The following is a 223,985-nucleotide window of genomic DNA, read 5'->3' on the forward strand; positions in this document are numbered from 1 at the left end:
GTTCATTTGCAGAGGCTGGAGGCCTTGACGCACCCATTCTCTGTCTTTCCCTGCCTTCTTCTCTCTATCTCTTTCTGTCAAATAAATAAAATATTTGAAAAAAATATTTAAAAATGACATTAGTTTTTTTGGTTACAAGATGATTGGAATAATAATATTTTGGTATGTTGGATTAAATGCAATACTTATTTTTAAGATTAATTTTGATTTTGTCAATTTTATACATGTACATAATGTGTTTTGACCATATTCACCTTCTGTAGCAGACAGCTTCAGGTTCGCTGAGATGAACTTTCAGACTAGGCACAGTTATGAAGGAAGGGAGTTATTGAAGCTTACAGATCCAGGGAAGTCCCATAATGGCAAAAAAAAAAAAAAGAAAAAAAAAGTTTGCCCCTTCTTAGAGGAGAAAGCAGAGAGAGAGAAGTCCCAAGCCAAAGGCTACAGCACACAGCACACTTCAGAACCCCGCTAAGGCACACATTGCATATCTAGATTATTATCTCAACCCACCACCACACCTTAGGGCTGGACCCTAAGGTTCACCCAGTGATACCACCTCCAGCCAAGTGGCTGCAGATCCAAACTACAAGCTAATAAAACACTGAATCCATTGGAAGCCATATATTCAAACTACCACACAAGGTGATTGAAATGATAATATTTTGGATATGTTGGAATAAATACATTATTTTTAAGATTAACTTTGATTTTTGTCAATTTTATCCATGTATATAATGTGTATTGACCATATTCACCCCCATCACCTTCTCATGTCTCCCTCCTACTCCCACTGAACCCCTTCTTCCCAACAAATGGCACTTCCACTTTGATGTCCTTTGTGTGGTCCACTGAATTCAGTTAGGGCTGTCTTGTATGAGCATGTGTGGAGGGTTGTTTTCCTAACTAAGGGCAACTGACTGGTGGCTACGCCACTAAAACGAACATCACCCTTCTCCCAGTGTCCTCAAGGAGGCACAGCGCCCCTACCTTCCATGACAGAATGAGCCCATGAGCCCTTCCACCGTCCATGACAAAATGTTGACAAGCTCAGTCCTGCACCAGTGACCACAGCCTCAGAGAGGTCACAAGGGCAACAGACAGCTGTCCACAGCACTCCTCCCCATCCTCCAGCTCTTCCCTTCTTTCTGCCCTCTCTTCTGCAAGGTTTCCTGAACCTTGGAGGAGTGGTTTAGACATCCTGTTTGAGGCTGAGCACACCGAAGACATTGATTCTATGCAATTTTACCAGCTATGCATCTCTGCATTAACTACTGTTCATTATAGTAAAAGACTTCATGTATTATTTATTTGCAAGAAGAGAGGGAAATGAATTAGGTCCATTGTAGTAAAAAAAAAAAACTCTTTTTATAAAACTTATTATTTATTTGCAAGAGAGGGGGAGAGAGAGAGAAGGAAAGACAGAGAGAGAGCCAATGCTCCTGCAAACAACTTCCAGATGCATATACCATTTTGTGCATCTGGCTTTATGTGGGTATTGGGGAATTGAACCCAGGCCATCAGGCTTTGCAAGCAAGTGCCTTAACCTCTGAACCATCTCTCCAGCCCTCAGTGTTATAAGAAGCTGGGATCAAGTTTTCCTAGCGGTAATAATCTGGGCTCACCTGGGGACTCTTCAAATTCAGATTTGTGTTTCCAAAATCTCAGGGCACTGAGGTCCCCAGGCAGTTTCTTCTCTGCTTGAGATCTCTCCTGAGTACCTGTGGGCCTCAGATGCAGATCTCTGTGTCTCTGGATTTTGTTTTGTTTTGTTTTTCAGTGGAGGGTCTTGTTCTAGCCCAGGTTGACCTGGAATTCACTATACAGCCTCAGGGTGGCCCTGAACTCACAGAACTCCTCCTAACTGTGCCTCACAAGTGCTAGGATTGACAGCGTGCACCACCACACCCTGCCTTGATTTTTTTTTTTCAGGATTCTCTTTTTTTTTTTTTTAACTTTGTTGTTGTTGTTTATTTGAGAGAGAGAGAGAGAAAAAAAAAAGGTAGAGAGGGAGAGAGAAAGAATGGGCATGCCAGGGCCTTCAGCCACTGCAAATGAACTACAGAGACATGTGCCACCTTGTACATCTGGCTGATGTGGATCCTGGGGAATCAAACTTTGGTCCTTAGGTTTCATAGGCAAGCACCTTAACCACTAACTCATCGCTCCAGTCCTGGGTTATTTATTTATTTTGGTTTTTCAAAGTAGGGTCTCACTCTAGCTTAGGCTGACTTAAAATTCACTATGTAGTTTCAGGCTGGCCTCAAACTCACAGTGATTCTCCTCTGGATTTAAAAAAAACTTATTTATTTGAGAGAGAGAGAGACAAAGAGAAAGAATGGGCATGCTGGGACCTCTAGCCACTACAAACGAACTCCAGACACATGTGCCACCTTGTGCATCTGGCTTTATGTGGATACTGTGGAATTGAACTTGGGTCCTTTGGCTTTGCAAGCAAGCACCTTAACCATCTCTCCAGCCCTAGAATTTTTATTTATTTATTTACTTGACAGATAAAGAGGGAGAGAGAATGGGCATGCCAGGGCCTCCAGCCACTGCAAACGAACTCCAAAAACAAGTACCTCCTTGTGCATCTGGCTAACGTAGGTCCTGGGGAACTGAACCTGGGTCCTTTGGCTTTGCAGGCAAACGCCTTAATCGCTAAGCCATCCCTCCAGCCCAATTCTTCAGTTTTCCTCTTTGATACAGTCTTTTAGTTCTTATTTTGATTTTCTCCTTTGCTGCCTCACACTGAGGCTGTTTCTTGTCCACCACTTTTCCCAGAAGTCCAGTGGACACATCTTGCTTGACTGGTCCATTGCGTAGTGTGCAGAGTCCACCATTGGGCAGAACTGTTGATGGCTTTTTTCCCCCTTCAGCCTGCACAGTACCTTCCAGCATGATGACAACTGGCCAGAAGGAAGGAAGCTTCTAACTCAGTTCTAAATAAAACACTCTTATTGGGCTGGAGAGATGGTTCAAGCAGTTAAAGACACATGCTTACAAAACCTGATAGCCCAGGTTCAAGTCCCAGTACCCATGTAGAGTGATGTGCACCAAGTGGCAGGAGGCCCTAGCATGCCTATACTTTCTCTCTCTCAGATAAATCAATAAAAATACTTTAAAAGTACACTCGGGCTAGAGTGATGGCTTAGTGGTTAAGGTGTTTACCTGCAAAGCCAGAGGACCCAGGTTCTATTCCCTAGGACAAGATAGTGCATGCATCTGGAGTTCATTTACAGAGGCTGGAGGGCATGGCGTGCCTATGCTCTCTCTCTTTCTACATCCATTCATACATACATATGCCACTTTCTCAAATAAACTTTTAAAAAGTACACTCTTACAATTGATGTCACCTGGTTTTTCATTGTTGTTGTTTGAGACAGGGTCTCAATCTGCAGCCTTAGGCTGGCCTAGAACTCTCAGCAATCCTCCTGCCTCAACTTCCTCAGTGCTAAAATGACAGGCATGTGGCACCATGTTCAGCTTCTTTTCGGTAGCTTATTTTTATTTTATTTTAAATATTTTATTTTTATTTATTTATTTATTTGACAGAGAAAGAGGGAGGGGGAGAAAGAAAATGGGCACGCCAGGGTCTCCAGCCACTGCAAACAAATTCCAGATGCATGTGCCCTTGTGCATCTGGCTAACGTGGGTCTTGGGGAATTGAACCTGGGTCCTTTGGCTTTGCAGGTAAACGCCTTATTCACTAAGCCATCCCTCCAGCCCCAGTAGCTTATTTTTTATTATTATTATTATTATTTTAGGAGCTGGAGAGATGACTTAGTGGTTAAAGCACATGCCTGCGAAGTCTAAGGACCCAGGTTTCACTCCCCAGAACCCACATAAGTCAGATGTACATGATGGCACATGTGTCTGAAGTTCATTTACACTGGCTAGAGGCCCTAGTATGCCCTTTTTTCTCTCTCTCTCTCCAAAAAATACTTTTTAAAAGTTATTTTATTTATTTGTAAAGAGAGAGAGAGGATGGAAAGATGGTTTAGCAGTTAATGTCCTTGCCCAAGGACCCAGGTTTAATTCCCTACTATCTACATAAGCCAGATCACAAGGTGGTGCTTGCATTTGTAATTTGTTTGCAGTGGCTGGAGGCCCACCCATTCTCTCTATATATCTGCCCTCTCTCTCTCTGAAATAAATAAATAAATATATATATATATATATATATATTGAAAGAAAGGAGAAAACAAAAAAAAGAACAACAGTTGGGCATGGTGGCACATGCCTTTAATCCCAGCGCTGGGTAGGCAGAGGTAGGAGGATTGTCATGAGTTCAAGGCCACCCTGACACTACATAGTGAATTACAGGTCAACCTGGGCTAGAGCAAGAACATACCTCAAAAAAAAAAAAAAAAAAAAAAGGAAAGCCGGGCATGGTGGCGCATGCCTTTAATCCCAGCACTCGGGAGGCAGAGGTAGGAGGATCGCCATGAGTTCAAGGCCACCCTGAGACTACAGAGTTAATTCCAGGTCAGCCTGGACCAGAGTGAGACCCTACCTCGAAAAACCAAAAAAAGGAAAGAAGTGGGGGCAGGGGAGAATGGGTGTGCCAGGGCCTCTAGCCACTGCAAACGCACTCCAGTTGTATGTGCCACTTTGTGCATCTGCCTTTACCTGGGTACTGGGGAACTGAACCCGGAGTTTTAGGCACTGCAGGTAAGTGCCTTAACCACTGAGCCATCTCTCCAGCCCCTCTCCCCCAGCAGCTCCTTTTCTATGTAGCGAGTGAAAAGTTTAAAGGCGCATGAATATTTCCTATCATATTCTGATTGTAAATCACTGAGCTAGAATGTGGAGGGCTCCAAGTACATATATGAATTGAATTAGACTTGACATTAGCTGCGAATTAATGGGAAACGTTCCCCAGGGCGGAATGGCTCCATGTCACCACTAGGGGACGCCCACACCAGGGTGAAATTCTCTCCCCAACTGGGGCTCCCAGAGGCGGACACCTGTGGGTCTCATAAGTAGCAGGCCTCACTACCTAATAAGGTGGGGACCAAAATTTGAGAACCAATCCTGAGATGTCTTGTCATCCTTTTCCTCGTCTCCCCTCCCCTTCCTTCTTTGGGGCGGCGTGCCAGAAGTTGCAATTTGCCCTAAAAGAAGCCAGGAGGATCGGATGGGGATCAAAGGCCACACACTCTTCAAGCTTCTAAAGCCCTGAGCTCTGACGTCCTGGTGTGAGGCTGGATGAATTAGGACCGAGAACCGGTTTGGTTTCTCTGCTGAGGCCCTACTAAAGAGTAATTTGGTGAAACATAATTAAATATCATCTGATTTCACACCCCGGAGTTCCACGGTTTAGTAAAAATGGCTGAAGAAGTTCCCACGCTAAGCATCCAGCACCAGGAGGAGGAAGGAGGAGACTCTTGAGTTCCAGGCCCGCAGCTACATGGTCAGATCACATTTCAAAAAACGAAGGGGGCTGGAGAGATGGCTTAGCAGTTAAGCGCCTAAGGACCCCAGTTCAAGGCTCCATTCCCCAGGACCCACATAAGCCAGACGCGCAAGGTGGCACATGCATCTGGAGTTCGTTTGTAGTGGCTGGAGGCCCTGGTGCGCCATTCTCTCTCTCTCTCTCACCCTCTCCCTCTTTCTCTGTCTGTCTGTCGCACTCAAACAAATAAGTAAACTTTAAAAAAAAAAAAAAAGTATCTGGGCGTGGTGGCGCATGCTTTTAATCCCAGCATTTAGGAGGTAGAGGTAGGAGGATCTCAGTGAGTTCGAAGCTATCCTGAGACTACAGAGTGAATTCCAGGTCAGCCTGAGCTAGAGTAAGACCCTACCTTGAAAAACCAAAAACAAAAACAAAAATACAGAACAAAAACAAAAAAACACGAGGAAGGAGCTGGAGAGATGGCTTAACAGTTAAGGCAGTTGCCTGCAAAGCCTAAGGATCCACATTAACCATATGCACAAGGTGACACATGCGTCTGGAGTCGTTTTCAGTGGCTGGAGGCCGTATTGCACCCATACTCTCTCTTTCCATCTGCCTCTCTCTCTCTGTCAATCAATATATAAAATTTTTAAAAGAACTTTAAAAAAAAATGAAGAAGAGTGGCTGGAGAGATGGCTTAACAGTTAAGGCACTTGGCACTTGCCCGCAAAGCCTGATAACCCAGGTTTAATTTCTTAATACCCAGGTAAAAACAGATGCACAAAGTGGCACATGCATCTGTAGTTCATTTGCAGCAGCTAAGGCCCTGGAGCGTCCATTCTCCCTCCCGCCCTCCTCTCTGCTTGCAAATTAATAGATAAATAAATAAAATATTTTTTTTAAGTCTCTCATAGCCAGCCAGGCATGGTGGTGAACGCCTTTAATCCCAGTACTCAGGAGGCAGAGGTAGGAGGAGCTCCATGAGTTCGAGGCACCCTGAGACTACATAGTGAATTCCAGGTCAGCCTGAGCTACAGTGAGACCCTAACTCGGAAAAAAATTTTAAAAAATGTCCCTCCTAGCCATATTGTTTGAATACTTAATCCTCATTTGGCAGTGTTATTCAGGGAAGTTGGAGAGAGAGAAAGACAGAGAGGTTGTGATGAATGATTCAGGCTTCTCAACTCAGCTATTTGGGCAGCCGAGGCAGGAGAATGGAAAGTTCAAGAACATTCTGGGCTACAGAGTAGGCTAAAGGTAAGTGAGGGCAATTTAGCAAGACTCTGTCTCAAAATAAAAAGTAAAAAATGTGTTAAGGGCTTAATGGTAGAGCTCCTGCCTAGAATCCACCGTGATGGGCTGGGGCCTTGGCTCAGAGGTAGAGCTCCTGCTGTGGGTGGACGTAAACGCTGTGTCCTGCTGGGGGACATTGCAGCCAGACAGCTGTGCACCTGACATCTGAGGTATCTTATGTTTCAAACACTCTTTGAGAATCGGAGAAGGGATATGTGCATCACTAGCTTTAAAAATATATTTATGTGTTTATTTATTCATGTATTTATTTGAGAGAAGGGGAGAGAGAATGGGCACATCATGGTGCCCTAGTCACGGCACATGAACTCCAGATGCATGTGCCACCTTGCGTATCTGGCTTTAGGTGGGTACTGGGGAATCCAAACTGGGTCCTTTGGCTTTACTGGCAAACATGTTAACCAGTTTCCAGCCCTTAGCTTATTATTTCTTATTTTTTTCAGTTACTATAGAAAATAATGGGTTTTCTTATGGCATCTTTCTTTCTTTTTCTTCCCTACCCCCCCCCCCCCCACTTTATCTCTGTCTGTCTCTCTCTCTTGTTTGTTTTTTGAGCTAGGGTCTCACTCTAGCTCAGGCTAACCTGGAATTCACTACGTAGTCTCAGAGGGGCCTCCATCTCACAGTGATCCTCCTACCTCTGCCTCCCAAGTGCCAGGATTAAAGATGTGCGCCACCACGCCCAGCTGAAATCACCCATCTGATGTATCACTTATCTATTTATTTGGTTTTTAGCTTATTTTTTTAATGCCATTTGTGGCTAAGCAAAGCCAAGTTGCCCTCCCTGGGATGCATCTAGAGACAGAGAGGCAGGTGTGGGGTCAGGGCAACGTGATACTAACAGGCTCTTGGCCTTGGTGTGAGGCAGGCTGGAAGGAATGCAGGACGGTTAGGGGAACTTGGCCTGGGGCCCAGCAGGCAACGCCGCGCCAAAGAAAGCTTTCCATCAACTGCCTCCAGTCCACCAAGCGTGGATGCCAAACTACCACCTGTCCTCATGCCTGGCCTGGGGAGGATAGACCATGACACATCCAAAGGAAGTTGGCTTGTCAGGGTCTCAGACAGCTGGCCTTGTATATACAGGACATGAATGTAGAAAGGAGGCTGGGATATATTGCTCACTTGGTAGAGTTTCTGCCTAGGTGTGTAAAGCTTTGGGTTCAATCCCCAGTACCCCCTAAACTGGGTGTGGTAGTTTTGCATGTCATCACAGCAATTGGATGTTGGAGGCAGGAGTTCAAGGTCATCCTTGGCTACTTAGGGGGTTTAGGGCCAGTTTGAGCTACATGAGGTTTCCTGTCTGACTCTGTCTCAGACACACACACATGGATTTATCGACGGAAAAGACTAGTGTGATGGGGAAGTATTCATGAGATTGAAATAGGCAGATTGCTAAAGTCTCAGGCTACAGAATGACACATTTGGGCTGGAGAGAAAACTTAGTGGTTAAGATGCTTGACTGCAGAATGACACCTTGTCAAAAAACAAAAACAAGCAAGGTGTGGTGGTGCAGGCTTTATATTGTTTTACTGATTTTTATTTATGAGAGAGAGAAAGGAACACAGAGAGAGATTAAGATTGAGATGGGTGCACTAGGGCCTTTAGCCACTGCAGTCAAGCTCCAGACTAGAGCAAGACCCTAACTCAGGGCGGGGCGGGGGGGGGGGGGGGAGAGGCGGGAGTTGGACAACTCCTTCATTCTGGCAATACATCATTCTCTGAGAACGACTTTGCAAGTTCGAGAGACCAAATAGAAATATTAGACTTTCTAAACTCACTAACTCAAACTTACAAAAAATGAGACCTTTTATTTGGTATTGGGGGTGGAACCCAGGGGCCCACACATGTAAAGCAGGTGCTGTGGCTCTCCTACCTCTGAGCCACGCCCCCAGCCCTCACTGCGGATTCTAGACAGGAGCTCTACCTCTGAGCCACACCCCCAGCCCTCACTGTGATTCTAGACAGGAGCTCTACCTCTGAGCCACGTCCCCAGTCCTCACTGTGGATTCTAGACAGGAGCTCTACCTCTGAGCTATGCCCCCAGCCCTCACTGTGGATTCTAGACAGGAGCTCTACCTCTGAGCCATGCCCCCAGCCCTCACTGTGGATTCTAGACAGGAGCTCTGCCTCTGAGCCACGCCCCCAGCCCTCACTGTGGATTCCAGACAGGAGCTCTACCTCTGAGCCACGCCCCCAGTCCTCACTGTGGATTCTAGACAGAAACTCTACCTCTGAGCCATGTCCCCATTTCTCACTGTGGATTCTAGGCAGGAGCTCTACCTCTGAGCCATGCCCCCAGCCCTCACTGTGGATTCCAGACAGGAGCTCTACCTCTGAGCCACGCTCCCCAGCCCTCACTGTGGATTCTAGACAGGAGCTCTACCTCTGAGCCATGTCCCCATTTCTCACTGTGGATTCTAGGCAGGAGCTCTACCTCTGAGCCATGCCCCAGCCCTCACTGCGGATTCTAGACAGGAGCTCTGCCTCTGAGCCACGCCCCCCAGCCCTCACTGTGGATTCTAGACAGGAGCTCTACCTCTGAGCCACGCCCCCCAGCCCTCACTGTGGATTCTAGGCAGGAGCTCTACCTCTGAGCCATGCCCCAGCCCTCACTGTGGATTCTAGACAGGAGCTCTACCTCTGAGCCATGCTCCCCAGCCCTCACTGTGGATTCTAGACAGGAGCTCTGCCTCTGAGCCACGCCCCCAGCCCTCACTGTGGATTCTAGACAGGAGCTCTACCTCAGAGCTATGACCCCAGCCCTCGCTGTGGATTCTAGACAGAGCTCTGCGTGGATTCTAGACAGGAGCTCTGCCTCTGAGCCACGCCCCAGCCCTCACTGTGGATTCTAGGCAGGAGCTCCACCTCTGATCCATGACCCCAGCCCTCACTGTGGATTCTAGACAGGAGCTCTGCCTCTGAGCCACGCCCCCAGCCCTCAGTGTGGATTCTAGGCAGGAGCTCTACGGCTGGGCCACACTGCAAGCCCTCTTTTCACTTTTTATTTTGAAATAGTCTTGCCCTAAGTTGCCCAGGCTGGCCTTCAACTCTTCATCCTCTTGTCTCAGCCTCCATAGTAGCTGAGATGCCAGGCCTCTCCACTTCTGATCAAAGTTCAAGGGCAGTTTGGTGGCTCTAAGCCTATTCACAGAGATGGGCAGCCATTACCCCATCATCTCCAGAATTATCTTATCTTCCAGAACTGAAATTCTGGGCTCATTAAACATGAATTCCCTGAGTCCTCCCCAGCCTAAACCTCCACCAGGGATCCTGTTCGCTGCACAAATATGCCAACTCCAGCAGCTCCATATGAGCCCATGTCTACAGCGGGGCCCCCTTGCCACGGATTACTCCACTTGGTGCATGTCTGCATGGTTCCCCATGTTGTAGACCTTCCTATTTTTTTCTCTTTTCGTTTCTTCATTCTTTCATTTCTTCCTTCTTCCATCCCTCCCTCCTTTCCTTCGTTCCATTTTTTTTTTATTTTTATGATGAGGTCTCACATTCTAGCTGGAGGAACTCATAATACAGCACAGTGTAGCCTAAGGAGGCCTTGGTGTGTAGACGATCCTCTTGCTTCAGCCTCCCGGGTGCTGGAATGACAGGCAGGAGCCACCAAGCCTGGCCAGTCTTCCCTTTTAAGGCCAAACCCTTCTCCACTGTGAGGCCGAATGGATGTGCTTTCTTCACTGTCCGTGGAGGGCTTTAGCATTTGTGTGCTGTGGTTTTATAGGCTTTTCTGAACGTGTGTATTTCAGTTTTTTTTAACAGCTTTGAAAAAAATAATTTGTTGACTATGCACCACACACCACACACACACACCACAGTGTGGGCCTGGGTGTTACCCAAGGCAGAGGTGGAGCCCATGACTTGTCTCCTAGGGCACTTCACCCTGAAGTTCAGTGACTCTCATATCCACAGGTGGAGACGGGCAGGCCACACCCAGCCCCTGTCACTTTGTCTCTGCCTGGTGCGTGCACACCCCAGGCTGTGCTCCCAGGCTCTGGGGCTGGGAGATGCCCCTGGGGTCACAGTGCCTCACACCGTCCCCTGGCCAGGGCAGCTCTGCAAACTGCCAACCCCACTGCCTGCTAGCAAAGGTTGGGTGAAGACTAAGCAACAAAGCATGCCCAAATCGTCATAGCTGGCGTGTGGTCAGTGCCCAGAAGGTGTTCACTTTTAAGCTGGGCGTGCTGGTGCAGATCTGCTGAGGCAAGAGGCTTGTGAGTATGGGCTGCTAGAGGCTGGTATCCATCCACCCTCCACCGCTCCAGTTCCTTCCTGTTCCTTAAACAAGGCAATTCAGTCCGGGTTTCTCTTGTTGCTTCTCCACCCCACCCCATTTCTGTCTCTCTCTTTCTGTGTCACTGTTTCTCTCACTCTCTGGGGCTCTGTCAGTCCTCCCTCTTTTTTTTCTTTTTTGGGTTTTAGAGGTCAGGTCTTGCTCTAGCCCAGGCTGACCTAGAATTCACATGTAGTCTCTCAGGGTGACCTTGAACTCATGGTGATCCTCCTTCCCCTGCCTCCTGAGTGCTGGCACATGCTTTCAATGAGAGATGGCTTAGCAGTTTTGGTGCTTGCCTGCAAAGCGAAAGGACCCATGTTCAGTTCCCCAGTACCCATGTAAAACCAGATGCATCCGGAGTTCGTTCACAGTGACATGCCCATTCTCTGCCTCTTTCACTCAAATACATAGATAAAATATTTAAAAGGGGGGGGTGCTGGGATCATGACTCAGAACTCCCACGTAGAATCCACAGGGAAAGCTGGGGGCATAGCTAAACAGTAGAGTACTTCCCTCGTATGAGGTCCTGGGTTCAGCCAGGATCACTGTGATCCTACCACTGCCTCCTGAGTGCTGGGATTAAAGGCGTGAGCCACACGTCTGGTTTAAGAGAAACTATCATTTAGCCAGGCATGGTGGCACCCACTTTAATCCCAGCACTTGAGAGGCAGAGGTAGGAGGATCGCCATGAGTTTGAGGCCGCCCTACATGTGAATTCTAGGTCATCCTGGGCTAGAGCAAGATCTGACCTCTAAAAACCAAAAAAAAAAAAAAAAAAAAGAGGGAGGATTGACAGAGCCCCAGTGAGAAACAGTGACACAGAGAGACAGAAATGAAAAGCCAAAAAGAGAGAGAAAGAAACTATCTTTTTATGTCTAAAAATATCATAATAATAGAAGCATTTTCAAAAACTTGTGTTGACTTGTAGAAACTAGTTCCTGGTGTCTGGATAGGGTGGATACATTTTCTATCACATCTCTTTATACTCACTCTGGACAGTTTTTATATTACATGCAAACACTACTTTGGCCCAAATTTGGGACTTATTTTTATGGGCCAACACAGCAAAGAAAGCAAAGAACTAAAGATGCTAAGACACCATGTAATTAGCAAAAAATAATTGTTATCTATCCCTTTGAGACATGAGGTCATCATCTTTACCAAAAAAGGGAAAATAATACAGGTAGGTCATAAGCACATGTTAAGTATATGATGTCATTAGCCCTGAGGTGTGGTTTTGCACAACTTGGCTATGAAAAGTGGGAAGCAGGGCACGGTGGTTCAGTGCTTGGGAGACTGAGGCAGGAGGATTACCTCGAGTTTGCCAATGTAGACTATAGAGTAAAACCCTGCCTCAAGAAAAATGTAACATTTAGGGGCTAGAGAGATGGCTCAGCAGCTAAGGTATTTGCCTGCAAATCCTAATGACTTGAGTTCAGTTCTCCAGTACCCATGTAAAGCCAGATGCACAGTGGTGCATACATCTGGAGTTTTTTTTTCTTTTGTTTTGGCAGTGGCTGAAGGCCCTGGTGGGCTCATTCTCTTTAGCTCTCTGTCTCTCTTATCTCTATCTCTCTGGTTGCAAATAAGCAAATAAAAAAATTTATTTTAAAAGTAACAGTTAGGGCTGGAAAGATGACTTAGTGGTTAAGGTGCATGCCTGCGAAGCCTAAGTACCCAGGTTCAATTCTCCAGGTGCTATGTAAGCCAGATGCACGTGGTAGCATATGCATCTAGGGTTCGTTTGCAGTGGCTAGAGGCTCTGGCATGCCCATTCTCACACATACTCTCTCTCCCTCTTATCTCTGTCTCTAATAAATAAGTAAAAATAAATCTTTTGCGGGGGTTCCAAAGTAGGGTCTCACTCTAGCCCAGGCTGACCTGGAATTCACTATGTAGTCTCAGGGTGGCCTCGAACTCTTGGCAATCCTCCTACCTCTGCCTCTCCAGTGCTGGGATTAAAGTGTGCACCACCATGCCCAGTTTAAAAATAAATATTAAAAATAAAAGTAACAGGGGTGACTTCAAATACCTTACATTTATTTTTTTATTTTTCTTTTATTTATTTATTTTTGAGGTAGGGTCTCACGCTAGCCCAGACTGACCTAGAATTCACTCTATAATCTCAGGGTAGCCTTGAATTCATGACAATCCCCTATCTCTGCCTCCTGAGTGCTGGGATTAAAGGCATGTGCTGTCACGCCCGGCTCATTTCTTTTTTTAAAAAAAAAAATAATTTATTAGAGAGAGAGAGAGAGAGAGAGACAGATACAGAGTGAGTATGGGCATGCCAGGGCCTCCTGCCATTGCAAACAAACTTCAGATGCATGTGCCACTTAGTGAATCTGGCTTTACATGGGTACTGGGGAATTTAACTTGGATCTTTAGGCTTTGTGGGCAAGCGCCTTAACAACTGAGCATTCTCTCCAGCCCCTCTCACATTGCTTTTATGGAATCAGTAAACTATTGCTTCTTACACATGCATCAAAATGGCTAAAAAAAGCCTACTGTGAATTCCAAATGTTGGCAAAGATAAAAGCAACGAGACCTCTCACACCCTGCTGCAAGGTTGTCAAAGAGGGAAGCCACTTGGTAGCATCATTTGACATGCTTTGTGTGTGGTGTTACTGAGGATTAAACTCAGAGGCTAACAATCCTAGGAAACGGCTCCACTATGAGCTACATCCCCAACACTTTTTTTTGAAGCAGGGTCTCACTCTAGCCCAAACTGGCCTGGAACTCACTCTGTAATCCAGGATGGCCTTTAACTCATGGCAATCCTACCCCAGCATCCTGAGTGCTGAGATTAGAGGCATGAGCTACTGTGCCTGGCTCCCAGCACTTTAAAAAAATATTTTAGAGCTGGAGGGATGGCTTAGCGGTTAAGGTGTTTGCCTCTCTCCTTCTCCCTCTTTCTCTGTCAAATAAATAAATAAAAGATATTTTAAAAAATATTTGGGGGCTGGAGGGATGGCTTAGCAGTTAAGGCGTTTTGCCTGAAAAGCCAAAGGACCCAAGTTTGATTCCCCAGGACCCACTTTAACCAGATGCACAAGGGGGCGCATGCATCTGGAGTTCGTTTGCATTGGCTGGAGGCCCTGGCGTGCCCATTCTCTCTCTCTCTGTGGGCATAAAAATTTACTATAAAAAGGGGACACTTGGTATGGCAAGATGGCTCAGCAGGTCAATGGCCGGTGGTTCAATTCTCTACTACCCAAGTAGTGACATGCTCAAGGCAGTAGATATACCTGGAGTTTGCAGTGACAAGGGGCCTTGGTGCGCCCATTCTTTTCCTATACCAGCAATTTAAAAATATTAATATATATTTATATATTATATTATTATTATATTATATTAATATATTATATAGTATATATATTATGTTTATATATATATGGGAAGGGAGTGGTAGTGCACACCTTTAATCCCAGCACTGAGGAGGCAGAATTAGGAGAATTGCAGTGAGTTCAAGGCCAACCTGGGACTACATAGTGAGTTCCAGGTCAGCCTAGGCTAGAGTAAGATGCCATCTTGAAAATAGTTAATTAATTAATTAAAATTCAAAGGGGACACTTGAGTAAGGTGAGGTCCTTCATGCCTGTCATCTTGGTATTTGGGAAGCCAAGACAGGAGGATTGTTTGAAGTTGAAGGCCATCTTGGGCTACATAGTGAAACCCTTCCCTCTCTCAAAAATTTTGAATTGGGCTGGAAAGATGGCTCAGTGCTACCCATGTAAACTCAGATGAACAAAGTGACACATGTGTCTGGAGTTTGTTTACAGTGGTAAGAGGCCCTGGTATTCCTATACTTTCTCTCTCTCTCTCTCTGTCTCTCTCTCCTCTCTCTGTCTCTCTCTCTCTTCACAAATAAATACAGACAAAAGTTAAAAATTAAAGGGGGGCATGAGAAATAGCTCAACAGTTACTTGCTTACAAGGCCTGCTGGCCAGAGGTTCAATTCCCTAGTACCATGCAAAGATAGGTGCACAAAGTGGGTATAAGCATCTGGAGTTTGTTTGCAATAGCAAGAGTCCCTGGCATGCCCATTCTCTCTATGTCAAATAAATAAAATAAAATAAATTTTTTTAATTAAAGGGGACAATGACATATATAGCAATGGTATGTGTGTGTGCTCACACCAAGGCAGAGTCCAGTCTGAGGGCCAAATCTATTTGGCAACCTGTTCTTATACGGCCCAGAGATAAGAACGCTTTTATGCTTCCAATGGGTTATAAAAAAGAAAAAAAAAGAGAGAAAGAAAAGAATAAGTGACAGAGAGTTTATGTGGCTCCAAAGTCTAAAATATTTACTACCTGGCTTTATGCAGAAAAGGCCTGGCATCCCTATACTAGAATGTTCTTAGCAGTAATAATTCCAAAGTGGGAACTAAAATGACTGTGTTACCATTGCACACTGCCATCCAGCAGGCGTGGCAAAACTTTTCCTGCATAGGGTCAGCAAGTCACTATTTCTTTGGCATTCTGGGCCACATTGTCTCTACTGCTGCCATCACGGACCTTAAACGTCTATACGCAGTAGTGAGTGTGGCAGTGTTCCAATGCAACTTAGCTCATACAAAGAGACAGTGGGCTAGATCTGGTCCTCAGGCTGCAGTTTACCAACCTTCCACATGACAATGAGAATAAATAATCAGTGTGGAGCTATGACAGATCAGAGGGACCCAACTGTCCCTAGAGCAGTAGGGCAGGGGTTAGGGACTGCTAAGCAGTGCCACATACTGTTGAAGAGCTTACAACGTTAATAATAGACCTTTGTTGTAAGTGCTTCTTTTAATGTCTCTTTCCTTTCTTTTTGTAAAAAAAAAAAAAATATATATATATATATACATATATATATATATATATTATTTATTTGAGAGAGAAAGAGGGACAGAGAGAGAGAGAGAATTGGAATGCCAGGGCCTCACGCAAACGGATTCCAGACAAATGTGCCAGCTTGTCCCATCTGGCTATACACGGTTACTGGGGAATTGAACCTGGGTCCTTAGGGGCTTTGCAAGGCAAGCACCTTAACTGCGGAGCCAGCTCTCCAGTCTTTCCTTCATTTTAAAAAATATCCATTTTTTATTTATTTGAGGGAGGTAGCTACAGAATGGGTGCACCAGAGCCTTCAGCCACTGCAAATGAACTCCAGACACATGCACTCACTACCTTGTACATCTGGCTTACATGGGTCCTGGGGAATCAAAACTGGGTCCTGGGCTGGAGAGATGGCTTAGCGGTTAAGCACTTGCCTGTGAAGCCTAAGAACCCCGGTTCGAGGCTCGGTTCCCCAGGTCCCACGTTAGCCAGATGCACAAGGGGGCGCACGCGTCTGGAGTTCGTTTGCGGAGGCTGGAAGCCCTGGCACGCCCATTCTCTCTCTCCCTCTATCTGTCTTTCTCTCTGTGTCTGTCGCTCTCAAATAAATAAATTAATTAATTTAAAAAAAAACTGGGTCCTTTGGCTTTGCAGGCAAGCACCTTAACTGCTAAGCAATCCCCCAGCCCCTCTCTTCATTTTTTTAAAAATATTTTTCTCTGTTCATTGCAAGGAGAGAAAGAGAGAGAGAGAGAGAGAGAGCATAGTCACATCCGGGCCTCTTGCTGCTGCGATGAACTCCAGGTGCATCCACCACTTTGCGCATTGGCTTTATGTGAGCACTGGGCTGTCAGGCTTTGGAAGTAAGCTAAGACATCTCCCCAGCTCCTGGTTTTCCCCTTTACATAAGCCAAGATGTGACTTCCTAAGTGACAGTTGATAGACCCTCCCTGGTGCTCTGCCACCTGGAGCAGAGGACTGACACAGATTGTCTCAGCAAAAGGTGGACGGGGCTGGAGAGAAGGCTCAGAGGTGAAGGCTCTTTTCTGCAAAGCCTAATGGCCTGGATTCAACTCCCCAGTACCCACATAAAGCCAGATGCACATAGTGGTGCATGCGTCTGGAGATTGTTGGTAGAGACTAGAGACCCTGATGTGCCCGTTCTCTCTCCCTCTCTCTGCTCACAAATAAATAAAAATAAAATTTACAGAAAAGATGATGGTGTGTGAGGAATGGCATCCAAGATTGTCCTCTAGCTTCCACATGCATATACACAAACACACACACACACAAACATGCACCCCATTGTGAACATACATGCACATGTGGACAGACACACACACACACACACACACGCACACACACACACACACACACACACACACACACACACACACACACTAGGCAGAGTAGGCCAAGCTGGCAACACAAAGAAAAGACAGCAAATGCAGCAGTGGTGGTAGGGAGCCCTGGTTGAGAGAGCAGCCAGGGACAGAGGATGGTGGCCATGCGAGGTGACAGAGGAACTGACGATGACCTAAAGAGGTGAAACTGGAAAGGGCTCTGTGAGAGGCCGGGCGTGGCGGTGCACACCTTTAATCCCAGCTCTCGCAAAGCAGAGGTAGGAGGATCTCTGTGAGTCCAAGGACAGCCTGAGACTACAGAGAGAATGTCAGGTAAGTCTGGGCTAGAGTGAGACCCTACATTGAAAACCCAAACAAACAAACAAAAAAAGAAGTCTGAGAGAGCCAGGCATGGTGGCCCATGTCTATGTTCCCAGCACTTAGGAGGCTGTGGTAGGAGGATCACCATGAATTTGAGGCCAGCCTCCACTAGAGAAAGACCTTGCCTTAAAAAAATAACAAAAAGCAGGGCAAGGTCATGGATGCCTTTAATCCAAGCACTTGGGAGGCTGAGATAGAAGGATTGCTGTGAGTTCAAGGGCAGCCTGAGACTATGTAGTAAATTCCAGGTCAGCCTGGCTAGTGCGAGACCCTACCTGGAACAATTTTTTAAACATTTTTTAAAAAGGATGTGAAGAGCTGAAGAAATCCAGGTGTGGTGGCACCCACCTTTAATCTCGGCACACAGGAGGCAGAGGTAGGAGGATCACCATGAGTTCGAGGCCAGCCTGAGACTGCATAGTGAATTTCAGGTCAGCCTGGGCTAGAGCGAGACACTACCTCAAAATAAATAAATAAATAAAAAGAGCTGAAGAAGATTAGGGTTATGATCCCATCACTATAATAGCTCCAGGGAGAGCCGGGGAGATGGCTCAATGGTTAAAGGTGCCTGTTTGCAAAGCTTGCAGCCAGGGTTCAATTCCCCTGTAACCTACATAAGACCACATACACAAAGTGGTGCATATGTCTGGAGTTTGTTTGCAGTGGCAAGAGGCCCTAGTGCATTCATATTAACTCACTCTCTCCCCCAACAAATATAAATATTTTAAAATATTTTTATGAGAGATAGAAAGAGAGAAGGGGAAAGAGAATTGGCATGCCAGGGCCTCTACCGCTGCAATTGACTCTAGATGTGTGCACCACCTTGTATGTCTGGCTCATGTGGGTTCTGGGGAGTCAAACCTGGGTCCTTAAGGTTCCAAGGCAAATGCCTTAATTGCTAAGCCATCTCTCTAGCCCAGTATTTATTTATTTATTTATTATTTGCAAGCAAGTAGAGAGAGAGAGTGCATGAGAGAGAAATGGCTGTACCAGGGCCTCCAGCCACTGCAAACAAACTCCAGATACATGTGCCACTTTATGTATCTGGCTTTACATGGGTATTGGGGAATCCAACCATGGCTGTCAGTCTTTGCAAGCAACCTCTTTAACTGTTGAGCCATCCCTCCAACCCCAAAAATATATTTAAAAAAAAACAAAACGGAGTTCCAGGGAGCTTTCAAGCCTTAAAATGTTGAGGGACTCCCAAGGCTGGAAAGCTGTGACATTAACTATTGTAGGGGATATGGCTCTTAACTTCCATATCAACTATAACATTCAAACTATAATAGCTGGTGATGGGCTAGAGAAATGGCTTAGCAGTTAAGGTGTTGCCTGCAGAGCGTAAGGACCCAGGTTTGATTCCCTAGGACCCACGTAAACCTGATGTACAAGGTGGCACATGCATCTGGAGTTTGCACTGGCTGGAGGTCCTAGAGTATGCATTCTCTCTCTACCTGCCTTATATTCTCTCTTAAATAAATAAATAAAATAAAGCTGGTGTTGACTGCTGAGGATAACATGAGCTATGAGTGCCAATCACGCTAGTTGCCAGGTACTCAGAGACAGTAAGAGAGTAAGGTGCAGGTCAGAGGGTTCTGCTCTGGAGCTGACAGTCCAGGCCTGGAGCAGTGAGCGCCTGAACTGAACTCCTACAGCTGTGTCTCTGGCCTCTAGAGCTTGGAACCATAAAAGCCTCTGGGTCTGTTAGTCCACCCATAGGCCCTTGTCACCCAAGAGCTCAGAATTGTCATGCTGAGGACACTGTCTGTATGATTTTCATGTGGATACAGCAAACCAACCCCAGCCAGTTGCTTGGTACTGGAACCTGTGTTAAATGAAAGTCACCAGACCAAGGACTATGTAACTCCTTTGTCTGCAGACCTTGCCAAATGTCCCCCAAGGGACACAACAGTTGAAAATCACTGACCTATCTGGGCATGGTAGCACACAGTTGAAATTCCAGGACTTGGGAAGCTGAGGCAGGAGGATTGTTAGTCATTAAAAAATTTATTTATTTATTTGAGAGAGAAAGAGGCAGCGACAGAGAGAGAGTGAGAGAGAGAGAATGGGCACGCCAGGGCTTCCAGCCATTGCAAATGAACTCCAGATGTATGTGCCACCTTATGCATCTGGCTTACATGGGCCCTGGGGAATTGAACCTGGGTCCTTTGGCTTTGCAGGCAAGTGCCTTAACCACTAAGCCATGTCTCCAGCCCAAGATTGTTACTTTTTAATGCAGGGGCACAGTTGAGGCAGGGTCTCACTCTAGCCCAGGCTGGCCTCAAAAGTCATGGCAATCCTCCCTCAGTGTCCCATGTACTGAGATTATGGGCGCAAGTAACCATGCTTGACTCGGGATTGTGACTTTGAGGCCAGCCTTGGGTACATAGTGATACCCTGTCAAAAGAAAGACAGAGAAAAGAAAGGAAAAGAAAAGAAAAGAAAGACAGATAAAGAAGGAATAAAGGAAGAGAGCAAGGAAGAAGGGGGACAAATAACCTTTGAACCAAGATCAGGAAGAGCTGACCTATCAGGACATGACAGCGCATACCTGTAACCACAGTACTTAGAAGGCTGAGGCAGCAGGATAGCAGGATTGCCTCAAGTTCTAGGTCAGTCTGGGTCGGAGTGAGATCCTACTTCAAAAAAAAAAAGAGCTGGAGAGATTACTTAGTGGTTAAGGCACTTGTCTGCAATGCCTAACAACCTGGATTCAATTCCCCAGTATCTACACGAAGCCAGATGCACAAAGTAGCCCATGCAGCTGGAGTTCAATTGCAGCAGCTGGAGGCCCTGGCAAGCTCATCCTCTCCCCTCTCTCCCTGTGTGTATGTGTGTTTCTCTCTGCTTGCAAACCAACAAACAAATAAATGAACACAGGGCTGGAGAGACGGCACTTGCTTGCAGAGCCTGTCACTCCAGGCTCAAATGTGTTTCATCCCTCAGTTGCCACATAACGACGGACACACAAAGTGCTGTATGCATCTGGAGTTTGTTTGCAGCGGCAAGAAGCTCTAGAGCACCCATATTTATTCTCTCTCTCATAAATAAATATAAATAAGTTTTTTAAAACCCCAAACAGGGGCAGGGGTGGTCTTGAGAGATGGCTTAACGGTGAAGGCATTTGCCTGTAAAGCCAAAGAATGCTGGTTCAACTCTCCAGGACCCACATAAGCCAGATGCACAAGAGGGCACATGTGTCTGGAGTTCATTTGCAGTGGCTGAAGGCCCTGGCATGCCCATTCCGTGTCTCTCTCTCTCTCTGTCTGAGTCTTTCTCTCTCTCTCAAATAAATAAATATCATTTAAAAAAATTAAGAAAAACAAAAACAGGGGCTGGGGAAATGCCTTAGCAATTCCTTGCAAAGCCCAAGGACCCAGGTTCAATTCCCCAGGATCCATGTAAGCCAGATGCACAAGGTGGCACATATGTCTGGAGTTTGTTTGCAGCCACTGAAGGCCTTGGCATACCTATGCTCTCTCTCTCTCTCTCTCTCTCTCTCTCTCTCCCATCTCTCAAACAAATTAAATTAAATTAAAAACAAAATGAACAAAACAAAAAAGGTTTAATATAGATTTAAGCATGGACATTCAAAAGGAGAAAGGCACCCAGAAAAAGCCTACAGCCAGGGTGTAGGTTTCTCAAAACAGAATTGACTTGAGATCTTTAAAATAGTCGTACATATGACTTTGGTGGTGTCTGAAGTTACATTGTTTAAAGGGTTTCTAAGGACTTTTTCCATGTGTGTGTCCATGTGTGTGGGTACGGGCACATACATGTCACAGTGTGTGTGTGTGTGTGTGTGTGTGGAGGTCAGAAGGCCCAAAGACAACTATAGGATTTCTGTCTACCTTGTTTGAGGTAAGGTCTCTGGTTGTTCACGCTGCATTCCCCACACTGGTCTGCTGGCTTCAAGAAGTTCTGTCTCTATTTCTCTTCTCGCTATAGGCATGCTGCTGTTCCAGACACCTCCAAGGCTACTGGCTGTGACTCTGAACTCAGGTATTCATGCTATGCGGCAAGAGCTTTATCCTCTGAGCCAGCTCCCCTGACCCTCTTTTCCTTTTTAGGGGAAAATGAGACTCTAGAGTGATTTTCTGAGGCCACTCATTAGGATAAGATAACCCCCAGGTCACAGGTGAAAGGCATCTAGTTATACTAGGTCATACGGGAGTTCATTGTTTCTAGGTAAACAATGTTCACAGTCGTGTCTGTGAGGTTCTCAGAAATGTGCAGGTCTGCAGCGGGAAAGGAGTATGCTCCAACTCAGAGGCCATCGAGGCTGAGGCCTTGAGCATGGCACTTTCCACCTTCCCTATTTGAAGTATCTCTATAAAAAAATGAACATTAGGATCTGGGCATGGTGGTGCATGCCTTTAATCCCAGCACTCAAGAGGCAGAGATAAGTGGATCACCATGAGTTCAAGGCCAACCTGAAACTACATAGTGAATTCCAGATCAGCCTGGGCTAGAGAACAAGACTCTACCTTGTAAAAAAAAAAAAAAAAAAAAAAAAAAAGAGAGAGAGAGAGAGAGAAAGAGAGAGCTGTAGAGATGGCTTAGAGGTTAAGGCTCTTGCTTGTGAAGCCTAAAAACTCATGTTCAAATCTCCAGGTCCCATGTAGACAGATGCACAGTGATGCGAGTGTGCACCTGGCATGCCCATTCTCTCACTCCCTGCCCCCCACTCTCAAAAATAAATAATTTTAAAAAGGTTGATGGCCTGGGTTCAATTCCCCAGTTCCCACATAAATCCAGATGCACAAAGTAGCTGTGTGTCTGAATTTGTTTCCATCTGCTTCTTTATCTGTCTGTCAAATAAATAAACATATTTATTAAAAAAAGAATTTTGTCTCTATGTAGGCAACCTTCACAGCAATATTTTTGTGTTATGTATGTGTATGGTGTGCATACATGTATATATATGCTTTATGTGTGTACACATGTGTGTGTAGGTGTGAATGTGCACACACATGTAGAGGCCAGAAGTCAACAGGTGGAGCGGTCCTCTGTGACTCCCCACTTTATTCTTTCTGATAGGGTCCCATGAAACCTGGGGCTCACTGATTCCTTCAGGCTAGCTAGCCAAAGGTCCCAGGGATCTTCTTGACCCCAGCCCTGGGATTATAGGCACATGCCACTGTGACTGGTTTTTTTATTGTTGTTTTTCAGGGTAGGATCTCATTCTAGCCTAGGCTGTACCTGGCTTTTATGTGGGTCCTGGGGATATGAATTAGCTCCCCATGTTTGCACAGCCCACTGAGCAATCTCCTCAGCCCTCCACAGTACATTTTTGTTAATTGAACTGGAATTCTTAACTCTCAGCTGATTAGAGGCTTCAACCAGACTCCGGAGTGAAGGGCTCCTTTCCCCTTCCCAGGTCCTCACAATTTCCCCTGTCCTATCCTGCCTCAAAGACGGTGCTGGCTGTTGTGGGGGTGGGGGGAGAGGAAGGACAAGACAGAGTGACAAGGAAGATTTGAGGGACTTGGCATGTCTGTCTGGGGGGGGGTGCTGGCTTCTTGGGATCACCATGCAGGCACACATCAAGCTGTGTGTTTATGTAGGCGCCTGTCACTCCGGAGGGCAGCAGGGGTGTGGCCTGTGGTGCCCTGAGAGCCGCCAGAAGCCTCCATGCACTTCCTGGGATTGGATCTGACGGAATCTGGTCTCTATAGCTGCCAGGGCTTCTCAGAGCCAGGTATTTAGTGAATCAGACAGGCGGAAACATTCTCTGGCTCTGACAAGGACCAGGCCTCAGGAACTCTCCTCAGCTTAATCTCCACTTTCAAACCAGGACATGAACAGGAACAAACAAGTTAAATACCTCTGAGATGCCAGGTGTGGCCTGCATCCCTGTCATCCCCACACTTGGGAGGTAGAGGCAAGAGGATCAGGAGTTCAAGGTCATTCTTGGCTACATGGAGAGTTCAAGGCCAGCCTGAGCTACATAAGGGCTACATAAAGGCGCACGCCTTTAATCCCAGCACCCTCGAGGCAGAGGTAGCAGAATCAGCATGAGTTTGAGGCCACCCTGAGACTATATAGTGAGTTCCAGGTCAGGGGCTAGAGTAAAACCCTACCTTGAAAATCCAAAAGAAATAATAATCATAATCATAATCATAATCATAATGGGGCTGGAGAGATGGTTTAGTTATTAAGGCGCTTGCCTGCAAAGCCAAAGGACCCAGGTTCAATTCCCCAGGACCCGCATAAGCCAATGCAGAAGGTTGCACATGCATATGATGTTCACTTGCAGCAGCTGGAAGCCCTGGAGCACCCATACTGTCTCTTTCACTTTCTCCCCCTCCCTCTTTCTCTCTCCCTCTCAAATAAATAAACTAAATTAAATTATTTAATAATAATAATAATAAAAGGTAAAAAATGAATACATGAATGGGTGAATAAATAAAAATTATGAACTTGTCACCTGGTGCATCTTTCATTTTGTAGTAACAAAATACATGACATAAGCAACTTAAGGAAGAAATGGTTTATTTTGGCTCACAGTTTGGGCCAACACAGTCCATCATGGTGGCGGTAGCTTGAGGCAGCTTGTCACATTCAATCCTTAGTCAGAAAGCAGTGAGTGATGAGTGCTGGCTCTCAATTCACCCTCTCCTTTTTATTTGGTTCAGGATCTCTGCCATAGGCTTGTACTGCTCACAGTTAAGACTGGTCCCCAGCTGGGTGGATGGCTCAGTGAGTAAAGGTGCTTGCTTTCAAAGCTTACCAGCCTGGGTTCAATTTCCAAGTCACCCATGAAAGTTGGATGCAAAGAGTGGCACAAGTTTTGGTGTTCATCTGAAGCAGCAAGAGGCTCTGGCACACACACACACACACACACAAATAAATAACTATTTTTAAAGATTTATTTTTATTTATTTATTTGAGACAGAAAATGAGGCAGAGGAAAAGAGAGAGAAAGAATGGGTGCGTCAGAGCTTCCAGCCCCTGAAAACAGACGCCAGACACATGTGCCATATTTATTTATTTATTAGGGACAGAGAGAGAGTGAGAATGGACACAACAGGGCCTCCAGCCACTGCAAATAAACTCCAGATGCATGTGCCATCGTGTGCACCTGGCTTACATGGGACCTGGAGAATCAAACCTGGTTCCTTAGTCTTCACAAGCAAATGCCTTAACCGCTAAGCCATTCCTCCAGCCCATAAATAAATATTTTTTAAAAGATGGGTCTTCCCGCTTCAGTTAACCTAATCTAGAAACTCCCTCATATACAGGTTCATTGTTTCCCTGGTGATTCTAAATCCTGTCAAGTTGATAACCAGAGATTAATCAGCACAAATATAGAGAGAAGCCTTCTCAGTCCACCTGATATAGGGGTGTGACCCCATCATTTCCTGGTCTTCTTTTTTAAAAAATATTTTATTTATTTATTTGAAAGAGAAAGAGGGAGAGAGAGAGAGAGAATGGGCATACCAGGGCCTCCAGCCACTGCAAACAAACTCCAGAAACTTCCCCTTGTGTATCTGGCTAACATGGGTCCTGGGGAATCAAACGTGGGTCCTTTGGTTTTACAGGCAAATGCTTTAACCACTAAGCCATCCCTCCAGCCCCTTTTCTTCTTTTTGAAAATAGTTTATTGGGCTGGAGAGATGGCTTAGCAGTTAAGCGCTTGCCTGTGAAGCCTAAGGACCCCGGTTCGAGGCTTGGTTCCCCAGGTCCCACGTTAACCAGATGCACAAGGGGGCGCACGCGTCTGGAGTTCGTTTGCAGAGGCTGGAAGCCCTGGCGCGCCCATTCTCTCTCTCTCCCTCTACCTGTCTTTCTCTCTATGTCTGTCGCTCTCAAATAAATAAATAATAATAAAAAAATTAAAAATAGTTTATTTACTTATGTGCAAAGAGACAGAAAGAAAAGAGAGAAAGGGAGAAAGGGTGAACCAGAGCTACTGCAAACAAACTCCAGATGTATAAGCTACTTTGTGCATCTGACTTTATGTGGACACTGGCGAATTGAACCCAGGTTGTTAGCCTTTGCTGGCAAGTGCCTTAACTGCTGATCCATACCTCCAGCCCTCTTTTCTTCATGTTTTATGTTTCATGGGTGTAAACCATTTGGGTATGAGCGTCATAACTTTCCAGACATCTCAGAATGTGACCTTGGTTAACTGAAAACAAGAGATAAGGAAAGGCCTTTATTTGGGAAACAAAGAATTGCAGTTTGTGGATACTGAATCAGAGCTCTCTGAATAGAGGCTGGAAGGTGAGCTTGGTTTAGGGTTTCTACAGGGGATTTCCACACCCCCAAAAGTTGCTTTTAGCTAGGTGTGGTGGTGCATACCTGTCTGCCATCCCACTATTCAGAAGGCTGAGGCACAAGAATGGTAGTGAGCTCAAGGCCAGTTTGGGCTACACAGTGAGTTCCAGGCCAGTCTGGGATGCTGATTGTTACCCTGTCACACACACACATACACACACACACACACACACACACACACACACACACAAATGTTGCACTAAATATAGCAATGTAGCAGTTAATTTTAAGTTGCTGGGAGAAACACCCAACCAGAAGCAGCTAATAAAAGGAAAAGGTTTATTTCAGGCCTACAGATTCCAAGGAAAGGTTCATCATTGTGGAGAAGGCTGGCTCACTTCATCATTCATCCACAGCATAGAGACAACTGCCAGCACCAGGAAAAAAAGAGAGAAAATCCAGTCATGGTGGCGCACGCCTTTAATCCCAGCATTCAGGAGGCCGAGGTAAGAGGACCGCCATAAGTTCAAGGCCACCCTGAGACTACATAGTGAATTCCAGATCAGCCTGGGCTAGAGTGTGGCCCTACCTCAAAAAACTAAAACAAAAGACTTCTGGTTAAGATGGCAGCATGCCAAAGCAGCCTAGGGGAGAAAAAAAACAAAAAACAAAGAAAACCCAGCAAAATATACATTTTTACTAAAAAGTAAGCTGTATGAGAAATTAAAACGGCAGCAGAGAAGAAGTAGGAGAGTCGCAGAGCATCCAGAGCCCACACAGGCAGGCTGGAGCAGCTCCGGCAGCAGCTCCCCGGCTCCAGCGGTGGAAGCAGTGGTGGAAGCTGCGGCTCCAGCTCCGGCAGCAACAGCAACAGCTCTGGCACCGGCAACACCAGCTCCAGCACCAGCAGCAGCAGCTCCAGCAGTGGCGGCTATAGCAGCGGCAGCGGCAGCTTCAGCAGCAGTAGCAGCAGTTCCAGCCACGGGGATGTCCATCTGCAGGGCCATAGGTGCCAGGCTCGGTTTGCCCACAGGAAAAGCCAGTGCCCAGCTCCAGAAAACAAAACAGCAGTCCAGCGACTCAGCCAGCCTACTTGACTGAGACCAAAATCGTCCAAAAAGGTAACTGGGATTGTACCAGGGAAGGGTCTCACTTGGTCACAAGCTGACTTGGAACCCTCAACAGACCAGAAATCTTAACCTCTTTGTTGATAGAGGATCTGGTTGTTATAACACCTACTCTTGCATAAATACTAGGTACTGTTGTTGATTGAATGTGTACATTGTTTAGTTAAATTTCAGAATCTACCTGTATTTTGTTCCACTCAGCCTACTTGAATACTCCCATAGTAGGCAAACTCAACCCCTATGGACACCTTTGTAGATACTCTGAGAGTGTAAGAGCCACACCTAACACCTTAATCTCCTACACTGAAGATGTATGACATCAGATCAATTGATACAGTTAAGAATACCCAGCTAACTAGAAAATCCAAGCATTAACTTAATCCAAGATGCAAAAATATATACATTATAACACAAGAAACACCAAAAATCAAGACAATATAATTCCACCAAAAATTATTAATGCATCAGAGATGGCCTCCAGTGAAAACGAGTTGGAGGAAATGCCTGAGAAAGATTTCAAAAGAATGATTGTAAATATGTTCAAAGAAGTCAGAGAACAAATCAAAGGAGTCAAAGAGGAAATCAAAGGAATCAAAGAAGATGCAGGACACCAATTTAATGAAATAAAGAAGGCAATACAAGACATAAATAAGGAAATAGAATAATAAAGAAAAACCAGTCAGAATTACTAGAAATGAAGAACACAGTTAATGAAATAAAAAACTCTGTAGAAAATCTCACCAGTAGAATGGATGAAGGAGAGGACAGAATATCTAAGCTAGAAGACCAGGTGGCAGATCTAATACAGTCCAACAAAGAGAAAGACAAACTAATAGAAAAGTATGAATGGGAATTTCAAGATGTTTGGGACACTAGGAAAAGATCAAACATAAGAATTCAGGGCATAGTAGAAGGAGAAGAATCTCACTCCAAAGGCATAGTAGGTGTCCTCAACAAAATCATAGAAGAAAACTTCCCCAAATTGGGAAAAAGGGGCCAAGGCAGATACAGGAATCCTTTAGAACACTAGCCAGACAAAACCTAGAAAGAAGCTCTCCTTTGCCATATTATAATCAAACTACCAAACACACAACCCAAAGAAAAAATATTGAAAGCAGTTAGAGAGAAAAATCAAGTTACCTACAAAGGCAAGCCCATCAGGATTACAGCAGATTACTCAACACAGACTTTAAAAGCCAGAAGGGCTTGGAGTGATGTATTCCAAATTCTGAAAGATAACAACTGTCAACCAAGTTTATTTTATCCTGCAAAGCTATCCATTCAAATAGATGGAGAAATAAGGACATTCCATGATAAAAGCAGGCTAAAGGTGTATTTGAAAACAAAACCAGATCTACAGAAGATACTTGAAAGAATCCTCCATGCTGAAGAGAAGGAAAAGCACACATATAAGGCAACTGGAAAAAACAAGCAATACTCAAATACTAATTAACACAAGAGAGCGAAGGTAGAATCGGAACCACAAAAAAAAAACAAAAAGGGCATACATAAACACACACCTTTCAACAATATCACTTAATATCAATGGCCTCAATGCCCCAACCAAAAGACATAGGTTAGCAGACTGGGTTAAAAAGCAGGATCCTACAATTTGTTGTCTCCAAGAAACTCACCTTTCTACAAAGTATGGACATTATCTTAGGGTGAAAGTTTGGAAAACGGTGTTTTGAGCAAATGGGCCTAGAAAACAAGCATGGGTTGCTATCCTAATATCTGACAAGGTAGACTTCAATCCAATGTTAGTCAAGAAAGATAAGGTCACTTTATATTTATTAAGGGCACATTCCAACAGGAGGACATTACAATCCTAAACATATATACACCTAACATGGGGGCACCCAAATTAATCAAACAAACACTATTAGAACTAAGGTCACAGATAACACCAAACATAGTGGTAGTGGGTGAATTCAACAACCCACTCTCATCAATTGACAGGTCATCCTGGGAAAAAATAAACAGAGAGGCATCTGGACTAAATGAGGTCATAGAAAGAATGGACCTAACAGATATATATAGGACATTTCATCCAAATGCTGCAGAATATACATTCTTTTCAGCAGCACATGGAACATTCTCTAAAATAGGCCATATGTTAGGACACAAAGAAAATCTTAACAAATACAGGAAAATTGAAATCATTCCTTGCATTCTATCTGACCACAATGGAATCAAACTACAAATCAATAGCAAGAAAGGCTATAGAGCATACACAAAATCATGGAAACTAAATAATACACTACTAAATGATGAATGGGACAATGAAGAAATCAAGAAGGAAATCAAAAATTTATAGAGTCAAACAATAATGAGAACACAACATACCAAAATCTCTGGGACACAATGAAGGCAGTTCTAAGAGGTAAATTTATAGCTTTAAGTGCCTATATTAAGAAATTAGAAAGGTTGCAAGTAAACGACCTAATGCTCCACCTTAAAGCCTTGGAAAAAGAAGAACAAGGCAAACCAAAAATCAGTAGACCAGAAGAAATAATAAAGATTAGGGCAGAAATTAATGAAATAGAAACAAAAAAAAATCCAAAGAATTAATGAAACAAAGAGTTGGTTCTTTGAAAGGATAAACAAGATTAATAAACCCTTAGCAAATCTGACCAAAAGAAATAGAGAAGAGACACAAATTAATAAAATTAGAGATGAAAAAGGTACCATCACAACAGATGACAGAGAAATTCAAAAATCATAGGGACATACTATAAAAGCATATACTCCACAAAGTATGAAAATCTGAAAGAAATGGATGAGTTCCCTGATTTATATGACCTACCTAAATTAAATCAAGGTGACATTAATCACCTAAATAGACCTATAACAAGCATAGAGATCCGAACAGTTATCAAAAATCTCCCAACTAAAAACAGCTCAGGCCCAGATGGATTCACTGCTGAATTTAATCAGACCTTCAAGGAAGAGTTAACACCATTGCTTCTTAAGCTTTTCCATGAAATATAAAAAGAAGGAATTCTACCAAACTCTTTCTATGAAGCCAGCATCACCCTGATACCAAAACCAGACAAAAATAGAATAAAAAAAGAAAATTACAGACCAATCTCCCTCATGAACATAGATACAAAAATACTCAACAAAATATTGGCAAACAGAATACAAGAATATATCAGAAAGATCACTCACCCTGACCAAGTAGGCTTTATCCCAGAGATGCAGGGATGGTTCAATATATGCAAAGCTATAAATGTAATACATCATATAAATGGATTGAAGAACAAAAATCACATAGTCATCTCATTAGACGCAGAGAAAGCATTTGACAAAATCCAACATCCCTTCATGATAAAAGTCCTACAAAGACTGGGAATAGAAGGAACATATCTCAATATAATAAAGGCTATTTATGACAAGTCTACAGCCAACATACTACTAAATGGGGAAACCTGGAAGCTTTTCAACTAAAATCAGGAACAAGACAAGAGTGTCCACTGTCCCCACTTTTATTTAATATAGTTCTGGAAGTCTTAGCCATAGCAAAAAAGCAAGAGACACACATAAAAGGGATACAAATTGGAAAGGAAGATATCAAGTTACCATTATTCGCAGGTGACATGATTCTATACATAAAGGACCCTAAAGACTCTACTAGCAAACTGTTAGAGCTGATAAAAACCTACAGCTATGTAGCAGGATACAAAATAAATACACAGAAATCAGTAGCCTTCATATATGCTAACAACAAGCACACAGAGGATGAACTCAGAGAATCACTCCATTCACAATTGCATCAAACAAAAAAAAAGTACCTTGGAATAAACCTAACCAAGGAAATAGGAATTTTAAAACACTCAAGCAATAAATTGCAGAACACACTAGGAAGTGGAAAAACATCCCTTGTTCCTGGATTGGAAGAATCAATGTTGTGAAAATGGCAATCTTACCAAAAGCAATCTACACATTTAATGAAATCATCAAAATTCCAAAGGCATTCTTCATGGAAATAGAAAAAAAAATTCATTTGCAATCACAAAAAACCTCGAATATCTAAAATAATCCTGAGCAATAAAAATAAGGCTGGTGGTATCACCATACCTGATTTTAACCTATACTACAGAGCCATAGTAAAAAAAACAGTGTGGTACTGGCACAAAAGCAGACATGCTGATCAATGGAACAGAATAGAGGACCCAGATGTAAGTCCAGGTAGCTATAGTCACCTGATATTCGATAAAAATGCCAAAATTACTCATTGGAGAAAAGACAGCCTCTTCAGCAAATGGTGTTGGGGAAACGGATGTGTATATGTAGAAGGATGAAAATAGATTCTTCTATCTCTCCGTGCACAAGAATTAAGTCCAAATAGATTAAAGCTGTTAACATCAAACGAAAACTCTAAAACTGCTAGAGGAAAAAGTAGGGGAAACCCTTCAACATATTGGTCTTGGCAAAGACTTTCTGAATACAACCCCAATTGCTTAGGCAATAAAACCACAGCTTAACCACTGGGACCTCATGAAATTACAAAGATTTTGCACTGCAAAGGACACTGTGAATACAGCCAAGAGGCAACCTACATAATGGGAAAAAATCTTTGCCAGGCATATATCTGATAGAGGATTAATATCTAGAATATACAAAGGACTTAAAAAGTTAACTAATAAGGAATCAAACAAGCCAATCAAAAAATGGGCTATGGAGCTAAATAGAGAGTTCTCAAAGGAAGAAATACGAATGGCATATAAGCATCTAAAAAAATGTTCTACATCACTAGTCATCAGGGAAATGCAGATTAAAACTACATTGAGATTCCATCTCATTCCTGTCAGATTGGCCACCATCATGAAAACAAATGATCATAAATGTTGGTGGGGATGTGGAAAAAGAGGAACCTTTCTACACTGTTGGTGGGAATGCAATCTGGTCCAGCCATTGTGGAAATCAGTGTGGAGGTTCCTAAAACAGCTAAAGATTGATCTACCATATGACCCAGCTGTAGCACTCCTAGGCATATATCCTAAGGCCTCATCTCATTTCCTTAGAAGTACGTGCTCAACCATGTTTATTGCTGCTCATTTTATAATAGCTGGGAAATGGAACTAGCCTAGATGTCCCTCAACTGATGAGTGGATAATGAAGATATGGCACATTTATACAATGGAGTTCTACTCAGCGGTAAAGAAAAATGAAGTTATGAAATTTGCAGAAAAGTGGATGGATCTGGAAAGGATTATACTAAGTGAGGTAACCCAGGCCCAGAAAGCCACATTTTCTCTCTCATATGTGGATCCTAGCTACAGATGATTGGGCTTCTGTGTGAGAAGGAAAAAACTCAGTAGCAGAGGCCAGTAAGTTAAAAAGGAGATATAAAGGGAAGAGAAAGGAAGGGAGGAGGATACTTAATAGGTTGGTATTGTATATATGTAAGCACAATGATTGAGATGGGGAGGGGATATGATGGAGAATGGAATTTCAAAGGGGAAAGTGGGGGGGGAGAGGGAGGGTATTACCATGGGATATTTTTTATATTCATGGAAAATGTTAATAAAAATTGAGGAAAAAAAAAAAAGGCCAGAGCTCAAGCCGCTCTCAACAAACCCAGTAGGGCTGGAATCAAGATCTGTCTGTAGTGACACGCCTCTTCCCAGCTAGGATCTGCCAGTAGGACACTTAAGTAGCAGGCTCAATCTTAATCAAAAATACCTCAGGGTCTGGGCATGGTGGCGCACACCTTTACTCCCAGCACTGGGGAGGCAGAGGTAGTAGGATTTGCTGTGAGTTTGAGGCCAGCCTGAGACTACAAAGTGAATTCCAGGTCAGCCTGGGCTAGAGCAAGACCTTACCTCAGAAAAATAAATGAATAAATAAATAAAAAACACTTGAGTGGAGGCAGCTGACAAAAGGGAAGGGTCTATTTTGACTTACAGTTTTAAGGGGTAACTTCATCATGGTGGGGAACGCATGGCAGAGCAGGCAGCAGAGGCATCGCATCTTGTCACCTCAGCTGTGAGGCAGCAGTCTGAGTGAGCTACCTGTGAATACCCAATGGACTGGGTCAATAAACCTCAACATCCGCCCTCAGTGACACAGCTCGTCCTGCAAAAAATCCACCTCCCAAAGACTCCACGCTTTCCCAAATTGCCACCAGATGGGGACCAAATATTCAAAACACATGCAGCTATGGCAGACATTTCATATTCAAACCACATCTTGTTTTGTTTTTATTTATGAGAGAGAGTGAGAGAGTGGATGCACCAGGGCCTCTAGCTACTGCAAACAAAGTCCAGATGTATGCACCATCTTGTGCATCTGGCTTTATGTGGGTACTGGGGAATCGAACCTGGGCTCTTTGGCTTTCCTAGCAAGCACCTTAACCTCTAAACCACTTCTCCATCCTGAAACCATATCTTGTTTAAGTTACCCAGTTTGTGGTATTTATTTATAGCATTCCTAGCAGATGAAGTTAAATCAAGACAGCTGGGAAAGGAGGGCACAGCCTGAGCAGAGGTTAGTAGACAGAAAAACTTGGGGCTTCTGGAAGGAAAGCGCAAGTCATGATGTGCAGTGTTGTAGGATGCCGCATCCTGGAGGTGGTCCACACCTGCTCATGCTCCACCCCTCTGTTCCCCACGTGCCTGGGTTTGGATTCTGCTGGGTGAACCAAAGCCACCCTTGATCTTTCAGCAGGAGGTACTTGAATATCGGGGTTGATCTCATAAAGGGTGGGAGAACTGAGCTAAACTGTACTCAGGGCAACTTTCTTGTTTTTTATTTAGTGTGTGTGTGTGTGTGTGTGTGTGTGTGTGTGTGTGTGTGTGTATGCACACGTGCATGCATGTGTGTATGTGCATGATTATAGAGGTCAGAGATCAATGTATGTTTCGTTTATCAGTTGTATTCCACTTTATACATGTTGTGTATTTTGGGGTGTTCTCAAGGTAGGGTCTTGCTCTAGCCTATGCCAACCTGGAATTCACTATTTAGTCTCAGATTGACCTCAAACTCACAGTGATCCTCCTACCTGTGCCTCCCAAGTGCTGGGATCAAAGGCATGTGCTGCGACGCTCAGCCTCCACTTTATGTTTTAACATGTTTATTGATTGATTTCTTGTTTGGGGGGAACATATATATACTCCCCTATGTATGTATATATGTATGTATGTATGTATGTATGTGTGTGTGTGTGTATATATATATATATGTATATATGTATATGTATATGAATATGAATATATATATGAACATACACGTGTGTGTGCACATACTTCAGAGGCCACAGGACAACATTGGTGTCCTCCTCTATTACTTGTCCATATTGTTTCCTTGAGTAACCCAGGGCTGCTGTTTTTCAGTCAGACTAACTGATTAGTAATCCTTCATAATTCTCCAGTCTCTGCTCCCCAGGGACTGGGGTACAGGCATGCACCCAGCTGTTTGCGTGGGTTCTGGGGAGTTGGACTCAGGTGTTCTCAGGCCTCATACTTATGCAGAAAGCACTCTTACCCACCAAGCCACCTCCTAGCCCTTCCACCTTTTTTATTTTTTGTGGCAAGATTTCTTTTTATTTTAGTTTATGTATTTATTTATTTATTTGGGGCTTTTTTTGTTTTGGTTTTTCGAGGTAGGGTCTCACTCTAGCTCAGGCTGACCTAGAATTCACTATGGAGTCTCAGGCTGGCCTTGAACTCACAGCGATCCTCCTACCTCTGCCTCCCAAGTGCTGGGGTTAAAGGCATGTGCCACCAAGCCCGGCTATTTTATTTTTCATGTATTTATGTACTTGCAAACAGATGGACAGAAAGTAGAGAGAAGAGAGAGAATGAGAATGGCTACACCAGGGCCTCTAGCCACTGCAAATAAACTGCAGATGCATCTGGCCTTATGGGAGTCCTGGGGAATTGAACCGGAGTCGTTAGGCTTTGCAGGTTAGTGCCTTAACCACCAAGCCAGGTCTCCAGCAATGCAGCAAGATTTCTTCACCATACCTGGAACCCACTGGGCTGGGCCAGTTAGGCAGCAAGCTCCAGAGTCCTCCTGTATCTGACTCCCCATTGCTGGGGTCATAGACATGTACCACTACGCTTAGCATTTGCTTGGGTGCTGGAGGTTGAACTCATCATCCTTGTGCTTGAGCACATCTCCCCAGCTCCATCTGGAGGACTTGATACAGAGAGGCTAAAGCGGATCATAGGACCTTATTCTCTGCCAGTTCGTCCAGGAGAGTTTCAGGAATGCTCCTGACAAGAAGCCCAGGCTTGTTGCTCCCAGTGTGGCCTGTGGAGGAGTAGTAACAGCTACTGATTTGTGCCTGAACAAGATCTTTCCAACATCCATGCTGAGTGCAGAAATGATGCTCTCTCCTCAGAGTGTGACTTTGGGAGGCCTTTGACATCAGCAAGTCCCATGACTGGTGATGTCAATTTTGATCACTTGCTTAAGGTGCTGGCTACCCAGTTTCTCCTCTGTATCCACTACTTTTCACACAGGACTCATTTGATGTTCTTAATTATTAACTACTTTCCTCCAACACATTTAATAATCATGTTAGAATGTGAGAGTCTCTGGTCTGCAAGATATTGCTTGATCACCACAGGCTTAATGACCAATGTATGTAATAACAGCCCTGAGTTAAGAAAAGCTGGGTTAATGCTGGCACTTGTAGGAGGTAATAGCTTAATGAACAAAAAAGTATGGGCTTCAGGTCATCAAATTAATAAAAGAAGTGGCCAAATGGAGCACGTCTAAACTTCCATTTTGACTGTACACTTGTTTCTTCCAGGTTCTCCGAGTTCATCTCCTTATACCACATGCTCTCTGTCTGTCATAGCACATGGTGAGGGACTCAGGTCTCGCTAAATTTCCAAGGCTGGCCTTGAACTTGTGATCTTCCTGCCTCAGCCTTTGAGTGCTGGGATTACTGTAGTGAGTCTACACACCTGACATTCTTAGTCCATTTTCTGTGTTCTATAACACAATTCCTAAGGTTGGGTAATTAATTACTAAAGACTATAAAGTTGGGCTGGGAAGATAGCTCAGTCAGTAAAGTGCTTTCCACACGAGCATGAGGACCTGAGTATGATCCCTAAAACCCAGACTTAAGAAAAAGCCAAGCCAGGGCTGGAGAGATGCCTGTAAAGCCTAAGGATCGAGGTTCAATTCCCTAGCACCTTGGTAAAGCCAGATACACAAAGTGGCAGGTGCATCTGGAATTCATTTGCAATGGCTAGAGGCACTGATACACCCATATTCATTCTCTCCCCACCTCTGTTTCTCCTTGCTTGCAAATAAATAAATATTTTTTTAATAAAAGAAAAAGTCAACCAACCTTCAATTTCCCCTGGTATTGTGACTCCCACCTTTAATCCTAGAACTCAGGATGCTGAGATAGGAAGCTAGGGTGAAACTGTGCCTCAAAAAGTGAGGTGGGGGGTTGGAGAGATGGCTTAGCGGTTAAGTGCTTGCCTGTGAAGCCTACTAAAGACCCCGGTTCGAGGCTTGATTCCCCAGGACCCACGTTAGCCAGATGCACAAGGGGGCGCACATATCTGGAGTTCGTTTGCAGTGGCTGGAAGCCCTGGCACACCCATTCTCCCCTTCTCTCTCTCTCTCTCTCTCTCTCTCTCTCTGCCTCTTTATCTCTCTGCCTGTTGCTCTCAAATAAATAAATAAAAATAAACCAAAAAAAAATTTTTTAAAGTGAGGTAGGGGCTGGAGAGATTGCTCAGTGGTTAAAGGTGATTGCTTATAAAGCCTGATGACCTGGGTTTGATTCCCCAGTACCCATGTAGAGCCAGATGCACAAAGTAGCACGTGTATCTGGAATTCGTTTGTAGTGGCAAGAGGCCTAACTCTCTATCTTTCTCTGCTCCCAAATAATAAAAATAAAAATAGGGCCAGGCGTGGTAGTGTTCTCCTTTAATCCCAGCACTTGGGAGGCAGAGATAAGAAGATCTCTGTGAGTTTGAGGCCACCCTGAGACTACATAGTGAATCCCAGGTCTGCTTGGGCTAGAGCAAGATCCTACCTTGAAAAACCCAAAGTAAAAATAAAAACAAACAAATGCTGAGGTGGTGTTATACGACACTGGGGAGCCACAGCCAGCTGTTTCAGGGACGCAGGAGCAGGCCCGGGGCTAGAAAGACTTCCGAGTAGAGAGGACAGGAGTGGAGAATCTGGAGGTCGGAAGGGCACTGGAGCAAAGGAGCAGGTAGGAGACACTAAGTGAGGCTGTATGGTTGGAAGGGGGCTCAGAGCAGAGACAGGCAGCAGCGCTCAGCTACCCCATTCACCATGAGGGAAATGCAGGAAGTAGAGCAGGCTTGACTGTATTTATCACAGGAGCCCAACATATTTCACAGAGATCTTCCTCGAGATGACAGGCCCCATGTGCATGGAGCTGAGTTAATCCCCCTGTGGTTTGGAGAAGAAAAGGGACATGTGGTTAACCTTCTCCTTTGCTCCTATTTCTCTGGGAATAAACTTGTGAAATAATGTGGATGGATAAATATCTGGCACTCAATAAACAGTCATTACATAGTAATGTATTTTTTTAATGTAATGAGTACTTACAATGTGCCAGACTGTTATTACTATTATAGTTGGATGCACATTTTTCCCCCTCATCTCTCCAGGTGTCTTCCTTGGGAAGAAAGGGTTGGGGGGGGTTGCATAATAATAGCTTAGTGTTATCTCTGGAAAAGTGATTATTGCAAGAGACAGGTCCATTTCCCCAGAAGACTCCTTGAACATTCCATGGGAATAAGACTGTAGGACATCCATAAAGCCACCATGGCAGCCACCAGCTTCATTAGGTTGTGGGTCACTCTAAAATGTGACTTAGGGCTGGAAAAATTGCTTAGCAGTCAAGGCACTTGCCTGCAAAGCCTAAGGACCCAGGTTTGATTTCCCAGTACCTCCTTAAGCCAGGTGCACAAGATGGCCTGTATGTCTGGAGTTCATTTGCAGTGGCTGAAGGCCCTGGCATGCCCATTCTCTCCCTCTCTCCCTTTCTCTCAAATAAATAAATGAATAAAAATATAAAGTGTGGCTGATAAGACTGAAGAAATGAATCTTTCAATTTATTGAATTTTTTCCTTAAACTTTATTTTATCTATTAGAGAGAGAGAAAGAAAGAGGGATAGGGAGAGAGAGAGAGAATAGGCATGCCAAGGCCTCCAGCCATTGCAAACAAACTCCAGACACATGTGCCACCTTGTGCATTTGGCTTATATGGGTACTGGAGAATCAAACCTGGGTTCTTAGGCTTCACAGGCAAGTGTCTCAACCATTAAGCCATCTCTCCAGCCCTAATTTTTTTCTTTTTAAAAATATTTCAGGGCTAGAGAGATGGCCTTAGTGGATGAGGCACTTTCCTACAGAGCCTAACAACCTGAGTTTGATTCCCCAGCACCCACATAGAGCCAGATTCACAGAGTGGTGCATGTGTCTAGAGTTTCTTTGCAGTGGCTAAAGGCCCTGGAGCACCCATTCTGTCTGTCTGTCTCACTTCTCTCTGTCTCTCTCTACTTGCAAATAAATAAATAAACAAAATGTTTTATTTTTTATTAATTTATTAGGGAGAAAAAGAGGGAAAGAGAATGGGCTCACCAGGGTTTCTAGCCATTACAAACAAACTCCAGACACATGCACCACCATGTACATCTGGCTTATATGGGTGCTGAGGAATTGAACCTGGGTCCTCAGGCTTCACAGGCAAGTGCCTTAACCACTAAGCCACCATTCCAGGTCAATTTACTTAATTTTAATTAATTTAAATATAATGGTCTTGTGTGAATAGTGGTTGCTCTACTGGATTCTAAAACTAATCCAGGAAGTGTAAAATTTTATCCTGATAACAGGATTCAAAGATAAAACCCTCAATGACTACTAAACTATCAGGGAAGGGAGCTGGGATTAATGGAGGGATGGAAGGATAAAAAGAAGGGCAGATTGGGAACATTTTGCACATATTAAGCAAGTGTAAAAATATCTAACAAAGGAAGTGAAAGACCTCTACAATGAAAAGGACAAAACACCAAAAGAAAAAAATTAAAGAAGACATGAGAAAATGGAAAGATATTTCATGTTCATAGGTAAGAAGAATTAAGTATAAAATGGCTACATTATTAAAAGTAATCTACAGATTCAATATAATTCTCATCAAAATTTCAATGATGTTCTTCACAAACCTAGAGAAAATAATCCTACAATCTGTTGGAAATAAGGTTCTGAATAGCCAAAGAAATAAGCAGCAAAAAAGTACAATGCTGGAGGTATCACCATACCTGATTTCCAGTTATATTACAGAGTCATAGTAACAAAAGCACATGAGCCAGGTGTGGTGGTGCATGCCTTTAATCCCAGCACTGGGGAGGCTAAGGTAGGAAAATCACCATGAGTTCAAGGCTAGTGGGTGGGTTACAGAGTAAATTCCAGGTCAACCTGGTCCAGAGTGAGACCCTGCCTCAAAAAAATAAATAAAATAAATAAATAAATAAAACTAAAAACAGAGCTGGAGAGGTGACTTAGCAGTAAGGTGCATGCCTGTGGAGCCCAAGGACCCAGGTTTAATTCTCCAGGTCCCATGTAAGCCAGATGCACATGGTGGCACACATTTCTAGAGTTCATTTGCAGTGCCTAGAGGCCCTGGCATGTCCATTCCTCCTCCCTCTCGCTCCCTCTCTCCTTGCAATTAAATTTAAAAAAAATACATTGAGGTAACATCTCACACCATTCATAAAGGTGATCATCAAGAAACCAATAAGGCCAAGTCCACGCATGGTGGCACACACCTTTGATCCCAAAACTTGAGAGGCAGAGGTAGGAGGATCATGGCGAGTTTGAGGCCACCCTGAAGCTACATAGTGAATTCCAAATCAGCCTGAGCTACAGTGAGGTCCTACCTTGAAAAGAAAAAACAACAAAACAAAAAAAGAAACCAATAAGTGGGACTGGATAGATTTCTTAGTGGTTAAGGCACTTGCCTGTGAAGCCTAAGGACCCAGGTTCAATTCCCCAGGAACCACATAAGCCAGATGCACAAGGTGGCACATGTGATTGGAATCCATTTGCAGCCACGAGAGGCTCTGGTGTGCCCATTTTCTTTCTTTTCTCTCTTTCTCTCTCTCATAAATAAATAAAATATTAAAAAGAAACCAATAAATAAATAAATACTGGTAAGGGTGTGGAGTAAAAGGAACCCTTGTTTACTGCTGATGAGATTATAAATTAGTTCAGGCACTATGGATATTAGTATGGAAGTTCCTCAAAAAAAAAATTGAAAAGGCTGGAGGGATGGCTTAGCAGTTAAGGCACTTGCCTGCAAAGCCAGAGGACCCAGGTTCGATTTCCCCAGTATCCATGTAAGCCAGATGCACAAGGTGGCACACATCTGGAGTTCGTTTGCAGCGGCTGGAGGCCCTGGCACACCCTTTCTCTCTCTCTCCCTCTTCCTCTCCCTCTCCCTCTCCCTCTCCCTCCCTCTCTCTCTCCCTATCTCTCTCTCCCTCTTAAATAAATAAATACATAAAATAAAATACTAAAAAATTGAAAATATACCTACCCTATAACCCAGGCACACCACTCCTGGGTAGCTACCCAGAGGACTCCAAGCCAGAGTTCCACAGAGATATTTGCACATCCATGTTCATTGCTATACTCACTATTCATAGTAGCCAGAAAGTGGAACCAGCCCAAGTGAATGAATAAAGAAAGTGTATTATGTAATACACTGTGGAGTTTTATGCAGACATAAGAGAATTATGACATTTGCAGGAGAATGAGACAACTGAAAATCATCATATTAAGTGAGATAATCCAGACTCAGAAAGACAAATACATGTATTCTCTCATTCATGGAATCTAAATTTTGAAAAAAAGGCATAAAAGAGGGACTACTTGTGGGGGGGAGGGTAAGGAAAGCAACCACTGCAAAGACTAAGGGGGACAAGAGGAAGAGGTGGGGTGAATATGATCAAAGTAATTTTATACCTGTGGGGAAATGTCATAAGGAAACCTACTGAAGCTCTGTGGCCGTAGCTCAGTCAGCGGCATGCGCACCTAACATGCATAAAGTTCCAGGTTCCATCCTGGCACTGCAGAGAGCAAGCATGGTGGTGCATGTCTGTAATCCCAGCATTCAGGAGGTAGAGGCAGGAGAATCAGGAGTTCGCGGTCATCTTCAGCTATCCAGCAAGCTCATACGCTCGCTTGCTCTCTTTCTCTCTCTCTCAAATTAAAAAAAAAAATTAATTACATTAAGAGAGAGATCTGAAGGCTCAGGTTCAGGTTCCTAGGAGCCCCTGGAATGTGAAGATATTCCCAGGAGTGCCAGGGGAGGAGAGGGAAGCTGTTATGATGGGCAGCAGCCATCCGGTCCTTGATTATACACCTGATTTATCTTTATCTGACCCCACCTACTCCCAGACCCCAGCTATACAGTGTTTTCCTGTCATGTTTTGAGTCCCTGATTGTTTAAGTATATAAGTCTTAATGTTTTATTTTATATATTTATTTATTTGTAAGCAGAGAGAGAGAGAGAGAGAGCAAGCCAGTGCCTCTAGCCACTGCAAACAAACTTCAGATGTATGATCCGCTTTGTATATCTGGCCTTTAGGTGAGTACTGGGGAATCAAATCTGGGTCCTTAGGCTAAATGATCGCTCCAGCCCCAGAGTCCCTGATTTTAATTACTAGCACAGGGCTGGAGGGATGGCTTAGTGGTTGAGACGCTTGCCTGCAAAGCCAAAGGACCCAGATTCAATTTCCCAGGATCCACGTAAGCCAGATGCACAAGGTGGTGCTTGTGTCTGGAGTTCATTTGCAGCAGCTGGAACCCCTTGCACACCCATTCTCTCTCTCTCTCTCTCTCTCTCTCTGTCTTTCATACAAATAAATAAAAATTTTAAAATATGTAATTTAATTCTGACACATAAAATGAATAAATGGATGGCTAAACAAATGAATTAGAGTTCACACGTTACTTGGAAAGTTCTTGAAAACACAATGCCATATGGGGAAAGCAGAAAACAGAACAGGGTCTGTGGCACAAGTTTAAGTCCACTTAGATGCTAAATCAATGAAAAGCCATCACTATCTAGTCTACAGTGCTGGTATAAACCCGTGCAGGTGTGAAAGCTGAAGGTGTTGAAGGCTTATCTGTAGGGTGAGGAGGAAGACACCAAGTGGGGGTGGAGAATTCAAGGGACAAATAAAAAGTAAGCAAACCAGTGACAAGAGATGTGCACACAGTGCAATTCTATGTGCCCAGCTCTACCCCCTGGAGCCCTTATCTCAAAGGATGTCCTCCAAACCCTGACCCACCCCCTCTGTAGAGCTGTTACTAACTCCCCAACTTCACCATGGGAGTGCAGGCTCACTAGATAGAGACCTTATGCTTGAGTGTCCTTCCAGACAGAATATGGGCATCCTGGGCACAGGGGACCCAGTCTGTGGAAGGGTACAGTGATAAAAGCCTCCGTGATACAGAGCCGTCCAAACATGAAGTGATTCATCCCTGTCCTGTGCTAGGCACAGTGTCTGCCATTATCAATTTTTTTGTTGTTGTTGTTTCTTTTGAAATAGAGTCTCCCTCCAGCCCAGGCTAACCTAGAATTCACTCTTGAACTGGCCCTGAACTCATGGTGATCCTCCTACTTCTGCCTTCCCAGTGCTGGGATGAAAGGTGTGTGCTACCATGCCCAGCTTGTGGTTCTCAGGAAAAAAAAAAAAAAATCACAATAAAAATTATTATTTAAAAAATTATTGATTTATTTATTTGAAAAAGAGAGAAAGAGGCAGATAGAGAGAAAGAGAATGGGCATGCCAAGGCCTATAGTCAACTGCAAACAAACTCTAAACACATATGCCACCTTGTGCATCTGGCTTTACATGGGTCATGGGGAATCAAAACTGGGTCCTTCGGCATTGCCAGCAAGCTGCCTTAATTGCTAAGCCATCTCTCTAGTCCTAGTCTTTTTTTGTTGTTGTTGTATTTTTTTTTTGAGAGAGAGAGTCTCATGTATCCCAGGCTGACCTCAAACTGGCTATATAACCAAGGATGACCTTGAAGTCCTGATCCTCCTGCCTCCACCTCTGGAGTGCTGGATCACAGGTATGCACTGCCATGCGCAACCTCTATCTCTTCTCATTTGCTTGTTGTGAGGTAGGGTCTACTCTAACCCAGGCTGGCCTCGAACTCACAGTGATCCCCCTACCTCAACCGTTTGAGCACTTGGATTAGAAGCCTGAGCCACCATGCCTAGTTTAGCTTCTCAGTTTCCCAAGGATCAGAGCCCAGGCTGTCTTCTTATCGCTGTCCCACCTGCAGTGACACTAGGCCATGCTGGGCATGTCCTTCTGTCACCCGCAGTCCTCCCTGTGGGGACCTACTTGGAAGAGGTCCTAGAATTGCTGGGTCCTAGAATACCTGCACAGTTCACATCACCACTGTCTGTTGTTTACAGAGGATTTTGAAACCTTAGCAACATGTCAGTGGCAAAGGGAGGAGGACAGAACAGCCAGCACAAAGGGCCGAGAGTCCACGGTGCGTCCCGAGGACAGGGAATGACAGGTGAAGCTCTCAAGGGTGGAGCCTATCCCAGAATAGCCATGTAATAAACACTCAATTGACCCAGCCACTGGTTTGTTTTTCTCTTTTCTTCCTAGGAAGGAAAATAATATTGTGGGTAGCAACAACTATTAAAATTCTTAACTGCCTATACTCTTTGACCTGGCAGCGTCCTTACTTCATACATAAGGAAGAAGGAAGAGGAGTGTTCTTGTACTGCCATTGGTAAAGGGAAAAATGTGGGAAAGGCAACCCCAGCTCCACCAGACAGAGATGGGTGGGACTAGGATAGCAATCATGAAAGACTATAGCTGTGATAGGATGAAGGTGAATTTAAATGTAAGAATGTGAAAACGTGGGGCAAGAGAGATGGCTCAGCAGTTAATGCCCTTGCCTGCAAAGCCTAACAATCCAGGTTCCATTCCCCAGGACCTATGTAAAGCCAGATGTCCAAAGTGGGACTTGCATCTTGAGTTCATTTGCTGTGGCTGGAGGCCCTGGTACTCTCTCTCTCTCTCTCCATTTGTGTCTTTGCAAATAAATAAATAAAAATATATTTTTCCAAAAAAGAAAAAGGCCAGGTATGGTGGCACACGCCATTCCTAGAACTCAGGAGGCAGGGGTAGAAGGATCGCCACGAGTTCAAGGCCACCCTGAGAATACATAGTGAATTCCAGGTCAGCCTGGGCTAGAGCAAGACCCTACCTCAAAAAAAAAAAAAAAAAAAAAAAAACCAGAATAAATAATTTTTTATTTATTTATTTGAGAGTGACAGACACAGAGAGAAAGACAGATAGAGGGAGAGAGAGAGAATGGGCGCGTCAGGGCTTCCAGCCTCTGCAAACGAACTCCAGACGCGTGCGCCCCTTGTGCATCTGGCTAACGTGGGACCTGGGGAACCGAGCCTCGAACCAGGGTCCTTAGGCTTCACAGGCAAGCACTTAACCACTAAGCCATCTCTCCAGCCCAATAAATAAATATTTTTAAAAGAATATGAAGCCAGGAATAGTGGCACACATCTTTAATCCCAGCACTCAGGAGGCAGTGGTAGGAGGACTGCCGTGAGTTCAAGGCCACCCTGAGTCTATATAGTGAATTTTAGGTCAGCCTGGGCTATAGTGAGACCCTACCTCGAAAAGCCAAAAGCAAAAGAACATGAAAGCTCGGTGGGTTCTGTAGGTAGTGCTGCCTGAGTTCAAGTCCCTAGCACCCACACAAAAGCTGCAACTGGTAGAATGTTCCTGTAATCCTAATACTGGGGAGGCAGAGATAGGAAGATCCCTAGAGCTCGTTGGCTTAGCTAGTCTAACTGAATGGGTGAATTCTGGGTTCAGCAGGAGACCTTGTCTTAAAATATAAGATGAAGTTAGGTATGGTGGCTCACACCTTCAATCCCATCAAGAGGCTAAGATAGGAGGATCGTCAATTTCAAGGCCATTCTGGGCTGGAGTAAGATCCTGCCTTAAAAATAAACGAGACGGGGGCGGGGGAGGGAGGGAATTACCATGGGATTTTTTTTATAATCATGGAAAATACTAATTAAAAAAAATAAAAATAAATAAACAAGACAGAAGCCAGGCATGGTGGCGCATACCTTTAATCTCAGCACTTGGGAGGCAGAGGTAGGAGGATCGCCAGGAGTTCAAGGCCACTCTGAGACTACAGAGTGAATTCCAGGTCAGCCTGAGCTAGTGAGACCCTACCTTGAAAACCAAATAAATAAATAAACAAACAAACAGGACTGGAGAGATGGCTTAGCAGTTAAGGTGCTTGCCTTCAAAACCTAACAGCCAGAGTTCAGTTCCCAAGTATCCACATAAAGCCAGATGCACAAGGTGGCACATGCATCTGAAGTTTGTTTGCAATGGCTAGAAACCCTGGTGTTCTCTCTCTCTCTCTTTCTTTCTTTCTCTCTTCTCTCTCCTTGAAAATAAATAATTTAAAATCCAAACAACGCTGGAGAGATGGTTCAGCAGTTAAGGTGCTTGCTTGCAAAGCTTAACGAGCAGAGTTTAATTCCCCATTACCCACATAAAGCCAGATGCACAAAGTGAAATATGGATCTGTAGTCTGCTTACAGCGGCTGGAGGCCCTGCCATGCACATTCTTTCTGTCTGTCTCTATCTCTCTCTGTTTATAAATAAAAATATTTTTTAAAAAACCAAACAAACAAAAATAATAAGGTGCAAAGTGACTGAGGTAGATCCCTGACCTTAACCTCTAGCCATTACATGCAAGTGTACACATGTGCACATCCAAAACAAAATCAAGGAGGTCTATATAGAGAGGAAATTAAGAGGTGGACTGCTGGTCAAGGGTGATGTGACTGCTTTCCTTTGAATTATTCTACCTTGTATAATCCAAACTTCTTTAACTCAAGGGGCTGGAAAGCTGGCTCAGTGGCTAAAGGCATTTGCTTGTAAAGCCTGACGGCCTGTGTTCTATTCTCCAGTTCCTACATAAAAGCCAGGTGCACAGAAGTGCATCTGGAGTTTGTTTGCAGTACCAGGAGGCCCTGGCACACCCATACTCACAGTCTCTCTCTCTGTCTCTGTCTCTGGCTCCTGCTGTCTCTCAAATAAATAAATAAATGTATTTAACTCAAAAAAAAAGAGAATGTGATCCAGGCATGGTGGTGCATGCTTTTAATCCCAGCACTTGGGAAGCAGAGATAAGAGGATCACCAAGAGTTCGAGGCCATCCTGAGACTACATAGTTAATTTCAGGTCAGCCTGGACCAGAATGAGATCCTATCTCAAAAAACCACCACCAACAACAACAAAAGAATGTTTTACAAATAGCTTGTAGAGGGCTGAAGATCTGGCTTAGTGGTTAAAGCATTTGCCTACAAAGCCAAAGTATCCAGGTTCTATTCCCAAGGACTCACATAAGTCAGATGCATAAAGTGGCGCATGCTTCTGGAGTCCCTTTGTAGTGGCTAGAGGCCCTGGCATGCCCATTCTCTCCCTCTTCCTCTCTCTCTCTCTCTCTGCCTCTTTCTATCTATTTCTTTCAAATAAATGAATTTAAAATATCTTTCAGGGCTGGAGGGATGGCTTAGCAGTTAAGGTGCTTGCCCACAAAGCCAAAGGACCCAGGCTTGATTCCCCAGGACCCATGTAAGCCAGATGCACAAGGTGGCACATACATCTGGAGTTCGTTTGCAGTGGCTGTATGCCTTGGCCCACCTATTATCTCTCTCTCTCTCTCTCTCTCTCTCTCTCTCTCTCTCTCTGCTTGCAAATAATATATATAATATATTATATATGTAATATATATATTTAATAACAAAAAGAAAAAAAAAGTGCTTTGGGTGGGAGCGTGGAAACCAGGGAGCAGGTGAAGGGGATAGAAGGTGCCCAAGGACTGTTTGAGAAGCCTTCATTGCAAAGGTGACATTAAAGCAAAGTTTGAGTCAGGGGTGAGTGATAGGGACATTCCAGATGAACAGTATTCTAGGGAGAGGAGACCACTGTGAGAAGGGACCACCTGTGCAGAGGCGCTGAGGTGGGAATGTGTCTGATGCACCTGGAGACACTAGGGAGGCCCACGTGCCCATAGTGGAATAGGGAGGAGAAGAAGGGAGAGAGGAGGGGGAGTCAAACGGATAGGGCTGCATTAAGGATTCCGATTCCCGCTTTTCTTCCCTGGGGTACAGGAGCCTCAGGAGGGCTCAGAGCAAAGGAAGGATGTGAGTGGGCTCGGATTCCAAGAGAAGCCTTGTGATTGCCCTTTGGAGGACAGAGGAGCAAGGTCGTTTGAGATGGCTGAGGAGAAGGAGCTCCAGCATGACCCAGAATCCTCAGTTGCAAAGCCAGGCAAGGGTCAGGTTCTTTTCTGTTGCTACAACACAAAGCCACAGACTGGGTGCCTTTAAAAAGGAAGGTTTGCTACACAAGACCATTATAATAGGAGGACAAGATGATGACATCAAAAATAAGAGAGACTGGTTGAGAGGGGAAGGGGATATGATGGAGAGTGGAGTTGTGAAGGGGAATGTGGGGGTAGGGGAGGGAATTACCATGGCTTATTATTTATAATTATGGAAGTTATCAATAAAAAATAAATAAATTTAAAAGAAAGGAAGGTTTATATTCTTGGGGCTCTGTAGGCCGGGAAGTTCAATGTTAAGGTACTGGAGTCTGTTCAGCAAGGTCCCACAGCAGAGAGCTTTCCACCAGCAGAACCAAAAACTGATCTGTGTGTTCACATGTCACATGCGATATACTCAATTATTTGAGAGATGAGGGGGGGGGAGAGAATGGGCATGCCAGGGTCTCCTGTCACTGCAAATGCATGTGCCATTTTGTGCATCTGGTTTTACATGGGTACTGGGGAATTGAATACCGGTCGTTAGACTTTGCAGGCAAGCCCCTTAACCGCTGAGCCATCTCCCCAGCCCTCACGTACTCTTAACAACTACCTTACTCCCATGATGCTTTCATGTATGGTAATTAGGCAAAAAATGCATCTTCTGCTTCCATGATAATTAGCCTACTCTGTTGATAACTGATGCACTCCTACCATAGCTAGCCCACTACCGTGATAGCTAATCTTTTCCTGTAATAAATAGCCTGCTGTCGAGTGAATTAACATACTCTGTGGTAATTAGCCCCTCCTACAATAAGTAGTCTACTCTCATACTGATTAACATGCTTCGGGGGAGACTGAGCTGACTCCCCCAGCTGTAAGTAGTGCGCTTGTGATGCCTGCTAAGCTATTCAGAGCTCTCCTAGTCTCCTGTTACTCACACAGTGTCCATTAAATTTCAGCTGGGGGTGACAGAAAGCTGGGGAAAGCCATGCTGTATGCAGTTCAATGGGAGAGAGAGAAATCACCAGTGAAAATACCCAACAGTGGATACTGCAAGCCTTATATTTGGCCAGCCAACCCAAATGAACCAACAGGTGCAATAGTGGCACATCTGTTGTGGGGGAAACCAACAGCCCTCTAATTTGACTGGAGGCCCGCTCCATGGAAGGGAATACATCCCTGGCACTGAAAACCTACAACAGGGGTAGTCATGAGCCCTAGGGGCGTAACATCTGCTGCTGTCTGGCTAAAGGTATATACTATGCTCACCAAACTGTCCAGAAAGCCCTTCTCTTAATATTCAGACCCATATATTAATGCTAGTCTCACTTTTGATTAGAGGACCTTCTTTTTTCAGATGGCAGTGACCTTGGGATGACTCAGAAGGCACCATGGTGCTGAGAAGAAGTGACAGAGGAGTGCTCAGCACTGAAATATCTCAACCACACCTTCCATGGCTCAGGGTCCACTGTGGAAGAGGTGGCAAAAAGAATGTAAGAGCCAAAGGAAGGGTACGACTCCTTACAACATGCTCCAGACACAAATTGCCTGGATATCCATGACCTCACAGTGCCTGACACTACCTACACAAGACCATCATAATAGGAAGAAAAGATCATGACATCAAAGTAAAAGAGAGATTGATTGAGAGGGGGAGGGGATATGAGGGAGAGTGGAGTTTCAAAGGGGGAAGTGGGGGAAGAGAGGGAATTACCATGGGATATTGTTTATAATTATGGAAGTTCTCAATAAAAAGTATTTTTTAAAAATTCAGCTGGGGGATTGAAGGGATGGCTTAGCAGTTAAGGCGTTTGCCTACAAAGCCAAAGGACCCAGGTTCTATTCCCCAGGACCCATGTCAGCCCGATGCACAAGGGGGTGCATGTGTGTGAAGTTTGTTTGCAGCAGCTGGAAGCCCTGGCACACACATTCTCTCAATCTCTCAACCTCTCTCTCTCTCAAATAAATAAAAATAAAATTTTTTTGAGGTAGGGTCTCACTCTAGCCCAGGCTGACCTGGAACTCACTATGTAGTCTCAGGGTGGCCTCAAACTCATGGCGATCCTCCTACCTCTAAAATAAAATATTTAAAAAACATTTTCAGCTGAGGTCTGGGGAAATGTCTCAGCTTTTAAAGGGGTTTGCTTGCAAAGCCTGCCTGCCTGGGTGCAGTTCCCAGTTCCTATGTAAAGCATGATGGACAAAGTGCTACATGCTTTTGGAGTTCATTTGCATCAGCAAGAGACCCTGTCGTATCTATAGTGTCCATCTGTATTTCAGGTAAATAAGTAAAAACATACTTTTTTTAAGCCTGGTGTGGTGGCACATGCCTTTATTTTTATTTTATTTTATTTTATTTTATTTTATTTTATTTTATTTTATTTTATTTTATTTTATTTTATTTTATTTTATGTTATTTTTGAGGTAGGGTCTCGCTCTAGTCAAAGCTGACCTGGAATTCACTCGGTAGTCTCAGGGTGGCCTTGAACTCACAGAGATCCTCCTACCTCTGCCTCCTGAGTGCTGAGATTAAAGGCATATGCATACCAGGCGTGGTGGCTCACGCCTTTAATCCTAGCACTCGAGAGGCAGAGGTAGGAGGATCGCTGTGAGTTCAAGGCCACCCTGAGACTACCGAGTGAATTCCAGGTCAGCTTTGACTAGAGCGAGACCCTACCTCAAAAAAAAAAAAAAAACTTTTTTAAAGATAAGTAAATTATAGGAGCTGAAGGAATGGCTCAACAGCTAAGGCACTTGCTTTCAAAGTCTTACAGCCTGGGTTTGATTCCCCAGTACACATGTAAAGAAAGATGCACAGAGTGCATGCCTCTGAAATTTGCTTATGGCTTCAAGAGGCCCTGGCACCCCATCTCCATCTTTCTGTTCCTCTCTCTTTCTGCTTATAAATAAATAAATTTCAGCTGGGTTTTGGAAAGTACCTTGTGAAAAATGTAGATTCTGGGCCCTGCCCAAAGCTGCTGGCCTGGCCTCTGTGGAGTGAGATTCAGGGAGCCCAGGCCCAGGTGACAGCATAACTTCCTCGGTGACAGGAAGGCTTTATGGATGACCTCACAGGAAGTGTGCATAAAATATTTAAAAAATGGGCTGGAGAGATGGCTTAGCGGTTAAGCGCTTGCCTGTGAAGCCTAAGGACCCCGGTTCGAGGCTCGGTTCCCCAGGTCCCACGTTAGCCAGATGCACAAGGGGGCGCATGCATCTGGAGTTCGTCTGCAGTGGCTGGAAGCCCTGGCGCGCCCATTCTTTCTCTCTCTCTCTCTCTACCTCTTTCTCTGTCTGTCACTTTCAAATAAATAAATAAAAATAAACCAAAAACAAATTAAAAAAAAATATTTAAAAAATGTCCCACACAGTCTCCCAGTAAAGGGATGCTATAGTTAGCTTCATCTTCCAGGAATGATGAATACTTCACAAGCCCACACCACACAGGGGGAGCAGTGGAGCACAGGACAGACCCGCACCGTGCGGGGGCAGCAGTGTAGCATAAGGCTGGTGAAGTGAGATGGCTGACACTGGTCGGCCTTAAGGTAAGTTTCCTCCACATTGAAAGGTGTAAGCCACTATTGCCAGCTTTATGAAAAGCAGCGGGGTCAACTCATGAGAGAAAGCATGAGGAGGGTCATCAGACCCCGACCTGAGAGCTCAGGCACCCCTGTGTTGGCTGCATACAATAATGCACGAGGCCATGCAGTGAGCTCCATGGAGGTGGTGTCTCTGTGCTCTGTAAACAAGCTTTTATCTCAAGACTGAGGGAGGAGCATCCCTGGGGGTATCCCGGTACAGTGAGCCCTACTGAAGGGCTGCTTTGGGGTCTCATGCTCCTTAAGTAAGCCCTGACCCCAAATCTGAGGGAGAAACATCGGTGAGGGTGACCCCGATATAGTGAGCCCCACTGAAGGGCTGCTCTGTGGTCTCACACTCCTGGACAGGGACAAGGAGCTTCTAGAAGTGGCCACAGGGAAGTCATCATTCAGGATGGGATGAGACAGGTGCATCTGGTCTGGGGTCCCGATTGTCTGAAAGTGAGCCCTCACCTACGGCTAAGGGAGGAGCAGCCAAGGAGTAATTTTGACCCAAGAATCTCCATCAGAGTGCCTGTTCTGGGGGCTCCATGTTTCTGGAAGTGAACCCCCCAATAAACTCATTGGTTCACTGAACTGGTGTTGGTGTAATTGTATTTTGATCTGCTGTCTGAGCCCTATTTGGGGTGTCCACGTCTCCCAAGGAGAAAGTTTCCACAGACAGGCTCCAAAGAGATGTTACTATGCTGAGAAATTCTGGGGATATGGCTCAGGTGGTCTAGAGCTGGCTTAGCATGCTCGAAATCTTGGACTTGAAGCCCAGCACCACATAAATTGACCATGGTGACACAGGCCTGTAGTCTCAGTACTCAGCAAGAGATGGAGGTAGGAGGTTCAGGAGTTCAAGGACATCCTCAGCTACATAGGGAGTTTGGGCTACACTTTCCTGCCGGGTGTGGTGGCTCACACCTTTAATCCCAGCATTCAGGAGGCAGAGGTAGGAGGCTTTCTATGAGGTCAAGGACACCCTGAGAATACAGAGGTGATGACCATTGTGTTAAGAAGAATAACGGGGGGGGGGGAGGGAGGTTATTACCATGGGATTTTTTTATAATCATGGAAAATGTTAATAAAAAATGAGAAAAAAAAAGAAGAAGAAGAATAGAGCAGTGTGGTGATGTATACTTCTAATTCCAGCACTCAAGAGGTGGAGGTAGAAGACTCGCTGTGGGTGTGAGTTCAGCTTGTGCTACTTGGAGAGGTTCAACGAAGCCAGTGGGCTAAGAGTGGAAACTGTCCAAACAAACAAAAACAACAACAGGTGGGCCTGTAACCCCCAGCATTGAGGAGATAGAAGCAGGAGGATCAGGAGTTCAAGGTCATACTTGGCTACATAATGAGTTTCAGGCAGGCCTGGGATACTTGAGATCCTCTTCCAGTAAACCAAACCAACCAACCAACCAACCAACCAAGAACATCAACCAAATCAGGGCCAGCTACTCTGAATTGGGATAATAAGAGCAGTGCCGACTCTTGAAATGAAGAGGCTTGAAGGAAGAACGCTGAAGGAATTTTCTGCTCCTCAAAGTCAGCTTTATTCCTCTGTGGATTAACAAATTTGGTAATTCATCTAGTACTGGTTTTGGAAGGAAGATAAACGTAGGAAAGGTAGGGTCATTGGATTTGCAATGCATTTGGGAGGAGAAGGCCCCTAGGCAATGTGAATCAGAGCTATCATGCTTGCATAGAGGCCATGAAGGACCAAGGTATGGTGCTGAAAAGATAAACTGTGGGTTGCATTGTATACCCCAGGATTTTGAAGATTCCAGGACTATGGGATCGGCAACCAAGGAAAGCTGTCCACTCTGGCTCAGGTGAATCTGCCCAGAAAGCAAGCAGCTAAGGCTGGAGGGGCAGAATTTGGAGTCCAGAGATTTTTTGAGGGCGCGGGGTTTGAGGCAGTCTCACTCTACACCAGGCTGACCTGGAACTTCACTATGTAACTGAGGCTGGCCTCAAACACACAGTGATATTCTTACCTCAGCTTCCCAAGTGCTGGGATTAAAGGTATGGAGCCCAGAGATTTTGTAATTGATCCCAGATGCTGGATATAGAGTTACACGATTGGATGTTTCCCCTTCCTAGTCTTTTTTTTTTTTTTTTTAAGAAAGTCTAACCAGAACAATGACAAGACTTTTTTTTTTTTTTCATTTTTATGTGTTTATTTGAGAGTAACAGACAGAGGGAGAGAGAGAGAAAATGGGCTTATCAGGGCCTCCAGCCACTGCAAACGCATGCACCACCATGTGCATCTGGCTTACATAGGTACTGGGGAATCAAGCCTCAAACTGGGGTCCTTAAGCTTCACAGGCAAGCGCTTAACCACTAAGCCATCTCTCCACCTCCTAGTCTTCGTTTTTGAAGTGAGCCTGTTTACTCTGTGCTATTATGTGTTGGAAGTATTTAACTTGTGATCTTATAGGGCTCACACTTAAGAGACTATCTTCGGTCTCAGATGAGACTTTATACTTTGGACTTTTGAACAGTGTTGGGATTGGAAAAGAACTATGGGGACTTTTAGAGTTGGTCTAAGAGCTGGGGAGATGGCTCAGGGGTTAAGGTGCTGGCCTGCAAAGCCTAACAACCTGGGGGTCAGTTACCCAGTACTCATGTAAAGCCAGATGCACAAGGTGGTCTGGCGTTTGATTGTAATGCTTAGAGGCTCTGGCATGCCCATTCATATTCTCTCTTCCTCCCTCTCTCCTTGCAAATAAATGAGGTTGGACTGAATGCATTTTACATGATGAGATGGTGGTGAGTCTATGCGGTTTAGGGGCTGAATGTTGTGGTTTGAATGTGAAGTCCTCCTGCCCCATGTCCTCATGGGTTTGTGATTAAGCCTAGGACTCAGTCCCCAGCTGGTGGCAACTTGGGAGGTGGAGCCCTTACGGAGGTGGGGTGTCACTTGAGGTTTGTTAGTGCAGCTTGTCAGTGCTAGCCAGTTCACTGTCTTGCTGCTTCCTGCCAGCTGCTGGGGCAAGATGTGATGCCCAGCTTCTGCTGTTCCCACCATGATGAAGCTTCCCTTGTGACTATAAGCCAAAATAAACCCTTTCTTCCCATACATTGTTTTTGGTCAGGTATTTTGTCCCAGCAATGAGAGGGTAACTGTAACACTTCCCCAGATACTCTATCCCAGGCTGACCTGGAATTCACTATGTAGTCTTAGGGTGGCCTCAAACTCACAGTGATCCTCCTCCCTCTGCCTACTGAGTACTGGGATTAAAGGCATGTGTCACCATGCCCAACTTCTCACTTTTTTTATAAAAATAATATTTATGGCTAGGCGTGGTGGCGCACACTTGAAAAACCAAAAAAAAATATTTATTAGAGAGAGAGAGAATGGACACACCAGAGGCTCTGGCCACTACCAACGAATTCCAGATTCATGTGCCACCATGTGCATCGGGCCTCCCGAGTGCTGTAACTAAAGGCATGTGCCACCATGCCTGGCATTGGCAAATATTTGTCATTGGTGACACACAAAGTTGCCAGCTGGCTCTTGTCTCAGAGCCACTTCCAGCTTGAGTCACATGGACCCCAACAATGGCCCAGTGGCCAAAAATAAAATACTGAAGCCATTCAAGTCTGTCAAAGGGAAAATGTCTGGACAGAAAGACAGGCAGGACTTCTGCAAAGCCCAGCACTCAGGCTTGCCCCTTGCTCAGGGGGCATCTGGGTCCCCTCGGCACTAGGGCTTGCTCAGGTCCCCTCTGACATCACGCATGGAGCTGTTCTCTCAATTTTCTTTTCTCACACAAAAAAGTCCCCCAAACTCTGGTTTTCCTCGTCTCCTTGGCTCTCCTTTCAGTTTATGTTTCTATTTTTAGATTTTTATTTGTTTACTTATTTATTCATTCATTCATTATTTGCAAGGAGAGAGAATGGGTACATCAGACCTTTGTGCATCTGGCTTTGGATTTATGTGGGTTCTGGAGCTTTAAACTTGGGTTGTCAGGATTTCCAAACAAGTACCTTAACCACTAAGCTATCTATCCAGCCCTGATTGTAGGTCTTTTTTTTTTTTTTTTAAGGTAGGATCTCATTTTAGCCCAGACTGACCTGGAACTCACTGTAGCTCCAGGCTGGCCACAAACTCACAGTGAGCCTCCTACCTCTGCCTTCCAAGTGCTTGGATTAGAGTGTGCCACCCTGAGACTACATAGTGAATTCCATGTCAGCCTGGACTAGTGAGACCCTACCTGGAAAAAAAAAATGATTTGCAAGGAGACTGAGTGATAAAGAGATAATGGGCATTCCAGGACCTTCTGCCTTTGTAAACAAACTCCAGACATGTGTGCCATCCTATGCATCAGGCTCTATATTGGTACTGGGGAACCAAACTCAAGCCAGTGCCTTTAACCACTGAGCAATCTCTCCAGCCCTTCTCAGCACTGATGAGTTTTGAGTCTCCCCAGTAGAGGCTTTAGTTTTAAATTTTTATTATTTATTTATTTGCAAGGGAAGAGAGAAGGAGAATAAATGAATATGGACACACCAGGTCCTCCAGCCAGCCACTGCAAATGAACTCCAGATGCATACACCACTTTGTCATTTGGCTTGATGTGGGTACTGAGGAATTGAACCCAGGTTGTTAGACTCTGCAGGCAAGTGCCTTAACCACTGAGCCATTTCTCCAGCCCTAGTTTTAAATAATATTTTATATATTTATTTATTTAAGAGAGAGAAAGGGAGGGAGGGAGAGAATGGGCGTGCCAGGGCATCCAGCCTCTGCAGATGAACTCCAGATGCATGCACTACCTTGTGCATCTGGCATAAGTGGGTCCTGGAGAATTGAACCGCGATCCTTTGGCTTTACAGGCAAACACCTTAACCATTAAGCCATCTCTCCAGCCCCTCCAGCCATAGTTTTAAAATTAGCATATAAAATGGGTTTCAAGCTGGGTACTTGGGAGGCAGAGGTAGGAGGATTGCTGTGAGTTCGAGGCTACTCTGAGACTATATAGTGAGTTCCAGGTCAGCCTGGACTAGAGTGAGACCCTACCTTGAAAACCAAACAAACAAAAAAATGGGGGGGGGGGTTCAGCTGGGTGTAGTGGTGCACACCTTTGGTCCCAGCACTTGGGAGGCAGAAGTAGGAGGATAGCTGTGAGTTCAAGGCCACTCTGAGACTACATAGTGAGTTCCAGGTCAGCCTGGACTACAGTGAGACCTTATCTCAAAAATAAATAAATAAATAAATGGTTGCATGGTGACTTTAAAAATAGATGTATATACTTCACCCTCCTTCTTGTCCCCATAGTGTCTGTCTGTCTGTCTCTCTTTTCCCGTTCTCCTCTTTCACCTGGGTCTCACTGTAGCCCAGGCTGACCTAGAACTTATTCTGTAGCTCAGGCTGGCCTTATAATTCACTGCAATCTTACCTCAGCTTTCTGAGTGCTAGGATTACAGGAGTGTGCCACCATGCCTAGTTCTCTTTTTACTTTCTCACTTTTACCCAGGCTGGTCTTCAACGAACAGCAATTCTCCATCTTGGCCTCCTAAGTCCTAGTATGACAGACCTGAGCCACAAAGTGAGTATCTTGGGCTGAAGAGATAGCTTAGCCAGCAAAGCCAAAGGACCCAGGTTCAACTCCCCAGTACCCATGTAAAGCTGGATGCACAAGGTGGCATGCGCACCTGGAGTTCATTTGTGGTGGCTAAAGGCCTCTCTCTGTTTCTCTCTCAAATAAATAGATAAAATACTTTTGTTTAGCTTTTTCAAGATAGGGGTCTCACTCTAGCCCAGGCTCACTCTGTAGTCCCAAGCTGGCCTCGAACTCACAGTGATCTTCCTACCTCTGCCTCCGGAGTGCTGGGATTAAAAGCATGTGCCACCAATCAGTGCTTAAAATTCTTTTAAAAAGGAATTTGTTGGGCTGGAGAGATGGCTTAGCGGCTAAGCACTTGCCTGTGAAGCCCAAAGACCCCGGTTCGAGGCTCGGTTCCCCAGGTCCCACATTAGCCAGATGCACAAGGGGGCGCACGCGTCTGGAGTTCGTTTGCAGTGGCTGGAAGCCGTGGCGCGCCCATTCTGTCTCTTTCTCTCCCTCTCTCTCTGTCACTCTCAAATAAATAAATAAAAATGAACAAAAAAATTTTTTAAGGGATTTGTTTAAGGGCTGGAAAGATGGCTCAGCGGCTAAGGCGCTTTTCTGCAAAGCCTAAGGACCCGGGATCAGTTCTTCAAATCGCACGTAAAGCCAGCTGCACAAAGTGGCGCATGCATATGGACTTTGTTTGCAGCCGCTGAAGGCCCTTATGCACCCATTCATTCTTTCTCTACCCCCACCTGTGTCTCTTCTTGCAAATAAATAAAAATATCTTAATGAGTATGCTAACAGAACTACTTTCAAGGAAATCCTTTGTAAGTCCCAAATGAAATAATGCAAGGGACAAATTTTGCACAGCTCTGGGCATACACCAGGCTCTCAATAAATGCTCATTAGGACTGAGGTTATCGGTACCCACCCGGGATAGAGTTCGACCCACGGCCTGCGTCCCACAAAAGCAAATTCTCCCCCAGGGACCCAGACATTCCGGCCTCCCTCCGCCTTTCCCCCTCGGCCCCCTACGGTCAGATGCACACAAAGGCACCCATTCTTGCCAGGCGCACAAAGCAGCCCATTCACCAAGTTCCCTGAGCCCTGCTGATCCCTGGACCCTCCCCGCGCCTTCCCATAGGTTCTTCCAGCTGTCCAGCAGCCTTGGGCCCCACCCACGCCCGCGCGCTCGGGCCAGGTTCTTTTCCCACGGTTGGCACACTTTGCCAACTTCTGATTGGCCGGGCGCACCAGCAGCGCTTCTTAATTGGTGAGCGCTGCGCCCCAAGCGTGAGGCTGTAGCTTGCCGCAGCGGACGTTGATTGGCCTGTGCTGGGCTCGTGGGGGCGGGGCGTGTGGCGGGAAGGCCACGCCCCTCGTTCTCTCCAGGCCCAGGCCTCCGCACGGTCCTGGACGGCGGTGAGTGTCCCGGGCACGCAGGCTTGCCCCGGGGGCAGGCCGAAGTGGATCTGGCTGGGGAGGCCGGAGCCCTGGGGCTGACATCCGGGTTCCCAAGAGGGCGGGTCGGGGGCGCCCCTCTGGGGTGCACAGCGGGTATGGTCGTAGAGTGGGGGGTCGGGATGTTCCCCAGTCCGCTGCTGTCCTCCTGGGGGCCTCATCGGGCCTCTTCTGCAGGAGAAACTGAGGCTATGTTTGGGACGTTGCATGATTGAATACCTGAGTCATCGCCTCTGATCCCCGCCCCCCAGGTGGCAGAGCTGGTCGCTGAGGACAGGGACAAGAAAGGCATACTTGGTTGGGCATTTTGGTTTAGCTTTTTTTTTTTTTTTTTCCTCTCGCTTTCTAGTGTTGACTTAGAACTCACTCTGTAGCTCAGGCTGGGCTGGAGCTTACTATTGTAGCCCATGTTGGCTTAGAACTCTCTATATAGCCCAGACTGGCTTAGAACTCACTATGTATCCTAGGCTGCCCTGGAAACTCACCGTGTAGCCCAGGATGGCCTCAAACTTTATATCCTTCTTCGTCAACCTTCTGAGAGCTGGGACGACAGAGGTGCGCCCCCATGCCTGGCTGGCAAGGCAGACACACATTTTCTCATTGCCATTGGTACCCTCTGAGGATTGAGGTGCCCCACTTCCAGGGTTCCAGGTCGATTCACAGAGAGGAAAAAGTGGAGACTGGGCTGAGGTGTGGCACTGCCGGGCACAAGTGAAGAATCACATGGTAGAGACTTAAGTGTGTGCTGGGTCATGTGACCTCTTTGATCCTATAGTACTGGTCAGTACTGGTGACACAAGCCTATCATCCCAGCTACTTGGGAGGCTGAGGCAAGTTCAAGGCCAGTTTGAGCTACTTGTCACGTCCTTGTCATTATTATTATTATTATTATTAATTTGTTTATTCTAGGTAGGGTCTCGCTCTAGCCCAAGCTGACTTGGAATTCACTATGTAGTCTCAGGTCAGGGTGGCCTCGAACGCACAGCGATCATCCTACCTCTGCTACCTGAATGGTGGAATTAAAGGAATGCGCCATCATGCCTGGTGACTCTGTCTTTAAAAAAAAAAAAAAAGTGAAAAACAGGGCTGGCGATGAAGTTTAATGGTGGTGCACTGGCATGTTCACTCCTCTATATTGCAAGATAAATAAATAAATAAGCCCGGTGTGGTGGTGCACGCCTTTAATCCCAGCACTCAGGAGGCAGAGGTAGGAGGATCACCATGAGTTTGAGGCCAGCCTGAGACTACATAGTGAATTCCAGGTTAGCCTGGACTAGAGTGAGATCCCGCCTCAAAAAACAAAACTAAACCCCATCAGTAGTCACCTAAGGGAGCTAGATGGTGCCCCGTGGTTAATAGGGGACCAGCTGGGGCACTTCTTTGAGGACCTAGCACCCATTGTCCCCAAGTCCCCTCCTCCATTCAGCACTTAAACCCCTGCTCTCTCTTACTGAATGTTGGATCTAGAACTTTTTACTCCCCTGTCTGGGCCTCAGTTTCCTCGTTAGGGTAATGGAGGTGCTGGTCATCCCTATCTCATTAGTTAAAATCATTCCATAATCCGGCGTGGTGATGCCTGTCTGTCATACCAGCTGGAGGAAGTAAGATTAGATAGCAAAATCATCCTTGGAGATCTAGTGAGTTCGAGGGCAGCCTGGGCTACCTGAGACCGTGTCCCAAATGTGTGTATGCCACTGTGCAAATGAGAAGCCGAACAGCTCTTGTAAGCAAGCAAGAAAACCACCTAGCACGAGATAGACATTCCTACCCTGTATCTCCTACGCCCTTCATTCCAGAAGATACAACAGCACAGGAGACCCCCCAAATCATTTTCTTGTTACCTTTGGTATCCCCTGGGGGTTGAGGTTCCCCACTTGCAGGATTGTGGAAACTGAGGCTTAGAGACACTAAAGGATGAAGCACTGGTCCGGGTCCTTTCTCCATATGATTTCATTAATTTCATCAGCCGCAATTCCCAGTGAGGGAGGCGGGGGTCCAGAAAGAGAGGGCGAGATTCGAACCCTGGGCGTGCGATGCCCGCTCTGCCCCGGGCCTTCACCTTTGCCCGCCGCCGCCGCCCACCTGGCAGCAGGCTGCGTCCGGGCCCCAGGCTGCGCGCGCCCCGCCCTCTGGCCCGGAGCAGCAGGTGCCGGTGACGCCGTCGCAGTCCACGCCCCTGACGCGCCAGGTCCCGCCCCGCGCTGGACCGCGGAGCCGGCCTCACCTGGGAGCCGGGAGAGCCGCACTCCTCCGGCAGGTCGGCCGGCATCTGCGCTCCGCTTGCGCCGCAGGTAGACTGGGTCCGCGGGGACCACTGGCGCCGCAGGGGACGGGGATTGGAGCCGCAGGTGAGGGAGGAGGTCCGGGTCTGAACTTCTGAGTCTGAGGGAGGAAGGCCGGGTCTGAACCCCCAGGTCTGGGGGGGAGGGGAGAGCTGGGATCTGAACCCCCAGATCTGAGGGGGGAGGATTGGGATCTGGACTCTCAGGTCTGAGGGAGGAAGGCTAGGGTATGAAGGAGGAGGATCAGGTCTGCACCCTGCGCTTAAGGGTGAATGGCTGGAGTCGAAACCCCTTGGGTCTGAAGGGGGAGGCCTGGGGTCTGGACTCCTGGGTCTAAGGGAAGAAAACCCGGGTCTGAACTGAGTCTGAGGGTGGAGGGCAGGGGTCTGGACTCCTGGGTCTGAGGGAGGAGGGCAGGGGTCTGGACCTCGGGGTCTGAGGGAGGAGCAGGGATCTGAACCCACAGGTCTGAGAGAGAAGAGCTGGGTTTGAGGTTCTGAGATGGGCAGGGGTCTGAACCCACAGATCTGAGAGAGGAGAGCTGGGTTTGAGGTTCTGAGAAGGGCAGGGCTCTGAACCCACAGGTCTGAGGGAGGAGGGCTGGGATCTGAACCCCTGGGTCTGAGGGAAGAGGTCTGAGGCAGGGCTCACCAATAAGCTGAGATCAGAAATGGATGAGGCCGCCCCAACCCCTACCCCAGGGCGGGTCCCTGGCTCCTTTCCTTTTCCACACAGCTCTGTCTGCCCCTCCCAGGGCAGGTGCTCTCACCTGCCTAAGTGACAGTAATGAGTCCTGGCACTGGGTTCTCACTGCCTGAGGGAGGGGGTGTGGCTGAGCCTCAGCCTTTTTGGGCCAGGTCTTTGTCAGTTCCCTGGACCCCAACATCTTTACCTTAGCTGGCTTGCAGTGAGGTGAGGGGCCACACTTTCCGAGCCAAGGGAACAGAGGATCCATGCTCCTGGTCCTAGGATATGAGGGGGCTGAGCCTGGGTTCCCCAACTGAAGAGGAGGGTCACAGCTCCTCTCCTGACTCTAGGGGAGGCCTGATTGCAAAAGCTCGGAAACCCTTCCTGGTCAAAGGCCACAGGCTTGGAGAGGAAGTGGGTGGGTGGGGTGGGGTAAAGTCCCTGGGATGGAGCTTGGCTCAGGGTGTATCTTTACCACACTGGAGGCTGGCCTGATCCTTGGTCCTTTGGGACTGTGGGGTAGAGAATGCCCCACAGTTTTCAGAGCCCAGTGATACAGAGATTTAGGTCCTAGAGTCTGACACCCTTGGGCAGCTGGGAGCAGGGGACTACCACTGCTGGCAGTGGAGGCTGTGTCCACGTGTGAGAGGCCCCACTAGAATGCCTGTGGGCTGCAGATCAGCAAGCTGCCTGTGGGATGGATGTCTCCTGGTGGGTTGTGGGTGAGTGTGGCTTGGTGTGTGTAGAGGTAGTTGGGCAGGGGGAAGGGGAGGCATAGAAATATTCAGGTGTTCTGTGGCTGTGGGGTCGCAGTGATGTCAGGTGTTGATCCACTTTGAGAGCAGGGCTCCCCCTCTGCAGAGGGAGGACCCCATGTGGGACATTTTCCTGAGGATGTTGGACAGCTTTAAAATTGCTGTCTGTAGCCCTGGCCACTCCTTTGCTCCCAGTTCTCCTCCTTAGTCTATGGACTTGATTAGATTAGGGTCAGCCCCCGTCCCCCGCCCCATCCCCACCCCATACTTGCTCAAGGCACGGCCTCAGCTGAGTCTTCTCCAGGAGCCCAGGGCCATCCTAATAGAGCCTGGCACTTAAAAAGGTCACTGACAATGTGGAATGAATGATGGAAAAGAATGAAAGTCGGCAGAGAGAGGAATAAGGGTTAATAGAGAGATCTGAGAATGTTCTGCAGACCAGGGGAAGATGGAACTAGAAGCTGATGGTCATCAGAGCCCTCCTAGGGCTCCCATCTCAGCAAAAAGCAAGAACCTGACCTTTGTCCCCTCTCTCACCTCACCTCACCTCCTACTCTCTTCTGGAGCAAGGAGCTCCAGCCACTTCACATTCCTGCCCCAGGGCCTTTTCACACACAGTCTGGAATGCTTTTCCTTCTAACATCTTGGTGGTTCACTCCATTCATTTCACTGAGGCCTTTACTTAAAAGTACCACACTAGCTGGGCGTGGTTGCGCACGCCTCTAATCCCAGCACTCGAGGCAGAGGTAGGAGGATTGCCATGAGTTCAAGGCCACCCTGAGACTCCATAGTGAATTCCAGGTCAGCCTGGGCTACAGTGAGACCCTACCTCAAAAAACAAACAAACAAACAAAAAACCCACACTAGAGAAAGCCTTCCCTGGTCACAGCACTCAAAATGTTCCCCCAGTCCTAAGATGCCCCATTCCCTTCTATATCTTTGTCATTTATTCCCACTTAGCATTTATGTATTTATAACAATCATTTATCTTTTTATCTGTCTCCTGGCATTTAAAGCCATGCTGTTCAGCATAAACAGAAGACAAGCCAGTGTTTTTAAATTTTTCTAGTAACCACATTAAAAATAAAGTAGGAGGCTGGAGAGATGGCTTAGTGGTTAAGGTGCTTGCCTGCCAAGCCTAAGGACCCATGTTGTACTCTCCAGATCCCATGTAAGTCAGATACAGAAAGGTGAGGCAAGTGCAAGGTCACACGTGCCCACTAGGTAGTGCAAACATCTGGAGTTCCATTGCAATGGCCTAGACCCTCTCTTCTCTTCTCTTCTCTTCTCTTCTCTTCTCTTCTCTTCTCTTCTCTTCTCTTCTCTTCTCTTCTCTTCTCTTCTCTTCTCTCCTCTCCTCTCCCTCTCCTCTCCTCTCCTCTCCTCTCCTCTCCTCCCCTCCCCTCCCCTCCCCTCCCCTCCCCTCCCCTCCCCTCCCCTCCCCTCCCCTCCCCCTCTCCTCCCCTCCCCTCCTCTCTCTCTCTCGTAAAAAAATAGGGCTGGAGAGATGGCTTAGCAGTTAAGGTGCTTGCCTGCAAAGCCTAAAGACTCATTTTCAACTCTCCAGGTCCCACATAAGCCAGACGCACAGTGACACAAGCGCGCAGTGTCACAAATGTGCACAAGTGGGCACATGTGTCTGGAGCTTGGCTGCAGTGGCTGGAGGCCCTGGTGCACCAATTCTCTCCCTCCCATCCCCTTTCCCCCTTCTGCCCCCCCCATCTCTCACACATTAAAAAAAGGTGGGGCTGGAGAGATGGCTTAGTGGTTAAGTGCTTCCTCGTGAAGCCTAAGGACCTCGGTTTGAGGCTCAATTTCCCAGTACCCACATCTGGAGTTTGTTTGCAGTGGCTGGAGGAGTACCCTTTCTCTCTCTCTCTATCTGCCTCTTTCTCTCCGTCTGTCGTTCTCAAATAAATAAAAATAAACAAACAAACAAAAAAAAAGGTAAAGCTGGGGTTGATGGTATAGGCCTATCATCCTAGCTACTTAGAGACTCAAGCAGGACTGCCAGCCTGGGCAACTCAGTGAGGACCTATATCAAGAAGCAGAAAGAGGGCTGGAGAGATGGCTTAGCAGTTAAGACATTTGCCTGCAAAGTGAAAGGAACCAAGCTAGATGAGATGCACAAGGTGGCACATGTGTCTGGAATTCCTTTACAATGGCTGAAGGCCCTGGTACCCCCATTCTCTCCACTTCCTTTTCTCTCTCAAATAAACAATTAAGAAGAAGACAGTTTCCTGTGAAGCCTAAGGACTGAGGTTTGACTACACAGAACCCACATAAGCCAGATGCACAAGGTGGTGCACGTGTCTGGAGTTGGATTGCAGAGGCTAGAGGCCCTGGTGCACCAATTCCACCCCACCTCCTTTGCATGCTCTCTCTCACTTAAAAAGAAAATTGGAGATGGTCATGGTGGTGCACGCCTTTAATCCCAGCACTCAGGAGGCAGAGGACCACAGTGAGTTCAAGACCATCCTGAGACTACCTAGTAAATTCCAGGTCACACACAGGTCAGCCTGAGTTAGAGTAAGAACCTACCTCAAAAACAAAAAAAAAAGGTGGGGGGGGGGGGCTGGAGAAGATGGCTTTGTGGTTAAGGCATTACCTGCAAAGCCAAAAGGCCGCTGTTCTGTCTCTTTCTCTCTCTCTCAAATAAATAAAATATATTTTAAAAAGTTTTAAAGCAAAAAGAGGTGGGATGTAGTTCAATGGTCAGGCACTGCTTAGCTTGCGTGAAGCCCTGTGTTCTTCCCCCAGAACTGCTAAAAAAAGAAAAAAGAACATAAAAAGAAATGGTCAGAGAAGAGAACTGACTTGTCCACTTTTTCACTGCAGACCATGGCCGCAGTGACCTTGTCTGTGCCCGGGAGGAAGGCGTCCCTCAAGCCAGGCCCAGTGCCGGAGGCCGCCCAGCCATTCCTCTTTGCACCTCGGACGCCAAGCGTGGGTGGCCCGGGTGGGCCGCAGGTGGAGTGGACAGCGCGGCGCCTGGTGTGGGTGCCTTCGGAGCTGCATGGCTTTGAGGCTGCGGCCCTGCGCGATGAGGGAGAAGAGGAGGCCGAGGTGGAGCTGGCCGAGAGCGGGCGGCGGCTGCGGCTGCCCAGGGACCAGGTGCAGCGCATGAACCCGCCCAAGTTCAGCAAGGCTGAGGACATGGCCGAGCTCACCTGCCTCAACGAGGCGTCCGTGCTGCACAACCTGCGAGAGCGCTACTACTCGGGCCTCATCTACGTGAGTGACGTGCGCGGGGTGGGGCCTTGGGATCACCACCTCCAGCAGGAATGGAATTTTCATCCAGATCCCATGACTATTCCTCCTCCCTAGTGCCAGATTATTAATTGTTTTCTTTTGTGGTTATGAAGATTGTATTGAGGGCCTCTGGCATGTTAGACAGGAGCTCTACCTCTGAGCCACTTCCCCAACCGTTCACTGTGGACTCAAGGCAGGAGATCTACCCTTGAGCCACAGCCCCAGCCCTCACTGTGGATTCTAGGCAGGAGCTCTACCACTGAGCCATGCCCCAGCCCTCACTGTGGATTCTAGGCAGGAGCTCTACCTCTGAGCCATGCCCCAGCCCTCACTGTGGATTCTAGACAGGAGCTCTACCTCTGAGCCATGCCCCAGCCCTCACTGTGGATTCTAGACAGGAGCTCTACCTCTGAGCCACGCCCCCGGCCCTCACTGTGGATTCTAGGCAGGAGCTCTACCTCTGAGCCACGCCCCCAGCCCTCACTGTGGATTCTAGACAGGAGCTCTACCTCTGAGCCACGCCCCCAGCCCTCACTGTGGATTCTAGGCAGGAGCTCTACCTCTGAGCCACGCCCCCAGCCCTCACTGTGGATTCTAGACAGGAGCTCTACCTCTGAACCATGCCCCCAGCCCTCACTGTGGATTCTAGACAGGAGCTCCACCTCTGAGCCACGCCCCCAGCCCTCACTGTGGATTCTAGGCAGGAGCTCTACCTCTGAGCCATGCCCCCAGCCCTCACTGTGATTCTAGACAGGAGCTCTACCTCTGAGCCATGCCCCCAGCCCTCACTGTGGATTCTAGACAGGAGCTCTACCTCTGAGCCACGCCCCAGCCCTCACTGTGGATTCTAGACAGGAGCTCTACCTCTGAGCCACGCCCCCAGCCCTCACTGTGGATTCTAGACCGGGACTCTACCACTAAGCTACACCCCAGCTCCTCACTATGGGTTCTAGGCAGGAGCTCTACCATTGAGCCATGCCCCTAGCACCTTAGTGTGGGTTCTAGACACAAGCTGTTATCACTAAGCCACATCCCAACCCTTCATTGAGGAGATTTTAGGCAGGAACTCTACCTCTGAGTCACACCCCCAACCCCTCACTGTGGACTCCAGGCAGGAACTCTACTTCTGAGCTTCCTGCCAGCCCCTCACTGGTGGTTTCTAGGTAGGGGCTTTGTTGCTGAGCTGTGCCCCGAGCCTTCTTAAACTTCATTTTAAGACAGTGTGTCTTTTACTTACCAGGCTGACCTTGAACTTGGATTCTGCTGCTTTAGCCTTTAGCATAACTAAAGTGACAGATGTATTCCACCTGGCCCAGCCCAAATTATACTTGATCAGATGGCAGTAAAAATCACACCTCTCTGGAGTGTCCTATATGATAGACATCTGGGTCATTTTTGCAATAATAAGTACAGAGGTGCAAAGTCCCTGTTCATACATTTAATATCCCTTGGACAAAGTATAGTCCATCATTAGCCCTATTTTACTAAGAAATCACCAAGGCCTAGACAGCATTAATAATGAAAACTAACATTTGGGTCTGGGAATATAACTCAGTGAGTAGTGTGTTTGCCTAATATGCACAAAGCCCTGGGTTCTATCCCCAGCACCACATAAAACTGGGCATGGTGGTACATTATTATAATTTTAGTGCTTGGGGGTAGAGGAAGGAGGATCAAAAGTTCAAGGTGAGCCGGGTGTGGTGACGCATGCCTTTAATTCCAGCATTTGGGAGGCAGAGGTAGGAGGAACACTGTGAGTTCGAGGCCACCCTGAGACTACATAGTGAATTCCAGGTCAGCCTGAGCTAGAGTGACACCCTACCTCGGAGAAAAAAAAAATTTCAAGGTGATCCTCAGCTATATAACAAGTTTGAGGCCAGCTTGAGCAGCATGAAACACTGTCTTAAATAAACAAACAAACAAAAATCCTCATTTATCCCAGAATGGAGGAGACAGGAATGTGTTGACTTGATGAGTTCAGTTCAGCTAGAGAGAATGAGACTTGGTCTAATGAGACAACAAAAACAAGATAATCCCAAAACCAAACCAAGCCCAAACATAAAAATATCCCAATAAAAGGAGTTGGGGAAATGACTGAGTGGTTAAAGGCACTTGCTTGCAAAGTCTCCTGTACCATGTTTTCAGTTCACCAGCATGCATGTAAATTCAGATGCAAAAAGCACCTGGCATTCATTTTCAGTGGCAAGACACATACACACACACACACACACACACACACACAAGTAAATAAACATTTTTAATTAATTAATTTATTTATATTTGCAAACAGAGAGAGAGAAAGGAGGCTCTAGAGCCTCTTGCCACTGCAAATGAACTCCAGATGCATGCACCACTCTGTGCATTGAGCTTTACATGGGTGCTGGAGAACCGAACCCAGGCTGTCAGGTTTTACAAGCAAGCACCTTTAACTACGGAGCAATCTCTTCAGCCAAATACATACATATTGGTTTTTTTTTGAGGTAGGGTTTTGTTCTAGCACAGGCTAACCTGGAATTAACTATGTAGTGTCAAGGTGGCCTTGAACTAACAGCTATCCTCCTACCTCTACCTCCCTAGTGCTGAAATTAAAGTCATGTGCCACCACACCCAGCCCATTAAATAATTTGTAATTCCAATAAAAGTCACATTTAGCAAGCATTTGCTAAACACTCTTTTTTGTTTTATTAAAACTATATTTATTTATTTATTTGAGGGGAAGAAAGACTATAGGTGCATTAGTATCTCTTGCTGCTGTTAAGAAACTCCAGACACATGCACCTGGTTTTATGTGGGTTCTGGGGAATCAAACCTGGGCTGGCAGTCTTTGTAAGTAAGTGCCTTTAACTGCTGAGCCATTGTCCCAACCCTCTATTTCTTAAGTTAAATATTTATTTATTTATGTATGTATTTGTGTGTGTGTATGCATGCGCAAGCACACACAGGTGACAGGGTCTCTTGCTGCTACCATAGAATGCCTGTCCTGCTTTATGTGGGTAGCTGAGGAATTGAACCTGGGTTGGCAGGCTTTGTAAGCAAGTGCCTTTCACCTGCTGAACCTTTCCCCAGACCTCTACTAAACACTCTTACAAGCTCTCTTAAATGCATTTTCTCAAGCTGGGCCTGGTGGTAAAGGTATCACAATCCCAGCTACTTGGAGGTCTGAGAATTGCCATGAGTTCAGGGACCTCCCTGGGATTACATAGTGAGTTGCAGGCCAGCCTAGGGCTACGGGGTGAAACCTGGAAAGAAAGAAAGAGAGAAAGAGAGAGAGAGGGAAAGGGAAGGGGGAAGGGAAGAGAAAAGTGCAGTGGGATTACTGATTGTGAGGTTGATTAGTGTGGTCTGCTCCGCGCAGTCCAGTGCTCCTCATTTGGTGTCTGCACAGCACACAGGTAGGGGAGGATAGTGGCTTTGCTTCCTGGCTTTAGGTTAGAAGCCTGTGAGGAATTCCTTTAGAGTCCTGTGCCCTGTCTCACACCACTGACATCAAGCTCTCTAGGACTGTGATACGGACTTTTTGTTTGTTTGTATGTTTTGCTTTTCAAGGTAAGGTCTCATTCTAGTCCAGGTTGACCTAGAATTCACTATCTAGTCTCAGGCAGGTCTTGAACTCGTAGTGATCCTCCTACCTCTGCCTCCCAAGTGCTGGGATTGAAGGCGTGCAACACCATGCCTTGCTGACATTTTTTAAATGTATTTTTTATTTATTTGCAAGGGAGAGTGTGTGTATGTGTATAGGCACACCATAGCCTCTTGCCACTGCAGACCAATTCCAGATATGTGCACCACTTAGTGCATCTGGCTTTACATGGGATCTGGGGAATCAAACCCAGGCCAGCAGTCTTTGCAAGCAAGTACCTTTGACCACTGAGCCATCTCCCCAGCCCACATTCTTTTTTTAACATGCTTCCTGGGTGTGTCTCATGGACATCGAAGGCATGATTAACTCCATTTAAGAAAGAAAGCAAACAGGATTAGAGAGACTGACAAAGAATGTCCACAGTGATGATGAAAAATAAGAATAGTGGCTGGCAAATATTTATGGAGCACTTACAATGCACTGGGCAGTGTTCTAAGTGCTGCTGTTGAGTTATCAGCTGACTTCTGGGCCAGGAACCATTGATGTTGCCTGACATTCTGGAATTTCAAGTGGCCCAGACCCAGATCCCAGGGCCACCAGGGAACCCGTGGAAGCCCATTGGCCTGATAAGGGCTCAGTTTGAGCTTCTTTCCCAAGGGCCCTTCCTGTCTCCCGTTCCCCTAGCCATCCACATAAGGCCATGTGGTAGGGCTTATCCCTTCCTGTGCCTCAGCCTGGCCCAACACAAGCTGATAATGGCAATGGAGCACCACATTGTTTTGTGGTCCATGCTAAGCCCCTTATATGCCACATGAACCTATGTCTGGCTCCCAGCCACCATGGGAAGAAAGTCCTGTCCCCATTTAACACATCAATGAGACCTGGAAAGGTTGCTTGCTCAGGCCCCCCAGCTGGAAGAGTGCGTTGTGATTCAAGTTTACCTCTTTTTGTGTGTTTGTTTTTGTCCTCCCACCCCCAGGTAAAGTCTCACTCCAGCCTAGGCTGACCTGGAACTCACTCTGTACTCCCAGATTGGCCTTGAACTCACAGTGAACCTGCTACTTATGCCTCTTGGTGCTGGGATTAAAGGTGTACACCACCAGGCCTAGCCAGCGCTTTTCACTCTTAATATGTATTGGCTCGCTAACAGGTGCTAGGAAGAGCTGTGAAAGAGAGGTACCCAGGGCTCTGGAAACTCAACTTCTGCCATTGAGCCTGTTTGTTTTTGAGGTGTCAAGAGACACTGTCCCTTCACTGGGTACTTTGGAGGAAGTGTTGACACACTTGGGAGGTGGAAGGTCCTGTTCCTTAAGACATGGAAAGATGTGTCCTTATTAGAACCCTTCCAGGCTGCAGTGGTGACAAGCCCAGGGCTGGAAACTAAGGCTTTGTCTTCTTTTTTCGTTAATACTAGGGATGGAATTTTAAAATTACAAAAATCCAGAGCTTTGTTAGACCAGTGCTGTACACTCAGCCAGCCACAGATCTCTCTGTGTCATTTAAAAAAAATATTTTTAAACTTTTTTTGGGGGGGGTTGCTTTTAGAAAAAAAAAAAACACTTTTGTTTATTTATTTGAGAGAGAGAAAGAGGCAGAGAAAGGAAGAGAGAGAGAATGGGCGCGCCAGGGCCTCCAGCCACTGCAAACAAACTCCAGATGTGTGCGCCCCCTTGTGCATCTGGCATACATGGGTTCCGGGGAATCGAACCGAGGTCCTTTGGCTTTGCAAGCAAACGCCTTAACCACTAAGCCATCTCTCCAGCCCTCTTTTTTTTTTTTTAAATCTTGAGTCAGGGTCTTGATAAGTTTCCCAGGCTGGCCTTGTCACTCTGTAGTCCATCTTGGCCTTGAACATGTGATCCTTTGGCTTCATCCTTCCCAGTAGCCGACATGACATGCCTGTGGCAGCAGTCCTGGCTTAAACTTAGCCTTTAGGTTAGCCCGTCCTTTCTACAAAGTGGCACATAGCTGGCAATCCATATCCCCCTCCCTTGCCCACTCTGGCTTCCAACCGGGGACAGCGCGCTTTAAATCCCCAGCCAACAAGTCTTGGCTGCCAGGTGGACCTGTAACATGAGTCCCACCTCAGCCTTGGAGAGTGAGTGAGGTGGGGCCTTCTTGGCCAGGCTGGTTCACATTCATTCTCTTTTAATCCTCTAGGCCTTTGTAGTGAGGCAAATTGACTCCTGGTTTCTCTAGGAGGAAATCAGCCTCAGGGAAAGTCCGCAAGGCTGTGTATAGGGGTGGGAGGGGCAGTCTGTCTCCCTGGGCTGGCTGTCCCCTCCAGACCCTTCCTCCTAAATCCAAGGACCTCTCTCTGGGTGCTTGGGCCTCTGCCCTCCTCTTGGCCTCATTGGTCCGCTTGCTTGAGCTGGGTGTTGCCCTAGGAACAAGGTGGGGTTGGGCAGAGGGGGTTGGCACCAGGGTGGTGTGGGGAGTGGGCTCCTGGGGGTGGGGGCTGGCGCCAGCAGCCATGAGATACCCACCCAGGGAATGTGGTCAGGCTGCTCCACCCTGAGAGCTACCCAGAGGAGCCAAGCTTGGAGCAGCCTCCATGGCAAAAGCAGATGGAGACAGACACCCAGCAAACCGGTTGCCCAGCTTGTGGCAGGTGGCCCATCCCCCTCAATTTGGAGGTGACACCTGGGAGCATGGGCAACTGGGTGGCCACACCCAGCCAGAGCCCTGTGGGAGGGCGGAGCAGCTGCCAGCCAGCCAGCCAACAAGCTAACTGGATACCCCAATAAGCAACTATCACCGTGTGGCTAGTTACCTGTCCAGCAAGTTCTCTTTTTTTTTTTTTAATTTTCAAAAATTTTATTTACTTAGTTATTGGAGAGAAAGAAAGAGAAAGGAAGGGAGGGAGGAAGGAAGAAAGAGGCCTCCAGCCACTGCAAATAAACTCCAGTCTTGTGCATCTGGCTTATGTAGGTCCTGGGGAATTGAACCTGGGTCCTTAGGCTCTGCAGGCAAGCACCTAAACCACTAAGCCATCTTCCCAGTGCCTCCAGCGAGTTCTCTAGCTATCTAACTGCCTCTGGGAATGGTGACTGCTTCTTGCTGATCTGTCACCCCTGTGAGTTCAGCAGGACCTCACAGTGCAGCCCAGGCTGGCCTAGAGCTCATACAACCCAGATTACAAGCCTGAGCTACACCTGGCTTCCCACATGTCATCTTTGTTTTCATTTTATTTTATTTATTTGAAAGAGAGAGGCAAATAGAGACAGAGACAGAGAATGGGCGTGCCAGGGCCTCCAGCCACTGCAGACAAACTCCAGATGCATGTGCTACCTTGTACCTCTGGCTACGTGTGGGTACTGTGTGTACTGAGGAATTGAACCTGGGTTCTTTGGCTTTGCAGGCAAGCTTCTTAATCGTTAAGTAGGCCTGAATTCACTATGTAGCCCAGGCTAACCTTGAACTTGTGAACTTGCAGCAGGCCTCCTGCCTCAGCCTCTACCACTAAGCCACACCCCAGCCCCACACTGGGTTTTAGGCAGGAGCTCACCTCTGAGCCACACCCCCAGCCCTCACTGTGGATTCTAGACAGGAGCTCTACCTCTGAGCCAGGCCCCCAGCCCCCACTGTGATTCTAGGAAGGAGCTCTACCTCTGAGACACGCCCTCAGCCCTCACTGTGGATCTAGACAGGAACTCTACCTCTGAGACACGCCCTCAGCCCCTCACTGTGGATTCTAGGCAGGAGCTCTGCCTCTGAGACAGGCCCCCAGGCCCTTCTGTGGATTCCAGACTGGAGCTCTACCTCTGAGCCAGGCCCCCAGTCCTCACTGTGGATTCTAGGCAGGAGCTCTACCATTGAGCTATTTTCCAGCCCCTCACTGTGGACTCTAGCATGCTGCCAGCCCTCTTTTTGCTTATTTTAAGATATAACTTTGCCAAGTTGTCAAGGCTGGAACCTCTGGAACATCCCTCCTCAGCCTTTTATTACTTTTATTATTCATTTATTTATTTATTTATTTATTTATTGGTTTTTTGAGGTATGGTCTCACTCTAGCCCAGGCTGACCTGGAATTCACTATGTAGTCTTAGGGTGGCCTCAAACTCATGGTGATTCTCCTGCCTCTGCCTCCCAAGTGCTGGGATTAAGGGCATGCACCACCACACCCTGCCTAAACTTAATTTTAAGATACTTTTATTTTTTAATTTTTATTTATCTACTAGAGAATGGACACACCTGGGCCTCCTGCCACTGCAAACGAACTCTAGACACGTACTTCATCATGTGCATCTGGTTTATGTGGGTACTGGGGAATTAAACCTGAGTCCTTGGGTTTCGAAGGCAAGTGCCTCAATCACTAAGCTATCTCTTCAGCCCTTTTTCCCTTTTTAAATATTTTATTTATTTATTTGAGAGAGAGGGAGGGAGAGAGAGAGAGAGAGAGAGAGAGAGAATAGGCATGCCAGGGCCTCTAGTCTCTGCAATCAAACTCCAGATGTATGTGCCACCTTATGCATCTGGTTTTACATGGGTACTGGGGAATCAAACCCAGTTCATTAGGCTTTGCAGGCAAGTGCCTTAACTGCTAAGCCATCTCTCCAGCCCTGAATTATCACTAATTAGAAAAAAGTCCGTTTCTTAAAAAAAGAGAAAGAAACAACAGAAGCGCTGAGTAGTCATGTAAACAGGCACAGGGGTGTGACCTCTGTGAAAAAGTGCCCACATCTTCTTGCTGGGTCTCACTGCTGCCAACACTCTAGGCACCTTCCAGAACCATTCTGGGGAGACGCAGAAGGAGGTATGGAAACACTATCTTTCAGCCCTTGGCTGCAGGTGGCAGGGCAGGTCAATGGGCTTCCTCTCTCCGACAGCTTTGGAGAGAGTCAGTCCTGCATCTACACCCTAAGGCCCCAGAAGAACCGCCCTTGACTTTGCCTACATGTTCTTTCCAGTCTTTTTATTTGTTTGGTTTGGGGTATTTGAGGGAAGTGGGGGAGGGGCGGAACACAAGGTCTGGCTCAGAACTTGGGGCAGTCATGCCTCAGCCTCTCCAGTGCTGGGATTACAGACATGCACCACCATGCCCGGCTTCGTGGGCCGTCTTGAGGCTTCCACATGGTGAACACCTGAAAAGCTGCCTGCAGAGGCCTTGTCTTCTTCCATGGCATGCCTCTAACCCATGCGGCACCTTTGTGCAGTCTGAGAAGATTTTCCACTGTTAGCCTGAAAATGTTCCTTAGGGCCATTCAAGCCAGGTGTTGCAGTTCATGCCTGTAATCCCAGCACTGTAGTGGCTAAGGCAGGAGGATTGATGCAAATTCCCTGACCAGCCAGTACTACTTAGCAAACAAAAGAAACAAACAGGGCTGGAGAAATGGCTCAGTAGTTAAGGTATTTGCCTGCAAAGCCTAATGACCCGAGTTCAGTGCCCCAGTTCCTACATAAAAGCCAGATGTACAAAGTGGCACATGCATCTAGGGTCCATTTGCAGAGGCTAGAGCTCCTTGCATGCCCAATCACGCTGTCTGTCTTCTATCTCTGCTTGTAAATGAATTAATAAAAACATTTCTTTAAAAAAAACAAACAGGGCTGGAGAGATGGCTTAGCGGTTAAGCGCTTGCCTGTGAAGCCTAAGGACCCCGGTTCGAGGCTCGGTTCCCCAGGTCCCATGTTAGCCAGATGCACAAGGGGGGCGCACGCGTCTGGAGTTCATTTGCAGAGGCTGGAAGCCCTGGCGCGCCCATTCTCTCTCTCTCCCTCTATCTGTCTTTCTCTCTGTGTCTGTCGCTCTCAAATAAATAAATAAATAAAAATTAAAAATTAAAAAAAAAAAAAGAAACAAGCTGGGTGTGGTGACACACACTTTCAATCCCAGCACTTGGGAGGCAGAGGCAGGAGATCATTGTAAACTGGAGGCCAGCCTGAGACAACATAGTGAGTTCCAGGTCAGCCCGAGCTAGAGTGAGACCCTACCTCAAAGTAAAATATAAAACAAAACACTAAAACAGGGACTGGGGACATGGCTCAGTTTGTAAAGCATTCCTGCAGACCACACCCAGGGCTGTCCTCTGGCTTTCATATGCATGCACACACACACACAAAGAAAAAACCTGAAACAACAGGGCCCTGGTGAGATGGCTCAGCTGGTAAGATTGCTTGCTGCATGAGTATGGGTACCTGATTCAGTCCCCAGCACCCACATAAAAACAGAATCTGGGGGCTGGAGAGATGGTTCAGTGGTTAAGGCATTTGCCTGCAAAGCCTGGCGATTTAGATTCCATTCCCCTATACCCACTTAAGCCAGATGCACAAGGTGGCACATGCGTCTGGAGTTTGTTTGCAGTGAGTAGAGGCCCTGACATGCCCATTCTCTATCTCTCTCTCTCTCTGTCCCCCTGCAAATAAATAAAATATTTTAAAAGTGAAAACAAGCTTGGCATGGTGGCGCACGCCTTTAATCCCAGTACTGGGGAGACAGAGGTAGGAGGATTGCCATGAGGTGGAGGCCAACCTGAGACTACATAGTGAATTCCAGGTTAGTTTGGGCTAGAGTGAGACCCTACCTCGAAAAACAAACAAACAAACAAAACAAAACAAAACAAAAAGTAAATAATAAATAAAATACTCTAGGTGCTACAACACTGAGGTGGGCAGAGGCAGGGGCATTGCTGGGGCTCATGATGAGCTTTGGATTCAGTGTGAGAGACTCTGTCAGGAAAATAAGATGGATGAGCTATACAAGAGGACCCTGAATATTCTCTTCGGGCGCAGAGGTGGTGCACATGTGCCGTACACACATGAATATGCTGCATGCATGCATATACACATGCACACCATAAACCCCTAAAACAACAGAATCAAATCTATTTTTGCCATAGTGTGGACAGACCTTGAACATTCCCTCTCGCAGTGCCCACCCTGCCCAGGTGCACCCAGCAGCCACGCGCCGCACTGTGCCGCGAGCAGACCCCTGAGGCGCTCTTCTTCCCTCTCGCTTGCTGTAGACCTACTCTGGCCTTTTCTGCGTGGTCATCAACCCGTACAAGCAGCTGCCCATCTACACAGAGGCCATTGTGGAGATGTACCGAGGCAAGAAGCGCCACGAGGTACCACCCCACGTATACGCAGTGACCGAGGGGGCCTACCGAAGCATGCTCCAGGGTGAGTGTGGGTCTGGGCTTCAGGCCAGAGAGCCAGCTCTTCAGGGGAACCTGGTTGGGTGTTTGCTGGATGCCCCTGGGAACTAGGGTGAGGTCGGATGACAGGTTGGGGATTTGAGACACTGCAAGGTGTGGGGAGGCAGGTCTGACGTGAATACACTGGAGGGTAGGGAGGCTCTGGATCTTCCTAAATGAGGCTTTTCTGTCTGACTCTGTCATGTATTGTTGGCAAAGCAATTGGTACCAAGCTGTTACAGAATTTTGCTGAGGGGCACTGTCCAGTTACGTGGCAGCAAGTGGTATACAGTGTCTGTGGCAGAGCACACTAATAAGGCACCTGTTTCACAGCACACATTCGTTTCTGGAGGTGGGGGAGATGACACAGTAAAGTAAGCACAAGGACCAGAGTTCAATCCTCACAACCCATGCAAAAACGAAGAGCCCGGCCTGCCGGTACATGTCTATAAACCCAGCACTGGCGGGAGGGGGGGAGGGGGAGACAGGTCCCTGACCTGCAGCTCCCTGGCCAACCTGTCGAGCCTCCATGGCTAGCACCAGGCCAGTGAGAGACCCTATCTCAAAAAGAAGTGGGCCCTTAGCCGAGTGTGGTGGCGCACACCTTTAATCCCAGCACTTGGGAGGCAGAGGTAGGAGGATCGCTGCGAGTTTGAGTTTAGCCTGAGACTACTTAGTATACTCCAGATCAGCCTGGGCTAGAGTGAGACACTACCTAGAGAAACCAAAAAAAAAGAAGAAGAACAAGAACTGAGCGCTCAGCTGTGGTGGCTGAGCATGTACATGGAAAGTGCCGCTGTGTACTTCCTGCCTGACGGAAGGGTCCGTGTCTACACGGGGTGGACGTCTCTGCTAGTATAGCTGTCGCAGGGCTGTGCCACGTAATCTCAGTGCAGCCTTGTGCATAGGTTCTCTTATATCTCTCACTTCCACATGGGAAATCTGAGGCACAGAGCAGTGCAGTCACTGCCTGTGGACACCCTGGGGAGTAGGTTCTAAGGCTGGACTTCAACCCAGAGTCCTGGCCGTGTATGATGCTGCATATTAGATTTTCACTCTATGCTAGGTGGCGCATAGAATGTATTTTATGACACAGTGCCTGCTGTACTAAGGAGGTATCTGAGGAATGTGTTTTAATGATTTTGTTTATTTATTTGTTTGCAAGGAGGGAGAGGGAGAATGGGTACACCAGGGCCTCTAGTCACTGCAAGCAAACTCCAGCTACATGTGTCACTTTGTGCAGCTGGCTTTACATGGGTACTGAGGAATCAAACCCAGGTCATTAGGCATTGCAGACAAGTGCCTTAACTGCTGAGCCATATATATATATATATATATATATATATATATATATATATACACACACACACACACACACACACACACACACACACACATATGTATGTATGTATATATCCAGCTCATATTTTAAATATTTTAATTTATTCTATTTCTGTATAAGCATAGAGAAAGACCAACAGAGAGAGAATGAGTGTACCAGGGCCCCTAGCCACTGCAAATGAACTCCAGATGCATGTGCCACTTTTGTCATTTCAACATAATCCTTGGGCTGTGGGTACAGCTCTGTCAGACAGAGACTGTGCATGAATACAGCCCCGCTGTGACCCGGGGGCTGTGTTTAGTTCCATCTGTCAGATGGGTAAATGGAGGCCCAGACCAGCTTACAAGAGACTGACTCAGAGTCACAGAGAGAGGAGCCTGGGTCTTGAATGTGGTTTATGGGACCAACCAGGCTCATTGTCACAGGACGCATAAAACGTCCTTTGGTGGATGTTGTACTTTGTACAGCCTGACCATCTGTCCACAGCAACCTTATGTTGTCCCTGCTATACAGGGCCTTCACTATATGACAATATAAGCTGTGTATGAAACTCATCAGTAGGGTCTGTGTGACCCCAAAGCAGAACGCTACCTCCGAGATCCTACTGAAGTCAGTTTACCTAGCTTAATGTTACCAGAGGCATCCCACACTGCTTAAAGCAATCTAGAATGAGCCAGGCATTAATCACAGCATTCTGGAGGCAGAGTAGGAGGATCACCTTGAGTTTGAGACCAGCCTGAGACTACAGAGTGAGTTCCAGGTCAGCCTGGGCTAGAGTGAAACGCAACCTCAAAAATAATAAATAAGGGTCAGAGAAATGACTTAGCAGTAAAAGCACTTGCTTAAAGCCCAGAGGGTGACTTCCCAGTACCCACATAAAGCCAGATACACAAGGTGACACATTTGTCTGGAGTTCATTTATAGTAGCTAGAGGCCTGGCATGCCATTTCTCTCTCTCTCTCATAAATGAATGAATGAATGAATAAATAAATAAATAAACAAATGTTTTTTAAATAATAAACAGGTGCTCACCAGATCCATTAAATCAGAGCTTCAAAACCCTTTTGTGCTACTTGCCGACACTGTCACCACCCCAGCCTCACCAGCCTTTTTTCAGTCCCTCAAATACCCACGTTAGGGCCTCTTTCCTGGCTGTGTGTGAGCTGTCACCTCTTCTGAGAAGGCTTTCTGGCCTCATCCCCAAGTCACTTCTTATGGCCCCAGGTTTTCTCAGTGATGGCACTATGATTCAAGGTCCTTTCTGTGTTGGTGACAGGGCCTGGCGCTTGATAGGTGGGCACTGTGCACTGGTAGAATGTGGCATCGGCCCAGGGTGGGTGCTAAGGAGGATGCCTTCTATCAAGGCTGAAGCCTGGTGTGCAGGACCTTACTCTTGGATCTGACATCCAGCACGACGCTGTGCACACTGCAGAGACTCAAACTGTGGTCATCTGATGAATTACAATGTATTTTCTTGGGGTTTGTCGTCTCCACGTTACAAGTGAGGAAACGGAGGCTGAGGGAAGGACAGCTGCCTTCCCCAGCGTCAGAAAGTAAGCAAGTGGGTTGGTCACAGGGGACTTTTAGGACTCAGGAAGGTGGAGCATCAAACTCAGTGACTTAGGTTCTGGTCCTGAATGACTTTGAGAAGTGGAAGGGGCCATGAAACCAGAGACCTCCCAGGTGACACATACCTCCCCCTGTCTCCTGCAGATCGCGAGGATCAATCCATTCTCTGCACGTGAGTCCTCCCGAAGCTTTTCCATGGCAGAGGGTCCCTGTGGCCCAGCATCAGTGGGCATTCCTGTCTCATGAGTGGACCTCCTTGTAAATGGGTGAGGTTGGGCTGCCTGCCCCCCCCCCCACCCCGCGCTCACCCTGCCTAATTTTGCTCCTCACAGTGGGGAGTCTGGAGCCGGGAAGACAGAGAATACCAAGAAGGTCATCCAGTATCTGGCCCACGTGGCATCATCACCCAAGGGCAGGAAGGAGCCCGGCGTCCCCGTAAGCCACCCAGCCTTGGGACACTCTGAGCCTGTCACCAGCAGTAGCCCTTATCTTGGCCTCTGTCCCCCATCTGTGGCTAGTGCAGGGTGGTTCTCCTGGCTGCTTGTGCCGCCTGAGCTCCGACTCTGTGCCCATGGTGGCACCAGGAGCAGAGGCAGTTTGGGACAAGGATGCAAGAGCCAGATTTTAGCCTTGTTGGCTCTGGAATGTGCCTGGCCTGATTTTCAGTAACGCCAGTGGCCAAGTTCAGAGGGCTATTCAGTTGCCCCTACTTTCTAAGCACTTGGCTCCCATGAGGTTACCTAGCTCTGTGGAGAGAAGCCACAGCACAGTTGAGAAGCCCCAGAAACCACAGGTGGATGAGTCCCTGAGGCCACACCCCCCAGGGAGGGCTACAGTGTGGTCCCCCCCAGGCCACCCCAACCACACTCCATGGCCCCAACCCCTGTGCCCCAACCCTGCCCTGCCCAAGGCCATCATCAGTTCACCCACGTGTCTGTCCACGTTCCATGTGCTGTGTCCTGGTCCGTGTCTCGTGTCCTGTGACTACCTCAGACCTCCGTCAGCACCATGTCTTATGTGAGTAGCAGAGAATCCCCTCATCTGGTCAAACCCTCCCACCCCCCACCCCCCCGTCGCGTGTGGGTACCCAGGCCCTGAACAGCCATCTGGGAGACAGGGCCTGAGTAATAGGCACACCAGCCAGGGACCCACACTGCCACTGTTGCCAGTCTGACTGTGTGCATGCCAGACTCATGCTGCCATCTTTCTCAGTCCTACTGTGTGTATGAAGTGAAGGCTGGCACTGCTGTCATTCACAGCCCTACTCTGTGTGCACACACCCAGGCATTATGCTGTTGTCACAGCAGTCCTACTATGAGTACATAACAGCCTCCCCATGTTCATGGCAGCCATACTATGTGCATGACGCCAAGCCTGTGCCACCACATGTGATTGATTCCCTTACCATGTACACAGACCCAGGCTCCATACTGCTATTTAGTGAGGTCCTACTGTGTGCATATAGCCAGGCCCTCCAGTTGGTGGAAGCCCTACTGTGTACATTGCACAGGCTCCATGCTGCTATTTAGCATAGTCCTACTATGTGCATGCAGCCCCCCCAACCTTCGTGGATGCCCTACTGTGTGCACAAATCCAGGGTCTCCACTAACACTCATGGCAATCCCCTACTGTGTGCACATGCCCTGGCTCCATGCTACCGTTTGGTGTAGTCCTACTGTATGCACATAGTCAGGGACCCCCACTGCCATCTATGGCAGCCCTTCATTGTGCACAAAACCAAGATCCCCCTCATCACTCATGGAAACCCTACTATGTGCACGTGCCCAGGCTCCATGTTGGTATTTAGTATAGTCCTACTTTGCACATGCAGGGAGGATCCCACTACCATCCATGGAAGCCCTGTTGTGTGCACTAAGCCAAAACCTCCCCATCACTCATGGCAGCCCTACTGTGTGTATACACCTAGACCATGAGCTCCTATTTAATGCAGTCATACTGTGTGCACACTGTCATCCACAACAATCCTATTGTACATGCACCCAGGTCCCATGCTGCTGTTTGGTATAGTCCTACTAAGCCATGAGCTTTCACTGTGCACATAATGTGTTTGGGGTTGGTTTGGTTTCTTCGAGGTCGGGTCTCTCTAGCCCAGGCTGATCTGTAACTCACTCTTTAGTCCCAGGCTAGCCTCAAATTTATGGTGATCTCCTCCTACCTCTGCTTCCCTGAGTGCTGGGATTAAAGGCATATGCCACCATGCCCCATACCCGGCTGTACTTTTGTTTTTGTTTGTTTGTTTGTTTTTCGAGGTAGGATCTCACTCTAGCCGAGGCTGACCTAGAATTCACTCTGTAGTCCCAGGCTGGCCTCAAACTCACAACGACCCTCTGCCTCCCAAGTACTGGCATTAAAGGCATGTGTCACCACACTCAGCTGCACATAACTATCCTGGAACCTGTGATGGTACTCCAGCCTCACCCTCCTTAATGCTGGGATGATGGGTGCGTGCCACCATGCGTGGTTGCACGTCTCTCCCACCCTCATTCAAGAAAGCCACCCACCCAGAGGATGTAGACTTGAGAGAAGACACATGCATGCTTCCATTTATTGAGCACCTTCTGTGTGCCTGGCTCTGAGAGAGAAGGAGCTGGAAATCTAGAGTAAGGTCCCTAGCATTGAGCAGCCTGGTAGAGCAGGAACCTGGCATTTATCAAGTGCCCACTGCGCAGCAGATAGTTTAAAACACATTCCATGGATGGTGCAGGTTCTTCCCATAACTGACGATTCTACGGGCTGACGCATGAGCACGTAGGCCTGTAACTCAGACACAAAGTCCACACTGGGCAACTAGCCTTTCCTCCTCTTGGAGTGGCTTATGCTGTTGACAGTCTTATTGCACAGCCTTGCAGAACTTTACCCATTTGTTTCCCAACACTTACATATCTATTGAAATAGCAGTGTTGTTTTGTGGCATTGTTTTCTTTTCTTTTCTTTCTTTCTTTTTTTTTTTTTTTTTTTGAGGCAGGGTCCCACTCTAGCCCAGCCTGATCTGGAACTCACTCATTTAGCCCAGGAGTCTTCCTCGTGCTGGGGATAAAACATGCGCCCCCATGCCCAGCCTTATTTTTTTAAATATTTTATTTATTTATGAAAAGGGGGGAAGAGAGGGAATGGGCTTGCCAGGGTCTCTATCCACTTCAAATGAAGTCCAAACGCACGCACCACCATGTGCATCTGGCTTAAGTGAGTACTGGGGAATTGAATCTGGGTCCTTAGGCTTCACAGGCAAATGCCTTAACTGCTAAGCCAGCTCTGTAGCCCCTTAATTTTTTTTAATTAGTAGGATCACAACTTGTTTTGCAGGGGTTTTCTTCCTAGTTTGTTTGGTTTTATTTTGTTCATACTCAGCTATCATCTTGGAGGCATTTCTTTGTTTCCCTCAGATTAGATGGACAGGCGGGATCCACCCCCACACAAAGGCCCAACAGAGGAGGCCAGCTGCTCAGGGCCACCTCCTCCCCTTTCTCATCCATGCGCCATCTCTCTCGGCCTGCAGGGGGAGCTGGAGCGGCAACTTCTTCAGGCCAATCCCATCCTTGAGGCCTTCGGTAATGCCAAGACGGTGAAGAATGACAACTCCTCCAGATTCGTGAGTGCTGGGACTGCAGCGGGGTGAGGAAGGGCGTGTGGAGGCAGGAGGGATAAGTGTGAACCCCTGGTCTGAGGGAGGAGGGCCAGGGCCTAAACCCTGGGTCTGAGGGTTGAGGACCTGCACTCCAGGCTTCTGAGATATGAGATCAACTCCTTGGATTCCCCAGGGAGGTCCTGACCAGGGTCTCCCTGCTCCTGGAGGACGCAGGTAGAGGGAGACAGGAAGCAGAGGCTCAGGTGCTGGATGGCTGTGGAGTGGGTTTGGGAAAACCCTGGGCTGTGAACTGGAAGAGAGCCTTCACTTAAAGCCCCTCCATCATCCCTACAGGGCAAATTCATCCGTATCAACTTCGATGTCGCAGGCTACATTGTTGGCGCCAACATTGAGACCTGTATCCTGTCATCCCGTGGGGTTCCTGGGAAGTGAGGGGCAGCGGCAAGGGATGGTGCCCACTCAGGAAGTGACTCCTGTGGGAGTGTGAAGGGACTCCACCATGATTCCCTGATGGGGTCCCTTGTATTTAGGCCCTCTGTGGGGTACTGGATTGCGACCCCTATGCTCATCCATATTGACTGGCACTTAAGAGAATTCACAGAGGAAATTTGCCTGGGGCCAAACTCTCAGCCATGATTTCATATAGTGCAGGGCCTAGGCTTCCAAAAGGTGCTCTCAGTGAAGTCATGTGGAATGTGCTTAACTCACAGTGATGAGGTGTGACCCCATGAGTAAGATGTCCATCAGGGAAGCTTGTCAGAGCCTTGGGGCCTGGGTTGTTGTGGGAGCTGGTCATGCGGCCTCTCTTCTTTCTGTGTACCCAGTGTAATACTCCCGGAAGCACAGTGTGAACCACATCCACACAGGGTGGAGTGGGGCAAGACTGTCATCCTAGTACTCAGGAGACTGAGGCAGGAGGATTGCAGGATAGGGGCCAGCCTGGGAACAGAGAGAGACTGTCTCAGTAAACCAAAATGGGGCTGGAGAGGTTGCTCAGCAGTTAAGGCACTTGCCCATAAAGCCTAATGACCAGAGTTCGCTTCCCTAGTACCAACCTAAAGCCAGATGCACAAAGTGGCGCATGTATCTGCAGTTCATTGGCAGTGGCTAGAGGCCCTGGCGTGCCCATTCATTCATACTCTATCCCCCTTGTCTCTTCCTCTCCAAGTGTAGTGGCACACGCCTTTAATCCCAGCATTTGGAAGGCAGAGGTAGGAGGATCAATGTGAGTTCAAGGCCAACCTGAGACTACATAGTGAATTCCAGGTCTAGTGAATGAATTCCTGGGGTAGAGTGAGACCCTACCTCAAAAAAAAAAAAAAAAAAAAAAAAGATTGAAGATGAACAATGTTTTCATCAATGCTATTATTACTGAGAAATAGCTATTAATAATGCCAAACAGGGCTGGAGGAATGGCTTAGTGATTAAGGTACTTGCTTGCAAAGCCAAAGGACCAAGAATCAAGGACCCAGGTTCAATTCCCCAGAACCTATGAAAGCCATATGCACATGATGGTACTTGTGTCTGGAGTTTGTTTGCAGTGGCTGGAGGCCTCGGCATGCCCATTCTCTCTGTCTGTCTGTCTCTCTCAAATAAATAAATATAAATAAATAATGCCAAATAATACACACCCTGTCCCCACTTGAGAGGTCAAACACTCTTCTAAGGCTGTCCAGGGATACATGAGCTTCTGCTAAAAAGAGATAGAGAGAGAAAGAAGAGCGAGAGGGAGGGAGGAAAGAAAGAAAAAGGGAAGTAGGATAAAGTACAATAGGAGTTCAGGATGATCACCCCAATATCCAGTTGGGTAAACGGAAGCTAGGAGAGTGATAATGACAGGTGATTTGCTCACTCAGGAAGTGAGAATTTCCATGTGTTCCCTGCAGGATAGGTCTTCCCATGCAGTAGGTTGTGAGAACTGTTGCTTATTATAATTTTTTTTTTGTTTTTTTCAAGGTAGAGTCTTACTCTAGCCAAGAGTTACAGTCTCAGGGTGGCCTTGGCCTCGTGGTGATTTTCTTTCCTCTGCACCACCATGCCAAGCTGTTTTTTTTTTGTTTGTTTGTTTGTTTGTTTGTTTGTTTTTTTGAGGAAGGGTCTTGCTCTAGCCCTGGCTGACCTGGAACTCACTATGTAGTCACAGAATTGCCTCAAACTCAAAGCAATCCCCCTATCTCTCCCTCCTGAGTGCTGGGGTTAAGGTCATGCACCACCACAGCTGACTTTTTTTCAAGACAAAGAATTGTGTAGCCCAGGCTAGCCTTAAACTCTATGTAGCTATGGCTTGTCTTGAACTCCTGATCCTCCTGCCTCCCCCTCAGGGATGCTGGGATTACAGATACCACCACACCCTGACCTTTTTTATTTTCCTTGAAGCAGTCTCACACTGTAGACCAGGCTGACCTCAAACTCACAGCCATCTTCCTGCCCCACCCTCTGCCTGCCCACACCCACCCTGAGCTAGGACTGCAGCTGTAGGATTGCAGTGCCAGGATTGCAGGCAGCTGCTTGGCTCCTTGACTGTCATCCCTGCAGACTTGCTAGAGAAGTCAAGGGCCATCCGGCAGGCAAAAGATGAATGCAGTTTCCACATCTTCTACCAGCTGCTAGGGGGTGCTGGGGAACAGCTCAAAGGTATGCCTCTCCTTCACATGCTGCCCTGCGCCGAGGAGCCACAGGGCGGGGAGAGGTCCTCCCTGCACCTCGGGCCCTGGGAAGGAGGGAGGCTGGAGCAGCCCAGTGGAGCTTCGTGGCCTTCTGTGTAGTGTGTCCTCTGCCAGCTTCCCAGTGTCTCGTGTCCCCTCTGCTTCCAGCTCCTTCCTGAATGTCTCCTCCTTGCTGTCCTGGCCATGTGGCTCCTGCTTCTCCTGGCTCCTGGCCACAGCTGCTCTGCTCCTGTGCCCTTGGCTCAAGGCTTCTGCTGGCTCAGCCCTGGGTGACTCTGTCCTGCGATGGCCTCGGCTGCTCTGCGCTTCTCTGACCCCACTGTGACCTGCCTCTCTGCTGCTGCCAGCTGCCAGCTGCCATGACTCTTGCAAGGAAGACACCTGCAGCCTGGACCCCGTCCTGTGCTGGGGTCCCCTGTCCCCCTGCTCCAGGCTCCTGTCCCCTGCTGCCGACCTTCAGCTTCTCTTATCTACTGTGGGTCTTTGCTCTTTTCTTCTTGTTTTGTTTTGAGATAAGATCTCACTATAAAGCCAGGTTGCCCTGGAACTCTCTGCATCCCCCTGCCTCAGCCTTCCCCAAGTGCTGAGTTGCTGCCTCCTCCTCCTCCCTGCTTCATTCAGCCCCTTGACAAGTGCCCACCCTGTGGCTATTGCAAGCATGTGTCCCCAGGTGCTGGCCTCTGCCATCCCAGAGCCTCTGCTAACCTGAGACCCCTCAGTTTGGTAGCATCTGTCACAGATGCCTGCTCTTCACAGTTGTTCAACTGTGGGCTACAAACCCTCTCCAGCTGACCGCCCCTCCAACTCCAGGATAACAGGCCCATGACCCCTGTGGACAGGCCCAGGGCTCATTCTGGGGTCACCATGGGTGGATCTGAATGCATGATGCCCCTGACCTCAGGCCTTCTGCTTTCACCACAGCCGATCTGCTCCTGGAACCCTGCTCCCACTACCGCTTCCTCACCAATGGGCCCTCGTCCTCCCCGGGTCAAGAACGAGAACTGTTTCAGGAGACGCTGGAGTCCCTACGGGTGCTGGGATTCGTCCCCGAGGAGATCACATGTGAGTGAGCCTGATCAGGGCCGGACTGACTTAACGTGCTCAAGCATGTATTGAGCACCTGCTGTGTGCAGGCACTGGAGCCACCGCAGGGAAGGAGATGGGCTGATACCCCTGTCGTGGGGAGGCTGAGGAAGTCAGAACCATGAACCTGGTAGAATGTGCTGAGCGTATGTAGAGAAACTGAGCAGGAGTGGGGAGTGGGGGGCAGCCTCACGCAGGGATCAGGGAGGGACGGTTAGAGACTGGGGTGTTTGGACAAAGGTCTGGGGCATGTCAAGAGGTCAGCACTGATGATATCTGGAAGAACAATCCTGGCAGAGAGAACAGCCTGTGCAAAGGCCCCGAGGTAGGAAACGTGTGGCAATTAAGGAATTTGGGAATAGATTTCACCTACCTTGGAGCTCATTTGTCATTCTGCCCAGGTGTGTGTCTCTGTCAAGATCCCATATATTCATTTATCCATTAATTGATTATTTATATATTTTTTAAATTTATTTATTTATTTGCAAGCAGAGAGAAAGAGAGGAGAGAATGAGAATATGGGTGTGCCGCTGCAAACAAACTCCAGACATGTGCTCCACTTTGTGCATCTGGCTTTACATGGAAACTGAGGAACCAAACTTGGGTCATTAGGTTTTGCAGGCAAGTGCCCTAACTGCTGAGCAATCTCTCTACTGCCCTGATTGATTGGAACAGGGTTTTACAAAGCTCAAGCAATTCCTGATCCTCCTGTCTCTACCCCCTGAGTGCTAAGATTGCAGATTACAAACATGCACCACCATGCCCAGTTGATGTGGTGCCGGGGACCAAACCCAAGGCTTTGTGCATGCTAGGCAAGCACTCGACCCACTGAGGCACATCTCTAGCCCCTTTGCTCTGACCCCGAGGCTGTCCTCAAGCTCACAGCAATCCTCCCACCACAGCTTCTCCAGCGCATGGATGATGGGCATGAGATGCTACCCCCAGCCAGCTTCAAAGTGGGGTAACACCTCTCTGTTTGGATAGACAGATTCTCTTAATCAGGTTCTCAGAGAGGACCCGGCTGTGTTTGCAAAGTGGGGTCATGTCTCTGTTTGGATAGATGGAGATTTTCCTAATCAGGTTCTCAGAGAGAGGACTCCAGCTGTGTCTAGGCTAGGCTGGACACCCCCCACCCCACCCCATAGTTTTATTCTCCTCTGGTTCCTGGTGCTGTTAGAGGCCCCAATACAGAGCCGAATCAGCCTCACTGGGCACAGGGCACCAACTTGGCCATATATCTGTACACCAGGTGGATTTCCCAACCATGGTTGTATAACTTCCCAGCCTACCTGTCTACCACTGAGCAACTGGCAAAGAAATATCCTGCCCACGGTCAGCTCAGACCTTGACACCCAATGGCTCATGTGACCATCCTGTCACTGGCGTGCTGTGTGGTGGGTGCCACCTCTGAGCATGGCATTTTGCAAAAAGAAAAAGAAGTTTAGACTTTGAACATCCTGTGTGCTTCAATCCTAACCACAGATCCTCCTCAAAATATTGATTATAAACAGAGCATGATTGTGCACACTTTTAATCCCAGCATTTGGAAGGCAGAGGTAGGAGGAGCACTGTGAGTTCAAGGCCAGCCTAGGACTACAGTGTGAGTTCTAGGTCAGCCTGGGCTAGAGTAAGACCCTACCTTGAAAAAAAAAAAAAAACATTAGATTCTGCCTTCCAGAGGTGTATTTAAGACCTTTTCCCATCCTGCCCCCCCTATAGATAATTAATTAATTTATTCATTTTAGTAATGATTATTATTCAACATAGGGGCCTCATGCATGTTAGGCAAGCAGTCTACCCCTGAGCCATGCCCCCAGCCCCTCACTGTGGATTCTAGACTGATGCTCTATTGCTGAGCCACACCCCCTACTGGATCCACACCGCCATCCACAAGGTGGCGCCAGTATCCAGCTCTGGCAAGCAAATTCCTAGGCTTGTTCCAACCATCTAGCAGTCTGTCAGCATTGGTGTGAGCTTTTGTGGTTTTGCTCAAGTGGAAGGTGAATGGGGTCGTGTGACAGTCTTGTGTGTTTGACTTGCCCAGAGTGGGGATGGTCACCTTTGCATAGACTGCTTCTGATGAAAAAAGAGACAGATGGTCAGAGAGGACGAGGCCAAGAGGTGATGGAACCCATAGCCCACCATGACCCATTACCACAGAAGCAGATAGACACCTGGGTGTCATCCATTGGCAGCTGGAGCAGCAGCATTGTGGGGCCTTCAAGGCAGGACCTCTGTCCACTGTCCATCTCCTTCCTGGTTTCATGTCTTCACCTGCTGGCCCTTATACCATACGTGCCATGCTGGGGATTTGAGCAGTTAGCAGGGCACAGGGCACCAGGCAGCCAGCCCTGTGGACAAGACTCTGGGACATGCAGCAATTCTCCTGCCTCGGCCTCTTGAGTGCTAAGTTTACGGGTATGTGCTACCATGCCCAGCCATGTTTTATATTTCTTTACCTCAGTTCCTGATCTAAAACAAAAAACAGCAGCAACAAAAAAATGGGACTGTGGTAACCTTTTTCTTTCAAAGCACTTGGATTTGAGGGGACCTGTTAGTCATAGATATATATTATTCTGGGCTGGAGAGATGGCTTAGTGGTTAAGTGCTTGCCTGTGAAGCCTGAGATCACCAGTTCGAGGCTCGATTCTCCAGGACCCACGTTAGCCAGATGCACAAGGGGGCGCACATGTCTGGAGTTCGTTTGCAGTGGCTGGAAGCCCTGGTGCGCCCATTCTCTCTCTCTCTCATTATCTGCCTCTCTCTCTTCACTCTCAAATAAATAAATAAAAGTGAACAACAACAAAAATAAAATAAAAATAAAATGAACTTAGTTTTTTAAAAAAAGATATATTTTTTATTTTTTTAAAAAAGATATATATTATTCCTGTTGCTTTTGCTGGCCACTATTCCAGGCAAGGGACACAGCTGAGACCCAAACACAGCATCACTGACCCTTTAGAGAAAATAGTGGAGTGGGAAAACCTGAGACTCTGGAGCCAGAGGACATGGGTTTGAATCCCACTGTGCCTCCCACCAGTTGGGTGCTCCTGACTAGTGATGTCCTGTGAGTGGGCTTCAGTTTCCCAGATGGATAATGGAAAAGGTCCCAAACCCTGATTATGGGGCTGCCCACTTGGTGAGTGGCTGTCAAAGTAGATGGGGAAGCTCCAGAGAGCCACAAGTGTGCCCATGTCACAGAAGGAAACACTAAGTCTCTGGTAGCTGCTTTGTCCTTCCTGCAGACTTAGCTCTCATACCCAGGCAGGCTGAGCCCAGCCCCCACTCTCCACCCCTGCTGGTCCTAAAGCACCTTATCGTGCCCTGGTGTGCAAGCCAGGCAACCTAGAATCGGTCCTGGGAGCCTCACAGGAAGCCAGGACAGCCTAACTTAGACCCTTCCATCCCCTCCCCCATGCCAGGATAGAAATGTCCCTCCTCGAGGGCCAGAGGGCATGCCAGCCCTCTGCTCTGCAAACACCTCAGCTCCGGGACTAGAGAGACTACACTGGAGGTGGCCCCCAGGCGCCTGAAAGCCTCTTAGCATTCCTGAGCCTGTGTTCCCAGCTCTTACTCTGAGAGGGCAGAAGCAGAGACCAGTAAGCCCAAACCCTCCTTCTGCCCAGCTATGGTGGGAGCAGAGGCCCAGATATCTACCCAGCATGCCACAGTCACCCAGCAATTCTCACCCTTCAATCCTTGGCCCCATCTATTATAACTGACATTTTGTTGTTGTTTCAATTGAGACAGGGTCAAACTCTAGTCCAGACTTGCCTCAAAGTTGAAGCAAGCAATCTCCTTGCCTCAGTCTCTCGAATGTTACAATGACAGGCCCGCACCACCATGAGTGGCTGATGGATGCCATTTTTTCGTTCACCTACTGACTCATGGAGTTGGTGGGTGAGACCACTGAGTGCCAGATGGAGGAGACCCCGCTGTGGGTGACTGGCTGGCAGGAGAGGCCCTGGGAACATCCAGTCACAGATCACTTGAAACTGTACCAGCAGGGGGCCAAGCATAGGGTGACATCTGCCACCTCAACACTCTGGAAGCTAAGACTACATGGCTGTGAGTTTGAGAAGCCAGCCTGGGCTACAGTCAGTCCCTGCATAAACACACTGTACCTTCAGGGGTTGGTGGCACATATCAGCCTCAGTCGGGCTCGGATATGGTCGTGGAGGGTCAGGGCCACCTTCAGAGGGGACAGCACTTGGCTGAGTCCTGAGGGTGTGGCAGAAGTTCGCCAGGTACGGGCTGTGTGGAATGGCATTTATGCCGAGGGAACTTTCTGGGCCGAGGCCTGGAGACGGGAGTGGATGTGCTGGGAGAGTTGGAAGGAAGCTGGCAGGATGGGTGGCAGCGAGCAAGGGGTTGGTGGTATGGACGAGGTGGCAGGGGCTGCGCAGGGCACCAGAGGTCCCCATGAGGGTCGAAATTAAATCCTACCAGGAGGGACGACCACGGGGAGAATTCTTCCCTCTCCAACATGTAAGCTGACATTCATTTGTACAGAGCATCTGTGGTATGCAGAGTGGGGATAGATAAGAAGGTGAGCGAGAGTGGGTGGTTCCCCTGAGGAATTACAGTACTGATGGAGGCAGGCAGGGAAGAAGTAGTATTTGTTTCACAATCCATGTGCCCTGCAGGCTTTACCAAGATCATTGATTTTTTTAAAGTTTTTTTTTTTTGGTTAGGTAGGGTTACGGCCCTTGCCTGTGAAGCCTAAGGAACCAGATTCAATTTCCCAATACTCACAGAAACCAGATGCACAAGGTGGCACATGTGTCTGGAGTTCATTTGCAGTGGCTAGAGCTCCTGATGTACCCCATATTCTCTCTCCCCCCACACCTTCCTCCCTCTTACTGTCTCTCTCTTTCTCGAATAATTTTTTAATTAAATTTAAAAGGACAACCAAAAATTTAAATATATATATATATATATATACATATACACACACACATATACATATTTATTTATTTGAAAGGGATAGATAGATAGATAAAGTGTATGAGCATGCCAAGGCCTCTTGCCACTGCAAATGAACTCCAGATGCATCTGCCACTTTGTGTATCTGGCTTTATGTGGGTACTGAGGAATCAAACCCAGACCGGCAGGCTTTTCAAGCAAGTGCCTTTAACTACTGAGCCATCTCCCAAGCCCATATCTTTGATTTTTATATAGAGTTTGCTTTCCATAAAATGCATTGTTGTAAACCAGGCATGGTGGCTCACATCGTTAATCCCCACACTCAGGAGGCTGTTATAGAAGGGTCATCATGAGTTTGAGGCCAGCCAGGGCTACAAAGTAAGTGCCAAGTCAGCCTGTGCTAGACTGAGACCCAGTCTCAGAAATAAAATAGGGCTATATAGATGGCTTAGCAGTCAAGGCACTTGCCTGCAAAGCCTAAAGACTCAGGTTCAATTCCCCAGAACCCACGAAAGCCAGATGCACATGGTGGTGCAGATGTCTGGATTTTGTTTGCAGTGTCTGGAGGCCCTGACACATCATTTTCTCTCCATATCTACCTCTTTCTCTGTCTCTTATAAATAAATAAATAATAAGATATTTTTTAAAATAAAGAGACGAAAGCTGGGCGTAGCGGCACACACTTTTAATCCCAGCACTCAGGAGGCAGAGGTAGGGAGATCACTATGAGTTCAAGGCAACCCTGAAACTACAGAGTGAATTCCTGGTCAGCCTGGGCTAGAGTGAGACCCTACCTCGAAAAACTGAAAGAGAATAATTAATAAATAAGGAGAGGGAGGGGGAGAGAAGGAGAGAGAAAGAAAGGAAAGGAAAAAGGATGCATGAATGCATGGTCACTCGATAGCAAGAAAGGGCCCCTCATGCTGTATTCATGCCCAGTCTGCCATGACCACCGCGCAGGGGCTTAGAATAGAAGAGCACCCCTGGGTTCTCAGCCGCGGAGGCCGGAAGGCCAAAGGCAGTGCTGACATTCCGGGTGTGGAGCACCACATCCGGCAACATCGGATTCCTTTGCTTTTCTGCGCATGGGCATTCAAATGTATTCGAGTTCGGACTTTAAGCCTCAAAGGACAGGGAAGCTCTCATTGCCCTAGTTTGAATGGCAGCTCTGCTGGCTTGTGTGTTGGGTGATCTTAGGTCTGTGGACCACGTGCTTTGGTTTCCTCATCTGTCAGGTGGAGACCACACTGACTTAAAAATGTTGACTATGCCGGGCGTGGTGGCGCACGCCTTTAATCCCAGCACTTGGGAGGCAGAGGTAGGAGGATCGCCATGAGTTCGAGGCCACCCTGAGACCCCATAGTGAATTCCAGATCAGCCTGGGCTAGAGTGAGACCCTACCTCGAAAAACCTAAAAAAAAAAAAAAACAATGTTGAGTGTTATGGTGGCACACGCATCTGGAGTTTGTTTGCAGTGGTCAGAAGGCCTGGTGCGTCCACTCTCAAACTCTCTCTCTCTAAAATAAATAAATAAATAAAATGCTCTTTTAAAGGTTGGGCTGGAGAGATGGCTTAACAGTTAAGGCACTTGCTTGCAAGGCCAAAGGACCCAAGTTTGATTCCCCAAGACCCATGTAAAGCCAGATGCACAAGGTGGCACATGTATCAGGAATTCATTTGCAGTGGCCCTCTCTATCTGCCTGTTTTTCTCTCTCAAATAAATAAATAAAAGCACATATCTTGGCATGATGGTGCACACCTTTATTCCCTTAAGGTCTGAACTCAAATACATAGGCATGCCCATGTGCAGAAAAGCAAAGGTCACCCTGAGACTACATAGTGAATTCCAGGTCAGCCTGGATTAAAGTGAAACCCTACCTCAAAAAAAACAAAAATAAAAAAATAAAAAACAAAACAAAAGAAACAAATATCTTCTAAAAAAAGGTTGAGTGCTAGCCGGGCGTGGTGGCGCACGCCTTTAATCCCAGCACTCGGGAGGCAGAGGTAGGAGGATCGCTGTGAGTTCAAGGCCACCCTGAGACTACATGGTGAATTCCAGGTCAGCCTGGGCTAAAGTGAGACCCTGCCTCGAAAAAACCAAAAAAAAAAAAAAAAAGGTTGAGCATTGGAACCAGGTGGCACCAAGTGTCCGTTTCACTGGGTAACTAGTGGGAGGTGTACAGGAAGTTGTATGCTAGCATTGATCCATCATGTTGCCATGGAAATAGCAGATACAAACACAGCCCATTGCATCCTGTCACAACACCACTGTTGTGGAAGGTTCTAGAACAGTGGCCAAATTATGATAAGGTTCTTTGCAAAAACCCGAATAGTCTTTGTTTCCTGAGGTCACACCATGACCACCCTGCCCTAAAACTAAATGCAAACATTTGTTTGTTTTGGTTTTTCACCTAGGTTCTTGCTTTGCCCAGGCTAACCTGGAACTCACTCTGTAGTCTCAGGCTGGTTTTGAACTCACAATAATCCTCCTACCTCTTCCTCCCCAGTGCTGGGATGAGAGGCATGCACCACCACACCCAGCTAATAACAATACATACTTTTTTGTTAATTTTTTTTCTTTGGTTTTCCAAGGTAGGGTCTCACTAGAGCTCAGGCTGACCTTGAATTCTCTATGTAATCTCAGGGTGGCCTCGAACTCATGATGATCCTCCTACCTCTTAATTTTTTATTTAATTCAATTTATTTATCTGGGGGGGGTAGTTAGAGAGTGAATGAGCACACCAGGGCCGCCACCCACTACAAATGAACTCCAGATGCATGCTCTACTTTGTGTGTCTGGCCTACTTGGGTACTGGGGAATTAAACCTGAGTTCTTAGGCTTTGCATGTAATCACCTTAATCACTAAGCAATCTCCCCAGCCCTTCTAATAACAGTATTTTTAAAATATTTTATATTTTTATTTAATTTTTATTAACATTTTCCATGATTTAAAAAAATCCCATGGTAATACCCTCCCTCCCCCCAAAAATATTTTATTTTTTATATATTTATTTGACAGAGAGAAAGAGGGAGAGAGAACGGGCATGCCAGGGCCTCCAGCCACTGCAAATGAACTCCAGATTACATGCGCCCCCTTGTGCATCTGGCTAACGTGGGTCCTTGGGAATCAAACCTGGGTCCTTTGGTTTTGCAGGCAAGCACCTTAACTGCTAAGCCATCCCTCCAGCCCAATTGTGTTTTTTTTTTAATTTTTATTAGCATTTTCCATGATTATAAAAAAATATCCCATGGTAATTCCCTCCCTTCCCCCCCCCACACTTTCCCCTTTGAAATTCCATTCTCCATCATATTACCACCCCATCACAATCATTGCCCAATTGTGTTTTTAAAAGCCATGCACATAATATTTAGGGGGGAGTTGTTTGGTTTGGTTTGTTTTTTTTTTTTTTTTGAAGCAGGGAACTCATGCTGTAGTGAAGGCTGACCTCAAACTCAGGGCAATTCTCCTGGGATCACAGGTGTGAGCCACTCCTCCCAGCTGGGCAAAACATTTCTGTGTTGACACATAAAACAGCTGCAAATCAGTTCCAGAAAGTTACAGAGCATTCTTTCCTGAGTTGAGAGTCCCTCAAGACATATGGAAGCCTTAAAAGCTGCCAGCAACAGTTACACTAAGTCCAAGACCAACACCAGGGGGGGCAGAACAACCCACTTACAACCCACCTAGAACACAACCCACCCGGGGAAGCCTGGGCAGCCCCCTTCAGTATTTACAAATTCATTGACTTCCTAGATTTATTTGAAACCCAAAAAAAATCCTGCTGTAACCACAGTTCCGAGATCTGGGGCTTGCTGCCTTACCAGACAAACTGGGAGATAGTGAATGGGGAAGGGAAATCATTTTGACCAGAACTGGAGATAGAATTTTTAGTTTCTCTCCATCTTTCCTGTAGCAATGCTACAGTCTTCTAGAAACTATGAAATAAAAGCCGGGTGTTGTAGCACATGCCTTTGGGAGGCAGAGGCGGAGGTTAGGAGGGTTGCCGTAAGTTTGAGGCCAGCCTTGAGACTACATAGTGAATTCCAGGTCAGCTTGGACTAGAGAAAGACCCGAAAAACCAAAAAGAAAAAAGAAGAAATATCAGGAAATTTGAATATGTAGATATAACTGTGAGACAAGCCATCATAACTTTCTGGGGAAGGGGTCCCCTCTGGGTGCAAAGGCTTTGGGGTATTTAGACCCATCAGAGAATTTTCTAGAGAAATGTAAATTCTTTTGTCTGTTTCTGAGACAGGGTCTCTGTAGCCCAGGCTGTCTTGAACTCACTGCCTCCTGGCAAATTCCAGCTAGGAACAAAATGGGGAAGAATTTGGCCCCCAAACCATTCAAACAAGGTCCAGGAAGGTGGCGCTGTGCCATCTTGTTCCTACTGCCGTTCTGGAAACCGTTGTCCTCGCCAGGGTACATGCAGTGCCAGTCAGTCTTCCCGTGTTTGTCCATTCTTGTTGGATGCTGTCACTGTCTCAGTTGTCAGTGCTGAAGCGCCACCTAGTGTTAATCAACTTCTCCTTCCAGGGAGGTTTGTTTCCTCCCACCTCTGCCTCCCTAGTGCTGGGATTAAAGGTGTGTGCCACCACGCCCGACTAAGCCCTCAATTTTTTTTTTTTTTTTTAGCTCTCTCTTTCTCTTTTTATTTATTTGAGAGAGAGAGAGAGAGTGATAGAAAGAGGCAGACAGGGAGATAGGGAGAATGGGCACTCTGGGGCCTTTAGACACCATAAACGAACTCCAGACACATGCACTACCTTGTACATCTGGCTTACATAGGTCCTGGAGAATCAAACCTGGACTTTTTGGCCTTGCAAGCAAATGCCTTAACCTGTAAGCCATCTCTCCAGCCTTAATCTCTTTCTTTAAATATGTGTGTGTGTGTGTGTGTGTGTGTGTGTGTGTGTGTGTAATTTAGGGCTGGAGAGATGGCTTAGTGGCTTAGCAGTTAAGGCACTTGCCTGAGAAGCCTTAGGACCCAGGTTTGATTCCCTAGAAGCCACAAAAACCAAATGCACAAGGTGACACATGCGCACAAAGTGTCTCATTCACACATGGCGGCACACATTGCTGGAGTTTGTTTACAGTGGCTAAGGCCCTGGCCTGACCATTCTCTCCCTCCCTCCCTCCCTCCCTCCCTCCCTCCCTCCCTCTCTCTCTCATAAATAAAAAATAGTTATTTGCAAGAGAGAAAAAGATAGACAGAAAAGAAAATGGACATGCCAGGGCCTTCAGCTGCTATAAACAAACTCCAGATGCATGTACCACTTTGCGCACCTGGCTTCACGTGGGTACTGGGGAATCGAGCCCAGGTCAGTAGGCTTTACAGGAAAGTGATATCACCATAACCACTGAGCCACATCTCCAGCCCCCGTGTTCACGTTTTTGAAGACCTGCCCAGGGTTATAGATGAGCTTTTAGCTAATAGGCAGTATAATTCTCCTTTGAGGGTTGCACTCACATGACCTCCTGCTCTGTCCCTCACAGCCATGCTGCGGATGGTCTCTGCTGTCCTCCAGTTTGGTAACATCGTTCTGAAGAGAGAGCGGAACACGGATCAAGCCACCATGCCTGACAACACAGGTAGAACCCGGGCTGCCCCGTGGAGAGAGTCCCCTCTTGGCTTCTGCCTTCCACCGAGGATCCCCCTTGATTTCATGTCTTTTTCAGAGGCCTTCTGCTCAGCATGCTGCCAGGCTTTGGGGGGGTGTGTTTGTGTGCACATATGCATGCATGTATGTGTGTGTGAGGTGCATGTTTGTGCATGCATGTAGATGCTGTAAGGTTGATATTGAGTGTCTTCCTCAGTTGTTTTCTAGCTTCGTTTTTTGTTTGTTTTTGGTTTGGGGGTTGTTTTTGTTTTTTTGAGGTGGGGTCTCACTATAGCCCAGGCTAAGCTGGAACTCACTATGTCGTCTCAGGCTGGCCTTGAACTCATGGTGATCTCCTACCTCTGCCTCCTGAGTGCTGGGATGAAAGGTTTGAGCCACCACTTCTGGCTCACCTTAGTTTTGTTTGTTTGTTAGTTTTGTTTGTTTCAAGGTAGGGTCTCACTCTAGCCTGGGCTGATCTGGAATTCACTATACAGTCTCAGGGTAGCCTCAAACTCACAGTGATCCTGCCTCCTAACTCTGCCTCCTGAGTGCTGGCATTTAAAGATATGTGCCAACATGCCCAACATTTTTTTAAAAAATATTTTATTTTTCTTTCTTTATTTGAGAGAGTGAAATGGGGGAGGGGTGAGAGAATGGGTGCTCCAGGACCACCAGCCACTGCAAGCAAACTTCAGATGCATGCATCTGGCTTACATGGGTCTGGGGAAATCAAACTTGAGTCCTTTGGCTTTGCAGGTAAGTGCCTTAACCACTTAGCCATTTCTCCACCCCCCTAGTATTTTTTAAATTAATTTGTTTATTATTTATTTATTTGCAAGCTGAGAGAGAAAGAGAGATAGAAGAGAGAGACAAAGAATGGGCATGCCAGGGCCTCCAGCTGCTGCAAACAAATTCCAGACACATGTGCCACCTTGTGCATCTGGCTTTATGTGGGTACTGGGGAACCAAACCTGTGTCATTAGGCTTTGCAGGCAAGTACCATAAATGCTGAGCCATCTCTGCAGGTCCCCAACCTTAGTTTTTGAGACAGTCTCTCATTAACCTGACACTCACTGATTCAACTAAACTAGCTAGCCAGTGATCCCTAAGTATTCTCTTATCTCCTCCTCCTCAGCTGTGGGATTACAGGCATGTGCTGTCAGCTTTAGCATGGGTGGGGGCAACCCAAACTCAGCCTTCATGCTTGCACAGCAATCATTTTACTTATACAGCCAGCTCTCCAGCCTATAACTACCAGGATTTTCTTTAACAGCATGGAACTTGAACCAGGTGTGGTAGTGCACTCCAGCACTAGAAAGGTGGAGGCAGGAGGATCATGAGTTCAAGGTCATGTTGAGCTATATAGCAAGTTCAAAGCCAGCCTCAACTTCTGAAGTGCTGGGATTACAGACACCAGCACACTTGGCAAATACTCCTTTCATTTATTTATTTATCCATTCTGAGAGAGAGAGAGAATGGGCACACTAGGACATCCAGACACTGCAAACGAACCCCAGACACATGTGCCCACTTATGCATCTGGCTTATGTAGGTACTAGGGAATCAAACCTGGGTCCGTAGGCTTCACAGGCAGACACCTTAACTGCTAAGCCATCCCTCCAGCCCAATATTTCTTTTTTAAAAAATAGAAATACTGCATGAGAAGGAAAATACTTAGTAGCAGAGGCCAGTAAGTTAAAAAGGAGATATAAAGGGAAGAGAAAAGGAAGGGAGGAGGGTACTTAATAGGTTGGTATTGTATATATGTAAGTACAATGATTGAGATGGGGAGGGAATATGATGGAGAATAGAATTTCAAAGGGGAAAGTGGGGGGGGGTAGGGAATTACCATGGGATATTTTTTATAATTATGGAAAATGTTAATAAAATTTGTGAAAATTTTTTTAAAAAAGAAAACAATAGCTGTTTCTCCTTTTTCTTCCTTTTTGTCCATTTTTCTGAGACAATCTCATATAGTCTAGGCTGATGTCAGATCACAACATAGCTGATACTAGCCTTCCTGCCTCGGCTTCCTGGGTGCTAGAATAACAGGTGAAGGGTTGTTTTGTTTTGCTTTGCTTTGTTTTGTTTTGAGAGAGAGAGAGAGAGAGAAAGGCAGAGATAGCGAGAGAGAATGGGCATGCCAGAGCCTTTCAGCCGCTGTGAACAAACTCCAGATGCATGCTCCCCCTTGTGGAATTGAATGGCATTGCACGTTTGCGTCACTTGAGTCTGGCTATACATGAGATCTAGAGGATTCAAGCAGGAGTTCTTAGGCTTTGCAGGCAAGCAACTTGACCGCTAAGCTATCTCTCCAGCCCAAGGGTGTTATTTTTAAGCCGCTGAGTCACTCTGCAGCTTCTAGGAGTAAAAGGAGGAAGAATAGACAGACTGGGCCCATGAGACCTGGCACATCTGGGGTGGTGGGTGCCTACTCTTCCCCTTCCCTCTGCATTTGTTGGGTTGTTGCTCTTGTTTCTTTTTTTTTCTTAATATTTATTTATAAGCAGAGAAAAAGAAGAGACAGAATGGGCATGCCAGAGCCTCCTACAAATGAACTCCAGATACATGTGCCTTCTTGTTCATCTGGTTTATGTTGGTACTAAGGAATCAAACCCAGGTTGTTAGGCTTTGCAGGCAAGCACCTTAACCACTGAGCCATCTCTCCACCCGTGTATTGTTTCTTTGTGCATTTGTGAGACAAGATCTCATTGTAACCAAATCTGACCTTGAGCTCCTCCTGCCTCTACCTCCTGCATGTTAGGATGAGAGTATCAAGCAGACCGTTCACAATCACGATCCTGAGGTGACCACTGCCCTGTTCTTGGGGCGTCTCTCAGCAGGCTGTGCCCTACCTGCAGGCCCATTTGAATGTAGACAATCACAGAAACAGTCAGCCTCATGCCTCTCTGCACCATTTATAAAGCTCTAGTGTTGCCGTCAGCTCCATGTTGCTGGGACGAACATCCAACCAAAATAGTTTATGGGAGGAAGGGATTTATTTCAAGATTATAGATTCAGGGGAAGTTCTATCACTGGCAGAAGAAGTTGGCTCACTTTCACAGATCCAAGCAAAGAGAGAAATGCACCCAAACAGCCAGTAAATACTGAAAAACAGCAGACAAGCGGGAACAAGAGAACCTAAACTGCTCTTTCCACACCTTTGGGCTAGAATCAGATCCGCCCAGTGACAACTTCCCCCACCCTACCCCACCTCACCCTACCCCCCTCAATCGGGGATCTGCCTGCTAGGGGTTGAAGTTGCAAACTCTTTTTTTTTTTTTTTTTTTTTTTGGTTCTTCGCGGTAGGGTCTCACTCTAGCTTAGGCTGACCTGGAATTCACTATGTAGTCTCAGGGTGGCCTCAAACTCATGGCGATCCTCCTCTCCTCCCTTCGCCTCCCTAGTGCTGGGATTAAAGGCGTGTGCCACCACACCCACAAACTCAGTTTAAATAAAGCACCTGCGTCTCTCAGGCCAGACCTTCTAACTACCACATCTGACAGTGCTGAAAATGTGGGGAAATGGGGCGTCCATTCCAGCCCACTCACGGTGCTCAACAGCACCCCCTTTGGCGATGGATGGGCTTTGCATTTGTTCTTTACAAAATTGCAGGCTGGTGTTAAAACTGCTTCAACTTGTTTTATTCCCCTTAAAGTGCTAAGAGTAACTTTGTGTGGGTTGTAACTAAAATGCTACATGGATTTATTTATTATTTACTTATAAGCAGAGAGAGAGTGAGAAAAAAAATGGGCACGCCAGGGCTTACTGCCGCTGTAAACAAATTCCAGGTGCATGTGCCACTTTTTGCACCTGGCTTTATGTGGGTGCTAGGGCATAGAACCTGGGCCATCTGGCCTTGTAAGCAAGTGTCTTTAACCACTGAGCAATCTCCTCAGCCCCTTTATTTTGTGGGGTGTTTTTTAGGTTATAAGTTTTATTAGGTTATAGATAGAACTTAAGAAAAAAGAAGACAGAGCTCATGCCTAAGAGGGAGCATGCATGGTGTTCCAGGAATATGTGGGGCCCAGAACTTCAGAGAAATATGAGATGCAGAGTTCTTGCACAAGGAGGCAAGAAGGTATCTGAGAAGTCCCTTCTTTGAGAAAAAAAAAATTAAGAGAGAGAGAAAGAGAAAGAAAGAAAGAGCAAACCAGGGCCTCTAGGCATGGCAAACAAACTCCAGATGCATGTGCCACCCTGTACATCTGGCTTACGTGGTTACTGGGGAATTGAACTTGGGTCCTTAGGCTTCGTAGGCATAAACCATCTCTCTAGCCCTGTTTTATTTTATTTTTCTATTTTAGAGAGAGAGAGAGACACAGAGAATTGGGGCATCAGGGCCTCATCCACTGCAATCGAACTCCAGATGCTTGTCCTACCTAGTGGGCATGTGCAACCTTGCACTTGCCTTACCTTTGTGCATCTGGCTAAGGTGGGATCTGGAGAGTCGAACATGGGTCCTTAGGCTTCGTAGCCCAGACTGGAGTCAACTCACTGTCTGCCCAAGGATGACCTTACTCCTTATCTCCTGCTTCTGCCTCCCAAGTGCTGGAATTATAAGTGTGAACCACCATCCCTGGTTTAGCAGCCCTAGGAATGGAATCAAGGCCCTTGTGCATGCGAGGCAAGCCCTCGACCAACCAAACTACAGCTCTATCCCTTCTTTGGTTTCCCAAGACTGCCTCACGTAGCTCAGGCTGGGCTTGAACCCACTGTGTATCCCAGGTAGGCCTTGAACTCCTGATCCTCCTGCCTTCACCTCCTGAGTACTCAGATGACAGGCATGTATTTCCACACCTGGCTTTGTTGCCATTTTCATGAATTTCTTTCCAGGCATATTTTCTCCTTTTCCTGCCAGAGCGTGTGAGCGTTCCTGCCGTGGAAGTGGCAGATGCTTGGAAACATTCTTAGTTACGGGTTTAACTCAGAGTAGAAAGCAGCAGCACACCTCCCACGCGGCCTCGCCCTTCCCCGCACAGACACACATCTCTTTAACGTTGTGCTATCTAGCCATTTGTCTACGCTGGGTTTTCTTCATAAAAATAAAGCATACGCCAGGCGGGTGGCATAGGCTTGTGATCCTAACACTCAAGGCTAATCCAGTAGGGATGAAAGTCAGAGGCTAGCCTGGGCTACATAGTGATTACCTGTCTTAAACACAGCAAAACCTTTTTAGGGCTGCGGAGATAGCTCAGAGTTAAGGAGCTTGCCTGCAAAGCCTAACAACCTGGGTTCAGTTCCCTGGTACCCACATAAAGTCAGATGCACAAGGTGGCACATGCATCTGAAGTTCGATCGTAGTGGCTGGAGGCCCTGGTACACCCGTTCTCTCTCTCTCTGTCTCTGTGTATTTGTCTCTGTTCTTGCAAATAAATAAATAAAATGTTAAAAATATATAGTTGGCTGGGTGTGGTGGTGCATGCCTTTAATCCCAGCACTTGGGAGGCAGAGGTAGGAGGATCACCTTGAGTTTGAGATCACCCTGAGACTACATAGTGAATTCCAGGTCAGCCTAGGTTAGAGACCCTACCTTGAAAAACAAAATACACACACACACACACACACACACACACACACACACACATACACACACTTGGGCTGGAGAAATGGCTCAGTGGTTAAAGAGCTCTCCTGTAAAGCCCAAGGGGCTGGGTTCAATTCCCCAGTACCTTTCAAGCCAAATGCATGAGGTGGTGCATGTATCTGGAGTTTGTTTGTAGTGGCTAGAGGCCCTGGTACACCCATTTCTCTCTCTCTCTCAAATAAATTATATTTTTATCTATTATCTATTTATTTATTTGAGAGAGAGAAAGAGGCAGAGTGAGAGAAAGAGAGAGAAAGAATGGGCACGCCAGGGCTTCCAGCCACTGCAAACAGACTCCAGATGCATGTGCCACCTTATGCATCTATCTTATGTGGATACTGGGGAATCGAACTGAGGTCCTTTGGCTTTGCAGGTATGTGCCTTAACCACTAAGCCATCTCTCCAGCCCTATAAATTTGATATACATACACACACACACATACGTACATACATACATGCATGCCCAGCATAGTAGTGCATGCCTTTAATCTCAGTACTCAGGAGGAAGAGGTAGGAGGATCATGGATTGCAATAAATTCAAGGCCACCCTGAGACTACATAGCAAATACCAGGTCAGCCTGGACTAGAGCAAGACCCTGCCTGAAAAATCCAAGAAAACTATAAATGTATATATGTATGTATGTAAAGGGTTTTCAAATATATACATACATATATATGTGTGTGTATGTATATGTGTGTGTGTGTGTGTGTGTGTGTGTGTGTGTGTATTAGAGGCTGTGGATATAGCTTAGTGGTTAGACTGCTTGCCTGATAGGTACAAAGCCCTAGGTTCAAACCTCAGCACTACATAAATTGGACACGTCTCAAAAACAAACTTTTTTTTAAAAAAAAAAAGTGTATAATGCATATTTTAATGTATTTTAGGTAAATTTAGAGTTAAATTAGAAAATAAGGTTTTGTCAGGTGTGATGACACATGCCTTTAATCTCAGCACTTGGGAGGCAGAGGTAGCAGGATTGCTGTGAGTTCAAGGCCACCCTGCGATTAAGTGGTGAATTCCAGGTCAGCCTAGGCTAATGTAAGACCCTACCTCAAAAATCAAAAAAAAAAAAAAGAAAGATTTAATATATTATTTTTTTTCTATTTTATGAGCTCTTCCCTAATATAATTTTTCCACATTATTAGTAAAAATCTTCAAACATACAGAAAAATGAAAAAGGCCTCTTTTTATTTTTTTTTTTTTTTTTGTGGTAGGGTCTCACTCTACCCCAGGCTGACATGGAATTCAGTGTGTAGTCTCAGGGTGGCCTCGAACTCATAGTGAGCGTCCTATCTCTGCCTCCCAAGTGCTGGGATTAAAGGCATGCACCACCACGCCTGGCTTTTCTTTTTCTGTGTGTGTTTGTGTGGATTGGTTCATGTACATGTGGAGGCCAGAGGATAACCTTGAGTTACCCACTACATCTGGCTTTATGTGGGTACTGGGGAATTGAACCTGGGACCTTTGTTTTATAGGCAGGCACCTTAAACACTAAGACATCTCTCTAGCCCCCACCTTTTTTTTTTTCTGAGGTAGGATCTCCCTCTAGTCCAGGGTGACCTGGAATTCACTATGTAGTCCCAGGTTGGCCTCAAACTCAAGGTGATCTTTCTACCTCAGCCTGCTGAGTGCTGGGACTAAAGGTGTGCACCACCATGCCCAGCTTTTTCTTTCTTTTTTGAGATAAGGTCTCCTGTAGCCAGATTGGGCTTGAACTCCTGATCCTCCAGCCTCACCTGTGGGAAAAGATTTACCTAAAAACACTCCTTTCTTTGTTTACCGAAGGGGTCCCTTCCCTGTTCCATATTCCAGTCCCCAGCCATCAAGCTTCCTGTGACTGACCTTTGCTCCTGCTCAGGACTGTCTGGCTGGCATCTCTCCAGTTCCCACAGAGAACATGGCTGCTCCCCAGGAGCACACACGCTTTCAGGACCAACACAGGCAGAAGAATCCATCTCTGCTCCCCATGTGAGCTGAGCAGCGCTTCTGTCCCACTTGGTACTGATCCAGTCTTGTCCCCTCTCACCCTCAGCTGCCCAGAAACTCTGCCGCCTCCTGGGACTGGGGGTGACCGACTTCTCCCGTGCCCTGCTCACACCCCGCATCAAAGTTGGCCGAGATTACGTGCAGAAAGCCCAGACCAAAGAGCAGGTAGGTGGGATAGGCAGCTGCAGCTGCAGGAGCAGCCAGTCAAATGGGCAGTGGCTCTCTAAAAGGCTGCCGGCAATTCTCACACCGAACGGCATCTGGACTGGAAGCTGTCATCAGAAGAAAGAGCAGGCCCTGGTGGGGCTCAGGTGGTGGTAAGAGAAATGGAGAGTCAGGAGATGAAGAAGCAAGGTGCTGCTAGCCAGCCAGGCCTCCATCAAGGAGAAAGGTTGTGTCCAGGAAAGTTATCTTCTTGAGGTGAGACCCATATGTCAGTGCAAAGGCCCTGGGGCTGGAGTAAGCTTGAAGTGAGGACCATTGGGGAGGCCAGTGAGGCTAGAGCAAGAGTCAGTGAAGCCATGTTTAGAGGTGTCGGCAGAGAGCAGCTCATCCAGGGTCTTGATGAGCCACAGTAAGGAGGTGCTGTGAGGGTCCAGGGAAGGGCTTCGTTTCATTTGTCCTTTTTATATAATGAATCTCTTGGCTGCTGCAAGAATTAGGCTCTTCAGGGTTTGATCTCACTATGCGCCCCCACCCCACAGGCTGACTTTGCTCTGGAGGCTCTGGCCAAAGCCACTTACGAGCGCCTCTTCCGCTGGTTGGTCCTGCGGCTCAACCGTGCCTTAGACCGCAGCCCCCGCCAAGGCGCGTCCTTCCTGGGGATCCTGGACATCGCTGGCTTCGAGATCTTCCAGGTGTGCGCTGGGGCTGCGGACACCCTCTCCCGGCCGGTGCCCATATCCTAGACCCCACTTATGCCCCTGTCCCCGCAGCTGAACTCCTTCGAGCAGCTATGCATCAACTACACCAACGAGAAACTGCAGCAGCTCTTCAACCACACCATGTTCGTGCTGGAGCAGGAGGAGTACCAGCGCGAGGGCATCCCCTGGACCTTCCTGGATTTCGGGCTCGACCTGCAGCCCTGCATCGACCTCATCGAGCGCCCGGTAAGCCCGGGGCGGGGAGTGCCCGCGCCCACCACCCAGGCTCACCCACCCCTAGACCTGCCCTTGTTCGGCCACACCCATCACCAAGACCCACTCACTTCCCGGCTGTGCGTCTGCTTCTGGCCACACCCTCTTCCCCCAACAACCCCTGCCCAGCCATGCTCACCTCCTAGTTAGTGTGCACCTCACCCACCTGTCTCTGTCTAGCCACGCCCACCGCTCGGACGCACCCCCTCCTCAGTTCACGCTCACTCCGGGATCTATTCCTGCTCAGCCCCACCCACCACCAAGACCTTTCCACCGTGCACCCTCATCCCTGCTTGGATCCCGGACTCTACGTTTCATTCCTGCTCAGCTCCACCCCAGCTGTCCCCTAGACTCCAACCCACCATCCCACCCCTGCCCCCCGCCCACCTAGTCTTCTGCCTAGGCCACACCCTAGACCCACCACTCGCTACACCCATCTCACTCACGTGCTGTTCTGCCCACCCAGGGCTCAGCCTGCCCACCCAGTTTACTCCCAGACTCACTCACTGGCTCTTCCTGCCTTGACTGCCTCTGACATCTACAAGAATATGCCTCCTCCCAGCCTGCCATAGCGCCCTCTGCTGGCCCAAAGGACAAGTGTCCAGCCTGTGCTCATCCTGACGTGGCGGCAGGCATGTAGCTAATGTAGGGCTGTGATTATAACCGTGGTCCTTGCATTTGGTTCATGTCCAGATTGGGCTTTCTTTGTGGTGCTGGAATGGAACACAAGACCTTGCCCCTGTGCTACTTCTGAGCTGTGTCCCCAGGGCCGAATGTTATCTGAAAAATATGAATTTAACTTTATATGTGTATAAAGTTAAACATATATAATGTTTTTCAAGGTGGGGGGTCTCTCTCTAGTTCAGGCTGACCTGGAACTCACTGTGTAGTGTTAGGCTGGCCTTGAACACACAGCGATCCTCCTACCTCTGCCTCCCAAGTTCTGGGACTAAAGGCATGTGCCACCACACCTGATAAATGTATGTATGTACACACACATACACATTTTTAGACAGGGTCACATGTAGCCCAGGCTGGCTTTGCACCTGCTATGTAACGTAGACTGGCCTTGAACTTATGATCTTCCTGCCTCCACCTCCAAAGTTATGGGGTTACAGATATGCACCATCAAGGGTTACTTCTGAGAGCTAAAACTTAGCAGCAGTGTAAGTGTTTGGTATTTAGGGATCTGACTGCCCTGTCCCTCTTGTCAACTGGATACCAGGCCAACCCTCCTGGACTCCTGGCCCTGCTGGATGAAGAGTGCTGGTTCCCAAAGGCCACAGACAAGTCCTTCGTGGAGAAAGTGGCCCAGGAGCAGGGTGGACATCCCAAGTTCCAACGCCCCAGGCACCTGCGCGATCAGGCCGACTTCAGCGTCCTGCACTACGCGGGCAAGGTGAGGATGGGGGCCAGCTGTGAGCATGTGGGTGGGCGTGAGCCGTCAAGGGGATCTCCACCTGGCCTCAGAGGTGGGGAGGAGGCAGAGCGTAAGTAAGCAGGGGCCACCTGACATCCGCTCATACTCGGGGTAGGAGCAACCAGAGCCCAAGAACAGGGACTCTGACCAAGTCTCCTCCAGGAGGAAGCCAGCTTATGAAAACCCACCTTGAGACTCCCAAGTGGCAGGGACTCCAAGGGTGGTAACGCAGGTGTCGTGGGAATTAGATGTGTCTCTGAGGAACTGGGTAGACCAGCGCTGCTGGAGTGGAATGAGCTGGAAGGATGTGGTGGTGGCCAGTCCTAGAGTAGGGACCAGGAGAGGGTACTGCAGTCGGGATGCAGTTTGGGGTGTGGACACACGGTGGTGCTGGTGCCCTGCTCCATAGTGGGGCGGGGGGGGGGGCAAGTCCCAGCTCCTCTTCCTGCTCTGCTTGCAGGTGGACTACAAGGCCAACGAGTGGCTGATGAAGAACATGGACCCCCTGAATGACAGTGTGGCAGCCTTGCTGCACCAGAGCACGGATCGGCTCACAGCAGAGATCTGGAAGGATGGTGAGGATCGCCTTCCTGGGGTCTGCCCCTGGAGGCCTGGGTATCCACTCTCTCTCTCGCCCCTCTGGGGTGTGAATGCCTCTTTCGGACTCTGAGCCCAGAGCAGATGGTCTCAGAAACCGCATTTCTGGTTAGGTGGTGAGGGAGGGGAGAAAGCAGGGAGAGAGGGAGACCCTGTCCCTGTCCTGTGTTCCTGTTCTGAAGGGAGGCCTGCAGAATGGTCTTACAAACTGGCAGGAACAGTATCTTCGTTCGTTCTTCCTTTCTTTTTCAAGCAGAGAGAGAGGGGGATGGGTACACCAGGGCCTCTAGCTGCTACAAACTCCAGATGCATGTGCCACTTTGCGCATCTGGCTTTACATGGGTTCTGGGGAATTAAGCCTTGTCGTTAAGCTTTTCAGGCAAGCGTTTTAATGCTGAGCCATGTCTCCAGCCCGATTTTTCTTGACTCTTAAGTTTTTGGCGTTTGTCAGTTGGCCTTACTCTCTCAGAGTGTAGCTGTAGGATAGTGTATGCAGTAAGGCACAAAAACAAAACAAGCAGTCGGTCTATTAAGCAGTGGGTCATCCTCAAAATAAACTCTGAGAGAAAAGGGCGTGGAATTACCCTCATGAGCTGATGCCAGAAAGAAAAAACTTGATTTTTATATCTTATACTGTTAAGCACCACAGCAGTGGGTGTTCAACAAGAATATCATCTCTGGAAGTGTAATGCCACTCTCTAAAACTCTATGCGTAGTTTGTGGACACAAATATATTTTTTTCTTTTAAAAAATGTTTTATTTATTTTTTCACTTGAGAGAGAGAGAGGGAAAGAGAGAATGAGCATGGTAGGGCCTCCAGCCACTGCAAACGAACTCCAGATGCATGCGCCATCTTGTGCATCTGGCTTTGCGTGGGTACTGGGGAATTGAACCTGAGTCCTTTGGCATACTGGCAAGCACCTTAACCACTAAACCATCTCTCCAGCCCTTCACAAATATATTTTTCTGTTGTACTAAATTCTTCGAGAGGATGCTGGTACCTTCAGTGGGTGGATACATAGGCAAACAGGGCTTGAACAGACCCTGGGCATCATTCAGGTTCCTCCTTTGGCCCATCCCCTTGTGCCTGGTGCTTGAGAGACAGTGGAGGCTGCTAAACCCCCTGTATCCAGCTTGGAGCTGATCTGGCATCACTTCCTCCGCAGTTCTGAAGCAAAGCCACGCACGAGGGCAGTAAAGGTTCAAAGCACAAGCCATGGGCACAGGATAAGAGGTGGGGAAGGGCGGGGGAATAGCGTCACTTTGCATCCATCCCTATGGTGGCCGCCTCCATCCCTGCATCCCAGCAGCCTAGGCCTGGGCACCCTGCAGGCCTGGGGACAAGGCTGATGGGGGAAGAATTAACAAGTGCAGCTGGAACACTCAGGTACTCTTGAGAGGCCTGGAAATCAAGGCAAAAGAGACGGTTCAGAAAGTTGATGCAGACCTGACCTCTAGGAAGAACTCTATATTTCTAAAATATTTAATTTGTTTGTCTGAGAGCAAAAGAGAGAGAGAGAACAGGCACACCAGGACCTCTAGCCACTGCAAACGAACTCCATACGCGTGTGCCACCTTGTGCATCTGGCTTATGTGGGCCCTGGGGAGTTGAACCTGGGTCCTTTAGCCCAACCGCTAAGCCATCTCTCCAGCCCAAGTAATATATTTTTCTGTTGTACTAAATCCTTCAAGAGGATGCTGATGCCCTCAGTGGGTAAAGACAAAAGTAGATAGGCTTGAAAAGATTCTGGACAGCATTCAGGTTCCTGTCTGCTTGCTCTGTGCCAACTAAAAACCCTTTCCTCTTTCTCTTCTTGTCACCTCTCACCCTCCTCCATTCATGCATCTCTCCCCACCATCTCCCCCTCCTCTCCTCCGCCCTCCCTCCCCCAGAACACGGGGGCCTCCAACAGTTCTCTTTCCTTGGCTCCTTTCCGTCGTCGCCCCCTGGACCTGCTGGGAGGCACAACTCTGCCAATGCCACCTCACCGCCAGGGGGTGGGTGTCTGCTCCATGGGTGAGGCCTGCCAGACATGGTGGGGGGGGAAACTGGGGGGAATGTCTGTCCCTTGCCTTCTCTTACAACAGACACCCCAAATCCTTCAGACACCCCAGTGGGATGGCTGTGTATACTATTCCAACCCCCACCCCGAGTAAATCAGAAAAAAAAGCACAAAGAGGTTAAGTAACTCGCCTGAGGTCACATAGCCAGTAAGTGGCTGAGCTGGGACTTGAACCCAAAGCTTATCTCTTTCAGCATTCTAGGAATGTTACTCATTATGGCTGTTGTTTGGGAAGTCACTGGCAGCGTGGGTGTGGGGAGTTGAGCCAGGGAGTTCAGCAGTGGCAGGACTAAGGAGGACAGATCCTGTGTTGATGGCTTCTGAGGGCCTTGACCTTAAGCACAGTTTCTACCTCTCTGGGCCTCAGTCTGCCTGTCTCTGCAATGGTGCTATGACACCCCTCTCATGAGGTTGGGTGTCACACCAGGTCCTATGAATAGCAAGACCTTCAGCCTCAGTCAACACAGCTTTTTAAATGTGATCTCAAGAAATGAGATCATGGCGGTGTGTGCCTGTAATCCCAGAACTCAAAACTGAAGCACAGGATGATCATGTATTTGAGGCCAGCCACCACCACTCCAGAACCTTCCCAAAAAGGATGACGTTGACCAACCCTTCCCCATGGCCACATCTCTTTTCCTCACAGTGGAGGGCATCGTGGGGCTGGAGCAAGTGAGCAGCCTTGGAGAGGGCCCACCAGGTGGCCGCCCACGCCGTGGAATGTTCCGGACTGTTGGGCAGCTCTACAAGGAATCTCTGAGTCGACTCATGGCCACCCTGAGCAATACCAACCCAAGTTTTGTCCGTTGTATCGTCCCCAATCATGAGAAAAGAGTGAGTGATCCAGCCCTGGGGTACGGGTAGGGGCAGATCTGATTACAGGACCCATGGGCAGCTCTGTGACTGTGAGCAAGCTACGGTCATGTCTGGCATCTCTGTCTTGTTCATAAAATTGATCATATAGTGCCTATCATGTGTCAGGGACAGGACTTACAGACACTGTAGCAGAAAGACAGAAAAAGCACAGGTAACTCCTGTGCTCAGTGGGTCACAGTTTCTTAGGAGTTAAGAAGTGCAGTGAGAGTACCAAGGTACTTTTCAAGTTTCCTTGCAGCCAGGACACACACTGAAAATGAATGTCCAGGAGACTGTGTAGGGGCAGTAAGGGTCGGGTAGACTTTGATCTGGTTGGGGATATCAAGGAAGGATCCTTGGGGGAAGTGATTCTTTTTTTTTTTTTCTTTTTTTCTGTTTTTTTAAATTTATTTATTTGAAAGCGACAGACACAGAGAGAAAGACAGATAGAGGGAGAGAGAGAGAATGGGCGCGCCAGGGCTTCCAGCCTCTGCAAACGAACTCCAGATGTGTGCGCCCCCTTGTGCATCTGGCTAACGTGGGACCTGGGGAACCGAGCCTCGAACTGGGGTCCTTAGGCTTCACAGGCAAGCGCTTAACCGCTAAGCCATCTCTCCAGCCCGGGAAGTGATTCTTGAGTCCCAAAGCATATGTGGTTTTCAAGGAGAGACTAACTTCTGCAAAGGTCCTGTGGCAGGTCAGCGCCTGGAAAGTACAAAGGGTGGAAGAGCTTCTGGGGCTGCAGGGATGTGGCACAGGCCTGTCATTCCAGCACACAGGAGGTGGAGGCAGGAGAACTGCTAAGTCAAGGCCTGTCTGGCAATTTAGTGAGAACCTGTGTCAGAATATAAAATAGACACACAGACAGACACAGAGAAACACACACACACACACATACACACACACACACACACACACACAATGCTAAGGGCATGGCTCAGCTGTGATCTGCCTAGAATCCACAGTGAGGGGCTGGGGGCGTGGCTCAGAGGTGGAGCTCCTGTCTAGAATCCACAGTGAGGGCTGGGGACATGGCTCAGAGGTAGAGCTCCTGTCTAGAATCCACAGTGAGGGCTGGGGGCTTGGCTCAGAGGTAGAGCTCCTGTCTAGAATCCACAGTGGGGGCTGGGGGCGTGGCTCAGAGGTAGAGCTCCTGCCTAGAATCCACAGTGAGGGCTGGGGACATGGCTCAGAGGTAGAGCTCCTGTCTAGACTCCAAGGTGAGTGCTGGGGGAGTGGCTCAGAGGTAGAGCTCCTGCCTAGAATCCACAGTGAGGGCTGGGGGAGTGGCTCAGAGGTAGAGCTCCTGTCTAGATCCACAGTGAGGGCTGGGGGAGTGGCTCAGAGGTAGAGCTCCTGTCTAGAATCCACAGTGAGGGCTGGGGTCGTGGCTCAGAGGTAGAGCTCCTGCCTAGAATCCACAGTGAGGGCTGGGGGAGTGGCTCAGAGGTAGAGCTCCTGTCTAGAATCCACAGTGAGGGCTGGGGGCGTGGCTCAGAGGTAGAGCTCCTGTCTAGAATCCACAGTGAGGGCTGGGGTCGTGGCTCAGAGGTAGAGCTCCTGTCTAGAATCCACAGTGAGGGCTGGGGTCGTGGCTCAGAGGTAGAGCTCCTGTCTAGAATCCACAGTGAGGGCTGGGGGCGTGGCTCAGAGGTAGAGCTCCTGTCTAGAATCCACAGTGAGGGCTGGGGGCGTGGCTCAGAGGTAGAGCTCCTGTCTAGAATCCACAGTGAGGGCTGGGGGCGTGGCTCAGAGGTAGAGCTCCTGTCTAGAATCCACAGTGAGGGCTGGGGGCATGGCTCAGAGGTACAGCTCCTGTCTAGAATCCACAGTGAGGGCTGGGGGCATGGCTCAGAGGTAGAGCTCCTGTCTAGAATCCACAGTGAGGGCTGGGGGCATGGCTCAGAGGCAGAGCTCCTGTCTAGAATCCGCAGTGAGGGCTGAGGGCGTGACTCAGAGGTAGAGAGCCACAGCACCTGCTTTACATGTGTGGGCCCCTGGGTTTCACCCCAATACCAAAAAAAAAAAAAAAAAGTCTCATTTTATGTAACTTTGTGTTAGTGAGTTTAGAAAGTCTAATATTTCTATTTGTTCTCTCAAACTTGCAAAGTCGTTCTCAGAGAATGATGTATTACCAGAACTAGGGCTAGGCTCAGAAGTAGAGTTCTAGCTTGACCCACAGTGGGAGGCTGGAGGCATGGCTTAGAGGCAGAAGCCCTTCCTAGAATTCACTGTGAGGGGCTGGGGGTGTGGCTTAGTGGTAGGGCACCTCTCTAGCATGCTTGAGACCCTGGGTTCAATCTGGATTACTAAATAGAAAGGAAATTAGAAGATGAAACGTAGGAATCGGGCAGGCTGGGTCTCTTCAGTTGCTTGGCACCCTGCTCATGGCACCCTCGTGGGGCCACCCTGACCCTCTGTCCCCGCTCTCCGCAGGCCGGGAAGCTGGAGCCAAGGCTGGTGCTGGACCAGCTCCGCTGTAACGGCGTCCTGGAGGGCATCCGCATCTGCCGCCAGGGCTTCCCCAACCGCATCCTCTTCCAGGAATTCCGGCAGCGGTGAGCAAGCGAAGGGCCGCAGGGATGCAGGAGAGGAGTTATTCTCTCCAGTGCCACCTTTGAGTTGGGGGGGGGGCTTTGGGCTAGGTACTCACTATATTCAACATCAGTTTTTCCTCTGAAGTACTCTCCTAAGAGGCTAGGGGCGATTCCATTTAGTGTGCAGAGGGGCCTGGGGCATCTAGCTGCTGCAGTTCAGGACAAGTGTCCCCAAACCATGAATTTGGGGTCACATCAGTGTGTCACCACCTGCATTTTGAAAACAAACTTGTGGAAGTGAGCACAGTGACTTACAAATTTAATCCCAGCACTCAGGAGGCTGAGGTAGGAGGATCACCATAAGTTCAAAGTCAGTCTGGGCTACAGTGAGTTCCAGATTAGACGGGGGTAGAGATCCTGACTCAAAAAAGAGGGGGTCTAGAAAGATGCCTATGTGGTTAAGGCTCTTGCCTGCAAAACCTAAAGACCTAAAGGCAAGGTTCGATTCCCTTGTACCCACATAAGTCAGATGCACAAAGTGGCACATGTGTCTGTAGTTCATTTGCAGTGGCTGGAAGCCCTCACACCCCATACTCCCTGTGTGTGTGTGTGTGTGTGTGTGTGTGTGTGTGTGTGTGTATCTCTGCTTGCAAATAAATAAATAAAACATTTCTAATAGGAGAGCCACCAGCCCCTGCCACCCCACACACCTTTAATCCTAGCACTTGGGAAACAGAAGCAGGAGGATTTCTGTGAGTTCAAGGCCACCCTGAGACTACATAGTGAGTTCCAGGTTAGCCTGGGCTACAGCGAGACTCTAAAAAGGGGGGGGGTCACAAGATTGTAGAGGCTGGGGAAAAGGCTCAGTGGCTCAAGGTGCTTGGGAACCTTCTTGTAATAGAAGTTGTCCTCAGACCTCCACACTCACCATGGCCTGTGTAAAAATAATAAAATCTAGGCTGGAACAGTGGTCCAGTGGTTAAAGGCACTTGCTTGCAAAGCCTCTGTCAGAGTTTGATTCCTCAGTGCCCACGTAAAACCAGTTGCACAAAGTGGCACATGCATCTAGTGCAGTGGCAAGAGGCCCTGGCATGCCCATTCTCCCCACCCTCCAAATAAAGAAATTTTAAAAAATTAATAATAATAAATTTTAAAAATGAAGCCAAATCTAGCTGGGTATGTTTACCCATGCCTGTAACCCCAGTAATGGGGAGGTTCAAGGTCAGTCTTGGTTACATAGTGAGTTGGAGGCCAGCCTGGGATATGTAAAACCCTGTCTCTAAAAATAAGCAAATGCATAAACAAAGTACCTTCTGCTGGCACAAGTTATGATTTCAGTTATTCAGGAAGCTGAGGCAGGAGAACTGCTGAGAGTTCTAGGCAAGCCTGGGTTCCACAGTAAGACTGCCTCAATAACAAAAACAATGCAAAACGTGGTGGCATCCTTTAATCTCAGTGCTCAGGAGGCTGAGGTAGGAGGATTGCTGTGAGTTTCAAGGCCAGCCTGGAACTATAGAGTGATTTCCTGGTCATCCTGGGCTAGAGTGAGACCCTATCTCAGGAAGAAAAAAAAAAAGAATCGTAGTGGGGTTTTTACCCTTATCTGCCTTCTTGCCTAGTCTTGTTGATTGTGGCCCTCTCCCCCCCCCCCCCCCCTGCAGGTATGAGATCCTTACTCCCAATGCCATCCCCAAGGGCTTCATGGATGGCAAGCAGGCCTGCGAGAAGATGGTATGTGGGGTAGGACCTGGGGTGTGTGCGCATGCAGGTGCCCAGGTGTAGGGGACCTCCCTCATCACCTCTCTGTCCCTTTTTCCCCACAACCTCAGATCCAAGCTCTGGAACTGGACCCCAACCTCTACCGAGTGGGTCAGAGCAAGATCTTCTTCCGGGCTGGGGTCCTGGCTCAGCTGGAAGAGGAACGGGACCTGAAGGTCACAGACATCATCGTGTCCTTCCAGGCGGCTGCAAGGGGATACCTGGCTCGCAGGTAGGGGGCTAGACTGGCACCCAGGTCCTGTGGGCAGAGGCTGGGCCAGGCCCAGTGAAGGTTGGCCAGATGTCCCCTGAACACTTGGAGCTGGGAGTATCTGGTTTGCTGGCTCTGCAGTCCCCAAGGGACCCTGTGAGCCAGGACATGTGCGGAGGATCAGCACAGTGACCTGCCTTGCCTGCTTTGCCTGGGTCTGGTTTAGCAGAGTGCAGGAGCTTAATGCAAAGATTTAAAAAGTGTTTTGGAGAAGTTGTTTGGTCAGTTGTTAAAGACCCCCAAGTAAAGGGAAGTCTCAGATGGGCAGGGTGACATGCCTTGATGGGGTCGTGGAAGAACAGGAGAAAGGCGCTGCCACAGCCCAGCTCCCCATCCCAGGTCATCCAGGAAGAAGGGAAAGGTGGTCTGTGCAAACGCCCTTGTGTGTCTTAGGGTGCAGGAAGGTGTGGGGTAATCTCCTTCCCCCATAGACAAGGCTCACATAACAGAGAGTGATAGGGAAGCATGCCCCCTACACCAGCCTGAGGGCTGGGGAGTCCTGGGGAGCCATGGAGGCCCGTGAGCAGAGGAAGGCAATATGCTGGGGGTACACTCAAGGGAAAGATGGGAGGCTGGGATCTGGCCAGGGGCCAAGACAGAAGAGCTGAGGCCAAGAGGGCTGATCTGAAAGTTAAGAGTTACCTGGGATAGAATGGTACCCAGAGCTGGGGCTGGAGCTCAGTGGGTAGAATGCCTTTCTAGCATGCACAAAGTCTTGGGTTCGATCCCCAGCACCCCATAAACTGGGCATAGTGGTGCATGCCTCTAATCCCATCATTGAGGCTGGGGGATCAGGAGTTCAAGGTCAGCAGAGTTGTGTCCTCACAAAGCAGGCATTGAATCATGATTGTGGAAGGAACCTAGCTGCATGCTCAAGGATGAGGGCTTGAAGGGCTGTCCCCCACTCTCCACTTCCCCCCTCCCCCAGGGCCTTCCAGCGTCGGCAGCAGCAGCAGAGCGCCCTGAGGGTGATGCAGAGGAACTGTGCGGCCTACCTCAAACTTAGGAACTGGCAGTGGTGGAGGCTGTTCATCAAGGTGTGTGGCTGTGGCTGTGGGGCTGGCCAAGCACAGGAGGCTGGCTCTGCTGGGCCTGGGCATCTGTCAAATGGGGCCAGTTGGCCCTGTCTTTGTTTTCTTTTTTCATTTTTGTTTTTTCGAGGTAGAGTCTTGCTGGGGCCCAGGCTGACCTCGAACTCACAGCGATCCTTCTACCTCTGTCTCCCCAGCGCTGGGATTAGTGTGCACCGACTCACCCAGCTCCCAGCCCAGCCTTTGTTGCCCAGGATTCTTTAGATGGAAAGTAACAAAAAGTTTGAAGCAACAAAAGATACAGGGCAGCCAGGCATGGTAGCGCCCTCAGGAAGTGAGGCCTTGGCTGGGGATGTGGCTCGTGTGGTAGAGTGATTGTCTACCAGGCACGAGGCCCACTCTGCATAAACCAGGCATGGTGTTGGCACACCTGTCATCCCAGAGCTCGGGAGGCGGAAGCAGGATAGAAAGTTTGAGGAGAGGCTGGGCTGCAGTGTGAGGTTCTGTCTCAAAAAGAGCAGAAACAGCTTCGTTGCAGCTGGAACCAGGACCGACTCAGGAGTCTCCAAGACCACAGGACTTGAGGAATTTTCCCGGCAATGTCCCCTCAAAGGGCACAGATTAAGACCCCAAAGGTGACAGGCAGAGTGAGAGCCAGCCAGCCGACCCAACCGCTGGTCTTTCCCTAGGTGAAGCCCCTGCTCCAGGTGACGCGGCAGGACGAGGTGCTGCAGGCGCGGGCCCAGGAGCTGCAGAAGGTGCAGGAGCTGCATCAGCAGAGCGCCCGCGAAGTCGGGGAGCTCCAGGGCCGAGTGGCACAGGTCAGGGGCGGGGGAGGGCTGTCAGCCTGCTGAGCCGCTGGGGCTCTGGGACGGGTCCCAAGGGCTGAGGACAGGGTTTGGGGAGGGTGCAAAAGGTTGGTGCGAGGGGGCGGGGCTTCCAGCGAGGGGGCGGGGCTTCCAGCTAGGGGGCGGGGCTTCCAGCGAGGGGCGGGGCTTCCAGCGAGGGGCGGGGCTACTGTCTGCCCGTTGTGCCGGGGCCGGTTCTAGAGACGGAGGGGCAGGGTGTGAAAGAAAGGGGGTGTCAGGAGCGTGAGGAGCGAGACTGTGGGAGTAGGGCTCCTGGGTGGGGCAAGATTGAAAGAGTACGGATGTGGGACGGCTGGCAGATACTGAGGAGGCCCTGTGGGCACGGGCCAGTCTGTGAAGGATGGGGCCAGGAAGGTGAGGGGCGGGGAAGGAGCTGGGCCCTGAATAGGGCTGAGGTTGGGGTTGGGGTCTTAGAGTGGAGCTTCTGGGAGAGGCCCATACCCAGGGCAGGGGGAAGAGATGGGGGAGCGATGGACGGACCATGGACGAGGTTGTGCGTGTGTGAGGGATGGGGCCAGGGCGTGCTGGGCGGGCTCTAACCGTGCCCTGCGGGGTAGAGGGATAGAGGTCATGCATGATGGGCTGGGGGAGGGAAAGAAAGAGACCCCAACGATGTGGGGTCACCTTGAGGTGAGGCCTCAGGGAGAAGCAGTTGGATGGGGGTGGGGGGACTTGTGTCTCCAGTGTCACTCCAGTCCCCAAGGCCTTTAGGGGTACAGCAAGTTAAGGGGCGGGAGGGGTTGGCACAGACCGCTTATGGAGACTCATGGCTCCCAGCTGGAGGAGGAGCGCGCTCGCCTGGCAGAACAGCTCCGAGCCGAAGCCGAGTTGTGCTCCGAGGCCGAGGAGACTCGCGTGAGGCTGGCTGCCCGCAAGCAAGAGTTGGAAGCCGTGGTGTCGGAGCTGGAGGCGCGTGTGGGAGAAGAGGAGGAGTGCAGCCGGCAGCTGCAGAGCGAGAAGAAGCGTCTGCAACTTCACATCCAGGTATGGCTGGCTAGACCCGTCTCCACCCACACCCTCTTACACATCATGGCTCTGGGTTTGCAGAAAAGGCAGCTTTGGTGACCCAAGCAAAATGAATATTTATATTTCATTGAAATAAGGGGATGGCTCTACAATGTGTCAACTTCAGGTATGGCTGGATGCAGGCATTCAAGCCATGTCCATCGACAGACCTTAGTTCTCCTCCCAAATCTAGTTTGTACAGAAGGCACATGAAGAGTTGGAAATATTTGATCACCCTTCTGTGTACTGTCTTCTGTGTTAGAAAAAAGCAAATCACATTTCCAGGTTGCCCAAACAAACTTAAAAATTTCCCAACAATTGTCTGGTCACGTTTTAATTTATTTAGTTAATTGATGTTTAAGTTTTATTTATTTATTTGAGAAAGAAAGAGGCAGATAGAGAGAGAATGAGGACAGAGAGAGAGGGAGAAAATGGGTGCACCAGGCCTCCAGCCACTGCAAAAGAACTTCAGATAGATGTGCCACCTTGTGCATCTGGCATCTTGTGCATGTGGGTCCTGGGGAATCGTACCTGGGTCCTTAGGCTTCGTAGGCAAGTGCCTTAACTGCTAAGCCATCTCTCAAGCCCATTAATTCACTTTTTTTAAAAAAATTACTTATTTATTTGTTCTGTATGGGGCAGCTGTGCCAGGGTCTCTGGCCCCTGCAAATGAAGACCTGACTGGCCTTATATGGGCAACAGAGAATAGAGCCTAGGCTGGCAGGCTTTGCAAGAAAATGTCTTTAACTGCTGGGTCACCTCCCCAGTCCCCCTGTTTTGAGACAAGATATCTCAGTTTTCCCTTTTTTTCTTTTTCCTTTTTTTTTTTTTTTTTGTTTGTTTTTCAAGGTAGGGTCTCACTCTAGTTCTCAGGGTGACCTCAAATTCACTGCAATCCTCCTGCTTTTCCTCCTGAATGCTGGGATTAAAGGCATGTGCCACCACACTGGCCCTTCTTTTCTTTTTCAAGGAAAGGGCTGGAGAGATGGTTTAGTGGTTAAGGTACTTGCCTGCAAAGCCAAAGGACCCAGGTTCAGAGCCCCAAGACCCACATAAGCCAGATGCACAGGTGGCACATGCATCTGGAGTTCCTTTGCAGTGGCTGGAGCTGGTGTGCCTATTCTCATTCTCCCCCCCCCTCTCCCTCCCTCCCTCTCTTTCTCTCAAATAAATAAATAAAAATAAAATATTTGTACAAGGGCTGGAGAGATGGCTTAGCGGTTAAGCACTTGCCTCTGAAGCCTAAGGACCCTGGTTCGAGGCTCGATTCCCCAGGACCCACGTTAGCCAGATGCACAAGGGGTCACACACGTCTGGAGTTCATTTGCAGTGGTTGGAAGCCCTGATGTGCCCATTCTTTCTCTCTCTCTCTCCCTCCCTCCCTCCTTCTCTCTGTCACTTTCAAAGAAATAAGTAAAAATAAACAAAAAGTTAAAAAAATATATTTGTACAAAAACATGGAAAAATATTTTCATTTATTTGTTTATTTGCAAACAGGAAGAGAGAGAGAGAGAGTATATGGGCATGAGAGGGGCTCTTGCCACTGCAAACAAACTCCAGATGCATGGACCACTTTGTGCATCTGGCTCTATGTGGGTTTTGGGGAATTGAACCCAGGATGGCAGGCTTTGCAATCAAGCACTATTAACCACTGAACGATCTTCCCAGCCCATCAGTGGTGTCTTAATTGTCTTCTCTCTGCACCATCCTGAAGGAGGGATTGTGCCCTACAGTAGCAGGTAGAGCTGAACACCTGACAGTGACAGTGACAGGCGCTCGTTGGTTGGTCACAGAGCACAGTGTGTACACACACAAGGGCCCTTGATGGCAGGATGGGACACTCACTCCTGTTGAGCCAGTGAATGGAAGTGTCCCACCCTGCCCATCGGTGCCTGGGATGTGGACTTCTGGGAGCCACAGCTGAGGTCTCCCATGCCTCCTCCCTGCAGGAGCTGGAGACCCACCTGGAAGCTGAGGAGGGGGCTCGGCAGAAGCTGCAGCTGGAGAAGGTGACCACCGAAGCCAAGATGAAGAAGTTCGAGGAGGACCTGCTGCTCCTGGAGGATCAGAATGCCAAGCTGAGCAAGGTGGGGCAGCGCGGGCCAGCGTTGGAGGCAGGCCAATGGGCCCACTGGGAGGAATGAAAGCCAGGCAGCTGCCATGGGGCCATAGCAGATGGAAGCCCAAGGGGACATTTGTGCTGTCATGAGTATTCACACACGAGAGTAGAGGTCACGTGTCACCTTCACCAGGTTAGCGGATTGCGCACGTTGGAGGATTCTGAGTCATGAGGACGTAGCGCGGTGGTGCCAGATGCTTATTCCTTTGAGAATGCTCTATTTAGCTCCATAGCCCATTTTTTGATTGGCTTGTTTGATTCTTTATTATTTAACTTTTTGAGTTCTTTGTATAGCCTAGATATTAATCCTCTATCAGATGGGTAATTTTTTTAATTGCCTGCATGGAGCTGGGAAGAGAACTCAGTGTTGGTCACAGCATGAGGACCTGAGTTCAGATCCCCAGCACCCACATAAAAACTGGGCATGGTACCTGTAATCCCAGTACTGGGGAGGCAGAAAGAAACAGGAGGCTGCCTGGGGCTTTCTGGCTAACTAGTTTAGCTACATTAGTGAACCCCAGGTTCCATGAAAGATGCTGTCTCAAAGAAGAAGGAAAAGAGTGATTAAGGAAGATATTCAATGAGGACCTTTGGCCTCCGCAGACACACTCACACATGCATGCATGCTTGTGCACACAAGAAGAGGGATGGCATAGCCAGGTGTGGAGGCACATGCCTTTAATCCTGGCACTCTGGAGGCTGAGATAGGAGGATCATCGTAAGTTCCAGGTCAGCCTGGGCTACAGTGAGACCCTGCTTTAAAAACAATGGGGCAGTGGTTAGAGGCACTTGCTTGCAAAGCCTGATGGTCTGAGTTTGATTACCCAGTATCGACATGAAGCCAGATGTACAATGTGGTACATACATCTGAAGTTTGTGTGTAGTGGTAAGAGGCCTAATGCACCCATTCTCACTCTCTCTTGCTTATAAATAAAAATGTTTTTAATGTGGTGGATGATGCCTAAAGAAATGATGTTCGAGAGCTGGGCGTGGTGGCGCACGCCTTTAATTCCAGCACTCGGGAGGCAGAGGTAGGAGGATCGCCATGAGTTCGAGGCCACCCTGAGACTACATAGTGAATTTCAGGTCAGCCTGGGCTAGAGTGAAACCCTACCTCGAAAAACCAAAAAAAGAAAAAAGAAAAAGAAAGAAATGATGTTCGAGGTTGTCCTCTGGCCTCCTCACGTGCATGAACACTTGTGCACCTGCACACACACATACTGACAAGTATAGCTAGGGGTAATAGCACATACCTGTCATCCTAGCACTTGGGAGGCTGAGGCAGGTGGATTACCCTAAGTTTGAGGCTATCCTGGACTGCATAAGACTATATCTCAAAAAGCCAAAACAGTAAAATAATAAAACGAAACAAGGCTGGGAGTGGTGGTGCACACCTTTAATCCCAGCATTTGGGAGGCAGAGGTAGGAGGATTTCTGTGAGTTTGAAGCTACCCTGAGACTACTCAGTGAATTTCAGGTCAGTCTGAGCTAGAGCCAAACCCTACCTCAAAACCAAAAAAAATAGGTTGGGCGTGGTGGTGCACATTTTAAATCTCAGCACTTGGGAGGCAGAGGTGGGAGGGTCACTGTGAGTTCGAGGCCACCCTGAGACAACATAGTGAATTCCAGGTCAGCCTAGGCTAGAGCGAGACCCTACCTTGAAAAGAGAGAGAGAGAGAAGAGAAGGAGGAAGGTGCATGTCACCACACGCACCCAGCATTTACATGGACGCTGGGGATTTGAACTCAAGTCCTCACACTTGTATGACAAATGCCTTACCCAGCGAGCCATCTCCTCAGCTCCTCCCACATGCTCTTACATCCCCTCTAGTATCTTAGAATGCTGAATACAGTGGGAATATGTGGGAATGTGTTGTGGGTTGTTGCTGTACTGTTACTTAGAGAAGAGCAACCTGGGGAGGCCCTTGAACCCGTTCTGTACAGATGCAGCTTGCTTTGCAAACATTTTGGATGTGAGGACTCCAGCTCCAGATGTAGAACCCACAGCCCACAGGGCTGTTTACAACTCAGGGTAGACAGGGAAGTTTTCCATAACACCCCTTGCCGTTCTACTTTAGACTTTTGCTGCAATTATGTTGTATAATGAGCCAGGCATGATGACGCATGCCTTTAATCCCAGCACTCGGGAGGTAGAGGTAGGAGGATTACCGTGAGTTCAAGGCCACCCTGAGACTATAGAGTGAATTCCAGGTCAACCTGAACTAGAGTGAGACCCTACCTAAAAAAACAAAAAGCAAAAAAAAAAAAAAAAAAAAAAAAAAAACAGCCCTTACCTTGAAAACTGAAAAAGAAAAAATAATAATAATGCTGTATAATGAACAACCACTTGCATCCTAGATCCTAAGCTTACATAGCAGGACACTGGAGTCCCCATCAGTCTAGGGCTTTCTCTCTGCATGTTTGTAGCAGTTACCTTCTTTTTTTTTTTTATTTTTCTTCAAACATTTTATTTATTTATTTCTAAGGGGAGAGAGAGAGAGGATGCTCCAGGGCTTCCAGGCACTGCAAACAAACTCTAGACACATGTGTCACTTTGTGCAACTGGCTTTTATATGGGTACTGGGAAATCAAACCTGCGTTATTAGGCTTTGCAGGCAAACAAGCACCTTAACTGCTGAGCCATCTCTGTAGCCCAGGAGTTACCTTCTTGTTGCTGGAACAAAACACCTGGCCAAATGCAGTTGATGGGAAGAAAGGGTTTATTTCAAGCTTATAGTTTCTAGGAGATACTTTCTTGATCAAGAAAGCGTGGTAGACAGCACAATGAAAAGTCATTGAGGCATTTTAAGCAAGAAAGTCATATAATAATTGCTTTGGTGTGGGCTGGACTAAATGTCCATTGGGAGGAGATAGCCACTGTTAAGGAGAAAAGCCATGTGCCTTTGATTAGGGGACAGTGTGTTGGGAGGAGTGTCCCAGATGGAATCCGTAATGACTAACACTTGTTAAGATGGAGAGTTGAAGGGTAAGATTCCTCATTGTGTTTTGACTCAGGAGTCTATATGAGTCATGACTGTCTTTTACTCAGGGACACATTTTATGGCAGAAAACAAGTTCAGCTTTGGCCATGTTGAGACTGTGATGCAGTAAGAAAGAGAATTTGGGGCTGGAGAGATGGATCAGCAGTTAAAGCACTTGCATGCAAAGCCTGATATCCTGGGTTCAATGCCCCAGTACCCACATAAAGCCAGATGCACAAAATGGCACCTGCATCTGGAATTTATATGCAGTGCCAAGACACCCTGGCACACCCATACTCATTCTCATCCCCCCCCCTTGCAAATAAATAAATAAAACTATTTAAGTAAAAAAAAAAAAGAAAAAGAAAGCATGGTAGAGCAGAGGCTGGGTAGCACGTCTTGCCACAGTATCCGAGCAGCAGAAACAAGCATGAGCTAGCTTTGTTAAGAGGGCCTCGGGCTATAACACGCCAAGGCCCGCCCCAAGCAACACACCTCCTCCAGCAAGGCTCAGCCTCCCAAATCGCCACCAGCTAAGTGTTGAGTCCGTGGCTTAATAACAAACACATGAGGCTGTGGAGAACATCTCCCATTCAGTTCACACAAGCCAGGCTCCTCTGCTCAGTGAACCTTGCCTTGGTTGGTGGCAAGGATAAAAACTGTGTGGGCATGTGGCTGGTGGTTGTTAGTAACAGCAGTGAGTACAGACGAATGCATTTCTCAGAGGGATGGTGACTTCATGCACAGAGATGGAGCCCATGGATAGTAAGAGAATCAGAGGGGACAGTGGGGAGCCTGCAGGTCCTGAGCTCCTTGGCCCACAGGAACGGCGGCTGCTGGAGGAGCGCCTGGCCGAGTTCTCCTCGCAAGCAGCAGAAGAGGAAGAGAAGGTCAAGAGCCTGAACAAGCTGCGGCTCAAATATGAGACAACCATCGCCGACATGGAGGGTGAGTGGGTGGAGCCCCAGAACTGGAGTCTGGCTGGTGGTTGAGTGAGTAGGAAGCTGGAGTGGCCGGGCAACAGCGGGAGTCCTGTGAAGCCCACTTGGTGTCTCTCCGGGGTCTCCCATGGTTCATTGTCTCCCACACACACACCCACACCATGTAGTCCTGGTTCTTTCTCTTCCTCTGACTCTTGCAGTTCATTCAGAAAGCAATAGGGACCAGAAGGAGGCTGACCATGGGCACAGGAAACAGAGGACGAGGTGGGCCATGCGCACAAGCAGACACAGCCAGAGGGAGGAGGCAGGTTGTACGCACACAGTCACAGAGGGAGGAGGCAGGTTGTACGCACACAGTCACAGAGGGAGGAGGCAGTCCGTGGACACATGCAAACACAGTCAGAGGAGGAGGTAGGCCATGCACACAGGCAGAAGTTGGAGTAGATAGGTGAAGCAGATAGCCTCCTGTTGCTGGGGTGAACTTCCAGTCCAGACACAGTTTATGGGAGGAAGGGAATTGCTTACATATCCAGGGGACGTTCCATAATGGCAGAAGAAGTCGGCCCCCTTTCACAGGACCAAGCAGAGAGACAGAAAAGCCATCACCAGAAAGCAAGGAAACACACTTCAGGAACTGCAGGCAAAGCTCAAGCACTTTGCATATCTTTAGACTGGAATCCCAGATCCACCCCCACACTTTAGGGCTGGTCCCTAGGATCCGCCCAGTGGCACCTATCTCCAGGCCAGCGGCTGCAGATCCAAATTCCAAACTTTTAATCAACTCCTGAATCAATTAGGGGCCATCCATTCAAACTGCCACAGCAGGCCGCGCGCCCAGCAGACGTGCGCATGCACAGCGAGGGGAAGGAGGTAGGCTGCACACACGGGCGGGCAGAGTCGGAGGGAGGAATCAGGCCACACACATGGCAGACCCAGTGAGAAGGAGGAGACGGGCTGCACCTAGCCTCTGTGCCTACTACCTGGCACTGCTAGCTGCCGAGCCGCAGTCTTCAGCGCCCACCCTGCCCACCACACAGACCGGCTGCGGAAGGAGGAGAAGGGCCGGCAGGAGCTGGAGAAGCTGAAGCGGCAGCTGGATGGGGAGAGCTCGGAGCTGCAAGAGCAGATGGCCGAGCAGCAGCAGCGGGCTGAGGAGCTGCGCGCACAGCTGGGCCGCAAGGAGGACGAGCTGCAGGCTGCGCTGGCCAGGTGCGGGTCCTGGATAGCCAGCCTTCACATCTCGGTTCCCCCCGTGAAACAGACATCAAGAGTGCTGAGTCCCCAGAGCAGTGTCTGCCCAAGTGGGTGGCAGGCAGCCCCAGTGTGAGGGACTATCACCTTAATTTTTACACTCTCGTTTATGGAACCACTGCTCTATTCCAGCTGTGGCACCTGCCATTCCAGTGCTATGCTTCTGGCCTTCTGAAATTTGGCGTATGCCTGCCATTCCATTGGGTGACTTCTACCCTATCTTAGAGGCTGCAGAGATGGTTCAGTCAGGAAAAAAAAAAAAAAAAGCTTACTACACAAGCATAAGGACTGAGTTTGGACTTCTAGCACCCATATAAAAGCCAGACATGGGGCTGGAGAGATGGCTTAGCAGTTAACACGCTTGCCTATAAAGCCTAAGGACCCATGTTCCATCTCTCTCCAGATCCCTCATGAGCCAGACACAGGAAGGTGGCGCAAGCGTAAGGTTGCACATGTGCACTAGGTGGCGCAAGCATCTGGAGTTTGACTGTAGTGGCTGAGGCCCTGGCATGCCAACTCTCTCACTCTGTCTCTATCTCACTCGCTCTCTCCAAAAAGAAAAAGCCACATATTGTGGCACATGCCTGTAGTCCCAGAACCTGGGAGGCGGAGACAGGAGGATCCCTAGAGCCAAGTGGCTAGCTGGTCTACCTGAACCAATGAGCTCTGGGTTCAGTGAGAGACCCTGGCTCAGCAAATGCAATGGAGAGTGTTGCAGTCAGTTCCTCACTGCTGAGCCACACATCCAATGAGACGCAGCTTATAGGAGGAAAAGGTTTTAATTTGGGCTTATAGAGGGAAGTTCTGTCGTGGCAGAAAAGACTGGCTCACTCCAGCATACATCACAGCAGAGAGAGGAGTGGGGCGAGAGAGAGAGAGATTAAGCACCATTAAACACCAACAAGCACGAACAGCCAGAGCTCAAACTGCTCTCCACACATCTTAGGGCTCTGGACTCCAAGATACACCCACAGTGACACACCCCCTGTAGCAGGGCTCTCTACCTGCGAGGGGATAAAGTTGCAAGCTCAGTGTTTTTAATATTTTATTTATTTATGAGAAAAGATAGGGGCAGAGAAAGAAGGAGAGAGAGAAAGAGAGAATGGGCTCACCAGGGCCTCCAGCCACTGCAAACACACTCCAGGTGCATGTGCTATCTTGTGCATCTGGTTTTGTGTGGGTACTGGGGAATCAAACCTGGGTCCTATGGCTTTGTCAGCAAGCACCTTAATCACTAAGCCATTTCTCCAGCCTGAAAACCCAGTTTTTAAATTATTTTATTTTATTTATTTGAGAACGACAGACAGAGAAAGAGAATTGGTGCGCCAGGGCTTCCAGCCACTGCAAACAAACTCCAGACGCGTGCGTCCCCTCATGCTTCTGGCTAACGTGGGTCCTGGGAAATCGAGCCTTGGACGTGGGTCCTTAGACTTCACAGGCAAGCGCTTAACTGCTAAGCCATCTCTCCTGCCCAGAAAACTCAATTTTAAAACACCTGAGTGTGTGGGGCCATAAATTTAAGCTCTCACATTCAAACTACCAGTAAAATAGGACGACATCAAATGTCAGCCTCTGACCTACACACACACATACACACACACACACACACACACACACACACACACACACACAGACCCTGTCTCAGAAAACAGACACAGGAGCTACAGTGAAAGGGCAGGGCTGGCCTGGGGTAACGGGGTATTGTTCCCATTGTGTGGCTGGGACCCTGAAGGCTTTGGGAACTGGAGTCCAGTGAACAATGTCAGAGCCAGACTCAGAACCCACATCTGGCCAATACACCAGGGAAATCCTTCACCCTCTCTGCCCTGTGCCAACTCCCCCTCCATCTCTCTCCCCCCAGGGCAGAGGAAGAGGGCGGGGCCCGTGCCCAGCTGCTCAAGTCCCTTCGTGAGGCACAGGCTGGCCTGGCAGAGGCCCAGGAGGACCTGGAGGCTGAGCGGGCAGCCAGGGCCAAGGCGGAGAAGCAGCGGCGGGACCTGGGTGAGGAGCTGGAGGCACTTCGTAGTGAGCTGGAGGACACACTGGACTCTACCAATGCACAGCAGGAGCTGCGGTGAGGCGGGCATGGAGTGGGGCTCAGGTAGACAGAGGGTCCAACCCTCACACCAGTTCAGGGCTGAGCTGGCTTAGAGATGGGTCAGGCCCAGATGTTTACCTCAGGAGCCCACAGTCTTGGAGGGGTCAAATTTCAGCAAAAATAGATTCAGTCCTTAACCTTATAGGACATTCTAGATAAGTCCAGAAGGCCCCTTAAGCCAAGTTTCTAGGAGGGAAACCCTGAGGAGGGGTCTTTTGGATAGTCTTGAGTGAGGACTAAGCACTCACACTTAAAGCCACACTCCCCCTTCCACATCACCTCCAGGATCCTTTGGGAAATATATTGGTCACTTTTCTAATTGCTGTCACCAAATAATAGGCAACATGAGAGGAAGGATTTATTTTAGCTCATTTCATTTCATGGCCACACTCATGCTGGCAGGCGCAGCTGTCATCTGTAGCCGAGGGATCTTGCAGTAGGGCTTTCTCGCATCTTGGCAGACCAGGAAGCAGAGAGGCTCTGAGCTCTAACCCTGTATCTCACTCAATCAGGACCCAAGTCCAAAAGATTCCACCAACTCCCCAACAGCACCACCAGCTGGAAACAGTGTTCAAAGGCACAAGCCTCTGGGGGACATTTCACATTCACCCCACAACAGGAAGTACAGAGTGAGGTCTCCATCCACAGAGGGAAACAAGGAAGGCCAGGCCTGACTGGCTCTTCCGGGTTGTGCCTTCTTCTGAAATTCTCTTCCCACCTTCTTCCCCATACAGATCTAAGAGGGAGCAGGAGGTGACAGAGCTGAAGAAGGCTCTGGAGGAGGAGGCGCGCACCCATGAGGTGGCCGTGCAGGAGCTGAGGCAGCGGCATGGCCAGGCCCTGGGGGAACTGGCGGAGCAGCTGGAGCAAGCCCGCAGGGTGAGGGGTAGGGGACACATGGAGGGTCTGTGCACAAGGACACACTGGCAGTACTCCCAACCAGCCCATCCCCTCGTGAAAACATGCCCACACGCATCTTCACTCTGGGGTTGAATGTGTACTGCACTCTATCCGGCCTTCCCCTGGAGAAATCACGTATTAGTAGGACAGGCTGAGAACCTACCATCTAAGCACCTTTGTTCTGTATGTTAGGGTGGTAAGTGCCCTGGAGAATGAGGATCAAACAGGGCACCGTGAGCAGGAGATATCTGAATAAAACCAAGGGAGGCCAAACTGGGCTAAGTAGTTAAAGCACTTGCCAGCAAAGCCAAAGGACCCAGGTTTGATTCCTCAGTACCCATGGAAAGCCAGATGCACAAGGTGGCACATGCATCTGGAGTTCATTGCAGTGACTTGGGGTCCTGATATGCTGTCCCCTCCACCCCACCCCCTTCTCTGCCTCTTTCTCCCTCAAATAAATAAAATAGTTTTTAAAAGAAAAGGGTAGGGCTGGGGGATGGCTTAGCTGTTAACGGTGTTTGTCTGCAAAGCCAAAGGACCCAGGTTCTATTCCCCAGGACCCACATTAGCCAGATGCACAAAGGGGTACACACATCTGGAGTTCGTCTGCAGTGGCTGGAGACCCTGGCGCGCCCATTCTCTCCCTCTCCCTCCCTCCCTCCCCCCCCCCTCTCTCCCCACTCCCTCTGTCTTTCTCTGTCAAATAAACAAATAAATAAAATATTTTTTTAAGGGAGGTAAGGTGAGCCATCCCATCAGGGGACCAGAAAGCAAGTGTGTCTTAGGCAGATGGAAAAGCTCATGTAAAGGCCTGGGCAGGAATATGCCTCACTTGCTGAAGGGATAACTCAGAGCCTCTCTTCATCTCCCTACCCCAACAGAGCAAAGGTGTATGGGAGAAGTCTCGGTTGGCTCTGGAGGCTGAGGTGTCTGAGCTGCGTTCGGAGCTGAACAGCCTGCAGACTGCGCGACAGGAGGGGGAGCAGAAGCGGCGCCGCCTGGAGTCCCAGCTGCAGGAGGTGCAAGGCCGGGCCAGTGATAAGGAGCAGGCTCGAGCTGAGGCCGCTGAGAAGCTGCAGCGAGCCCAGGTTGGTGGGCAAGTCTGGCTTGGGGGAGGTGTTGCGTGACTTTTCCTGAGGAGGTACAAACCTGTTACAAACAACTCCACCAAAGTCCAGCTTGGAGAACAAGTGAGTTTATTGGGGTAACTAAGCTGCATCACCAGAGAGCTCACCCTAGCATGGATGATGACTCAGGAAAGCTGTGTCCTCAGAGTTCCATGCCTGACTTGACTTGCAGGCTGCTCCACAAGAGTCTTCTCCCCTCAGCAGTTGTTCACTGAGTATATGATTTCACAGGGGCAATCTCATGAGTCGTAGAAATTTCTGGAGCCTGCAAGCCTGTGAGCCTCCCTGCTCCCTCCAAAAGACCTCATGTTTCAGTTGGAAGGAAACCCCTAAACACTGGGGTTGGAGGTAGATCTCTGCTCCTTGAGAGACTTTTTGAGACAGTTTTACCCTGAATCCTTAGCTGAACTGAAACTCACTTGAAGCCCATGATGGCCTTGAATTTGTGGAAATCCTCCTGCCTCAGCCTCCTTGTGTTGAGATTACAGGCATGCACCACCACACCCAATACCTTTTTTTCTTTTCATCCCTGTTAACATTCTGTTGTTCTGATCTGCTACGTGTTGCCTATGCCCCCTGTTAGCGACATTGGTATGAGTGTCCCTTTGGGCATCCTCGAGTCCATGTTAAGCATACCTGTACAGTTTCTGTATGGATATGGGTGGGTGCCCCCACACACACACACACAGAATGGAAATGCCATGCCCATGAGGACCGTGGGTTTGATTCTGCGGAGCTGCTGCGGCTGTGTGACTTCCTACCTGCAATGGGGATTTGAGGCGGAGGCACTGATGGGGTTGGCCGAGTGAAAGCCTTCATGACCAGCTTCCTGCCCTGTCCCTTCTGTGCAGGCTGAACTCGAGAGCATTTCGGCAGCGCTGAGTGAGGCCGAGTCCAAGGCCATCCGACTGGGCAAGGAGCTGAGCAGCACAGAGTCCCAGCTGCACGACACCCAGGTGATGTCCGGCCACTGACCCCAGCCTTCCCCTCACCCCTGCTGCCGCTGGCCACTCTGACCCTGCCATCGCTTGTGCCCACAGGAACAGCTGCAGGAGGAGACGAGGGCGAAGCTGGCCTTGGGGTCACGCATCCGTGCCGTGGAGGCGGAGGCAGCTGGTTTACGGGAGCAGCTGGAAGAGGAGGCCGCTGCCAGGGAACGAGCTGGCCGTGAGCTGCAGAGTGCCCAGGCTCAGGTGGGCAGCAAGCATTCCTTCCTGTCCCAGTTCAGTACCCACCCACCTACCCAGGTCAGACCATAGGTACTGGTCACAGCCTTGGCACTACTGATGTGCTCGCTGCCATTTCTGCCCTGCTGTGTCCCCGCACCGTCGACTTGGACCCTGCCTCTCCCCTCCATTCTCCTCTCAGCCTCCTGCTTCCTCTCTGCTCAGGCCCGAAGACTCTGCCTCTACCCAGAGCTGCCTCTGCTCACAGCCTGCTGTGGCTCCTCTGAATCCTGGGTGAAGCCTTAGTATCAGGCTCCCCTGTAGTTGGAAACTTCTCACCATCCTCCTCTTTACTCTGTCCTGGTCACCATGGACTGGGACTGTCCTGTTCATGGGTTTTCCTACCAGAACATGAACTCCATTAAATGTAGAACTCCATTAGTGTTACAAATTTTGGCCCTTCACACAACCCACCCAAGACACTGATAATTGGAAGGCCTCGAGAAATGCATGTTGAATGAATGAGTGATGATTCATGCTGGCATGAATTTATGTCCACTGGCATACTTAAAAACCCATGTAGTCTCAGGGTGGCTTTGAACTCACGGTGATTCTCCTACCTCTGCCTCCCAAGTGTTGGGATTAAAGGTGTGCACCACCACGCCTGGCTTACAAAATATTTTTTAAAAACATGTCTTAGGCTGGAGAGATGGATCAGCAGTTAAAGGCACTTGCCTCCAAAGCCTAATGGCCCAGGTTCAATTCCCTGGTACCCATGTAAGGCCAGATGCACAAAGTGGTGCATGCATCTGGTGTTCGTTTGCAATGGCTACAGGCCCTGGTGTGCCCCATTTTCTTCCCCTCTCCCTCTCTCCCTCCCTCTCTCTCTCCTTGGCAAATAAATAATTTTTTAAAAAACTACTATCTTGGGCTAGAGAGATGGCTTAGAGGTTAAGGCGCTTGCCTAGGAAGCCTACAGACCTAGGTTTGATTCCCCAGAATCCATGTAAGCCAGATGCCTAAGGTGGCACATGTATCTGGAGTTCATTTGCAGTGGCTGGAGGATCTGGCATGACCACACTCTCAAATGAAGTCGTCTGTCTCCTACTCCATGATGATTCTCTTTACTCTTCCAACAGACTCTGAACTGTCTTGTGGACTGTTGTGTCTCCTCTATTTCTTCTACCTTAGCCTCTGTAACCCTGCCTCAGCCTTCCCCTTCAGACTAAAGACTCTCCAAGGAAGAGGCCCATTTTGATTCATCTCTGGATCATGGCAGGAGAGATATAAAAGCTGGGTACACTGTGCTCATAGCTCACCCCCTGCCAAGGCAGAAGAACCCAGTGTATTGGTTTCTTTTTGTCTTTAGGCCTCAGTCTTCTCCCCAGACATGGAGTATCCTGAGCCCCCCCATAGTCACTCACGGCCGTGATTGCCACACACCCTCTTCCCTCTCCTCACCACAGCTCTCTGAATGGCGGAGGCGCCAGGAGGAAGAGGCCGGAGCACTGGAGGCTGGGGAGGAGGCTCGGCGCAGGGCAGCCCGCGAGGCAGAGGCCCTGGCCCAGCGCTTGGCAGAAAAGACCGAAGCGGTGGAACGGCTGGAGCGAGGCCGCCGCCGGCTGCAGCAGGAGCTGGACGACGTCACAGTGGACCTTGAGCAGCAGCGGCAGCTTGTAAGCACACTGGAGAAGAAGCAACGCAAGTTTGATCAGGTGGGTGCCTCAGTTTACCCAGGTGGAAAACTAGCAAGAAAATCCACACACCTTTGGTCATCCCAAGGGACCATAAATCTGTCTGAACATTCAGGAGAGGCTTCCTGGAGGAGAGGGCGTTTGAGACAATTTAAAGTGTGCATAGGAGTCATGTTACTGCTCAAAGGTGAAGCTGTGGTAGAAGGAGAAGCCAGGCCACCCTGTGTGCCCTGCCCCATGCCTGTCAGCCAAAGTCACTATTACTAGTGCTTCCTGTTGCTCTCAAGCACATCTAGATAGTGACATGTGGAACATGACCTCTCTGCCCCTGAGGGTGCGCACAGGAAATAGCCTGTCTCACTTTTCCTCCTGAGACTCACTGGCTACCTCAGGAAAGTGTTTCTCCCCATCTCATCCCCAGTTTGCTCATCTAGACATCCAGGGCATTACAGTCAATCCGTGAGTTTGTGTATTTGCGCACATGTGTGTATGTGTGTGTGTGTGAGTGTATACGCATGCACATGCATGTAAGCCAGGGTCTCTTGTTGCTGCACACAAATGCCCATCTGGCTGTATGTTTGTGGTGGGGAATCAAACTCAGGGCGGCAGGCTTTGCGCGCTTGTGCCTTTAACCTCTTTAACCGTCTCCCAGCCACAGTCAGCTTTTCTTTACTATAGCAAATACTGGAGCAGTCAGCCTATAAGGAGGTAAGGTTATTTTGACTCAGAGTTTCAGAAGTTTGAGCCCATGGCCACGTGGCCCTTTGCTTCTGAGGCTGTGGACAGGCAGGACATCGTGATAGGCAGCATGTGGCAGAGTAAAGCTGCTCACTTTCTGGAAGTCGGGGAAGAGGGAGGGAGTGGTGTCAGAGATAAGACACAATCCCCAAGAGCCCACTCCCTTCAGAGACCCCACCTGCTAAACTTCTGTCACCTTCCAGTAGCAGCCAGAGGTGTCCAACCTTATGACATGACCACTTGATACAGTCACCTGCAGAGTTCATGAGGTACAAAACAAAATCACAAAAGTAAAGCTTCATAACATTTTATGCAAGTTTATGCTTTTGTGATGGGCCACATTCATAGCTTTCCTTGCCACATGTGGCCCACAGGCCCGACACCTTGAGCCCGTCAGATTATGGAGGGATGAATCCACTGGTGAAGACAGAGCCTCATGACCCATCACTTCCTCTATTAGTTACTTCTGCTCATGTCCCTGTGACACAATGCCTGGCGGAAACAACTTAAGGGAGTGTATTAATTACTTGCTCACTGCTGTGACCAAATAACTGACGAGAAGCAGCTTAAGAAGGGAAGAGTTTCTTTTGGCTTTCTTCCAGGAGACAGAGTGCATCACGGTGGGGAAAACTGTGGTAGGAGCATGAAGTAGAGCTGGTCACACTGTAATCAAGAAGCAGAGGGCAAGCAGGAAGTGGGTAGGGATACTAAACTTCAAGTCCTGTCCCCAGTGACTCACTTCTTCCAGAAGGCTCCACTTCCTAAAGGTTCCACAACCTCCCCAAACAATGCCACAAGCCGGAACCAAGTTTTCAGACACACGAACCTTTGAGGGGCATTTAACATTCAAACCACAAAGAGAGAAGATGTTTTTTGGCTCATGATTTCAGAGGGTTCAGACCATGTTCACCTGGCTCCGTGCATGCCATGTGAGCAGAACATCATGGCAGGGGGAGTGTGTGACTGAGCTGTTCACTTCATAGTGAGCATACAACAGGAATCCGGCTGGGCACAACCTTCAAAGGCGCCCCCTGGTGGCTTATTTCCTATAGCCAGGCTTCACCTCCTAAAGGCTGCTCCAGTCTTCCACTGCCAGCTGGGGACCACCTATTCAAAACACAAGTTGTAGGGGACATTTCATATTTAGATCCTCTCTCTCCCCAAATATCACATCTGTGAATGCTGCTGCATTGGGTACCAAGTGTTCAACACATGAATTCTTAACCACAACAAGGCCCTGATTCTAAAGGTTCCACAATCTCCCAGTAACACCACAGACTGAAGATGCAGCCTCTAACACATGTGCTCTTGGGGGATACTTAAGATCCAACACTCTAGCACTCATCTGGAAAACAGAAATAATATCAAGCACTTGGCAGCCTGAGAATGAAGCAAAGCAAAATCATAGAAACCAAGAGAGCCACAGTCAGGTAATTCTGAGGTTCAGTTCCCAGCTTGTGTCATTATTTTACTTTCATATTTGAAAGATGTTCCACGGAATGTAGAAGTCTGGGTAAACAGTCTTATTCTCTAAGCTCTTTTAAGATGTCATCCCATTAGCTCTGTCATCCAGTGTTTCAGAAGCAAAGTCATTCATATGTAGGATGATTTAAATCACTTTCCTGGAAGAAATATTGTGGGCTTTTTAGCTGTTTTTTTTTAAAAAAATACCAGAGCTGAGCGTGGTTGTGCACGCCTTTAATCCCAGCACTTGGGAGGCAGAGGTAGAAAGACAGCCATGAGTTTGAGACCAGCCTGACACTATCTAGTGAATTCTAGGACAGCCTGGGCTAGAGTGAGACCCTACCTCGAAAAAAAAAAAAAAAAATACGCACATGCACGCGCATGTGCGCGCACGCACACACACACACATATACACACACAAAATGCCAGAAAGGGCTGGAGAGATGGTTAAGGCACTTACCCAGGCTGGCCTCAGACTCACAGCAATCCTTCTACCTCAGTCTCCCGAGTGCTGGCATTAAAGGCACAGGCCGCCATGCAGGGCCTCTCTGTCTCTTTCTATGGGTGTCTCTCTGCCTCTGTATCTCTGTCGCTGTTTGTTTCTGTTGCTTGAGATCTTTTCTGAGGAGATGCCAATGAGCGCTTGCTCCCCACAGGCAGGGCTCCCATGGCAGACTAAAATCATATTCCAGCAAACCAGTGAACTTACCATGCTTCCTTACAGAGCCTGGGGGAGGGTTACTTACAGGAGGTGGAGACCCCAAAGCTTTGTAGTGTTGAGAAGTCTCCTCCCCGCATGGATGTTGACCTCCTCATAGCTGCTTCTAGGGAGCTCACTGTCTCTCAGTCTTCTTTCCATCTACTCTATCTCCCCCTTGGACCTTAAGACCTCCTGCTCATTGCATACAGCTGCCACAAGGGGCGCCTGAGACCTCAGAAGAGGTGCCATGAACCTTTCCACCCCTTTGGAGGAATGTCTACAGGCTCAATCTCAAGGGTCTCTCAAGAACCCATCATAGCTGTTTCTTCGTATATATATTTAAATTTATTTTCAAGGAGACAGGGGAGATGGGTGCACCAGGGCCTATAGCCACTGCAAATGAACTCCAGATGCATGTGCCACTTTGTGCATCTGGCTTTATATAGGTACTGGGGAAGCAAACACTGGTCATTAGGCATTACAGGCAAGTGCCTAAGCCGCTAAACCATCTCTCCAGCCTCAGCTGCTTCTGATGGAGATAGCAATAGTTGCTTTTCTAAGACTGTGTGACACAACATTTTCTATCTTCCTGTCTGTCTTTGTGTGCCTGTCTGTCTCTTTGTCTTTGTCCCTCTCTCTATCTCTGCCTCTATTTCTCTGTCTCTCTTGTCTTTTCTATCTCCCTTTCTCTCTGTCTCCCTTTATGTCTTTCTGTCTGTCTCTCTGGCATTTCCCTGCTCCCTACCACAGTCCTCTCCTTTCAGCTAACCTTTCTTCCCTCCCCTCCCCACCTCCCTGTAGCTCCTGGCAGAGGAGAAGGCCGCAGTGCTGCGAGCTGTGGAGGATCGTGAGCGAGTGGAGGCCGAGGGCCGGGAGCGAGAGGCCCGGGCGCTGTCACTGACACGGGCCCTGGAGGAAGAGCAGGAGGCACGGGAGGAGCTGGAACGCCAGAACCGGGCTCTGCGGGCTGAACTGGAGGCGCTGCTGAGCAGCAAGGATGACGTCGGCAAGAATGTAAGCAGGACTGGCATCCAAGATACTCATGGGGGACCTTGGCAAGGGATGCATGCATGCCCACACACCAAACATGGAAAGAACCAGGCACTGCAGTCACATGTTCATGTGCAGGCAGAGTGGACGTGTTCCTCCCCAGTACATTGTACATCCAGACACAGCCTGAGGAGGATCTTCTCTCAGACACACATTCTTGTTTTGCTTTGTTTCTTTTGTTGTTGTTCTTGGTAGTGGTGGTGGCTGCTTTAATTCATTTTCTTAAAGAAAGTTTTTAAAATTTATTTATTTGAGAGAGAATGAAAGAAGCAGACAGAGAGAGAATGGGCATACCTCCAGCCACTGCAAATGAACTCCAGATGTATGTGCCACCTTGTGTATCTGGCTTATGTGGGTGCTGGGGAATTGAACCTAGGTCCTTTAGCCTTTCAGGAAGCACCCTCCAGGCCCCATTTTCATTTTCTTTCTTTCTTTTTCTTTTTATTTATTTATTTATTTATTTATTTATTTATTTATTTATTTATTTATTTGAGAGCAACAGACACAGAGAGAAAGACAGATAGAGGGAGAGAGAGAGAATGGGCGCACCAGGGCTTCCAGCCTCTGCAAACGAACTCCAGACGCGTGCGCCCCCTTGTGCATCTGGCTAACGTGGGACCTGGGGAACCGAGCCTCGAACCGGGGTCCTTACGCTTCACAGGCAAGCGCTTAACCGCTAAGCCATCTCTCCAGCCCTTTTTTTTTTTTGTCTTCAGTTTTTTCAAGGTAGGCTCTTACTGTACCTGGCATTCACTATGTAATCCCAGGCAGCCTCAAACTCATAGCAATCCTCCTACCTCTGACCCCCCAGTGTTGCGATTAAAAGGTATATGCCACTGTGTCCAGCTGTGAACACCAGATGCTCATGCTTATTTATTTGAGAGAGAGAGAAAATCAAACTGGGATCCTTTGGCTTTGCAGGCAAATGCCTTAACCACTAAGCCATCTTTCCAGCCCTTTTGTGCCACTTTTTGCATCTGGAACTCCTGATGACCCTCCTGCCTCAGCCTACTGTGTGCTAGGATGACAGGCATGTGCCACCATGCCCAGCCAGACACACATGTTCTACCACAGAACATGAGCACCACACAGAAAGCTCCACATAAATGAAAGAGGGTGGAACCCTCACTAACCAGGGCCACACATGGGCCCAGGCAGGCACCGCGAGGCCAGCCTTACCAGAAATGTCATATAGGTCCTCTGGGCAAAGGTGTACATGAATGGCGTCTCTGCCCCATTCAGCTTATAGTCCAGCACAGCAGACGTAAGGTAACAGTCAAGGACAGAGTGGGAGATGGGCTCCATGCTTGGATCCACCAGTCACAGGGCCCAGAGGTTCAATGGTAGCCTATGAAGTCTCGCAGAGGACCCTTGAGAACTCACTGACTGCTTGGAGTTTTGTTTAACTTTTTAATTTTATTTAATTCATTTATTTGAGAGAGAGAGAGAGAGAGAGAGAGAGGCAGGTATATAGAGGGAGAATGGGCATAGCAGGGCCTCTAGCCACTGCAAGTGAACTCCAGATGTGTGTGCCACCACATGCATCTGTGCTTTCATGGGTATTGGGGAATTGAACCCCCGTCCTTAGGCTTCACAGGGAAGTGCCTTAACCACTAAGCCATCTCTCCAGCCCTCGTTTAACTTTTCTCCTGCAAGCTGTGGGAACCCTCACATTGAGGAAAGAACAGAGGTAGACAGTGAATTAAGATAACCAGAGCATCTGGCTGAAACCAACGCCAGCAGCACCGGAGCCGTGGGACTTCAGGATTCCCCGAGACGACAGGTTCCCAGGGAAGAGAACTCACAAGCCACAATTCCTAAGCCTCCCAGAAACCTCATATAAAAGACTACAAGTTGATGGGCTGGAGAGATGGCTTAGCGGTTAAGCGCTTGCCTGTGAAGCCTAAGGACCCCGGTTCGAGGCTCGGTTCCCCAGGTCCCACGTTAGCCAGATGCACAAGGGGGCGCACGCGTCTGGAGTTCGTTTGCAGAGGCTGGAAGCCCTGGCGCGCCCATTCTCTCTCTCTCCCTCTATCTGTCTTTCTCTCTGTGTCTGTCACTCTCAAATAAATAAATAAATAAAAATTAAAAAAAAAAAAAGACTACAAGTTGAGTGCCGCCCCCCATCTGAAATGCCTGGGGCTAAGAGTCTGATGGATTTGAGATTTCCTTGGATTTTGAAATATTTCCTGATACATCGTTAGATACACCTGTGGTTAATAAGCTGCAGGTCTGAGGGTCAGGAGGTGGCTCAGTGGGTAAAGGCTGTCGCCAACACAAGCACGAGGACCTGATTTGCCCTGAATTTTATTCCCCAGCACCCACATAAATAGTTGGGTGTGGCCTCGTATGCCTGTAACTCCAGTCCTATGGGGAGTGAGACCAAAGAAGCATAAGGGCTTACTGGACAGCTAATCTGGCAAAAAAAAAAAAAAAAAACAGAAGCTCTGGGTTTAGCAAATGACTCCATCTTAAGAAAACAATGTGGGCTGGGCATTGTACCCCCCCAAAAAAAAAATTAGTGCAGCCAGTCATGGTGACACACACCTTTATTCCCAGCACTCAGGAGGTAGAAATGGGAGGATTGCTGTGAATTCAAGGCCACCCTGGAGCTACATAGTGAATTCGAAGTCAGCCTGGCTAGAGTGAGACCCTACCTCACAAAAAAAAACAAAGAGAAAAAGAAAGAAAACAATGCAGAAGAGTGATGAAGGAGGACACCTGACATTCTCCTCTGGCCTCCGTGCACACATCTGCACACAAATGTATAACACACACACACACACACACACACACACACACACACACACACACCCTAAACATGAAATGTTTTTGCTTCATATCTACCTTTGAGGCAGCCTGGGGTGATTTCATATAATCTTTTTTAATATTTTATTTTTATTTATTTATTTATTTGAGCGAGGGAAAGAGGACAGAGTGAGAGAGAGAAAGAGAATGGGCATGCCAGGGCTTCCAGCCACTGCAAACAAACTCCAGATGCATGCACCACCTTGGGCATCTGGCTTATGCGGGTTCTGGGGAATCAAACCGAGGTCCTTTGGCTTTGCAAGCAAGATCCTTAACCACTGAGACATCCCTCCAGCCCCTTATGTAATATTTTTAATTCACCTGTGCTTGACTGTAACCCATGCAATGAAGTGGCATCATCGTGTAGAGGCGTGTCTCGGTGCTGGGGAGATGGCTCGGTCAGTAAAGTGTGCGATATGCAAGCATGAGGACCTGAATTCGGTCTCTGGAGCCCATGGTGGCACATGCCTGCCATGCCAGCCCTAGGGAAGTGGAGACAGGAGGATTCCTGCGGCTCACTGGCCAGCCAGTGTAGTTTAATAGGTGAGTTCAAGGCCATCTGAAGCTCTTGTCTCAAAAAGGATGGATGGTGGCAGGCGTGGTAGCACAGGCCTTTAATCTCCGCACTCAGGAGGCAGAGGTGGAAGGATCGCTGTGAGTTTGAGGCCAGCCTGAGACCACAAAGTGAGTTACAGGTCAGCCTGGGCTACGTTGAAAAAAAAAAAAAAGATGGGGGCTGGCGAGATTGCTAAGTGGTTAAGGCATTTGCCTGCAAAGCCAAAGGGTCCCGGTTCAACTCTCAGGACCTATGTAAGCCAGATGCACAGGAGGCACATGCATCTGGAATTCGTCTACAGTGACTGGAGGCCCTGGTGCACCCATTTTCTCTCTCTCTCTCTCCCTTTTTCTCTCTCTCAAATGAATAAATAAAAATATATATTTAAGAAAAAAAAAACAAAAGATGGATGGCACCTGAGAGGATGAGATGGATGGAGCCTGAGGTTGTCCTCTAGCCTGCCCCTGCACACACATATGAAAAGATTTATCAAGCCAGGCGTGGTAGTGCACACCTTTAATCCCAGCACTGGGGAGGCAGAGGTAGTTAGGATCACCATGAGTTCGAGGCCAGCCTGAGACTTCATAGTGAATTCCAGGTCAGCCTGGACTAGAACAAGACACTAAATCAAAAGCCCCTTCCCCCCAAAAAAAGATTTGCCAAGCCTTTAAAAATAATTTGATATATGTGTGTGTGGTATATGCGCATGTATATGCAGATGCACATATGCCATGTGGTCACATGTGGAGGCTGGAGGAGGATCTGAGGTGTTCTCTTCTATAACTGTTCCATCTTATTTCCCTGAAATGTGTCTCTGTGAAGCTAGAACTCCCAATTTTTCTTCTCTTTTTTAAAAAATTTATTTATTTATTCATTTGAGAGAGAGAGAAAAAATAGGCATGTCAGAGCCTTCAGCCACTGCAAATGAACTCCAGATGCATGTGCTACCATGTGCATCTGATTTGGCTTACTTGGGTCCTGGGGAATTGAGCCTCAGTTGTTAGGCTTTGCAGGCAAGCACCTTAACCACTAAACCATTTCTCCAGCCCTCTTTTTTTTTTTTTTTTTTTTTGAAGTAGGGTCTCACTGTAGCCCAGGTGACCTTGAGCTCACAGTGATCCTCCTACCTCTGCCCCCTGAGTGCTGGGATTAAAGGCATGTGACATCACGCCCAGCTTAGAATTCCCCATCTTTCAATTAGACGGGCTGCCAGGCAGAGGTAGGAGGATAGCCATGCAGGTTAGCCTGTGGTAGAGTGAGACCTACCTTGGAAAAACTCAGGGGGGGAAAGTATGTGTCAGTTAGGCTGGCTGATCAGGGCACTGCAGCTCTCCTGTCTCCCCTTCAGCCCTGGGATTACAGGCATGCATGGCCATGTCCAGCTTTTCACGTGGGTACCGAGGGTCAAACCCAGGTCCTCGTGCTTGTGCAGGAAGTGCTCTCACTTGCTGAACCACCTCCACGGAGCCTGTCAGGCTTGCTTGCTTCTTTTTTGGAAAGCTGGGTTTTTGTTTTTTGTTTTTTGTTTTTATATTTTTGCTGGGCACAGCGGCACACACCTTTATGAGAGAGAGAGAATGAGAATTGGCGCGCCAGGCCTCTAGCCACTGCCGTCGAACTCTAGATGTGTGCCCCCCCCCTTGTGCACATGCACAACCTTGCATGGGTGTCACCTTGTGCGTCTGGCTTACGTGGGATCTGGAGAGTTGAACATGGGTCTGTGGGCTCCACAGGCAAGCGCCTTAACCGCCAAGCCATCTCTCCAGTCCTAGTATTTTATATATGTATGTATGTGTCTATATATATATATTTTTGTTTTGTTTTGTTTTGTTTTGTTTTGTTTTTCGAGACAAGGTCTCACTCTGGCTTAGGCTGACCTGGAATTCACTATGGAGTCTCAGGATGGCCTCGAACTCATCACAATTCTCCTATCTCTGCCTTCCGAGTGCTGGGATTAAAGGCGTGTGCCACCACACCCAGCTTAAAATATTTTTATTTATTTATTTGAAAGAGGAGCAGATAGAATGGCACGCTAGTGCCTCCAGCCATTGCAAATGAACTCCAGACACATGTTGGGCCACCTTGTGCATCTGGCTTATGTGGGTACTAGGGAATCAAACCAGGGCATCAGGTTTTGCAAGTGAGCGATTTTAACTGCTGAACCATTTCTCCAGCTCCATTTTTTAACTACAAATACTGAGTTTATTTAGAGAAAAATCATAATTTGTGAGGTTTATGTAGGGGTCAATCTAGGTCAATGCTGGAGCAGTTTCATACACACATGTGGAATATCGGACATAGACGCCCCTTCAATTAATGAACCAGACAGGATTAAGAAATAGGGAAGGGGGCTGGAGAGATTGCTCAGTGGTTAAGGCAAAGCCTAATGACCCAGGTTCAATTCCCCACTACTCATATAAAACGAGATGCACAAAGTGGCGCATACATCTGGAGTTCACTTGTGGGGACTATGCCCATTCTCTCCCTCGCTCCTCTACCTTCTCTCTCTTCTCTCTTTCTGATTGCAAATAAATAAATAAATAAAATATTCAAGGTGTTATAAAGAGAAATAATGAAGGACTCAGAGATCAAAGATAAGTCTTGCCTGAGCATGGAGACACACCCCTTGAATCCCAGCACTTGGGAGGCAGAGGTTGGAGAATTGCTGTGAGTTTGAGGCCACCCTGAAGCTATTAAGTAAGAAGGTACCCCCAGAGCATGGCACAGATAGAAGACAAGAAGAAAAGTACCCAAGTCAAGATAAATATTCTCCCCTTCCCAGTCCTGAGTGACTCCCATGAATGTTCAGGCCAGATCACAGGGCAAAAGGAAGAGAAGAACGGACAAGAGAGCCTGGGAAGAGCTAGATTAGAGTCCAGATCAGAGGATTTCTACCCAAATCATAACAGATGAAATCATATCTCAGAATATTTTATGACTAAAAATGAGACATAAAGTAGGTGCTCAGTAAATGACTGAATGAGGGAGTGAACTAGGGTGGGTCCATCAGCCAGCTGCCTCCCTTCCTCCCTCAGAGCCCCCCCAGACACCCTTCCCAGGACCCCACTGACCCTGGCCCCCTTGTGTTCACACTCCCTCCCCATCAGGTACATGAACTGGAGCGAGCCCGCCGGGTGGCCGAACAGGCAGCCAATGACCTGCGAGCCCAGGTGACAGAGCTGGAGGACGAGTTGACAGCAGCTGAAGATGCCAAGCTGCGCTTGGAGGTGACTGTGCAGGCCCTCAAGGCGCAGCATGAGCGGGACCTGCAGGGCCATGACGAGGCTGGCGAAGAGAGACGGAGGCAGCTGGCCAAGCAGGTACTGTGGAGCCGGAGGTCGCAGGGCACTGGTCCAGCCTTGGTGCACTGCAGAGGGAGAGGGCGAGGTCTCCTTCATCCACCTGCCAGTCAGCATTTCCACCAGAGTCCATCCTGCTGGCCATCCATCCTCCACCCACAAAGCCATCCTCCTGTTTCCCACCTCTTATCATGACCTGGTAACACACACCCACGCATCCTGCCCACCTTACACCTACCAAGCACTGAGGAGCTCTTACGCCACCCAAGCTGGTACCCACCTCCTCCTCCACCAACTACCTCTTCCAGCTGCCTGCCTAGACACCATGCAGCTGTCTCTAGACTGCTCCTGGGGATACGTAAAGAGACTTCTGTTCATCCCTGATAGGGCACCGGCAGGCCAAAGAAATGCTCACTTCCAAGTCCAGCTGATGAACTAATTTGGGGTCTATTTAGAGGCAGGTGGGGTGAGGAGTTACTGGCAGGGGCATGGGTGATATGTTAGTTACAGGAGCAGGGGTGGCTCAGGTAACTGCATCACTGAGAAGCCCAACCCTAGCATAATGTGAGCATTCAAACGCTGTATTTAGAGCTGGGCATGGTGGTGCACCCCTTTAATCCCAGCACTCAGGAGGCAGAGGTAGGAGAATAGCCATGAGTTCAAGGCCACCTGAGACTACATAGTGAATTCCACGTCAGCCTGGGCTAGAGTGAATCCCTACCTTAAAAAAGAAACTATATCTGTGAAACTCCCTGAGCAGTTTGCAGGCAGCTCTCCCAAAGAGTCTCCTCCCCCAGCAATCGCTCTTTGCACGCACCCCCTCCCCTCCTCCTGGAGGAGATAGTTCAATCCTGAAGAAGTAGCTATACAGCAGGCTTGGAGGGGAGAGACAGGGCCAGAACAGAACTTGTGTTGTGTTTGGTCGCCTTGACCTCTGACCCGCCCCTTGCCCCCAGCTGAGGGATGCAGAGGTGGAGCGGGATGAGGAACGCAAGCAGAGGGCACTGGCCGTGTCCGCCCGCAAGAAGCTGGAGGGCGAGCTGGAGGAGCTGAAGGCGCAGATCGCGTCCGCAGGGCAGGGCAAGGAGGAGGCAGTGAAGCAGCTCCGCAAGATGCAGGTAGGCGGTGTGGGCAGGGCCCTGCCATGGCCCTCTCTGTCACCTGTCACCAGGAGCCCCCATGCACGCACTGCTTCCCTGTGAGGCTGAGCCTTACCGCTCTGCTCTGCCCAGGCCCAGATGAAGGAGCTGTGGCGGGAGGTGGAGGAGACCCGCAGCTCCCGGGAGGAGATATTTGCCCAGAACAAGGAGAGTGAGAAGCGCCTCAAGGGGCTGGAAGCAGAGGTGCTGAGGCTGCAGGAGGTGAGGCTGCTGGGCTGAGGCTGGGATGGGAGGCGGGGCAGAGCAGGGACCCTAGGAGGGAAGGAGGGGGTAGGCTTCACTGAGTACTAAACGATCTGGGCTGAGGCTGGGGAGCGGGAGGTCATGGGTGGGCTGCGCTGAGCTCAGGCCCTGGGAGGGGAGGCTCTGGGAGTGGGCGGGCCTACCCATGCCTTCACACCTTTGTCAGCCTGAGAAGGGCTCTTCAGCTGAGGGGGCTGTGGAGGATTCTGAGCAAGGTGGGACTGGATTTGGCCTAGAGGAAAGGATGGAGGAGAGGAAACTCGGGGGGTTAGGGGTATGGAAGCTACAGAGAGGATGAGGCCTGGGGGTGTGAGGTGACCCAGAGAAGGAACAGGGCTGAGTTAGGCTGGAGGGAAGGACCCTGTGGTATGGGGTGGGGAGGCCTGGTGACAGTGACCCAGAGCTCAAGCAAGATTGCTGGGAGACACTGTGTTGTAGTCACCCTCTCCTTGCTGGACAAATGCCAGACCAGAGCAGTTTATGGGAGAAAAGGGGTTATTTCAGACTTACAGAGTCCAGAGGAAGCACCATCGATGGCTGAAGAAGCTGGCTCACTTCATAGAAACACAGCAGAGAGATACCACCAAATACCCAGCAAGCACCAACAGCCAGAGCTCAAGTTCACTCTGAACACACCTCAGGGCTGGCCCAGTGACATACCTCTTCCCCAGCAGGGCTCTGCTGGCTGGAGACTCAAGTTGCTAACTCAGTTTAATTTAAAAAAAGAGAGAGTGACTGATTGAGATGGGGAGGGGGCATGATGGAGAGTGGAGTTTCAAAGAGGAAAGTAGGGGGAGGGGGGGTATTACCATGGGGTATTTCTTATAATCATGGAAGTTGTTAAAAATTTGGAAGAAAAAAAGAAACCCTGAGTCTATGGGGCCAAACATCCAAGCCCCCATACACAGAGTCAGGGAGAAAAGGTAGGGGGAAAAAAGTAGACACAACTCAATGTGTAGGTTGGAAACTGCCAATGGCTGGGTACTGTGGCACACACCTTTAATTCCAGCACTCAAGAGGCAGAGGTAGGAGGATCACTGTGAGTTCAAGGCCCGCCTGGGACTACAGAGTGAGTTCCAGTCAGCCTGGGCTGGAATGAGACCTTGCCTTGAAAAAAAAACAAACAAAAGTCCTTTGCCACAAAGGACAGCACAGGAGGAAAAAAAAAAAAAAACAACAAAAAAAACTAGAGCCAGGGAAAGGGCAATACCCATGTGTCCCAGAACTTCCCTCACCCTGTGCACCCCACCCCTGTTCTCACAGGAACTGGCAGCCTCGGACCGGGCCCGTCGGCAGGCCCAGCAGGACCGGGATGAGATGGCAGATGAAGTGGCCAACGGAAACCTCAGCAAGTGAGTGTCCTGTGGTGATGATGACAGGCACACTCCCTCCCGGCCTGCCTTCTGAGCCCATTCCTTCCGTTTCTCCAGGGCAGCCATCCTGGAAGAGAAGCGTCAGCTGGAGGGGCGCCTGGGGCAGATGGAGGAGGAACTGGAGGAGGAACAGAACAACGCGGAGCTGCTCAATGACCGCTACCGCAAGCTGCTCTTGCAGGTGGGCACCTTAGGGCCGCTGCTGCCAGCCTATCACCCCCTGTAGCGGACAGCTTCAGGTTCACTGAGATGAACTTTCAGACCAGGCTCAGTTATGGAGGAAGGGATTTATTGAAGCTTACAGATCCAGGGGAAGTTCCATAATGGCAGAAGAAGCTGGCCTGCCTTCATAGGCCCAAGCAGACAGAGGGAAGTACAAGCCTAAAGGTCAAAAGGCACAGCACACTTCAGGAACTCCAGCTAGGCACACTTTGTATATCCTTAGATTGAAATTGGAAACCCACCACCACACCTTAAGATCACCCAGTGACATTGCCTCCAGCCAGGTAGCCAGCAGATATAAACTACAAACAAACAACTAAATATATTGGGGGCCATCTATTCTATTCAAACCACCACACCCCCCCCCAGGGGCATTTTCTTTTAAATATTTTGTTTGTGTTTATTTATTTGACAGAGAAAGAGAGAGGGGGCGGGGAGAATGGGCACGTCAGAGCCTCCAGCCCCTGCAAACAAACTCCAGACGCATGCACCCCCTTGTACATCTGGCTAGCGTGGGTCCTGGGGAATCGAACCTAGGTCCTTTGGCTTTGCAGGCAAGCACCTCAACCGCTAAGCCATCCCTCTAGCCCAGAACAGGGGACATTTGAGTTGGGTTCCCTGTGGGAAGTAGGCATGACAGCATGGGAGCATCCTGGTTCCATGCTCGTTGCTGGAGTCACAAGAAAGCACTTGGAGCCAGGCTCGTGCCTTTCATCTTAGCTGTTGCGGTCAGGTTCGCATTGCTGGTAGAAATCACCCGGCCAAGAACAGCTTTTGGGGAAAAAAAAAAAAAAAAAGGATTTATTTTGGCTTACAGACTCAAGGGTAAGCTCAACGATGGCAGGGAAAATGATGGCCTGAGCAGAGGATGAACATTACCCCTGGCCAACATAAGGTGGACAATAGCAACAGGAGAGTGTGCCAAACACTGACATGGGGAAACTGGCTGTAACAGCCATAAGCCCGCCCCCAACAATACACCACCTCCTGGAGGTATTAGTTCCCAAATCTCCATCAGCTAGGAACCTAGCATTCAGAACACCTAAGTTTATAGGGGACACCTGAATCAAACCACCACATTAGCACATAGGAGTCTGAGGCAGGAGGACTGCCAGGAGTTCAGGGTCAGCCAAGCTACAGAGGGAGACCCCCCCCCCATCTTGAATGTCAAACACTAATGCAGTAAAATGGTTTGTTTTGTGCATTCATGAAAGACACAGTATGGTCAACACCACAGCAGTCGGAAGACACAACTTCACCGTGCCAGGTGAAGGTATGGGGTATCGGGTATCAGGACAAACCTCATAAATCATCCAAAACCGGCCTCAAACTCATCCTCCTGCCTCAGCTCCAGAATGCTGAGCCACCACGCCCAGCCATATTCACCTTCCTGGGCCACCATTTTGTTTTACAATCAGAACTGGAAAGCTGAAAGAGATGCTAGTCCCGATGACGTGATGTCCCCCTGTAGTGCTGAAAGACAAAGCAGACTGGGGGTCGCTCACTTCCACTCTGTGGCCCCACCCCAGCTGAGCAGTCAGCAGGGTCTCCATGAGGGCCATGCAAGCTTCTGGGGAGGAGGGGGCTGGAATTGTCCCTGAGTCTCCTGTGGTACTTCCCACAATGCTTGGAATGAACACAGCTTCCCAGTCAGCTCCTGACCTGCTGAGTCATGGTCTCTGGAGGGTGGGGTCTGGGGCTGCCTGCTTCTCACTGACTTCCCGGTGACCCTGTTACCAAGAAAAGTGTGACAATCCTGGAATAGACTCCTTCAGTCACAGGTAGAATTTATAGCACTTAAGTCTGTGATGGTCTTTTGGCTATGTTAAAATAGCAGAATTGAGCCAAGGGTGGTGGCAAACACCTATCATCCGCTTCTCAGGAGGTAGAGGCAGGAAGATCAGGAGTTCAAGGTCATCCTTGGCTTCATATCAAGTTTGAGACCAGCTTGGGTGACATAAAACCCTGTCTCAGTAAAACAAAAAGCTGCACACATACACACAAATAAATAAAATAATTTTTAAAAAAACAGGCAGTTTCTGGGTGTGGTGGTGCACGTCTTTAATTCCAGCACTCAGGAGGCAGAGGTAGGAGGATCACCATGAGCTCAAGACCAAGAACCAAAAAAAAAAAAAAAAGGCATATACTTGTCATCCCAGCTAATCAGGTAGTTGAAACAGGAGGACCACAAGTTCAAAGGACTACCTAGGCAACTTAGACCCTGTTGCAAAGTAAAAGCTGAGTTAGGAGAATTGCCACTAGTTTAAAGATAGCCTGGGTTGCAGTGTGTGTTCCAGGACAGCTTGGGCTAGAATGAGACCCTGATTTAAAATAAGTCACACACAAAAAAGCAGGTTGGCTCACAGCTGAAATTCCAGCACTTGGGAGGCACAAGAAGGAAAATCACTACAAATTTGAAACCAACCAAAACCCCAGTACTGAGTACCAGGCCAGTCTGATCTAGAGTAAGACACTATCTCAAAAAACAAAAACTGGCTGGGCATGGTGGTGCACACCTTCAATCCCAGCACTTGGGAGGCAGAGGTAGGAGGCTCCCTGTGAGTTCAAGGCCAGCCTGAGAATACAGAGTAAATTCCAGGTCAGCCTGTGCTGGAGCGAGAGCCTACCTCAAAAAAACAAAAAAAAAAAAAACAAAACCTGCCTAGCCGGGCGTGGTGGTGCACGCCTTTAATCCTAGCACTTCGGGAGGCAGAGGTAGGAGGATTGCCATGAGTTCGAGGCCACCCTGAGACTCCATAGTGAATTCCAGGTCAGCCTGGGCTAGAGTGAGACCCTACCTCGAAAAATCGAAAAAAACAAACAAACAAAAAAAAAAAAAGAAGACCTGCCTGGCATAGGGGCACATGCCTTCAGTCCCAGTACTCTAGGGGCAGAGGTAGGAGGATCAGTATGAGTTCGAGGCCACCCTCGAACTATTCAAACACGAGCCAGTGTTTCCCATTGACTAATACATGGGTTGTGGGTAAATAAAACTATAGACACTCCCTTTCCCCAGCACCTACTTTATATTAATGGGGGAGGGGAATAAATGTTACAGATTTGAAGAGAAGTGGTTTGCATTTTGTTTGTGGGCTTTTATTTGGTGCTCATCACCAGATTGTTCATTTTACTGTGGAAAAAACAAGGTCATATGTAAAAACCAAATGCCTAAGTGTCTTCCTCTTGCAACTCCTCACCCAGACTTGCCACTGTGGGTGCACAGATAGTTAGGTCACCACCTGATTCTACCTGCTGCCTTGCCACATAGGAGGCGGTCTAATTACCTGAAAAATGAGTATTTTTCTAAAATATTGCAAGGACTATCCATGTCTTATTGAAGAAAGAAAAGTGAATCAAGTTACTTGGCACAGTAGAATCAGAACCTCATGGAGACACAGGCTTGTCACTGCTGGCTGTACTTCCTAGGAAGATCTTTCCATGGTAATTGCCAGCAGAAGGCATGGCCTGATCCCCTCTTTATTGCACATAGGATTTCAGTCTTCAAGGAAAAAAAGGACTTTTTTTTTCCAGTCCAGCAATCATATCGGGAAATGCTAGCCATGCTTGCTTTCATGGGACTATTTTCAGCTTGCCTGTGAACCTGTCACATTTCTTTAGACCATTCAGCAGTGTGCATAACCATTGTGCTTATGGATTAGTTGGTAGACATTTTCACCTCTTGGGTTGACTGGCTGGGGTTATCTACTATGGAAAAGAACAGAGAGCTGTCCTTCTAGATGGAGGGTAGAAAGAATTCCATGCCAGGAGAAATTCCTCAGCCAGACTCCATCGCAGCCATTTTGTGTTTGTCACCTCCAGTCCCTGATTGTTCTCTCTTCCTTTACCCCTTTGCTGGTTTCCACCCCTTTTAAGAGTTTTGCTAGTAAATCTTAACTCTACTCGTCATTTTTGGTATTTGGTTTGTAAAAGGCAGTGGTTAAGGGCACAAAGACTGCCATGGGGACATTTACCTAAATATGTCTCTCCTAATTGCCACAATGCAGCTGAACAGAGTGTAGTATTTTCCCAGTCAGCTTTGCCATGCTGATGCCAATCATTTGAGAAAAATTACTCAGATTTTATTTTTATATCCATGGTAACAAAACATGAACCAAGAGCCAGGTGTGGTGGCACACGCCTTTAATCCCAGCACTCAGAAGGCAGAGGTAGGAGGATCACTGTGAGTTCAAGGCCACCCTGCGACTACATAGTGAATTCCAGGTTAGCCTGGGCTACAGTGAAACCCTACCCCAAAAAAAAAAATTAACCAAAAGATTTTCTGTTCAGAAGCTTCCCTGACCCTTCCATCTTAAGATATTTGCTCACATTAACAATTAAAGGGCCTGAAGCAGAATTCACTCTTGACCTATATACTAAAACCTCTGTCGTGTTGATTTTTTAAAGTATTTTGTTTTTTTAAAGATTTTATTTTTACTTATTTATTAGAGACAGAGAAAAGGGGAGAGAGAGTTCGTGTGTGTGAGAATGAGAATGAGTGTGCCAGAGTCTCTAGCTATTGCAAATGAACTCTAGACACATGCACCACCATGTGCATCTGGCTTACATGGGACCTGGAGAATCAAACTGGAGTCCTTAGGCTTTGCAGGCATGCCCCTCAACCACTAAGCCATCTCTCCAGCCCAAGTATTTTATTTTTATTTACTTATTTGAGAGAGAGAGAGAAAGCAAATGGGTTCACCAGGGTCTCCAGCTGCTGCAAACTAATTCTAGATGAATGTGCCACCTTGTGTATGTGGCTTACGTGGGTCCTGGGGAATCAAATCTTGGTCCTTTGGCTTTGAAGGCAAGTACCTAATTGCTAAGCCATCTCTCTGGCCTCTTGATTTTTTTAAAATAATTTTATTTTTTTTATTTGAGAGAGAGAAAGAGGGAGAGAGAGAGAATGGGCATGCCAGGGGACTCCAGCCACTGCAAACAAACTCCAGATGTATGCGCCCCTTTGTGCATCTGGCTTATGTGGGTCTTGGGGAATCAAACCGAGGTTCTTTGGCTTTGCAGGCAAACACCTTAAACGCTAAGCCATATCTCCAGCCCCCCTTGATTTTTTTTTTTTTTTTTTTTTAGTTTTTTGAGGTAGGGTCTCACTCTAGCCCAAGCTGACCTGGAATTCACTATGGAGTCTCAGGGTGGCCTTGAACTCACGGCGATCCTCCTACCTCTGCCTCCCGAGTGCTGGGATTAAAGGCGTGCGCCACCACACCCGGCTTCCCCTTGATTTTTTTATAATAAGCCTTTTTACCTCATATATATATATATATGTATATATATACATATGTATGTATGTATATATACACACAAGTATATGATATAAACTTTAGCTCTTAACTGTTTTATGGTTTCTAATATGTATGACCAATGTAGCCATTGCTTTAAAATGTACCAGGTAAGAATTTCCTGGCATGGTGACACACACCTTTAATCCCAGTACTCGGGAGGCAGAAGTAGTAGGATCACTATGGGTTCGAGGCCACCCTGAAACTACACAGTGATTCCAGGTCAACCTGGGCTAGAGTGAAACCCTACCTTGAAAAAACAAAAAAGAAAGAAAAATTGTTAACTTAAAGAATACAAGCTAGGCTGCAAGAATGGCTTAGCAGTGGCTGGAAGCCCTGGCACTCCCATTCTCTCTCTCTCTCTCTCTGTCAAATAAATAAATAAATAATAAAATATTTTTTTTAAATACAAGCTACTGGGGATGGCTGAACAGTTACAGGTGCTTATTTGCAAAGTCTGTTGGCCTAGGTTTGATACCCCAGCATCCACGTAAAGTAGCTCTGTGCTGTAAGCATAAGATCAGCTCAGCTCATCCTGGGAGGATCTTGGTTTGCCACCAACTTCCCTTTTGTGGCTCTTATCATGATGTCCTTATCCCTCCCCGCTGTCCTCTGGCTACAGGTAGAGTCCCTCACTACAGAGTTGTCTGCTGAGCGCAGTTTCTCAGCCAAGGCTGAGAGTGGGCGACAGCAGCTGGAGCGCCAGATCCAGGAGCTCCGGGGACGGCTGGGTGAGGAGGATGCCGGAGCCCGTGCCCGTCAGAAGATGTTGATCGCTGCACTTGAGTCTAAGCTGGCCCAGGCGGAGGAGCAACTGGAGCAGGAGAGCAGGTGAGCAGGGAGGATTTGGGGCTTCAAGTAACCTCAGTCCACTGTGGGTCTGGATTACACAACAGTGTATCAACTAGCTACTACTGCATAACAAAACAGCCCAAAATTTGGTGACTTTAAAATGAGTTGTTGAGGGCTGGAGAGATGGCTTAGCAGTTAAGCACTTGCCTATGAAGCCTAAGGACCCCGGTTCGAGGCTCGGTTCCCCAGGTCCCACGTTAGCCAGATGCACAAGGGGGCGCACGCGTCCGGAGTTCGTTTGCAGAGGCTGGAAGCCCTGGGGCGCCCATTCTCTCTCTCCCTCTATCTGTCTTTCTCTCTGTGTCTGTCGCTCTCAAATAAATAAATAAATAATTTAAAAAATAAAAAATAAAATAAAATAAAATGAGTTGTTGAATGTGCATGGAGTTTGAGCCTGGCTGGTAAGTTCTTTTGTGTTGGGTTGAGTAAGCCTCACTCCTGCATCTCTGCTTTCCTGAGGATCAGTTCCATGGATCTGCTGATATTGTCTGGGCTCAAGCATCTGTAAGGATGACTAGGTTAACACTATTCAGCTTCATGTGGCCTTTCGCCCTCCAGCAGGCTAGGCTAGGATTGGTTACATGGTGGAGCCAACATCCCAAGAGTGAAGGAAGGTGTTAGTGGCTTCTTGAGGTCTAGTCTAGAGCGGGTGCTGTGTCACTCCTGCTGTAGCCTGTGAGGTGGAGCAAAATACGTGGTCACTCACATGCATCTGGAGTTTGTGTGCAGTGGCTGGAGGCCCCATGTTCCCATTCTCTTTCTCTTTCTGACACACACACACACACACACACACACACACACACACTTGCTCAAATACATAAAAAGAAAATATTTTTTTAAAAAAGAATAAATGAATAAGTGGACCACAGTACCATAAAGCCCACTTAAGGGATATCAGACATCATCATAGAAGCAGAGTTGGCAGATGTCCTGCAAAAGCAAGTGTGAGCTGGCTGTAGTGGCACACACCTTTAATCCTAGTGTTCAGCAGGCAGAGCTAGGTGGATCACTGTGAATTTGAGGCTACCCTGAGACTACAGAGTGAATTTCAGTCAGCCTGGACTAGAGCAAGACCCTACATAAAAAAAAAGAAAAGAAAAAAAGCGCAAGTTTTATGCCACTATCTGTCTGACTGTGAGGAAGCTGTAGGATGACAAAGAGGGCAGAGGGCAGCCACCCACAATGCCATGGGAATAGTGTGCCCTCATGAGCTGCCTCCTCCTCTCTTTAGGGAGCGCATCCTTTCAGGCAAGCTGGTACGAAGAGCAGAGAAACGACTGAAGGAGGTGGTTCTTCAGGTGGAGGAGGAGCGCAGGGTGGCTGACCAGCTCCGGGACCAGGTAAGCAAATTATGTCACTGGAGAACTGTAGGGAAGGGAACCACTGCATGGCAAATAACATAGCCATCCCAGTCTTCTGGGTGATAGATCTGTCATACCAGCTACACTGCAGGCTGAGGCAGCAGAATCACAAGTTCAAGACTCACCTAGACAACTTAGAGAGACAGAGTAAAAAGTAAAAGGAATTGGGGTGTCACTCAGTGATAGAACTTTAGCCTAGAATCCACAGTGAGTGCTGGAGGTGTGGCTCAGCAGTAGAGCTCCTGCTCAGAATCTACAGTGAGGGGCTGGGGTGTGGTTCAGTGGTAGAGCTCCTGCCTAGAATCCACAGTGAGGGGCTGATGGTGTGGCTCAGCAGTAAACCACTCACTGTTTGCTAGCACCTGGATTGAATCTCCAGCATTGCAAATTAAAAAAAAAAACAACTATCTTATTACTAGTCCTTGTTACTAGGGATGAGACTACAACTTTAAGAAGGATGTAGCTTCCATCAAAGACAGAAAGTATGATGGCATGCTCCTGTAATACCAGCACATGGGAGGCTGGAGCAGGAGGATTGCTGTGAGTTTGAAGCCAGTCTGGGCCACAGAGTAAGACTCTATTTCAAAACAATCAAAAAGGTTATGGAATTTGTGATACAGCAGTATGAGATCCCAGGTCCTCAGCTATATGGCATCCATGTGCCCTTAAAAGCTCAGCTGATTGAATACTTCATGTAAACCACAGTGCTAGGTGCTGGCTTTCATGGGCTTACTTTGTCAGCCTTGGAAAGGATATAGTAAACAGATGACCAAGCAAAGATCATTGCAGATGGGTGATAGCTATGAAGAAAAAAGAATAAGAGGGCTGGAGATATGGCTTAGCAGTTAAGGTGTTTGCCTGCAAAGCCAAAGGACCAAGGTTCGATTCCCCAGGACCCACATGTGTCTGGAGTTTGTTTGCAGTGGCTGGAGGCCCTGGTGTGCCCATTATCATTGTCTCTCTCTCCCTCTTTCTCTCCCCCCCCTCTTTCTCTGTTAAATAAATTAAAATAAAATACTTAAAAAAAAGAATAAGAGAGGAAGCTGGGCATGGTAGTGCTCACATTTAACCTCAGCACTTGAGAGGTAGAGGTAGTAGAATCATTTTGAGTTTTAGGCTACTCTGAGACTACTTAGTGAATTCCAGGTCATCAGCCTGGACTACAGTGAGATCCTACCTCAAAAAACAAAAACAGGAAAAGAACAGAGAGGAAGAAACAGGAATGGAGAATTATCTTCAGGTTGGAGCATTGTGAAAGGCTCTTTGAGGAGCTGAATTTGAATTGAGACTGGAAGGGTGAGATAAGAGCCAGGAAGAAACAGCAGCTAGGGCAGTGGCCTTGAGGAACTGCAATGAACTTGGTGACTTTTCAGAAAAAGCAGTGTGGCTGGAGAAAGAGAACATGGGAGATGAAGGTGGGGACCTGGGGCTGGGGCGTACTTCATAGAGTGCTTGCCTAGCCTGCACAAAGCCCTGAGTTCCATCCCCAGCACCACATAAACCTGATGTGTATGGGCATGCCTATAATCCTAGCACTTAGGAGGTGGATCAGCAGGTCAAGGTCATTCTCAGCACATAGTTGGAGGCCAGTCTGGGCTACATGAGAACATGTCTCAAAAAAAAAAAAAAAAAGCCATAAGAAAAGTCAGGTCATGTATGGTACCACCCTGGAAGAGTTTTCAGGGTCTGGGGGTGGGGAAATCTTGGTGAAGTCAGCATGGTCAGTCAATGGGTTTGTGGGAACATGGATAGAAATGAAGAAGAGCCTGCAAGACCTGGAGTTCCAGACTGAAGGGCTCCCCTTATTCAGAAGTACTGAAGAGCTGTGGGAGTGTTATGAGCAAGGAGGGGTGAAGCAGCTTCAGGTGTACAGAGACCCCTCTGAGGGTGTCCTGTGACTTTTCCTGGGGGAATATGAGGAGACTTGCATCCACCACAAATGGAGAAGGCACAAAAAACTCCAGCCTGGTGAACCAATATGAGTTTATTGGGATTACTTTTTCATTCATTCATATATATATATATATATATATATATATATATGTATATATATATATATATATATATACACACACATACACATACATACACACACACATACATACGTGTGTGTGTGTGTGTGTGTGTGTGTGTGTGTGTGTGTGTGATGGAAGAGGGGAGGAAAGGAGGAAGGGAGGGAGAAAAAGTAAATGTATATAGGTGTCATGTTGTGCATGTGGCCTTATGTGGGTACTGGGGAATTGATCCCAGGCTGGCAAGCTTTACAAGCAAGTGCCTTCAACCACTGAGCCATCTCTCCAGCCCAAGGGATTATTTTTTTTTTTCAGTTTGCTTGTTTCTTTGTGTTTTGTTTTTGAGGTACAATTTTGCTTTCGCCCAGGCTGGCATGGGATTTACTCTGTAGTCCCAGGCTGGCCTCAGACCCACGGAGATCCTCCTATCTCTGCCTCCCAAGTGCTGGGATTAAAGTTGTGCACCACCACATCTGACTTGTGTTTTGTTTTCTTCCTTTTTTTCAAGGTAGGGTCTCACTCAAACTGAGGCTGACCCGGAATTCACTATATAGTCTCAGGGTGGCCTCAAATTCATGGTAATCCTCCAACCTCAGCCTTCCTAGTGCAGGGATTACAGATGTGAGCCACTACACCAGGTTTGCTGAGGTTACTTACAGGAGCATGAGTGATGGTGCCTCAAAGACAGCTCCATCTCCAAATAGTCCACCTTAGCAGGGGGTGATGACTCAGGAATGCTGCATCCCTGCATTTCATTCCAGTTAACCTTCCATATCCTGTGGGCTCCAGCACTGCACCTGAGGGCAGCAGGGAGCAGTGGATGGAGTCTCAGCGGAAGAGGGAGTAATGGATAGAGTCTCAGTGGAGCAGTGAGTGATAGGTGGAGTCTCAGTAGAGGTTCCCCTTTGCTCCTTCAAAGGGAGAGTGCTAGGATTGGGGAGATGGCTCTGTCAGTAAAGTGCCTGTCTCACGAGCATGCAGACCTGGGTTCCCTCTCCAGGACTCTTGTGTAAGCTGGGTGTGGTGCAGAAACCTGTAATCATGTAACTGGGAAAGCAGAGACTGGAGGATCCCTGAAGCTCGTTGGCCAACTAGTCAAGGCTAATGGTTGAACTCCAGGCCAGTGAGAGACCCTGTCTCAAAAAAAGGTGGATGGGGGCTGGAGAGATTGCTTAGTGGTTAAGCACTTGCCTGTGAAGCCTAAGAACCCTGGTTCGAGGCTCGATTCCCCAGGACCCACGTCAGCCAGATGCACAAGGGGTGCACGCATCTGGAGTTTGTTTACAGTGCCTGGAGGCCCTGGCATGCCCATTCTTTCTCTCTATCTGCCTCTTTCTCACTGTCAGCTGTTTTCAAATAAATAAATTAAAATAAGCAAAAAAAAATTTTAAGTCACAGATTAATTTTTTTTTAATATTTTTTGTTCATTTTTTATTTATTTATTTGAGAGTGACAGACACAGAGAGAAAGACAGATAGAGGGAGAGAGAGAGAGAATGGGCGCGCCAGGGCTTCCAGCCACTGTAAACGAACTCCAGACGCGTGTGCCCCCTTGTGCATCTGGCTAACGTGGGACCTAGGGAACCGAGCCTCGAACCGGGGTCCTTAGTCTTCACAGGCAAGTGCTTAACTGCTAAGCCATCTCTCCAGCCCACACAGATTAATTTTTAAAAGTAAGTGGATGGCATTCCAGAGAATGACACCTGAGGTGGTCCTCTTGCCTCCCTAGGCACATGCACACACCCATGTGCACATAAAAAATGAGTGTTGTAGCCAGGCATGGTGGTGCATGCCTTTAATCCCAGCACTTGGGAGGCAGAGGTAGGAGGATTGCTGTGAGACCCTACCTCACCCCCCCCCAAAAAAAAAGGAGTGTTAGAAAAGAGAGAAAGCTCAGTGATAAAATCACTTGCCTGAAAGGTCTAATGACTGGGTTCAATTTCCTAGTGCCCAGGTAAAGCTAGATGCACAAGGTGACCCATTCTTCTGGAGTTCATTTGCAATAGCTGGAGGCCCTGGTACGCCTATTTTCTCTCTTCTCTCTCTCCTTCTGCTTGCAAATAAATTAATATATAATAATATAACAAAGGATAATAAATTAATAACGATGATAATGATAAATTAATAATGAGTGTTCACAGTGTAAAGCAGCTATCCCTGTACTATTCTGATTATTTGTTACCATGACTACAGGCCAGAGTCTTCTGTGGGTTATCACAGCTGCTCTGATCCAAGATGGCACTGATCATGTCAGGAGGAAGGAATAGCTCTCCCACAGGGACCCTGAGTAGGCATCCCGCAGGGGAGACTGAGGCTGGCATCAGAGGTTGCAGGAGTTGTGGGTGTGAGGACAGGACCCAGAGGTGTGCCCTTTCTCCTCTGCACAGCTGGAGAAAGGGAACCTGCGGGTGAAGCAGCTCAAGCGGCAGCTGGAGGAGGCGGAGGAGGAGGCGTCCAGGGCACAGGCTGGTCGGCGCAGGCTGCAGCGAGAGCTGGAGGATGTCACCGAGTCCGCAGAGTCCATGAACCGCGAGGTGACCACGCTGAGGAACAGACTGAGGTAACCTGCCCCACACGCCTGCCATTCCCAGGGTCCCGGGGTTGGTCAGCCGTGGGACTTGGGTCCTAGGCAGGGTGGGACCGGAGGTTACAGGAAGCCAGTGCTGGGAACACCCCATGCAGATCCCCAGTTCTCTGCCTCATGTCACTACACATGCGTCTTCCTGTCCATTTTCCATTGCTTTGTCACTGTTCCTGTCTCTCTGTCCCGGTCTGTGTCTATCATCATCATCATCTTTCTCTCTCTCTCTGTCTCCCTAGCCCCACTTTCTTTCTGTCCTGACCGGTCTGTCTGTCTCCATCTCTCTCGGTCCTTGCCTTTTCCTTTGCCTGGCTCTGTCCCCGTCTCTGTGGCCTACGCTCCTCTCACTCTTCTCCTTGTCCTCCCCACACCTCCAGGCGAGGCCCTCTCACCTTTACCACACGCACCGTGCGGCAGGTCTTCCGGCTGGAGGAAGGTGTGGCTTCCGACGAGGAGGCTGAAGAGGCCCCACCCGAGTCTGCACCGCCCCAGGAGCCTGAGGCTCCGCCCCTCATCACACCCCAGTGACCCAGAAGCCCCAGGGACAGGGCCTGGCTCTCATAACACCTGTCCCAGCACAGTGCCTCTGGCTTTTTGCACTTTGAGATGACGATACCCCCTGGCACTTTCAGCATTGATGAACCTGACTGGGGACCCTCTACCCATAGGGGACCTCCTTGAGCCCAAGAGCCCTGCATGGAGGCAAGGCCAGGTGCTCTGCTTTGGCAGCTAGTGGGCATGCTTAGTAAGCAAGGCCTGTTAGGTCCTGACCTATCTTCAGCTGTTCATGACCCTAAGCCCCAGGCCTACCCCGACAGATTGCCAGCAAGGTGCCTCCCTTTTTTCTGCCCTCCTTTTTTGCTAGTCTGTGGTCTTGGGGTAGAGTTCAGATCCCTTGTGCTCCAGGCGTTGGCAAAATAAACAACACTCAGACTGGACCTTTGGCTCTGGTTGTGTTCCTGAAATGGTCTCTGGTCGGTAGATGGACTTAAGCTGCCATAGTGTCTGTTTCTCTGGAAGTGGACACTTATGCTCAGCTGCTCATCTCCTTGTCACCCCAGTGTCCTTTCCAAGTGCACATGAGGAAACAGGCTCAGAGTTGCAGTACTTCTCAGTAGACTATCCTTAGGTCTTTGCATCACCATATCAGAGGTGTTTTAGTCTCAGGGTGGCCTCAGATTTATGGAGATCCTCCTACCTCTGCCTCCCAAGTGCTGGGATTAAAGGTGTGCGCCACCATGCCCGGCCTTGTCTTTTTTTTTTTTTTTTTAAACAACGACCTCCAAGTTTATTTTTCCTTTTATTTATTATTTATTTGAGAGAGAGGCAGATAGACAGAATGGTCGCACCAGGGCCTTCAGCCACTGCAAACTCCACACACATGTGCCATCTTGTGCATCTGGCTTATGTGGGTCCTAGGGAATGAGTCCTTTGGCTTTGCAGGCAAGCGCCTTAACCACTAAGCCATCCCTCCAGCCCAACCAAATGTCTTTTTCACAGTGGTGAAAACAGGCTGAGTCACTGAACATCTACTCCAGGATACACAGCTAGGAAGATCCTGAACCAGAATTCAAACCCAGACAGTCTGACTTCAGAGTTAGTAATAAAAGACAGACGTTGGGGCCCACAGTCCCCAAGTCCAAATGAGGGATCCTGGATCAATGCTTTCTCCTGGGGGCTAACCACCCTCATCCAGGGCTCACTTCCTCAGACTCACTCCTCAGAATGTGTGTGTGTGTACAGGTGTGTCCCATGCATACACATATGGAGACCAAAGAAGGGTGTCCCCTGTGGCTCTTCTGCCTTGCTTCCCCGCAACAATCTCACTGAACATGGAGCTCTCCATTGGCTGACCAGGGGGCCCAGACATCTCCTGTCTCCACCTTCCTTAACCCTGGGGTTACAGATCTACTCAGCCATACCCAGCTTTTTACTTAAGTACTGGTGATTGCTCTTCAAGTTCACAAGCTCTTAACCACTGAGCCTGCCCCAGGCCCCTCCCAGACATTTCAGGTGAGTGTTGTTGTCCATATTTACCATCAAGCACAGTGAGGCAGGCCTCTCCCCAAAGTGATCAGCATGCCTGCAACACTTTGATAACATCCCCACTTCTATTTTGCGTTGTGAGATAGTGAATCCAGGATTGCCCCCACCTGAGTCCTTGGCTTTTTTCATATTTTGTTTATGAGGCAGGGTCTCACTAAATTGACCAGGTTGGCCTGGAACTTGCAATCTTCCTGCACTAGCCTCCAGAACGGCTGACATTAGAAGTCTTGCCCAACCCACTTGAGGTCTCAGCCCTTCTGTGGCCCCCAAGCCCAATCCAACCTTCTTAGCAGACTCCCAGAGACAACTTTTAAATGAAAAGGAAACGTTTATTTGATGGGGACTGAGGATGTGTGGGCAGGGGCATGACACTTTTCTCTTTGGGAAGGAGGGTGACATGCGGCAGCTTGGGCGTGGGCGGTTCATGCACCCTGGGTGGGCGTGGGGAGGCGTGGGGGAGGAGCCTGCAGACCCCTCCCTCCCTGCCCTGCGGGTGGGCTGGGAAGACCCGCCATTAGCACCAGAGTTGGACGATTTGCAGACCTCCCCTCCCCAGTCTCCGGACCCCGCCCCCATCCCTGAGAGCGCCCCTTAGCCCGCCCCTCCCCATCGACAGGCCAGGCCCGCCCCGCCCACTTTTGAGTGAGAGAAACTTATTGCTGTGTGTGTGTTGGGGAGGGGGGAGCCGCTGAGCTCAGGAAACCCCGCCCCCTGCCAATCATCCCTCCCCAATCGCCCCGCCCCGGCCCCTTGTCCGTGCGATCCCGGAGCGCTGGAGGGGCGCGACATGCGTGTGGGGGGCGCATCATGCAGCGCATGCGTGCAGTTGCAGGCACCCTGGCGGCCGGGAGGAAAAGGGAGAGCCGGACTAGGAAGCAGTCCTGTTTGCTCGCTGACCCTCCCGGGAATCCCACACTGTTGACTTGAGGGTATGCAGAGGTGGGGACGAAAATCACGTTTTGTAGACGTTAATGATAAGAGTGTGTGTGTGTTTTTAAGCAGAATACGTGTGGTGAACTGGGGGGAGATGATGGGAAGAGGTCAGTACCCTTTGGAAAAGAACCTCACCCCATTTCCCCGCCCCACTAGGTTTTTGGGGGGAGAAAAGGGGGGAGGAAATAGGGGCTGTTGAAATAAGTTGAACCCTTTGGCAACATCGTCAGTACCCACCCCATACCCTGGTGTCTGAAGCCCCTAGCCCTTTACCAGTCCCCACCAGAGCCCGCCCCACCCCCCAACCCCTGATTCACCAGGGTTTAGGGTCCGAGGGAAAGATGGGGGTCCTCAAAATGCCCCTTGCATAGGAATCAATGCATCAAGAATCATAACCGGGGACGCCATCACCCACCCTCGGGTGGCAGTGGGGGGGTGTCCCTGAGGCCATGGGAGCAGAGGGAGTAAGGTAGGTTGCTAATTCACCCTAGCTCCAAAAGGGGCTAAGGATTAGCTCAATTAGCTAAGGATTCTGGGACCAGTGTAGCCTGTGGGCTTGGGGGAGGTAGCATCCTGAAGTCAGGATGGGAGCTGAGATACTGTCCCACTGGCCTGAGTGGGGCTTGGTGGGCCAGGAACGCTGGGAAGGGCAGATGAGATCCCAGCGGAGGTGGGAGTGGCCACATCTCTCCTGCAGGCCACAATCTAGGATGACTTTGGGACTTTGTTTGGTGCCAGGGATGGAACCCAGGACTTTGCACATGCTAGGCAAGCGCTGTACCGCTGAGCTACACCCTCAGCCTTGGCTTGCTTTAAATGACTAATGCTTTTAAAGGCCTAAATACACGGCGCAGCAATGCCTGGTTCTTCGAGCCGAATGTGATCAGGCATCTTTGGAAACAACTGTTTCCAGTCTGCAAACTATAGCCCACGAAGGGACACAAGTCCACGCTGTGAGAAACACTGGTGGCCGTATAAAAAGAGGGTACCTTTTGGCACCATCCAGGGAAGAGGCTTTCGGGTGAAGGTGGAATAGCCTAAATACGGACACTGGCTAGGTGTCTCCCTGGAATTGCAGAGAGGCTGAGCCTATATGGAAAGTTCTAGAGTCAGAGGAGCCTAGAGCGTGTGAGTCTAATGAGAGGGGTCAGAGCTGTCTGATAGGCAGCCTTGAGGATATGGGATGTACCAGCAAAGTCAGGGATCTGGGAAGGGCTTGGAGCAGCATCCCAAAGGCTAGAAGAGAGCTGAAGAGCAGGCGCACTCCGACGGGTTGTTAAGAGCCCCCGCAAAGCAGCTGGGGCCCAGGGGTTGCACAGAAGTGGGCGGGGGTGGGGGGAGTGCCAGGGCCCATCTCAGGAATTCTAGGGTGCAGGTCTCATGTCCTGGGGACAGGTGGAGGATCTGGGGATGGGAGGTCCGAGTCATGCAGCAATAAAGGCAGCTGAAGAGAGACGGAGTGGAACCCTCCAGAGAAATCTGCAGCCCCTGCTGCCCACCTCAATCCACGCTTCTTCCTCCCCTACAGTTTCTACAAGTTTGGGTTTTTGTTTGTTTCCTGAATCAATTCGTGATGGGTGGGGTCGTCCTCCTGGAGTGAAGGGTTAGGAAGCCAGGAGAGCCTTACAAGCTAACCAAACCCCTTCAGCTCCCCGTGTCCTCCTCTGGAACTTGCGGCTTTGTGCAGCTCCTGGCGGCTTATTGCTGAGGAGGCGGCGGTGCACAGGGCCCGGGGAGGCATGCAAACTGGGAAGAGGATGCCCCCAGATGGCATTGGCATAATTTAGAATTATTTACATGAGTTGATGGCAGGGATGTCCTATGGCTCATGGAGACCTGAGAAGGCTTTGTTTTGGAGTGGGAAGAGTTGGGGGGACAGGCTCCGGTCCCTTCCCCTTTATCCTGGGGAGCCGTTTATATGTGGGATGAGGGGCCCGGGGCTGTCTGCTGGCGTCCTCACCTCAGTTGCATATTATTAGTGACTTTGACTTAAAAAAGAAGTTGCTCCACCACCACACCCAGCTCCTCGACCTTCTTCCTGGTCACCCCCCAAGTCCCCCCATGGAGGAAGAGGAGCACTAAAGGATGGAAGGTAGGGTTGGAGGAGCTCTGCGGGTAGCCCTGGGTGAGCCAGGAGGGGTGGCAAGGGGCGCCAGGCGCAGGGACACCCCGCTGAGCCCCGCGATGCTGCTCAAACTGCGGGACTTCTCGTAACCTGGGGGAAGGGGAGTAGAAACAAGGGGTGGGAGAGAGTGGAGATGGGGATCCAGGGGGAGGGTCAGACAGAGACCCAAAACAGGATGAAGGAGGAAGGTAGGGAGGAAGTGATGAGAGGGAGGAAGGGACACCCAGTGAGACAGTGACAGAGAGAGACAAGACAGGTGGACGAAGGAGGTGGAGAGAGAAGTGAAGAATCCGAGAGTCAGTCGGTGTCCACGAACAAGGTTCAGACACAGGGGTGGGGGGGGAGACAGGATTAGGAGGCAGCTCCACCCAGCCTCCCCTTCCCACCTGCCCTTTCCCTCCCCCTCCCCACGGTCCCTGGTCTGAGGCCCAAAGGCAGGGAATGGGTGGCAGGCAGAATGGGGCGCAGCAGGGCCATGGGGAGGGCTTAGAATGTGCGAGGCAGCAGCTGGTGGAGAGAGGGGCTGAATGCCAAGGGCAGCAGGAGAGGCAGGCTCACCAGGCTTTTGCTTTGAGATCAGAGCTCACTAAACAGCCCAGGCCAGCCTACTGTGCAGCCCAGGATTGTCTGGAACTTTCTATCTAACTCAGGCTGGCCTACACAATTCACCATGCAACCCAGGCTAGCCTGGATGGAACTCACTCTGTAGCCCATGCTGGCATCAAATTCAAATTCACTATGTAGCCCAGGCCAGCCTCAATCTTACTAGGTACCCTAAGCTGGCCTCAAAATAGCAGAAATCCTTCTGCCTTGGCCTAATATTAGCCAGGATGACAGGTGTGAACCATCATATTTGGTCTGGGCATCTTTTAAGGGTCCAGGATGGTCCAGGAAATGGCAATGCTGCAGGACAGGTATGGAGAAAGGGACTCAGGTGAGAGGAAACACTAAGGGCACACAGATCCTGGAACTCCCCCACCCCAAATCAGGACAAGCTTGGGTGAGTGGGTAAATGACTGCCTGGACATTCACAGTTGGGGGACTTGAACAGCTCTTCTATGCAGCCCAAGGGGGGCTGCTGGGAGGTGATGACTTTACTGCAGGAGAGGGCTTGGGGGTGGAAGCCCAGTGCCTTGTGGACACCCCTCCCAGCCATTCCCAATTGCTAACCTGGGGGGAGGGACAGGGGGACCCGAGGGTCTCGCGAGGTCTCAGGCGGTGACAAGAGCTGGGGACAGAAATACAGAGAGTCACGGAAGGGGAATAAGAGGAGGATGGATGGTGGGGGGAACCCTCCAACACAGCCTCATGGTTGGGGGGACGGAGAAACGCCGGGATCTCTTGTTCCTCTCTGGTGTTTTCCAGGGGTGGATGGGAGCAGTGAAATGGGGATAGCCAGAAACATCAAATATGGAAGGAGCTTCCGGGAGACTGGGGCAGGAAGGGAAAGGACCCAGGACTGGAATAAGGACAGGGAAGAGTAGGACTCAGGAGGTTACTGGCCAATGGGAGACAAGGCCAGGAAGGAGCAAGGTTCTGAGGGCAGGACAGTCAGGAAGGGGGAGTGGCAGGAGGAAATATACAGGACACTGGGCAGACAATTCAGTCGGCCCCATCAGCTCCAACCATTATTTGAGTTCAATGAATGGATTTTGGCATTATAGGCAAGAAAAGCAAGGGCCTCTCCCACCCCCCCCCATCATATTCCCACCTTGTCCATTGCTTCCCCCACCCCCACCGCCATCCCACAGGGGGCCCCTCAACCTGGGGTGAGGAACAAAGGTCTGGAGGCAGGCAGGGAGGAGGGGCAAGAAGGCAGAAAGGAGTGACAAGATGAACATGGAGGGTGATCGGGAGAGCCAGGGAACTAGGAGGTAGGTGGAAGAAAGGCGAGAGGTATGCAGGCCCCTCTGGGCTAGAGTCCTAATCCTGGGTTGCTAATGCTGTGTACTTCCAGTTAGCCAAGCCTTTCTGTGATATCTATGAAACGTCATTCAATGCAGGTGGTCTATCACTGAGCCACGTCCCCAGCCCTTCACTGTGGATTCTAGACAGGAGTTCCACCTCTGAGCCACACCTCAGCCCCTCACTGTGGATTCTAGGAAGGAGCTCTACCTCTGAGCCACACCTCTACCCCCTCAATGTGGATTCTAGACAGTTGCTGTAGCAGCCAAGTACCTCCATCCTGTTCCCTTGCTACTCCTGCCCTTTCTCCCTTTTAGATTTCATGTCCATCTTCCCAAAGCTAGGTATAGTGTTAACAGGCCTGAAATCCCAGCACCTGAGAGGCTGGGATGGAAACGGAGACAACTTGAGTGAGACCATTTGAGTAAGTCTGGGGCTGGCTGTAAGGAACAAGATTCTGAAAGTGAACCTTTCTCCTATTTCATGGCAAGCCAGTTGTAACAGTCACTTCTTGCTTTCTAACAAGTCACCCTAAAATATAGTGGATAAAAAACAAGGCTTAGATCTGGAGAGATGGCTTAGTGATTAAAGTGCTTGCCTGCAAAGTCTTATGTTCAAATCTCCATGTAACCAGATGCACACAGTGACACAAGTTCTTAATGTTGCACATGTGTACAAGGGGCACATGCGTATGGAGTTCATTTGCAGCAGAACGTTCTAGTGCACCCATTCTCTCTCTCAAAATAAAAAATAAAAATTACAAAACAAAATAAAAAGAGGCTTTTATTTTTTTTTAAACAGGGTCTCATCTATATCCCAGGCTAGCCTCAAACTCCCGAACCTCCCAGTGCTGGGATTACGGATGTGTACTACCATGCCCAACTTGCCCTGTCCCTCTGGAGTCCTGATCTCTGGCTGTCTCTTCATGCATTCCCTCCATTCCCACAGCCCTGGCCCAGTTTAGTCCTTGTCCCTCTTTCCATCTTCCTGATGCCATCTGAGCCTCAGCCATGCCCACATGACGCAGAGTTGCCTTGCCTTCCCAGTCCAATGGGCAAGGTCCCTCGCCTCCAGCTTGCACCTGTTTTCCTGTCTCACCTTGCTTCTGGTCCCCCTGTCTCAGGGCCTTTGCAGGTGAGGGCTCCTTAAATCTTAGTTGAGTGGAATCACATGTCAGGCTCTCAGTAAGAATACTAGCCTACCAAGGACATCAGAAGTTCCTTTTGATGTCCTCACCAGCCCCAGAAGCTATGCTTGTTCCTCTGACTTTGTGTTCCTGTGTCTCGCTTGCTAGGTCTGTGTCGATTTTCCACCTGGTCACAGAGGACCTCCTAGAGGACCAGGTTTGCTTAGGCTGAACCCAGCCCAGATGGGGAGGACATACATGCTGGCTACACTGGCCTTGCTCTCAAGAGAACAGTGACTCTGTCTGGCTCACTCCACTCTGAACCTGGAAATGTCCAGATATTCAACCCATGTTCCCAACCAGATAAAAGCTACTCAGGGAGGAGCAGAGAGAGATGCTGGGGGCAGGGGCTGGGTCAGTCGTGAGGGTGGTGCACGGGTCAGGGCTCAAGGGTAGGAAAGGGCTGGATGAGTTCTCCAGGGTTAGTGAGGGCCTGGGAAGTCCTGGGGCAGCTGGATGGGGATCATTGTCAGGAGCTGGGTGCAACTGTGGACGATGCAAGGGTGTGGGAGTCTCGGTCAGTGGGAGCTACATGATCTCAAAGGGGTTAGTCGGGAGGGAGGGAAGGGGAGTCAAGAGGGAACATGGGGGGCTACTTACCCCGGGGGGAGGGGGTTCGTCCACTAGGGGGATATCCAGGCTGCAGCGTTGGCGTTGAGGTCGGGCAAGAAGCTTGGGGGGCCTGGCTTACGCCAGTCTGGGGGTGGTAGTGGGGGAGCACCGGTGGCTGGGGGTGGGGGAAGAGGCCAGAAAGTCGGGGTGGGTTAGGGGATGGAGATGAAATAAAGATAGATGAGGGGTCTGTGGTAAGGAGACTTGGGGCAAGGGGGTTGGGGGAAATGGGAGTGAGGTTGGGGAAGGAGGAAGTTTGGGACTGAAAAGAGAAGGGAAGGAAGTCCAGCCCCTCTCCCATCTCCCTCCCTCCCCTGGGCAGGGGAGAGAGGGAGGATCCCCAGGGGAGCCCCTGAAGGGTGCCTCACCTTTCCGGATGGAGCCATCAGGAGAAGGGGCGTAGTCGGTGACCAGGAAGCAGGCTCGGTCCCTGCTGTAGCGGCCCCGGCTCCCAGGAGTGACAGGGCTCTTGTCTTCTGGGGACATGGCTGGCTGATCAATAGCCGGGCAGTCCTCATGGGCCAATGCAGCTGCTGCAGGATCCCCATTGGGGCGAGGATCTGCCAAGCAAGGAGTCAAACACAGAAGAGCAAGTGGAGGGCGTTGGAGAGGAGGAAGGTTCCAGAATGGGCATGGAAATGGGTGATTCCAGAGGCACTGAGGAGGATGGAGAGGGCTGGAAGCAGTGTGGAATGATATGGAGGTAGCACTTGTAAGGACTGGAGAGTCATAACGACACTGGGAAGGTAACTAGGGAAAACAAAATGGGCACCATGAGCCCAGAATGGCTGCACATACCTTTCATCTCAGCACTCAGAAGGCTGAGGCAAGAGTATCTTGAGTTTGGGGCCAGCCTGGACTACATATATAGCAAGATCCTAGCTCAAGAAAAAAAAAATGATGGGTGCTGGGTCTAGCCAGGAAAGAATGCCGAAGAAGGATGTCACAGGCTAGGAAGTATCTGTTTAGGGATGTTTGGGGTGCTGGAAAGGACACAGTGGGGAAGGGCTGGGAAGGTGACAGATGAGGGAGGAGGCGGGGGTCCCCTAGGCTCTGACTTGAGCTATTTTTAATAGATGTAAAATTGGGTCAGCGGCTGAGGGAGTGAGCTAGGGGGCCGGCGGCCCAGCTCCTTTTCTTGACCTACTTAAGGTGGGGGGGGCACCTCCCTCTTCCAGGACATCCAAATCACTACCTCCAAGAAACACTCGCCCACAAGACACCACACATATAAGCATGCAGGCACCTACATCAAATTTCATCTCTCCCCCCTCCTCTGGCCTCATCTCCTGCCTGTTTTGTTGTTTTAGACAGGGTCTCATTATATAGCTCAGGCTGGCCTTGAACTTGCCATCCTTCTGCCTCAGGCTCCAGAGTACTGGGATGACAGGGGTGTACCACATCTGGCTGTCTCTTCTCTTCCTGAGCACTCTGAGGACCTCTCTTCTCTCATGCTGCCCTCTGCAGATCCCACCTGGCTAGATCAGGGTCTTAAGTGTCCAAGCGGACTTTTGCATCCCAGCTTGTGTTTTCCTCTCTGGCCTCCCTCTTGATGGGTCCTAGACACTCTCCTCTTTCCAATGTCCAGTAATTTTTTTTCTCCCTTCTTTCACTCAAGTCTCCACGCTGTTGGCTCCCAGTTGACTCTAAGCTTCTTAGCCTCTTTCTTTTGGAGACAGGGTCTCATATACCACAAGTGGATCTCAAATTTGCTATGTAGCTGAGGATGATCCTAAACTCCTGACCTCGTACCTCCACCTGCCCAGAATGAGGGTTATAGGAATTAGCTACCACGCCTGGATTTCCCCATTTGTTTTGTTTTCTTACTTGAGTCAGGGTCAGGATATGTAACCAAGGGTAGTGTTAAACTTGTGTCAATCAATCCTGTCTCAGCCTTCCCTGTGGAGCTGAACGCCCAACTCACCCTGATCTCTCAGGTTTTGGAATCTCACGTGGCCCACTGTGGCCTTTTACTACTCCTTGTTCTCCAGTCTCCACTTTTCAAGTGCCAGGCTCACAAGTGTGTACCACCATGCCTGGTTTCCAGATTATCTTTCTCTCAAAACCTTTTACCATGCCTCCTGCTGCCTCTGCCTCAGTTGTCCCTCTGAACAGACTGGCTGCAAGGCTGCATCCTCAACTCCCTGTCACATGAAACCCACGTCTGAGGCTGTGTGTCATTTCTGGCTCTCTAGCTGTTTTTCTCTCTTCCCCCTCAGTTGCCTACCACCGCTGTCTCTCTCAACCCAAGATCACATCCTGCTCTCCCTAATACCCTTCACCCACAGGTCTCCCCACCCTACCCCAGCCTCACCTGCCCTGTTGATTTCAACCACTTCCTCCTGAGCCAGAGGGCATGGCTCACCAGGGGCCGGCAGAGGTGGCAGTCCCATGATGCCCAGAGCCCCCGAGCCCCCCCTGAGCAACCCGGGGTGCGTGTGGGGTCCTGGAGGGTAGGCCCCAGGCACAGTCACACCCATAGAGGGCGGGGTTATGGGTGGCGGGGGGCTTATGCCACCGCTGCCATGGTGAGGAGGTGGTGGAGGCGGGGGTTCTGGCTTGCAGTAGTTGGGCGATCCGGGCTGCGGGGGCCGTGGGATATGTTTGTTTTTCTTCTTGGGCAACTTCTGTTTGGCCATGGCCAGAGAATAGTACATGCCAAAGTTGTTGACAATGACAGGCACAGGCATGGCGATGGTCAGCACACCTGCCAGGGCACACAGCGCCCCGACCAGCATTCCGGACCATGTCTTGGGATACATGTCTCCATAGCCCAGTGTTGTCATGGTGACCACAGCCCACCAGAAGCCGATGGGGATGTTCTTGAAATAGGTATGATTGGAGCCCAAGATGTCATCTGGGTCTGCGCCTATGCGCTCCGCATAGTAGATCATGGTGGCGAAGATGAGCACTCCCAAGGCTAGGAAAATGATGAGGAGGAGGAACTCATTGGTGCTGGCCCTGAGCGTGTGGCCCAGCACCCGCAGCCCCACGAAATGTCGGGTCAGTTTGAAGATGCGCAGGATACGGACAAAGCGGACTACTCGCAGAAAGCCCAGCACATCCTTGGCGGCTTTGGAACTGAGGCCTGACAGGCCCACCTCCAGGTAGAAGGGCAAGATGGCCACACAGTCAATAATGTTGAGGCTACTCTTGAGGAATTCCACCTTGTCTGGGCAAAAGGTGATACGCATGAGGAACTCAAAAGTGAACCACACCACACACACGCCCTCCACATAGGTCAGGAAGGGCTCTGTCTCCACCTCCACGTTGGTGATGTTCTCTGGGGGAGCCCCCGGGATTGGAGAGGCCTGTGTCACCGTCTTGTTGCTGATGTGGATGAAGCCCTCATGTGTCTCCAGGCAGAAGGTGGTGATGGAGATGAGGATGAAGAAGAGGGAGGCGAAGGCCACATACTGCAGGCAGGCAGGAGAGAGAGCAGAGGTGACCCACGCATCACATTCATCAGCATCTAAGGACAATTCCAGCACCCACTGTCCCCAGCCTCCAGGGCCCAAACCCCATTGCTCCTCAACTTCTGGCACCCCTTCTGTCCCCTAAATGGGGAGAATAAGGAAAAGAGGCAGAGGCAAGAGCTGTCCATAGTAGATCCAGTAGAAAGACCACAGCTTCCCTAGAACAAGCTTTTCTGTCATCTTTCTGTCCCCTAGACTGCCTCCTGTCAGTACCTGGTCCCTGGGTTTTTATCTCTGGGGCTCCTCGGCAAGGTCTGAGGGTTCACCTATAGGATGCAAGCAAGAGGAACTAGATCATTCCCCCTCACATCTGAGAGGCTGTAGGGCTCAGCATGGAGCTGAGGGAAGGGAAAAGGGGAATAGGCAAGTATGTACATACAAATGACTGCAGCAATAAAGCTCAGGTTTTGTTTTACTGCCTTAGGGATTGAACGTAGGGCCTAATGCATGCCATGGTAGAGCTCTGTCCCTGAGCTATGTCCCAGCCCTGTTTCTAATTTTAATTCTGAGACAGCATCTCTCAATAAGTTTCCCAGGCTGGCCTGTCCTTAGGACCCTTCGACCTCAGCCTTCAGTGTACCTGAGATGACAGGATGGGCCTATGTCACAAGCCCTGCCTCACAAACTTGTGTTTTAATATGCCTTTTTATCTGCCAAACTTGGGAAAGAACTATGCTGTCTGGATCTTAAAAATTCTAATGGGATTTTATGGAGATTAGGTGATTGTACAAAAAGGCTTGCCTCCAGAACCAATGCTTGGCCCAGTGCCTGGAACACAGTAAGATCTAAGCTGTTACTAGGGTATGGTGTGTGTTAGTAGTTTGGGGGGGGGAGGATGGGAGGTCACAGACCCACCAAGAGTTAAGGACCCCAGTGCCAATGTCCAGGCATTCAAAAAGGGACAGATGTGGCAGAAGACTTTAGGCAGGTATGGGGCAGGAAGCAAGAGTGGACAAGGGGAGACCGTGGCTCCGAAAAGAGAAGACCTTGAAGGTCATGAAAAGCACAGAGGCTAAAGAGGGTAGGACCAGGAGGTCTTGGGTTCTGAAAAGAGTTAGGGGCCTAAATTTTGGGGACATGGGAAGGGCCAGAGAACTGGAGGGTGGGTAGCTTAGGAATATCAAAGACCCAGAATCTTGTTACACAATGGTGTGGGGAATGACAGACATTTTAAAAAGGTGGCACCAAGGGTCAGGGCCACAAGAATAATGACGAGTTTTATCAGCTAGGTAGAGGGGAAGGAGTAAGAGTGGGTGTCTAAAACGGAAGCAGACAGATGCTGGGGCAAAGAGAAGGCTTGCATCAGATGGGCAGCGCATGGACTTTTAAACTGAAGGCCAGATTGGGGAGACAAGGCTGGGCCACAGAGAGGGCCCTGGCCCTGAGGCTTATCTAGGGGGTCGACACAGCAGTCTGTACACTCTTGATTTCTCCGCAGTGGTGGAAGAGGCCAGAGGCCTCCGCAGAGCGCATGCCCGATGCTTCCCCACCCCCTCCGCTCAGGCTGCGGCACCGCAGTGGGGGCGGGCAGGCCGGCAGGACCGGGGGGGCGGGGCGCGTGGTCAGTACCACGGACAGCTCCGCGCCGCAGTGCGCAGCCGCAGTAGCCGGGGCGCCACTTTAACCCCTGGCAGGCTGTAGCCTAGCCAGCCTTCGCGCAGCCGCAAGACCTAGAGTTTGGTGAGCCAGAAATTTGTTAACTCCTTCCCTCCCGCGACGCATAAAAAAGTGGGCACCCCCTGGAGTACCCAAACTCCAGGGCTAGCTGAACCCCTCTTACCCCGGGATGACTCAAATACAGGAGGGATGAGAGGGCACCAAGTCCCTGTCAAAAGGAAAAGGAACGATTATAAAGAAAGAGAGGGGGACTGGGAGGGCAGGACCCTGGAAGGTTTTGGCGGTGGTCTTAAGGGAGCTACCTGCAAGCAGCAACCCACTCGGAGGATGGTAATTACTTGGCACATCTCGGATACTCAAAAAACGTGTGTGCAATAAACGAATGATTTCCATAGCCCTCCTGACCCCTAGCCTGAGCATCACAAGACTCCACCTCCATCCTCTCTTTAAGCCTCACCACCCTTCAATGGGGTCACAGGCGGAGAGGGCGCCTAGGGCCATGGGAAGTGGGGATGCTCAGAGTCCAGAAGGGTCACCTGGGGCCATGTCCCTTCTGCATTCCTTCTTTCCCCAACTCCCCTCCCCCCAAACACACTCAATACCAAATGTTGCCAACTCAGCGTTTCCTGGGGAGTAAACTTTACGGCGGCGAGTCCAGCCCCCTCCCTCCCCCGGCGCGACTGCGGCACTGCGGATCGGCGTCCTTCCCGGACCGGGACGCGGCCAGCGGGGGAGGGGGCGCGAGGCTCCACTGGGGTCTGGGTCCACCAGAAGCCTGAAAAGGGGCCCTAGGACCGTTCTCCTTTTCTGTTGCCAGTTCTCTCCCTTTGCTTAAGTACACCCCCCAGTTAACTTTTTCTACCTATTCATCCTCCTGGTCTTTGGGACAGGGAGGAAGTTTGGAAAAGATTCTAGGGAGAACTCCCAGGAGGGTAGACATGAGCCTGGGAAGTTATTTAGACTAAAAAAAGTTTATCAAAAGAGATGAAGAGATGTTTGGCGGGGGGGGGGGGGAAATCTAGGGCTTTTGAGGGAGGTAAGTAAGTAGGAGGGAAGAGGAAGGGTGAGGACTCTGGGTCCCTTAAGTAGAGGAAAAGACAATAAAAGGTCCCTGGTGGGCTTCAGAGAGGAGAGAGGCTAGAGAAAGGGAGACAGAGCAAGGCTGAGAAAGGTGAACTGGGCAGGTGAAGTGGTCCCAAAGGAGAGAAAGAACAAAGCTATTTTGAGAGGTTTCTAGGTTGACGACTTGGTTGGGGGGGGGCAGTCTAGAGATTTAAGATGAGATCAACTTCAGGAGCACTTGGCAGACTGGGAAAGTAACTAGGGATGGAGGGTGAAGGGTCCCAGAGATATGGAGTGTGTGCTTGGAGTGGAGGGAGATGTTGGGAGCTTATGCGAATGGGGGAAGGGTCATACTACAAGTACTAGAGAAAGAATGCATAGTCTAGGGGGCCCCTAAACTGCTCTAGTACTGAGGAGGCAGTGCGGGCCACTTTTGGGAAGTCTGGGCTTTCTGGGGAAGTCTTTGGGAGAGGAGTTATTTGACATAGAAGACGGAGAAGGGACAGGAACGAGGAGGTGGTGAAGAGGAATTCCAAAAAGGAGGGTGTCCCAAGACGTGGTGTTGCAGGGAAGGTGTGGAGAAGTGTCCTGGCTGGAGCCAGCAGTTTGAGAATTCAGAGAGGCTGCCACAAGGGGTGGAGAGGTGTCCTGAGGTGGGAGCGAGGATCTTCTCAGATTTTGAGAGCAGAAGGAAGGGATCAAAATCAGAAGACCCAAACTTGAAGAGACAGATATTCTGGAAGTCAAGCCTAGGGAAAATGGGGGGGGGGGGGGTGAAGAGAACACTGGGAGAAGGTGTGAGGTAACTGCAAGGGCAGATTTCCCAGGCAGGGCCTAGGACACGACACTGAGGATTGGGACAGGGTGACTATTTGCGGTGGGGATGAGGGGCTGAGGATATTCTGAGGACTGAGTGAGGGATGTCTCAGAGGTGTCCGGGAAAAATGGGGATGAGGTGAGGTTGCTCGGGAGGGGGGTATCAAGGCGAGATTGGGAGGGAGTTTCTAAGGGTGTTCTGGAGCTGGGAAGACTGTGCAGGTTGGAAGGGTGTCTTGAGGGGAAACTAGGGGAAGAGTGTGGGAGACCCATGGCTCCTAGGCGCACTGGGGTAGGGCAGGGGAGGGGGAACCCCGGGGACCACCCCACACAGGAGGACAGCCCCGAGAGGCTAGCTCACCCTGGCGGCTCGCGACGAGTAGGGGTCCTCGAACAGCGCCCACACGCGGGGCTGCCAGCGCCGCCACCACGTGCCGCCCGCGCCGCCCGCGCCCCCTGGCGGTCCCCCGGCGCCGCCGCCCGCTTCCTGAAAGCACAGGCGCTTGAGCTCGCCGCCCGCCCCGTCCAGGCCACCGCCGCCCGCGCCCGCCTCGTCGTCCAGTCCCGCTTCGTGGGCTCCCCCGGAGGCGTTGGCGGCGTTGGCGGAGCCCGACGAGTCGGGAGACTCGAAAGAGTCGAGCGCCTCCTCGGCGTCGCGGTGCTGCCGGTAGGTCATCCAGCAGCAGGCCTCTACGTCGGTCTCGTCGATGCCCCAGAAGCCCAGCTCCTCCTCGAAGAGCGGTCCGCACACGTCGGACGGGCAGTGCAGCTTGCCCGTGCGGTAGTAGTTGAGCACGTAGGCGAAGACGCCCGGGTGCCGGTCGAAGAAGAACTCGTCGGTGCCCGGGTCGTAGTCGAAGCGCGCGGCCGCCTCGGGTTCGGTGAGGCAGGCCAGCCGCGTCCCCGGTAAGGTACGCAGCGTGGAGCGGTACGTCTCATGGCGCACGCCGCCCACGTTGATCACGATCTTGCCGCTGTCGCCACCGCCGCCGCCGTGCCGCCCCATGGCCACCGCCGGCAGCCCGGGGCATGGCTCGGCGCGCGGGTCCCCGGGCCCTCGGGGTACCGGGGTGCCCGCCTGGGACGCGGCGGGACCGGGCTGCTCAGGCTGCGGCGGCGCTGGCGGCTGCTGCTGCTGCGGCGGCGGCTGCGGTGGCGGAGACGGTGGCGGCAGCGGCGGCGGCGGCTGAGGGGACTCGGCTGGCTGCGGCGGCGGCGCCGGCTGCTGCTTGCTGGCCCCCTGGCGCCCGCGGAAGGACGACACGCAGACTGAGCTCAGCATTGGACGGGGGGCGGGGCCGCGGGGGTGGGGCCGCGGGGGTGGGGCTCCGAGGAATAAGGAGATCTGATTGGTTGTGATGGGTGGGCGGAGACGGACGTGATTGGGTTGCGTTTAAGGGGCGGGACTCTGAACAGATTGGCCTGACGGATGGTAGGCGGGGCTAATGACGGAAGAACTCTTAACAGGGCCTACCTGGAGGAGGCGGGGCCGCACATAGAGCTCACTAATTGGATTCTCCGAGGAGGAGCGGGGCGTCAGAGGGAAGCGAAGGATGCCTAGCTCCGCGGCACCGAGAGGAGAAAGGCTGGCTAGATAGGAGAAAGAGAGAACCGGGCATAGTGTTCCCAGTACCTGGGAGGTGGAAGCAAAAGGCTCAGGAGTTCGAGGTCATTGTCAGCTACATAGTGTGTTAGAAGACAACCAGAGCTTACATAAGACCTCGTCTTAATAAATAAATAAATAAACAGCCGGGCGTGGTGGCTCAACATGCCTTTAACCCCAGTATGTCAGGAAGCTGAGGTAGAAGTATCGATGTGAGTTCGAGGTCAGTAAGTTCCAGGTCAGCCTGCGCAAGCGTGAGACCTTGACTCAAAAAAGTAAAAACAACCTAAAACATACAGAGACTTGATAGCCTAGGGAAAAAAGGGGGATGAGAACCAAACTGGCCAGGAAAAGCTGATCTAATTGGATTGAGAAGGAACAGAAATAAACAGAACACTTAAGCCCAGAAGGGGTAGATGGAGAGGGCAGGTTTGGGAAACAGTGACAGTAGAAATAGTCCTGATTGGGCAGGGACAGTGAGGAGGCGGGTCTCAGATAGGGGGCGGGAACTGGAGATAGTGCTCTTTCCAGCGGTTTGGGACAGGGTTGTCCTGACAGGAAGAGGAAACTGGGACGAGAAGAGAAGGGCTGGAATGAGAGAAACCTAAGAATTATAGAATGTATGGATAGAACCTGGGGAAGGGCCGGGCGCAGGGGTGGCCTTGAACTTGCGATCCTCCTGCCCCAGCCTCCTGAGTAGCTGGAATGACAGGCCAGGCTAGCGGATGCAAAACTGAGGTTGGATCTGGAGAAAGTGTCCTGTCGGATGAGGTGAGATAAAGGGAGGTGAGTCTAAGTAGTAGAAAGCCTCCTGAATGAGCTGAAGGAAAGTGAGGCGAAGTAAGAAGTGAGGTGCTAAAACTTGAGAGAAAGTAGGGTGGAAAGGAACCGGAAGGATGGGACCTAGAACCGAGAGTATTGATAAAGGTCTCTAACCAAGGGTCAACAAGGCCTTAAGAATGGAGTAAGAGAGCCGGCCGTGGTGGCGCACTTTAATCCCAGCACTTGGGAGGTAGAGATAGGAGGATCAGCCTGGACTAGAGTGAGACCCTACCTCGAAATAAAAAAAAAAAAAAAAATGGGGTAAGTTTCCAGTTGCGCACTGGAGCGCCAAGAGATGGGTAAAGAACTAGGGAGCCGCTGACGCCACGGCAGGTAGATAGGAGCAGAGCCCAGAACGCCAGGAGCCCTGTCCCCCGAGGCAGTGGGCGGGGCCCGCGGGGGTGGGGCGGGGCTAGGAGTCAGTGAGGCCCGGTAGACTGCCTTCGAGTGGGCAGGCCCCGCCTCCGGGGCGGTCCTAGGCGCTGCGTGGCAGTGCGCAGGCGCGGCGGCTGCGGCTGCGGCTGCGGCTGGGCTGGGCTGCGGCGGAAAGAAGCGCCTGCGGGAGCGAAGGGGACCTGTCAAGGGCTAGGGCCGCGCCGGGTTGAATCCCTCCCCCACCAGCCCAGCTCCTGATTCTGTGACTTTTGGTGTCCCCCTGTCGCCTGTTTGCCTCTCCATCTCTCTGAATGTCTGGTCATTTTCTGAGTCTCTTTCTCTTTCTCTGGATCTTTGCTTCCAGCCCGGTTCTGCCTCAAATCTCTCTCTCTCTCTCTCCTCTCTCCCTGAATGTCTCTCTGGGTTTCTGTCTTCTGGTCTCAGTCCACTTCAGAGGTCTCTTTCCCCACCCCATCTCAGCCTGCCTTTTTGTTTTATTTTGCCCCCCTCCTCCCTCCCTTCCTTCCTTCCTTCCTTCCTTCCTTCCTTCCTTCCTTCCTTCCTTCCTTCCTTCCTTTTTTGACGTAGTCTCTCTCACTCAGTCCTCGTCTGACCTAGAACCCTGGAACTCACCGCTATTCTCCCATCTCAGCCTCCAGAATGCTAGGATTAAAGGTGTGCGCCTCCACGTCCAGCCATCTCTCTTTACAGCTGCCGCTTGTATACTCCCTATGTTGCAGTTCCATCGTAGTTTCTGTTCCCCATATTTGTGTGTGTACTCCACTATCCCCCACCCAATACCACCTGGTCTTTTCTCACAACTCCCCCCCTCTTTTCCCCTCTCTCCTCTTTTCTCCCCCTTCTCCCCCCCCCCTCTCTGTCTGTCTGTGTCCGTCCGTCCGTCCCTCCCTCCCCCCCCTCTCTCTCTCTCTATTTTTCTTTAGGTCTCTGGGTTCCCATCGCCTGGACTGACCCCATCCTGGCAGGACTTGAGGCTGCGTCACTGCAGAGCGCAGAAATGGGGCCTGTCGTGCAAACCCAAGGAGAATTCCCTCCCTCCCCAGACTGAGCTGTCCCAATGCCCCCATCCCAGGGACCTCTATCCTCCCGCAGCCCTCCCGTCTTGGATGAGACCCAGCAGGGCAGGAGAAGACTGAGGCACTACCTAGCCGTCTGTTCCCCCAAAATTTTGAAAGCCCTGGGAAGGAGCTTGACTAGAGAGAGGGTACAGGAGGAGTCACAGGCCAGTTGAGGGTGGTACTGCAGGTTGAAGCGGGGGTCGGGTGGACATGTGGGGCTGGAAATAAGAACTAGGGGAGGGACCTAAGTCACCATCCGCCCTTACACCCCACCTCCACTCCATCTTTCTGCTTTTGGCAGGAGCCAGTAAGGGTTCAAATTACCAAATTAGCATTTTTAAAATTATTAATTAATTTATTTATTTGCAGAGGTCAGAAGGTGGGGGAGAAGGTGGAAGTTGGTGAGAGTGGAAACTGACTATGGGATTAGATATCAGGTGAGATGGGAAGAGATTGCAGGTGAGGAGTCTGGGACAAGCCAGGTTATGACCTCCCTCTGCCCTCGGAAATTTGGATGCCTCCACCCGGCCCTCCCAAGAGCTCACCAAAGTGTGTGGGGGACTGGTGAGCTGGCTTCACTTGTAGGTTATGGGAGCTCCCCTACCAGCCATGCTCAAGGACAAAGAGAGAACAGACACTGGGTTTGGCAAGAGGACAACAGGAGAGGGAAGGCCAGGGTAGGTCCACTTGAGACCCTTACCTTACCCCTGCCCTGCCCTGTCCATGCTTAATTTGGGACAGCTTCCATCATCCTTGGCACGCCCTCCCCAATTCCCAAGGCCCTGACAGCCAGGAAAGGTTCCCCTCCCTGACTCCTGAGACTCTTTTCTAGTCCCCGCCTCACTTCCACCCCATCAATACTTTATCCAGGAAAGTCTTACTAAAGCTGAGACTGTGGGGGTCCCCCGGACTAGTCAAGCTCCCCTCTCCCACGCTCAGAATCGAAGGTGATTTCTCAGTTGTAATCGTCGGACCTCCCAAGATCCCGCCTCCCAAACTGGGCTTCAAGCTGTCTTTCTGAGCCACCGCCCCCTCCCCCGTACTCACCCCAAGTCGAGGGATGGGGAGATCCGGGGTTGGCGATGGGGGAGGGGTCACCCAGCCCTGGCAGCTCTGGACAGCAAGAGGCAGTGAAGGGGGGAGTGACATCACTGCCGGAGGAGGGGCAGTGCGGTTTCCCCCCCACCCGGGGGCTTCAAGCTCCGCCCTTATGGCGGACCCAGGGGTCCGGAATCCCAAGAGAAAGAACAGAGGACCACATAAGGTCTGCAGGAATGATGTCCCCTCTGTTTAGAACAAGGGTTGGGAACCACCTTTACCTATATCAGGCATTTCGCGTCTCCCCACCCCCTCTGCCACCTGTCGCTGTCTTCGCGACCTGTCGCCTCCCTCGCTTGTTGTGGCTACGGCCACCCCCGCCCGGGCGCAAACATGAAGTGGACTACAACATCCGTGATGTCCCGTAGTGCGTGGGCCTTTGATTATATACAGTGTAGGCCAGATGCTTCATGGGAATAGTAGTACAAACTCTGAAGACGTTGCCTCCCTTCTAGACTCTGGAGGCCCCGAACATTAGTTTTTCCTTCCTGAAAGCTCACATTTGAAACATGGGACCCAGGTAGGTTTAGCTCAATAGAATTTGGATTGTTACTGTATTGCGGACCCTCCGCTGCCTTTCAGTGCGCATGCACCTAACTAGGATGTGCCGTGGAACGGCGCCCGCACGGCCCCGCCCCCTCGCCGCTCAGTTGCACGTGGACGAGCGCGCGCCAAACCCACGCGAGCCCCAGTCTTCTTGTCTCCCCTATCGAAGACCGTCACGTAAGTCCTCAAGAAGACGTCGCCGAGAATCCAGAGGGGTCCTGCAGGCTTTGGGATGTCCAAGGCCTGGAAGCCAGACAAACAGAGGCGGAAGCCAGCCTGAGGAATCTGCAAGGTGACAAGACAAGGACACTGTATGTCACTGTTCCCGGGCCTGTCCGCGCAGTCCGCTGTCCCCAGCAGAGGACAAGAAATGTGTCTTAACTGGGCATAGTGGTGCCAGCCAATGACCTAGCACTTAGGAGAATGAAGCAGGAGGATGGCTAATTAATGGCTAGCCTGGGCTACATAGAAAGACAGCCCACCCCAATCTTAAAACAAGTAATGATCCTGGGACTGGAAAATTAGCTCAGCGGTTAAAGGAACTTGCTTGCTTGCAAAGCCTGGTGGCCTGGGTCCAATTCCCTAGTACCCACTTACAGCCAGATACACAAAGTGGCACATGCATCTGGATTTCATATGCAGTGGCAGGAGGACCTGGTGTACCCATATTCATTCTCATTCCCCTCCACCCTCCCTCCCTCCCTCTCTCTCTTTCTCAAATAAATAAATGTTTTTTTTTTAATGTTTCTAGGGGCTGGAGAGATGGCTCAGCGGTTGGGGCGCTTGCCTGCAAAGTCTAACAACCTGGGTTCGATTCCCCAGTACCCACATAAAGTCAGATGCAGAAAGTGGTGCATGCATCTGAAGTTGGCTGGCAATCCTCCTACTTCTGCTTCCCAAGTGCTGGGACTAAAGGCATGTGCCACCACACCCAGCTCTTTTTGTTGTTGTTAATGTGTGTGTGTCCTCTTACCCCACCCTGGTGAAGTCACAGTTGCAGCTCTACCTCTCAGGCTGTCATACTATATTACTGATGTAATTATGACAGTCACTTACTTGAATGACATAGTCCTGGGCCGTGAGGTTGAACCAGACACCACCGAGGAGAAAGGAGATTGGGGGCAGCGTTGAGATTTTGGAGCACTGGATGAAGTACTGGGAGCAAAGAGAAACAATGAAGGTAGATCTGCGCTGCGCCCAAGTGCTTTCCATGGTGACCCAGCACTGTAAAGTAACCTCGGCCTGATGACCTAGGCTTCTCTCATCCAGTCCTAAACAAACCCAATCGTCATCCTTTTCTTCCCCTCAACAGACATGTGGGAAGTGTGTCTGCTTCCCCTGTATTCCAGCCCCTTCTGCCCTAGGATGTCTCCTGGCTACCCGTTTCCCCACCACCGCAGTTCCCAGTCCTAATCCCTTCAGCCTGCAGGCCAGGTCCTCACCTGCCCACCCAGAAAGGGGAACGCCCCAATGGCCACATGCAGAGCCCGTATCTCCTCGCTGGGTCCTGTGATAAGGGATGTGCCTGTGTCCAGGATTGCACCACAGCCCTGGGCACAGAGAGTCAGCCCTGTGCCTACACTCAGACTGTGAAGAGGACAAGGGATGGCATCAGAGGCAGGTCCTGGGAGTGCAGACCCCCTGCCTCCAGCCCCAGGAGGGTAAGCTCCTCACCGCTCCATGTGGATCTGCCAGTAGGCAGGGATGGTGACAGGCATGAAGGTAAGTGGGGGGATGTAGTGAGCTGGGTCTGAGCCCCCCAGGACCAGCTCTCCTCCATCAGCTTCTTCGGGGTCTCTGCAAGAGGCAGCAAAAGTCTGTAGGTGGCCCTGACATTTTGCCTTTCAGCCCCGGAGTGAAGAGGAATGGAACTCCCCGTCATCTTGGGTTATTTCTGGGTTCTAGAAAGGACAGAGCCATATATGAGCAGGTTCTAGCTGTTGGAACTGTAAGCAAGGTGAGAGGGAGGTAAATGCAAACACAGGAGAGTATACCAGGAAGAAGGCAGGAGCACTGGGTGGACCGAGAGCTTCTGACTGTTTGGGAGGGAAATTGAAGGCTTCTAAGGTGGGACTTCCTTTTTTGTTTGTTTTCTTCCTTCCTTCCTCCCTCCCTTCCTTCCTTCCTTCCTTCCTTCCTTCCTTCCTTCCTTCCTTCCTTCCTTCCTTCCTTCCTTCCTTCCTCCCTCCCTCCCTCCCTCCCTCCCTCCCTCCCTCCCTCTCTCCCTCCCTTCCCTCCCTCCCTCTCTCCCTCCCTTCCCTCCCTCCCTCCCTCCCTCCCTCCCTCCCTCCCTCCCTCCCTCCCTGCCTTTCTTTCTTTGGTTTTTCAAGGTAGGATAGCGCTGTCTAGCCCAGGCTGACCTGAAATTCACTATGTAGTCTCAGGGCAGCCTTAAACTCACAGTGATCCACCCACCTCGGCCTCCCAAATGCTAGGATTAAAAAGACTTGCGCCACCACGTCCAGTGGTTTAGTGTTCTTTTCTGGGTTTTTTGTTGTTGTTGGCTTTTCGAGGTCTCACTTTAGCTCAGGCTGACCTGGAATTCTCTATGTAGTCTCAGGGTGGCCTCGAATTCACAGTGTTCCTCCTGCCTCTGCCTCCCAAGTGCTGGGATTAAAGGCGTGCGCCGCCACACCCAGCCTGTTTGTATTTTTTTTTAATTTTTAAATTAATTAGTTAATTAATTTAAGAGTGACAGAGAGAAAAAGACAGAGAGAGAAAATGAGTGCACCAGGGCCTCCAGCTACTGCAAACGAACTCCAGACGTGTGCGCCCCCTTGTGCATCTGGCTAACGTGGGTCCTGGGGAATCGAGACTCGAGCCGGGGTCCTTAGGCTTCACAGGCAAGCGCTTAACTGCTAAGCCATCTCTCCAGCCCCCGTTTGTATTTTTGAGACATCTTATCCATCCCCTGCTGACTTTGGGCTATGTAACTAGGATGGCCACTTGATCCTCATGCCTCCACCTCAGCCTTGTGCCGTGACAACCAGCTGTAAGCTGGACTTTTGAACCTCAGGTTAGACTTTCTAAAAGGCGACACAGGGTGTTCTCAAGTGGAACCTGAGCTTTCTTTAGGGTGAAGAGGCCCTCCCTGAGTTGAGTATGTGTGGAGTAGAGAGGTCCTTTACCATACCTGTTGAGGTAAAAGGAGAAGACAGGCCTCTCCAGTAGCCCCTGCTCCACCAGTGTGTCCAGAGGGGGCTGAACTCCTCCCACGGCCAGAGAAGGGAAGCCGAGGCCCAGTATCCCATCGAAGTGGGCCAAAGTGAAAACCAGGCTGGGCTCCCACAGAGCCTCCCCAAAGGTCACTGAGGCACCATCAATTCCTCCGATCTGTATGATTGAGTTGGGACCAGTTACTTCTAGAAAGACATTACCTACCTATTGCTGAGATCTACCCAGCCAAGGCATAAATCTTGTCTGGGGACACTGGGAAACAAATCACAAGGAAGGAAATTGCCTGCTCCCCAGGAAACCCCACCCCTTCTTGTGCAGCCACACCCATTTGGTCATCACTAGCCCTTCTTTTTTACCCCCTTGAAGCCCTACCCTTTTGCCTATGAGGCCCCACTATTTCTTTTCTTTTTTGGGTTTGTTTGTTTGTTTGTTTGTTTTTTCGAGGTAGGGTCTCAGCCCAAGCTGACCTGGAATTCACTTTGTAGTCTCAGGGTGGCCTTGAACTCACGTGATCCTCCTACCTTGGCCTCCCTAGTGCTGAGATTAAAGGCGTGGGCCACCACACCCCGACCCCACCATTTCTTGAAAAGCCATGGCACTTTCCATGAGCACCTTGTGTCTTTTCAAGAAGTCCTGCCTAGCTGGCAAGGAGGCCCCACCTCTTCCAGAGAGTCCTTTTCTTTGCCCAGGAGGTCCTGCTCCTTTAAACCCGCCCTGAATCCAGAGGTGTTAGCCTTAGGGGTTCCCCTAAATTCAACCTTTCTTGTGGTTGCATGACACCCACATTCAGCGAATCTTTGCTCAGGATCCCAGACAGCCGCCCAGTTCCGTATTGTATGGCGAACTTGGTCCCAATGGGCTGGAAGGAGCTGGAGGCTTCGGGATTGAAACGGTGGTGGAACCCTAATTCAGGAGATCAGAGAGGTGTCACTGGAGAATGGGAGGCTCCTCTGAGTATATGGAAACTAACGATGCCTCCCTCACTGACCACGGGAACCTGAGATTCAATCCCCTTCCCCCAGCATTTCATCTCAGCCTTTCCCTCCACCCCAGGAAGCTCACAGCAGGGCACACTGAAGAAGCGACATCGAGTGGATGGGACCCAGAGATTGGAGGAGCCAGTGTCAAAGACAACGGAGAAGTTCTGAGGAGGTGTCCCCAGACCAATGTTCCCAAAATACTGGGCCTGGTGACAGACAGGACAAAGAATGATTTAGTCTGGCAGAGAGCCACAGTGGTGGAGATTGTGGGGGCTTCAACTCACATTCATAAAGTTGGAAAGAGGCACAAAGGTGGGCTTGTCATCAGAGGCTGAGCTTCCCAACCGAGGACCCTGTGCTGACCGTCCCCATGTGCTCAGTGGGGTCAGGGTCCTGTGTCCAGGGTGGAGCCTGCGGAGGGGGACTCTGGAAAGAAAGAAGATGCAGACAGTGAGGGAGCTACTGGTCCTGGAGACCCTATATGATGGGCACCCCAAATAAGATAGGAGGGGCAGTAAAGTCGCTATGGTCCTGTAGGGGTGGTCATTACCAGCCAGGCTATAGTGATGATCACCCGGGAAGTGATGCAGCAGACATCAGGACTGATAGCCCCAGAGGCTTGACAAGAACAAGCCAGAGGGGTTGGAGAGGATTGCTCAGCAGTTAAAGGTGCTTTCTTGCAAAGCCTGTTGGCCTGGGTTCAGTTGCCCAGTACCCACATAAAGCCAGATGAACAAAATGACACATGATGTGGCTGGAGTTCATTTGCAATGGCAGGAGGACCTGGCCCTCTCGCTGTCTCTCTCTCCCCCCTCCCCCATATATATAAGGTCTCTCTCTACTCCAGACTGACCTGGAATTCACTATGTATTCTCAGGGTGGCCGCAAACTGCCTCCCAAGTGCTGGGATTAGAGGCTGCACCACCATATCCAGCTTCCAATAAATATTTTTTTAAAAAGCACAAGCCAGTCCAAGCATAACAACTCAAAGACCCTTAAAGTTGGCCATTCCCAAAGACCTTCAGTTCCGGCTGAACCCCTGCAGTGTGAATCCTTGTGTGCTTCATGTGTCTTGTCGGGAACTTTCCCCAGCATTGGGAGAAAGCCATAATCTCGTGCTTCACACTAAGAAGGACTGCATAAATATCAAAGAGATAGTGTGAAATGTGAAGTTGTAACAGGCTTGGAAGCAAGGGAATGCTTAACTCAGAAGGCTTTTCTATTTTTTAAATTTCCTTTATTTAAGTGGGGTGGGGAGGGAGGGAATTACCATGGGATATTTTTTTTATGATCATGGAAAATGCTAATTAAAATTTTAAAAAAATAAAATAAATTCATTTATTTATTTAGTACCCATGTAAAGCCAGATGCACAAAGTGGTGCATGGGGCTGGGGTTTGTTTGCAGTGGCAAGAGGTCCTGGTGCAACCATATTCCCTCTGGTGGTGGTGCCCGCCTTTAATCCCAGCACTCAAGAGACAGAGGTAGGAGGATCCCTGTGAGTTCGAGGCCACCCTGAAACTACACAGTGAATTCCAGGTCAGCCTGGACCACAGTGAGACCCTACCTTGAAAAACAAAATAGATTAAATTTTAAAAAATCTAGAACAGGGGTTGGAGAGATTGCTCAGTGGTCAAAGCACATGCCTACAAAGTGCCTAATGACCCAGGATTCAATTCCTCATTACCCACATAAAGCCAGATGCACAGGGTGGCACATGCATCTGGAGTTTGCAGTGGCTGGAGACCCTGGTGGGCCCATTCTTTCTCTCCCTTCTCTCTCTCTCTCTCTCTCTCTCTCTGCTTGCAAATAAGTAAAAGTATTTAAAAAAAATAACAACAGGAAAGATGAGCAATGAAGTGGAACACCTGGTGTTAAAATAATATCTAGGGGCTGGGGAGATGCCTTAGTGGTTAAAGCTCTGGCTGGCAAAGCCAAAGGACCTAAGTTTGATTCCTCAGTACCCACATAAAACACAAGGTGGCATGTGTGTCTGGAGTTCATTTACAGTTGCTAGAAGCCCTGGTGCCCATTCTCTCTTTCTATCAGCCTCTTTCTTTTACTCAAATAAATAAATACATAATTTAAAAAAATTTTATTTATTTATTTATTTGAGAGTGACAGACACAGAGAGAAAGACAGATAGAGGGAGAGAGAGAGAAAGGGCGCGCCAGGGCTTCCAGCCTCTGCAAACGAACTCCAGACGCGTGCGCCCCCATGTGCATCTGGCTAACGTGGGACCTGGGGAACCGAGCCTCGAACCGGGGTCCTTAGGCTTCACAGGCAAGCGCTTAACCACTAAGCCATCTCTCCAGCCCATACATAATTTTTTTAAAGGCATGTGGCACCATATCGGGCATCTCTTTATTGTTTGTTTGCTTTTTGTTTTTCAAGGTAGGGTTTCACTCTAGCTCAGGCTGACCTGGAACTCACTATGCAGGTTCAGGGTGGCCTCGAACTCACAGTGATCCTCCTACCTCTGCCTCCTGAGTGCTAGGATTAAAGGCGTGTGCCACCACCCCCAGCATCAGACATCTCTTTAAAATAAAATAAATAAATCTAGGGTTGGAGAGGTGGCTTAGCGGTTAAGGCACTTGCCTGCAAAGCCAAGGGAATCAGGTGTGATTTCCCAGGACCCACATAAGCCAGATGTATAAGGTGGTACATGTGTCTGGAGTTGGTTTGCAGTGACTGGAGACCTTGGCATGCCCATTCTTTCTCTGTGTCTATCTGCCTCTTTCTTTCTGAGTTTCTTTCAAATAAATAAATAAAATAAAGTAAAATAAAAAAGATAAGCCAGCATGGTGTTGTACACCTTTAGTTCCAGCACTTGGGAGGAAGAAGCAGGAGGATCGCCATGAGTTCGAGGCCACCCTGAGACTACAGAGTGAATTCCAGACCAGCCTGGGCTAACTAAAACAATAAATAAATAAATAAATAAATAAATAAATGATGTCTATCTATGTGGCAGAAAAGCCCCCATAGCCAGGATGCAAATGAGTGTGTGGGACAGGAGTTCCTCCAATTTCCTTGGCTGCATTAGACTCTTGAACCAGTCTTTGCCCAACTCTGACCCACTTGCAACTGGTTAAAATTCATGTTTCCTACTTGGCTATTATTATCTGGTCTGGGATGGCCCGTTTCTAGCAAAGGCCTGGGTCCTGCTGCTGCTTTTGGCCTTGGGACAAAATTCTAAAACTGTGCCTGGAACTGGCTTGGCAAATGTCCCTGATGTATTATATTCAGAAAACAAATTAACAAAAGTCCAGTTTGGTGCTCCATGCCTGTCATCCCAGTATTCCAAGTGGCTGAGGCAGGAGAATCAGTAGTTGGAGGCCAGCCTAGATTACAGTGTAAACCACCCAACTCAAAAACAAAAGCAGGTTAACAAACCTCATGTGACATTTTTTTTGTACCTACGTTGGACCTGTGCCCTGGCTCACACCTTCGCCCAACCCCCAAGCCCATGGCTCAATCTTGAGAGGCTGGAGAATGTCAAGGGGGGAAAATGCTTCCTGGAAGATTTCCCCAACTTCAGAGTTGGGGGATGGTGTAGAGAAGGAGAGGGAAAAGAGAGACTGGGGGAAGTGTCAGAGGCAAGGTGAACCCTACAACAGGGTGTCCCTTAAACTAGACTTTTGTTTTGTTTTTTGAGGTAAGGTCTCATTCTAGCACAGGCTGACCTGGAATTCACTCTGTATCCTCAGGCTGGCCTCAAACTCATGGCGATCCTCCCAAGTGCTGGGAGTAAACTTGTGTTCCACCACAACTGGCTCTAAACTAGACTTCTTGAGGCCCAAGCAGTTTGGGAGAGGGCTGTGGGGGATGTGGCAGTTTAAATGTCCCAAGTTGGATCTCCAAGAAATGGGACAGAGTCACAGAGATTCAAACCCCCAAATCAGGATCATCAGGGTTCACATCCAAGGGACCTCCTCTGCAAAGCGTGTCAGATTGAATAAGGAAGAATGTCTAAATCCAAGGTCTGAGCAGCGGGGGGAGTTATGTGTGGTGTTGAGGGCTCTTCTGCATCCTGGACCAGGACTCTTCCACTAAGCCATAGCCTCCACCACTGGCTTTTTCTTTTCTTTTGTTTTGCTGTGTGTATGGTGCCCATATGCTCGCCTGTGGTAGGAGGCACTTGCCTGTGAAGCCCTTCTTCTTCTTTTTTTTTTTTCTTTTTGGTTTTTCAAGATAGGGTCTCGCTCTAGCCTAGGCTGTCCAGAAATTCACTTTATCATCTCAGGGTGGCCTCAAACTTACAGCAATCCTCCTACCTCTGCCTCTTGAGTGCTGGGATTAAAGGCGTGAATCACCATGCCTGGCTTTTGTTTTGATATTTTGAGGTAAGGTCTTGCTTTAGCCTAGGTTAACCTGAAACTCACTCTGTAGTCCCAGTTTGTACTTGAACTCACAGCAAGCCTCCCACCTGTGCCTCCCAAATGCCCAGCGAGCCCTTATTATTATTTTTTTCGAGGGTCTCACTCTAGTCCAGACTGACCTGGAATTCACTATGGAGTCTCAGGGTGGCCTCAAACTCACAGCAATCCTCCTACCTCTGCCTCCCTAGTGCTGGGATTAAAGGCATGCACCACCATGCCTGGCAAGCCCTTAATTTTTAAAGACAAAGTTTCACTGTTTAGCCCAGCCTGGCCTTCAACTCAATATCTTCCTGTCTCAACCTCCTTGAGTGATGGGATTCTGTCACACCTACCAAGCATTGGAGTATCTTGGATGTAGCTCAGTGGATAGAGTGCTTGTCTAGCATGCACAAAGCCATGACTTCTGTCCCCAGCACTTCAAGAACCCAGTGTGGTGGTGCATACCTGTAATACCAGTACTTGAGGGGTTGAGGCATGAGGATCAGGGGCCCAAAGTCATTCTCAAGTACATATCAAACTGGAGGCCAGCCTGGGCTACATGAAACTCTGTCTCACAAAACCAAAACAAAACACAAATAACAACTAACCCCTCCCTAAAAAGTGAGGTCTTAGGAGATGCCATGTTGGATTTCTGAGGAGGAAGACCCCTGTCTAGAGATCTGGGGACCCCAAGGAGGAAATCGGGAATCCTGGGGCACCAAGGAAAGCCCCAGTTTTAAACGGCAAGAGTTAGGAATTCCCTGTCAAGTCAGAGGTAGTGGTGGGGATCCCCATACCGGATCAGTGTGGCCTCAGCAAACACAGCATTCCCCAGCAGCAGGTACATCAGTAGCAGCGGCAGCGCCATCTCTGGGGATCTGGAGTGCACCCAGACATCCTGTGGGCACTTGTCTTTCTCCTAAGGCTCCTCCCTGTTCACGCCCCCTATGAATAGGACATGGAGTCTCTCAGGAGCAAGTGACACAGGAGCCTGGGTGACATTTTTGAAGATTTGTGCTGAGTATTTTTGCAGAGTTCTCAGTAATGTCCTGTATCCCAGATTCCTAGCTCTCACCTTTGCAGGTGGGGGAAGACCTGTTAACCTCAACTGTTCCCTCCCCCACCTTTCCTTTGGTCTGTATCTTTTACTTTTAACTTTCAGTTAACTTTTCTGAGACTTATTAGCCACAAACATTTTCTTAAGCAAGAGAAAGGGACAGGAAAGGGTTTGTGAAGGGTCCAGGGGAGAGAACAGTAAGTCACACTAGAGACTTGCCCTCCCTCAGAGTGGGTTGGCAGCCCAGGACCCTGACTCTTTCTGTTATTTGTTGTGAGGGTCTTTATTTCTCTTCTTCTCTCTCTCTTTCTTTCCTTCCTTCCCTCTCTATTTCTATCTCCTTTTTATGTTTTTATTTTCTTTGAAACAAAGTCTCACTCTGTTGCCCAGGCTGGTCTTAAAATCATGCACTCGGGCTGGAGAGATGGCTTAGCGGTTAAGCGCTTGCCTGTGAAGCCTAAGGACCCCGGTTCGAGGCTCGGTTCCCCAGGTCCCACGTTAGCCAGATGCACAAGGGGGTGCACGCATCTGGAGTTCGATTGCGGAGGCTGGAAGCCCTGGCTCTCCCTCTCCCTCTATCTGTCTTTCTCTCTGTGTCTGTCGCTCTCAAATAAATAAATGAATAATTTTTTTAAAAAAATCATGCACTCAAATAATCATCCTGCCTCAAGCTCTGGCTTTGCTGGGATTCAAGGAACATTGGGAAGGACCCCTTTCTCCCTCATACTCTTACTATCTTAGTTAGAAAATTCCAACACATGGGATTGGAGAGATTGCTTAGTGGTTAAAGTGCTTGCCTGTAAAGCATAAGGACTCAGGTTCGGTTCCTCAGTACCCATCTAAGCCAGCTGCATAAGGTGGTTGTTGTGAGGGTCTTTATGCTTCTGGAGTTTGTTTGCAGTGGCTAGAGGCCCTGGCACATCCATATTCTTTCTTCCCTCTCTCTAATAAATAAATAACAATAAAAATAAAAAGAAGCAGCCAGGCATTGTGGTGCATGCATTTAATCCCAGCACTGGGGAAGCAGAGGTAGGAGGATCACTGTGAGTTCAAGGCCACCCTGAGACTACATAGTGAATTCCAGGTCAGCCTGGGCCAGAGTGAGAACCTACCACAAAAAAACAAACAAATAAATAAATAAAGTAAAAATAAAAAGATGAAAACATTCTTTTGGAAAAAAAAAAAAAGAGGGCTGGAGGGATGGCTTAGCAGTTAAGGTGTTTGCCTGCAAAGCCAAAAGACCCAGGTTCTATTCCCTAGGACCCACGTTAGCCAGATGCACAAGGAGGCACATGCATCTGGAGTTCATTTTCAGTGGCTGGAGGCCCTGGCGGGTTCATTCTCTCTCTCTCTCTCTCTCCCTCCATCCCTCTTTCTGTGTCAAATAAATAAATAAAAAGAAAGAAAAAAGAAAATTCCCGCCAGGCGTGGTGGCGCACCCCTTTAGTCCCAGCACTTGGGAGGCAGAGATAGGAGGCTTGCTATAAGTTCAAGGCCACCTTGAAACTACAGAGTGAATTCCAGGTCAGCCTGGGCTAGAGTGAGACCCTAGCTTAAAAAACCAAAAACAGGGCTGGAGAGATGGCGTAGCGGTTAAGCACTTGCCTGTGAAGCCTAAGGACCCTGGTTCGAGGCTCGATTCCCCAGGACCCACGTTAGCCAGATGCACAAGGGGGCGCAAGCGTCTGGAGTTCGTTTGCAGTGGCTGGAAGCCCTGGCGCGCCCATTCTCTCTCTCACTCTCTATCTGCCTCTTTCTCTCTGTCGCTCTCAAATAAATAAATAAATAAAATTAAAAAAAAAAAACAAACAAACAAAAAAAACAGTAAAAAAAAAGTTACAACACACACACACATAACACACCACCCATAGTACCACCACCATCCATAAAGTATAAAAATAATTCTTAGTATTTTTCCTTCTCTTGCCCAAATCCTTCTCCCTGAGTTAGCATCTGTTTTGTTTTGTTTGTTTGACACATAGTCTCCCTAAGTTTCCCAGTCTGGCCTTGAACTCACTCTGTGCTCTAGGCAGGACTTGAACTTGCCATCACCTGCCTTAGCCTTCCAAGCACACATGTAGTATCACTGTTTTGTTTTGGTTTTTTTTCAAGGTAGGGTCTCATTCAAGCTCAGGCTGATCTGGACTATGTAGTCTCAGGGTGGCCTCGAACTCATGGCAGCCCTACTTCTGCCTCCCAAGTGCTAGTGCTGGGATTAAAGGCGTTCACTTCCTGTTTTGTCCTTTTGAGATATTGTTTCCTGGCTTCCCACTGTGGGTAATAAGTATTTGTTTCTCTCTCGTGCCTGTGCCCACACAGTTTTTGAATCAGGATATTGTGCTTACTATGTTGGTCTCGAAACCCTGGGTTCAAGCAATTCTCCTGCTTTAGACTCCCAAGTAACTGAGGTGATAGGTGCCATCCATTACCCACAATTCTTATCTTTAAAAAAATATATTTATTTATTTATTTGCAATGAGAGAGAGAGAAGGGAAAGAAGGGGGGAAGAGAGAGGGAGAGAAAGAGAGAGAGAGAGAATGGGCATACCAAGGCCTCTAGCAGATGCAAACAAATTGATACACATGTGCTACTTTGTGCATCTGGCTTTATTTGGGTACCAGGAAATCAAATCTATGCTGTTAATAAGACCAGTAAAGTTGGGTATGATGGCACATGCCTTTAATCCCACTGCTGGAAAAGCTCAGATAGGAAAATCCTTATAAACTCAAGGGCAGCCTGGGCTGTAGAGTGAGTTCCAGGTTAGCCTGGGCTAGAGTGAAACCTTGCCTCAAAAAGCAAACAAACAGGCCTGGAGAGATGGCTTAGCGGTTAAGGTATTTGCTTGCAAAGCACAAGGATCCTGGTTCAATTCTCCAGGACCCATGCAAACCAAATGCACAAGGGGGCACATGCATCTGGTATTTGTTTCCAGTGGCTGGAGACCCTGGCATGCCTATTCTCTCTCTCTCTCTCTCTCTCTCCCTTTCTCTGTCTCAAATAAATAAATAAAGAAAATATATATTTTTTTAAAAAAGCAAACAAACATGGCTGGAGGGATGGTTCAACAGTTAAAGGTGCTTGCTTGCAATGCTCAGGTTTGATTCCCCAGTACCCACATAAAGCCAGATGCACAAAGTGATGTATGCATCTGGAATTTGTTTGCAGTGGCAAGAGGCCCTGTTTGCACCTCTCTCTCTCTCCCTACCCCTCTCTCTCTCTCTCTCTCTCTCTCTCTCTCTCTCTCTCTAGAAGAAAGAAAAGAAAGAGAGAGATAAAAACAAGAAAGAAAGAAAGAAAAAAGAGGCTCTAGACAGTCGTGGTCTGCCAGAGAGCCTGTGGCAGTTCTGACTGGAGGCGCTGGGCTGGCAGCTAGAGCCGTGCATTAAGAAAAGTGACCATGGAGAACAGTGAAAACTCAGTGGATTCAAAACCCATTAAAAACCTTGAATCGAAGATTATACATGGAAACAAGCCAATGGACTCTGGAATATCCTTGGACAGTAGCTACAAAATGGATTATCCAGAAATGGGCCTATGTGTAATAATTAATAAGAAGAATTTTCATAAAAGCACTGGAATGACAGCTCAGACAGGGACAGATGTAGATGCAGCAAATCTCATAGAAACCTTCCTGAACTTGAAATATGAAGTCAGGAATAAAAATGACCTCACACGTGAGGAAACTGTGGAATTGAGGCATAATGGCCTGCCGGGTACAGAACTAGACTGTGGCATTGAGACAGACAACGGTACTGATGTGACATGACATGTCAGAAAATACCTGTGGAGGCTGACTTCTTGTATGCATATTCCACAGCACCTAGTTATTATTCCTGGTGAAATTCAAAGGATGGGTCCTGGTTCATTCAGTCATCTTGTGCTATGCTGAGACAGTATGCAGACAAGCTTGAATTTATGCACATCCTTACTTGGGTTAACCGGAAGGTAGCAACAGAATTTGAGTCCTTCTCCTTCGACTCCACGTTTCATGCAAAGACAGATTCCATGTATTGTGTCCATGCTTACAAAAGAATTGTATTTTTATCACTAAGGAAATAGTCGATTGTTTTAGTTCATACACCAAGTGAGAAAAAATTGTGTCAGTGATACTTTTATCTTGAATCTGGTGTTCCAGATGATACTGTGAACTACTTTCCTAGCTATAGAACCACAGTGAAGCTACCTCAAACTCAACATCAGGTAGTTAAAATTCAATCTAAATAGGAACCAATAAAAGTGGGTAATGGTACTATCTTCATGAAAGGAAATTGTAAACACACATTTTTTATAGTTAGCAAAATTTGATGATGCTATGATTTTTCAAGTAATTGTGAGGAAGTTAAACACTGCAGCAGTGAATTTTAATGTAACTCCCTGTACACATCAGTACTGTATGCTATAGTCTTTATTAAACTATGGAGATGTGCTGTGGAATAATGTTTCTTAGAACTTGGATCCATGGGTGCAGTTGTCATGAGCATGTCTTTGTAAAAAAAAGAAAAAAAAATCATGTTTACTATTGAAAAAGAAGCAAAATATTATGAGAAGATATATGATCACTGGGTTCATTCTTTTAAGGCCTTTTAATCATTTCACCTTAAAAGGCATAACTCTGAGGGGCTAAGATCTACCTGCATATTTATTATGTGTGCTTATGCAAATCACCTGAGATTTACAGCCCAGCAAAATATCTAAAGCGCTATTATGCACAAACCTCAGACTGCTGATTATTTGAGTGAAATGAAGTTCTACAAAATGCCCTCTGTGTCATGGAAAGTAGAAGGTGAAGAAAGAACAAGAAATGAATGATCTGGGCACCTCCTCAGGCCCAGCTGTGGACACAGCTTCAGAAAAGGTCACCAGCTGATCCTATTACAGAAGTACTGGCCTGTGTGAAGGGTATCCCCAGAAGCAGATGACCATGTGAGAAAGTTAACCAGATCAGGAATGTCTGAGGTGGGGCTTCCCAAACGTGATGAGTCACAATAAAGATGATAATACTTGTAGTAAAATTTGTAAGCAAGTGGACTTATTTTAAGTTTACAATTAAAGGAAAACAATGGCTTTATTTACACCATTACCTGAAAGTAAAGGACCATGGCACACAGGACTTAAGAAGCATCCAGTGAGAGCCTGTCTAGTACATATTGGGCCCCAGGGAGGGCCCAGACTTCCTCACACACAAGGTTGTTGACTGCCCTGATGTGTCTGACATTTCAAGTGAGCTTTTTGCTCAAAAGAAGGAACTTATATTTAACATTTTCTAAGAAAATGTAGCATGTAATGGTATTTTAAAGTGTGTTCACATATGACTACTTTATAAAAACTTGTTATTTGACCTCTTTTTCAAAACATAAATTCAAATTTAAAACTACCAAAAAAAAAAAAAAAGAAAGAAAGAAAGAAAAAAGAAAAAAAGGGAGACTGGAGGGATGGCTTAGCGGTTAAGGCATCTGCCTGTAAAGCCAAAGGACCCAGGTTCAGTTCCCCAGGATCCATGTTAGCCAGATGCACAAGGGGGTGCATGCATCTGGAGTTTGTTTGCAGTAGCTGGAGGCCCTGGCATGCCCATTCTCTGTCTCTCCCCCTCTTTCTCTGCCAAATAAATAAAAATAAAATATTCTTAAAAGGAAAAGAAAGGAAGGAAGGAAGGAAAAAAGAAAGACAGGAAGGAAGGGAGGGAACAAAAAGAGAGTGAAAGGCTTGAGGCTGGTAACAGGGTGGACAGTCGGGGCTCCTTGAGTAGGAGCTGTGCTGTGCCTTCCTCTCTTCCATTTCCCACTGCAAGCACTAAAAGATCACTTGTACATAAACTAAATATAGATAGAGGGCAGGAGAGATGGCTTAGTGACTAAAGCACCTGCCTGCAAAGCCGAATGACCTGGGTTTGATTCCCCAGTATCCATGTAAAGCCAAATGCGCATGCATGTGGAGTTCACTTGGAGCAGCTAGAGGCCCTGGTGTACCCATTTTCATTCTCTCTCTCTCTCTCCTTGAAAGTAAATAATACAAATATTAAAATGAATAAGTAAATACTAGTAAACAGACGGATGAGGACAAGTTTATTTTTTATAGTTAACAACTCCATGATCGTAAACAATATCCCATGGTAATACCCTCCCTCCCCCCACTTTCCTTTTGAAGCTCCGCTCTCCGTCATACCCCCTCCTCATCTCAATCAGTCTCTCTTTTATTTTTTTTTTTAATTACTTATTTATTTATTTGAGAGCGACAGACACAGAGAGAAAGACAGATAGAGGAAGAGAGAGAGAATGGGCGCGCCAGGGCTTCCAGCCTCTGCAAACGAACTCCAGACGCGTGCGCCCCCTTGTGCATCTGGCTAACGTGGGACCTGGGGAACCGAGCCTCGAACCGGGGTCCTTAGGCTTCACAGGCAAGCGCTTAACCGCTAAGCCATCTCTCCAGCCCTCTCTTTTATTTTGATGTCATGATATTTTCCTCCTCTTATGATGGTCTTGTGTAGGTAGTGTCAGAGCATGTTGTAAGGAGTCCCAGCCTTCCTTTGACTCTTACATTCTTTCTGCCACCTCTTCTGCAACGGACCCTGAGCCATGGGAGGTGTGATAGAGATACTGCAGTGCTGAGCACTCCTGCCACTTCTCAGCACTGTGATGCCTGCTGAGTCATCCCAAGGTCACTGCCATCTGAAAAGAGAAAGTTCTCTTTTGGAATTGTTCTGGTCTCAGTTATACTGTGCTCCCCCTTGGGTCCCTCTTTGCTGCGCTGAGGCCTCAGGTAGGCTGGCTGGGTGGCTGGGTCGCTGGATCTCTGCTCTGGTTGCTGGTGCCCCAGACAGAGCAGTGTAGGTGAGCTCCTTTCCCCAGGTCTCTGGTACTTGCTGGCAGTGGGGGAGGGGAGGCTGTGGATGGTGGCTCTAGTTCTCCCCCTGGTCCTGAGTGATCCTATACCTCATAAGAAGCTGCTCCCTTGGTCCCTGCCAAGAATCCCCTCACCTGGCTTTCCCTGCAGTTCAGTCCGAGCCTTACAAGCCCACCTGGTTGACCTGGTTCCTCCACAGCTGCTGGAGCTGCTTCTGCCTGTTTCTGTGGACTCTAGATGCTCTGTATCTCTCCTACTTCTCTGCTATAGTTGATAATTTCTTATACACCTCACTTTTTAGTAGAAGAAGGTATTTTGCTGGGTTTATTTATTCATTTGTTTATTTTTGGCTTTTTCTCCCGAGGATGCTTTGGCATGGTTCCTACACCACCCTGATGATAAGTTTTGATGAGAAAGAGGAGTACCTCACACAGAATAAAATGGTAGGCCCTCTCTAGGACAATGCACGGGGTACATACTAAGGCTGAACAGCACATAGCCCAAGGATCAGCAGTGGGTGCTGTGGTAGTTTGAATATAAGGCCCCATGCAAGTGGGCTTTTTTTTTTTTTTTTACTATTTATTTATTTATTTTTAGAGAGAGAGTCAGAGAGAGAGGGAGAGAGAATTGGCATGCCAGGGCTTCAGCCATTGAAATCAAACGCCAGACGCTTGTGCCACCTAGTGGGAATGTGCAACCTTGCACTTGCCTCACCTTTGTGTGTGTGTCTGGCTTATGTGGGATCTGGAGAGAGATCGAACATGGGTCCTTAGGCTTTGCAGGCAAGTGCCTTAACTGTTAAGCCGTATCTCCAGCCCTTGGCATTTAAAATATACATTTTATTTATTTATTTGAGGGAGAGAGAGGGAGGCATATAGAGAGAGAGAATGGGCATGCCAGGGCCTCTAGGCTCTACAAATGAACTCCAGATGCATGTACTACCTTGTGCATCTGGCTTTATGTGGTGCACAGGAGAATCAAACCTGGATCCTTTGGCCTTGCTGGCAAGTACCTTAACCACTAAGCCATCTCTCCAGCCCAATTTGGGGCATTTTTTATTCAACATCCTATTTTAGCCCCTAGCCGAGAACATGTCACTGGGGAAAGATCTTGGAGTCCAGTCCTAAGGTCTGTTTTGAGGTGGATCTTGTGTCCAGCCCTAAGGTGTGTAGAGAGCAGCTGGAGCTCTGGTGGTTCCGTGGTGTGGGCTCCTGGTGGTATCTCACTGCTTGGATCTATGAAAGTGAGCCAGCAGCCAGTCTACCACTCATGGTGTCCCCTGGACTTGTGAGCCTGAAATAAACCCCTTTCTTCCACAAGCTGCTTCTGGTTGGATGCTTGTCCCAGCAACGAGGAACTGACTGCAACAGGTACCCTGAAGAGAAAGGGTACAATCGATCCTCACGGGCTGGGTGGTAACTCAGTGGTACAGTGCCTGCCTAACATGCTACAGGCTGAAAGATGACCAAAATAAGTGGGGCATGGTGGTTCATACCTTCAATCATAGCTCTCAGAAGACAGAGGTAGGAGGATTGCTGTGAGTTCAAGGCCATCCTGAGACTACATAGTGAATTCCAAGTCAGTCTGGGTTAGAGTGAGACCCTACCTTGAAAAAACTGAAAAGAAAAAGTACTGAGAAGTGACAGTGGTGTACTCGGCACTGAGACATCTCTATCACACTCTCCAAGTCTCAGGGTCCGTTGCAGAAAAGGTGATGGAAAGAATGTAAGAGCTAAAGGAAGGGTAGAACTGCTTACAATGCTGCAATCCAGGCACAAAACGCCCTTGATATTCATGACCTCACAGTGGCTGAGGCCACTTACACAAGACCTGTCTAATAGGAGGAAAAATAATATTGACGTCAAAATAGAAGAGAGACTAGTTGGAAGGAAGAGGGATTCAGTGGAGGGCAGATCTGGGAGGGGGAAGAGAAGGGTGGTGGGAGGCAATTATGATCATGGTATATTGTCATTTATGGAAGTTGTCAATATAAACTTTTAATTGCTTTTTTAAAGAAATAGGGAGAAAGGGGCCTGAAGAGATTTCTCAGTGGTTATGGTACTTGCCAGCAAAGCCTAACAAACCTGAGTTCAATTTTCCAGAACCCACGTAAAGCCAGATGCACAAAGTGGTGCATACATCTGGAGTTCATCTGTAGTGGCTAGAGACCCTAGTCTGCCCATTCTCTTTCTCTCTCTCTCTTTCTCTCTCACTGCCTATTTCTCTCTCTTAAATAAATAAATAAAATATATTTTTAAAAAAGAAGGAGAAGACAAAAAAAAAAAAGGAGAAGGGAGAGGGAGGAGATGGAAAGAGAGGAGACACAGGTGTTTGACTTTAGCCAGCCTTGGAGATGCTGCTGCAGGTGGGCCATGGAAGAAGTGAACCTCCAAGGGCAGTTAGCAAAAGAGAGATATGAAGCAAGTCTCTCCAAGTCTCTGGAGTCAGTTCAGAGGATCAAGAGAGGACTTCTACCAGAACAGGATTAGTGGATTGCTCAAACAATGATGCAAGGAAAAAGGTGGGGTGGGGAGGAGAAGAAGGGCAATGCTTGCAAAATAAGATATATATATATATATATATATATATATATATATATATATATTTTTTTTTTTTTTTTTAAAGCTGGCCATAGAGAGTGAGACCCTACCTTACAAAACCAAAAAGAAAATTAAGGGCTGGAGAGATGGCTTAGTGGTTAAGCACTTGCCTGTGAAGCCTGAGAACCCCAGTTTGAGGCTCGATTCCCCAGGACCCACGTTAGCCAGATGCACAGGGGGTGCATGCATCTGGAGTTCGTTTGCAGTGGCTGGAGGCCTTGGCGTGCCCATTCTCTCTCTCTCTCTCTACCTCGTTCTCTCTCTGTCTATTTCTCTCAAATAAATAAATACAAGTAAAATGAAAATTAAAATTTTTTTTGAGGTAGTGTCTGCCTCACTCTAGCCCAGGCTCACTATGGAGTCTCAGGGTGGCTTTGAACTTGTGTGATCCTCCTACCTCAGCCTCCTAAGTGCTGGAATTAAAGGCATCTCACATTTTAAAAAATATTCTGCTGGGTGTGGTGGTGCACACCTTTAATACTATCACTCAGGAAGCAGCGATAAGAGGATCACACAAGTTTGAGGCCACCCTGAGACTACATAGTGAATTCTAGGTCAGCTTGGGCTAGAGCGAGACCCTACCTTAAAAAAAAAAAAAAAGAAAAGAAAAGAAAAAAATGTGAGCTGTAATTTCTTACGCAGTAGAGAGAGGACCTGAGTAGCCTACTTATGGCTCTAAGAGCCTACCTGTGGCTGGCACTTAAGCAGCTGAAGTGGGTACACTTGGTACCAACCTGGAGAGCTGTAACTTCTGCGTCAGGTACCTGTTTCTTCCGGGCTGGACATGGACACTTGTTGAGTAACAATTTCCTCCGAATTAAAACATGAAATTGATATACTCGATTAGTGTTAAAAAAAAAAAAAAAAGAAATTGATATACTCCCTCCCACAGGGTGGCAACAGCCTGGAAGAGCTGAAACTAAAAAGGTTGTATGATTCCTCCCTGAGGTTATTTACAGGGTCATCAACTGCTATTTTGGGGAAGGAGCGGGACACTTAGACTAGCCACTATATATATATATATATATATATATATATATACACACACACACATACATACACACACATATATGTATATGTGTATGTGTATATATACGTATATATATATACATATATGTATACACAAATATATATATACATGTATATATATATATTTTAGAGACAGCAAGAGAGAGACAGAGGAAGAAAGAGAAAATTGTCATGTCAGCACCTCAGCCACTGAAATCGAACCCCAGAGGCTTGTGCTACCTAGCGGGTATATGTGACCTTGTGCTTGCCTCACCTTTGTGTGCCTGGTTTATGTGGGATCTGGAGAGTCAAGCATGGGTCCTTAGGCTTTGTATCCTTGGGCTTTGCAGACAAGTGCCTTAACTGCTAAGCCATCTCTCCAGCGCTGGGGTGGGCTTTTTGGTGATGCAGCCACCTTTGAGTCACCCATGCTCTGTAAGTAATCCTGATGAACTCATTAGTCCACCAGGTTGGACTTTGCTGTCACCATGCTTTGGTATGTCACCTAAGATAGGGTATGTCATGTACCATATCTGAGGTGAATAGATATGTGTTCATCTCCCCAGGGAAGAAGTTTCACGGGTTGGGGAGATGTCTTAGCGGTTAAGGCATTTGCCTGCGAGGCCAAAGGACTCAGGTCCAGTTCCCCAGGACCCATGTAAGCCAGATGCACAAGGTGGTGCACGTGTCTAGAGTTTGTTTGCAGTGGCTGGAGGCCCTGGTGCGCCCATTCTCTCTCTCACACACACTCTCTTTCTCTGCCCCTTTCTCTCTCAAATAAATAGAAATGAATTTTAAGTTTCACATGACACCTGACCCCTAAACAGTGACATGGCAAAACCAAAGATGGGTTTGGGAAAGCAATAGCATGGCGTGGGCTATGGGTAGCAAGACACGAGTTAGGTCAGGACAGGCTCCTAAATATGCAATCACTGAAGACAGCAGGATGATGATAGAGACCTGGCCACATTCCTCAAGAAACCACCCAGCCATTCTCTTTTCCTTGCCTGACAATGCCCGCTCCCCCACACACCAGGTCATGATTTCTGCCCCTTTATCTTGTAAGTCAACTGGTCACTGTTCTGGTCTCACACCCTGGCTATTTGCAATGGCTAAGGTAAAGAACAAAGGAGTTATTCTCCCTTCCTCAAAAAGCCCATAAAGCCCACTATCTGGAATCTCAGGTTGGCTGTACTCTGCTCTTGAGAGTCAGCACTGGCAGCTCATGTTTTTCCTGAATAAAAGCTTCTATCTTTGCCTCAGACTCTACCTCATCTGGTGCTCATGACTCAGAGGAGGCTTCTGGTTGCCCTCTTGGGCAGCCAGACCTCCTTGGCCCTGAGCAGACCACCAATCTGCCATTTGACCCTCTGAAGGCTTTGTGCCATCACTGCCTGGTACCGGCTTTCACATCCACCACAATATGGCCTCGCTCTTCTTCCCTTCTCCATCTCCTCCCTCCTTCTAGGCAAGTGTCCCTCTCGGGCTGGCCGGCTTAATCCTTCCTTGTGGAAGCTGTGCCAGGACACCAGGCTACGTTCCTCAGCCACTTTTGGGCCCCAACCTCAGGTCTCGAGAAAGACACGCCCTCGACACCTCGGGTCTCTTGCTCTCTGGTCTACTGTACCCTAAGGGGCACCTTTTGGTTCGGTTGCACGTCTAGGACAGTCTTCCTCCTTCTCCCTCCCGAGGGCTCGTCTTTCATTGCCAGCCGCTTTCGCCATCGCCATTGGGAGCACAGTCGCCCACCTTGCCCACTAACAAGCTAAAAAGCTGACAGTTGCCACCTGTATGGCCTCTGCCCATGTGGGAGGTGCAGGCTACGTTTGCCCTGACGGGCCAGGGGGTCATATTGGCGTTTGTGTAAACCCAGCTTAAGCCCTGGTTCCTTTCTCTCGCCATCATTTTGCTCTTTCCCTGTCTCCTTAAGAACTTAGAGCCTTTACAACTTTTTTTTTTCTTCAATTTTTTATTATTATTAAAAACTTCCATGATTTTATATATATATATATATATATATCCCATGGCAGCCGGGCGTGGTGGCACACGCCTTTAATCCCAGCACTTGGAGGCAGAGGTAGGAGGATTGCCGTGAGTTTGAGGCCACCCTGAGACTCCATAGTGAATTCCAGGTCAGCCTGGGCTAGAGTGAGACCCTACCTCGAAAAACAAAAACAAACAAACAAACAAAAAATCCCATGGTAATACTCTCCCTTCCTCCAGTTTCCCCTTTGAAACTCCATTCTCCATCATATCTCCTCCCCCTCTCAATCAGTCTCTCTTATTTTGATCTCACCATCTTTTCCTCCTCTTACGATGGTCTTGTATAGGTAGTGTCAGGCACTGTGAGGTCATGGATATCCAGGCCATTTTCTACAACTTTTTTTTTTAACTTTATTATTTATTTATTTGAGAGAGAGAGAGAGAATGGGTGTGCCAGGGCCTCCAGCCACTACAAACAAACTCCAGACACATGTGCTCCCTTATGCATCTGGCTTACATGGGTCCTGGGGAATTGAACCAAGGTCCTTTGGCTTTGTGGGCAAATGCCTTAACGGCTAAGCCATCTCTCCAGCCCCAGCCTCTACAACTCTTGTATCTTATCTTTCTCTACAACCATACCTTACCACAATATAAGCTGGACAATGGCTCCAAATAGCCTGAGAATGGTACTTTTGATTTCCAAATTCTCACTGATTTAAAATTTTTCTGCCAATGTACAGGCAAATGGCCCAAAATACCCTGTTTTTCACTCTGTGTGCACAGCCTTCTGCTCCACCTGCTGTTCTCACCAGGTCCTTCCAGCCACCTCGCCCCAACAGCTCCTCTGGCTCCTCCAGGTCCCTCAGCCTCTCCTGACCCCCTGCTTGGTGACAAGGTTTGATTTTGGTCTCTAGAGTTGTAAATAGTACAGAAATTTAAAATGGAAATGCATTACTCCTGAATGAATAAATGAATGGATAAGTATGTAAAGGGGAAATGATGGTCTAGAGTCTATATGGAAAGCGCACTTAAAATGAATGTGTGTGAGTGAGTATGTACGTGGCTCACTGCCCTAAGGGTACAGAATGGTTTCTGGTCTGAGCAGTGCCATTTCACTGTGGGATGTTTTCCACCAAGCCCACTGTACTCGACAGCATAGCCAATTTTCACTGTTGAGTGTCCCCCAGAAGGAACACTAAAAGTAATTAAGATCATAGACAAATAAAAGCAAGGTTCTCCTACTCTTAAAGAGTTGTAAAATGGCAGGATCAGAAATCTGCCTTGTAGCCCTGAGGAAAGCCCAAAACTTTCCCTGGAATTTAGGAAGAAAAAAAAAAAAAAAAGGCTCTTTCTTAGCTTCCCTGCCTTGCAGAGCCAGGGGCTGCAAGCACAGGGAATCTCAGGATCCTGGCCCCAGCATGATGATGGGTGAATGCCAAGTCGCTGTGAACAGATGGGGACTTCTTATAAGAAATTTGTAACTGCTTTATGTTTACGTTATCTTTCTATGCTTCAAGATTTATGTTTAAATTTAGAAGTACTCGATACTGAGTTTGTAAGAAAATTTCTAAACTTTCTAATAATGTTTGAATCTGCTTTCATTTAAAAAAAAAATGTATTTTATGGGCTGGAGAGGTGGCTTAGCAGTTAAGGTGCTTGCATGTGAAGCCAAAGGACCTTGGTTTGATTCCCCAGGACCAGTGTAAGCCAGATGATGTACAAGATGCTACGTGCATATGGAGTTCGTTTGCAGTGGCTGGAAGCCCAGGTGCACCAATTCTCCCTCTCTCTCTCTCTTTCTATCCTTATCTTTCTCTCTGTGTCTCTCAAATAAATAAATAAAAATAAAATATTTGTCGGGCGTGTTGGTGCATGCTTTTAATTCCAGCACCTGGGAGGTAGAGGTAGGAGAATCGCCATAAGTTCAAGGTCACCCTGAGACTACATAGTTAATTCCAGGTCAGCCTGGACCAGAGTGAGACCCTACCTTGAAAAACAAAACAAAACAAAAATTTTTTAAAAAAGTGTTTCAGGAAAGTTATAAGAAAGTTCCAAAATCAATAAATGATAAAATCTATATGTTTATTCTGGGCAAATAGTATAAGTCAAATCTGATCTACTCTTTCTTTAAAATGTTATTGCAAGCTGGGCGTGGTGACACACGCCTTTAATCCCAGCACTCGGGAGGCAGAGGTGGGGGATTTGCCGTGAGTTTGAGGCCACCCTGAGACTCCATAGTGAATTCCAGGTTAGCCTGGGCTACAGTGAGACCCTACCTCGAAAAACAAAAAACAAACAAACAAAAACAAAAAAAGTTATTGCAAAGGGCCTTTTGAGGAAAAAAATAAAAAGCTTATGTGGTCATATTAAAAGTGTTACAGTAAGGACAATAAAAGTTTTTGTTGGCAGTTATGAGATGAACTGACTAAAGAAGATAAACTGGAGAGAAAACTTTATATGTTGTATGTTAAATGTTTGATGAGAAAGATTGCTACAGAGTGGTTACATGGATTGTAAAGTAAAAGTATGTAGATGAAGGTATGAGTAAAGTATGTGGATGAAGATATGAGTAAGCTTAAACAGGTTAAAGACAAAGTACTTAATCAGATGACAGACTTCTTGAGATATAAAATGACTATCAGCCTAGGGCTTACAGCAGACTAACGAAGTATGGCCCTGGCTGGTAGCAGGTTGCTATGGTATTCAGGTTGTAAACTGAACTTTAACTCATTGATGTTAATCTGGTCATAATAGTGGTCATGAAAGACTGAATTTAGAGTACCCAACCAAGTTAATTAGGTTCCCCTATTTGTCAACCTTTTAACTAAAATTTAAGGTTAAAATTGACTCATTAATATTTAATTCTCTCCTAAGGTTATTATATCTAAAACCCTGCCTCAAAAAAAAATCCCGGGCTGGAGAGATGGCTTAGCGGTTAAGCGCTTGCCTGTGAAGCCTAAGGACCCCGGTTCGAGGCTCGGTTCCCCAGGTCCCACGTTAGCCAGATGCACAAGGGGGCGCACGCATCTGGAGATCGTTTGCAGTGGCTGGAAGCCCTGGCGTGCCCATCTCTCTCTCTCCCTCTATCTGTCTTTCTCTCTATGTCTGTTGCTCTCAAATTAAAAAAAAAAAAAAAATCCCACAGAGAATTATTTACCCTTTTCCTCCCATTTTAAATAGACAACATTTGAAAACATTAAACAGTATTTATCTGTCAAACACTTGAAAACTATTTACTTCACAGTGAACAGTAAAAGAAAATTCTGAACAAAGTTATGTTGAGATTTAAGATGTAATTCCTCAATTCCTCCAACAATCAGACTTAGCACTTTAGATTTAACTTATGTCATTACTGATCAAGTTTACCAAAGTGCCACAGGCAGAATTATAGAGTTGGTTAAGGTTTGAATAGTTAAAGATTGTGTCATGAAATTTTGTGTATGTTTAGAATTCAATATAGTTCTATAAAATTGATTTGGAAAAGATTAAAAATATTTCTTTTGGGCTCAGCAGTTAAAGGTGCTTACTTGCAAAGCCAGATGCATAGTGGAACATACATTTGGAAATTGTTTGCAGTGGTAAGTGGCTCTGGCATGCCCACTCCCTCTCTTTTCCATGAGACTTGACTCCTTTTTGTCATTAAATCATAGTAATTTAATCTAGTTCCTCTATTCTTTGGGTATGTTAAATGTAGCTAAATTAATTTCAGAAACTGAGTTATAGGTTGGATGAACATTTTATTTAGCTTTTAAAAGTGCTAAATCTCCTTATAAAATATATATAAATATTACATAAAAATATCCCAATTCTTCCAGGCATGGTGGTGCATGCCTTTAATCCCAGCACTTGGGAGGCAGAGGTAGAAGAATTGCCATGAGTTTGAGGCCACCCTGAGACTGCAGAGTGAATTCCAGGTCATCCTGGGCTAGAGTGAGACCCTACCTCGAAAAATACCAACGACAAAAAAAATCTCAATTCTGATAAGCTTTAAAAATTACAAAAATTTTTATATCTTCATATTTAAGCCAAAAATGTTAGTACATACTATAGATTTCTTGTTTATTTTAAATTTTGTCAGCAGATCTTTTGTCCATAGTTTATTCTCTGTAGCCTCATGTACCTTAAATATGTAAACTCTACTTTTTGTCGATATCAGTCTTTTCTAGATATCAGAATATGGTAATTTGTCTTATACAAAGTCCATAATGTTTGGCTATCAGTAAGCATGCATCACCATACCTGGCTAAAACTCTGTAATTTTAAGATGGTTCTTGTCTTGTTCATGCTGGTTTTGCTCAGTGTTTATCACTGAGGTTATAATCTAAGTCTTATAAAAAGTGATCTGGGCTGGAGAGATGGCTTAGTGGTTAAAGCACTTGCCTACAAAGCTTAAGAACCCAGGTTCGATCCTCCAGATCGTTAGCCAGATGCACATCATGGCGCATGCATCTGGAATTCGTTTACAGTGACTAGAGGCCCTAGTGCACCCATTCTCTCTCTCTCTCTCTCCCTCTGTATCTAATAAATAAATAAACAATTAAAAAATTTTATTCAAAGGGGAAAGTGGGGGGGGGCAGAGAGAGGGAATTACCATGGGATATTTTTTATAATCATGGAAAATGCTAATAAAAATTTAAAAAAATAAAATATTAAAAAAAAACTTAAGTGACTTATTATGATTTTGTTCTTAGAAAAACTGAGGAAGCTCCCCATGCCTTAGAGAAATCCACTGTATACAATGTTAGTATAGTTTATCTAAGCTTCATGTATTATACAATGTTAGTATAGTTTATCTAAGTTTCATGTATTATACAATGTTAGTATAGTTTATATAAGCTTCATGTGACAGTCATAAATATTTCTTTAGTTAAGACTTGAAATTGTTCAATGGAGCCGGGTGTGGTGGTGCACGCCTTTAATCCCAGCATTTGGGAGGAAGAGGTAGGAGGATTGCCGTGTGTCCAAGGCCACCCTGAGACCACATAGTTAATTCCAGGTCAGCCTGGACCAGAGTGAGACCCTACCTCGAAAAGAAAAAAAAAAAAATTTCAATGGTAAAAGGTACTTATTGAAGAAATTGCTTTGTGTCTGGCATATTGTCTCTAATGCATGTTAAAATCAGGCTTGCTTAACTCAACAATTACCATGTTTTATTTTGTTCTTAAGATATGTATAATCAGGCCACCATCATGAAAACAAATGATCATAAATGTTGGCGGGGATGTGGAAAAAGAGGAACCCTTCTACATTGCTGGTGGGAATGCAATCTGGTCCAGCCATTATGGAAAACAGTGTGGAGGTTCCTAAAACAGCTAAAGATTGATCTACCATATGACCTAGCTATAGCACTCCTAGGCATATATCCAAAGGACTCATCTCATTTCCTTAGAAGTACGTGCTCTACCATGTTTATTGCTGCTCAATTTATAATAGCTGGGAAATGGAACCAGCCTAGATGTCCCTCAACTGATGGGTGGATAGTTAAGATGTGGCACATTTATACAATGGAGTTCTACTCAGCGGTAAAGAAAAATGAAGTTATGAAATTTGCAGAAAAATGGATGGACCTGGAAAGGATTATACTAAGTGAGGTAACCCAGGCCCAGAAAGCTAAGCGCCACATGTTCTCTCTCATATGTGGATCCTAGCTACAGATGATTGGGCTTCTGCGTGAGAAGGAAAATACTTAGTAGCAGAGGCCAGTAAGTTAAAAAGGAGGCGAAGAGAAAAGAAGGGAGAGGGTACTTAATAGGTTGATACTGTATATATGTAAGTACAATGATTGAGATGGGGAGGTAATATGATGGAGAATGGAATTTCAAAGGAGAAAGTGTCAGGGGGGAGGGAGGGAATTACCATGGGATATTTTTTTATAATCATGGAAAATGTTAATAAAAATTTAAAAATTAAAAAAAAAGATATGTATAATCAGTCTCAGTCAAGGTTTCACTTAATTAATTGTCTCATTCCTGGTATCTTAAGTTCATTGCATATAGAGATATTGATACTTAAGACAGGTTTCCTGCCCTAGAAAAATAATCTTAAATTGCTGTTTTGTTTCCAGTTTGGGGGGCAATTGGTACTTGCATTGGCATACAGACTAGCCAAAGTTGTTTTCAAACACAGATGCTAAGTTTTTACACTACCTTGTCTCTTCCTGGCATACAATTTCTAGATTTAATCAATTGACTTAAAGTTATTGATAAAATAATTGATTAAAATATTGTTTTCAGGACTACTAAAATGTTCTGCCTATACTTGTAACTGACAGATACTTAAAAATAGAATGTGTATGCTTTCTATGTCTCAGATATAGCTTACTCTATCACCTGACAACTAAACTTAAATATTAATCAGCATGGCAGGGTGTGGTGGCATATGTCTTTAATCCCCGCACTTGGGAGGCAGAGGTAGGAGGATTACTGTGAGTTCGAGGCCATCCTGAGACTACATAGTGAATTCCAAGTCAGCCTGAGCTAGAGCAAGACTCTAACTCAAAAATCATTTTAAACTATTGTGTCATTCTCTATCCAAATCCGTTCTGCTAACCGGATATGTTCTGTACCCTTTTTTAACTAATCTGTTTTGCTAAGATGATACACACAGTCTCTCTGAGTAATGACAATAATGTAGAAGCCAAAATCAATTGGGAACATTGGAGTTAAAAAGATAATATTTTGGTTCCTGTTCCTGGGTCAAAAGGACACAGGAGATGATGGGACAGTACTGACTTCTAGCTTCTAGTAAGCTACCTGTCTTCTTGATCAGAGAGGATATGGAGACCCAGAGATGTGTGTCTGCAACAGGAGAGTCACATTGGAGGAAAATCGGTCCTCCACACTTCCCAAAAGAGGGAGGGCCACTTGATCAACACGGCCTTGACTTACCCTAGCAGATGACAATGCTGAGAGTCATAGAACTCATAGGTCCCTAAAAGTCTCCTACAGTGCTATTATTGACCTCCAAAATACACAGTTAATTCTTCTGGCAGCCTATACATGCTCTTAATCACCCAGTAGGAAAAATATAACTACAGTATAAACAATGGTTCAAACTAATAAGCTCCCCTGACTGATGCTGACTTAAGATACTAGACTCTAGCATTAACTCATGCCTTCTGCCTCTGCCTGTCCCTGATTAACTTCACCTACCCTGCCACAGATCCTCCCACCTGCCTTAGCCAGAATCAGAGCTATTCCTCAGTCCCCTCCTTCCCTAGCCTTACTCTATCTCATCTAGGATAAGTACACTGCCATCCCAATGGGCACTCTCAAACTCTCTTGTGTTCCTACTCTTCCCCTGATCCCAAAATACCCCTCTGCCTCTTCTCTCTTGCCCCGAGCACTCTCTCCCTCACCTCTGAAAGCTCATCCTCCCTTTCCACCTTAGCATCTTGATATCATAGCTGTTGACCAGAGTAAAAAGCTCCTTTATTCTCCCTTCTGTCTTCTCACATAGAGCCCATCTCCCTCGCCTTCTCTATAACAGGTGCCAGCTCAATACAGGGATGGTACTAGAGAAGTCTCTGTTTCATTCAGGACCAAGTTGTAACAACATTCTACACTGATGCTATTGATCTCACCACTCTGCCACCTCTAGCCACCATGAAACTGCCTCCTTATAAAACACCTGCCCTGCTGTGAAGGGAGACCCATCGACTGCATTATCCAGCATCTCCCATAAGAACTCATCACCCTTACAGTCAGCATGAAAAAGTTAACCTTTGTCTCTTATCATTAACAAAAGGCTGGAATGTTAGGTCAAGACAGGCACCCAAAAATGGAGTCACTGAGGACAGCAGGATGGTGACAGAGACTTATCCAAATTCCTCAAGAAACCACCCAGCCATTATCTGTTCCTTGCCTAACAATGACCCCCGCCCCCAGGTCATGGTTTCCTGCCCCCTTATCTTGGAAGTCACCTGGTCACTGTTCTGGTCTCACACCCTACCTATTTGAAATGGCTAATGTAAAGAACAAAATAAAAGAGACTGAAGCATGGTGGCTCGCACCTTTAATCCCAGCACTCCAAGGCAGAGGATCGCCATGAGTTTGAGGCCACCCTGGGACTCCATAGTGAATTCCAGGTCAGCCTGGGCCAGAGTGAGACCCTACCTCAAAAAACCACCATGGGATATTTTTTATAATCATGGAAAATGTTAGTAAAAATTGAGGGGCTGGAGGGATAGCTTAGCGGTTAAGGCGTTTGCCTGCAAAGCCAAAGGACCCAGGTTCAATTCCTCAGGACCCATGTTAGCCAGATGCAGAAGGGCGCCCACACATCTGGAGTTCGTTTACAGTGGCTGGAGGCCCTGGCATGCCCGTTCTCTCCCTCTCTCTGTCTCTCTTTCTCGCTGTCAAATAAATAAATATATATATATAAAATAAATAAATAAATAAAATAAAAATTGAGAAAAAATAAAAAAAGAATGAGGAGCTTTTAAAAAACAATAAATAAATAAATTTTAAAAAATAATAAAAGAGAGACTGATTGAGAGGAATAAGGGAAATGGTGGAGAGTGGATTTCTGAAGGGCAAAGTGGGGGGAGGGAATTATCATGGCTTATTGTCTATAATTATAGAAGTTGTCAATAACCAAAAAAAAAGTATGTTCTATCTCTGGAGTACTTGAATTGGGAAGGTCTTTTAAACAAGAAATGAAAGACCCTCTTAAGTCCTGACTTGTGAGGTTGTGGGGAATGGATGCAGGTGAGAGCATTGTGAGTGTTTTGGAAGCTGAGAAAGACTAATTTAAGTACTTGTCCCTCCTTGAGACAAAGACTGCCTCACCTGAGGTGATATGAGGGAAAGTCCCTGATGGATTGGCTCATTCAGACAAGCCTTTAGGGACACTTGGTTATTACCAGCTGAGGTCTGTATGAACACATGAACGCCAGGGAAGACAGTCAAGGAAGGACAGGCTTCACTGAGGGAACTGGGAATTAGAGAAGCAGTGTTTGGTGCCCAATTTAGCTGTGTTCACAGGGGAATTAAAGAAGCTTATTCAGCAAGAACCTGAGGACTGGCATGGGACTTTATTCGCATTTCTGAACCCCTTGGTAGAATGTGATCCCTACAAGGTAGGAGAGGCCTGGCAGATCTCAGTGAGTCAGACTAGCATGTGAATCGACTTTGTGAAGTGCTAATGCTGGGGACCCCAGCACCCATGTGTCAGGCATGGTGGTGGGAGCCTACAATCCCAGCACTCAGGAGGCAGAGACAAGTGGATTCTGGGATAAGTTAGCTGGCTAGAATCTGTGAGCAATGGGTTCAGTGAGAGACCCTGTCTCAGAAAATAAGGTGGGGAGTTATTGGTGAAGACAACCTCAGAGGTTGACCTCCACATACATGTGCATGCACCCACGCACATACAAGCAGGCATGCATACCACACACAGAAAAGCCAAAAAAAAAGCAAGCAATATCAAAGCCCATACTTTATTACAGCTCTGGAAGTTGTTAGTCCAAACTCAGCAGTCCAACTCTTTTTGTTGTTGTTGTTTTATTTTGTTTTCCCAAGGTTCACTCTAGCTGAGGCTGACCTGGGATGCACTATGTAGTCTCAGGGTGGCCTCGAACTCACAGTGATCCTCCTACCTCTGCCTCCTGAGTGCTGGGATTAAAGGCGTGCGCCACCATGCCCGGCTCAGTCCAACTCTTTCTAGAGCTGCATTCTGGTCTCAGAGTCCCGTTCATCATCCTTGAAGCCAGTCACAGTCATTTCCCTTTAGATCTCACCTGACTTCACTGTTTAATTCTCCCTCTGATACCAACTTTGGGATTACTTTTAAAGACTCTACAGATAATCCAGGATCAGGCACCCACCTCAAACCCCATATTTTATCACATCTGCAAGTCCCTTTCAGTGAAGAAAAACAAAAACAAACAAACAAACAAAACCACATCATTTTGTCAGAAGGGAAGATATAAGTATAGCATAGGACCATTATTGTGCAGTTTACAAAGTTGGTGATCAACCCAACTGTCTCTTTCCCCCATTGGGATCTAATTCCCTCAAAAACAGAGATCTTGTAACCTCCTCCATGTAGACCAGCTGACAGAAAGCTGGAAGAAGCCATTCTGCATGCAGTTCAATGGGAGAAAGAGATACCACCAGTGAAGATACTCAACAGTGGACACTGCAAGCCTTATATTTGGCCACCCAGGACAAATGAGCCAATGGATGCAATAGTGGCACATCTAACATGGTGGAAATCAGCTGCCCTCTAATTGGACTGGAGTCCTGCTCCACGGGAGGGAATAATTCATCCCTGATATTGAAAACTTAAAACAGGGGTAGTCTACAAAGATTTTGCACCGCAAAGGACACAGTGAAAAAAGCAAAGAGGCAACCTACAGAATGGGAAAAAATCTTCGCCAGCTATATATCTGATAAAGGATTAATATCTAGGATATACAAAGAACTCAAAAAGATAACTAATAAGGAATCAAACAGGCCAATCAAAAAATGGGCTAAGGAGCTAAATAGAGAGTTCTCAAAGGAAGAAATACGAATGGCATATAAGCACCTAAAAAAATGTTCTACGTCACTAGTCATCAGGGAAATGCAGATTAAAACTACATTGAGATTCCATCTCACTCCTGTCAGATTGGCCACCATCATGAAAACAAATGATCATAAATGTTGGCGGGGATGTGGAAAAAAAGGAACCCTTCTGCACTGCTGGTGGGAATGCAATCTGGTCCAGCCATTGTGGAAAACAGTGTGGAGGTTCCTAAAGCAGCTAGAGATTGATCTACCATATGACCCAGCTATAGCACTCCTAGGCATATATCCAAAGGATTCATCTCATTTCCTTAGAAGTACATGCTCAACCATGTTTATTGCTGCTCAATTTATAATAGCTGGGAAATGGAACCAGCCTAGATGTCCCTCAACAGATGAGTGGATAATGAAGATGTGGTACATTTATACAATGGAGTTCTACTCAGCGGTAAAGAAAAATGAAGTTATGAAATTTGCAGAAAAATGGATGGACCTGGAAAGTATTATACTAAGTCAGGTAACCCAGGCCCAGAAAGCCAAGCGCCACATGTTCTCCCTTATATGGGGATCCTAGCTACAGATGACTGGGCTTCTGTGTGAGAATGAAAATACTTAGTAGCAGAGGCCAGTAAGTTGAAAAGGAGACATAAAGGGTGGAGAAAGGAAGGGAGGAGGATACTTAATAGGTTGATATTGTATATATGTAATTACAATGATTGTAATGGGGAGGTAATATGATTGAGAATGGAATTTCAAACGGGAAAGTGTGGGGGTGGGGAGGGAGGGAATTACCATGGGATATATTTTATAATCATGGAAAATGTTAATAAAAATTAAAAAAAAAAACAAAAAAAACAGGGGTAGTCGTGAGCCCTAGAGGTGTAATGTCTGCTGCTGTCTGGCTATATGTATACACTGTGCTCATCAAACTGCCCAGTAAGCACTTCTCTTAATGTTCATACCCTTATATTAATGCTACTCTCACTTTTGGTAGAGAACTTTCTCTTTTTAGATGGCAGTGACCTTGGGACAATTCAGAAGGTATCATGGTGCTGGAAAGAAGTGACCGCAGCACTCAGTACTGCAATATCTCCATCACACCTTCCAAGGCTCAGGGTCTAATGCAGAAGAGATGGCGGAAAGAATGTAAGAGCCAAAGGAAGGGTAGGACTCCTTAAAACGTGTTCCCTCCAGACATAAAATGTCCTGGATATCCATAACCTCACAGTGCTGACACTACCTACACAAGACCATCACAATAGGAGGAAAAGATCATGACATCAAAATAAAAGAGAGACTGATTGAGAGGGGGAGGGGATATGATGGAGAATGGAGTTTCAAAGGGGAAAGTGGAGGGAGGGAGATATTACCATGGGATATTTTTTATAATCATGGAAGTTGTTAATAAAAATTTTGAAAAAAAAACAGAGATCTTGAACTTCTAAGTTCCTGGCCATGTCCCCAGCTTCAGGGCAGTGCCTGGTTGACATATATAGCAATCACCCACTAAATACTCAGAAAGATTCTCTTGGCCAGGTGTGGTGGCAATGCCTTTAATCCCAGCACTTGGGAGGCAGAGGTAGGAGGATCACTGTGAGTTCAAGGCCACCCTGAGACTACATAATAAATTCCAGGTCAGCCTGAGGTAGAGTGAGACCCTACCTCAAAAAATAAATTAATTAAAATTTAAAAATGAAAGATAAATTAAAAAAAAAAAAAAGATCCTCTTGAATGCCCCTGGCTCTGCGGACTGGCTCTGAAATAGCAGACTGGGTCTCCATGGCAACTGTGATGCCAACTTGATGGGATTTAGAATCACTTGTGAGGAATTCTGCAGACTAGGTTACCCTCTGTGCACATTCATAGAGATTCTCTTGATTAGGTTCATTGAGGCGGAAAGATACACTTTTTTCTGGTTGGTTTTTTTTTTGTTTTGTTTTGTTTTGTTTTGAGGTAGGGTCTGGAAATTCACTATGTAGGCTCAGGGTGGCCTTGAACTCACAGCGATCCTCCTACTTCTGTCTCCCGAGTGCTGGGATTAAAGGCGTGCACTGCCATGCCCAGCTCTAGATACACCATAACTGTGAGCAAGCTCCATCCCATGGGCTGTGGTCCGCCACTGTGTAAAAAGGAGGGATCTGGCTGAACACTAGCGTTCATGACTCTGCTTCCTCACGATGGGCTGAATGACCAGCTCTGCCTTAAATTCCTGCCACCACATCTTCCCTGACAGGACGGACTGGGGCCTGGAACTGGAAGCTGCAATAAGCCCTTCTTCCCTTAAACTGATTTTTGACAGGTATGTTGTCCCAGGGATGAGAAGCTAATACAGTAACTCTCACTACTCCTCTCTTTGTCACCCTCCACTGGGGACCCCCAGATCACTTCCCACCTGCCCAGGGCTTGACCCTAGCATGACTCAGTCAACCCACCCTGCAGTTTTCCTAGGGTTTGCTTGCCTGCAAATCCCCAAATGGCCATATGGGGGTGGTGTGAGACTGCTTTTTTTTCCTTTCAAGGTAGTGTCTCACTATAGCTGGCCCAGAACTCACTGCAGTCCTCCTACCTCTGCCTCCCAAGTGCTGGGATTAAAAGTGAGCACCACCATGCCTGGATACTTGCTTGCTTTTTTCTTTCTTTCTTTGTATTTTGGTTTTGCAAGATACGGTCTCACTCTAGCTCAGGCTGACCTGGAATTCACTATGCAGTCTCAGGGTGGTCTCAAACTCACGGCAATCCTCCTATCTCTACCTCTGCCTCCCGAGGGCTGGGGTTAAAGGTGTGCGCCACCACACCAGACCCTGTTTTTCTTACAAGAACCCAGTGGCCACTTCTGCTGAGCTATGACACCACACAGCAGCCTCAATACAGCTTAATTGCTTTGGACGGACCATCTCCACCACTTGCAATGTTGCATCCCCCTTGACTTCTGCATCCAATGTGTCTTGGAGGAGATGGTCTTCCAAACACAGCTGGACAAGGGCAATCATCAACACCTGTTCTGTTCTGTTTTGTTTCTGTGGTCTTGGGGGTGGAATCTGAAAGGGGAAGCTTGGAGTTCCTCACCAATATACCAACATATGCCAGTGAACAATTAAATTTGGGGTATTGCCCGGATTCTGATCTTATGAATTCAAAGAATTGAAATCCACAGACCAGAGGATAAGGTTTAGGGAGACTATGAGATTAAGGAAAAGATGACTCAGCAAAGTCTCAGAACCCAAGTTTGATTCCCCAGTGCCCATGTAAAGCCAGATGCCCAAGTGAGGTATGCATCTGGAGTTCTTTTGTAGTGGCAGGAAGCCCTCATGTGCCCATTTTATCTCTGTGTGTCTGCTTCTTTCTCTCAAATAAATAAATAAATTATATAGATAGAGAGAGAGAGAAAGAAAGAGAAGGAAGCTGGGTGTGTTTGGTGCATGCTTTTTTTTTTTTTGTCTTTCATGGTAGGGTCTCAGTCATTGTAGCTTAGGCTGATCTGGAATTCACTCTGTAGCCTCAGGGTGGCATTGAACTCATGGTAATCCTCCTACCTCTGCCTCCCAACTGCTGGGATTAAAAGTGTGTACCACCACGCCCAGCATGGAGCACGCCTTTAATCTCAGCACTCTGGAGGCAGAGGTAGGAGGATCTCTGTGAGTTGAAAGCCACCCTGAGACTGACTACACAGTGAATCCCAGGTTGGCCTGGGCTTCAGCGAGACCCTACCTAGAAAAACCAAGACTGAGAGACCGAGAAGAGGCAGTGCAGAGCTTCCACCAAGTACAAGGTGTGGGAGCTCTCCTGAGAAATTGGAAACGAGCCAGAGTTTAAGGAAACACACACACCTGGGAAGTGGAACAAAAGGGTGTAAGCCTTTCACTTTCACATTAGGAAAAGAAAGCCAAGAAATCTATTTAGTTAGGGTCCCCTTCCCCATCCTATCCCATCCCAGCCCATCCCAGCCCAGCAGGGACCTGTACATTCAGGCTTCAAGAGAGTTGAACAGCCAAGAAGCGAGCTGCCCACCCCGTAAGCTTCTGTTCATAATGTATTCTGATGGGCTTCACTCTTGGGCTCAGGTGAGTTCTGAGAGAGAACTGGATGGACTCAAGACTGGCTCAGGTAGAGGCCAGCACACCTGAGTAAAGGGCGCTGTTGCTAAGGGATGAGACTGAATCAGACGCTGAATTCTGCTCTGCTGAAGTAGGGGATGTGACATCTCTTTTTGTTCCCTCTTTGGGCCCTCCTCTACCTACAAAAAGAAAAAGAAAAAAAAATTATCTTGTTTCTATTTCTCCATCAGAACCCAGGGCCTCCTACATGATAGGCAAGCAGTTTTCCACTACTGAGTAACACCCCGAGGCCCGGCCCTTTTTACGTGGGAGAGTATTTTACTACGACAATGCCTAGGGGTCTAAGTGGGACCTTGAGATTGGAACATGAGTTCTTAGGCTTCACAGGCAAGTGCCTTAACCACTAAGCCATCTCTCCAGCCTTCTACTACTATTTTAATGATCTTTAGCAATGATCTTTTGTCACTTGCTGGCCTTGCAGTCTACTGCCCTTATATCTATATTTGAAAATGCAATTCCTGGTGTGATTTTTATTTATTTATTTGTAAAGAGATGGAGAGGAAGAGAGAAAGAGAGCGAATGGGCACACCAAGGCCTCTGGCCACTGCAAACTAACTCCAGACTCATCTCTACTTTGTGCATCTGGCTTTACATGGGTCCTGGGGAATCAAACTTGGATCATCGGGCTTTGCAAGCAAGCACCTTTTAACTGCTGAGCCATTTCTCCATCCCTGATTTTTAAAATTTTTTTTTATTTTTTAATTTTTAGAGAGAAACACACAGAGAGCTTGAGAGACACACACACACAGAGAATTGCCATGCCAGGGCCTCAGCCACTGCCATGGGACTCCACCACCTAGTGGGCATGTGCAACCTTGCGCTTGCCTTATCTTTGTACATCTGGTTTATGTGGGATCTGAAGAGTTGAACATGGGTCCTTAGGCTTTGCAGGCAAGCACCTTAACTGCTAAGCCATCTCTCCAGCCCTCGTGTGATATTTTTAAACTTTTCAAACTTTGTGTGTGAATATGTGTATGTGTGTGCATGTAGGGGTGCGTGTGTGTGCCACAGCATATGTACAGGAGTCACAGGACAATGCCAGGGTGTTTACTCTTTCCACTTTATCTGAGACAGGATCTCTCTTGTTTTTTTGTTTTTTTTTTTGCCACTGGATAGACCAGCCTAGTTGGTCTGGGAGCCTTGGGATTCCCCTGAGTCCACCACCCATTGCCATAGGCACGTTGGGATTACAGGTGCATGGACTACATTGTGTCCAGCTTTACAAGGGTACTGGGGATAGAACTTGGGTAGGCAGGCTTGTGGAGTGTCTTTAGCTGCTGAGCCATCTCCCTAGCCCTTCTGGTATGATTTTCTTTTCTTTTTTTTTTTTTTTAAATATTTTATTTGGAGCCAGGCATGGTGGTGCACGCCTTTAATCCCAGCACTCTGGAGGCAGAGGTAGGAGGATCACCGTGAGTTGGAGGCCACCCTGCAACTATATAGTGAATTCAAGGTCAGCCTGGGCTACAGTGAGACCCTACCTCGAAACACCAAAGCAAGGGCAGGGGAGAGAGAGAATGGGCATGCCAGGACCTCTTGCCTCTGCAACAGACTCCAGATGCACGCACACACTTGTACATCTGGCTTTATGTGGGTACTGGGGAACTGAACCTGGGCCAGAAGCTTTGCAAGCAAGCACTATTAACTACTGAGTTATCTCCCCATTCCTCCTGGTGGTTATTGTGATGGGATTTAAATAAAAGTTTCGACATAAATCGGGAACTATGAGGCTGGGGGTGTGGCCATTTCCCTAGGTAGCATTCATGAAACTCTGGGTTCCATTCCCAGCACCACATCAACTGGGTGTGGTGACCTATGTCTGTGCTCCCAGCTCTGAAGAGGTAGAGACAGCAGGATCAGGAGCTCATGATCATCTACACAGCAAGTTCAAGGCCAGCCTGGTGACATGGGAATCTGTTTCACACACAAAAAAGTAAGATCTGGTTTCTGCATTGTATCTTGCATTCTTATGTTGGAGGGCATATCCCATTGTTGCAAATGAGACACCATTTGTTCATCTTTTGTATTAGTTGGCAAAGTCAAATGATATCTTGCTGTGTGGACATTGGTGAGTTATAAGTTATATTCCCTAAAAATTCACTGCAGAAAAATAACTACAGAGCTACATGTAGGGCTGGAGAGATGGCTCTAGCCCAGACTGACCTGGAATGCACTCTGTAGTCTCAGGGTGGCCTCCAACTCACAGCAATCCTCCTACCTCTGCCTCCTGAGAGCTGGGGTTAAAGGTGTGCACCACCACGTCCAGCCCAAAGCCTTCTTAACAGAGGTTTCCCGGACAGAAACGTATCCCCAAACACCTCTACTTATATCTATGAATGCTTTTTTAGCTTGGGGACAGATTTTATTGCAAATATTTACTCAAAAGCTACTATATATAGCAGAATTTTAATTGCCATTTAAAGCACTTAACATTCAGTGAAACAAAATTTAAGAATTCAAAGCACATTTTAAGAAGTAAAAATGCAGCGTTTTAAGTAAAATTAGTACTTCAAAGCAAATTACCATTTGTCATGTCACTCATTTGTGCATCTGAAAAACCAACTTACCAGCCAACTTATGGATAACTTAGGCTAATTTCTAAAACCTGTTCTTTGGTGTGGGTCCCATTTGAAGTTCCTATTTTACAATGAAAGAAAATTACTTAAACATAGTAAACACAGGCAGGAGGACATGTTCTCGGTCACTGCTTCCAGTATCTATGTTTGACCATACTTTTGTTTGGCTTCCATATAATCTGAGTGAATCTATTGCTAAGTATCATTAAAATAGTAGTAGAAGGCTAGAGAGATGGCTTAGCGGTTAAGGCACTTGCCTGTGAAGCCTAAGAACTCATGTTCCAATCTCAAGGTCCCACTTAGACACACAGTGAGGCAATCCGCGATGTCGCAAAAGCGCCACAAGGGGGCGCACGTGTCTGAGTCCAGTCCTGGCGCACCAATAATAAATAACCCTGCGTGGTGGCGCACTGCTTTAATCACAGCACTTGGGAGGCAGAGGTAGGAGGATCGCCATAAGTTTGAGGCCACCCTGAAATTACATGGTAAATTCCAGGTCAGCCTCGGCTAGAGCAAATTCCTACCTTGAAAAACGAAAAAAAAAAAAAAAAAAAAAAGTAGGAGCATAATAGCTACAGGAGTTTCAGTAACAGATTTCTATTTATACAATTAGTCCAAGGAGTTTCTGCACAGTTTATATACATTAACCAAAAGCACAAACATAAATTTATATTTTAATAAGTTCACCTTCACTGAAAGTTTAAAAGCAAGTTTACAGGCCAGCAGGCTAACACTTGCATGGAGACGCAGGGCCTCTAGTATTCTGTGAACACATTTTGACAGACTGGAACGTTACAGGAAGTCGGAAGTTGAGTTTCCGTTCACTCAATCTCGGTGAGTCTAACCCCGCACTCGAGCATGCTTCGTTTACCAGCGTCATCTTCAAAGCCGGCCTCCTCGGCAGTATGTCCGTATCTCAGTTTCTCTCAGAAGGCGCTTGGTTTCCCAGTCTCTCTTCACATTAAATAAAGGGATAAGAATAGTAAGTGTAAGACTGATTTAAGTTTGAAATGTTTTATTCATAAAATATTCTCATAATCATCCCATATCGATGACCAACACTCATTTTTGCATAAAGTGAATGAGAGCTGGAGATAGATGGCTTAGTGGTTAAGGAGCTTGTCTGTGAAGCCTAAGAACTCCTGTTTGAATCTCTAGGTCCCACAGAACCACGTGCCATGACACAAGCACATAATGTTGCACATGCATCACAAGGGGGCACACCCAGTGGCTGAAGACCCTTGGGTGCCCATTCTCTCTCTCAAAATAAACAAACACATAAATATAATGTAAGTGGAAAGATCATGAAGAGATCTGGTTGTATTAAAAAAATTTTCGAGGTAGGGTCTCACACTAACCCAGGCTGACCTGGAATTCGCTATGGAGTCTCAGGGTGGCCTCGAACTCACAGCAATCCTACCTCTGCCTCCCAAGTGCTGGGATTAAAGGCGTGAGACACCACGCCCAGCTAAAAAGAAATTTTTTTGAGCCAGGCATGGAGGTGCATGCCTTTAATCCCAGCACTGGGGGAGGCAGAGGTAGGAGGATCACTGTGAGTTCGAGGCCACCCTGAAAATAGAGTTAATTCCAGAACAGCCTGGAATAGAGTGAAACCCTACCTCGAAAAACCAAAAAAAAAAAAAAAAAATCTAGCTCAGGCTGACCTAGAATTCACTATGTTATCTCAGGGTGTCTTGAAATCACAGAGATCCTCCTACCTCTGTCTCCCAAGTGCTGGGATTAAAGGTGTGAGCCACCACACACAGCCCTATAAAATTGTTTAAAGTTTATTTTTAAATTAATTTTATTTGAGAGAGGGAGAGAGAGAGAGAGAGGATAGGAGTATGCCAGAGCCTTCAGCCAGATGCATGCACCACCTGGGTCCTTTGGCTTCACAGGCAAATACCTTAACCGCCAAACCATCTCTCCAGCCCCCCCCTTTTGGTTTTGTTTATTCGAGGTAGGGTCTCACTCTGATCCAGACTGACCTGGAATTCACTATGTAGTCTCAGGGTGGCCTCATACTCACAGCGATCCTCTTACCTCTGCCTCCCGAGTGCTGGGATTAAAGGAGTGCACAACCACGCCCGGATCTCCAGCCCTTTTCCATTCTTTGAAAAACTTTTTTTTTTTTTTTTTTTTAAGGGCTGGAGAGATGGCTTGGCGGTTAAGGCGCTTGCCTGCAAAGCCTAAGAACTCCTGTTTGAATTCTCCAGATTCTACATACAGCCAGACGCAACAGTGATGCAAGCGTGCAATGCCACGCATGCCCACAAGAGGGCATACGTGTCTAGAGGTCCTTCACAGCAGCTGAAGGGCCCTAGCAGCCCATTCTCTCTGTCAAAAAAATTTAAAACGTTTTTCGTTTGTTTTTTCGAAGTAGAGTCTCGCTCTAGTCCAGGCTGACCTGGAATTCACTATGTAGTCTTAGGGTGGTCTTGAAATCACAGTAATCCTCCTACCTCTGTCTCCTGAGTGCTGGAATTAAAGGCTGGAAAAATGGCTTAGTAGTTAAGGTGCTTGCCTGGTAAGCCTAAGAACTCATGTTTGAATCCCCAGGTCCCATGTAGCCAGATGCACAGTGACACAATGTTGCACATGGGCCACAGTGGAGCACACATGTCTGGAATGCATTTGCAGTGGCTGAAGGCCCTGGTGTGCCCATTCTCTCTCTCAAAAAAAAAAATTGTATGGAATGATGTAACTAATAAATAAGCAATAAAGTTCAAGTTATGATGATTATAAATAAAAGAAAAAACATGACCTAGTAAACTTTAATTTTTTTGGAGTTTAGAGGTAAGGTCTCATTCTAGCTCAGGCTGACCTGGAATTCAGTGCAGTCTCATGGTGGCTTGAACTCATGGTGATCCTCCTACCTCTGCCTTCCGAGTACTGGGATTAGATGTGTGTCACTATTTCTGGCTAAACTTTATTTTTTAAAATATTTTTATTTATTTATTTGAAATAAACAGACAGAGAAAGAGGCAGATAGAAATAGAATGGGCGCGCCAGGGCCTCCAGCCACTACAAACGAACTCCAGACACGTATTCTCCTTTGTGCATCTGGCTAACGTGGGTCCTGGGGAATCCAGCCTCAAACCAGGATCCTTAGGCTTCACAGGCAAGTGCTTAACTGCTAAGCTCTCTCTCCAGCCCTAAATTTTATTTTTTAAATTTTTTTTTGGTCATTATCTCAATCTCTCCAGCCCAATTTTATTTTTTTTTTAATGAAAACAAAAAGCTGGGTGTGACGGTGCATACCTTTAAGTATGCACTCAGGAGGCAGAGGTAGGAGAATCGCTGTAAATTTGAGGCCACCCTGAGACTACATAGTAAATTCCAGGTCAGCCTGAGCTACAGTGAGATCCTACCTTGAGAAAAACAACAACAACAACAACAAAAACGACAAAAAATCAGTTGGGCACAAAGGAGGAGCACACAGTGAATTCTAAGTCAGCTTTGGCTAGTGCAAGACCATATCTTGAAACATAATTTTTTTTTCAAGGTACAGTCTCACTTTAGCCCAGGCTGACCTGGAACTCACTATGTAGTCTCAGGGTGGCCTCGAACTCACGGTGATCCTCTTACCTCTGCCTCCTGAGTGCTGGGATTAAAGGCGTGTGCCACCATGCCTGGCAAATAAGTAATTAAGAAAAAAACACAAAAAAGTAAAAACAAATAATGTCAGGTGTGGTGTCTCACACCTATAATGCCATTGCTCTGGAGGCAGAGGGTAGGAGGATCACTGTGAGTTAGATGCCAGCCTGGGCTACATAGTAAATTCCACGTCAACCTAGAGTACCTCAAAAAAATTAAAAATAAAAAAATGCCTTGAGAGATGGCTCAGATATTAAGGTGCGTCTACAGAGCATAATGATCTGGATTTGATTCCCTAATACCCACAGAGTGACACATGCATCTGCAGTTCATTTGCAGTGGCTGGAGGCTCTGGAGCACCCATTTCGCTTTCTCCTTGAAAATAAATAAAATTAAAACTAAAAAACCAAAAACAGGGCTGGAGAGATGGCTTAGTGGTTAACCTGCTTGCCCGTAAAGCCTAAGGACCCATGTTTGACTCTCCAGATCCCATGTAAGCCAAACAAAGGTGAGGCAAGTGCAAGGCTGCACATGCCCACTAGGTGGTGCAAGCCTCTGGAGTTTGACTTCAGGGCCTGAGACCCAGGCACACCAATTCTCTCTTTTGCTCTATCTAAAAAACAAAACAACAACAACAAAAAGAACCTTAATCTCTCAGTACTGTGGAAGCAGAGGTAGGATTGCTGTGAGTTTAAGGCCAGCCTGGAACTACAGAGTGAGTTCCAAGTCAGCCTGGGTTACAGTGAGACTCAAAAAAACAAACAGAGCCGGGCCTGGTGGTGGCACACGCCTTTAATCCCAGCACTCTGGAGGCAGAGGTAGGAGGATCGTCTGGAGGCCACCCTGAGACGACATAGTTAATTCCAGGTCAGCCTGGACCAGAGTGAGAATCTACCTCGAAAAACCAACCAACCAACCAACCAAACAAAACCCCACATCCTAACACTCATACATTAAAGATTGTTCTGGAGCGGGGCATGGTGGTGCACGCCTTTAATTACAGCACTTGGGAGGCAAAGGTAGGAGGACTGCCGTGAGTTCGAGGCCATCCTGAGACTCCATAGTGAATTCCAGGTCAGTCTGGGCTAGAGTGAGACCCTACCTTGAAAATAAAAAAGATTATTCTGGAGACAGGGGACCCCAATGGAACCTGCAGAACCAGACCTTAGATAAGGATCAACCAGCCAACAGGCTTACTGCAATTGCTATCCTAAGCATGCCCTCCCTTTTGTCTTCCCTGCCACGTTTTGTCTTCCCTGCCACGTTCATGATCCAGGGCAAATGTCAGTATGGGGAAGGCGGGTTTTTACTCTTACCAATAGGGCCACATCAAAACAATCTCCAACACAGATTCATTCACAGCTGATGGACAAATTACAGACGTGCACGAAACACCCACATACACACATATTATCTTTGAAACAAAAACAAGGGTTTGTAGCTCAGGGACCGAGTGCTTGCTTTGCTTGGGTAAGGCTTTGCAGCCTCCAACCTTTACAATGCACATATTCATTCATTAGTTAAAAGCAAGCATAGGGCTTGGGAGGTTGCTCAGTGGTTAACAGCAAAGCCTGGGGCTGGAGAGGCACTTGCCTGCAAAGGCTACCATCCTGAGTTCAATGCCCCAGTACACACATAAGCCAGATGCAGAGTTCGTTTGCAGTGGCTAGAGGCCCTGGTACACCCATACTCTCTCTCTAGCTCTGTATCTCTGTTTGTAAATAAATAACTACAAAAAAAAAAAAAAAAAAAAAAAAAAAAACTGCCAGGTGAGGTGGCACAGGACTTTAATCCCAGCATTTGGGAGGCTGGGGTAGGAGGATTGTTGTGAGTTTGAGGCCACCCTGAGACTACATAGTGAATTCCAGATCAGTCTGGGCTAGAGAGAAACCCTATCTCAAAATACAAAACAAACAAACAAAAAACCCAAATGAATAAAAAAGCAAACACAGGGCTGGGAGATTGCTCCGTGGTTAAAGGCGCTTGCTCCATTGCTGTTCCATTCCCCAATACTCAAGTAATGTATGCATGTGGAGTTCACGTGCAGTGGGAAGAGGCCCGGGTGCTCTCTTTTTCTCCTTGCAAATAAATAAAAGTATTTTTTAAAATGAAAGCAAGCTCATGTTTGATAATGATGTGATCATACTTGAAAGAGAAAAAACTTTGGAAATTTTTTTCATCTACTATATGATGAAGAATTTGGATTTTTCAGGCTGGAGAGTTGGCTAAGCAGTTAAGGGGCTTGCCCACGAAGCCTAAGGAACTAGGTTCTGTTCCCTAGAACCCAGGTATGCCCAATGCACATACATCTGGAATCCATTTGTAGTGGCTAGAGGCCCTGGTGCACTCATTCTCTCTCTCTCTCTCTCTCAAATAAAAATATAAGAAGTAATTCTGATTTTTCTTGAAAAGCTAGTATTATTACTTTTATGGCGAGGCGTTTGTT

At 48.1% G+C, this 223,985-nt stretch overlaps 4 protein-coding genes and 1 pseudogene across 12 annotated transcripts; 2 read left to right on the top strand and 3 right to left on the bottom strand.

Annotated features, from left to right (window-relative positions):
- Window positions 1-32,799: 32,799 nt before the first annotated feature.
- On the bottom strand, window positions 32,800-61,165 carry LOC123454672 (swi5-dependent recombination DNA repair protein 1 homolog). 2 transcript variants are annotated; one of them, XM_045133408.1, is made up of 3 exons: window positions 61,065-61,165; window positions 60,077-60,234; window positions 32,800-32,905 (listed from the first exon to the last, which is right to left on the bottom strand). In XM_045133408.1, exons 1-3 carry the CDS (start codon window positions 61,087-61,089, stop codon window positions 32,819-32,821), a joined length of 270 nt encoding a protein of 89 aa, XP_044989343.1. In that variant the 5' UTR covers window positions 61,090-61,165; the 3' UTR covers window positions 32,800-32,818. The 2 variants fall into 2 exon arrangements, with proteins under 2 accessions (XP_044989343.1, XP_044989344.1); XM_045133409.1 differs by having other exon boundaries at window positions 61,027-61,158.
- On the top strand, window positions 57,779-158,381 carry Myh14 (myosin heavy chain 14). Of its 4 annotated transcripts, none has more exons than XM_045133405.1 (42): window positions 57,779-57,813; window positions 64,415-64,810; window positions 75,371-75,527; window positions 78,597-78,624; window positions 78,785-78,887; window positions 79,446-79,469; window positions 81,970-82,062; window positions 82,393-82,456; window positions 84,595-84,693; window positions 85,647-85,787; window positions 96,233-96,328; window positions 103,960-104,078; window positions 104,618-104,770; window positions 104,849-105,022; window positions 106,275-106,448; window positions 106,930-107,044; window positions 109,776-109,963; window positions 112,421-112,542; window positions 114,183-114,252; window positions 114,351-114,511; window positions 115,479-115,587; window positions 116,271-116,402; window positions 117,228-117,434; window positions 119,405-119,542; window positions 123,379-123,502; window positions 124,533-124,704; window positions 126,608-126,820; window positions 127,579-127,723; window positions 128,626-128,832; window positions 129,723-129,827; window positions 129,912-130,064; window positions 131,504-131,752; window positions 135,435-135,647; window positions 142,155-142,367; window positions 143,303-143,464; window positions 143,579-143,707; window positions 145,013-145,101; window positions 145,180-145,303; window positions 151,261-151,469; window positions 152,722-152,830; window positions 157,250-157,422; window positions 157,821-158,381. In XM_045133405.1, the coding sequence occupies exons 2-42, from the start codon at window positions 64,418-64,420 to the stop codon at window positions 157,969-157,971; spliced, it is 6,000 nt and encodes a 1,999-aa protein (XP_044989340.1). In that variant the 5' UTR covers window positions 57,779-57,813; window positions 64,415-64,417; the 3' UTR covers window positions 157,972-158,381. The 4 variants fall into 4 exon arrangements, with proteins under 4 accessions (XP_044989340.1, XP_044989341.1, XP_044989342.1 ...); XM_045133406.1 differs by lacking the exon at window positions 57,779-57,813 and adding an exon at window positions 60,106-60,143; XM_045133407.1 differs by lacking the exon at window positions 57,779-57,813 and adding an exon at window positions 60,186-60,200.
- Window positions 158,382-160,244: 1,863 nt separating this feature from the next.
- Window positions 160,245-178,275, bottom strand: Kcnc3 (potassium voltage-gated channel subfamily C member 3). 5 transcript variants are annotated; one of them, XR_006633502.1, is made up of 6 exons: window positions 178,148-178,275; window positions 168,565-169,666; window positions 166,619-166,810; window positions 166,239-166,365; window positions 163,718-163,775; window positions 160,245-162,637 (listed from the first exon to the last, which is right to left on the bottom strand). XR_006633502.1 is itself a non-coding variant. In XM_045134367.1 (5 exons), exons 1-4 carry the CDS (start codon window positions 174,501-174,503, stop codon window positions 163,759-163,761), a joined length of 2,232 nt encoding a protein of 743 aa, XP_044990302.1. In that variant the 3' UTR covers window positions 160,245-162,637; window positions 163,718-163,758. The 5 variants fall into 5 exon arrangements, 2 of the variants coding, with proteins under 2 accessions (XP_044990302.1, XP_044990303.1); XR_006633501.1 differs by lacking the exon at window positions 178,148-178,275 and adding an exon at window positions 173,583-174,503; XR_006633503.1 differs by lacking the exon at window positions 178,148-178,275 and adding an exon at window positions 169,940-169,992.
- A 520-nt stretch (window positions 178,276-178,795) lies between these two features.
- Napsa (napsin A aspartic peptidase) lies at window positions 178,796-188,126 on the bottom strand. Its single transcript, XM_004672575.2, has 9 exons — window positions 188,056-188,126; window positions 183,186-183,327; window positions 182,984-183,107; window positions 182,706-182,824; window positions 181,878-182,077; window positions 180,419-180,541; window positions 180,187-180,331; window positions 179,801-179,899; window positions 178,796-179,029 (listed from the first exon to the last, which is right to left on the bottom strand). Exons 1-9 carry the CDS (start codon window positions 188,124-188,126, stop codon window positions 178,796-178,798), a joined length of 1,257 nt encoding a protein of 418 aa, XP_004672632.2.
- Window positions 188,127-191,712: 3,586 nt separating this feature from the next.
- Window positions 191,713-192,366, top strand: LOC123454562 (annotated as a pseudogene).
- The last annotated feature ends 31,619 nt before the right edge of the window (window positions 192,367-223,985 follow it).

This window comes from Jaculus jaculus, chromosome 14 (assembly GCF_020740685.1).
Source record: "Jaculus jaculus isolate mJacJac1 chromosome 14, mJacJac1.mat.Y.cur, whole genome shotgun sequence".
NCBI classification, from domain to species: Eukaryota; Metazoa; Chordata; class Mammalia; order Rodentia; family Dipodidae; genus Jaculus; species Jaculus jaculus.

What these genes read in the sequence shown, in the direction of transcription:
- Napsa (XM_004672575.2), bottom strand. Translation starts at nt 188,126, where the DNA reads ATGGCGCTGCCGCTGCTACTGATGTACCTGCTGCTGGGGAATGCTGTG. An exon ending in CTCTTTCCAACTTTATGAAT is followed by an intron (nt 183,108 to 183,185) that starts GTGAGTTGAAGC and finishes GTCTGTCACCAG; the next exon opens with GCCCAGTATTTTGGGAACAT. An exon ending in TGGCAGATCCACATGGAGCG is followed by an intron (nt 180,332 to 180,418) that starts GTGAGGAGCTTA and finishes TCCTCTTCACAG; the next exon opens with TCTGAGTGTAGGCACAGGGC.
- Myh14 (XM_045133405.1), top strand. Translation starts at nt 64,418, where the DNA reads ATGGCCGCAGTGACCTTGTCTGTGCCCGGGAGGAAGGCGTCCCTCAAG. An exon ending in TCCTGCACTACGCGGGCAAG is followed by an intron (nt 106,449 to 106,929) that starts GTGAGGATGGGG and finishes CTCTGCTTGCAG; the next exon opens with GTGGACTACAAGGCCAACGA. An exon ending in TCCAGGGCCGAGTGGCACAG is followed by an intron (nt 116,403 to 117,227) that starts GTCAGGGGCGGG and finishes CATGGCTCCCAG; the next exon opens with CTGGAGGAGGAGCGCGCTCG.
- LOC123454672 (XM_045133408.1), bottom strand. Translation starts at nt 61,089, where the DNA reads ATGGATCCTCTGTTCCCTTGGCTCG. An exon ending in TCCTCTGTTCCCTTGGCTCG is followed by an intron (nt 60,235 to 61,064) that starts GAAAGTGTGGCC and finishes TTCCTCCCTCAG; the next exon opens with ACTCAGAAGTTCAGACCCGG. An exon ending in GCGGCTCTCCCGGCTCCCAG is followed by an intron (nt 32,906 to 60,076) that starts GTGAGGCCGGCT and finishes GGGTATTCACAG; the next exon opens with GTAGCTCACTCAGACTGCTG.
- Kcnc3 (XM_045134368.1), bottom strand. Translation starts at nt 174,503, where the DNA reads ATGCTGAGCTCAGTCTGCGTGTCGTCCTTCCGCGGGCGCCAGGGGGCC. An exon ending in ACTCGTCGCGAGCCGCCAGG is followed by an intron (nt 169,667 to 173,582) that starts GTGAGCTAGCCT and finishes GCCTGCCTGCAG; the next exon opens with TATGTGGCCTTCGCCTCCCT. An exon ending in GGTTGAAATCAACAGGGCAG is followed by an intron (nt 166,811 to 168,564) that starts GTGAGGCTGGGG and finishes CTTGCTTGGCAG; the next exon opens with ATCCTCGCCCCAATGGGGAT.